Below are 288,358 nucleotides of genomic sequence, written 5' to 3' on the forward strand. Positions count from 1 at the left end.
AATATTATTATATTCTCTGAAGATACCCACCAGAAAGTTCTTCAATTCAGTCTTAAAATCTTCCACACTATATACAGGAAATTTAATACAGATTGGCGAGTTGTTTAATATTTGTGTAACAGTGTATGTACCAGAGTCTTTACTGTGCTAATGTTAACCGTTTAAAGTTCTTATGGAACTTGTTTTTGATACAAGTGTTCATGCTTTTGATTACTGTTTGAGGCAAAAAGATAATGGTAACGACAAAAAACGTTAAGAAGAAATTAACTAAATGTCAAGCCATTGGATGGGTATATTCAGGATATTGTAGAATTATCTCTACATATAATGTATATAACACACCACTGTAGCCTAAAACTACCTTCATTATAACTTAAGTCTCCCCAAAAAAGTGATTTCGTAGACTACTGGTGTATAGGAATGTGCCGAATAAACTAGTTTCCTCATTTTTAAATCACCAATAGCAGCGACCAAGCGTAATACATTCGAAACTGGGCTAAGGAGCTTTACTGATTTCAATCAGTGAGTTTCCAGTTTTGATTATGGTCTATATAGTCTCTAAAAACTGAATACTTTCTTTCCCTAGTATTATATTCTGTGAGTGGAATATTTTTAAGGCTTGTGGAATTCTGTGATAAATATAGACTTGAATGTGCTATTTATTACCAAAATGATTAGATAATTCTTTTGGCTTGAGCCAGATGCTGATATTTACAAACACTTTGTTAGCTGTCTTCAGAGTAAGACAACTGGTTTCTGTCTTTTAGACAATCATTCATGCTATTAGAAATAACAGATGACCCACGATTTCATTGTAGCAGTATGAACACTTATTGGCAATAGAGAGAATCCGAATGAAAAAGTATTTTAGAGTTACAGGATGTAGATGAAATTTTATTAAACTTCCTTTTCAGTGCTTTTCCTAGAAACTGGAGAACATCAACTAAGGAAGTGTACGGACTTAGATTGTGTTCTACAGGCAGAAAATAAGTAAGTAAAAAGTCTATAAATTTGAGGTTACCTTTAATTTATGTTTTCTGTTTTTAGGTAATGTCTTCATTTTCCTGATTCGTTTTTCCCGTCTCATTGCTTACTTTGTTCCAGAAGGTTCCTACTTGCTTTCAGAAGGAACATTTTATCAAGAAAAATGTATTTTGATGCTATAATTATTTCACAATGCTCTGTTTATTCCCCTGTAATGTGATTCAATGCTTTCGTCATGTGTGTGCGATTTAGACGAGTTCGACGTACTAGTCGGGATCCACTCGAAAGGAACTCTTCTGAAATGTTTCAGGTTTCGAAAAATGGAGGTAAAAGTCCACGATGCAGGAACTGTTTTGGACCACGGGAGATTCTTTGAGTCGATAATATAAAAGAACTTTTATTTTACTTATCAGACCTGAAACGTGACAGCTCCAGAGAAATCAGGTAAATAGTGGTTTCTCTCTGTTTCAGATATAGACTGGGTAGCCGCTGCTAACAGGGGTGGTGACGAAAACGTTTCATTCTTGAGGTTAGATCACATTCACCTTACTTGAGTGTAGGTTCGGATCGTGCTTATTGCAATATTTTTTTACAGAAAGGACTAAAGTGTTGTACGTAGTCGTTTCTCAAACCCAATGTGTCACCGTAATCATGGTTCGCATCGAAATCATTCGCAACGAGTCAAACGTAAACAAAGTGTGACGTCCATAACATAGTGGGTGACAAACGTCAGCGTGCAGGAAAATTGCTTGGTGCAGATAATTTGTCTGCTTTTGCTGCTTCTATTACGAATACTATCCGACACAGCCAGAAAGCACCACGACGGGAAAGAAAGTGAGTCTTCTAGAAACATAAACAGATATATTAATACAGCAACAAACAACTGGCGCTTTTTCACGAGAACAACTGCTTTAAAAAAAAGTTTCCTGTTATCTTAAAGCATGTATTGCATCATTTTCACGTTTTAATGGCCTCCCACATTACGCCTACCGGCTTCTCTCGCCAAAAGCAGCTACATCTGCGTCAGCTTTTTCTGCCGTGTAAAAAAATTTTTCATCGGAGTTTTGCCTACACTGTGTAAGACTTTTGATTATAAAAACATATAGTTCGTTGAAAAATAAAAATACTGAAAGTAGTTTACTGAAATTTCTGTATCCCGAAAAGATGAATCATCCTCCTCGTAAAGAAATCAGACCTTCTAGCCTCAGACATTTAACCCTTTCCGGAACCAGTGATTCTGTAAGGTATCATATTTAACTACTCCTAATGGCAAAACGACATATCTAAAGATTATAAACAATCTTGCAGGGCCTTCAAAAATTTCTTGTGATTAGCTTGGCTACTTTGAGTTCGATAAAACAGAGAACATCAGGCTACAGTGCATTAGCAAACGTAGTTTCGCGTGGTGTATAAGCTAGAGCACACGCAGCAGGACTTCCAAAATATTATATCAAGGAAAAGAAAGGAAAATAATTCGGAAATTGCACTAATACATTATTGTTGGATGTATAAATTAACTAGTAAACAGTTTGAAAATTATATCACTTATATAACTTGTTGCTTGGATGTCACAAATATGTGTGATTTCATTAGCCGTCAATGGGAGTTTATTATGACTACAGAACGCGGTACATGCAAAACCCTCGACTAACGTTTACCAGAGAATGAAGCTTTAATAACTTTCAGTTTCTTATATACTAATTAGGTATACTAATATTTTAAAATTCTATTTTGACATAATATACTAGTATTTTTGGTGCTGTAGCAAAAATTCTCGGTTTGCTCACCAGATGATTCGCATTCATAAATCACTTTCAAATGGAAGAAGTACTGTTCTTCTGGAAGGTGATTTATCTGATTTGACTGTTACGTCTGATGCGGAGGAAGATACTGAAACTGCTAAGTATCAGGACCCTACTACATAGAATATACAAGTTTTTCAACGGATGAATCCCGATGTGGTTGACATTCTGGACACTCAGTGCAATGTTGAAGATGATGTTCAACAGAAATTTCAACGCGAGACACCCCGGCAGCTCTGATGGAGAGTGGTGGACGTCGAAGAAGTGGATACTCATGTAATGCAGTTTTCTCTGACCCTTCAGAATATGTACATCTTCAAAATATTTCAGAGCTATATGCAGAGATGACATTATCCACAACCTGGCCACCCAACCTGACCTACACTGCACACAAAGAATGATGCATGTTTGGATGCAAATGTCCGAGAAATAAAAAAGTATCTTGGGATACACAGTCTGGGAGGTGTTGCTAGTATGCCCAGTTACAGAACGTACTGTGCAGAGGCTACAATGCCAAGAGACACGACAGATAAATTAAGAAATTATTTTCATGTGAATGACGATACTAAAAGGAAACGAAGAGAAGACCCTAATTATGACAATTTCTTGAAGGTAAGACTATTTTTTGATAAGATCAAATAAAATTTTCCGCTTATTGAACTTGTGTAATATAATTTAGTGGACGAATTAATCGTTCTTTTGAAGGTCTTTCATCCCAGAGACAATATTTAAAAATACAAACTGCGCAAATGGGGTATAAAAGTTTTTACCTGTGTTGGTGCCAGTGGAATTTGTACGGTTTTGAAGCACAGCGAGGGAAGGAAACGGTGTATGGTGATACTGGTCTTAGTACAAATGGTGATATAGTGATAATGCTTGTGGAAAGACTATCTAAATACAAAAATTTTCAAGTGTTTGCATACGATTGGTTATTCCCTTAGAATCTTATTTCTGCCCAGGAAGAGCTTGGAATCTTGGCTGTTGGAGCTGTTACATCCACAAGAATTCAAGGACGCAATCCAGAGGTGGACAGAGAACTGAAAAAGGAGGGATGAAGATCACATGATTGCAGAACTAAAACTCAAAGGAACATCATAGCGCTGAAGTGTTATGATACAGAGTACGTCGTTCTTGCATCGTCATAGAAAGGAACAAATCCAGCGGAACCTGTGAAATGTTGGGAAAAGCGAGAACAAAAATATATTGATGTACCAAGGAAATATATTGTTAGAGAAAATAACTGTTTCACGTGCGGTTCTGGGCGCTACAGTCTGGAGCCGAGCGACCGCTACGGTCGCAGGTTCGAATCCTGCCTCGGGCATGGATGTGTGTGATGTCCTTAGGTTAGTTAGGTTTAATCAGTTCTAAGTTCTAGGCGACTGATGACCTCAGAAGTTAAGTCGCATAGTGCTCAGAGCCATTTGAACCAATAACTGTTTCAAGGGTGGGCTTGACTTATATGACGCGCTGGTTTCTACGTTTGGGAGTAATATTGGCGTGAAAAGATCTTATCTAAGAATCATATTCCATTTCACTGACATGTGTGTTGTAAATGCGTGGCTCGTATACTGTCGACATTGCAGGCAAAGGGGAATTACCAAATACATACCTCTTTTGATTTTTCGGTTTGACATAGCTCATGGACTACTAAAAACAGGAGACACATTGCTAAATAGAGAGAAGGGCCGTCAGATGACAGTCCATCGGCAATATTTGTGAATAAACGAGTTGATGAAGGATGATGTAACATCATTGGACACTGGCCAGAGCGTCTGGAGAATCAGAGATGTTAATTGTGCATTAGTGCCTATTCTCATACAAAATGTATTAAATGTAATGATCCTCTTTGTTTCACCAAAGACAAGAACTGCTTCTTACATTTTCATGCAAGATAACAACGACACTATAAAAACCTTGTGCATTGCTTTGAAATGCAACTCGAATTCTTTTACGCACTATTTTTCCTAGTTCATTTAATAAACTGCGACTAACTGTATAATAAAAATTTTTAGTCGGATTCCATTATCCGGCACTTTGAAATCCCAACCCTCTGAGTGAAGGGAACGCGACCTACCCAATGATTCCATATGGAATCATCCCAAATTTCCCTGCAAAAAAATCAAATATTCTCATAAATAAACATTATTGCAATCACTATATATGCAAATATGTAAAAAAATTTCACAAATTAATGCAATTTGGTCAGAAAATGGGTTAAATTCGATTAACTAAAACTCAGTGGCAGCTGGTTATCATGCGCTAATGTGCTACAGCAGACTGTAAATGTCGCACCAGACTTATGTCAGTCCGCTTCGAAAGCGAACCGGAAATAGCTCTAAAACAACGCCATTTCTCTTTTAATGCAAATAAAACGGACTAAACATGTTTTCTAGCACTCTCTCTGTGAGAATTAGGAACCAGTGTCAAGCCTTGAAACGTCGATCAGCTGGACAAAGATGAACTCACTGCAGTAAGCCAGCTGCCTGTTTTCTCCTGCGCATGCTCTGTTGTGATGTCATTCCTTCCAGCACTATGAATGCTATGTTGTTTACAGCACCTGTTCAGTATCTTTCTTTGAAAGTTCTTGTAGCGTAGTGTGTAAGTGTATAATATGGGGACTCTTTTTACAGAAATGTTGTCATATGTGCACTGTGAAAGTGTGTTGTAAAGCGCCTACTGGTAATTTTGCGTACAGGGGTTCTATTCCGGCTCACACTAACATTTTATTTTATTTTATTCCTCGCAATGTTAAACCATTACCTACAAAACTTAAAAATAACACTTCTGTTTATACCCGTAAAATAAATGTATTTCCTTTAATTACAGTTACCACGGTTGTAATTCAAAAGGCTTTACGCCAGACAGTGGCGAAACAAGCGAGTATGCAAGATAATGTAGTGTGAAAGTGTTTTCTATAGATGATCTACTAAACATAAAATCCAGTAGATTTTTGGAGGAGAAATTGAGATTTAAAGAGTCAGGTAGACGTACATCAAGTGTAAATCTAACAACAGAGGGGCATGGGACGATGCTCACTGATTTGGCTTACGTTAGACCGAAAATTTCAAAATACTAGCAAACTATCTTTATCAGCTTCTTAATTCTCCAGAACCAATCAGTAAGCTCAAATACACAAACACACATGAAAATCTAGAAGAAGGTTCAACACCAATTATCAAAGAAAACCTAATACAGCTAGTGAAGAGGACTGTACTACAGCAGAACTTTTGGAATGGTCTCCACCAAAAATCAAAAAATAAGCAAAAATTATTCTCAGAAAAATTCGTAGGAGAGTTGAAGGCGGCCGTGATAAATCCACTAAATAAGAAAGACAATAAACAAGAATTTTTACGAACTTATATAATGCTGGAGTAATGGCAGGGGGGCAACTTATGTTAATCAGTGTAACAGAAAATTGGCCAATGTTGCAAATTTTACTTTTATTTATTTGCCATTTGGAAACCATCCAGAGAGTGAGAATGATGTTTCCCACAATACTAGAACCATATTAAGATAAGAAACGCATAACACAACAAAGTGCAAATGAGCTGTTACAGAGCATACAGATAAGTTATCTGTATGCTGTAGTTGCTAATTTGAACATGTTTGTTACCTAAATATGGTTCTTATACTGTGGAAATACCATTTTGAGTATTGGGGTGATGTGAAGATGGGTCCCAACCCGAAACTAGTCTAGTAAATTAAAGTGATATTTGCAACTTTGGCTGTTTTTCCACTGCATTAATAAACAGGAAGTTAACAACAACAGAGGAGTTCCTTTGCAACCTGTCACATATAACATATTTCCCAAGATGGAGACTAATTTAGGTGGATATCAAGATGGTTTCAGCAAGGGCACATCATATTCTGAACAAATATTTGATTTTATGTCAATCGTTTGCCATAGATTTCTGAATTCAAAGGTAAGTATTTTTCTTTGAAATTCCGCTTAGTGTTTTGTGCAAGTGTAGGGTATGAGAGATTTTTATAGCACCATCGTCGTGACTTCACCATGGGTGAGTGGGCTAAGACATAGCCGGCACGGTAGCCCAGCTTGTTCAGTCAGAGAGCTGGTTGACCTTTGCAGATAAAAGAAAAAACAATTGCGAAGGATTCAACGATAAGCCTGAAGGGGTGTCAAGTGACGTCCATCCAGACCAAATCCCGAGAACAATAACAAAAAAATGTAAAAAAAGGGCACAGACAGATAATTCGTGGACTGGGGTTCAATTCCTGCAGTTAGCAACTTTTTTCTTTTTATTTTATCCTTCACAACGTTAAACTATTGCCAATAAAATTTAAATATATATCAACAGTCCAATTTATATTTGTAAAATTAATATAATCAGTTAAGATAAGATTACTACCATTGTAAATAAAAGTCTGTAGGCCACCACATTGTAGCGCACTGTAGCAATTTTACGCTGGCGACCACTGCCAAAACTACTTTCTTTTTTTGAAAACTAAATCCTGCAGCTTACTTGAGACTCATGTCCAGACCTTAGTGACTTATTACTTCTTTCTCCCTTCTCCTTCTTCTTGTAATGGAAGACGGTATTCTTTTAAGCCTTATTCGGTTTTGAAATAACATAAATACTCCCGTAACTTCAAACAAAATTCAAAGAAGCTCCTTTGAAGTCTGGAGTAAATAAAACAATGTCTGAGCGTGTAAAAGGCTAACTTTCATCCAGAATGATAAACAAAAGATTTTGATCATCGCAGTCAGCGGCTGAGAAAGTCAGTGAGGTCGTTTATTTCATGTTGGGAGTTTTAACTTCACCCACACTTCGTTAAACAGAGAGCTACGAAAGTGGGCGGGGATTTAACATTTGGAGTCTCGTTGACGGTGTCTCCTCCCTCCTCCGAACCGTCACTTGCTCATCACGCCGTTTCCCAGCTGAAGTGTATGCGAAACGTATCGAAAACACTATTCCTTCGGTTTCTCGCAACTTACCATTTTGTGAGTCTGGGATGACTAAACAAAACATCTTTAGTTTCGAGGATTATAACCACTGCACCTGGTACAAGAAAGATCTTGCCTCATGACACCTGATGTTGATTTTTTTCGAAGACAAGTGCCTAATGGGATAAGCGGTTTTGCATGAATCCCTTTCGGGTGGCCGCAATCTGTCCAAATCTTGCGTGTCGTCTGTTGGAAGAGCATGCCCCACACAAGTTACTGTTGCTGTTTTGAATTCTGATGCATAGTGGAAGTGATGTATTGAAACGCTGATATTTTGATCCAAAGTGCTTGTTTCTCTTTTTTCTGAATTAACGCTGTTTGCTACAAAAGATCGAAACTACATACACGCCGCTGGGGAGTAAATAACACCATCCGTATTAATTTATTGTATTGTTCTGGACAGATCATTTGTTTACGACCAGTACCAAAGTGAAATTGTAAAGATTAACAAGAAGTTAGGTTCCATCTGTGTGATTATTATTACATATGATTTATACTAATCTAAAAGTTCTTTGGCTTCTCAGTGGTTGAGCGCCTCGGAAAGGAAGGAAATATCACACTTTTTATTACCTTTTCGATCATCCGTAGGCCTCACTTATCTGGAAGTGCTACTGTTCTGTAGTACCTTGCCGGAGAAACCAACGTGATGTTTAAGGTAAGTAGTAAATTAATGTTAGAAGTAATGTGTCTGACTTCTGAGATTTTTGTCCGAATTGTTTGTTTCTCTCTTATGATGATTAATACTAATTAACATTGGTATGAAGTGATAGAACGGCAGTCCAGCATTTACTATCGTTATACACCGTACTGCAGATGTGAAATACACTTATTTTGCCCTGTGTTATTCCTTCTGAAGACCAACTATTGGCTACGAAATGGTTGTCTTAATGTCTAAAATCTATTTCAGCCTAACAGTGTATTACACAGAATGCTCTTGCACAAGCATATTCTTTAGTAAACCGATTTTTTCTCACTTGATGGTGTTGCGATAATTGTTTCCATTCAACAAAATATCAGTCAATATGATGTCAGAGGCATAAAGTCCCGTTTGCTTATTTAGGCATGAGTGTTTTTCAACATTTTACTGTGAAAGTCCCTATTATGCTGCATTAAATGTCGCATTAAACGTAGAACATTTCATCTAGCAGGTCCGTAAAGGTAATCATGAAGCGTCCTGAAAATTTCTCAACACGTTAAGTTCAGCACCATCTTCACACGTAGAGCGAAGCCAAATTGGCCCTTCCTGAAACATCGATACAAAATAATATCGTTCACGTATTGGCAAAAGCGACACCGTTGTACATGAAGCTACGACAGCATACAGTACTCGGAGACATAATTTGTTAACAGACGAAAAAGAATAATATTCACATTTCGGCTAAAAGTTGAACATTATTACAGATAAATTAAAATCAAAATTAATAGAAAACTATCTAGAATATTATTGTGATTTTAGTAAACTCTTGTAAATAATGTCGGTTTAGTGTTTGCATAAATTAAGTTTTCAGAACCTCCAGCATGCTGGAATGATTATAGGTCAGCAAAATCCGTTAATCCGTACAACGAACAGCCAGCCAAAGCTGTAACTTTGCAAGTTCATAAAACCACTACTGTGCATTTTTATCAAGGCAGCTTCTCGCGTCCTTATGATTTATGTATAGTTATTGCTCGCCATTATGATTTTGAACCGAAAATAAAACTTCTCCTGCCAGCCGTTGACTAATGGCGTATATTCCAAGGTTATTTTGTGTTACGTCTGACATTACTGGACAATATCTCACCTCCTTTCAAAGAATGTGTTGTAAACAACGAAGAAACGAAAATTTCGGTCTTCCAAAATAGTTTACACCCTAGCTGGAAGCAGGTCGAATGATTTTCCCGTCTTCTGGTATAGGACACCAGATTTGCTCTGAGAATTACAGTTTCGCAAATTTTTTTTCCTGTAACGTTAAAGAAGCTTGACACAAGAAGTAAGAAATTTGCCCGGTCAGTCTCACTGCTGTATGTGCATATGGTACAGAGATGTGGAGGCTACTCTGTAATTAGCACAGAAATTCCTTAAAATAGAAATCCGTCATCAGAGATTGAGAATATGTGCATTACTAAACTGTGCGTTCTTTCTCCGCTACCAGAGCGGAATCTCTTGACCATCAACTACGATAATTATAGCAAGAACTTGTGCTGAACAAAATCTTCTCGGTTTTCAAACTGCGTCAATTCGAACAAAGTTCTTGAGCCTTCGATGGCTAGCTCCGTCAGCGAAAGCTCGAGAATTTTATTCGAAATGACATGGCTTGACAACCGAGAAGATTTTGTTCAGTCACGCGGCCGCGAAAGACTCCGAGGACACAAGAACTTGTGCGTCTGTCTACAATGCGAGTACAGAAACACGTTGTGGTTACTTCGTTGTCGCCATCTCTACAGAGATGAGCCAAAACACTACGTCCACCTGCTTAACAGCGTGTTGGTCCACCTCTGGAACGCAATAAAACAGCGATTTTGTGTGGCTTGGATTTGAAAAGTTCTTGGTAGGTTTCTGGAGATATGTGGCACCAGATTCTACCAACATGTCACGCAGCTTTCATGCTAGGGTTTACGTTGTTACTACACTTCCTACATACAGGGTGACAATTATTGAACTGCATTAAATAAAATCGTCATAACTTCTAAACGGTTTGCGTTAGGACATTAAAACAGCACGGATGACCACGGAGCATGATAAGAATTAATATGCGCATGCTTACGAGGCTTTCTGTTGTCGGCTGTTTTCATTTTGATGGGTTCTTCAATAAGCAAAATTGGCGCATTTGTGGGACTGAGAATCCGCATTTCGCGATCGAGAAATCTCTTCACCCTTAACGGGTGACTGTGTGGTGTGCAATGTCCGGTCACAAAATAATCGGTGCGGTGTTCCTTGACAACACGGATACTACCGAACGGTACGTGAAGGTTTTGGAAGATGGTTTCATCCCCATTATACAGAGTGACCCTGATTTCGACAAGATGCGCTTCATGCAAGATGGAGCTCGACCTCATCGAAGCAGGAGAGTATTTGAAGTCCTGGAGGAGCACTTTGTGGACCGCATTCTGGCTCTGGGATACCCAGAGTCCACTGGCATAGGCCTCGATTGGCCGCCATATTTTCCGTATCTTAACACATGCGACTCCTTTTTGTGGGGCTATGTGAAAGACAAGGTGTACAGCAACAACCCCCAAACCTTTGCTTAGTTGAAAACAGCCATTCAGGAGGTCATCGACACCATCGATGTTCCGACACTTCCGCGGGTCATGCAGCATTTCGCTATTCGTCTGCGCCACATCATCTCCAATGATGGCGAGCAATCAACCATGCCATAACCTAAATCCGAATATCTGGAGCGACGTTTATAGTTGAATAAAGTGTGTGCAGGCCGTAGTTCGTAACTTATTTACGTGTTTTTCATGTAGTTCAATAATTGTCATTCTGCACTTTGCAGATACGGATATTCTCCACCAACAGAACAGTGTTTTTAACATTCTCAAATTTGGTAGCTGTTTCGATCGCTGTTGTAGTCCCAAGTTTATAAGTTGTCGACGAAGGATCGTTCCTCAGAGCAGCGATAAATTTATTTGTCACGTAGGTGGTGTTCTCCGTACGGAATATTGTTTTATTAGAATATTTCACCTTCAGATGCTGTTGGGAACATGTAGTACATAAAAACCCCTTTAATCTTAGTTCGTGTCCCGGCCTGACACACAGGTTCAACTTGTCACATAAAACCAACTAAGAGTATCGTGCGCACTTATTACGAGAATTCAGCCTCTGCCGTAACAACCGGTATATTATTTTAAATAACTGGGAAGTTGAAACGCTTTTCTGAAGTTCTGAATCAAGATATTCAACTAAAAAACTGAACTGGGTAAAATTAGAACACTTCTATGCGCTGGCCAACCATTGCACCATCCATTACAGTGCACCATCAGATATGTTAGCTGAATTTCAGGTAAAATAGCAAAAAAGTTGAAACCACAGAACTACAGACCGGCATAATAACAGCATATGTAAACTAGTATTTAGTAGTAACGCCAACTGCAAACTTCGGCAGAGAGAGGTGCGTATAAAGTCACATTCAAGCACTGTGGGATGCATAAGGGTCAGTTGGGCAAAGCTATGTCAGTTAGGCTATAGGAACACGAGAGAACCTGGAAGAAAAGTTCAACCTTTGTGGAACAGTTTTTACCAGAAAATCACCTATATCATGTAGATTGTGAAGAGTTACGCGCCGTTCAGGAACACAGAAACATGACCTTACATGAAATACTTAAAATCAGTTAACGTAACGATCCAAAATGCCAGCTTAGTTTTAAATCACCAAACAGAATTTCCTTTGTCTTCTTTTAAATTAAGTTTCAGTTTTACAAATATTATATAACAATACTGTAAATTCAACTTTACATTTCATCTGTTGTTAAATGTAATTATACTGACGGAAAAATATCGCAACATGAAGAAGCAGCTGAGTAACATAAACGAAGATTGGTAGTGGCATGCGTGTTTCTACATCTGAAAGTATGAGGATGTAAATCAGGTTTCATTTAAATACATGCTGTAACGGTCGTAAGTGTTAGTTACATTTGAGACAGGATGCGATGAGCTGATGTTGATCAAGAATGTCTTTGAGGCCATGAAGACTCCACTGTCTAGACCTCAGTTAATTTTAACAAGGTCGTGTAACAGGGATACGAGAAGCTGGCTGTACCTATTGCTATAGTATAGAAAGACTTGTCAGGAATGTAGCCACTGTAAATGATTATGAGATCAGGGTCCAGAGCTCCGCGTGGCACCATCGAGACGGAAGACCATCGTGTCTGGCGTAAGGCTCAGGTGCATCGTACTGCATATGCAGCAGCAATTTCATCGTCAGTAGCACCACAGTGAGACAACAAACTGTTACAAGTCAATTACTTCAAGGACAGGTCAGAGCTAGATGCTGTGTAGCGTACATTCCACTGACACCAAACCATCGCCATTTGCGACTTCAGTGATGTCAAGAGGTAGCTCGTTGGAGGGCAGGGTGAAGGATTCTTGTGTTTTCTGTTGAAAACTGCCTCTGTATCGGTGCCAGTAGGGGTCGTGAGTTGGCTGGTAGGAGGCCAATTGAGGACCTGAAGCCACCTATCTGCGTTCTAGCCAAACTGGACCTAAATTTGGAGTTATGGCCTAGTTTGCGATTTCGTATCATTGTAGGATCATTCTCTTCGGTACCCCACGCACCATTACTAGAAATTTGTACGTCATTTTGGTGATGCGACATGTTGTGCAGTAATTCATGAGCAGCATTCCAGGGGTGTTTTCCAACCGGATAACACTGCTCACATACCGCCGTTGTAATCCAACATACTCTACACAGAGTCGACATGTTGCCTGATTAATCAGCAGATCTGTTTCCAATCGAGCACGTGTGTGACATCATTGGACAACAACTCCACTGTCATCCACAACCAGCATTAATCGTCCCTGTATTGACCGACCAAATGCAACAGGCATGGAACTCCAACCCACAAACTGACATCCGGCACCTATGCAACTCAATGCGTGCACGTTTTCTATCTTACATTCGACAGTCTGGAGATTACCCCATATATTAATGCATCATCATTTCACATTTTAAGTGGCGTATCTCGGACTTAGATTCACCTGTTATCTTGCAATGTTAATCACTTACATACGTTACCCAGACAAATGTATTCCCAAAATTAAATTACACTACATTGACTATTTTTGGTGTTGCAATTTTTTTTCCATTAGTGTAACAATTTCCTTTGTAATCACTCTAGAACTCTTGATTATTTGTAACTTCCGTATTTGTGTGTTGTATTTGTGTGAGTGATATTCGTGTAAATAAGATGTCATTTCACCTTTGTTTGTGACATTCAGTTGCCACCTAACGATGATCTAAGAAGCTGGAAAACATTTCATGACCAAATGAACTGTATTTTGTAGAACGTCAGGAAGTGATTGCTATTTGAGTGCGGTGTCATGTTGTGTCAAGCACCGACAAAAAATTCTGTTAAAGATATGAGAGAATAGTACTCACCACAGGATACAAAACATAGCAAGACCAAAGTGTCTTCTTGAAACACTCGTCGAGAAAAAAAGGTATTAATGATAAGCTGATGAAGTGAAAAAAGTTAATAAGAAACAGGAACAGAAAATTCCAGATACAGTTCCATTGAGCTTTAAATATTATGTCGTAGAAAAAGAGAAACTATACAATGGATACAAGTCGAGTTCTTTATTACACATTCGCTCAAATTGCAGCAAATAAAAACCACGAATAACAAATTTCTGCGAAATTCTATGCTTCTAGCAAACGTCTGTAGCAATTGCGCAAACGTGACAGAAAGGTATTAAGACTTGCTCATGTACCGACAAACATTTTGCAGCTGAAACACTAGCTTCACTCATAATATACACATTTATAGTTTTTCGGATGCGTAGCAACTCAAATAATAAGTGTCTGTAGTTTATGGGATGTTCATTACTCGTTATTCACTATCTTCTCGAGCCGAGAGGCAGTGAAACACTAGTTGTTTATTTAGGCTTCCCGTCAGTTCTCCGTAACTCCACACGATCTACTTTGGAGAATTATCCTGAAATCACGCATCGTAGAATGTTACATGTTCCAAACACAGCCCTCAATATTTGTCTCATTGTCACTTCTTTCTAAGAACAGCGTCGCACAAGATTCGGTATGGTGATGTATTTATATCATGTGTGAAGTAGCTCAAAACTCCTTCCTTCTCTACATTTTTATAATCTTTTGAAAACTGAAATTAATTCTGGAAGACCTTCTGCAAAACACGAACTATTTTTCTTTTCATACGGATACGTGTAGGTTCCAGAACACTTCCGTTTCTTCCATTTTAATAAGCCCTTCTGAACGTTTCTCTATTTTCGTTACTGTTTCCCTGAGAAGCAGATCCTTGGGGTGACTGTATGTAATCATCTAATACTCATGCTATAGAAGCACACTAAATTTTTCTTGCAATTTTCAACACTTCTGTACTGATGTCTGTTTGCGCAAAGATGTTTGATACATGCTAAGTATTCTGCACAAAGAAAATGTAATCCAAATTTACTAACCTATATACAAAAAAGTAAAATAAAGAAAAATAAAAAAAAATATTCTGATGAAGAGTAAACTTGCAAAGGTTTTACACACAAAGAAAAAGTATAAATCAGCTCAACATGGCACACATGCGCTGAAATAACGCTGGATGAGCATCGCGACAAAATATTTCGTGTTTTACAGAAGGTTTGTATCCGAAACCAGAGTTAATATCATACGACAGTTCTTTCATTTTAGTTTCTGGAAACGAGTAGCGCCATCCGCCTTTCCACCGTGTCCCCCTCCCCTTCTCCTCCCTCTCGCTCTCTCTCTCTCTCTCTCTCTCTCTCTCTCTCTCTGTCTCTGAACTTGAATGGGCTTCCTACGACTAATCTGCCGTGGTTTAATGATTAACGTTATTTCTGCTATTCCAAAATTAAGCGCATTAATTTAGGCCAAGTTTCTGCATCTCATAGTGGTGTAGCCTCACATTAGAGCAGTCTTCAATGATCGGTGAGTGCACAGCAGACTATCCCTATTTCCTTATGCCGAAGTTCCGTAGCTGAAGCACGTTGTCAGTGTTCGGCCAAGTGAGACGTTACATGTGTATCAACGTACGCTCCGGTACCACACCACATAGGAAGCGCAACACGATTTTCCGCTGTCGTGTTTATTGTAGCATAGTAGGGATCGGCCTTCACCAGGCTCTCAGCTGGTGGGCGTCTACTACCGCACAGTAGGGGGCAGCATCCTGGCGGCTGAAGACGTCCAGACCTGGGGGCGACGGCGGCGGCGGCGGCTGGTCGAACTGCAGAGCGCCGGGGGTGGAGGCCGTGGGGTAGCCGTGGCACAGGAATGACTCCTCCTCGGCTTTGACGGCGGCGGTGGCAGCCAGAGGCAGGTGGTAGGCTGGCGGGGGCGGTTGCGGGGGCGGCGGGCTGGCGCACGGCTTGCCGTCGCGCACCAACACCGGAACCGCGATGCGCCGCGGTTGCTGCTGCTGCTGATGTTGCTGCTGCTGCTGATGTTGCTGCTGCTGGCACGGTGGTGGATGTTGCCGCGAGGACGGCGTCAGGTTCTATCAAGAGGTAACGTGTACAGCTCAGATAAAGGTTTGGGTAACCAACTGCTATTTCGATCACACTTAATTACTTATGGATCAAGGAAGCACAAGATAGAAAGCCGGCCGCTGTGGCCGAGCGGTTCTAGACACTTCAGTTCGGGACCGCGCTGCTGCTAGGGTCGCAGGTTCGAATCCTGCCTCGGGCATGGATATGTGTGATGTTCTTAGGTTAGTTCTGTTTCAGTAGTTATAAGTCTAGGGGACTGATCACCTCATATGTTGAGTCTCATAGTGCTTAGAGCCATTTGAACCATTTTTTGAGCAAGATAGAAAAAATGGGTTTAACGTCCCATTCATTCCTAGGTCATTAAATACTTATCCAACACGTGCGTATACCAATGGGAAGTAGGGGCAAAATTTCAAAACAAACGATCTAAAACTTTCGGAGATTTGCGATTAGGAACATTTACATTTTCTATATAAGTACAAACAAGACGTTCGTTTCTTCAAAATATCAAATCTCCGGAAGTTCTTATTGGGTTGCTTTGAAACTTAGACACAAAGTGAGTTCGAATAACCGAGCGTTTTTATATATACCTACTGTAACGGCATGTGGTATGTATGTAATAGACATATGTAACAGAAGGGGAAACATTATAAAAATGTAAATGTTGGTTTGTTCAAAATCTGTGATCTCCGAAAGTTCTAGAACGATATCTTAGAGATATTGACACAACTTTGAATCCCAATATGGATGTATTTTTAGTGTGTAATTCTTTAATATATGTATATTTTCAATACATACAGCATATATATAATATGTAAAGGAAAACATTATTACGAAAAATCTCAAATGTACCTTCCAATTGACTTCAAACTTTTCCACGTTTGTACAGCAAAACGTTTAGACGCATACAGACTACATACTTTTTAGTATATAAAACATATAAAATATACTATAGTGGAACGTTGTTAGGAAACAGGAGAGGTATATTTATGACATATTGGTTTATGATTAGAACAATAGTACAGAATGTGAATTCCTAATAACACTAAAAAACGCTCAGGGTCACAGTGAGAGCGGAAGAGGAGACGAACGGAGTGGTGGAAGGAAATTAACACAGAAAACGGCAAGGAGGAGATAGACAGACAGAGGGGGAGAAAGTGGTGGACAGAGAGAGGGGGATGGAGGAGAAGACGGACAAAGAAAAGGGGAGGGTAGATAGAAGTGAAAGGGGAGAAAAGGAGATTAGGACGTATATCTAATTCCCTTACATATTAGAAACCTGTGTATTCCGTTTTCTTCCTTTTCTGTTTAAGCAGACGGAGCCACTGAAAAGCACGGCCGGATACAGCTAGTGATACGCAAAAATTCTTTCCTATCGAATGATCATCTGGAAAGAACGGAAAGTGAAATCTTAGCCCTAATAACCAAAATTCAGGATTATTGAGGTAGAAGGAGAGAGCACAGACAACATAACATACGGATACTGTAACAACATATTTGGCCTAAAACGTGAAGAGAATCGAAGATTTGATGTACGTAGGTGCAACGACATTATGTTTGGTGATACGGAGATTTATTTTTGGTGGAATACATAACCTTCCAAAGAACAGAGTATAGAAAATTTTCTCTGGGAGGCAGTTAGGGATTAATACGGCCAAGTAATGTGAATTTTTCCTTCACGCCATCTATTAGTCTAGAACCGCACTTAAGGTACGTACAATAGTCTACGTTTCCATCTATTCACATAATCCTGGAAAACTGGTAAACGAGCTGCCTGAAACATAGATAAGGAAATAAATGCCATTGCTAGGAGACTGGTACAAGAAGCGACAGTAAGTGATTCGTTTCACAGTGAATTGCTATCTCGTGTAATGCGAATAAGCCGATACAATAGTGCACTTACTTTAATAAAATTTTGTTCGTGTTTATTCTGCTTCTGTCGGCGTGTAAGCGATTTCTGATCTGTAACTAGAAAGTTTCTCATCCACGTCGTATTCTCAGCTCTAAGATCATTTCCGTTTCCGTTGTATTACGCAGACTTATTTAACTATTGTGATGTTAGTAAAAGGGTTGCCCGAAAGTAATGCACTGCATTTATTTCTTAAACAATTATTGTTTGAACGTAATGAGGATTACACACACGAAAGAACGGTGTTTTACCTACACACCCTATTTTTCCACGTAATCTCTAACGAGTTCTATGGTCTTCCTCCAGCGCGAAACAAAATCGTGTATCCACCGTCGGTACCAGTCCTTGTCCTGGTGCCGGAGCATCGTCTTCAAAATATCTTCCACGAATGGCATCCTTTAATGGTCCAAACAAGTGTAAGACCGAGAGGCTAGGTCAGGGCTGTAGGGGTAACACCGTCCATCCCTGTTCTGCGATGTGTTCCGCAGTCCTCAGACTTGTATGGGCACGAGTGTTATCGTGTTGCGGCAAAACATCTCGTGGGTTGCTGTGGCGCCGAAGTCACTTGAAGCGCGTCTTGAGGTTTGTTAATGTGTTGACAGATGCTTCTGAATTAATGGTACCGCCTCTTAGCATCACATCAATGAAAATCACACCATCACAGTCCCAGAACACGGTGATCATGACATAACCGGCGGAAGCAGTTGAATTTTTGCTGCTGCGGGGAGTGGGAATGGCGCCATTCCATCAACTGTCGTTTTGTTTCGAGCTCAAAATGTTGAACCCAGGCTTCATCACCTGTTACAATCCGGAACAAGAAGGCCTCTCCCTCAGCTTCAAAACATTGCAACAAATCAAGACAAATGTTTTTTCTGTATAATTTGTGATCCACCGTTAGACTCCGCGGACCCATCTTGCACAAACTTTTGAATATGCAAGAGTGCGGATAATTGCATCCACACTTCCGCTGCTGACTGACAGATGCAGCGCCAACTGACGAGTTGCAATGCGTCTGTCCTAGCGAATGACGACATCAGCTCGCTACAACATGTCAGGTGTGACAGCCGTGGACGGTGTCCCCGACCGCTGCAAATCGTGGAGCTCCACCGAACCTCCTTCTGATGACCTCAACCTCCGTGCCCAGAGACTAACTGTACTTCAGTCGACAGCAGATGCTCCATAGATTTTGCACAAGCGTTTGTGAATATTCCTCACAGTTTCTTTCTCTGCAGTGACAAATTCAATGACAGCACATTGCTTGGAACGTTCATCACCTACACACGCCATTTTGAAACTGTCCTGCAGCTACGCTATCTGTCGGAAGTGACGGAAACTTGGCGCGTTCACCCAGGAGACTACAAATAATACATACTTAGCGCTTCGCACTCGTAGGATTGTTTTTGGATGAGAAAAAATTGCGGTGCGTTACTTTCTGGGCAATCCTCGTGGTAGTCGAAAAGGATATTTTGTAATGATGTTGACAAAATTGTCATATTACTGCAGAATGAATGGGGACAAATATTGAAATACGGACAACGTTACATAAATGTTTTTGTATTAATGGAAATATTTTGTACAGTTGCGATTGTTTGTTATTCATTAGTGTTTGTTATTTGACACTGTCGTCCTCCGAGCTAGTTGATGTTTCGTTGTTGCATGTTCTACACTTCTTAATAATATTGTGTTGACTGTCATTTCAGTTTGTGGTACTTTCACATGTGTTACGCGTATATCTCACATATAAACCAACCGCTTTTTTTTAAATTCTTACGTTAGATATGTAAAATAATATTTTACGCATGTTTTACATCAATCGCAAATATGCTTTATCTTGTATGTTATTTTATAATGAGTGTGTCTTGGACTTACAGGAAGAAATTGACTACTGGTATTTTTGTTTGTTGTTTATTGCTTCAATCTCATTTGGGCATTCGTTCGTGACTTCTTTTATTAGACCTTCTTCATTATATTATGAAAATTGATTCTCTAAATATATTCTGTATATTATTCAGTTCCTTCTATTTTAAGATAAGCTAAGTCAATGAGTGTTTGAACAATGGCAGATTGTGGACGAACCGTAAATTGCTGTGTAATGATATTTAACTGTGCACTTCTGGAAAAAAACAGAAAGCTAATATATTGTAGTTTTCCATCACTGTCACTCGTTTCTCGTGCAATTTGTTGCGTTTATTAGGAACAATTTCCTCTTCCAGGTACTGACACAGTCCTTAAGTACAAAAACAACTATCATGTTACACTAACAATCTGTCAACATGCCTTTTGATATATGTGTAAGGCGGCAAAACGTGTGATAGAACTATAAACTAGACATGACTGTTATGGGCAGTTTTTCTGTGATTTTCACAGGATTTTGTGTAAACGTGGTCGATGTTAATATAGTGAACTAGTTAATACTGTATTTCATTCTGCCGAGTTCGGTGTTATTATTTCGAATTACTCCGCCGCGCGGTATAGGCGCCTTGTCAGGGTTCCCCCCCCCCCCTCCCGACGGAGGTTCGAGTCCTCCCTCGGGCTTGGGTGTGTGTGTTGTCCTTAGCGTAAGTTTGTTTGAGCTAGATTAAGTAGTGTGTAAGCCTAGGGACCGATGACCTCAGCAGTTTGGTCCCATAGGAACTTACCACAGATCGAATTACTGTCAACTAAGAAGGAAATTACAGCTCTTAATTTATGATTTTACGCTACTTCAGATGTTCCAGTGAGTTAGAAAAAAAATTCCCTACGAGGTGCCGGATAGCCGTTCCAGTCGAAATTAAGTCCTGAGAAGGTGGTTGCACGTTATGAGAAGGTTCATAGAAACGTTTCTAACACCAGCCAACTAGGTTTACTTTCTTTAATCTTTATTTTTTTTTAGTCATATAATTCTTGAAAACATTGATTAAGATTTAACAGGCAATTTCAGCCCGAGCTTTGGATTGATGGTTCAAATGGCTCTGAGCACTATGGGACTTAACATCTATGGTCACCAGTCCCCTAGAACTTAGAACTGCTTAAACCTAACCAACCTAAGGACATCACACAACACCCAGTCATCACGAGGCAGAGAAAATCCCTGACCCCACCGGGAATCGAACCCGGGAACCCGGGCGTGGGAAGCGAGAACGCTACCGCACGATCACGAGCTGCGGACCTTGGATTGAGATATTCCTGGACGGGAGCGCAGTGTTGATGTACCTTTGGGACATCTGAGATTCTAACCCCTCAACTAGAAGTTCAATAATGACGAGACCCAGTTTTTTTACTACATGCTCGAGCGCTTTGCGCAATTCCACCAGCAGACAGGCGGTATACCTTCACTGTGACGGCAGCGGCGGCGGCGGCGGCGGCAGCAGCGGCTGCGGCGGCGGCTGCGGTGGCGCCCTCTAGGAGACGCTGCCTCTTGTTCTTGTAGCGGCGGTTCTGGAACCAGATCTTCACCTGCGTCGATGTCAGCTTGAGGTGCGACGCCAGGTGCTCGCGCTCCTGGGCCGACAGGTAGCGCTGCTGCTTGAAGCGTCGCTCCAACTCGTGCACCTGCGCCTGTAACGCAACACACACACACACAGTCACGTACTTTCCCTTTGCGATGACTCCGAAACTATGACAGGATTCTCCTACTGAATTCTTAAAGTTAAGGCATCCTTGCCCCGTCCGCGTCGCTCCCCAGTAAAATTTGCGCTCACCGACTAGAACACCAGTGCCCTATCGCAGCCATGCCATGGGAATCATTTAAGAAAAAAATTTAAAAAAGCCCCTCGAAGAAATTATCCGAATGACACGGAAATCGGTGTAGGTGATGTACATATACAAACAAACAAATAATTATAATTGCAGAAAAATTAGATGACTTGTTCAAGAAAAAGAGCTTCACAGAACTAAGCTCGTCAATATGCGTCGGTCCACCTCTGGCCCTTATGCAAGCAGTTTTTCGGCTTGGCATTGATTGATAGCGTTGTTAGATGTCCTCCTGATGGCTATCGTGCCAAATTCTGTCCTACTGGTGCGTTAGGTAGAATCGTGAAATGGTCGGTGGGCCGTGCCCACGATGCTACAAACGTTCTCATTTGCGGAGAGATTAGGCGACCTTGCTCGCCAAGATAGAGTTTCGCAAGGACGAAGACAAGCAATAGAAACTGTTGCCATTTGCGGAATGGCGTCATCTTGCTGAAATGTAAACCTGGATGGCTTGCCCTGAAGAAACCTTACGGAGCGTAGAATATCGTCTACGTACCAATGTGCTGTAAGGGTGCCGCGGATGAAGGCATGGCTGACCCCGTGGAACTCCTTGTCAAAATCTAGAAATGCCAAATCACTATGAACAGAATTAACAGCAGCCACTGATATAACGTCACGACATTCAGCTACCGGGGTCAGAATAGTATGACCAGGATTACAGTTTTGATGCTCAGCAGCAATTTTCCGCAGCAACGCAGACAGCTGGTTATTCGCAGCCCTCGCCACAGTCTTATAAATAAAATTGAATAAGGGAATAGGAAGAAAGTTATCAGTTGCTGCCTGACCAGAACTTTTAGGAATCAGCAACGTTTTGTTAACTGGAAACGAGTCGGGCACAAGCCCTTCTCTCAACACTTCATTCAGAAGAATTGCTAAAAACAAACGCCAAAAACGCACATAAAACTCCTTAGGCAGGCCAATCAATCCCGGCCACTTGCTAAAAGGCGATATGACAGTAAGATCATATACATCGTCACATCGGCAAGCTTTAACACTGAAGAGACAAAGAAACTGCTCCACCTGCCTAATATCATGTAAGGCCCCACGAGCATGCAGAAGTGCCGCAACACGACGTGGCATGGACTCTACTAATGTCTGACGTAGTGCTAGAGGGTTCAAATGGCTCTGAGCACTATGGGACTCAACTGCTGAGGTCATTAGTCCCCTAGAACTTAGAACTAGTTAAACCTAACTAACCTAAGGACATCACACACATCCATGCCCGAGGCAGGATTCGAACCTGCGACCGTAGCGGTCTTGCGGTTCCACACTGCAGCGCCTTTAACCGCACGGCCACTTCGGCCGGCAGTGCTAGAGGGAACTGACACCATGAATCCTGCAGGGCTGTCCATAAATCCGTTAGAGTACGAGATGGTGAAGTTCTCTTCCGAACAGCACGTTGCAAGGCATCCCAGATATGCTCAATAATTTTCATGTGTGGTGAGTTTGGTGGCCAGCGGAAGTGTATAAACTCAAAAGAGTGTTCCTGGTGGCACGCTGTAGCAATTTTGAATATGTGGGGTGTCGCATGGTCTTGCTGGAATTGCCTACGTCAGTCGGAATGCGCAATGGACACGAATGAATGTAGGTGATCAGTCAGGATGCTTACGTACTTGTTTCCTGTGAGAGTCGTATCTAGCCTCCAACTGCAGACGCCCAACGCCATTGCAGAGCCCCCAACAGATTGAAAAATCCCGTGCTGACATGCAGGGCCCATAGATTAATGAGGTTCTCTCCTCACCCATACACGTCCATCCGCTACATGCAATTTGAAACGAGACTCGTGCGACCAGGTAACATGTTTCCAGTTATCAACAGTCCAATGTCAGTGTTGACGTAAAGCTTTGTGTCGTGCACTCATCTAGGGTACACGAGTGGGCCTTCGACTCCGAAAGCCCATACCGACGATGTTTAGTCGAATGGTTCGCACGCTGACGCTTGTTGATGGCCCATCATTGAAATCTGCAGCAATTTGCGGAAGGGTTGTATTTCTGCCACACTTAAAGATTCTCTTCAGTCGTCGTTGGTCCTGTTCTTGCAGGATCTTTTTCCGGCCGTAGCGATCTCGGAGAATTGATGTTTTACTCGATTCCTTATATTCATGGTACACGCGTGAAATGGTGGTATGGGAAAATCCCCACTTCATCGCTACCTCGGAGATGCTGTGTCCCATAGTTCGTGCCAGAAAGAAAACAATAACATCACGTTCAGACTCACTTAAATCTTGATAACCTACCATTGTTGCAGCAGTAACCGATCTGGCAACTGTGCCAGACACTTGCTGTCTTACATAGGCGTTGCCGACCGCAGTGCCGTTTCTACCTGTTTACATACCTCTGTAGTTGAACACACATGCCTATACCAGTTTATTTTGCGCTTCAGGGTAGATAAACAGGCGCAGCAATGCGAGCCGCTGGTCCGATTCTGCCCTGTCAGCATTAAAAGGGAGAAACGCATAAGCCAGCAAATCTGAAGAATAAGGAACGATATTCCTTATTCCGACCACCTAAATTAGTTTATCAATCTGTATCTAGATCGATTGCTGAGTGTACTGACGAGTCAGACGGTTGGGGGCTTGCACTCCGGACTCTGGAAACTTGGTGTTTCTTCTCTTTACGAAACCCCCTGAGCTCAGGTTTGACGCGTTGTTTACGACTGGAAGGGAATACAGCATCGGCAGTCGGGGACGTAGGCGGTTCTTGAACATTAACCGAAGTAGGTTACAAACAAGGTGTCGCAGAGGCCCATTCCGCAGGATGTGGTCCTTGGAATTCAGATCGACGCACAAGAGGGCGGTCAGGATCACAACTTCGGGGTCAACAGGTAGGATTTCCTGGCCACCAATCGCCCCAACTAGCGTCACAGTTTTTAGTTCCGATGTTACCTGGATGGGGGACATCAAGGGAACAGAAAATTTTAGGGGCGCTTCAGTTTGCTGCAACATCAGAAGGCTCAACGACTTTTCCACCCTAGGATGGTTCCGGAGGAGTTACCTCGACCGCGAGAGGAGAAACGCTAGAGACCACACCATCTGCTTTCGCACCATGGGCCCCATCAGGAATGCAGGACTCAGCACTGCAAGATACATCTGCCAACAAAGTAACCTCTGGCGAGTGTTGGGCGAGGAGCAGACGTGTCCGTCTCTTCACACTCCTGCGTACGACGTCTGTGTTGCATTGAGGACACTGTGAGATTGGGAACAATAATTTCAGGACCGTGCTGCGAGGATAAAGGCAGAAAGTCGGGAACAATAAGCTGCGCATTCCTCTGTTGTTCCATATCACCCAGGGAAGCGTAGCATCATCATCGTGAGCAGCAGAATCGATATCAGCTAACGTCAATTTCCGACGCTGTGCAAATGAGGACTTCAACACAAATATCTGCCTCATGGAATTAGATCTGAGGTTTCCACTTTCATTGGAAAGAAAGCAAGTCTCACTGGCTCACTTTACATTATGTGAACGCTACAGTCACAGACCCGTGGATGGGAAGGAATGTTAACATTTGTTTATCATCTCTACTGAACGGATTCCGCAATAATACTGCCGTCGGTGTTGAGTGGACCAGAGTTCACTTGGTATATCCTTGACATCAACGTAAATTTCCTTAAATGAACAGTCGTTAACTTCCGATGGGAGAATGAACACTCGGGCGTTGAAGCACTCTAGTTCCACGTTAGCAAGAGACACCATACTTATAGAACCTGCATGGTGCTTAGAGGGAACTTGTGAACCATGACGCAAAAGCAGCCTATCCACTTGTAGTGGATCCAAAAACTTAACGAAACAGACATTGTTATCAGAGTCGAAATAGGCAGTATGAACCTCATCGGATGTTACATGAACGGTGTCGACGAGCCGGTAATGAATCTCCAAAGACCCGAACTGTACGGGAAGCGTGGATTTCTCGAAACCAAAGGTGGCTGTACCTTTTCTTTGAACACACTAGGAACCCGTGGCGGAGATTATGAGGGGACAAGCCGCTTCCGACGGACACACACAACTATCGTTACAGACCAAACGACTACGTAACACACACGTAGACACGAACCAGTCTGAATTAAAGCTGTTCAAGCGAGCGACGCTGCAGTGGGTGATGAACTAACAACCTTTCCGCTCGGCACTACTAGACCGCCACACCAGATGCGAGTTAGTTCTCACTTGCTGAGTTCTCGAAGCACTTCTGCTCTTGCGAGCTATGGCGGCCGTTCGCTGGTTGGCAATGGCATGATCTCAACAACTTATCTTTAATTCGCCATAATTTGTACGAAAGACATACAGGACAACAATTTCTAAACTATATGGAAAAAACCTAAATTAGTTACTAACTATGTCGTTCACACACTTTATTCAACTGGGAAACGTCACTAAAGGTATTGGAATTTAGGTTATTGCATGATCGATATGCTTGCCATCATTGGAGATCATGTGGCGCAGACGAATAGCAAAATTCTGCACCACCCACTGAAGTTTCGGAACATCGACCCTGTCGATGATCTCCTGAATAGCTCTTTCCAGCTCATAAATGGTTTTGGGGTTATTGCTGTACACCTTGTCTTTAATACAGCACCACAGAAAGCAGTCGCGTGTGCTCAGATTCAGAGAAAATGGCGGCCAATCGAGGCCCATGCCAGTGCCGTCTGCGTACCCCAGAGCTAGAATGCGGTCCCCGAAGTGCTACTCTCGTGCTTCAATGGGGTCGAGCTCCGTCTTGTATGAACCACATCTTGTCGAAATCAGGGTCTCTTGGGATAATGCGGATGAAATCACCTCCCAAAACCTTCATGTACCGTTCGGTAGTCACCATACCATCAAGGAATATCGCACCGATTATTCCGCGACTGGTTATTGCACACTACACACCTGTTGAGGGTGATGAGACTTCTCGATCGTGAAATGCATATGCTCAGTTCCTCATTTGCGCCAATTTTTCTTATTGACGAACCCATCCAAATCACAACAACAAGGTGCGTACTCATGCGCATACTAATTGCCATCATGCCCTGCAGCCAAGTGTGCAATTTGAACGTCGTAACGCAAACTGTTCAGAAGTTATGACGATTTTATTTCATATAGTTTAATAATTGTCACCCAGTATCAATTACATACAAAGCATCCGCGTTAGTCAGTGTACCTATTACTTAAAAACGGTTCATAAACCTCACAGCAACTCCTCAGATTATCTTGCGAGGAAAGGACTTCAATTTACATATAAAGAGATTAGACAACTGTGAGTGTGCCACTGGCAATTATAAACAGTACGGGCACAATGGCAGCCAAGCATTATACTATACAGTTTATTTAAGCCTCTAAAGTCCAAGGACAAGGATGACGACTTGGTGCTTTGAAAGACTGTCAAACTGTATACGTGACGATCCTATAAAGTTGTTTCAAATATATGGCGTACGGAGAAAAGTACCAGTAGAGAGCATACAGTGCTGGAAACGAGTAAAAACTAGATATGTCTGAACGTAGTCTTTGGAAATGATTTAGAAACTCAATTAATGGTATGTTAACCGTGATTTTCTGTGTGTGTTTGCCTGATAGCATGTTACGTGTTTCTATCACACTTGGCGATTCCAGTTTGATCAGAATACGTCGAAGATAGTCGCCTTTTTCTGGTGCTTCCAGCAGCCTCGACCACAGCCAGATTGCGTGTTGCCCTCTTATTTTTAACCGACTTCTGCGCACTGTAAGCCCTTTGAAGCGCATTTACTTTACTACCCCAGTGCCTTGTTACGTATTAAGCGTATCTCCTCGATTCGTCCCAGCTCTGAAGATTGAGATAACTGAAAATATCTTAATAGATCTTATCAGAACAGATGAGAAACCAACGATGGGTTCGTCAGACTGAATTATCCAGTAGAGCAGAATATAATAAAATATTATCTAAAGATCGCCTAGAATAAATTGGCAGTACATAGTAATTCGTTTAGATAATCTTATCATTATACATTATTATACGAACATTTAAAAGGATGCTTGGTTCCATTTATACATTATACATTATTATACGAGCATTTTCCAATATCTCGTTCTTAAAAATAAATAAGTTGTCGCCATGTACAGCCTGGTACTAAGTCTACACAGAGAGGGGGCTGTGTAATCAAGGATTGTGTCTAAGTATGAATGACCGATAACAGTAAACTCGTTCAAATAAGCTGTATGGTTACAGAGACCTTATAAAGTCTCATATATATATATATATATATATATATATATATATATATATATATATATATATATATATGTGTGTGTGTGTGTGTGTGTGTGTTCAGATTAAAGAGACGAATGAAAATTTATACAAAGGCTGGGATACAAATCAGGGCTTCCTGCTCACTTGGCAGATGCACTAATCACTACGACACCCTGACACATGGAGGACCAAGCCTGAAACATGCTGCGACAGTCCGTGCAGTTGTGCAAAGCCACTGTACCAGCGTGGCGTAGTGGGTAGTGCAACTAGGCCTATCTACTGAATAGAAGAAGACCCGTGTTGGAATCCCGCCTTCGAACACATTTTCATTCTTTGCTTCAGTAAAATTTTTGTTTCACTCCCTATTCACGGTAAAATCTAACCAAAACATTCGCATTATAAGTTGGAGAATCTTAGTAACAAGGAGAGAGCTTTCACTTTAAGCGAAGCTGGAGCCATAGCTAGTCGTCATCTCGTCCGTCAGAGTCGATAAAAAACGAGGAAATCTGCTTTACACTGAACATCAGTGCGAGTTCTGAGATTAGACGAACACCAATTAGCATAGCAAAACCAGGATCAGAACTCGGTTATAAACAGAGGCTTGACATCAACAATACACTACCGTTTGATTATAAGCCAGAGAGCAAGCACAAATAAAATCAGTGTGCAAAATGAAATCATTAATTTTTTTCAGCCTACCAGAGACTGAGTTTCGCATTCATATGTCAGTCAGAAGACGCTCCTGGCAGAGTATTGTACATCAGCGGCTACTGTCAATTGCTAGTTTAATGTTGGATTATATAGAATCCTTTAGAGTAATAAAACTACGTCTGAGTTATCTGTTGGTTGTAATTAGAAAAACTGTGTTACAGCGGGAAGTAGGAACTGAAATTTAATGATATCAAACTTCCTTATCATAGATTTAATTTATAAAACCATGTGTTTACTGAGAATGATATTGTATATTTGTGCTGGATGTCGCTGTTGTGCATGAATTTGAATATATTTAGAGTAATATGATGTAAGAACCAAGTTAGTTGTAGGTGATAGCTGATTTTCCTTTTTCACTACAATTCTTTTTAGCCGTCAAAATGACATGAATATGAAGGTCATTCATCCGAACTGTCTATTTCACATTTATGCAAGGGTGCCTAATGTCTGGCAGTCTATGGAGGAGAGCCTAACAGCCCAATTAGATCAAGTGAACAATAATAAATATATTAATCGACCTCTAGTTTATGGGCACTGGGTTATGCAAGAATGTAGCAGCAACTGACAGACGTCAAAATTCAAAATTCATGAGGCATGACAATTCCTCTTGTAACAATTTGTGCAAAACCACTTTTTTCCGATGTGATATTCATGCTCTTTTTATATAAAGTGTAAGTCAAAAGTAAAGGTACATCCTTTAAGCTTTTATAGCATTAGTGATACTGAACAAAAACCGTCATATGGACATATGTCCTGTTCTTAACAGTTTCCGAGGGATCTAGTGGAAACAGGGGGGGGGGGGGGGGGGGGATGTAGCAAACCAAATACAGGTGATAATGAATGTAAACTGCGATCTAATTATTTCTTTAATTGTGTATATTTCTTCAAAAAATATATACAAAAGTTCTATCGTCCACTGTAATGCATTTTGCAGCTCTTATAGACAGTTGCTGTGATGCTCATCTGAGCTCATTTTTACTCTTCTTTACATGAGCGCACAAACACTATGTGATCAAAAGTATCCGGACAGCCCCAAAAACGTTTTTCATATTAGGTGCATTGTGCTGTCACCTACTGCCAGGTACTCCATATCAACGACCTGAGTGGTCATTATCGTGAGAGAGCAGAATGGGGTGCTCCGCGGAACTCACGGAATTCGAATGCGGTTAAGTGATTGGGTGTCACTTGTGTCATACGTCTGTATGCGAGATTTCCACACTCCTAAACATTCCTAGGTCCTCTGTTTCCAATGTGATTGTGAAGTGGAAACGTGAAGGGACATGTATAGCACAAAAGCGTACAGTCCCACATCGTCTGTTGACTGTCAGAGACCGGCGACCGTTGAAGAGGGTATAATGTGTAATAGGCAGACATCTACCCAGACCATCACTCAGGAATTCCAAACTGGATCAGGATCCACTGCAAGTACTATGACGGTTAGGCGGGAGGTGAGAAAACTTGGATTTCATGGTCGAGCGGCTACCCATGAGCCACACATGACGCCGGTAAATGCCAAACGACGCCTCGCTTGGTGTAAGGAGCGTAAACATTTGACGATTGAACAGTGGAAAAACGTTGTGTGGAGTTACTAATCACAGTACACTATGTGGCGATCGGATGGCAGGGTGTGAGTACGGCGAATGCCCGGTGAACGTCATCTGCCAGCGTGTGTAGTGTCAACAGTAAAATTTGGAGTCGGTGGTGTTATAGTGTGGTAGTGTTTTTCCCCTTGTTGTTTTGCGTGGCACTATCACAGCACAGGCCTACATTGATGTTTTAAGCACCTTCTTGCTGAAGAGCAATTCGGAATGGCGATTGTGTCTTTCAACACTGTGGCGGAGTAGTTACACGACAATAACATTCCCGTAATGGACTGACCCGTACAGAGTCCTGGCCTGAATCCTATTGAACACCTTTGGGATGTTTTGGAACTCCGACTTCGTGCCAGGCCTCACCGATCGACATCAATACCTCTCCTCAGTGCAGCACTCCGTGAAGAATGGGATGCCATTCCCCTGGAAACCTTCTAGCACCTGATAGAACGAATGTCTGCAAGAGTGGAAGCTGTCACCAAGGCTAAGTGTGGACCTACACCATATTGAATTCCAGCATTACCGATGGAGGGCGCCATGAACTTGTAAGTCATTTTCAGCCAGGAGTTTGGATACTTTTGATCACATAGTGCATGTAAGATATGAGCGAGAAGTTCGTCCTTTGAGTCCTTTCGACGTTTGTGGACTTCGCTCTTAAGCAAACTCCACGAACATTAAAAAAATTTAGTCTGATCGGATAACCTAAGTGGCCAAGAAATGACTCACGACGACTGATCTAACACCCAGGATAGATTTCGGTGAGGTACTGTGTGACTGTCTGTAAGGAATTTGCAAGCGAAGTGCGCATTAGTCCGTAAAGACAACACTACGTATCCCACTATATACGATACTGCAGTGGACTTGTTGTTCAGAAGAAGGATACAATATTTCTTCGGACATGTACGCATTTCATAAGAAACAGGTACTACTGCTATTACAACCGTTATAAATTCGCAGTAGCGAATATGGAGAACGATCCGTTGTGTAATGGAATGACGATGGTGAAAACTTTTGCCGGTCTGGGACACGAAACCGGATTTTCCGCTTTATGCGAACGATAGATGAATCTCCTCATCTACAATCCCTGCCCTGATCCACATGAATTTCATTTATTTCTTAAAACATAATATTTATGTGAATTAAAGTTTCCTTATGTATACTATCAATATGACTTACGTACGTGGCTGGTCATCCGTGTATTACGCTCAGGGAGGACCAGCAGGTGTTTCTACGATGTACAGCTACGGTAGTAAGCAATGTTCAAAAATAGTATCTTTCGATAGAAATATAGTAGGAAGTTATAGCGAACTATAGCTCTCCATCAATTATGAACAGAAAAAATACAATCCTTAACCGCATTTGAGACTTGCTACAATATGTATATTTAACAATGTTGTCTACTGCTATTATATTTTGGTCCCCAACTAACAAACATTTTTTCAACCAAGTCTCATGTTTATGATAGAAAATATGTAAATGGTAAGTTCTCAGAGTGTCAACTGTTGAGTAAAATGTAACAGATGTGTTAAAAACAGTTCACGTTTGCAAACGTATTTTCAAATATTATTGCCTATTCCTGATATCATTGTCACTTATGTCGTTCGATTTTAAACAGTTTTATAAGATAGAAACGGTACAGAAACATGATTTCTGCAATACGTCCAGCCGGTTGCAACAAGAATTTCCTTTTACCTGGTTTCGACACCGACTAAGGGTGTCTTCATCAGGCACTAAGAATAGATGGTTACTATACCGAACAGAATGATGAAGGGACTGTGGTCCATGTAGTGATTAAAATTCTTCTGGGTATTATGTCGCGACATTGCTAAAGACCAACAACAATAATAAACTTAAACTGACGTTTCGGCCGAATTGCAACGGCCTTCCTCAGGGCACGACTGGTTTTGCATGGGGATAGGTGCTTCTATTTATTACAGACTATCGATGTCTGACGTCACTGTTGTAAAACTTTTAATTGGCCCTCTAAATGTGGTCCATGTAGTTTCATAGGAAATTAAACAACGTAAATGTACAGGCATTTGAAGTGAAATAAAGTTGGCTGTTGTGAGTAAAATTATAGCTACGTTTGCTATACACCGCAAAGGGGTGTAAGAGGAAACAGGCACTGGACGTGGCATGACTAAGAGGCTAACTGGCTGAGGTTGCCATAACGTGGAAGCGAAACATGTCTCACCACCTATTAGCAATCGAAGCTATCAACTGCTTATATTACAAAAATATTTTTAAATATGATAACTGTTCCCATCTTACAAGTTAAAAGCCAGTATTATGCAAACTGAAATATATACAGGCCAAAGCAATAGCAATTGTTCTATAAAATTATGTATGAAAACGATTACAATGTCATAAATAAAAAGGAGCCAGGAAGACGATATTTTAGAGATTTTTTTTGAGGAAAAAGATGAGTAAATTTTAGGCATTTCTAAGTAAGGACTTTATATCAACGAAGAAACTTTTATTACGTAAACTGTAACTGTTCACTCTGAATAAAACCATCATTAAGAGATGGGAGTTTGAAAATTTCTAATTCCTCAAGGATATTAAGTCTGACGCCTTTTTCTCTGCGTGCAGGATACTGATTTCTGTTGAAGACACCCACAGTCGGTGTCGAAACCAGGTTAAAGTAAAATCTTGTTGCAACCGGTTAGGTATATCATAAATGCCCCTGATATCGTTTGTTATTTATGGGATTCATTTTGGCACGGTAAATTTATTCGTTGAAAGAAATTTTAGTACATTCATATGATCTATATTGACTAGGCATTGTCTAAGCAGGAAGTATGATGTTTTTTCATATGACATTTCATAACTGTTGATACGCAGGTGCCCGGTTTGCAGGTGAGAAATCTGATACCTAAGCTACGTCTAAATTGTACCATGACTGATGTCGCATGGTTTGTTAAGATTGGGGGAAGGAGAAAGAGGATGTTGTTCGCCCGGATTTGTGAAATACGCCACTCGTGGTCAGTTAGAAGTACATCATAGAAGTACATCATAGTACTCTCAGTAACAGTATCATTTTTAAATTTAAATTTTCCATAGCTCACTTTCTGTTTTCTTCTCCTTCACTTAAACGTTTACTTAATAGACGCTGTCGTTCCACAAAATCCTCTCCATCTTTGCAACATGCAAACGTCTCGTACTCTGTCCGGGGGCGGCTCGGCTGTATCGTTTCGGGAGTAGGCTGTGCTCTTCAGGCTGAAGTAGGCGACTGTTTGCTTCCTCTCAGGCGTCACGCCTCCACTTGGCGGCGTCTTCCGGTGGACACTTGGGGCGCTGACCCACCACAATGTCCCATCAGAACAGTCGCTTTAAAACCCAATGCAGGCCTCGATGAACTTAAACCTGTGCAAAGTCACCAAAAACAGTTACAGACTGTTTGAAATGTAGTTAACGGTCTCTAATTTATCAATACTTTGGATATAGGGAACCAGTCCTCTATATCACGAACCGGTCAAACGTTGTTCTTCTTCAACAACCTTCTGACTTACTTCCTGTGTTCTATCAATTCGCTATTTCAGTAGTTTCTTCGTATCTGCAGCAGTATTTCCGTTTAAGTAATGTTTGTTAAATTAATTACTATGTACTATGAATTAAACTGTCGCTGAGCAGATACAACTGGGTCGGGATACCTGAACCATGATGTTATGTGGACAGAAATAAGCAGATTTTCTGCTGTTCAGTCCATGTGCGTAACTCTGACGCCATTATCTTACAGGCCGTTGCTGGATAAGTCGCGCACTGTCGACAAGAAGCGTTTTGCAAATATATTTAATCCAGACAGCAATCATCCACAAGGAAACAGAATTGGTGAAACATATTGCATATAACAATGCGCCATGTTTAAAATAAGGTGTGCTGTTGAAATAGATGAGTGCTAGTTATCAATCATTCCGCTACCGGTTGTATAGGATCCATCAGATTGGTCAACAGAAAAGTTACCGACATCTGTTATAAATTAGAGCAACTGTTTACATTGAAAAAAAAAACAGGGGAATGGAGTTATGCGAATCAGTCTCCAAAAGAAATGGTTCAAATGGCTCTGAGCACTATGGGACTTAACTTCTGAGGTCATCAGTCCACTAGAACTTAGAACTACTTAAACCTAACTAACCTAAGGACATCACACACATCCATGCCCGAGGCAGGATTCGAACCTGCGACCGTAGCGGCCGCGCGGTTCCACACTGTAGCGCCTAGAACCGCTCAGCTACTCCGGCCAGCGAATCAGTCTTCGTTGGGCTTTCTAAATCAGAATAAAACACGTATTATTTCTTCTTTATTAAAGTATTCATGTTACTTCATTATACACGATAATGCCATTGCTTCTATTACAATTTTTTTACGATAGATTTTCGACATCGGCTGGGAACGAGAAGCTAATAAAAGAAATACTGTGAAGGAATTTGAACAGAAGGGAATTTTCCACTACCGTCCCAACAACATATCATCATACAAATTCCTTCCGTCGTCCACATTCCTGAATCAGGAATCCCATTTTATTACCACAGAAACAGAACCGAACGGAGGCCCAGCGACTCCTTCCAATCCTTCAAGAAATTCGGGAAGTCAGAGCACAGCAACGTCATCTTCATCATTTTCTTCTGTTTTTCCAACCCCAGCTAAACACCATCGGTACCTCACGTGTGAAGAGCGATAACAATTCAGCTTGCCATCTGACTTCACTTGTTCATCTCAGTGTTACAGGAGTGAAGAGAAAATTGTATTTTGTAAACATCCGAGGAAGGAAGATCAAGATTTGCAGAAATGCCCTCGGTATCCCATAAAAACTTTCAAATCCAGAAGAGGATCCATCTTCATCACCATCTGAAACTGAGTACAAATAAGAAACTTTACCATATAGTTCCTGCAACACCAGATATTACGCCTCGTATCTGTGAAGAAAGGGGAATGTATCAGGTATGATAAGTGCAAGGTGAGGTTTCAAAAAACAGGTGTGGGGGTTGCTGGTCGTAAATAACTCTTCTGTGGGAAATGCATGTGACTACTACTGGAAAAGTTAAAAAATATAATCTTCCATATTGTCTGCAGTTGTATGACTGTTTACAATGATCCATGGAGCTACGTTTAAGATTTAAATAGCACAAAAATTTTTAATTTTTCCATAATTTCAACATTTCAAATTTTGCTAATTACAGAGAGCAAAAATAGATCTTGAAGCAATGTACATTTATCATACAAAATTTATAGCTATGATCAATTGACCATTATAATTCAACATGTTTACTACTCCTTTTGGACCCAAAAATTTGAAATGATTAATTTAGCCCCACCTTACCCTATCCAAAGCACTGGAGTACACAATATATTATTTTTTGTGTTGTCTGTTTCATTATCAGGTACCAAATAAATCACGTGTATTCGAGACTGGACTAACTGATTCAGCCCATTAAACATAATGTGGGACCTCATAAAATAGTAGATGCTGTTTGTCTAATGCTAATTTCCTTACTTTTTTTAGAATCATTCAGAAAAAACATTTGTACATTTGCCGTAAATTGTTGTGTTAAACATGTATCACCTATTTATTTGTTAACGTTTACACAAGGTGCCAGAAATCGACTTAGATGGTGTGATGACTAGTGCGAAAATAACGGAAGGTATTATAAGCAGTGTTTCACTATCATCTGCAAGTTATTCCTATCTATCCATCAACATTTACGGTCTGAAAATCAGTAAAATTTCTGTGATAAGATGCAGTACTTCGTATACTAAATACACGTACACGGTGTGTCACTCCAAAGAATCATCTGGTGAATTTTCTCTTGTGTTTCGAAATATATTTGCAATTTCGTTTTTGCAATGTATCACACGAAACAAATACTACTCATCAGGTCTCTCATTCGCGGCCCAGTGTCGACGGAAAGCGTCGGTTTGTTTCCAGTTACGAACAAAATTACTTTTGAAGCGAAATTTTACGTGCTCATTCGATAGAGCGCTCCAAAATTGGTCTGGTGCGATATCTGTTTTATTGGCATGTATTAACGTGGACAGTAAAATACGAGGAATAAACAGCAATTCACCAGTGATAGCACTGCCTTGGTCCGCGCTTACAGCTGCCGCCAAGCATGCAGCGCTATTGTAACTTTGGGAGATCCGCCTTCTGGCTGCTTCTAACAACTGTAGAAGCACGTTTTTGCTAGATATATGAAGTCATTCATTAACCCCGAGTAAAGACTTTAACATTTCTGTTATACTCTGTCACCAGTCAGTGAAACCAGTGGCCATTCGAAGCGTCTTCTATTCTCCTATGAATGCCAAACTCTTGTTTACTATACAAGTATATGGAGTACACAAGTATTTTGAGCAACATGTTTTGGACATCAACTGGTATTTACCTAAAATACAGCCAATCAATCGTAGCCTTCCTGCTACCTTTTTTTTCTTTTCTTTTTTTTTGTACACAGCTACGACATTTACGCTTTTACGTATTATCTGTTGCACATTTCGCTTTTTCCAGTGCTATTTCAAGCCTAATGTCTTGATCTAACGAGACATTTCTGCAGTTTATACAAGATAAAACTTCCTCATAGCTATTCATATAATTTGTGAAAAGTCTGAAATTCCAATTAATATCATCCGCGTTTGTAGTGTGGGAGTGACAGCATACCAGCGATATGAGCAGTAGTTTACGATTTTTCACCAACAGCAGCGAGTGTTCGGTGCAACAGCATAACACGTCAACGATGTGGTTGTCCTTTACATTTTCGAAGGAGTAAACACTGGGAGGGAGACTGTGCTGTATGACACAGAAGAAATAAAAATATTTAATGCACAGTTCTTTATGACATTTACAGCCTGAAAACAAGGGGAAACAGTAGCTGCTTTTTTCCCGAGGACATACAGCGTTATAGTATGTTTAAAAGAAGTGATCGGTTGATAGGACGTATTCAGAGACATAAAGGGATCAAGAATTAAGCATTGGAGAGAAGTGGGGTTGGCGTCGGACTTAAAACTGTAGATTCAGACCAAGAGATGAATACAATAAGCAGGTTCAAATGGATGTAGTTAACATCAGTCATTCGGAGATAAAGAGGCTTGCATAGAACAGAGTAGCGTGGAGAGATGCATCAAACCAGTCTTCGGATTGAGCACCACAACAACAACATCAGTTGGTGTATCTTGTGCCCGAAAATAAAAAATGAACAGACGTACCGACATTTCAGCTGAGGGATGTAAACCAGCAATAAAGTGAGAAACGGAAAGAAAACAGTGGATGTGATACTTTTAGATTTTGTTAGCAGTTTTTTAATTGTGAAAACTAGGAAGATATGGGAGAACTAGTATACCCCTTAATTTCAACGGAGGTGACACAGAGTACAAAAATTAAGATACTAAAAATGCGTATTCTATCTGAGGGTGGAAAACTGTTGGAAATTCGTAGAAAGATGTAGTGAAAGACGGTTTATTATCCCATTTAGTGAAAGCAACTGTACCTGCATTCATGATCTCTTGTAACGGGGTGGTTTTTGAACACTGAACTTTCTTCATTACCATGAATGGTAGAATGAGTCGAAGGAGTGCAAGGAAACTAGAGATATTGATAGGATATCACAGACAATTTCTCATCATATGACTGTTAGGTCAAATTCTTCTTTTGAATACACGACTCCGTCAGTGTATTATGAAGCGAGGACTGAAGATCCTACGGAGTATACAGAGTGTTCAGGAATTCCCCTTACAAACTTCTAAGGCTTTTAGAGCGGAGTGAATAGATAAAATTGGGAATTTGAAACTACGTCTGGAGACGTATCACTTGTTGTACCATTCCATTCATTAACGGCCAAAGAAATTCCTCGTGTACTCACTGACGGGTACTCTCCAACGCGATGCAGTACGACCTCCTCCAGTTTGCGTGCACCACAGTAATGCCTGCTGACTGTGAAGATACCCCTTCTCGAATCTGTTGCGTAATTGTGGCGAAAAGGATATGCGATGGAGCTTCAATATTCTGAAGGATCATCTCAGCATATTCTGCAAACGTGTACTCAACCATGTTGCTCTAACAGTCACAGACACGTGTAGGAGGCTCTAAACTGGTCAGAGAAGTAGGATGGACGTCAAAAGACATCAGCCAATCCAACGTAAGCACCCCCCCCCCCCAACAACCCTGTTGTATACATACGCAGCAAACATGTTTTCAAACAGCTGTAGCACCGAAATGGTACCTTTCCGGACATTAGTTCATATTCAGAATATTGTGTGCTTACTCCCATCTGCAAGTCCTAGAAGTTTATAACTGGAATTTCCGAACACACCGCATACGTTGAACTTCTCTTGTGAATAGCAGTCTATCCAACATACAGTTTATTAATCTCACTTCCAGTCATTTCTACAATCATCTGTAATCATCCAATTACATAAATAGAAAACATAAGCAACCTTGAACCAATTCAGAAATCCCATAAAGCTACCACGCTCTGTCCCTGTACCCACTGGTTCACGATCGAAGAAGTGACTTTGAAAGTAACTTCCGCATAGTAAAGACACTCCACCAAACAGGTCAACACTTTCGAGCCTGGTGTCATCCCGATTAAAACCCATTTTAGTGAGACTGACAACAGCTTCGGAAGAATACCTTTTTAGAGCAGAGACCTTTATGAGTAAGAAATTTACTCCAACGTTTAAAACCGGAACTTGAAATAATAAAAAATGTGGTTTATTGTTCATTGTAAGTGTTGTGACTTGGCAAGACAGCCAAGTCACTATGAGAGGAAGCCGAAAGGCACGCGTTTAAGCTCACGCAGGCTGGCGTGGGGTCTGGAATAGTTAAGGGAATTTATAGTAGCAAAGAACGTAAATAGCTATTGGAATACTTAACTTTAATTCATAATTGGTGAACATCGGTTTGACGGTACATGCATCACAAGATAAATAGCAATTGATAATGGCGCCGTGCTAGGTCGTAGCAAATGACGTAGCTGAAAGCTATGCTAACTATCGTCTCGGCAAATGAGAGCTTAATTTGTCAGTGAACCATCGCTAGCAAAGTCGGCTGTACAACTGGGGCGAGTGCTAGGAAGTCTCTCTAGACCTGCCGTGTGGCGGCGCTCGGTCTGCAGTCACTGACAGTGGCGACACGCGGGTCCGACGTATACTACCGGACCGCGGCCGATTTAAAGGCTACCACCTAGCAAGTGTGGTGTCTGGCGGTGACACCACAGTAAGCAATATAGTTAATTAGTTAATCATTTCAACACTATCTACTGTTTAGAAAAGCTATAATCAGGTTAAATATGAAAACGAATAGAAGACTGTCAAGGAATCTGAACAAACATATTGCTCCCATCTCCGTGTGGAAGGAAGAGAATGAAGAAATATTTTGAGAAAAATTTACGAGAGTCGTAGAAATCGTCAACTCGCAGTTGTTAATCTTTTATTTTAAAATTCATTTGCTACCGGTCTGTTTAGACGGTATCTTGATTGTCAGATAGAAGTGCACAACACAATACTCTATTCGGCGGGAGAAGAGGTGTCCCACAGTTGGCAGCGCTGTTGTCTGCTCTGAACAGCGGAAGGCTGCCGTCAGTACTGACTGAGAACTGGTGTTGCTTGAAACTGAATGGCCACTTAGTTTTTCCTGTACGAACATAAACAAACTTAACTGCTCACTACTAGAAAAGCGCGAAGCGAAAGAGCAGAGTCCAGTCAAAGTGCCGCGAATCATCTCTGGATGAATGTATTATGGGACTTAACTTTTGGTTACAACGTGAAAAATAGAAGAAAATACAGGAAATAATTTTAGGCAGAGTAAAAAAGAAACATTTAAAGCAGAATAACTAGAAAAATCTTAAAATTATATCTTTACTGTACTTCGTTACAGTAATAACCGTTCAGATTTCAGAATAATACAGTCGACTCTCGAAATGCAAAGCAACTGAAAGTTCGATTCATTGAGAATTCGATTTCACGAAAGTTTCACTAATCAAGAAATATTTTTTTACAAATCAGTAACTGAAACTCAAAAGACCAGGTTAGCCGAGAGCGCTAATGTGCTGCTTCCTGGACTCGGGTAGGTGCGCCGGCCCGGATCGAATCCACCCGGCGGCTTAACGACGAAGGCCGGTGTGCTGGCCAGCCTGGATGTGGTTTTTAGGCGGTTTTCCACATCCCAGTAGGTGAATACCGTGCTGGTCTCCACGTCCCGCCTCAGTTACACGGCTCGCAGACATCTGAACACGTTCGCACAATTCCATGGATTACGCTAGACACAGACAGTTGGGATACACTAATTACGTCCCGCAGGGTACGGAGTGGCGGCAGGAAGGGCATCCGGCTACCCCTTAACTTACCCTTGCCAATTCCGATTAACCATGCCGACCTTGCGTCATTGCGGGAAAAAGGCACAAGCGAAAGAAAGAAAGAAAGAAACTGAAACTCAAATGAAAGTTCATTCTTTTACAAAGTTTATTAATTTTTATTTATTGTAAAAAATGAAATGAAATGGGCGTACCAATTCCTGAAAGAACATCATAGTATAATCCGTTCTACTAACGTACAAGTTTTCAATAATGGCTTTCCTCATTTTCTAGTCATAGATGGAATTTGACTCTATTTCTGCTTCTGCTTCCCCTTCTTCTTCTTCTTCTTCTTCTTCTTCTTCTCCTGCTTCGTCATCGTCTTCGTTCTTGTTATTGGGAACAGCCTAATTTTCAACGTCTGTCAGGGAGGAGTAGACTTACACACGATCATTGAAATGTGCGAAATTCATCAAATGTCAGACGTACTCTAAAGCCTGGTAGACGGCCAAAGTCATCGATCTCCTACAGTTGAAGTCGATCCTGTGTCCCCCTGATGAATCCACATTCTTGAAACAAAAATCATTGTCACGATAATATACTTCTATGTTTTATCATCCTGAGAAACGTGTCATGTTTGACCTACGATCATCTTCAATGATTGTGTACGTCTGACCTTCAGACTAAAGGTTTGAGGGATTTCAGCCGTTCACATACGTAATAAAATTAAACCCCTGGAGCTGTCTTTTCGGCTTTATTTATTATATCGTTACCAGTTTCGGAGATTCAGTACACAAACTTCAGGCCTGTATGCTTAAACATTAACTTACCAACCACGAAATACAAAGACACATTAAAAATAGAACAAGAATCAAGGACAATGCTGTACAACTGAATTCATAGTAATCATTTGATAAAACCAACAGATACATCGATCGTCACATACCTAAAGTAGAATTATATATAGTATACCATAAAGAATTTCCACTCTACACGTTGTACAAATGAAATATTTATTAACAAAACCATTAATTAAATATGCCATGATTTTTATTGGTCAGTTGGATGCTACATTAAAGCGCACAATCTTGAAGTAACCTACTAATCTACAAAAATATCTGTAGAAAAGGAAATACAACATCAGAAATATGCAAAACCAACGAAATATGCATCGATGTGCAATTAGTCCTTGCACAACGACAGCATCAGCAACATCTTAGTGTCAATATAAGTAAATGTAGCAAAATGATAATGTAAAAATGTCTGTTCGTCACATCAAATGCTAAGCAGAAAACCGAATATAGGCATAATTATGTCATATGTGTCAAATGAATGTCCAAGTACGTGTCAAGAGATCAAATGTAGAAAACCACCTAGTCATACCCTACACAGAATATATACACTGAAGCGTCAAAGAAACTGGTATAGGCATATTCAAACACAGAGATATGTAAACAGGCAGAATACGGCGCTGCGGTCGGCAACGCCTATGTACGAGCCAATTCATGAGTGTACGGTCAGCACCAGGGATTCGGTAAAACATCAAATCTCTGACATCGTTGCCGCCGGAAAAAGATCCTGCAAGAACGAGATCAAAGACGGCTCAAGAGAATCGTTCAAAGTGACAGAAGTCCGACCATTCCGCAAATTGCGGCAGATTTCAATGCTGGGCCATCATCAAGTGTCAGCGTGCGAACCATTCAACGAAACATCATCGATATGGGCTTTCGGAGCCGAAGACCCACTCGTATACCCTTGATGACTGCACGACACTAAGCTTTACGCCTGTCTGGGCCCGTCAACACCGATGCTGGAAACATGTCGCCTTTTAGGAAGAGTCTCGTTTCGAATTGTATCGAGCGGATGGACGTCTACAGGTATGGAGACAACCTCATGAAGCCATGGACCCTGCATGCCAGCAGGGGACTGTTAAAGAAGGTGGAGGCTCTGTGATGGTGTGGGGCGTGTGCAGTACGAGTGATATGAGGGCCCTGATATGTCTAGATACGACTGTGACACGCAATACGTAAGTAAGCATCCTGCCTCATCACCGGCATCTATTTATCTCCACTGTACATTCCGACGGACATAGGCAATTCCAGCAGGACAATGCGACACCCCACATGTCCAAAATTGCTACATAGTGGCTATAGGAACACTTTTCTGAATTTAAACACCTCCGCTGGCCACCTAACGCCCCAGACATGAACATTATTGAGCGTATCTGGGATGCCTTGCAACGTGCTGTTCAGAAGAGATCTCCACCCCCTCATACTCTTACGAATTTACGGAGAGCTCTGCAGGATTCGTGATGTCAAATTCCCTCCAACACTACTTCAGACATTTGTCGAGTACATACCACGTCGTGCTGCGGCATTTTCGCGAGCTCGCGGGGCCCTACTCGATATTAGGCAGGTGTAAAAGTTTCTTTGGCTCTTCAGCGTAGAACACAACATAATGTTCAGGATGAACAACATCTACGCGTCTGTGAGAAAGTAGCCCCTGAAGAAAGACAACCTCAACAGAATGTAAGTATCAGTGCAGGTAAGCTGACAAAATGATAATATAAAAACTTATCTATATGTCATGCCCAAGTGTAAAATTCTGAGGTGCAAACCTCTTTTGAGAATAACTATCCTTCTCCTGCTACAATCTTGTCTTTAAATTTCCGAAATGTCTGAAACCAAGTCAGAATTCCTTCAGTACGTCAAACCATATCAAGTTCCTCAATTCAATCTCAAATTATGTGTCTTTCATTTCATTAAAATTCTTCAATTTCCTCAAGTGATCAAGAACTTCTTTTTAAATGATTATTTCTATAGTCAACTAGAAATTATAGTAAACAAATATATTTATAAAACAAGACGGAATACACAAATAACATGAGCTGCAGTTTTTGGATCGTAACACTGGTTCATGCTCTGATTTCAACTAGACTTAAAATGTATGCTACATCACAAATGATTCTGCATTTTTCTATGATAATATGGTTATACAGTCTTTGATGATAATGAACTCTTCCGTGATGTAGAACATACATTATCGATTATATTATGTTTATTTATAAATATGTTATAGTTATGACCAATGTACTCATTGCTCCAAGAATATTACGAATAAGACATTTCATGGTAGACTAACTTTCTTGCAGCAGAATTTGAAGAAATGATATATCGCCGTTCCACATGTGAGCTATCTTTATTCAAATGTACATAGTAGAAAATGGCATTGGATAGCTGCCTTTGAAAACAAACATCATTGAACTACGCATATTGTCGAAATCTTATCCAAACCAACATTAAAATTAAACACTCTCTGCCCGAGAAATAATTAACTATTCCCGAAATGAAGGTAGGTACTGTTACAAAAGTAACGAAAAAAATTTATCTTCACAATTGTTTCTACAACTTAGAAACGTTAGACTTTGATGATAATTATAGAACATCCGATACGCTTGTTATTATAGTGATAGAAGAGGGTGAACAGGTTATTGGAGGAGGGGTAGGGGGTAGGAGGAATGGAGGGCGAGGATGGGGATACAGGACGCAGTCGCCTCAGACGAATACATGCAACGTGCTGAAAAAATCTTTTATAAACGAATGAATTATAAACCGTACTGTCATCATATACCCCTTCCACTATCAGCCAACTCCTCCCCGTCGTTTCGTATCGGAACTGGTTTTCGTAAATGAGTGTCGGCCAGTTGACAATGTGGGACGATATTTTGCCATTTCGGCTGCTAATGATAGAATGTTGAGCAAATTTTTTAAACAATGCAAACGACGCCTTCAGAGCGATATTTTGGCTGATCAGCGCGATTTTTGGGCGACATAGGCAAATGCAAGTTTATTTTTAACCACTGATTTTAATTTAATGTTATTTATAGTTATGTTTACCACTCCACTATGTTGTCAGATACTGAAATATTGCAACCCTGAAGTTCTACCAATCTTCAAATAACAACTCCAGTGCTGATATTAAACTGCTATAATAGGTGATTCGGGTATTACAGTAGCGAGTACATATTCTTAACGTATGATAATGCTGGAGGGCCAATCAAAATTGATTTTCCTTTCCTTTCGTGTTACAGAATTACCTTCAATTAGACACTATCACGACACCACACAGAACAAAAGCAAAAATGGCAGCACTTTCATTTAATTCAACTGCAGTGAAAAATGAACTGATTAAAAAAACAACTGAGATCAAGTAAGACCAATGATAATGGTCTTGGCTAAAGTATGAATTGAGTGGTAGCAGATAGTGCTGTCGATATACCAGTAATTTAAATCTATCGATGGCCTTGTTGACTATCGACAGTGCGTATACCTTTTTCGTCGTAAAACTGAAAATCAAAATATTATTTAATTTCACTGCATGGCAAGTAGGTCATCTGCAGCTTCATTTAAGTGACAGAGTGGGTCCGGACCCCCTGGACCCCCTCCCACCCCCTTTTGTTACGTCCTTGCTTGGAGGCCGTAACAGTTTTCAACTTTATTAGTGTAAAAACGTTGGGATCCAAGTGTTGCAAGACGAGTATGGGTTGTAGAGTGGGCGTTCAGGACCGTCTCTTTTGAATTAGCACAACAGTCCCTCCTACGGGAGAGCATAGCTGAGCATTGTTGTGCAAAAACACAACACAGGTAGCGCAGACACACTTTTTTTATTTAAACTGCTCTTTTCTGTTTCTTTAACATTTCACAGTAGACCTCAAAATTGATCGTCCATCCACGCCCCAGAAAATCCTTAGTCAGTATTCCCTTAGCGTCACAAAACAAGACAGTCGTAAACTGTGTGGTGGATATGTTTGGAGTGCTTGTTTTGGTTTGGTGGGAAATGTTCTATGTTCCACATCACTGACGGCCGCTTTGTCTGTGCATTAGAGTAGAAAACCAAGTATTGTCACCGTCACATTGTGTTTCATAGGCTCTTTCCTTCTACAAGACAACGAAAAGACAAATCTACAGATGCAGTCATCTGTTGAGTTTTGTGGTGCTCAGAAGTAAATTCTGAAACCGAACGAACAAAAAAGAATTTCTGTTATCCTAACTGTTTACTTACAACCTCATGTAGAGCGCTCGGGAAAATTTGTAAAAAGTATTCTGACTGTTGAAATACACAGATACGTAGGTTTTCATGTAATTTTTTGTAATTTCCTGTAACAGTACTCTGCTGACGACGACGGACGGCCACTTTCTCGTCACTGTGAACAATCGTTCTTCCCCTCTTAATTAAATAACAGTGATGCACACTACGTTCAGACAACACTTTCAGTCCGCATGCAGTACAAATTTCGCGTTGAATGTGAAGAAATCTGAGATTTGTCGCCACTAAAAATCATATCTGAGGATGGATTTTCACATTAGATAGAATTTCCCGATACGACGCTCATTTTCAACATCTATTACAGACGACAGAGAAGCAATTGTTTTCCTCGCTATTGCAGCTCATAGCCACAGTGAGCTACTACGTGAAGCGGTGCCAACGACTGTTTCGTATCCCCAACAACATCCAATGCTACATGGAATTTACTCTTTGGACAACCCTCACACTATAAGAGGCTCTCCAAATCAGTTTATAAATTTGTCCCACTGCTATAAGAGACTGTCAATCCTCCATGGAAAAATGTTGGTTGTTGCCTATAGAGTCCATGACTGTACCCATGCGCGACCCTCTTCGTCCGAAGCAAATTGGCGCCCATAAATGTCTTTCTTCAGGACTCAAAAATTGGAAATCGCATGTGGAGAGAACGGGACTATATGGAAGATGCGTAAAAGTTTCCAGCGAAACTTTCGCAGCGTAGCCGATACAACCCTGGTTGCAATTGGGCAGGCTTTATCCTGCAACAGAGAGAAGCCGTCTGCCAACATTACTGGGCGTTTCGACTTGATGGCGCACTTCTATATTAGTAAAGTGTTCACGTGCACTGTGGGTTAATTGTGGCGTCGTGTTTCTCAAAGTCAATGAGCAGCGGGCATCTGCAGTTAAAGGAAATGGTGATCATGAGTTTCCCGGAGCTGGCGGGGCTGTTGTTTCGACTACGCTGCAGAAGTTTCGCTGGGAAGCCCTTATATGTCTTCCATACACTCCCGATCCCTCCCCATGCGATTTCTGTATCTTTTGAGCCCTGAAGAAAGACATTCGCTGCCTTCGTTCGCTTCCGACGAAGAAGTGCGTGTCTAGCTACAATAATGGTTCCGCTGTCAACGGCAAACATTTTGTCCATGACAGCTCTGGTTGTCTTGTCACCTAGTAGGATAAATCGACTAAAGTTTTGGCGATTACTTCTGAAATAATAAAAGTCCATTTCCTCCATGTGTCTCGTAACCATTTGACTGTCCCTGATGTATACACAACTAACTAATTCACTGCACGTCCATGTGTATAATAACGATTTCTAAAATGTTTGTCGAGACTGCGAACCAATTTTATAATGAAACGGAGCCTGCAGCTGTGGTCGAGCGGTTCTGGGCGCTTCAGTCCGGAACCACGTGGCTGCTACGGTCGCAGGTTCGAAACCTGCCTCAGGCATGGATGTGTGTGATGTCATTAGGTTAGTTAGGTTTGTTGTTGTTGTGGTCTTCAGTCCTGAGACTGGTTTGATGCAGCTCTCCATGCTGCTCTATCCTGTGCAAGCTACTTCATCTCCCAGTACCTACTGCAACCTATATCCTTCTGAATCTGCTTAGTGTATTCATCTTTTGGTCTCCCTCTACGATTTTTACCCTCCACGCTGCCCTCCAATACTAAATTGGTGATCCCTTGATGCCTCAGAACATGTCCTACCAACCGAGCCCTTCTTCTAGTCAAGTTGTGCCACAAACTCCTCCCCAATTCTGTTCAATACTTCCTCATTAGTTATGTGATCTACCCATCCAATCTTCAGCATTCTTCTGTAGCACCACATTTCGAAAGCTTCTATTCTCTTCTTGTCCACACTATTTATCGTCCATGTTTCACTTCCATACATGGCTACACTCCATACAAATACTTTCAGAAACGACGTCCTGACACTTAAATCTATTCTCCGATGTTAACAAATTAAGAAGTACAGGAATAAAGAAAAGACGATCTCAAATAGCTTTCGACAGAATAGAAGGTAAAAAAGAAAAAGCCTTGGCGAATTGAAATTTTTTGCACGGCAGCGGTATTCCAAAATATTGGATGGTACCAAATTAAAGTGTGACATTTACAATCAAGAGCAGAGAAACAACTGGGCCTGCCACATAACAAAGATACTTAACGGCTACTTTCTTTTCTGTATCTTCCGTTTGTTGTCTCGTTGAAGATAAACTGGTGTTCTGTACGCATTTCTTACTGCGTCCTGAGCTCATTTCGTTCAGCAAATAGCCATAATAAATGTATTATTTTTGTTGTCTTGCCTAAGGTAAACTGGGTTCGTCGCTCATTTCATACTATGTCCTATACGTATTTCTTACTGTATTTGTGTAAATGACCCAACATGTCTTGCTGTACTGACCTGCGAGAAGAGCACTCTGGGCTTCCTCTTAATCCTTTGGCGATGCTGACCAGTCTGGCTCCTTTTGGAATCTGTTCGCACCGTCTCTGAAACGAAACATTGACATAATACACTATCAGGTACTTTCCCTTTAAACACAACAACGTAAAATGTATATCATTTACAAATTTTAATGATAGATTATCGATCATAGAATGACGATACGTCACCTGAATTTTTATTCGTCACATGATAAAATACATTCTAAGTAACCGTACAAGAGAAAACTTTCAAGACTCTGGAGAAACGTAGTCACGACGGTAGTGCTTATTCATAGCTTTGTTCAAGATTTCAAGCAGAGAAATTCAGCAGTGGATAGAAACCAGTGAGCCGAAGGTATTGAGCTCATTGGTAGAAACTTTAAGAGTATAAAATCTATGGAGTGCGTATTTGAATGCGTAAAACGAGAATTCTGTCCGTAACCTCCATGCAGCTCAAACCACATGATTTTGGGACGGCGAATTTGAACTAGCATGGCGATAAGCGTATTTGGAGTGTTATTACTTCGCTGCTGCAGCGTTTCAAGTACCGTGATACTTTGTATACATGTAGCTTAACAGTTTGATACCGGGAACTGTATTTGGCTTAAAGATGAGAAGACCAATGGTACTGTGTTTTCTCCCTCCAGTATCCACGCTCAGTTTACACGTTATTTACGTTTTTCGGTAACAGGATAAAAAGTGACAGCCAACAATACCTTTCTACGCTTTCTGTTACACTTATTCGTATTGTAGAATCACTATTCTAATTAATAACGTTACAATGGCGCTTTAGACGGTGCCGAAGTGTAAGGAAAAAACTACGCATTTGGAACTACGGATCTGTTGCACTAAATACGGCAAGCGATTTGCACCACATGCGTGTCCATTATTATTTTCAGTTTTTCTTTATTTAGCCGTCTGCTTTTTGTGGACAAATAAAACATCTCTCATATTTTTTCGCCATGTCATCAGAAAAGTAAAACCATACACTAGTCACACTAAAATAAAAAACAGAAGATCAATGCCTGAATTTTGGAGTAATTAAAGAAGTGACAGCCAAAAATATATATATTTTTAGATTTTTGTTACACTGATTCATATTGTCGAAATTATTTTAATTAATTCCGTAACAATGACCGTGTATAGGAAACCGTTTCATGACTAAAAACTTGAATGCACGGAACGGTTTTGAAAACGTGCGTAAACTGGAAGCAATTAATCAGACTATTGTGTATAGATTTTATCTGCATATGAACATAAAATCAGTATATATAAACTGACTGACATTTTACTCAAACATACTTGTAAATGTATCTAGCACTTGTCTCGTAAACACACAACCAAATTGCAGAAATTACTTCTACAATAAAAGACATTTTAACACAGCGTCTCTATAGTTTTCAACATGTAAAGGCCTCCTCATACCAGTAATACGTTTACAATTATACTGTTGTATATGCCTACGAAAAGTAACCGATACTCCTCTCACATATTTCTCCTTGCATCCGTGAAAACGACAATACTGCACCATAATTGTTATTAAAACTCAGACGCGCAGAAATGTATATAAGACAAGACGAATACGTGTAATATTCAAGTTTCGCTAATACCAATCGAAGACAGGCAGTGTCGTCCCTGAATCACGTGACTGGCCCGGTTTGGTGTTGAAAACATGAGCTGTAGACTATGCTCATTCCATATATATACATACTCTACGGTAGAAACCACAGAGGTAAGAAAAGAAGGGTGGTGGCATTACGTTACAAACTTGAAGCCGATGTCCGCCACCTTCACCAGCCCAAAACGTTGGGATCATCGCATTGATGCCTCATAGTTCATTGCGGTGACTCTTTCCCGTGGCTGTGTCGTATTACTAGAGCAAATGCGCATTCAAGAACAAGAAAAGTTCAAAATTGCCTTCTTGATACTATGTTATTCATGCAAGCTATGTAATTTCAATTTTTAGTATTTAAAACTGTTGTTGAGCGCGCACGACAGAAATAATAAACAAGAAGCACAAGTAAACAGTAATCTGCTAATGTTTTGGGCTACTTGAAATGGCGCCCACTCTGTCTTCAAAACAACGTACAGCGGAAGTCTGTAGTGCCACCTCCCTTCTTTTTTTTTTACCTCAATGGTAGAAACCCGCAAACTGACAAAAGAAATGCTCCTTGACTGCGATGCCAAGCACGTTAATCACTGGGCAAAAATGTTTCATACGAATTTACTAATAAAGAAGAAACACAGAGGGCGTCGTAACATAGTCATTCACTTTTTACAGTAGACTTTCATGGACTGTTCGAGTGACATGAGACGAGAAAGTTTCCTACCGACATCTCGTGTCTGGCAATTACTGAAGCAGTCTTCAGTGTATTCTTGATGTTTATAAGATGTTTATAAGATGACAAAAATTTTTAATTTACCCAGTATCAGTTGCAACGTAGGCACTGGATTCTATGCCCAACTGATGCCGGATATTGCACGCTACGACGTGTAATTCACAACGAATCCTTCTCGTACATATACTGTTATGGAAACAACAACTTTAGTTAGTTTAAGCGTCCTGGTTGTTCCTTCTCTTTTTATCAAGAGGAAACAGACTCACACTGTAGTAATGAGGCAAGTGACATCTATTAAGAAACATGGCGAACTATGGGTGGTCACCGATGATAACGTCTGTGCGAGTGCAAGTGCGAATAACGAGATATAAACTGAAACGGTTTTCTGAAAGGCGGTCTAAAACTGTTTTTGGGACAATTGTAATGCTATATTAAACATATCTGCAAAGTAATTACGTTAATAATTCTGCGGTACATCGAAAGAGCAACGATATATATTTGTTGTTGGTAGTCATTGGTCAAAGAAGTTAGTGTGATAGAAGCGTAGCGCTGCATCAAGAAAATAGGTCTGAAAGGTAATGGCGCAATGTCGAACAGTTTTGAAAGCTCGCTGCTTGAAACTTACGTAAGCTTGTGTGTAGTGGAATACGTCGATATTATTGTCTAAAGGAAGAACGAGAGGTGGAAAAGTTTACTAATATCTGAGAGTGGCATGTACTAGCAGAAGCTTGTAACAGACATCGGCAGATTTGCAGAGCATGTACTTCTTTCAAACAAATGTGTTGCAGGTAAGTGTTGAGATAATATGAAACGACGATATTGCAAACTTTTTTTTCTACAATCCTCAATGTTTTTGGTGAAGTATATTAATTCTTATTTAACCATAACCGGAATTACAGTACTTAAACTACAGATGAAGTAATGATTTCAGTTTATGATGAAAATACCAACTACACAGTCGATGTACTAATTTCCAGATGAACAGGTATAAACGCAGTAATTCTATATAGCGTTGTTTTTTAAATTCTTTTTTTATTTTTTGAACACACAATTTAAAATGAAATTTTAATTTAGGTGGTTGTTGAGAGAATTTGTGATTTAAGATCCTTTCCTAAAGCTCTTCGTATGAACATTTAACATTATTAACACTAACTGGTACAATTTGTGAGGCACTCGTAAGATGTAGGTAAACACACTTATACGTTACGTACTCTGTGCTTTAGCACATCAGTAAAACCGTTATATGACGTACATTGATTTAGTTGGCTTACATGGGAGATCACCAGTTTCTTGCTTTAATTCATTGCTTTGGCGGTAGTACGACTCATGGTACACGATCTCTAATAAGGCATGCCGATATATCGTGTTATCACTAGCATGTTTCCGTATTTTTAGCTTAGAACTGGTAATGTGAAGACATTTGTTTTGCTTCTTATGAGAAGAGAAGGTGTTAACTGTGATTTTGATTTGTAATTGTTGATGAGCTATAATTTTATATTCTATTTTGATATCAATAATAGTTATGATTATACAAAGGTTCAACGTTCGGAAGCCTTGAAGGGAATCGGGGTCATATTTTCGTTAAGTGGGGAAAGATGTATTTACTTTCTTTTTTTTCAGACGAGTTTTGTAATATGAAGGTTGCAGTTTGACAATTTGCAGCATGAGGTGGGAAAAAATGACAGTCACTTGAAATGTTCAGAAAAATTTTGCTGGAGTTCGGTAACTGAAGTTAGTTTAATGTGCTACTAGAGCATTACTGCCCCCATAGAGACATGTGCATCCCAGATATGTGTACATACTTAGGCAAAGTAGTCGACACTACTCAAACTTGACGTCGCCACGGCTAGTAACGAGCCTAAGTTTACTGGGACTTGAGTCCCAGATTGTGAGAGAAAGTTAAACTTCCTGAAAGTTCCAAAATATGCTTTAGTACGAAGGAATAACACTCATAATGTCTTTGCTGGAAACAGGGAATTCGATCTATATGAGTTTTAACTAAGAAAATACTGCCCCTTCTGAACTACATAATACTATAGTAAGTTCTTGTATGTGGACGAACACTATTGTAAAATCTGTTCACCGTTCGACTCGTGATCGACACTAGGTCTCTAAGCGGTGAAAAAACCAGACACATCTTCAGGTCATAACGTGTTTGTTCGTCATAATTTCACTGCGAAGCTTGCGAAACTGTTACAATAATTTAGTCTTCCAAACTTCTGTATTATTAGATATGAATAACCGTAAAATAGTCGTGAACAGAGCTAAAACATACAAATCAAATGACATAACCTGCAACGTATTCATAAAGAAGTACTTGCGAAATTGAATGTAATGGTGACTTATCCCGCTGAAGCCAAGAGAATGTAAAACATTATTTCACGCGTAAGAAGAAAGGGCGTTTGTTTCAGTTTATAATAAGTTGTGATGCATTATTTGTAATTTCGTACTGCTTTGTAGTCATTAAGACGCCAGTTGCCAGAAACAAAACTTTCGTCTTTATTATTATTGTGTGGCACATGAGGTATTTTCAAATTGTGGTAGAAATAGTTGCAAATTTTGTTGGAATGCACCAATTACAATACAGTTTATTTAAACGCACGTATTGTGTCAATGTACTGCATGGAAATAATTTGTCTGTGAGAAAGTTTACAATTTATCAACTGAAATTTTTTAACTGTATTCTAGATTTAACACATAAAGAGCAGGCAGTAATTGTCATCTATCAGGCGACTAAAGCGGAAAAATGTGCGCGGGCTAAGCCCCAGTAAAATCTGTGAGTATGGCAAAGTTCAATGAGAGCGAGAAAAGAACAATATAAAGTTGTAGACATTGTTAGATATGATCATAATAACAAACTAATGGAACTAGAGTAAAAAATAGAAGTAATTCAAGTAATGTTAACAGGTGGTTATCAGAGATTGTAACAAGGTGGCAGTTTCAAAATAAGATAGTAGAAAGTATCTCGTTTTAGAGAGATAAAAGTATTATAAGTAATACCAGATAATTACCACTAGAGAAAAAGAACCATTCTAGTCAAAACTCTTGTTGTTACATGAGAAAAAGGCTGATGGAATCATTGGACAGAGTGATCAGTTGCCGATGTCAAACCAAACGTAAATGAAATTTTTGTGTTGACAAATGAACTGAAACACGCCACATATTTGTTTACATGACAGGGTTGAACAGAAGATTTGGCTTTGTGGTCAACGTAAGAACTACAGTTTTACGTACCTTGGTATCTAAGAATGAACAACCTGATGTGGCAGTCTCTACAATTTGTTGTACTACAGACACTTTCGTTTGTGAAATACTATTATATAATGAAATTCGGAAAATTCATTTTGCGCTTGTCTCATGCTGTAGTCAACAGGTCAACTTTCTGGTTGTTTAACGCATTTCATAGAAACGTTTTAAATTGGATCGGCACAAAACGAGACGTACCTAAAATTGACGGCCGGGGTGGAGAGATTTTTTATGATGGTCAGCTATTCATCTATTTGGTTATCAGTTTATTTACAACTTTTCAGCAAATACTAACTTTTTTCTTTTCTTTTTCTAGTTGTATTAACGTGAGTGCGCTGTTTGTAGGATTGGCGTAAATGTAGAATGGCGTAAATCTGAGGGGCAATTTAACGAATAGCAGTATGGAACATATCAGATGTTGCTAGGACACCAAATTCGTTTTCCAAATGGTAAGATATGGTAATTGTAACTGATGTATGTGCAGACTCAAGAACTGAACTGAGTTTCTAAAGAACCGTTTGCTGGGAGATGAGGTAAATTCATCCGGTCAAGAGACAAATCTCTTCTTTCTCGCTATTTGTATCCCAGTTCCTACTAAATTATGGGATTTGTATCTCTGGCGTCGCTTTTTTTAAAGAGAGTAGATGAATGTGTCGAAAGCATCTGCGACGTGTTATGTTTGCGTTGTTTATCTTCGTGAGAGAGGGGAGAGGGTGAAACCCAACGCTGGAACAGATCTCACTCATTTCAAATAGCAGTAAAGGGGGCTGCAGCTTGCTATCGGATCAAAAGCGTGGTATCCCCTCACTATACGAGACTCCCTGCGGAGATTTGGGGCTGATGCCACAACACTGGCGCACAGTCTGCTAATCCTCTTTTTGCCTACGAATTCTTGTGGCGAAAATATATTTCGCCGCCAGGTTCGAAGATGGATCATTTCACTCCGAGATGGTCTACATTAACACCATTCAGCGATATTTACTGAACCAGTTAAGCATTCTGAAATTATCTGGTCCCTCGTTTGAAAATTCTGTAAAACTTCGCAGTGATAGATGAGTGCTTAATGGAGTACCAGCAATATATCTCGTAGTGCATTGAAAGTATTTGTGTTGATCGCAGTTAAGTACCATTACAGTACCCACTTTCTTTCCAACTGAAGCACAGTGCAGCAGTCTTCCTGAAAGCAGATACCTGAAGAACATGAAACGTTTTTTGTCGATTGGAACTTACGCAAGCACACATTTCAGGTTGTGGCATTCCGAATCCTTTAATGATCATTTCAGTGGATTAGGTTTAAAGAAATGGAACGAGCTCCACTTAAAGTTGTTGGATAACAAGGAATCTTAACATTTGTCTTACTTTTTTGTTAATATAGTAGCTTGTCTGCATACTAACTTTTCTCCAAAACAGTGTCTGGCCTCATGGAAATTTTTCACACTTATCTACTCGATTTGTCGAACGTGTACGGACATTCTCTTTTTTCCATTCAGCGACGTCACGCCTGCAGCTCCCAGTGTAGTGTACAGAACCTATTTTTGATACTACTGTAGCTTTTAAGTTTCAGGCTTATCTTTTCGATGATTTCCTAATAGTAGTAGCTGGATTTATGGAATAATTAATTGTTTTCGTGTAAAATCTTTGCTTTGTGAACAGGGGTACTTTCATGCAAATTCATAGTGTCTCCGTTTCAAGACTGTTCCCCGCCCCCGCCACCCCCCCCCCTCCTCCGCTCGCCCCATTGCGGGGCAGCACATTGTTGTCAGAGAGCTAATAATAAAAATTTGCGTTTGTTTAGTTGTCAACCAAATGTAATGGCCAGTACTGCATCTGTGAAAACTGCACCCTACATCACATCAACAACCTCATATACCACCCTCGCCACAGCGCACTGAATTATGTATTGTTTTCCACGAATTACGTGAATCACACAAGCCCATCTGAGAACAAGACCACTCCACACAATTTTCTTCTTCAGCCCACTCCCTCGACGGAATAGTCCGTCACGGATCTTTTCATAATGTGATTGTCTATTCGTTTGTACACTAGTTATTTTATAGTTCATATACCTCTATTACTTGATTGTCTTAGTGCTTCCCTTACGTTCCCATTCTCCTATAACGTAACTGGCCGTGGATCTTGGAAGTGTAGTAACTAATTAGAAGTATTTCTGGCGGATTGCTTGAAATCGAAGGGACCATCTTCACGCCCTGTCCTGATTGCTGTAATTACATTAGTTACGTTTTTGTGGCGAAAAGAGATGTGTAATGTAGACTGAAAGTACCTTCAACAATATAATTTTCAATGTATCGCTTGAAGTCATACAGAACGTGACCGAAGACTGGTAGCACAGCGTGTATGATTACTGCAGAATGTCATCACTTTGTACAAGAACTATCGTAACTCTGCATTTTGAAGAGCCGTAAGGGAATTTAGTTTGTTTATGTGCTTCCAGGGCTAAGAAACTTGAAGTGTGAGGTCGGCGAAAATGCAGGCCATTGAACTGATTTTACCATACATGGTGTGTTAGATCTGAACCAATTTATTTCCAACAATGTGATTAAAACGTGTTGCACCTCCATCGTGCGTTAACCACGCGATTCTGTTTATTGCTAGTGCAGTGTTCTGTAAAAGTGCATAAGAGTTCATAAGCAGACTAATTTCAGCAGTAAGATTGTATTAATTGTTCGCCTCTGTAGCGTAGCGGTAGCGTTACCGCCTACCACGTAGGGGGCCCGGGTTCGATTCCCGGCAGGGGACTGGGTGTTGTGTGTCCATCATCATCATTGACTCGCAAGTCGCCGATGTGGCGTCACCTAAAAGGGATTTGCAATACGACGGCCGAACTCCCCCTAATGGGCCTCCCGACTAACAATGCCATGCGATAATTTTAATTCATCGTATTAATTGTTACTTCAGTAACACCTTCTAAATAGTATGACTTAATTTTTATTCGTTCGTTGCGAGGCACACTCCCAATCGAACTTTAATAGTGGCCATTGATTTTCAAGGCTATCCACTGTTGACGTATGGGCTAAAATGTTAGTCACAGATAATATTACTGAACAACCTGACCTAAAACTCGCCTATAAAAATTGAATGATTGTGTACACTGTGACAAGACGTGCATATAACTAATGACAGTAATGAAGAATTTTACTAAAAATTAAATTCTAAATACAAAGGTGTCTGAAATATATATGAGCATAACGGCTTACTTGCAATGTACGTGGGTGTAACTGAATGACAGCAGATTGGACGATTTCTGTAGATTTTATTTTCAGCAACACATAATACACACTGATGAGCCATAACATTATGATCATCTGCTTAATAGCTTATTTGTCCGTCTTTGGAACGAAACACACCACTGATTCTACGTATCAGGGATCCGACAGTTTGTTGGTAGGTTTCTGGGGGTATGTGGCATTAGATGTTTACGCACGGGTCATGTAATGTGCGTAAATAACGGGCCGCTGATTTACGTACGCAGTGATGGCACCTGATAGGGTTTCAGCTGGGTTCCACAGAATTTTTCAGGCGAATTTGGCCGCGGAGACATCCGTGAGTTCTTTCTAATGCTCCTCAAACTACGGCAGCACGTTTCGGCTTCCGAGACAAGGACAGTTACACTGCTCGAAGATGACATCGCCACAGGGGAAGACATCATGCATGAAGGGACGCACGTGGTTCGCAGCTGTCAGCATCTCTTCGATTACTAACTCAGGTCCCATGCAAGTGTAGGGGAATGTCTCCCATAGCGTAATACTGCTCCCATCAGCCTACGTCCTATGCACACTGCACGTTTCGAGCCGCAGTTCAGTTACATGGGTAACGTAGAAGTAAATATCCTCTGAGTAGTGAAGCAACTTAAATCACTTCTGGTCCAGACCGTATACCAATTAGGTTCCTTTCGGAATATGCTGATGCATTACCTCCATACTCACCAATAAATGTACAACCGTTCGCTCGACGAAAGATCCGTACCCAAAGACTGGAAAGTTGCACAGGTCACATCAATATTCAAGAAAGGTAGTACGGGTAATCCGCTAAATTACAGGTCCATATCGTTAACGTCGATATGCCGCTGGATTTTGGAACATATATTGCGTTCAAACATCATGAATTACCTCGAAGAAAATCGTCCGTTGACAAACAGTCAACATGGGTTTAGAAAACATCGTTCCTATGAAACACAACTAGCTCCTTATTCACATGAAGTGTTGAGTGCTATTGACAAGGGATTTCAGATCGTTTCCGTATTTCTGAATTTCCGGAAGGCTTTTGACACTGTACCACACAAGCGGCTTCCAGTGAAATTGCGTGCTTATGGAATTTCCTCTCAGTTATGTGACTGGATTTGTGATTTCCTGTCAGAGAGGTCACAGTTCGTAATAATTGACGGAAACTCATCGAGTAAAGCAGAAATGGTTTCTGGCGTTCCCCAAGGTAGTGTTATACGCCCTTTACTGTTCCTTATCTATATAAACGATTTGGGAGACAATCTGAGCAGCCGTCTTAGTTTGTTTCCAGATAACGCTCTCGTTTATCGACTAATAAAGTCATAACAAGATCAAATCAAATTGCAAATCGATTTAGAAAAGACATCTCAATGGTGCGAAAATTGGCAGTTGACCCTAAATAACGAAAATGAGGTCATACACATGAGTACTAAAAGGAATTCGTTAAACTTCGGTTACACCATAAATCAGTCTAATCTAAAAGCCGTAAATTCAACTAAGTACCTGAGTATTACAATTACGAACAACTTAAATTGGATAGAACACATAGAAAATGTTGTGGGGAAGGTCAAACAGAGACTGCGATTTATTGGCAGGACACTTAGAAAATGTAACAGGCCTACTAAGGAGACTACCTGCACTACGCTTGTCCGTCCTCTTTCAGAATACTACTGCGCGGTGTGGGATCCTTACCAGATAGGACTGACGGAGTACATCGAAAAAGTTCAAAGAAGGGCAACGCGTTTTGTATTATCGCGAAATAAGAAAGGCGTTTTTCGTTGCGACGGAATCTTCTCACGAAATTGCAATCACCAGCTTTCTCCTCCGAATGCGAAAATACTTTATTGACACCGACCTACACAGAGAGAAACGATTACTACGATAAAATAAGGGAAACCTGAGCTCGTACCGAAAGATACACGTGTTCGTTCTTTCCGTGCGCTATATGAGATTGGAATAATAGAGAACTGTGAAGGTGGTTCGACGAACATTCTGCCAGGCACTCAAATGTGATTTGCAGAGTATCGATGTAGATGTAGATGGAGATGTTAGTGGAAACGACCATGGACCTAGTGGTAGCGAAAATGCGGTTCACCCGAAGAGCCGACACGTTTCCATTGATAGAAGGTAAGATCTCTGTAGTCTCGTGCCCACTATAATCGTAACTGACGACGTCGTTGGGTCAGCTTGTGAACACTAGGGATGGTCTGCTGCCGAGTTCCATGTTCACCAATGTACGATGAACGGTGTGCTCCGAAACACTTGTGCGTGCACCAGCATTGTGCTCTATTGGCAGTGATGCCACAGATCACCATCCATTCTACTTTACAAAGCAGACAAGCGTCCACCCCAAGTTCTGTGAAGAGTCGTAGACGTCCAACCGCTTAACGCCTAGTTACAGTTTCACTGTCCTTCTACATCTTCCCGTAGATGCTCGCGACGGTATCAAGTAACCATCCGACTAGCTTCGCCGCTTTCGAGATACTCGTTCACAGGCTGTGGGTAATAATAATCTACAAATTGTCGAAATCGCTTACTCTAATGGATTTTCCCATTTGCAGCCCATATCTTGGCTAGGGCTATCCCCCGTCCGTGTCAGAACCACTTTCATACTTTCTTTATTGCGTCACGTGCCTCCAACTCCAAAAGGCGGCATACAACGTCGCGGTAGGCAATGGTCAAAATGCTTCGGCTTATCAACGTAAATATGGTATCATACCGCCATCTTGAATTTGTAAGTATGATTGCCGTATCATTGGATGCGCCACTGAATGTGAATTGTGCCCGTTGTTACTTTTGTTGTTAATATATTATCTACGCTACGGATTCGGAACAAATGTACTGATAGTGTCGGAGCGATTCGATGGACGGTCAGTTGGTCATTTAAACACTTTGCTCCTGTAAACAGTCGATAAAGAAAAATAAATGTAAATATTGTACTCCTTCTGTGTCAATAATCAGAGGACTCTAATCGCCAATTTGCGACAAGAGTCCTATCTGCCGACAGGAAAAGAATGCATTCGGTAGCTTATGTAAATTATTGTGTCAAAGTTTAGTACGAAGCCCGCAGAAATCAGTGCGGAGAGGCAAATTACCGAACTAAATATTAGGATGATTCTACAAGCCAGCTGTATTGTATACCGTGCAAACTGCTATTGCTACCGGATCTGCACGTTCTTCAGTGCGTAATATCTTCCCGTAGCGGTTTATCAAGGACAAATTTATATCCCCAGGCGTCTAGCAACGTTATCGGAATTTAGAAGTTTTGTGACTACAGCAGCAGATAACCTTATACCAAACCTACTGAGAGTGCTTGGGAAGAATTGGAATTCTTCGCGGACACCCAACGGTTTATCCTACTTCGACGCAAAAGAAACCAAACTGCTCGCATTAATAACGAACCATATGTGGTTGCGAATTAGATCGCATCTGATTTTCGACCTTGAAATGTCTCCTTCCGCTGTGAGAATTTTAATCAGAACTGATTAACTGTGTGACTGTAAATTTGTAGTTTACAATAGAAATTCTTTAGCGCTCCACCAAAGAAAGTCGAGAACGAAGTACGTTTTGAAAGAAGGAGACATATTGCAGACTTGGCTCCCTACCCAGTATGTTTAGTTACTCGTAACCGTCTTCTAACTAGAAATCGTTTGTGTCTCCACACGTCTGAGTTTATTCTTTGCACTACTCAAAGCATTTATGTATGTGATTGCCCCTAGAGAAACAGCTCCTTCATATTTCCCTGTCGTCGCAACGAGAAAACACATATTTACGAAAATCCTCGTCTTCTGCTAATGAGGCCTAACATTGTCGGGTAGGAGACAGGGGTCTTAACGTAATTTATTGAACAAAAATCTCTAAAAAAACTCGTACTGCGTAGACCTCAATTTACATTGTAAGTCCAAACGTGATGACTAGTTTCGGTTACATACAACAACCACGTTCAGGTCGTTTGGATAGTAAAAACGAGGTAAATATGCACTGAAAAGCGTCATCAATAGAAACGGTCATGAAATTCCATGTATTCGTATTGTGATCCAACAAAGCTAGGACAGTGTGCTGTTAAAAGCATCATAGAGAGCGTACCAGGTTGTAAACCATAACTGGGAAGATGCAGGTAATAAAGAAGGAAAATGGCGAGTTGTATAAGTAAAAATTGTTTCAAATGCTCATTATTTGCAATTGCACAACATATGCATCGGTAACAAGAAATGTCAGCTATTCCATAACCTGGCTTACAAAGGAACGCAGCATCATGGCGTATAAAACAATCAACCTTACAATATGTGCAGAAGTTGATGACTAGCACAACCAGACTGACAAGACACGTCAAAACTAAGAGTAACTGAATTGCAGTCTAGGCAGTAAAATTTTCTTATGTCAAAAGTTTTTATGCAATAAAATCTGCTAATGAGTTGATCGATTTTAACAAAACTTGTCACAGCACAAGGTTGTAGAACATCCACGCAGTAAAACTCATTCCTCCTATATAGAAGTTGTCAATTGGGTGACTCATCAACAACAAGGATTATGTAAATAATCATTACTTTGAGTCAATGGGAAGAAAATGTATTTGTGTTCAGTGTTCCATGAAAAGTACACTTGTGACGTATTTCAGCAATTAGTAATCACTTAGTGACATGGATCGTTCGTTCTCCATTTGTGATTGTTGAGTACCTTTGACTTGCAGCCTGAAGAAAGAGTTTAAATGGTTCTCTACGTCTCTACCTCTGAATTTCTTTCTATCTATTCGAGTGAGAATTTTCTTTTCTTTTTAAAGGCCCTGAGTTACGACATGAACGGTGTCAGTCTACAATCGCCAATGTGCAATAGAAAATTTGCAGTTTCATCATTTACTTTATCACAAACAGTAGAGAAATATAAGAGACGCTAGAACATTTGATCAGAGAGCGATGCAGCGTAAATGCAAAGTGTTGCAGGAGACAAATATTTGTAAATATTTTGGGAGTGTTAATGCAGATTAATCAGAAAAAACATACCATGTAAAATAATTCATACATTTTGTATACAAAGTTGTAATTGTTGGAATGCGACCCAAATAAATATTCAGGGCAGATGTTAAGTAAAGGCAAATTAATAAGTTCAAAGTTGATTTTCGAAATTCTACCTCCAATACCAGTTCACCTTCGAAATCTCGTCAACACGACGTTTCGCTCTTCTGAGGCCAATTTGAGATTCTTTTGTGAGGGCAGCACCATTCATAAGTCGAAAGATCAATTCGTCTGTTGCATTTATATTTTCCTTGTAGGCCTGACCTTTCAGCAGTATATTGGTTAACTCGTTTATATTCTAAACACAAATCAGAGTCTACATGAATACGAATATTGTATACAGCATATATAAGATTATAGTTGTACAGTATCTGTAAGTACTAAAATATTCAACTAGAGTCACTATATCTAAGCACGTTCGCACTATTTCATGATTTACACTAGACGCCGACAGCTGGGATACACTGTTTCCGTCCTGGGGAATACGGGCTGGCGGTTGGAAGGGCATCTGGCCACCCCTTCAGACTAACCACGGGAAATCCGATTGCAACCATGTCAACCCTGCCGACACTGCGGGATAAAAGCACAAGCAAAAGTAGAAGAAGAAGAAGGAGGAGGAGGAGGAGAAGAAGAAGTCACTATATCTAAATCAACATGTTTTCATTATTTGACGAATTATTTTTAGCGATGAACATGTATGACAAGTTAAAAGTGTGTCCATCACTGTACACTTGAACTCATCTACTTATTGTTCCTCGATTGCAGATTAACAATGCGGACTTTATGTGTCTGATTTGATGTAGTGTAGTTTTATGTCATGTGTTTTGGCCAGCCAGGACGGTTCTATAGAGCTCAATCAGCCACCGACTTCTATAGAAGCAGCATCAGGATAGTAGTTCGTTTTTGAGTTCATTTTACGAGATTCCATTTAGAAGCGAGTGACTTATTAAGAATTTTCTGTGTACAAATTGTAGTTTAACCATAAATTTCTTGTGTGTTCGTGTAACGGAATTTTCCGCCGTCACTAGTATTGGTAGGTATCATGCATGCTTTGTTCGGATGTATACTTAGTGACCTGTCGCCCACAGCTCCAGGTGGTGCTGGCTTCAGTCCCACAGCTTCTGGCTGTTGCCAGTAGGCGTCACTGTGGGGGAGGGAGAGGGTGGGGGCCGGGTATGGCGATTCAAGGTACGTCCAACACGTCCCACGTGTTTCCTGATTGGTCCACCACTGTAGTCGGCCCAGGTACAACCTGAATTGAGATTGACACGCTACCAGTACTCGAGTGGGAGGCCGTTAGAAGATGTGGCGGTCAGCGAAAGACACTCTGGGGGGGGACCAATCGGAAGGCTTCCTCGGTCCGTCTGGCAAACAGGGTTCAGATGCTATCCGTGGATGATTAAATACTGAGCCAGCTGCAGTCATCTGCCCTGCTTGCGTGGAAGCCTCTTAGCCTGCAAGATCCGGGCATTGACAGAAGATGGAATTATTTACAGGTTTTTGGCGCGTGATGGCTCTCCTCAGGTGTAAGGCTGCCACAGAGGGGAAGAAGCCCAGTATGCCCGCTTTCTTGCACACGAGGAAGTCAACCCAGATGTGGAACATGTCCTTCCATATTCCATGAGGAGCACAGGGTGCAGCCAGCTGGAGGTGGTGGTTCACATCGATACTGATCGAGTGTGTCATTGTGGATCGGAAGAGAATCTCTCTGGTTTCTGACGGCTGTCTGCAGTAGTAAAGCAGGTCTTGTTTGTGAGTTAAAACAGAACTTAATATCTGTACCATCGATGACAGAACAATATGCTGAACTTTGGTGCTGAGATGGGTGGAGGGTCTGAATCAGAGGCTCAGGTGGTTCTGCGGCCATGTAACTTGCAGATAGCGGGGGTTGTGAGGAACAAACTGAGTGGTCTTTTAGGTAAGAGAGTCTCAGGAAAGTACAGAAAGGGCTTCAGTCTCAAAGGGTGCAGGACGACCACAGACAGAGGTTAGACATAGCAGCAGTCAGCATTGTAGCAGTATATTGTGATACCTGTACTAGAAAAGGACCACAGCTCCTAGCGCTAATAAAAAGCATTGAAGCTCAAATCTTTATAGATATTGAAAGCTGGCTTGAGCCGGAGATATCTTCAGCCTCAACTTTTGCAAAGCATCTCACAATGTTCAGAAAGAACAGATCAAATACAGTTGATGTCGGAGTTCTTATTGCTGTCATCTGTAGTTTACCATGTAGCGAAAGTGAAGTAAATAGTTCCTCTGAGTGAGTATGGGTAGAGGTTATACCTGACAACCGGAATGAATTTATAATTGATACTTTCTACCGACCCCCGAGTCTGCTGAACAGTTCAAAGAAAACTTGAGCTTCATCTCAAATAAGTACCCCGCTCATACAGTCATAGTTGGTGGCGACACAGATATACACACATCAAAAAAAGTTTTGCATCACCTCGGTTCCGAGATTTCCGGAACCTGTACAGAAAACTGGAATATAGATCAACATAAACATCATTTCTGCCCTTTTTATTGCTCATGAAAACCACACACTGCATGCTGTACCACCATACAGCGAGACCTTCAGAGGTGGTGGTCCTGGTTGCTGTACACACTGGTACCTCTAGTTCCCAGTAGCACGTCCTCTTGCATTGAAGCATGCCTGTGTTCGTCGTGGCATACTCTCCAAAAGCTCATCAAGGCAGTGTTGGTTCAGATTGTGCCACACCTCAACGCCAATTCAGCTCAGATCCCTTAGAGTGATTGGTGGGTTACGTCGTCCATGAACAGCCCTATTCAATCTGTCCCAGACATGTTCGGCATGGTTCATGTCTGGAGAACATGCTGACCACTCTAGTCAAGCGATGTCGTTATCCTGAAGAAAGTCAAACACCAGATGTACATGATGAGGCCGCCGATTGTCGTCCATGAGGACAAGTACCTTGCCAATATGCTGCCGATATGGTTGCACTATGGGTTAGAGGATGGCATTCACGTATCGTATAGCCATTACGGCACCTTCATGACTACCAGTGGCGTACTCGTCCCCGAAACAGCAGGGAACCTCCACCTTGCTGCACTCGCTGGACAGTGTGTCTAAGGCGTTCAGGCTGGCCAAGTTGCCTCCAAACACGTCTCCGACGATTATGTGGTTGAAGGCATATGCGACACTCATCGATGAAGAGAACCCGATGCCAATCCTGAGCGGTGCATTCGGCATGTTATTGGGCCCACCTCTACCGTGCAGCGTGGTGTCGTGGTTACTAAGATGGACCTCGCCATGGGCGCCGGGAGTGAAATTGCGCATCATGCAGCCTATTGCGCACAGTTTGAGTTGTAACACGACGTCCTGTGGTTGCACGAAAAGCATTATTCAACATAGTGTCGTTGCTGTCTGGGTTCCTCCGAGCCATAATCCGTAGGTAGCGGTCATCCACTGCAGTAGTAGCCCTTGGGCGGGGTGAGCGAGGCGTATCATCAACAGTTCCTCTCTGTGTGTATCTTCTCCATGTCCGAAAAACATTGCTTTGGTTCACTTCGAGACGATTGGACACTTCCCTTGTTGAGAGCCCTTCCTGGCACAAAGTAACAACGCGGACGCGATCGAGCCGCAGTATTGACCGTCTAGGCATGACAATACGACCCGTGTACGTCCGTCGTGGTGGGATGACTGGAAGTGATCGCCTATCGGACCCCCTACGTCTAAAAGGCGCTGCTCATGCATGGTTGTTTACATCTTTTGGCGGGTTTAGTGACATCTCTGAACAGTCGAAGGGACTGTGTCTGTGATACAATATCCACAGTCAACGACTATCTTCAGGAGTTCTGGGAATCAGGGTTATGCAAAAAAAATTTTTAATGTTTGTACAAGCGATATGTTCGCGAAAATACATATTTATATCGGTGGAAGGCGTGAAACAGCGTCCGAAATTGTAATAAATGTCTTGTCTGAAAATTATTTTGACCAGTTTGTTCTGGCGCCCACTCGAAGTGTAAATGGTTGTGGTAACATACTTGACCTCTTAGCAACAAATAATCCTGAGCAAATAGGGGACACTGTGACGAATACAGCGGTGAATGACCACATCCAGATTCACCAAAAATAAAATACCATATATCTGTTTAAAAATGCAGATAAAAATTCCTGTGACGCTTTCCTAAGGGACAGTATTCTTTCCTTATAAACAAACTGTGTAAGCATAGACCAAATGTAGCTGGAAATTATAGAAATACAATTGACGGTAATTAAGAGATACAAACCAAATCAATTAATAGGACACGAAGTAGATCTCCCATGATACACAAAATAGGTCAGGACATTGTTGCAGAAGCAACGAAAAAAGCATCAAATTTAAAACAATGCGATATCTACAAGACTGGCATTGTTTTTGTTATGCTTGAATTTAGCGTAGATTTCTACGTGATACGATTTTAATAGTTTTTACAACGAAAGTCTATCTCGCAATCTGTCAAAAATTCGAAAGAGATTCTGGTCGTATGTGAACTAAAGGAGCACCAAGACACAATAAAGGCACTCACTGAGCCACAAGATTGATAATTTTGCCGGTAACATTATCACCAAAGCGGCGTCACTAAAAATGAATTTCCGAAATACTTTCACCGAAGAAAACGAAGTAAATATTCCAAGATGATGATGTAGTAGCCCCATATTTAGGAATCATATTCAACAGCTCGTTCGATGAAAGATAAGCACTAGAAAGGTGCACAGTTAACAGCAATGCACAAGAAGAGAAACTGAAATTAATCCACTGAATTACAGACTTATATCACTGAAGTAGGCTCAAGGTGTGATTTTGGAACATATACTGTGTTCGAATATAATGAATTACCTTGGCACATAGCACGGATTCAGAAAATATCGTTCTTGTGAAATACAACTGGCCTTTTATTCAGGCAACGTAATGAATGCTATCGACGGGGGATCTCAAGTTGATTCGTCATTTCTGTATTTCCAGAATGCTTTTGACAGCGTTCCTCACAGCCCTCTTTTAATCAAATTGCGTACCTTTGGAGTTTCTTCGGAGTTGTGCGACTGGATGCGTCATTTCCTGTCAGAAAGGTTACAGTGTTCTGTAATCGGCAGAGTGTCATCGAGTAAAACAGCAGTGAAATCGGCCGTATTATAGGCCTTCTGCTGTTCCTAATCTAGGTAAACGATTGAGGAGATAATCTGAGTAGCAATCTTAGATTGTTTGCAGGTGATGCTGTTGTTATAGTCTACTAAAACCATAAGAAGCTCAAAACCAAATGCAAAATAGTTTGTATAAAACATCTATGTGGTGAGAAAAGGGCAACTGACTCTAAATCACCGATCGTCAATCTGCAGCCAAGGCGAGCGTGCGGACAGAATCAAATATTCGTGCGGCCTGCGGTTCGCGCAATATTATATAACAGATTGGGCTTAACCATTACGGATATTTTAGACCCCGTGACTGTTTATTGAATGTAAATACATAAAACTGCAAGCAGACACTTTTAGGATAGTTATTATTCCATGAACCGGTTTTCGAACCTTTTCTGCGCGTTAAATCACTATTTCTAGCGTAATGCTGGCTTGTGACAGTATGGGCGGCTTTTTTCCATCACTTCACACACGTCACAAGTGTGTGAAGTGATGTACAACCGTCTATCAAAATAGAAGCAGACATATGGACACTAACGAAAAAAGCCGTTCAGATTGTCGCAAGCCAGCGCCCAGCATTACGTTAGGAACAGTGATGTAACTTCACAAAACCATCTGAAGGTTAACCTGTAAAAGTTCGAAAACTTGTTCACGAAAATAAATAACTATTCACAGAAGTAACTGGTTGCAATTTTATGTATTTACATATTGTATAACAATTATCATGTAGCAACTAATAGCGCAATCCAAAAACGTCGACAGACGTCAACAGCTTTCTAAGACTGTAATTTTCCTCATCAGTAACAGACAAATATATTTATAGAGACAATAATATTTTACGATTTGATTAATTGAAATTGACGTTGATGATTTCGGCCGTGAGCGAAGTAAATTTGGCTTCTTACTTCAGCGGCAGAGGGGTAAGTAGAGCGGCCACTGTAGGGTTAGAGGATTTAAAAGTACGAATGTTTTATTGTTTTCTTCCAGAACTGACAACTCGCTGGCGTGCGCGACTTGTATTGATCAGCTGCTGTGGTATACATTTCAAACGAAACTAACATGGATTAGTGAACATGCATTATAGAGATTACCGTCTTGAATGGGACCACATACATGCATCAAGGAGTGCGAAATTAAGGCAGTTGTAATGCAGTGCAATGAGTAGAAGTAAACTGACATCCAAAAGATTTAATAAATATTTGAGACCGTATCTCATATTGCAAAATGCATTTAAATATAAGTGTGGTTACTGTTATTAATCGCTTAATTGTTCACTCACATGGACATCACAACAACACTTCGTCAGACAATTAGAGTCTCATAACTTTGGAGTCCTGCGGGTAGCAGTAATCTGAAACAGTATCACCGAAGTGTTCCGAATAACGGCCCCAACCTATCGCATTCTCGCTATAACTAGTCTATTGGCGGCTCCTAACCCACTAGTTTATGTTGGCTTCCAATTAACAATAAGATTGGTTCACATGTAGCCCCAGGTGTCACCTCACATTTTCAGTACTGGTAAAACTTGGGTGACCACTGCTCTCAACAATAAGAAGTTTGAGGTCGTCCACTTCAGCAGCCTGCTAAATGAAGTCCGTGAAACTTCGCTTACACTATAAACTACAAAAATTTAAAGTCGTCAATACTACAGAATACTTAGGGATTGTAATTACGCACACCATAAATTGGGACGAGCACATAGAAAACTGGATGTAACTGACAGAACTCTTCGAAGATGTACTAAGAAGAGTGTCACCATTACATTTGTTCGTCCACCTGTGGAATAGTGTTGTGTGATATGGGGTAATTACCAGATAAGATTGACCGAGGACATGGAAAAAGTTCAGAGAAGACAGCTCGTTTTTTACTATCGAGAAAACAGGAAAGGATTGTCGTGGATAAAATATGCGAGTTGACATGACAGTCACTAAAACAGAAGCTTTTCTCCTTGCAGAGAGGCATTTTTACGCAATTTCAGTTGCCAACTCTCTCCCCAGCACGCGAAAATGTTGTGTTGACACCCGCTGGCATAGGAAGAAATGAACCTCGTAATAAAGTACGATAAACCACAGCTCACACGCAAAGATTTAAGTGTTTATTTATCGCAAGTGCTATTCTCTGCCAAGAACTTAAATGTGAGTTGACGATTAATCAAGACGTTGATATAGATGTAGGTGGGAGCCCTTTACTATTCTCAAGTAAGTTCAGCGATACCAAGTCATGTTCAACGTTATTTATTATTCTTTTATTTTTTATGTTTCTTATACCTCGCTACATTAGTAACGTGTTCCGCTTTCTTAATCGAGAGTATCAGGTGTTGGCCTCGGTTTACTAAACTGATTCTGAAAATTCGTCTTTGGGAGTAAAACTGCAGCTAACCAGTCTTGTTTGCCGATCAATTTTCTGCTTCTGTGGACATCGCTGTTTAAGACAGTCGCTGGAGGCCACCGGCTTTCGATCAGAAGGCAAGACTGATTAGCTGCGGTTTTCACCAAAGCATGAAGTATTCCAAGCAGTTATCTCGAAAATGGTGGCCAAAAGATGACGTTCTGTGTGAGAAAACCCCCACACGTTACCAAATTATTAGCCTGTAAGATACAGAAAAAAATATAAAAATTAAGAAAACCACTGATAATTGTGACTCAGTGCTAAGACTAGTTCGGACACAGTAAACAAAACGTTCGCGTCAAGTCAGAACCACAGATCTCATGTTGCTGAAAGTGTGTGTCGAACCAGTACTGGATCAACATCCCTCCACCTCGTGAGGCTCGCACTGCCAGTTGCGAGTTTCGAGCCCGCCTCAACGATTAGTCAAAATGTAGGGAGACTATTATTGAACTGGCAACGGCCTTGCCGCAGTGGATACACCGGTTCCTGTCAGGTCACCGAAGTTAAGCGCTGTCGGGCGTGGCCGACACTTGGATGGGTGACCATCCGGGCCGCCATGTGCTGTTTCCATTTTTCAGGGTGCACCCAGCCTCGTGATGCCAACTGAGAAGCTACTCGACAGAATAGTAGCGGCTCCGATCAAAGAAAACCATCATAACGACTGGGAGGGCGGTGTGCTGACCACACGCCCCTCCTATCCGCATCCTCAGTGAGGATGACTCGGCGGTCGGATGGTCCCGATGGGCCACTTGTGGCCTGAAGACGAAGTGTTTTATTATTGAACTACATGAGAAAAACTTAAATTAGTTACAAACTACGTCGTGCAAACACTTTATTCAACGTGTAAACGCCACTACAGATATTTGAATTTAGGCTGATATATTCGATATGCCTGCCATCATTGACGGTGATGTGGCGCAGACGAATAGCGAAATTCTGCGTGACCCGCCGAAGTGTCGGAGCATCGATGCAGTCGATGACCTCCCGAATAGATGTTTGCAGCTCAGCAATGGTTTTGGGATTATTGCTGTACACCTTGTATTAATATAGCCCCACAAAAAAGAGTCGCACTGTTCAGATCCGCTGGCCGGAGTGGCCGAGCGGTTCTAGGCGCTACAGTCCGGAACCGCGTGACCGCTACGGTCGCAGGTTCGAATCCTGCCTCGGGAATGGGTGCGTGTGATGTCCTTAGGTTAGTTAGGTTTAAGTAGTTCTAAGTTCTAGGGGACTGATGACCTCAGAAGTTCTGTCCCATAGCGCTCAGAGCCATTTTATTTTGTTCAGATCCGGTGAATATGGCAGCCAATCGAGGCCCATGCCAGTGGCCTCTAGGTAACCCAAAGCCAGGGTACGGATCCCAAAGTGATCCTCCAGGATATCAAACACTCTCCTGCTTCGATGGGTTCGAGCTCCATCTTGCATGAACCATATCTTGTAGAAATCAGGGTCACTCTGGATAATGGGGATGAAACCACCTTCCAAAACCATAACGTGCCGTTCGGTAGTCACCGTGACATCTAGCAATATCGCACTGATTATTCCGTGACTTTACATGGCACACCACACAGTCACCCTTTGAGGGTGAAGAGACCTCTGGATGGTGAAATGAGGATATTCAGTTCCCCAATTCTGCCAATTTTGCTTATTCACGAACCCATTCAAATGAAAGTGGGCTTCGTCACTTAACCAAACCATACATGTGCATACAAATTCCCATCATGCCCCGCGGCTAGCCGTGCAGTTTGAACGTCTTAACGCAAACCGTTCAAAAGTTATGATGGTTTATTTCATATACTTCAATAATTGTCACCTTGCATTAACCAGCGGTTACTTTTTCTCTATTCTCTCCATACTCTAACACCTCTCTTCTACAGAGTTTCTGGACTAGTTTCCCTGGAAGGGATAGTGAAGCGTAAAAGTCCATTTCACTATACGCTCATGGATATTACCTTAGATAACATCTTTACAGTGTTCCTTTATAGTGTTTACAGTGTTCCTCCCTGATAGGGAGGAATTATAGCCAAGTACAAACTTAGAGCGTCGTTTTGTTGGTTTCTCCCTTCCCAGTGAATAGAGTGGGCTGGTTGTGACTCGGCCGTTAATACTATTGGTAGTTTTCAATAAATCACCACGCGAGCAATTACTGGAGCTGAGGGGCTCCCAACTGAGAGAAGAAACGGGAGGTGATTGCTAGTTCCTGAATTTACCTTACAACAAACTCTTGAAAACGTCGGTTCGAAATATTTAGAGAACACTGTATCAGCTAAATATAAAAAGTGCATATTTGTGTGAGCGCTTCGTGAAGATGAAAGGATTGCGTGTTTCGTTGCTTTGAGTGGATCTTTGAGGTGAACTTGCATATCGCAATTTGTGTAGTACTACCAGCTAGAGGCGGCAATCCGTGTTTGAATCTTTTTCAGTGCACATTAATTTGGCAGAATTGTTTGCTACATGCGATTTCCATTGACGTATGGCAGAAGTCAAGCTAGAACGAATGTCTGATTCTGAGGATAGAGCATAAACTTTAACAACATGTGAAAAGCTAATTGCTGGAAGTTAGAGGCATAAACTGCTTTACGTAAAAACTCTAAGCAAAATTTATACTAAATTTTCTATAAAAATGTGAGGCTGTAAGGTGTTTTAGATTATGTAATTTTTATCCAACTTTGCGTTACCGGTAGCTTAAAAATCTTTTTGTTTCAACTAGACATGTTCCCTTTTTCGGTAAACAGAGTGGAATATAAATTACAGGCTTTATATTTTTGAGGATACAAATTTATTTTAATACATCCCTCTAACTAAATACCCTTGAAACATTATTACGTCAAAATTGTTTCGTGGACTGAAATATTCTCTTCGCTTTCATCTCGTTTTGTTGTGCGAAACGTCGAATTTCATTTCAAAATTGGATCCCTTCTTCCGGAACGTAAATTGAACTTCATTTAATATCACTCATTTTCAAGATGTTCATGGGTAGTTTGGTTTTGTTGGAAGGTTTCTAGGAAAGTTCTAAATTCACTTGAGTATTCCTTATTTAAAAGCAATCAGCTCGAATGCTATTGATGCTTATCTTACATTGAGCTACCTGTGGTGTATCTTTACTGAAACGAAATTCATGATTCATAGGGTAACTAGTCCGGCATTTCTTTGTAGTGGTTTTAGTAAATCAAGGGAACCGTAAATCGGGATATGCAGACGGAAATTGCAAAGGAGTCCCGAGGAGGAGGGAGGAGAGGGAGTGGCGCAAGCGGAAAAGTAGAGAACTTGCCCCTCAGGATCTGGAGTACGAGTTTTTATCCATTTTAGACTTCTGGTACATTTTTAGAACTGAGCAGATAACCATCAGTTCTCTGCGATATAAGAAGTTGTTTGTACCACCTATAAAATTTAGTTCTCTTGGCATGACACGTCTCGAAACGGACGAACTCATTTATTCTAAACCCCAAGTTTAGAGTCCTGATGCCCCCACCCTCCCCCCTGCATGACTTTCTGCAGACTCCCGTGGAGATTTGTACAGGTGCTCCAATGTTTTAGAGCTGCTCCGCCTCGCTCGATGGACAGTTGGAGGCTAAGAAATGAATCATTATAATGAATGATACTGACTGATGGATTATGATGTTCGCCGATGAAGTACTTTGAAACGCTGCACAATAGAAGACCCGGAAGGAAAGTTGAAAATTTTTGCCGGGACAGGATTAGAACCCATGTCTCATGCTTACTAGGTAGATGCGCTGATCACTGCGCCGTCCGGACGTTGTGGGCATTAGAACCACACGGACTATCCTAGGACGCATCCCGTCAGACCCAAATAGTCAACTTATCCCCACACTACTGTTGTAGTGCCCCTTGCCCATTATCCTCATTACTCGCATCGTTTGGCTGATTACCGTAACAGTTAGAGCGTGAATGTCCAGATGGCGTAGTGGTCAGTGCATTTGCCTAGTAAACAGGGGACCTGGCTTCGAATCCCAGTCCCAGACAAATTTCCAACCTTCGCCATTAATTTAAACCAATACCCACTAGCCGCTAATGTCATTCTTTCCTTTTGTCTTGATTCATAGTGGTTGTAGGATGAGAATGGAGTCTGTTCTTTCGGACATGTTGGAAAGAACGGGCTACATGATACGTGATATATTTGCAAAACCTGAGATATTCAGAAAAAGTTGACATTAAGCATTTGAATATTGTCTTCGAGTACTCCTACGCATGCTGGATATTAACAATGGTCTTTTTCGAACCTTTAACTTCAGATATACTTTTACTGGAGATGGGTTTCCACCAGCCGCGCGGGATTAGCCGAGTGGTCTAGGGCGCTGCAATCATAGACTGTGCGGATGATCCCGGCGGAGGTTCGAGTCCTCTTTCGGACATGGGTGTGTGTGTATTTGTCCTTAGGATAGTTTAGGTTAAGTAGTGTGCAAGCTTGGGGGCTGATGACCTTAGCAGTTAAATCCCATAGGATTTCACACACATTTGAAAATTTTTTGGTTTCCACTAAGACGAATGAACTGAGGATCTCATAAATGATGAACAACATGCCATACTAAGCTCATTAAACACAGAGATAAAAAAAATTAACTGTACTTCCTGAATTAAAAAATCCTGTAATTTAGTCTCTCACACTGAAGTTCTAGATCTGAAAAATTTGCTATTATAAGCAGACCGTCCGACAAAAAAAGTGAAGTACTCAGAAGGAGAAACGAAAACTACAGAAAATTTCACGGTACCTTGGGAATATGAGCTCATTGAAAAGTATGACGTCGTACCTGCTGTCGCCTGGTTGCACGCACTGATTCGCTTGGCAGTGGTGTCAAACTGTTTTTATTCTCTCTTGACACAAGCTAGTGCACAACTGTTGTAACTGGCCCTTGATATCCTAGATAGCCTATCCGCATTAGGACGGAGTTGTCCGCCTCAATAGCTGAGTGGTCAGCGCGACGGAATGCCGTGCAAAGGGGCCCGGGTTCGATTCCCGTCTTGGTTAGAGATTTTCTCCGCTCAGCGACTGGGTGTTGTGCCACAGTATTACCTCAACATCACTCACGCAGTTCATAGAGACACGTGCCATGAGTGAACTAGTGTTGTTGTGTTACATAAGTGCGCGGCATCTCCGTGTTCTTCGCAGTTGTCACTCAACATCCAGGCCACCCAGGCCTGGGAACAACACTTACTCTGATGGCCGTTCAACCGGTCGGAGAGAATTGTAGCTATTAATCCGTTACTTACCCGACAATGGCTTGTACGTGTAAGAAAATATGTTGAAATCTGACCACGCCTATCTGGTGCTTCACTTTCTGTGTTAGGAAGTGTATCTCGAACGTCTTATAAGAAGTTACGGAGTACAGATGCATATAATACAGGTTTTTCTGTTAGTTGTGTGAGAAATTGAATGACACACTCTCTAAATACTTTACAATTATGAACGATGAAGATACAATTACTGCTGTACTCTTATTTTATAGTCCTTAGGCGAGATGAATGTTAGAGACAATAGACTTGTTGAGTTTATCAGCCGCAATTTCTGATTCTGCGGAAAACTTCAATAGCGTTTTGTGAAAAGATTATCTTCTTACATCCAAGGATATTCGTTTAAATTCACAATGTACCTCCGTTATAGTCTGGTACTGATCGAACTTACCGGTAACAAATCTAACAGACAGTATGCCTTTTAACCGTGTCGATATCTCCCTATGATCCGATGTGGTGGGAATCCCAATGCCTTTTGTCCCCTGTGCTTCGTAAAGGCGCGTTACATATTCGCGGAACTTCCCTGAAAAGCATAGTCATCAATTTACCTTTCCTACAACTGTCCTTTCATGCTCGTTGCTTTCTGTGGCTTTATCCAACGCTATGTCCACAAATTTAACAGACATGACTAAGTCAGGCTGCACACCATTAGTGCTATACTGACCGTCCAATAAGTTCCGAGAACAATGACTAAGGTGGCAGCTTGAACCAACAACTGTAAATAACAAATGTTCATTCGACAATTCAGTTGTCAGCAGGCATGACATACAGTGGACGAGCAACCGTAGAGAGTCAACGCTGTGTCGCAAACCTCAGTGAAGTAAGATTTCTGAATCAGGTGTTCAAGATACTCTCGAGAATGCTTTGAAAAAGAGAAAGGTGTGTGCAAAGTTTGTCCCGCACACCTTGACTCTCTAACAAAAACAAAGCGTAACACCTGCTGCAACTTAGTTGAAATGAAAAAGTTGACATTTTTATTTTAGAAAAATCATCGCTGGTGACGAGAGTTGGTGTTATCAGTACGTACCTACCACTAAATGACAAAGTGCAGAACGGATCAATGACGGTTCATCCAAGATCGAACAATGAGAGACTGACACGCGCAAGTTGAACGAAATCCAAAAGAATGTCTATTCTGACAGTTCCACATGTGTGCCTGAACGTTCAATGCGTTCGACTTAAGTTACGGGAGATTATCTAGAACACCTGGAGCATTAAAACCACTTTCACGTTCTGAATACTTGCTGTTCTGTGGACATAAGCTTTCCTTTCTCTGTAAAACCTTTTTATTTTCCATGTTAGAATATGCTCAAGGGTAATCGGGGAGACAGACATTAAGGATATTAGTTTACGAAGGCAATACAGAGTCGCGAAGTAGGCCTGCTACCATTATATAATTGAGCACCTTTGTCACTCTTCTGTTAGCTAGCTAAAGGCACCTGAAAACTTGTAATAATTATGCTTACTATACATTTCAAGCTCATCCCATCATCGGATCATCTTCAAATGAAACGCAATGGCCTTAAAATTGGAAGTACAGTGTAAGCATGACATTAAGAGTAAAAATACTTTAAAATACATAGTATTGTTAGGTTTTGAAACAGCAGTTTGCCGTAAATTGAGTACTGATGTCAAGAATGTATTTAGGTGAAACAATACTCTGTACTCAGGCATTTTATGTGATGTTCTGATGATTCGCTATGCCCGAAAGGCGCCAGCAAATACAGTTTTTCACAACAAGTGGTCTGCAGATTTTAGATATCAAATAGAGCAGCGGTATAATTCATGCTCATAGTCGAAAGGGTTTAAAAACAGGAGTAAACGTTTTCGTATTTCCTACAGATATGCAGGGTGTTCCAGTAGGTGGTAACAGATTAATTCGAATCGAACATTCCGTAGAACACATCTGCAACTTTTATTACTTACAGAAATGAAGCTAGTGAAATGTAATTCAAGCAAATACTAGCACAAGGTGTTAAGCAAAGGCAAATAATTAAATTCAAAGTTAGATTCCATAAATTCCTCTTCCAACTTCTACACACGCTCTAAATCTCTTGACAACACCATGTGTAGCTCTTCCGACGTCGTCTTGGAAAATATCTAAAAGTGTAAGGTCTGGAAACATTGGTGGCCAAAAAGGGTCACCGTTTCTATCGATCCATTTTCCGGGAATTGTAAGGTTTAGATGATCTTTCCTCTGCCGATCAGAAATTGCAGGGTCACTTTCCTGCTGGAAGAACATAAACATCCACGTAGCTAAATGGTTCAAATGGCTCTGTGCACTATGGGACTTAACAGCGAAGGTCATCAGTCCCCTAGAACTTAGAACTACTTAAACCTAACTAACCTAAGAACATCGCACACATCCATGCCCGAAGCAGGATTCGAACCTGCGACCGTAGCAGTCGCGCGGTTCCAGATTGAAGCGCCTAGAACCGCTCGGCTACCGCGGCCGGCAACCTCGTAGCTAAAGGAACGCCTTTCATTAATACTGGAATTTCGTTTTCAGACAATTTTATATTAAGCTGCCATGTTAGACAACGTGGCAACACAACAGGCCCTTTCAGCTGATTGTCTATAATACAAACTACTTCTTTACAGAAAAGCATTTTTGAAAATTTATTTCTAGAAAAGCATGGTGATGGTGGTGGTACGTTTCTATGGAACAAAACTACCGACGTCTTCGGTCCCTAGGCTTACACACTACTTAATCTAAGTTAAACTAACTTACGCTAAGGGCAACACACACACACACACGCCCGAGGGAGGACTCGAACATTTGACGGGGGGAGCCGCGCGAACCGTGGCAAGCCGCCTGCCTCAGGCCGCGCGACTACCCTGCAGAAAAGCATGCAGTTCTCTCGTCAGACCACCGATGTGATTCACGAGCGATACCGATACCGTCACGAGGGAAATGGCTTAAACCTGATAAAGAGTTCTTCTTCATCCACAAACTGCCCGTGTGCACGTTAAGATGAACTACGACTGTTGAGTACTGCATCAGTCTCACGCGTTTTAGCAGATGTGGAACTCTGTGCTTAGGAAATTGTCTAGCCTATGTTCCATTACCAAACTAGTAACAAAAACCGGCCGGCCGGAGTGGCAGTGAGGTTCTAGGCGCTACAGTCTGGAGCCGAGCGACCGCTACGGTCGCAGGTTCGAATCCTGCCTCGGGCATGGATGTGTGTGATATCCTTAAGTTAGTTAGGTTTAATTAGTTCTAAGTTCTAGGCGACTAATGTCCTCAGAAGTTAAGTCGCATAGTGCTCAGAGCCATTTGAACCATTTTTTGAACAAAAACCACATCAGTATACCTGCGTTTGTAAATACGTGCGACATTTTTAAATGATACATTATAATTGATCAAGTGAAATGTAAACTTATAACTATACACATCCTTATCTCGGTAACAAATAAGTATTGAAGACATGTTATATGGCATGCCTTATCCGAATTAGCCTATCTACAATCTCCCAAAATGTTTCATATTACTCCTGGAACACCCTGCGTAGGAATAACTTGTACTTTTTGCAAGCGCTTGAGACTAATCGCTATTCTAGAAATTCCATATAAATTCGATCAAATAAAGTAGGCAATATCTCACGGTACTCTCTGTAAAACCGAACTGAAATTCCATCACTGTCTAGCGTTTTATTATTTTCTAGTGGCACATTTATCTTTTAGCATGAAGAATACTTGTATCTAAATCATTCGTTGAAAAGTTTGTATGGTGATCGATCTTCTTGTGTGAATGATTTCTTAAGCGCAAAAAACTAGCTTGTGAAATTTATCAGTCGTGTATCTCCAGAACATTCGAATGAAGTACCCTGGGATTAGCGTTTATGCATATCTGATTTATTCGCAGTACGTCGAAATTTATGTGGAATACTGTGTTCGTATTTTTTTAATTGTCGTGCTGTGGTTAATTAGTTGAAAAAAGCCTTGCCTTGAGTTTCACTAACACAGAATTAGTTGCCATGCTATTTACTTACGGAGAATGTCAAAATGGTTCAAATGGCTCTGAGCACTATGGGACTCAACTGCTGAGGTCATTAGTCCCCTAGAACTTAGAACTAGTTAAACCTAACTAACCTAAGGACATCACAAACATCCATGCCCGAGGCAGGATTCGAACCTGCGACCGTAGCGGTCTTGCGGTTCCAGACTGCAGCGCCTTTAACCGCACGGCCACTTCGGCCGGCCGGAGAATGTCAGTAAAACGGGTTAAGATGCATCCGCTCCCTGTCAAAAGCTTTCTCCGAGGTTAAAGTTTTGTTCCACGGACACGTATTCAACGTGTGAGTTTCACGAACGAAGCAGCAGCCGTTACGAATTTTGAAACTTTAGCAATAAATATGCCGCAAGTACACGCGTTTTTGAACAGTTTACTGTAATTTAATTTTGATAGATATCCCAGTAGAGGATTGTGATTAGAGTTTAACGTCCCATTGACAGCGAGGTCATTAGAGATGGAGCAAAACGTCGAATTATGGAAGAATGTGGGAGGATACAGGTCGTGCCCTTTTCAAAGCATTTGTCCTGGCATTTGCGTGAAGCGATTTAGGGAAATCTTGGAAAACTTAAATCGGGATCTCCGGATGGGGATTTGATCCGTCGTCCTCCCGAATGCGAGTCCAGTGTGTGATATCCCAACAAATGTGATCTGTGTGAATGATCGGCTCCACCGTACTTCATTCAGATACTCCGAAGAGCATACGGCAGCTAACCGAAAATCTCGAGCTATGTGAGTATTTTGCTTTTGGGAGTGACATTAGCTTACAGTTTGTGCAACATTCTTTATGCTGCAAGAACAGCTGATAATCTCATTTTTAAACTCCCGTGTGTTACGTCGTATCGATGAAACAGCAATAATCGAGTTTTTCTCTTCTATTAAGGCTATTCTACATTCATAGCACAGCACAATTCTTTCTGAATAAAATGAAATAAAAGTAGTTGCCCTTACGCCTGTGCTTAATAGGATTTCGATGTTCCGCTAGTCATTATTTCATGTCTCTCTAGGTGGAACCAGGTCACCGAAGACTCAAACATTCCAGAAAGTTCTTTGCGTGAATGTCTGTCAAAACTTATATCACCTGAGACAGAATAGATACGACCACTAGTATAACCGACACAGCAGAAGTATCGTCATGATTTGCTACTGATTTCACCACTGATTTCAACACTAACATGGTTAAGACACGATGATAACGGCACCTCTGTGTTACCTTTTCACTCTGGCTTTTAATTTGTATATACTTCCAATCACGTTCATTAGTATTATTGTCTATTGTTTCTAGCATACGCCTGAACATATGAACTTCGTTTTGCAGCTCCATGTCCATTTCATTTTCGAACCTATGTAGGTTTGTTGCCAGAAAGTCATAGCATAAGAATTAGTTTCTATTTCATCCTGATATTTGTTCATAGCAGAGGACTTCGACTCAGAAGGTCTTTTCATTTGTTTTTACTTTAATGGTGCACCTGCATCTCTGAGAATGACGAGTTTTCAAAATGTACAGTTATAGAAGTGGGCGTTGTATGGGTCTTCGACGCCTCGGTATCATTGTTTTTGCCACTGTCTGCTCTTCAAAAACGGTTGCTGAACGATTCTTATGTGATTCACATTTAATTCGTGGTGTGGGGGAGCTATAAGAGCAACTTAGCACAGACATGTTGCTGAATAGAATGTACGAGATGATATATCCAGGAGTCCGTACGATCATTTGCAAAATGATCATATCGCTGACTGCAGTAACGAAGGAGGTTTAAATGCAGTAAAATACGAGTTTTATGGATGCTGTTACGAGGCGAGAGTGAGGTGTCAATTTATTATTGGGCTCTTAGAGGCGGGCGTGAGTTTTTGCGCTCCAGTGGCGGTCCTTAGCAGAGGTTTCGAGTGCGGCCACGGAGAAGGTCTTGACGGAATCGACCGTTCAAGAGGCTCTTCCGCCGGACAAGTACAGCCTCTCAGTACCGAAGGAGGCTCCGTCAGCGTGTGATGTATGGGCGATTCTGGAGAACGGGAAAGGCAAGGCGACCCACCCTCCAGCCGGTACACTAACCCCTACTGCTTCCGCAATATTTCCGCTTCTCCCAAGCAGTTTCCCCTTTTCTACTCTTCACACTGCGCCTACCCTTAGACTCACATCTGTGCGGTAAGAGAATACCATTGTCACATTTCATTGTCGAAAGAACACCTCCTTTTCGTCGGGACATTCTGGAAATGTGCGACTCAAATCCACTTCCGGCCGTCACTATTTAGTTTTCATTTGAATTACTAGCGAAACCGGCGACGCCTTGAAACTGCTATATGTATATGGGAGTCGGAATATACGTCCGAATGTTCTTCTCTCACCCTCTCTCCGTCCATCTCCTGCTCCCTCTACCTCTCTCCACCTTTTTCTCTCCTCTCTTTCTGAGCATCTCCTCCTTTCCCCTCTTCATGTCCATTTCATCGCCGTCCGCTCCGTCCATCTTCTCTTCCCCTCTTTCTTCGATCATGGGCCTTATTTATTGTAACTGCCAACGAAATCTTGATTAGGAATTGAAGTCGCTTAAAATGAATGTCGAAACTGGTTGGTAACATTGGTATACAGTGTATGAGAGATCTCTCTTGCTTCTGGATCTGTGAGGACAGCGGCTTCATTGATAGTATTTCGCATACTGCAAACAGGTTGGATCACAAAGTTTCGGACGATTCCGATTCCGTAGTAGTGTTCTAAACATAAGCCAATAAGCCATAAATAAAACTCACCTGTTTTCTGTTAAAACGAATTGCGGGAAAGAAAAAAGAAACAGGATATAGTTTTTTCTACAATTTTCGTTAAAAATTATATATAAGGAAGAATAACACACATGGGAGAAACAACTGTTCCAGAGCGCAAATACGGTGCAATCGCAGTTAAAAATGACTGTGAGAAAGAAAAAATGCGATACGTCTAGAATTGCTACAGATTGGCTCCAGCAACAATCTTCTGGGTTCAAACACAGACCGCCAAACTCCCCAGACATGAACATTATTGAGCATATCTGGGATGCCTTGGCACATGCTGTTCAGAAGAAATCTCCCCCCTTCGTACGAATTTATGAACACCCCTGCAATATTCATGGTGTCAAATCCCTCCAGCGATACTTCAGACATTACTCGAGTCCATGCCACGCCGTGTTTAGGCACTTCTGCGCGCTCGCGGGGGCCCTGCACGATATTAGGCAGGTGTACAAGTTTCTTTGGCTCTTCAGTATACATATAGAAGACTACAAGCAAACGCAGGGGAAGAATTCCACAGGAAAATCACGCAAAAAGCAAAAGAAGTGATTCGACGAAAAGAGAACACTGATCATTAGAGGGGGGATTGTGAATGTGAAAATGCACTAGAAAGAAAGAAACAAGTCTGTTCCAGGAATACAAGAGTACATCCACAGAAATCCTAAGCCATTTTAATGAGGCCAGATAACAAGCAGCAAAAGTCACTAGTCAAATCGAGAGAAAGTACATGAAGGAGCAACTGTAGGCTATAGAGGAAAATTTCCGAAACCACTACACAAAAGGATTCTTCAGGACTTTCACAAGGAAGGTCCACTTGTACGCTCCTCAAAACTTGTGCTTCAGGAAACAAGATAGAAAACTCGCATTAACTAATCAAGAAGAATTGTCAGGAACTGACACGTTATTTCTCCGATCTGCTTAACTGCCCCGAACTTGAAAAAAGATTTCCTACATAGTATTGCATCTCCACTCACCCAGAATTCACTCATCACTCCCACCGACATGAGAACGGATCCGGAAATATATACCAAAAAAAAAAAAAAAAGCAAGACATCCAATGAAGACCGTAGCACTGCAGAATTATTGAAGAACCTCCGCATTAAGTATTTACAGGAACTTACTCAAATAATCACAAGCATCTGGAAAAGTGAAAAGCTTCCTGATGAGTGAAATAGTGAAATGTGCACTTATCCACCCGCTGCACAAGAAATGAGATCGGGTGAATGTGAACAACTACAGAGGAATTTCCCTGCTGCAAGTCACCTACAAAATTTTCTCAGCTTGCTTACTCCTGAGAACCCAACAACAGTTAGGACTTAAAATTAGTGACTACCAGGCAGGTTTTCGCCACAGTCGTTCATGCACGGAACAAATCTTCATTCTGAAAACATTTATAAAACACAATACTGTTAGGAATACTCCAATCATTTTCACTTTCATGGATTTCAAGAAAGCATACGATTGTGTCGACTGACAATTCTTATTCAACATTCTAGAAGAACAGGAACTCGACCCAAAACACTACGACTAATCAGACAGACAATCGCCGACACAAAATCGAACGTTAAATTCATGGATGAAATCCGGGAAGCTGTTCATGATCAGAACTGGGGTAAGCCAACGCGACGAATTATCCCCACTATTGTCCAACCTAGTCCTGGACAAGATAATGAGGGAATGGGAAAAAGAACTGAAAATCCAAGAACACTGGAAACCAACAAGACTAGGACGATTCCGGGACAGTATAGAAATCGCAGACCTAGCTTTCGCAGACGAACTTGCCATACTCTGGGATAACGAAGCAACAGCGGCCAAACGAATAGAAGTACTAAAAGATCGTGAAGGAAAACATGGTCTAGAAGTCTTTTTCTAGAAATCTGATTTCTTCAGCTCAAAGTAAAACATACAAAAATTAGCCGCAACATACGGCAAGATAAACAGAGTTAAAAGTATCAAGTATCTAGGTGTAAGCCGCGAACCTACAGGAGTAGAAAAGGTCTCACAGAAGACTCGACAACAAACAATAGAGCTGGCGGCTGGACACAAGACATCAGCAATAAGAAATGCATGTCCATTCGAACAAAGACCAAACACTACAACACAGTAATCAAACTTGAAATACTGTACACAACTGAGACACTAACACTATTCGAAAAGCGACATGGAAAGTGTAGTGAAGGAAGAACGTAAAATCACGAGGAAAATCTCGACCCAAAGACGACTGAAAAAGGGTACAGATTACACTTTAGGAAAATCAAAGAGAAGATGTCAAACGTAGCAGCAAATGTTAGAAAGAGAAGTTTGAAGTTCTATGTGCACATCCGCGGGCTACCAACAACCTCACGCACCATGAGAAGTCTGACTTACATAAAAGGGATCAAGTCAACAATATCGTGTATCACAAAAATCAAGCTTGAGCTAGAAAAAGCAAAAATCGATCCAATAGATGTTCAAGACGGAGGCATGAACAGAGAGAAGACATACAAGTGGAATGCTAAGTTAGAGAATGAAGTCCCAAAGCAACCAGGCGCAAAGTGCAGTGAAAATAGAGACTCTATCAAGGAAAAATGAGGGAACCGTGGAAGATAAGAAAGAATACCCAAATGAGGCAGAATGCTTTTGCGCGATCCTACAGGTTCGAGACGCAAATAACAGTAGTACACTGATACGTCTAAAAAAATGGTTCAAATGGCTCTGAGCACTATGGGACTCAACTGCTGAGGTCATTAGTCCCCTAGAACTTAGAACTAGTTAAACCTAACTAACCTAAGGACATCACAAACATCCATGCCCGAGGCAGGATTCGAACCTGCGACCGTAGCGGTCTTGCGGTTCCAGACTGCAGCGCCTTTAACCGCACGGCCACTTCGGCCGGCTGATAAGTCTAAACATTATGACCATTGCCCACAGCGAAGTCGGATGCCGCCCGGTGGCGTTAGGCGCACTTGACGCGGTCTCAAGAGCATGTACGAGTAAGCGGAGCAGAAGAAGACGAGCGATCACCCTAGCAAAGATATGGGCTGCAAATAGGGAAATTCAATGAGACAACCGACTTTGACAAAGGCAGCTTATTGTTACGCACAGCCTGCGAACGATTATCTCGAAAACGGCGAAACCGGTCGAATGTTCACGTGCGACTGTCATGAGCATCTCCGGAAAGAGGTAGAAGGACAATGAAACTACCACTGGAAGCTAAATGGTTGGACTTCTACGACTCAGAACGTGGGATGGACGCTTGTCTGCTCTGTAAAGTAGAGTAGATGGTGATGTGAGGCATCTCTAGCTAAGGGGCACAATGCTGGTGAACGCACAAGCGTTTCGGAGCACACCGTTCATCGTACATTGTTGAACATGGGGCTCCGCAGCGGACCATCCCTACGTGTTCACATGTTTATCTAACGACATTGCCAATTACAACAACAGTGAGCACTGGACCATCGGGATCCGACCGTGGATCAAAGGAAACGTTTGGGCTCTTAGGGTGAATCACATTTCTGCTACACTAGGTCGCTGCTCGTCTCGACAAACGCTGTCACCCAGGTGAACCGCGGCTCGAAGCATGCAGAGCGCCACGGACACGGACGTAAGCTGGTGGGAGCAGTATTATGCTTTGGGAGACATTCCCCTGCGCTTATATGAGGCCTGTGGTAGTGATCGAAGACATACTGACAGCTGCAAACCAACTACATCGCTTCATGCTTGATGTCCTCCCCGACGGCGATGTTATCGTTTCGTGTCTCGAAACCAGACCCGTGCTACAATGGTTTGAGGAGCATTATATTGAACTCACGTCGATGTCTCGGCGACCAAATTCACGTGATGTAGATCCTATGGAACTCATCTGGGTCGCAATCGGGCGCCAGCACCAAGTACGCAAAATCAACAGCCCGTTACTTATGTGAATTAGCCCGTGTTCACTCATTTAATGCTACGTACTTCCACAAACCTACCAACAAACTGTCAGATGTCTGATACGCAGAACACGTGATGTAATTCGTTCCAAAGACGGACAAACAAGCTATAAGCAGGTGGTAATGGTATTTTGGTTTATCAGTGTATGTTCCCTATGACCGTCCAAAAGGTTATTGGATTATATACAGCCTGTCTCCGTCCAAACGTCTGACAGGATATTGTCTAACAATTTGAAGTGGATTGGTCAAGAACTTATGGAGATTTTGCCACAGAAGTAAATCGATCAACAATTTTTCGAGATTTTAGATAACAACGGTAAACAACGACTTGTCTTCTTATAAAATGGCTCTGAGCACTATGCTACTCAACTTCTGAGGTCATCAGTCGCCTAGAACTTAGAACTAATTGAACCTAACTAACCTAAGGACATCACACACATCCATTCTCTAGGCAGGATTCGAACCTGCGACCGTAGCGGTCGCTCGGCTCCAGACTGTAGCGCCTAGAACCGCACGGCCTGTCTTCGTATAGCAGTATTGATTATATATATCTATTTATATGGTATATCTATTAAAAAACTGAGCTGGTGCCACATCTCTACAGATGTTAGCATCATCAACTCGGCGAACTCTAAGCCTCCTTGATGCAAACAGGAAAGGATGATTATTTTTCGGTAGAACCTTTAATTTTACCTTCCTTTTCCTAGATTATTACTCGTTTAGACCAAATAATCGTTACAACATCCCCTGTTCTCGACCTTCCCTTTCCCCGTCATTCCCATACTCAAAAGATCTAGCTGATGTAGCGCATGTTGCACCTGCTTGTCCATGTGTTGATGAGAAAGTTCCTTAGTCTAAATTAGAAGTAAAGTCATTTGCTATTTTTGCCGTTTATTGGATACCGAGAAGATTAGGCTCAGCTGCTAGAGTTCTACATATTTTATTTAATGCTATTTGCTCTTGTTCGCATCGCCACATCGCCTCGAGTAGTGTGTGAACGACATAGACCGTCCCAAATGTATAAAAGACGATTGAAAATATGGATATGTTATTTTCGCTGAGTTATAGCGGATTACGGGGGGATATAAGCAAATAATTTTTACTGTTTATATTTGTTGAATTGTGAAACCGAAGTAACTTTTGTGATCGAACTAATGCTATTTCTTAGTATTCTGAAAGAGCCTTGCATGACGATTTGAACATTTGTGAAACTTAATGAAACATTAAGAGGATAACAGCACAATAAACAATTATGCTGCCTTCGCTAGTTATGTGTCACAAACGTTTGTCCTGCTGCACCAACAGTAAGCGAACACGTAACTCAGGTATGGTGCGTTTGTTTATTATTGTAACTATCATAAAATGTACATCCTGAGCATTCATACATGCCATAAAGCGATGTTGGATAGACAATGCTGCAAACTGAATTTCTATAGACATCGCTATCTCTGATGTAGAAATTGCGAGAAACGGGCCTATAGTTCAATTAAAAGGCTATTATTTGAAACAGCACTACGCACAAATATTATTTAAAAATATTTATTCATGTCAAGTGACTATCAGTTTCAGATTTATACATATCCATCTTCAGATGTCTCTTACAGTTTATCTCGCTTTCCTGCTGGGGCCTCCTTTTATGGTTATCACTGGTTCCGACCACTGGCGAGGGCACCGTACGAACTTTCCCTCACCACTGTGACAGGATGTATAGGGACCCACACAATATCTTCAACATACGTAAACGGCAAAAAGCAATCATCAACCAGTTTCGAGAAAATAGAGTTTGAAAATTTTACGCCTGCTTACATAATTTGTTTGGTCGATACAATTCAAGGAGTCCATAGTCGAGTGCTTAAGAGCTTAGTTTCAAAAGTGTGAGGTCTTTAGATCGAATGCCCGTACTGGCTCTGTTTCTTTTTTTCTTTTCCACGTAATTCTAACAATGGACTTGTTGTTAGTGAGCAGATTATCAGTTTTTAATGATTTATTTATTATTTTCATCTATTTAATCCTGAAAAAGTAGAAAAAATTGTCATATATTGATAAGAAATAAAAAAAGGATGAATAAATACTTTCCGTCAAATCAGTATATTAATTTTATTGATATTGTTATATCTACATGTGTGACAATTATAATGTGTAGCCTGCAGACGATGATACATATCATAGAAACAGGAAAACAGTAATTATTGCGACAACAGCAGTTGTAATGAACACCGAATTTTTCATGTGCATGAGTTTTGTAACGTGTCTGTTGCAAAATCGACTTGGTTTACATTCTTTAAGGGTTCGCGGTTGCCATACAATTATGTGACGTAACAAGTATATGTGTTGTTACAATTACGTGGGCATGAAAAAATAAGACCTCTGGCAACGAGATTCGATCGACAGACCTCGCACTTATGAAACTGAGCACTTACTCATTCGACTGCGGAATCCTTTAACAGTTACGACATACGAAATATATGAACACGCAAAAAAATTTGAAATTATGTTTTCTCCACAAATACATTTTTAGGGTTTTGTATCCTTTCTTACATATGTCGAAGTCCTTTCAATATGAATCAGATCGGTGAAGCGAATTTCGTACGGTCCCTCTGGAGATAACCAAAAAGCTTTCCTACAGAATTCAGTTAAATGAAGAGAGATTTTTTATTTTATTTTATTTTACACTATTTTATTTATTTTTTTACCATCAGAAGAAGGCAAATGACTGATTTGAAAGTTAAAACAGAAATGTGGCTAAACTCACGAGGTATATGTTTCTATAGGACAAATTCTTCGTGTAATTGTGTTGTACATTTTAAAACGTCCACAATTTGGCGCGCGCGTTATGTGAATGCTGTGAAATTCTCGATAAACTGCGTAAGACACACCGTAACACGTTTTATGACAGCACACACGCTAAACATTTGCAAAACGTAGCTCAGCTCCACATAAGTAAAAAAAAGTTTAAAATGTATAATACATATACACTATCCTATTACAATGTAACACACATAAGCTCTGATTAGTTCGTTCACAACTATAAACCTTTAACTATTTACGTACGATACGTGTGTACGTGTAGTCTTAGCCATTCAGAAGAACGACATATTAGAATTTATTCTAAATAGTTTTGCCTTTCTCTTAAACCGTTAAATTACTTTGATCACTCTAGCAAAGACGTATTTTACTGTGCCGATAATCTCTATATGGCGTCTGTAGCTTACCATCCTTGCACCGAAACGTCTTTGAATTAATGTTTGTCACTTATCTGAAGTAGGGACTACGTTTTCTAATTATGCTGCCGTAAAACAAAGAATGGTATGTGTAAAAAAAGTTTCCCGCGAATTTTTCGCCACATTTTATGTTTAATTAACTTTAAAATCATTTCCTTTATCCTTCTCTGAAGACAAAAGAAAACTCTCGTAAGTTTACTGAATTTTGAACTAAAAACTTTTTTATATTAGTGCCCAAAACTAACAATGACTACAGAATGAGGACCCAGCAGGAAAGAAAGAAAATCTGTAACAGTTATCTAAAGATGGATTCGTAATAAATGCGAAACCAGTAATGGTTTGACATAAATAAAATTTTTAAACCATCTTAGGGCTGGTTGATGTTTGAAATTATAAACCTTGTTACGTGGACCTATCGCACCACAGGACTGTGATATATTGTACGTCAAGGCTTCGAAAGTTGTCTGCAGTTTCCTTGTATAACTCGTGTTCTATTTTGGATAATTTCTGGTAGTGGGCCGCATAATTGTAAACTACTAAAACAACTAAACTAAACTTCTTGCGGTCCTCTTCAGGGTGGTTCATTCAGCAGTGGGCTGCCCTGAAGACAATCACAGGCAGTCGGTCAAAAAGTCTGTAGTTTAATTGCTTTAGTAGTTTACAATCACGTGGCCTAATTAATTTTATCCAAAATGACGCCGGCACTGGAAGCCTACGTTATTATAGTTCGTGATCTTCCACACAGACCAAATTCCAGAGCTTGTTAGCCTGAAGGATATCTGTGGGTGCATCTGCATGTAAAGGGCAGGACGTCCGTCACATTGATAGCACATGGATTGCCTTACGTCCAGTGGGACGTCTTCCACGAACTGAGGCAACAGATCTTTTGCTTATGGCTATTTTAGGTCGAATCAATACAACAACCAGTGACGCAATTCTTAAAAATCTCGAACCACGCACTGACATATCAAGGTCGCCGCTGTTCATACGCTTCTCTTACCGTGGGTTTTCAATTGATTAGCAGTGCATATTACGAAGATTGATTTGCCCCTAGCTTGTACCGATCCTTCATTAGTAAACAAAGTAGTGCATAGAAAGTGATCTTGGAACTATGTTAGAATGTAGTATTAGCAGAAAACTCATTTTGTGTTACTGCTGCTATGTGAGTTTCATTTTTCTCATCAACTGCTATTCTTTTTAGTTGGCGTATCGTATTTTTCATCCTTTCATTCCACTGAAAAAGAATAATGTTTGCAAAGTCAGTAGGAGAGGGCTTTTTACGATCAGCATACATTCTAGCATGCAGTATCGCCGCTGCTCAAACAATGTGGCTAGATTCGCCATAAGTGAAACCCACATACATTTTCGACAATTATACATCGTGACAGTGGCTTGCGACGCAATTGTCTTCTTACTAATTGATCAAGTTCCACACATGCTGAGTCGCAGAAAATGGATACTGCCAGTTGCACAAATAAAATATACGGTTCGGTTAACAGAAAAAGCCAATATCGATGTCATAATTCGGCAGCTACAAGTGTTGACAATTGCTTGTGTACGGCAGAAAAATTCGTCACATCGTCTACCCTAGTGGGTACTTCGACAGATTCACTATGTTCCGGATGTATATTTGGAAGACTTGTCTTGGCTGTCTCACCTGCAGACGACTGTGGCGAGTGGTTCTTGAATGTTGTAGTTTCTTTGCACTGTCAATGCTGATGAGAGAAAGGAAAAGGTGAAATCGGATGCTCTCGAGGAACCCTAAAAAAGTCAGAGTTTGACACTCTCTTCCAGCATACAAAGGACCATTAAATGGTCTTAGATATCGCTCGTTTTGAATAATAATTCGTATCGTTTGCGCGTTCTTATGATTTGGAAGCGCTTACCTAGACCTCTCTTCCCGTTGGCCAAATCTGGGTGGTGAAAATGTCTCCTATTGTCAGTATCCATTCGAAGTGGCTATATTCGGATAGCGTGACAATGCCTTAAAAAGTCGACTATGGAGGCGCATTTTTTGAGTATTGTAAACGTTGATCTGAGTGTATTTTCTTCAGTGATCCCGTAATAGTTCCTTCCTTTTAGAAGTCTAGTACCTAGAAATCATGAGCGACTTCTGGTGCATTACATACGTATTTTATAGTTGTCATACACACACAACTGAACGCTCGTGAGACCTCTTGATTGTCTCCACACTCTGTGTGTCACACGTCGTGGTACAGTTCATAGCTCGATTGTATTTGACTTCAAGCAAGTTAAGTGTATGCAGTTATTTACAGTACTATATAATTTTAGTTGTCCAAGTTCGATTTCTTAACGATCGTCGCGCGAAGATATCACATCGAATGTGTTGATTGATATTCCGCATTTTAGACTGCTGCATTCATCTATGTTTGTGGATCTCACTTACTATCCCCATTCTCAACTTTTTCGCATCTAGTCGTAATCTGAAACAGCTATATGGAACAGACGTTTTCGTATTATTTTCCCGCTAATTTTCGTCGATTAATAGTTGATTCTGCAACCTTTCGCCTCTCATTAACTCCTCACGTTGCGCCAATAAAGTTATATTTACTTTTTTGCTTTAAGACCACCTAAAACTCATAATTGGTGAATATAAAATTTTCTCATTTGTCTCTTGTGAAAGGGATGAAACTGTAATAAATTTTTGCTAATGAAACCTCTGGAGGATTCCAGAAGAAGCTTTGTCAACCAGTTGAAGCCAAATTTAAAACAGAGGAGTCTTCTTAGGCAGCAACTACGCCATACTCTCTGGAATTCTGTGGAAGAATGCTGACACAGTGAAAGTAAACTGATAGTTGTGGTGGAGTGACACTATCAAATGTATATATCTTTCAACGGTTTATCAAGTCTGAAGTGTTTGCCGTTTTGATTTCATGTGGTACGGATAAACAGAGTAGATAAGACAATGGTGGATAAAGGGGTTGGGTGTGTCGTCTTGACGAAACCTACTACCCACTTCCTGCCGTAGCGGTGCACATGGGCAACAGCAGTATTGATCAAACAGCACAATGCATGCTGATACCAAAATAATGAATAACATTTAAAAAAGATTTAAAGCAAAACAGAGAAATAACGGATTATCACTGAAAATGTTGATTGAAATACACTAAGTAAAATACTGTAATTGTCAGGATAGTGTACGGGTAATGAAAGGGAATCTCACAACAAGTACAAAAAGTAGAGAGGAGCCAGTAATTGATAAGGGAGTCAGACAGGGTTGCACCCTATCTCAGCTATTATTCAAAATGTACACAGCGCTAGCATTAAAGGGCACCAAAGAAAAATTGGAAAATCAATTAAAGATCAGGAAGCTTTAAGCTTTGCCGATGGCACTTGCATGTGGTCGAAGATGGCTATGGACCACGAAGATCAGTTGAACGATGTGGATAATGCCTGGAAAAGAGGTTATTAATTGAAGATCTACAAAAGTAAAAAGAGGATGATGGAACGTGATTGAAATAAATCAGGCAATGCTATTGGAATTTGACTGGAAAATGCGGGCCTAAAAGTGGTAGAACGCTTTTTCTATTTGGCAGAAACACAGACGAGGATGGCAGAAGTAAAGAGGTTATTACGTATACACTGGCAATAGCAGTATAAACGTCTTAGAAAAAGATAAATTTTTAACATTAAATGTACATATGAGTGTTGAGAAACCTTTTCTGAAAGTATTTGTGGTTTAGCCTCATATGGACGTGAAACCTTGACGATAAACAGTGCAGACAGGAAGAGGTAAGAGCCTTTGAAATGTGGTGTGCGAGAAGAAAGTTGAGGGTTAGATGAGCAGATAGAATGACCAATGAAGAGGTTATGGATGGGATTTGGGGAAGTACTTTATGCCACAACTTGCATAATAGAAGGGACACACTGATAGGAAAGGTCCTAAGGCGTCAAGGAATAGCTAATTTGGCAATGAACGGAAGTATGTGTGTGGGGAAGGGTAGGGGGGCGAGGATATTTTTTTCTTATTTATGGTAAGTTCTATGGGACCAAACTGCTGAGGTCATCGGTCCTCCTAGGCTTATACACTACTTAATCTAAATTAAACTAACTTAAGCTAAGGACAACATACACACCAATGCCCAAGGGGGGAGTCGAAACTCCGACGTGGCAGCCGCGCGAACCGTGGCAAGGCCCCCCAGACCGCACGGCTACCTCGCGCGGCGCAGAGATTTTATTTAAGAGAATGTGGGTTGCACTAATTTCGAACGGATGAAGTGAAGTGACTTGTGCAAGCTAGACCAGCGTGGAGTGCTGTATCAAACCAGTCTTCGTACTGAAGTCCACAACAGCGGCAACATCTCTGTAACATACAGAGCTCTCTATTGGAGCTCATGTTATTATTACGCTACATTCCGGTTTGCCATGCGTTCTTGAGGTCATTATGAGATCCCGTCTGAGAGAAATAAATTTCACATGGAATATTTTCCACTTTCATTATTATTATGTATAAATTTGGTTCCATTACTTTTCATCTGCTTATTACCACCTTTTCGTTCAGAAATCTAGTCGCTGATTATCTTTTCGTAAAAATTCTAAAGCTGTATGCATATCATCAATGCCATGGTTTCTGCCACCATAGGATGTAACTTATTTTCGGTATATCTGCAGGAGCTTGTCTCACTTGGCTACTGGCGTCCAGGAAACGGACAGTACATAGATGTAAGTCCAAGTAACTCCAGTATGTCAGTTTTAAAATTGAGTGACTATTATAACTAACACAGAATTTAATTCCTTATGTTAAAATTTAATTTACGAAAGTTATAATTTCCTGTCAAGGCATTTGATAGTCTTATCATGAATCTTTACTAATAACGTTGCTATGTAGCAGCTTTTAAGTTTTTTTGTGAATCAAACTTAAAGCAACCAGATACTCCCATTTGTAACGGATCGCTTACAACGCAGGACATATTTATGATTATACTCGGTAATAGCATCATTTCAAAGTGTTTGCTACGTAGAAACAAACATAATACTAAACTTTTGGGTGTTGGCGGTCTGTTACAGTTTATTTTCGCTACAACTGTCAACGAATTACTAAAGCCAGTTGACGTCTACTTAATTAACATCACCAGTGTTCCGTGAAGAAAATCATAAATAATATCCACAAACAGATGTTCCCTTTTTTAACTTACATGTCTTATTATTATGTAAATTAAGAGGCTAATAGGATTGATTCCTAAACAGTGGTCCCTAAAATAAACTGCAGTGGTCCTTTAACGGCGATGTTGTTGAAATCTAAATAAACCAAGTTTTCATTTTTGTTGCGCAGCTATAAGACTACGTATCGTCTTCTTTTCTTTGATTTATAACATTTCCAGTGAGTTCGTACTATGAATTTCACTGCCATAGCTGTCCCGAGCTAATACCAAAGCTGACACAGTTAAAACACAGACTCAATTAGGATATCTATTTTACGATTGAGAAATGAAGTCAGAAAAATTTCAGTACTCAGCCTAAGTTTACACGATCTATGTATCAACAGCATGCTGGTTTGTCTCACAGTAGCTCAATAAAATTTCTATTAATTGTTTGGAATCTGTTTCATTTCAGCTATCAGTGAATCAGTAAAGCATTTGCTGCTTATTGGAAAAACATCTGAAATGGAAAATTTTCCTTGTTTTGACACTTTCTGGGCTAAGCATTTCTGTTTTCCATAATGTACTTTATGCTGTAGTACTCGTGTAAGAAAGACGCATACGTAGCGTCTCAGGAAAACCAGCATAGGAATCTCAAACCGTTTCCTCCCGAATGTGAGTACACTGTCTCAACCGATTGTCGTAACGCCATAATATTTTAACACAGACTCGCCACTTCAAAAAAAGCTTTATAGATATGTTTTGTTAACGTTTTTCGTGCTGTTGCGAAGTATAATTTTTTAGAAGTGTCGCTAAAAATCCTTGAGCTGTCTGTACTAGATCTTTAGATCTCCTTTTAAGGCTAACAAACATTTTCATCTCAGAAAATTTGTATCAACCACTAGTTTTATAAATATGCTGTATACGTTCCTAGCTTTGCATATTCGAACAGGTGTTTAGCTCTAACGATCCCTCTCGTCAAGTAAAATTCTCGTACATGCTTCAGCACACGATACTATAATAAATTCCTTCTCCTGACAAGAGTTTACCGTAGATATCTACCATTTCTTCATTTCGCACATCATACGATCATCTCAAAAACAAGAATTCAAATGCTACCTGTTTTCAGTTCTGTTAATTGTCCACAAGCCTCAGGGTTCAGTACTTCTCTAAAAAGTTGTTCATCTGACGGTTAGTGTTTGCCAGTTGTATCTTATTTTTGTTGAAGAGAGTTTTAGTGAAAATTGAGTTCGTCGCTAATCAGTTAACCTATTTTGTAATATCATCTTTCCCAGGGAGCAGAATTCATTCACATCTTCCATTGATTCTTTTCAAATATTGAGGCTTAGTAAATTATTATTTTCGTCTCCATTAATACCATAAATATTGATACATTTTTCTTTTCTTTAAATTGAGTTATGTGCTATGTACGTCACTGATCCCGTTTATCAGTTAATCCTCAAGATTTCAGCCAGAAGGGCAACATTATATCATCATTTACAAATTTTAGCAGCATGTTGATCTGTTTTGCTAAGACTTTCAAATATTTTATTGAACTGAAATAAGAAAAATATTCACTGGGAAGGTGCAAGTCGCGATGTATATTCCTTTAGCACGAATCATGAATAATGCCTTCTGAAATACTTGCAATTTGTGCGAAAGCGAACTTGTTACTATCAAATACCTCTATGATTTTTATTTATATTCTCTTGTCCATTATTCATTTTAGCAATTCAAAGCCGTAAAACGTTCATAGAACATTGCGATAAATGTAGAAATTTAAGTGCCTCGGAATTTTCATCAATTCCGTGCATATGCCTTTCTGGAAGTCAAGCAGGATTTCATAGCCGTTGACCGAGCGAGGTGGCGCAGTGGTTAGCACATTGGACTCGCATTCGGGAGGACGACGGTTCAATCCCGTCTCCGGCCATCCTGATTTACGTTTTCCGTGATTTCCCTAAATCGTTTCAGGCGAATGTCGAGATGGTTCCTTTGAAAGGGCACGGCCGATTTCGTCCCCAATCCGTTCCTAACCCGAGCTTGCGCTCCGTCTCTAATGACCTCGTTGTCGACGGGACGTTAAACACTAACCACCACCACCACCTTCATAGCCGTTGTACATCAATTTGGCTAATAATCGAATAATACTCTCTTTTAGGTAACCGCATCTTCTTCTAAATATGGGATACTTTACCTATCGTTACCTTGTGACTCATGAAAATCTGTAGCCAACCATTAACTGTAGCAGCCTTATCATCCATATCTGAGACCAGTCGGAAATTACTTCCATGTCACATGCAAAAACCAAGAATTTCACATTCATTTCAGACATTAAAGTCTGTAGGGATGATGTATGGCCCTTACGTGGTGACTAAATTCCAGGTTAACAAATGCCTATTCCAGCAGAAAAATAACTGCTCTGTCAGGTTACTTTTCAGAGGGAAACTTTTGCTCGCGGTCATCAGCGTCAACAATAAACTGACTTTGGTGTTCGGGTGGAAGTAGAAACAGGAAGTTAGGTGACCCTCCATCACCCTCAATCACTGACGTAAGTCGTAACAGTAAACTAAAGCGTCTGAGCCAGTGTTTTATATGGTACCAGCACAGTGATGTCGGTCGATGTGGAGACATAACAGAATTGCAGAAAGAAGCTATCGCTTTTGGACGTGCCCATGGTCTCACAATTTGTTGATGTAGTACAGTGGTCTGTCCAACGTGTGTGGTCCAAATGGCTCTGAGCACTATGCGACCTAACTTCTGAGGTCATCAGTCGCCTAGATCTTAGAACTAATTAAACCTAACTAACCTAGGAACATCACACACATCCATGCCCGAGGCAGGATTCGAACCTGCGACCGTAGCGGTCGCTCTGCTCCACACTATGGCGCCTAGAACCGCACGGCCTCTCCGGCCGACCCAACGTGTGTGCAAAGAACTCACTGTCATGATGTAAGAACAGTGGTAGTTAGAAGATCGTAGTCGGGTGTCACGCCTTGCCACTGACAGTCGGTATCAAAGCTCTCATGAACTGCTGTTGTCAGTGAATGAAGATCCATATCAACCAATTTCCGAATGAGCACTGTGAAGGAAACTGCATGCAAGGAACTTTTTGAGTAGGGTGCCTCGCAACATGCCATTGCTGACAGCGGTACATAATGCTGCACGCCTTCAGTAAATCAAAGAATACAGAAACTTGACAGTAACTAAAAAAAAAAGGTCGTGTGACTAGGGCCTTCCGTCGGGTAGACCGTTCGCCGGGTGCAAGTCTTTCGATTTGACGCCACTTCAGCGACTTGCGCGTCGATGGGGATGAAATGATGATGATTAGGACAACACAGCACCCAGTCTCTGAGATGAGAAAATCTCAGACCCAGCCGGGAATTGAACCCGAGCCCTTAGCATTGACATTCTGTCGCCCTGACCACATTTTTTTTTCATTTTTTTTCATTTTGTACCATATAGTTCGTTGCGTTTGATTTGAGCGGACGTCACAAGACAGCCGTTCAAGTCGATCGTTGATTCCTTGACTCAGTTTTTTTTATTACAGAGAGTACACAGCCCTCTGACCGCACACGCTGAGCTACCGTGCCGGCTGTCAACTCAGCTACCGGGGCCGGGCTGATAGCAGCTGACTGTAGGAATATAATATGGTCCTCTGAGTCACGATTTTAAATATTTGCAAGTAAAGCAGGTCGCTGATGCACGGAGAGCCCTGTGAGGTGGCTGTGAGGTGTTACCCCACTATGTGTGGAGGGTCCGCCACGGATGATTCTGAGATGTTTTGGGGGTGTTTTTTGTACCATATTTTAGATGCACATTTTTATGTCACTGTGAACATCAACCAAGGTGCCTATTTTTACATTCTCTGTAACCAAGTGAGAAGCAGCAGTCAATGTCTCATCAATTTACTTGAAATCGTCAATGATTTACTTCACCTGGATATAGCACACCTGTAAGAAGACTCTCTCCCTCGCCAAACTGGGACCATTTTCAGCGTCAGAGGCGATGTTAGACGGTATTATAGTTATTTCTCCTGGGCGTGGCAAAATTTTTGTCCAGTTTGCTTATTTGCCTTGCAAAAGGCAATGTTCACGAGAGAGTACGTCACATTTTACACACCACACACTACAGCCATCTGCCTACATGCAGCAGTGTATCATATCATGTGTGAATCGGTCTGAGAATGGTGTGTCCGTACAAACTGCCATGTAACGCGACGTATAGCAGTACTTTCCATGGAAGACGTGTGTTACATCGTATGACCAGTGTTACATAGTATAACCAGCGGTCCATCTAAGAACAGACAGTGAAATGAATGTAAGTCTGATGGCTGTCTAGTGTCTTTTTCTTGACTTTCTGTACACCTAAACCACTTGTAAACACTATAGAAATTAACTGAGGGCTATCCTACTCATTCAGAATTCTTTGGTTACCACGCATCGCCACAAGCTTACTGACATTTGGGTCATCCACTTTTTTCACCAGTCATGCTAATTTTGTCGAGATGGCATCGTAAATGTAAGTACAACTAACACATTGGAATGTGCTAACCCCTTTGGTGCGGAGGTTACCATTCACGGCCAGCAATTAACACTCATTGTGGTGTGCTGTAGAATCATCATATAATCTCATGCTAGCAACGCTGGTGTTTCAGCTGACGAGCCTACTTGGCCTCCATGATAAACACGAAGTTCATGCTACTGAAAAAACCAATCCTAGAAGTTCGTCGCGATATGTGGGTCAAGAATGAAAGGTCGAAGTTCACATGAGTGGCGTACCAGGATTTTGTACGATATCCGCCTTTGACGGAGTATTGGTCGTCGCGGTCCTTGTCATCGGCCAATCTGGTTTTTTGATCTTAATTTACCGAATGTTTCGATACATGGACACTTAATAAGTGTGATAATCGGGCCGTCACAGATGCATCCACACATTCATAGCTGCTCATGGATGACAATATCACTATGATCTCGCGAATGAGGTATGTAATGACATTAAAGCAACAGATGTGAATATACATCGCGGAATTTGTTGAAAACGAACGACAAGCAAAAGAGTTGGGCACACAGCGAGTGTGGTGAAGCAGGTCCAGTACACCTGTAGGCCTTCATAGTGGGTGCACTGCCGGGCTGTATCCTCGGTTTCCTCCGTACTGCGTTCTTATTGTGCTTTTCTCTCAATGTTGTTCCCACAGAACTCTGGTCGTATTGCAGTGGTGAATATCCATGGTTGCTGGGTTCAAGAGCAGTGTGTGATGGTGCCGTCCTCTGAGGAGTATCCACGAAGTTAACACAGCGACTCTGCGCATACTGTTGGTAGTGTGATGAGGGTAAGGCAATCATTGTTATACAGAAGACATATTGAACATGATCATTACGGACCACCTGTACCATACCAGTGACACTATGCAAATAAACCGTTTATGTATCTCCATAGCCGGGCAAGGTAGCAAAAGCGGTCTGAGGCACGTTGCCACGGTCCGCGTGGCTCTCCCCGTCGGAGGTTCGAGTCCTCCCTCGGCCATGGGTGTGTGTGTAGTCCTTAGCGCAAGTTAGTTTAAGTTAGATTAAGTAATGTGTAAGCCCAGGGACCAATGACCTCAGCAGTTTAGTCCCATAGGAGCTTACCACTAATTTCCGAATTTGTCTTCACAGAAAGGTCTTACACAGAGCGACAGAATGATACTGAGGTAATAGGCGAGTATGTTTTCGTTATTCGCCGAGCAGTTAGCCGTGACTTCACGATCATATCTTTCCGTCCCAACAGAACTATTAATATTTCTATTTGACTGGTCCAAAACATGTGCAGGTCTCAGAACTGCAGTGCGCGGTGGACATATATCTCTATGGTTGTAGGCACACCTAACATAATGAAATTCTCATCAGTGTACAAGAAGGCTTAGAATCTATCTTTTTACGCGCTTGTACTGTGCCTATCTGGTGACAGCAACTCCTACTGCATCTAGCAAGTAAAACATGTCCTCTGGGTATACTTGTAGACTTACGAAATCTTTGTACCCACTTTAACAGGAGCTATGACACAAAAATAAAAAATAAAAGATAAAATATTTGTTCCTTGACATTTTCCAAGAAGAGTAGACATATTATAATTACAAAATGAAGCCGTGCGGGATTAGCCGAGTGGTCTAGGGCGCTGCAGTCATAGAGTGTGCCGCTGATCCCAGCGGAGGTTCGAGTCCTCCTCGGGCATGGGTGTGTGTGTTTGTCCTTAGGATAATTTAGGTTAAGTAGTGCGTAAGTTTGGGGACTGATGACATTACAGTTAAGTCCCATAAAATTTCACACACATTTGAACATTTTTTTTACAAAATGAATAACTTGTTGTAACGCTGATTCAAGTACACGTATAACGTGACACTATCAACAGAGCTTAAGGAATTCTAACAATTTCTGAAGGAGACGAAGCATGTGAAAGACGCCATTAAACAAGTGACTGTCTAAGAGGTTACTAACAGTGAATTCGCTTTTAGATAGCGGCATTCATCTTGCATGAAGCACGATATTACATTTAATGCTTCTGCCACCACGATAATAAAATTGACGTACTTTTTGCAGAGAATACTTGTTCGCGGAACACGAGCGTTATTTCACAGGATGGTATGAAAGCTAGAATAGCAACAATACAAAAACAACATAGCTACCTGCTAGAGACAGCTTTACTCAGCAGAGCTCGACGTGGATCAGTCAGATGCTGATAACTGAAAATAGTTGTGTTAGGCCCATCTTAAATGCTTCACTGGTGACAGAAGCGAGTCTGAATATACTGTACTCATATCACAATGTAGGTCTCCTACTAGTTTTACACCTTCCGTCGTGGATTTTGAGAAGGTGCCCTTGCGCCATGAGAAAGATTTGTTCCACTTGTTTCTTGTTGAAAATGACTTAGGGATCTGGCTGTAAGTACACTGTTCTCAGAAGATCTTAAAGCCTTGGCGTAAGAAACAGTTAATTCAGGAAACAAATAAAAATAATATTACAAAATATTCTTCAGTAAAGTTTATTGGAAAAAAAATGGTTACAAGACGTCTACGCTTTTCTTACAAATAGTGCGAGAACGACAGTGGAAGAGTTAATGTGATTGCAGTGTGCGCGTTAGCCTTCCTCTCCGAGCGTCTAAATTATTAATTTCGGCCCTACGTCAAACGGTACATGAAACATTGATGTCTTATCAATATAAGAAAATCCATTGATACTTAAAGGTGAAGATATAAGGAAATGGCCGGCCGGAGTAGCCGCGCGGTTCTAGGCGCTACAGTCTGGAACCGCGTGACCGCTACGGTTGCAGGTTCGAATCCTGCCTCGGGTATGGATGTGTGTGATGCCCTTAGGTTAGTTAGGTTTAAACAGTTCTAAGTTCTAGGGGACTGATGACCTCAGAAGTTAAGTCCCATAGTGCTCAGAGCAATTTGAACCATTTAATAAGGAAATGAAAGAAACAGATGACATGATTCTGCAATATACTGATGAAGAAAGTGCGTCCCTCACTTACTAAATGGATAACATATATGATGGTTTGTTTTATCATTAAATAAAAATATGTTCGAGATCTTTATTATTTTTTTATTATTATTACACATTTGAAATCTGGGATTTGTCAGCCGTGTTATGAGATCGCTCCGTAGTTTCCCTTAGTTTCATTTAGTTTTATTCTTTAGTCTTAACGACATTTGTAAGCACTCATTGGTTTGCAGTCAGAAGATAAGTGTACTCATTTCCTTTATTCAATTTTTTTACTGTAGTGGGTACGAACAGCAACGGTACATTTAAAACTCAGATCCAAGCCTGCAACTTTGCAGGCAACGATGGTACCCAGGTACCTTTAAGCCCAGGAGCGACACTGATATATGAGACCCGACTCCCGGTGTATACAATGTTCAAATAATTTACGAGAATGCAGCCGGATGAAGTAGTCGACGACAGTCGCCCGGCTACATTTCCTTCAGTTGTGTGTATAACTGGTATAGTCTCAAATTAAATCAGTGTCCCTTGAGGTATATGCTTGAACTGCTCAAGCTATTAATGAACTACAAAACTTGTAGTGACGTAAATAGTTTTTCCATGTTTCGTCGTCAGTCTTAGACTATGATATGCACCTTGTCATAAAGCAGCATCTGTGAGGCGGTAGTCTGTGCACAATATCAACCCCGAAGTGAACTGACCTGTCCAGAGCTCAGACCTGAGACCAATGGAAAGTCTTTCGGATGAATCAGAACGCCGAGACGCTACAAACCCCTGCGTCCAACATCTACCTTCTCTGGTTTCGGCTCTTGAGGAAGAATGGGCTGTCATTCCTTCACAGACATTCCGACACCTCATTTAGAATGTCCCCAGCAAAGTTTAAGCCGTCATGAAGGTGAAGGGTGATCACACCCCATAATAATGCCCACTAATAGTTGTACCGATACTTTTGATCAGACAGTGCACGCTGTCCCAGAGAAATCCTATTACAGTGATGTGAAAATTACTCGGCATGGCACGGAGATGGCTTCGATATCAACGAAATTTCTTTCTTATAGTTTTGGCCCATTTAGTGAAATGACTTAAATCAGTTTGATCTGCGCAACAGTTACGTTGACAGTAGTGGTGTTGTGTGGTTAGTTGAGATACAGTACGGTCCAAAGCGTTTTTCAGTTTGGGATTTTTATAGTTAATCTATACTCATTCGAAGTAAGTGAGAGTTCGTAAGGATTCTGCTCCAATATTATCAACCGTTAAAAAATTGGTTGCTGAATTCAAAAGCGATGATAAAACTGATGTACTGGGAGTACGGCACCAAATTCACACACGGATAAAAAAAACGCTACAGTTTACTGTATAGCATTATGTGACGGTGATTAAATGTGTATGATGTAATTAATGCCGTAGTTACATCAGGAAATGGAGTACTATACACTTTACTTGGGGAATTACTGATGAGAAAGACGTCCTCAAAATAGCAGCTTCATTTATTGAATACTGAACGTCAGCAAGGACAAAAACGAATTTTCTCGACAATGTTCGGAAAGTCTGAAAACGGTGACTTTTCAATGCAGGTGAGCCGTGAACACATCATTTCACTCCAGAAGGAAGCCACAATGAAAGCAGTGAGTTGTTACCACACCAGTGTAGACTGGGTCCATTATATCGGGCTGTAAGGCTATGACTGGTGGTTCCAGAGATATAAAACTGATTCTTTTTACCGATTACCTTACAAACGTTAAGTCAATATTGGGCGAATACTTCTAGACCAACTTCTAGACTTCTAGGGCGTTCTAGTCCAATTGTAAGAACAAAATCTGTGATATAATTTATGAATGCAAATACATATATAAAGGAAAACAAGATAACTTATTTCGATACTAGTATACCCTCGCCCATAGAAGTATGAATTGTTGGCATGTCGTCCCTGTTCATCAAATTTGGCAGCCACTGTCTTTCCCTGATTCCCATGTCAAAGAAGTTTGAGGTTGGCAAACGTTTTGAGTTGACTGAGTTGCGGTAAATGCGTTATGCAAGCAAATATTTTGACTCATTTGAAGGAGTCGTAGGACTTCAATTGCTGTACCAACCTGTTCACCTCTGAGCAGAACTTAACACGACCCCAATTGTTTGGTGGATATATTCCAATCTCAGCTTTCCTCGAAAATCCCTTCCCTATAAAGTTACCACTAGTATTGTGGAAGTTATTCCCTAATATCACAGCGTAAGTTCTACCATCCTGCCCCTGGTTTTAGTTAGTGTTATCAACGTCTTCCTTTCATCGCCGATTTTACGAAATACCTCATCGTTCATTGTCTTATCACGCCAATTAATTTTCAGCATATTTCTATAAATTCGTATCTGAGAAGCTTTGATCTCCTTCTTTGGCTTTCGCATGCCACTTCATCCTCTTCCAGTGGAGCGTTCCAAAGTAATTTCTCAGACATTTCTTTCTGGGATTAACTTCTATCTTCGATACCAGTAGACTTCTATTGGCATAATATTCTCTCATTGCCTGTGCTGGTGGTTTCTTGCGTCATTCTTATTTCGCCTGTCATCCGTTATTCTACGTCCAAGGTAGCACAGTCCCTTAACTTGGTCTATTAAATGTGCCTCGGCAGTTATTAAGTTTGTCACTAATCTCATTACTGCTGCAGCTTATCACTTCTGTCTTTCTTTGCTTTATTCTTCACCCATATATATAGCCAGTAGACTGTCGGTACCATTCAACGGGTCCTGGAACTCATCTTCACTTTTTTGCAGTGTGGCACCGTCATCAGTGAACTTGACACCGTGATTGTCTCACTGCAGCAATGGCGCACTTCATTGATAGCGAGGTATGGACTATATGATCTTATTTTGGCCACTCTGGTCCCGTACTACGGTAAGTCGTCCCAGAGATATCAATTTGTGTCAGGCCTGGAGACATCTGAGTGCAAATAAATAAGAAAATAGTTACGTAACTTTATTTTTTCGAGTGGGTGATTACAACATTATCACTATCCCTCCTGCATGTCGCTTCTTTGACAGGATCTCATTAGACCAGAACCACTTCGTATGGACGATTAAGAAAGGATAACTGAAATACTACATATATCGACAACTACAGGGGCGTTTGCTAACCAGAGACATCGCTTTCATAACAGTAGTTTATTAGGCTTCATACAGACCCATCTGTCATTGGCCTCAGTAAGGATAAAACAGCTGCTTAAGGTGTCAAATGCTTGCGGACAACAATGTGTAGATGAGCTGGGTCACACTGCCAATCTCAGATTGATACAACAGCAAACGTGGTCCCAGGGAATCCAGCTCAACGATCGTCATGGAAAGTCAGTCTTGTATCACAACTACACATGGCACGACGTAGTTATCGCTGAAACCCTCGTAACAGGAATGTTGATGGGCAACTAAACAGAATCTAATAGAATCCCTGCCATTGTCTGTCACAGAAGACGATTGTAAGAAAGGACTGGAAGAATTCGTACAAGTGTTTGTTCGCATGATGAACAGCATTCTCAGCACTACAGTGACCAGCCATATGCCTCCGCAATTCTGGCACGATGGTTCGGTAAACATTCCCGAGACTTAATGATACCTTATTCTAATCTACTGAACAGATGTGAGATACTGTCAGGAAAGACCTAAGCGTTTTGGAAGCTTCTGAGCTAACTTGAGGACCTTTGCTGCACGGTCGTGGATTAACACAGTTCCGTGTCGTCCAACCAATATCGGAATGGTAACGAAGTGTAATAACACTTACTAGGCGTCTCTTAATCAGTTCCTCATCAGTGTACAATTAATATATCAAAACTGCTTGTGCGTCTAGCGAAAATCTTGTCATCTTAAAAAGACAAGAGGCATTTGATGTCTTCCAGTAATATGTCCCATTAGCCATTACTGGTGTGACTTCCAGGTTATTTAACAGTCAAATAGGGTGAGGATTCGATTTTATGACTTACTCCCACAACACAAAATACTCAGACTGCAGAAACACTTACAATGAAGAACAAGATAAAGAGCTCCATGCCTTTTTTGCTATTGTACACTGCAGATCCAAAGAAACAAGTAGACCGGCCTAATATCATGTAGGGCCTCCACGATCGCGACGAAATGCCTCAACAACACCTGGCATAGACTCGACTAATGTCTGAAGTAGTGCTGAAGGGAACAGAGATCATGAATCCTGCAGGGCTGTCCATAAAAAACGTAAGAGTACGACGGGGTGGATATCTCTTCTGAACAGCCAACACGTTGCAAAACATCCCAGATATGCTCAACAATGGTCATGTCTGGGGCGTTTGGTGCCGAGCGGAAGTGTTTAAACTCAGAATAGAGTTCCTGGAGCTACTCTGTAGCAATTGTGGATGCGTCGAGCGTAATGTTGTCCTGCTGGAACTGCCCAAGTCCGTCGGAGTGAACAATGGACATGAATGGATGCAGGTGATCAGACAGGGTGCTTACGTACGTGTCACCTGTCAAAGTCGTATCTAGACGTATCAGGTGTCCCATATCACTCTAGCTGCACACGGCCCACACCATTACAGAGCGTCCACCATTCCGAATAGTATCCTGCTGACATGCAGGGTTCATGGATTCATGAGGTTGTCTCCAATGCCGCACACGTCCATCCACTCGATACAATTTGAAACGAGACTTGTCCGACCAGGCAACATGTTCCCAGTCGGTGTTGACAGGCCCAGGCGAGGCTTAAAGCTTTGTGCCATGCTGTAATCAAGGGTACACGAGTAGACTTTCGGCACCGAAAGCACATATCGATGATGTTGTTGATACTTGTTGATGACATTGAAATCAGCATTGAAATCTGTAGCAGTTTGCGGAGGGGTTGCACTTCTGTTACATTGAACGATTCTTTTCATTTGTCCGTGGTCCCGTTCTTTCAGGATCTTTTTCCGGCTGCAGTGATTTCGGAGATTTGATGTTTTAGCGGATTTCTGATATTCATGGTGCACTCGTGAAATGGTCGTACGGGAAAATACAAAGTTCATCGCTACCTCGGATATGCTGTGTCCCATCGCTCGTGCACTGACTATAACACTGCGTTCAAGCTCATTTAAATCCTGATAACCTGCCATTGTAACAGCAGTAACAGATCTAACAACTGCACCAGACTCTTGCTGTCTTACATAGGCGTTGTCGATCGCAGCCCCGTATTATCTGTTTACATATATCAATATTTGAATATGCATGTCTTTACCAGTTTCTTCGGTGCTTCACTGTGTCAGGGGTAGTCAAATGAAACTGGCCAGACTGTATAATGAGCACTGCATAGACGTAAGTAGCGCAGGTACGTGTGTGTATAGAAGTTCCCTCTATTGGAAATCAGGTAGGAACTGTGCGGAAGTTCACGGCTGTGCCATTTGTCTTTTAGACTCGCTCAGTGTGAAGTCAGCGAGTGGTTTTTGTGCGTCCTACTTCACTATGGAGGCCAGGAGGAAGAAACAGTGAACTGTAGCGGAGCTTTAGACTGCGGAAGGAGCTTCATGAAGTGAAATTCATGTCTTTCGTTTATGGGGATCGTAGTACGACGCTTGCGCGTGTGTTTACGTGGACTAAACTAGTTCGATAAGGTCGTGTGTCATTGAAAGACAGCAATTGGTCATGACAAGCTCATCGTGCCATTATCCCACTGTCATTGCTGCGGTGGACGCTGGTGTCAACGCCAACATGACACAGCGCCTGAAGTTCCGGAAAACCTGTGAGTGCTGCGCTTCCCACAGTCTAATGGAACAGTTGAAAAGAACGTCAACAACACTGCAGCACCTGGTACGGTATCACACTGAAGAACATTGGTTTCTGTCCCATATTCTCGCGGGAGATGAAACATGATGTCATCATTTTGAGCCGGAGAGCAGGCATCATAATGGAAGCACATGGATTTATCCCCTCCCCCAAACTCCACCCCACGGAAAAAATCCAAAGCTGTACACGCCAACTTCGGGAAAGTTATGATGACGTCTTCCTATGACTGAAAGGTCCCGTTGCTCATTGACCTTTTGGAAGACGGTGTCACATATAACGCACAATGGTAAGTGAACACCTTGCAAAAACCGAAGCACGCCATCAAGTCCAGCCAGTCGTCTAAGAATTGCCAAGGTTGTTTCGTCTACGTTGCAACCGTTTCGGTCTGAAGCTGTTACACATCAGACACACAGTCTCGAAATCTCTACAAGCAATTTCCATATTTTTCGAGCCCTGTAGAAAGAAATTCGTGGCCGTCGACTTGCTTCGGAAGATGCAGTGCAGGCGTAGGTACAATCATGTTTCCGTAGACAACAAATATTTTTCTATGAGGGTACTGTCCGTCTTGTCTCACAGTATTATAAATGAATTAACCGTTATGGCGACTCCTTTTCAAATAATAAACAGTTTACTTACTTTTTTTCTGTCTGTTTCACTTTCATTTGAATGCCCCTTATAACCTGACTTAATCGAGTGGTGAAGGATCTGGACTCCCTTTCCGAAGGAGTAGTTTCAGATCGTCGTCATTCTATCCAGTTTTACATTTTTCGATGTTCCCCTAAATTTGCCAACGCAAATGATGAGATGGGTAGTTTGAAAGAGACGCAGCCAGTTTCGCTTGCCATACTGTGCAAGCAAACCGTCTACTCCCTCTCTATGGACCTCGTTGTTGGCAGGGCAGAAAATCCTTATACATTCACACAAACACACACTCAAACGCACACTGCCTAGCAAAAACATTATGACGGTTCCCCAGCGCAAGGCTGTAAGCTGCCCCGTGGCGAAGAGGGCACGCGACGCGTTTACAGAAGTACGAGGTGCATTCAAGTTCTAAGGCGTCCGATTTTTTTTTCTCCGGACTGGGAAGAGATAGACACATGTGCATTATTTTAAAATGAGGCAGCGTTCATTGTCAATACGTCCCAGAGATGGCAGCACCGTATGGCAGATGGAATTTTACCGCCAGCGGCGAGAATGAGAACTGTTTTAAATACTTAAAATGGCGACGTTTTCCTTACTTGAACAGCGTGCAATCATTCGTTTTCTGAATTTGTGTGGTGTGAAACCAATTGAAATTCATCGACAGTTGAAGGAGACATGTGGTGATGGAGTTATGGATGTGTCAAAAGTGCGTTCGTGGGTGCGACAGTTTAATGAAGGCAGAACATCGTGTGACAACAAACCGAAACAACCTCAGGCTTATACAAGCCGGTCTGAGGACATGATCGAGAAAGTGGAGATAATTGTTTTGGGGGATCGCCGAATGGCTGTTGAACAGATCGCCTCCAGAGTTGGCATTTCTGTGGGTTCTGTGCACACAATCCTGCATGACGACGTGAAAATGCGGAAAGTGTCATCCAGGTGGGTGCAACGAATGCTGACGGACGACCACATGGCTGCCCGTGTAGCATGTTGCCAAGCAATGTAGACGTGGAACGACAGCATGAATGGGACTTTCTTTTCGTCGGTTGTGACAATGGGTGAGACGTGGATGCCATTTTTCAATCCAGAAACAAAGCGCCAGTCAGCTCAATGGAAGCACACAGATTCACTGCCACCAAAAAAATTTCGGGTAACCGCCAGTGCTGAAAAAATGATGGTGTCCATGTTCTGGGACAGCGAGGGCGTAATCCTTACCCATTGCGTTCCAAAGGGCACTACGGTAACAGATGCATCCTACGAAAAAGTTTTAAGAGTAAATTCCTTCCTGCACTGCAACAAAAACGTCCGGGAAGGGCTGCGCGTATGCTGTTTCACCAAGACAACGCACCCGCACATCGAGCTAACGTTACGCAACAGTTTCTTCGTGATAACAACTTTGAAGTGATTCCTCATGCTCCCTACTCATCTGACCTGACTCCTAGTGACTTTTGGCTTTTTCCAACAATGAAAGACACTCTCCGTGGCCGCACATTCACGAGCCGTGCTGCTATTGCCTCAGCGATTTTCCGGTGGTCAAAACAGACTCCTAAAGAAGCCTTCGCCGCTGCCATGGCATCATGGCGTCAGCGTCGTGAAAAATGTGCGCGTCTGCAGGGCGATTACGTCGAGAAGTAACGCCAGTTTCATCGATTTCGGGTGAGTAGTTAATCAGACGAAAAATCGGAGGCCTTAGAACATGAATGCACCTCGTATATAAACGGACTACAGCCGTATGAGGAATCATCCTAGGGACGTAAATGGGGAAATTCATTAAAACCATGAGTAAAGCAACAAGGCGTTTGACGTCTACGCCTCATTACAGAACATAGCAATCGGAGGCTTGCCCGCTCTGGAAAATGGGACAGGTGGCGATCTCTTGCAGATCTGACAACAGACTACAATGATGGCGCAGGTAAAAGTGTGTCGGAGCACATCAGCGTTCAGCACGTATTGAACTTTGGGCTCCACAACGGACGACCACTATGTGTTCGCTTGTTTACCCAACGATATTGTCGTTTATGATTGCAGTGGGCACAGTCATCCGCAGTTGTCACCTAGTTAGATGCACTTCTCGTTTTACAGCAGATCGGTGGTCGTCCCCAGCTATGCCGTCGTCCAGGTGAATCGCTGGTCGAAATCTGCAGCACGCCACGGACACTACCTGATGAGGGAAGTATTATGCAACGGAGCACATTTGCCTGGGCTTCCATGTGACCCGTGGTAGTAATCAAAGGCAACAAAGCAGATGCGGTGTACGTGATTATTATTGGAACCGTCTGCATCCCTTCATGCTAAAAGGAAATGGTAGTATGGCATTGATGACCAGGAGTCCCAACCTAGGGAAGATCGGTCGCGAATTGCAAGTCTTTTAGTCGGTGCCACACTGATTGACTTGCGTGCCGATGATGATGATGAGGACAATACAACACTCAGTCCCCGAGCAGAGAAAATCTCCAAATCGACCGAGAATCGACCCCGGGTTTGCTGCATAGAAACCAGACGCGCTGACTATTCACCTGAGGGTGCGGACCCTGCCATGCCTATCTTCCCTGTCTGCGAACTTCCACCAGGATAATTTCTCGTCTCACAAGACCAGAATCGTACAACTGTGGTTTGAGAAACTTGATAGTGAACTTATGTGGATGTCTTCACCACCAAACTCGCGTGAGCTGAAGCCGATGTAATACATCCTACATGCTATTGCGCCCCAGATTCGCGTCCACAACCAATCGGTCTGTAATTTACGAGGATTGCGTGGTCTGAACGTAGACATCCAGCGCCGCATTCTTTCGGAAAACCAGAAAGGATTTCTCGAATCCATTTTTAGCAGAATCGTCATCAGTGCTGTACGTGTTCCATTCAAAAGATGAAACAACATTATATTCAGCAGGTATCACAATGTTCTGACTCGTCTGTTTTACCTCTGGCATCCAAACTGTTATCTGACTATAGATAACGCACCCAATACTATCGAGATGACCCTGGAATGAAATAAATTATGTTTTCTTATATATCTTAAATATACGGTAGTGAACACTTTTCTCTCGTTTTTCACCGTAAATTATCTTGTATCCTGTGAACTTCTTTCAGCATATTCTTGCGGAAAGAACAGCTTTATATCGCAAAATCTGCTGTTCAGGATGACTGAAATGCTATTTATGCTTCTGAATTTAGAGATTTCCACTGTTCATTTAGCGAATATGCTGTTGTTGTTCTTAAGTTGGAAACATAAAAACGTAATGAAAAAATTACGTAGTAAATCTAGAAATTCTATATTATGTTTGATTTGGAATGAACAGCTCACTAATTTGAAGCAGAATTTTTAAAAGCATTATTGTGGTCATATAGATATCTTGACGGAATGTGATGAGGCGGGGTCTGAATTGTTTATAGGTTAGTTAGGTTTATGTAGTTCTAAGTTCTAGGGGACTAATGACCATAGATGTTAAGTCCCATAGTGCTCAGAGCCATTTTTTTTAATTGTTTATATATCAGACATGAAAACTCATTGTTAAGAAAGACGTAATCATATTAAAGAATCTGATGTAATTTTATTTTCCTGGAGCCGTATTTAGTTTCAGTCCTTATCGAAGATAACCATATTTGTACAAAGGTAAGAAAGAAAAGTAAGGAGTGCACCACCATTATTGTAATAGATCAGCGTTGTCATCGCATGTTGGAATTTTGAACCATACTCGCACTCTTCTATTCTACAATAGCGTTTTGGGTGTTCTGAAACTCAATAACATCCACACCTTGCTTCTTCTGATTCTCTTGTTAAGAAACTTCGCTGTTTTCTCCAAGAGGCTCTCATCAAATGTGCTTGATGAAATGCAAATTTACATCATATTGTTTCGTGACCAATGCAAACTGATCAGAGAAAAACCGTGATGACACGTAATACTTTCATCATAATCCATTGTAATTGATGCAAATAGGTACACAGACCTGGGTGAGATATTAATTCCATATTGATGAATACTAGGTTTCTAAATTAATTTCTCAGACGGGATATATCCTAAGCATCAACTGAATAATACCTTCGCTGCAATCGCTGTCCTAGCCCTGTCTTTCAGGGAAAGTCGATTAAGAAACTTGTTGAAATATCGCACGATAATGAAACATTGCGTGGCTGATGACTCTGAAAGAAATCGTTATTTTCGAAACTGCTTTAACACCTCAATATTTCTTTCGTAAACAAAGGCCGGGGGTTCTATCATACTGAAAAAGTCTGAGAAGATTGCAACCGTTTTCAGGTGATAGATACCTTTATTATAATAAAGTTTAGTCTCATTCCAGCTATGTGCAGATAGTTGCAAGCCAGGGCAAATCTTTTTTTTTTAATTTTTTTCAGCAGAAATGCATATGGCGATTTCTTAGCACTGCCTTATGGCAAGCCACGAAGGCCGAAGGCAGGGGTGCAATGAACAACATACTAAAAATCCTTACCGATGAGATGTGAGCGTGGTTGGGGGGAGAGGGGGTGCCTGTAGTGGTCACCTGCTTGGCTTTGTCTTGAATATCTCGAAAATCGCGGCATCTGGCGAAGATGTTACCCCGTACAAAATTAAGCTTCATACAATCTCCTCCAAAAGGTCATTTTCATTTTTTATGTAGGACTATTAGTTTCCGTGTTGCAGGTTGTGGAGAAATCGCAGCATAATAGCATAATTTTTAATGGTATAAAATTGATATTTATTGTTAAATGAAGTTGGTTAAGCACAAAATTAATTGTGTGTGCCACATCTGAATGTAGTACAGCTGTATTAAGGGATAAATTGTGTTCTGTGTGTGTAACAGAGTGGAAAGGCGAGAGTGAAGGTTAGAAGAGTGAAAGAAAGTCGTCACCGGTTTGTGGTCACGCACTTCCCTCCTTTGTAGGTCTTCAAAATGGAGATAAAAAGTGTAGAGAAAACGGAAAATATATATCCCAATGCATATCAGCCCACTGTGTCGCATTGATTCATAAGTCGAGCTGCGAAAAGGTCAGTATAGCTTTGTGAAAAATACTATAGTTCCCTTTCTGAGGTAATATGGCTGAGAGGATGAGGAATTGCCTGCTCGCTCTTAGTTTTGCTGACCTATGACGGAGGGAAGTGTATGACCATAATCTGGCGACCAATCTTCCCACATGCATCTGACTTCCACCCTCACAATTCACCACTCCCAGAACACAGTTTATCCATTAATACTGCTCTACTTTGTGGTGTTCTCATCCCATGTTATTCAACAAGATTCATTAATTTTGTACCATTAAATCAGCATTTTTAATAAATTGCGATTTCTCCATCCCTTGCAACGTGGAAGCTATTATTCCTAGAGAAAAATGAATAGCACGCTTTTGTCAGGAAATATAATGTAGTTTAACTTTGTAATGGGAAACATTTTCATTGTAAGTCGCAGATTTCGAGATTCCAGAAAAACATAAAAAAGTGACCTCTAATGCCCCCTCCCCCTCTCACCGCCAAACTCAAACACCAACGATCAGGACTTTTGTTATGTTGTTCATTTCAGACCTCTCTAACATCGTACAAAAATTTGTGACTACACGGATGTTTCTCCTCGTTTCCCTTCGTTCATTGGGCTACTTAGGTAGAGTGCCCGTCAACTAATATTCCTATTACTGTCCCTTGACAGTTTTTGAGTCTTACGGGATAATTTGCTTCCCAAACGACACGATTAAGAATTACATGGATAATGTTTAGAAAAAGGAGAAACGACTGCACGTGTGGGTCAAAATGCTGTAAAAGAAAAAAAAATATTTTCAGCAGCTACTGTATCATTCCTTTTTTACTTCCGAATCTGATAATGGTAATTCACCTCTGCTGACATTGTACACTTGTGAAACGTCTCCCAAACCATGTGATCCAAATCAATACTTATTTTTATTAAACCCAGAAATGAAAAGAATTAGCGCTCGACTGATTATTGCTAAATATTTTAAAAAATATTTGTTTCCAGCAAAGTGCATCATCTTACTTTAATATAATTTAATCATCCTTAATCGAAACACCATATAATTTCTTTCACAGACAGAAATCACAATTAGCACTTCCAGTAATTGATTTGATAATAACACCGTGAGCTCGTGGAATCTTATGACAGGTTTCGACACAAATAAGCTATATATACACAGCGTATGGATAATTATAGTGATATAACATGTGAAGGTGGCTAATGTATTTTGAAGAAATATATGTAGACTTGAGAGAGACTGGTAAAAATTGACGCACATGCTTGAGATGACGTGGGGTTGCATGAAAGACCAACAGATGGCGCTTCAAGTGATGCAATTACAATTCATTTTTAGCAAAGCACTGTACAATATATCAGTTGGAATGGTGAGAATCTGCTGTCGGATGTTGTCTTTTCGCATCCACAATGATGTCGGACGATCGTGGCAGACTTGCGACTTCTGGTAGCCACACAACCAATAATCACACGGACTGAGGCCTCGGGACTGATTCAGTCTCTCATTAGTTCGTTGTATACATGATTCTCAAGTGCGTCACTGACGTGTTGCTCTATAGCGCTCTGTGTTGGCCAGTTTATACAATCGTTTTGGTTTTAATAAAACCCCATGTCATTTCAGACGTGTGTGTCAAGTTTTAACTCTCTACCTACAATATACCATGAATTAGTGCCTTGTGAAATGTTAAAGGACGTTTGAGCACACTGTATGTTCTTGACGAAGATGAAAGTTGTGTACGTTGCAAAATGGTTCACCTCTGCTTATGGCTTAAGAATAAACAAGGCAGAGAAGGAGGTGATGAAGAATAATAGAAAGGAGATGAACGACTCGCTTAACTTTAAAATTTGTAGTGGTGCAAGTGAAACAATCCTGCTGTCTGAGAAGGAACATTATGCAGGATGGCTGATGCAAAGATGACAAGTAGACTGACACAAGTAAAGAAAAGTTTATTCAATAGAAAATTATATTGCTGTTAGATGTTGATACGGAAATTTGGAAGAAACCAATAAACAGATCCACCCCCCCTCCTTCCCCCTTTTTTCCTTAGAAAGAATCGAACTCCCATGTAGGACTACCAAACAGTTTCAAGCTTCAGATTTTTTAAATATCTGCTGTTACGCATGTAGGCAAGGAAGACCTTAAAAATATCTGGATTTAGTTAAAAATTCATTGGAAATCGCTAAGTACCCTCATTATCAAACACTTAACTAATTATTATAGTCTGGGTAACTTGCACTTCGTTTTAAGCAAGAAATAGTTCTTCACATATCAGCTATGTACACTTAGTGGCTTAATTTTGGAGGTACATTCTGCGATATTTTTCGATTCTGTGACCAAAATGCGTCTCGAGTAGAGTGAGTCGTTAAGAATTAATAAATTAAAACGTCATGTCTGTTGATGAAGTTTCACTGCATGGGCAGCGAAATGTATTAAGCGATAAACTTGGTTTCATATAATGCGTAAAGTGTATTGGAAGTCCGTAAGTGCTCCCATTCTCAAATTCTGGATAAATGTAATGTGGATAATTGCGCGCAGTGCGTGACGCTGCCTGAAGACCTATAGCTATTTTTTGTGTTAATGTGTTAAACTTTCAACGTAGGATCGTCTCTCGTAATGAGTAGGTTATGACAACACTTAAAAATTTTAAATTCGCTCAGTAATTATATGAAATACGGAAAGTTAAATTTTTGTTGCTCCTGGAAGCATTTAGACGCCCTGCAGTTGGGACTGTCGCCTATATTATGCACCATGAACGGGTGAGCTGTTTAACAATACAGCATCCTGTAAGCGCAATTCTGGAGGACAGTACTAAACGGAAGAAAGACAGGGAAAACCGGCTACCGGAGGAAGAAGAAACTAGAAAAGTTTTAAACGTGGACCTATCGAAGATCGTTGAGAATAAAATGCACAGTAGAAGTATGAAATGAAGAAGCTCTACAAAGATCAAAGATAATGAAAGGAATCTGTGGAAGAAAACTACCAGAAAAGGGGGAATATTAGTGTGGCAACTGCTAAACATTGTGGACCAGTATATTAGGTTCTGGAAAGAGTGGCAGAACGAAAATACAGCATGGGCAAAGGATAAAATATGCGAAATAGGTTACAGAGGGGATTTCTCTGTGTTCAGACAGCATCAGATAGGAGCTAAAACTTGAGCTTTCTGACTGTCACCTTCTTCTTCAGGCGATGACTGTCTGCTAAGATCGCTCCCAGCTGTCATAGCCGGCCGGGGTGGCCGAACGGTTCTAGGCGCTATAGTCTGGAACCGCGCGACCGCTACGGTCGCAGGTTCGAATCCTGCCTCGGGCATGGGTGTGTGTGATGTCCCTAGGTCAGTTACGTTTAAGTAGTTCTAAGTTATATGGGACTGATGACCTCAGAAGTTAAGTCCCATAGTGCTCAGAGCCATTTTGAACCAGCTGTCATATCTCCTTAGGAAGGTGCTGGTGCTAATCTTTAAAAGTTTGAGGTTTTACCTCCGATTTGTCGCTGTCTGAACACCGAGAAGATTTTATGAAGGTGTAAAAGTTTTTTGGTATAGTAGTTATGCAGAGACTGGAAGATTAACACAAGACAGGAATAAATTTAAGACAGGTCCAAAGAAGACAGAAGAGTGATGAGTGAAAAAAAGCAATCATAGTACTTACTGTCGCTTTCAACCGCGCCTGGCTGGGTGTGTTGCTGCTGTGGCTGCAGTTGTTGGTGCACGTGCGACGGCTGCTGCTCCGGGTATGGCGGACACAGGTGGCTCAGCTGCTGCACGTGCGGCGACGTGAGCGACTGGTCCACGTCGCCGCCGCCTCCGCAAAAGCCCTCCACAGACACCGACACTTTCCCGCCGGCGCCTCCCCCTGCGTACCCGGTGGAGTAGTACAGGTCAGCGAACGGATCGAGAGGGGCGTTGCCGTCGCAGAAACCGGACGTGCCGTTCACTGCGCTGCCACCGATCAGGGAGCCGTTGATGTTATTGTTGTTGTTCGCGACGTTACAGATGTTGTTGTTGTTGCTTGCCGTGAAGGTGGTGCCAGCTGCGGAGCACTCGTCGAAGGCGAAGCTGACGTCCATGACGGGGAAGAACTGGCTCGCAGCTTGCTGCTCGTTGGCCGCCGCCAGGTTCAGGATGTCCTTGACGGAGAAGGGGGTGCCCGCCGCGTGGACCTGACCGTGGTGGTGCACGTGGTGGTGATGGTGGTGGTGCGCTGGGTGGTACCCCGTGGTGGTGGCACCGCTGAAGGCTGCGGAGCAGTTGCCGCTGTACTGCGGCTGGTAGCACCCGCCAGAGAGCATCTTGGTTCCGTCACACGGTGGAGGGTCGAGTGTCTGACGCTCTGAACTCGGTAGTACAAACAGGTCGTTCCATACTTTTCTGAATGAGTGTTCAGCGATAATTCTGGCCTCTGAATGCCAACAATAATGTAGTAGCAGACATTTCGCGGAGACTAGAATTGCTTTATATTTCTTGACATTATTTTCCAAACACTTTCTAGAAATTACGACACTATTAGTTTGTACGGCACGACAGAGAGCAGTTAGTAATACTGTAATCTCACCACTTCAGACTTTCCTAGGAACAGTAGTGTCTTTACATTTCGCCAAAGAAGGCTTAACTGTTTCTGGATCACGACTAGAAGTTACGAATCGTCATATAAATAGCATGGTGTACAGCCAAGAGCCTTAAGCTGCGCAAAAAATTAAATAGCATTTGGCTTACTATTTAGGGCAGGCTGTGAATGAAAACATCGCAGTTTATTTAAGAGCACTGTAGTAGTGTATTAGTAGTGTGTAAACAGTTCGTCGTAGCTCTGTTGACAACTGTCTCTGCGGTCAGTTCACCCCGCACCGCTTCAACTCTTTGCTGTTGCGTCGCTACCAACTTTGGCACGGCTCGTGATGCAGGGGCAGATGCCGTTGGCAGGCGAGATTGCTCCTTCGACACACGTCCATCAACACGCGGAGCGACGCTTTCCGGAAAGTTGGCCGGAGGGGGTGTGGCAGCACACGCGCACAGTTCGAGTGGCGGCGACCGTCTCTTACCTCGTCACCTGCCACGCGGGCATCGGAGCGACTCGCCTTGGTGACAAGTTGGATCACCGGCCGGCCACTAGCAGGTAACGCTGACAGCGGCGTCGAGCGTCCGTGCGCGTCCGCCAGCCTGCGTGTCACGCGCTGGTAATGAGCCACGAGCGGCGCTCGCCGGGGACTGCCGATGGACGGCCGCGCCGGAGGCGGAGGCGGCGCGGGGGCGGCGGTGGGGGCGGAGGAGCGTGTCAGCCGTCACCGCCGCCGGCCTCTCCCCTCCCCTCAGGCGGCGATCAGGCGCCCCCCTTCCCCCTCCAGCAGTGCGGCCCGTTACAAAACACGCCCACTAACAAACCGCCGCGGCCAATGGGCCGCCGTATCGACCTCCTAATCTAGGGCTGAGACCCACCGAAGGCAGTGAGCTCTCTGACGGCCCCAAGTTCCTAGAGAAATTCTTCACTGAGCTTAAAAATAATAGCGTGTTTCACAATTAACGACACACACTGCTAGCGGTAGTAGAGGGGACTTACTAGATCAAGTTTCACATAGGAACCCATGTCTGCAAACGCCATCCAATGACGCTACAAAGGGCCAAAGTTATAGCCGCTGCCTGCAAATGTATGTATACAGGGTGTTACAAAAAGGTATGGCCAAACTTTCAGGAAACATTGCTCACACACAAATAAAGAAAAGATGTTATGTGGACATCTGTCCGGAAACGCTTAATTTCCATGTTAGAGCTCATTTTAGTTTCTTCCACCTATGCTCAATGGAGCACGTTATAATGATTTCATACGGGATACTCTACCTGTGCTGCTAGAACATGTGCCTTTACAAATACGACACAACATGTGGTTCATGCACGATGGAGCTCCCGCACATTTCAGTTGATGTGTTCGTACGCTTCTCATCAACAGACTCGATGACCGATAGATTGGTAGAGGCGGACCAATTCCATGGCCTTCACGCTCTACTGACCTCAACCCCCTTGACTTTCATTTGTGGGGGCATTTGAAAGCTCTTGTCTGCGCATCCCCGGTACCAAATGTAGAGACTGTAGTGTTGGCAGAACAGCCAACACTGTTTTTCTAGAGGAGGCCGAAATGCACGCGTTTAATTACACGCTGACTGGCGTGAGGTCTGGAACAGGACAATATCTTGAGAATTGCAAATAAAGTAAGTAGTTGATATAATACTTAACTTTAATCCACAATTGTAGAACATCTCTCGTTACGGTACATGCTTCATAAAATTAATTATCAATTGAATACGGCGCCTTGCTAGGTCGTAGCAAATGTAGCTGAAGGCTACGCTAACTATCGTCTCGGCAAATGAGAGCGTATTTGTCAGTGAACCATTGCTATGAACGTCGACTTTACAACTGGGGCGAGTGCCAGGACGTCTCTCTAGACCTGCCGTGTGGTGGCGCTCGGTCTGCAATTACTGACAGTGGCGACACGCGGGTCCGACATATACTACCGGACCGCGGCCGATTTAAAGGCTACCACCTAGCAAGTGTGGTGTCTGGCGGTGACACCACAGGGACTCTTCGTGCTCGTATTGTGGACGGCTGTGATACAATACGCCATTCTCCAGGGCTGCATCAGCGCATCAGGGATTCCATGCGACGGAGGGTGGATGCATGTATCCTCGCTAACGGAGGACGTTTTGAACATTTCCTGTAACAAAGTGTTTGAAGTCAAGATTTTAAACATGGCTGCAGCAGCAACTGTTGATATCCTTCACGATAAGTTTGAAGTCACGCTGGTACGTTCTGTTGCGGTGTGTTTCCATTCCATGATTAATGAGATTTGAAGAGAAGTAATAAAATGAGCTCTAACATGGAAAGTAACCGTTTCCGGACACATGTCCACATAACATATTTTCTTTCTTTGTATGTGAGGTAAGTTTTCTGAAAGTTTGGCCGTACCTCTTTTGCCGGCCGCGTTGGTCTCGCGGTTCTAGGCGCGCAGTCCGGAACCGCGCGACTGCTACGGTCGCAGGTTCGAATCCTGCCTCGGGCATGGATGTGTGTGATGTCCTTAGGTTAGTTAGGTTTAAGTAGTTCTAAGTTCTAGGGGACTGATGACCACAGCTGTTAAGTCCCATAGTGCTCAGAGCCATTTGAACCATTTTCGTACCTCTTTGTAGCACCCTGTATACAAGGTAATTCCGTAATTATGGTAAAAACTTTCAAGTATGATGGACACGGATGAATGTATTAATTTGTTGTAAGGGTTCCTGATTGGGAAACGAGTCGAAAGTCATAAGCGAAACCCGTTCTGATACCTCTGATAGTGGATTTTGCTAAGATTGTAGGGCAGGCAGCTTTCACAGTGTGGTAGTATCGTGCAAAACAAGGAAAAAAATTCCCAGTACACAAGGGCCCTAAAACGCATACCTGAGGTGCTACGGGCATTGTTCTTCTTCGCTAGTGTGGAACTCTCCCCTACTGAATAAGTGGTCACAGTTCTTAAGATGGACATTTAGAGCCCATGTTTTCTAGACTTTTTGTTGTTGTTTTGGTCCATACAACCACCTCCGAAGACTTCCGGTACACGCATTCCACTGTCAGAGGTATCATAACGGTTTTCGCTTATAACTTTCGACACTTCGTTTCCGAACCAGGGACCCTTCCGGAGAATTTCTCAATTTTTGCGGCCCATCATCCTTGAACGTTTGAAACATCATCACGGGATCACCTTGTATATACAGGGTGCGTCAAAAAAATGTATACACACTTTGAAGCGTCATAGAAAATTTATTTCCCGTTCTAAAATGTTAAATTTCTGGAAATGGAAAGCTTAAAGTCCAATTGGAAAAATAAATGTACTTTGCAAATGTGATTAATGTTCAAACTGGTGGCCTTCGGCATCAATACATTTCTGAGTACGAGTCACCACTGATTCCGTACATCGTACCAAAGTGTCCAATGAGATTTCTGCGCACACCGCCTGAATCTATTTCCAAAGTGTGTCGAGGTTACGTGGTTTACGTTGGTACACCTCATCTTTTACTGTGCCCCATAAGAAGAAATCCAGCGACGTGAGGTCTGGAGGGCGTGCAGGAAACTCGATTGGTCCCCTGCGTCCTATCCACTGGTCTGGCACATTGTGCGCCAGGTATGCTCGTACGTCCCTATGATAGTGCGGCATGGCGCCATCTTGTTGGAAATAAAACTCATCCTTAACGTATAATGTACGAATGGCAGGGAATATGGAGTCAGCAAGCATTGTTAGGTACGTTTCTTCAGTAACAGTACCTTCAAAGTGGAAAGTCCCAATGAGTCCCCTTGCAGACAAACCACACCACACATTTGCACGACGCAAATTCACAGCCTTTTCAACTGTAATGTGAGGATTATCTTCAACCCAGTACACACAATTGTGCCTACTGACAGTTCCACTGAGCTTGAATTGGGCTTCATCCGACCAAATTATGCTTCCCATAAATCCCAGTTCACGTCTCACCATCTCCTGAACCCATTCACAAAATTCTAACCTTCGATCTGGATCGTCGTCACTTAGCTGTTGCACCGGCGCTGGAATGTACACACGAAACTTGCCTTTCTTCATAATGTGTAGCACACCACTAGCACTTACGTATCTCTCACGTGCCGCTTGCCTTGAAGATTTTTGAGGCGAACGCTGAAACAGTTCCAAGACCTCAGTTGTGGAATCATCACTTTTAGCTGCACGAGGTCGCCCTGATCGACCTTTATGCAGATCACACACTGTTCCATGAATTTCCAATTTGTCTCGTAGATGTGTAATTGTTAACCTTGAACGTGGTTCTGTACCACACTCACTTCTCCACTGTCTTCGAACCGCAGCTCCATTCTCAAACTTCCAGTACCACTTAATTATCTGCTTCCGCGCTTCAAAGCTCAAACGCACGTCCGCGATGGTGCAGTTACTTCCTTGCCACTGCTGCCACCTGTTGAAGAAACATAACATTACTTTCTTACAGATGTTTAACCTTGCAGAACGGGAAATAAATTGTCTATGATAGTTTTTTGACACACCCCGTATATAACATGTGCAGGCGCCGGCGCCTACAAGTTTGACTGTCTGTAGCGTAGGTGGATGACGTTAACGGCCATGGGTTCATATGTAAAACTTGTTCTATTAAGTCCTCTATACAACCTCTAGAAATGTGTAACATGAATTGTGAAACACCCTACATAAACGGGGTGACTCTTATTAACGTTTAGAAACCCCCGAAGCGACTTATTTGACGCTGAGACAAGTGATTTAATATAAGAAACATGGGGCTGCAAATGTCGGAAAATACCCCAAAAGTGGATGACAAATGTTGAACATTTGAGGTCACCAGATGACGTATCTCGCCTCTCGTGCGGTGGTGGAGCCTATCAGTCTGTCGCACCCGATCGTTCCAATCCAAATCAAGTATTCACGTCGGTGTGACTCCGGGCTCGAATTCAACATGTGGGGCTCTGGGTTCGTGTCTTGTGTTTGGCAAACGGTGTTTCTTTGCATTGCGTTAAGCTGTTGTTAACTGCAAAGGACAGTACAACAAAGACCTACCGTATTGCGTCACAAGAAAATAAGTGTAAGCTTCCGAGTTTCACAGCTAAGAGTAAATGACCTACGTGTTCTTTACTAAACAAAAAAAAAAAAAGACACAAAACGATAATAGCTTTTGCTTACAGTGCTTACAGCGAGGACAATTACAATGATAATTACAATGATTTTGTAATTTATTTGTTTATATCGGACCACATTGACAAAATGTGTTCGAAATCATTGTAGTCTAATGCTGTGACGTGTAGCACTTCCCCTACCGGCGAGAACAGTATAATGGCTGCAGTTTTCACAAGATACGTCATCTTCTGATGTCACATGTTCCATACTTGTCATCCACTTTTGGGGTATTTCCCGACATTTGCGGCCCCATGCGTCGTACATTAAATTACTTGTCTCAGCGTCATCTACGTCACCTTGCGGTGATTTAGGTGTTAACATCAATCACCCTAATATCCAAGTGCAAATTTGTACTGGGTGACTTTTGGCACATAAAATCCAGAACGCAACAGTGTAAGGCGAATGTTCAACAGAAAAGAAATTGTAACGCATGGAAGCGTAACAGGATTTAAGAAATGCGCTTACCCCATCCAAAATCTGGAGCACTGCTCTGTTATTAATCAACGTTAATAAGTCATGGTTGGAGACATCAATTATTCAAAGAAGAGCGGAAAAATTTCTTGAAGGTGACATTGGAGAAGTTCAGTTTGTGTTCCGGAGAAATGTTGGAACAAGGGAGACATTATTGAGCCTAATACTTGTCTTAGGAAACAGAATGAAGAAAAACAGTCTTACAATCGGTTTTTAGATTTAGAGAAGGCTTTTGATACTGTTGAGTACATTGTACTGTAAAATTCTGAAGGCAGTAGGGGAGGAAAGGTTATCTACAAGTTGGACAGAAACAAGGCTGCAGTTAAACCAGTCAAACGGCATTAAGAGGCAGCAGTATTTGAGAAGGGTCTAAGACAGCGCTTTAGTCTCTCCTCAGCGTTTTACAGTCTGTACACTGAACATACAGACACGAAAACCAAAGATCAGTTTGGAAAGGGACTTTATGTTCGGGGAGAAGAAACAGAAAATTTGCGGCTTGCCGTTGTCAGTAGTTCTGTGAAATGGGTAGGGTCTTCAGAAGTGGAAAAGAAATTAATAGTTGAATATCAACAAAAGTAAAACACGTTTAAAGGAACGTAGCCGAATTTAATTAGTCGATAACGAGAGAATTAGATTAGGAAGTGACACAGTAAAAGAAGTGGATGAGTTTTGCTATTTGGGCAGGAAAATAACTGACGATGTTCAAAGTAGAGAGGATGAAAATTGCAGTCTGGAAATAGCAAGAAAAATATTCCTGAAAAAGAAAAATTAATATCGAATATTGATTTAAGTGTTGACATTCTCTGAAGTTATCTCTGTGGAGAACAGTGTCGTACGACAGTGAAACATGGATGATAAGCACTTCAGATAAGAAGAGAACAGAAACTCTTGAAATTTGGCATTACAGAAGAATGTTGAAAATTAGATGAATAGATTGAATAATTAATGATGTACTGAACCAGTTTCAAAAAATGAAATTTATTGCATAACTTCACTAAAAGAAGCTGTCGACTGAAGGGACACGTCCTGAGGCATTAAGGAATTCTCTGTTTAGTAAAGGAAGGAAGTGTAGTCGGGGGGGGGGGGGGGGCGAGGGGGAGCATAAGAGTAGTATGAGACTAAGGTCTGAATACGCTAAGCAGCTTCGACGCCATGCAGATTCCGGCAGCTAAGCAGAGACCAAGAGGGTTGCATATGGTAAAATATGCATCAAACCAGTCTTGGGACGGAAGACCACAACAACAACAACGATAACAAACAACAACAACAAAAAGAGAATTCTCAAACACTTTTAAAAATGATTTTGTGTAATTCTGTTTGGTCCATATGAACCCTCTGACTTTTTAGGCCCCATCTTAGGAGTCGGCACCACAAAAGTATATAATAAAAAATATATTTATTGTGAAACTGTGGGGAGGACACTCTAATAGCTGGAAAATACGAAAACGTAATTATTTTATATTAACATTTTCATCTGGTTCAGTGGAGAGCTGATGTGAATTAATTCGACGTGCAGGTTTCATGGGTCGCTTCAAATTTCCAGTGAACCCAGTCAAATATTTGTTAATCCAATTGGCAAAACAGTAACGGCTTTTAAAATAATCGTTATGAGAATTTTAGAAGTTTGAAATGTGTTCGGTTTTGTTAAAAATGATTTCTTCCAGACTTCATTTCATCTAAAGGAGGGTCAAAATTATTAATACTTCCTATCGCTGAGCTCAACCATTTTCAGACAGCTTCTACGGGAAACGTACGTCTTAAGATCGGTAGCGTTTGACGTCTTACTGGCACGTATTATCTTAGGAAGGTCACGCCGTCACTGTGAGCATTTTAGGGGAAAATTCCAAATTCTGCATCTACACCTAGACTCCGCAAGCCACTTTACGGTGTGTGGCGAAAGGTACCTTTGCTACCATTAAACAGTAATTTTCCCTTTTCTCTGTTCCATTCGCATATGTTTCGTGGGAGTCACGATTGTCCGTAAATTTCTGAATGAGCTCAAATTTCCACAATTTTTTCCTCGTGGTTATTTCGCGCTACATATGTGGGAGGATGTAGCATGTAGCTACACTGTTCTTCCAGCGCACACTCTTTCAACAGTAACCTTTTCCGTGATACACAGCGGCTCTCTTGTAGTGAGTGCCACTGAATTCGCTGAGCATCTCCGTAACGCTCTCGCACTTAAGCAATCCCGTGATTGATATATTCTCGGTCTTTTCTGTTAATCACACTTTCTAACAGTCTCAGACTGATGGACAGTATTCAAGAATCGGGCGAACGGCAGTTTTGTGAGCCGCTACTTTGGTGGATGAATTATATCTCCTTAAGATTCTTTCAAAATGGTTCAAATGGCTCTGAGCACTATGGGACTTAACATCTGAGGTCATCAGCCCCCTAGAACGTAGAACTACTTAAACCTAACTAACGTAAGGACATCTCACACATCCATGCCCGAGGCAGGATTCGAACCTGCGACCGTAGCGGTCGCGCGGTTCCTAAGATTCTTTCAATGAACCTCAGACTGCTATGTGATTTCCTACAATCTATTCTACATAATCATGCCACTTTAGGTCACTCCTGCTGCTTTCTCCTCAATATCTTACGGCCTGCAAAGACAATCATACAGATCCTTTGTTCGCACTGATTATACCACAAACCCACAACTTCGAAAAACTTAAAAAATTTGCATACATCCATATTACAAAGTTCTGTCGGCTATACTTGTCATTACAGTTCAGTACCGAGAACAGCCGTCAGGGCATTACCCATCATTGCCGGGGCATGACTACGTAGAAGGAAAGCAAACCTACTACTGTAATAAGACTTTTTATGTACTTTTTCATTTGAGCTATAATCAATGACTTCCTTTAAATACAAAGTAATCGTCACAAAAAGAAATATGAATTTAAAAGCGAAAATGCAAAACGATAATTTTTCAGTTTTTAATCTCATCAATTCGTTAAATCACAAATTGTGTAGTAAAATTTGATAGAACTAAGCAATAAACGTTGAATGCCATGTTTAGATTTTTAATTCGAAAATCTCTCTGCGATGTTATATTTACGAGTCAGCTACCACAAGTTTCCATAGGTAGGGCCCACGCTACGTGTTCAGCCTAAGAGTTTCTAGATGCTGAATGCGGCCTGATTCCGCCCAACCGCAGTACACAATTCTAGCATAGCGTGGGCTACCATAATAAGAATTACTACTGCTTTAGCAATCGGTACGTAACTTTTGTTTGATTTCTGTTCACGAGAACCTACGGCACATCTGAGGTCGTGCGCTGACCTAAACTCAAGGCAGATGGCGAAACTTGGCAGAATTGTACAGAAAGAGAGCTTTATTTGTTTTCGCACTTCCTACCTGTAATTGTTGGATATGGATGCAGCCCGTGGAGACTAGTCAGTTTCACACGGAAGGTCGGTGGACTGGCCCCTGAAGAACGCATTCCTGGTATGTTGTGAAGTAAAGATCTGCCAAGTTTTGCAACGTGTTAGCTGCCTTATTCCTTTTTCTTAGCTTTCCTCGACATTTGGAGACCAGTTATTGCTTCAGTTTATCAGTTTATCGAGAAGCTCGACATATTACTTCACCGAGATGGTTTTCCTTGTTCCAAGTAATCAACAAGAAGGATTCCATGTTTATCTTAAAAGACGAATGCAAGCAAATTTGACTGCTGTTTTGAACTTATTTGGACGTTGAGAACCAGTGTGTTGCAGTCTTCTGACTCTTGTTTGGCCTATGGATCATAAGTGTATACCCATTTTTCATCCATGGTGACCAGACGATCCAAAAATCCCACAGAATACCAGAGAAATGGGATCTAAATGGACTGGGAAGAAACTATTGATTGAAACTTTTGGTCTGCATTGAGACATATGGGAACCGATGTGGCTGAGAGCTATCTCATGTCCAAAATGTTATGAATAATATGTTCTCCAGAAATGCCCAGAGTCTCTGCTATGTTTTTGGAAGTTATCCTACGATTATCCAGGATCATGGAATGAACAGCATCCACGGTAACTTGAGCTTCTCTTCCAGGAAGCTCTTCATCTTCAGTGCTGAAATACCCTGTTCTAAATGCAGCAACCTAATTCTTGACAGTGGAGTACGAGGAGCAGTTACCACCCATTTGTTGGCCGTGTTCCCTTTCTTAAAAGAAGTCACTTAATCACAGCACGACTCTATTTCACTGTGAATGTTCCATTTTCTTGTGTCATTTTCAGTTCAGACCTGCACAGAACATAAAAACCAGTGTTAAAAACCAGTATTACTCTCATATACAGGACGTTCAAAAGAAAGGGTCCAGTACTTTGAGAGGTAGTAGTTCTAATCGAAATAAGAAAAATAAATCCAGTGAACATGGGTCCGGAAACGCCCTAATTCAGAGATAAACATGTGTTTATACAGGGTGTTTCAAAAATGACCGGTATATTTGAAACGGCAATAAAAACTAAACGAGCAGCGATAGAAATACACCGTTTGTTGCAATATGCTTGGGACAACAGTACATTTTCAGGCAGATAAACTTTCGAAATCACAGTGGTTACCATTTTCAACAACAGATGGCGCTGCGGTCTGGGAAACTCTATAGTACGATTTTTTCCACATATCCACCATGCGTAGCAATAATATGGTGTAGTCTCTGAATGAAATTACCCGAAACCTTTGACAACGTGTCTGGCGGAATGGCTTCACATGCAGATGAGATGTACTGCTTCAGCTGTTCAGTTGTTTCTGGATTCTGGCGGTACACCTGGTCTTTCAAGTGTCCCCACAGAAAGAAGTCACAGGGGTTCATGTCTGGCGAATAGGGAGGCCAATCCACGCCGCCTCCTGTATGTTTCGGATAGCCCAAAGCAATCACACGATCATCGAAATATTCATTCAGGAAATTAAAGACGTCGGCCGTGCGATGTGGCCGGGCACCATCTTGCATAAACCACGAGGTGTTCGCAGTGTCGTCTAAGGCAGTTTGTACCGCCACAAATTCACGAGGAATGTCCAGATAGCGTGATGCAGTAATCGTTTCGGATCTGAAAAATGGGCCAATGATTCCTTTGGAAGAAATGGCGGCCCAGACCAGTACTTTTTGAGGATGCAGGGACGATGGGACTGCAACATGGGGCTTTTCGGTTCCCCATATGCGCCAGTTCTGTTTATTGACGAAGCCGTCCAGGTAAAAATAAGCTTCGTCAGTAAACCAAATGCTGCCCACATGCATATCGCCGTCATCAATCCTGTGCACTATATCGTTAGCGAATGTCTCTCGTGCAGCAATGGTAGCGGCGCTGAGGAGTTGCTGCGTTTGAATTTTGTATGGATAGAGGTGTAAACTCTGGCGCATGAGACGATACGTGGACGTTGGCGTCATTTGGACCGCAGCTGCAACACGGCGAACGGAAACCCGAGGCCGCTGTTGGATCACCTGCTGCACTAGCTGCGCGTTGCCCTCTGTGGTTGCCGTACGCGGTCGCCCTACCTTTCCAGCACGTTCATCCGTCACGTTCCCAGTCCGTTGAAATTTTTCAAACAGATCCTTTATTGTATCGCTTTTCGGTCCTTTGGTTACATTAAACCTTTGTTGAAAACTTCGTCTTGTTGCAACAACACTGTGTTCTAGGCGGTGGAATTCCAACACCAGAAAAACCCTCTGTTCTAAGGAATAAACCATGTTGTCTACAGCACACTTGCACGTTGTGAACAGCACACGCTTACAGCAGAAAGACGACGTACAGAATGGGGCACCCACAGACTGCGTTGTCTTCTATATCTTTCACATCACTTGCAGCGCCATCTGTTGTTGAAAATTGTAACTACTGTAATTTCGAAAGTTGGTCTGCCTGAAAATGTACTGTTGTCCCAAGCATATTGCAACAAACGGTGTATTTCTATCGCTGCTCATTTAGATTTTATTGCCGTTTCAAATATACCGGTCATTTTTGAAACACCCTGTAGGAGGGGCTGCGCGACGCGCGGTTGCGGGTATTAGCACAGTCGTTGCAGTGGCGCTCCATTAAACCTATCGTCAGGGTATTATGATCTCTTAATCACAGTACTCTATCTACCATTAGATAGTCTGAAGTCAGTTGTATGGTTCGAGTCGTGTTATAGGCTACGTTAGTTTTCGTCCTGTTTGTGCGCCTTATTGTACAATACTGTGAACTCTGGGTACGTATAATGGTGTTTCACCTTCTCCCAAACACGGATTCACTTATGTGATTACTGTTATTGCGCTGTTAGTGCTTACATTTGGTGCAGTACTTCTACATTTTCTCTCATAGACCACTTGTTAGCAATGAAAGCCTACTGCTCGACAAGTGGAATGGCGGATACGATATTCCGCTATGGTTTAGCAAATGGACGTACCCTGCGAGCCCATGCTCTCTATGCTGAAAAACATCCACAGCGTAGAGTGCCCTCTTATAAGCTGTTGAGCATAATTGTCCAGCGTCTGAGGGACACAGGTATTCTTGCACCACGGAAGACTGACAGGGGAACACCCTGTACAATCCACACGCCTGACATGGAGGAGCATGTGCTACGTTCGGTGGTAGAAACTCCTGGGACCAGTGTGCGACAGTTAGCAGCAGCAGAAGGTGTGTCTCACTCTCTTATATGAGGCGATACCTTATGAACAGTTGCTATACCCATATCACCTACAGCGTGTCCAGACCCTAAGGCCGCAGGAACATCGTGGTAGACGGTGGTTCTCTCAGTGGCTGTTGCAGAACTGTGCTGCGGATCCACTGTTCACATCCAGGTTTTTTTATTTACAGTTGAGGCAGGGTTCACAACACATGGTGTTGTCAATTTCCGTAATTAGCATGTATGGGCAAATGTAAATCCTCAGGCAATTCAGGAAATATGCCATTGTCATCAATTCTCAATCAACACATGGGCAGGTGTACTTGGCGATATATTAATAGGGCGATACGCCCTACCATGGTAGAGCCACGATTGAACACCTCCTGTGAACACGTGTTGTCACACGCTGTGTGCATTTCCGGGCTCATGTTTATTGGAATTATCTTAGAAAGTACGTCTTTCCAGACCCAGGTTTATAGAACCTATTTTTGTTGTTCCGATGAGTACTTACGCCTCTCAAAGCATTCGACACGTTTCTGGACATCCTGTATAATGTAAAGAGCAAGGTTTAACGCCAGAACATCAGACTTAATCTATACGCATTTTAACTGTGAAAAGCCAAGGGCTTATCAGCACCGACTCGTCTAGAGTCCCCTTAGATGGTGTATATAATACGAGTGTAGCAAACAACACACACTTGAGATATGCCGGCCGCGCTTCTTGGCGCTTCAGTCCGGAATCGCGCGACTGCTACGGTCGCAGGTTCGAATCCTGCCTCAGTCATGGATGTGTGTGATGTCCTTAGGTTAGTTAGGTTTAAGTAGTTCTAAGTTCTAGGAGGCTGATGACCTCAGATGTTGAGTCCCATAGTGCTCAGAGGCATTTGAACCATTTCTTTAACTCCCTTGGCCTCTAAGGCACGTAAGGTAAACACGCGATTTATCAGACAGGATCAGCAGTGCTATCATGTTGTTCGCCGACGGTGCTACGGTCTACTGGAAACTGTCTCTGTTGGGAGTATCATAGGGAAATTGAAAAAGATTTGGATAGCCGCTCGCTATAAATGTGAATAAATTCCACATAATGACCGTAACAAAGAGAGCGGACTAAAAGTCTTGTGGTGCAGATCTTGAAACCATCGCATTTTAATGTAGTATAACAACGTGTGAGTTGCGCTCCTAACTTATGAGACGGACACAGTCAGTTCGCCTGCGAAAGCGTTCAACGCTTTTTGCATTGTATTTATCCACGAAATGACAATTTACCTAAAACGAACTAAGGTAGACATACTTATGCTGAAAGGTTGGACAAGACGGTCATTGTTATTGAGACTACATTCCTTTGAAAAGTCTAGTCACTTTTGGCAGTCGCTATTGCCTGAATTTTAATTTGTGTTCAGTTCATGTAATTGCTTCGAGTTAATTATCAACGAAATCTATTTGAACGTGTAGAGCAAAAGTGTACTGCTTCTTCAAGAATATACTTCGGTAATTATTCCAAAAGGTATGCTTGAGTTTTCATTTTGTGGATCGAACTACGGGTATCCGAGATATCTCAGTGATTCATAGATCGTGCGGATCGATGAAGAATGAATAGACACTTAGAACCTGCATGTATCGTCATACCCAATTTTGAAAATATTTTTACTTTACAAATTACTTTTTTGCGGCAATACGACGACTGTTATCTAGTTTCCACCGGTCTGAATAAGCACACGAACAGATTACGGACGGTGTATAAAGGTGAAGGTGCCGGCCGAAGTGGCCGTGCGGTTCTAGGCGCTGCAGTCTGGAACCGCGAGACCGCTACGGTCGTAGGTTCGAATCCTGCCTCGGGCATGGATGTGTGTGATGTCCTTAGGTTAGTTAGGTTCAACTAGTTCTAAGGTCTAGGGGACTAATGACCTCAGAAGTTGAGTCCCATAATGCTCGGAGCCATTTGAATCATTTGAAAGGTGAAGGTGATGGTTTTATGAATCTTCTAGAACCAGCTGACTTACAGTTTTTGAACGAGGCTGCAGAACGTCGGCGGTTGTCAGGAAAGTTTTACTGTACATCCAGTTTGCATGAAGCATTATTTCTACTGAATTTTCAGGGAAGATCATTAAATCGACGTAGAGTTTCATTTTTCTGAATCGTGGAAGTCATTTAAGTTTGCATTCATCAAAAAAAAAAAAATAATCACATCGCCCTTAGTCACTACAGTTTTAATTTTAAGAAGATGAATTATTCAGGCTTTTTTGAACATTTCACTTTGAATTAGAGGAATTATATGTAATACTTAACTGATCTGAATACGGAAATATTTCTCCAGGGTGGAGCATCTTCTCTTTCTAATCATTTCGCAGGTTCTCCTCTGTGTATTGTTGAAACGCTACCGCGAATCAGATATAACGAGAGTGCGGGACTGTGGAGCAAGAGGATGAACGGAATGGAGGAACAATCTGTGAAGCAGAGTCGTACGATACAGTCAAGATACGAGACAGACAGGTATTAACGTCGAAATTATTACGTAAAGATTGACTTCTTACGATATGTTGTACTCTAATTGGAATCAACTATTTCAAGAGTTTGAAGTAGGCGTACTTCTTATATAATAGAGATTTTCGGCAATCTGCAGGACTGCAACGATAACGCAGTGCTCGTTGAGCAAGCTTAAGAGTGTTTGTATTAAGTAGGCGACCTAGAAACGACAGAGAGGCTTCGTTCCGCCGTAGCTCTCAGTGGTTCACAACCCCACAACAGGGCACAGCAGTCCACCCACCCCACTGCCGCCCCACACCGAACACAGGGATATTGTTCGGTTCGCCCCCCAGTGGACTCTCCAGGGAACGTCCCATGCCAGACGAGTGCAACACCAAATGTTTGCATGGTACAGTAATGATGGTGTACGCGTAGGTGGAGACAGTGTTTGCACAGCAATCGCCAACATAGTGTAACTGAGGTGGATTAAGAGGAACCAGCTCGCATTCGCCAAAGTACATGGAAAATCGCATTAAAAATCATCCACACCCGACGTCAACACTAATCCGCTGGGCGGATTCGTGCCGGGGACTGGCACGCCTTCCTTATCGGGAAGCAGCGCGTTAAATCGCGCGACTAGCCAGGCGGGCTCAAGCATAGGATACTTGTTTTCTCTACAAAATTTGGATATCCCTAATGATTTAGTCATGATACAGAACTGACGTTGATTAAGGGTAGGTTTACTATCTTTTGGTTCAAAAAATCGTTTTTTTAAATTGCATTTTAGGATCCATGAAAGTGTTCAGAATCCACCCCTGAAACGGTTTTTCCGAATATGGAACGGAAATGTTTGTTATTCGCGATTGAACAAAAAAATGCACCTGGCTGAAATGGACTTCTTCACGCACCAGTTTTTTTCGGGAATTTCGACTTTGTAGCCGTGAAAAATTATTATATGTGCTTGCCCATGACTAAAACTGATAAAGTGATCAAGGAGTTTACGACGTACTACGGCTTGGCAATCTGACGGCTTTCCAATTCGGTGGAACAGATCAAGAAGGCAATTTGGGCAACGTACTTCCACAAGCGCTCGACGGATGACCACCCACAACACCAAAATTATCCGGCTGGGGAAACTAGCTGGTGCAAGTGGCGCATTGCTGAGGCTACCGGACATCTGTACGAATATCAACACGACCAGCCGCTCTTCAAAGAAGTTAAAAAGGTGATTCATCCGATCTACGAGGACCTTTCAGAGGACAAATTATTGTACCGGTGCTTGGAAGGAAACACACAAATTTCAAATGAAAGTTTGCAGTTTGAACGCGTGTGTTTGGAAGTTAGCCCCCATGCATTTGCATTCTTGGGCGAAGATGGAGATAGTGACTTTCCTGGCAGTGAGCAGCTTCAATGAAGGGTATTCAGCAATTCTGAAGACGTGGCTACGATGGACTTCACCATACGAGCGGCTCTGGAGCAGCGCAGGATGGTCCAGATCGAGCATAACGCCCTCTATGAGGAAGAGGAACGTAAGTTGCATGATTTTGCTTTTATATATAGTCAAAACTTCAAACGCATATATCTCGAAATGACTTTTTTTATCGGGCGGTATGGTAACTTCAAATCTACTGAACTGATTGGCATGATTCGCTGTTTCCGACGAACCTAACTAAATTGTCTAGGAGTTGTAGAACTTTTATTCCGATCCACCAACTATAATTAAAAGTCGAAAAATCGATGAAAAAATCCTATTTTGTTTCAAATCTCAGACATTTAGTTTCCAATAGGCCAAATAACTTAAGCGAGGTACAACTCCTAAGGAATCTTATATACTTCGATAATGTCAACTTAATTTTAATTTCAGACGAACCGGATGACCTGTGAATACCACACGTGGAGATCTACAACGAAATTTTGTTTCGTTCCGACTGCACTTCCGTCTTTGCTCTTCAACATTTCCGGTCGACAAAATTCCAGTTTGTAGAGGAAATATCAATAAACATTTTGACCAAATTTGACATTGATATCTATAATACATCCCGAGAAAAAAATTCTCAAAGAACATGTTTCTTCCGGGCCAAAGATAGTAAACCTCCCCTTAATTTCAGTGATCTCTGAAAACGCACTTATTCACAAAAAATGCTGATTTGCAGTTTATAAACGAAATGTGTTATACTTTGTCCTGATAGCGTTAATTTACTGATGTTTCAACGATCCCATGTGTTAGACCTTTTACAGGCTTTTCTACTGACGTATGGCAATCCAGTTAGTAGTCTATCATCTGATGCCTAATTGTTTAAGTGAATGGATGAAATCAGTACCACTTGGATCGTTAAGATGTGTGCAAGTCACAAATTTAAAGTTATATCTACTCCCACGTACCAGTGCACTCAACTTACACTTCAGCACCGCACAATGGTTACTGTGGGCGCTGGAAAAAGCTGTTACAAAGTAGTTACGCTGAGCTACAAACTGGGATACTTGAAAATGGTTTAAGACCGAAATTGTACAACAAAACATTAAAAAATGACAGCTGCAAACTGTAAACAGAGTGGTCAGAAACAATCTGAAAAGCTTGTAAAGATGTTGCAGGGTAGCTTGAACTCAGCCAATCAGGTCGTTGCTCCCGCAAATTCAAACGACCCCCCCCCCCCCCCAGATAAATTTATTATTACCTGTTCTCATAGCGTAGATGATAACGCATGAGACAGCTTAGCCATTAGCTCGGGGTTAGATCCTTTCCACCTTTCCTGTCCAATTTTTGTGTCGCCCTCTTGTTAGGTTTCAGGAAATCAAACGAAATCATGCTTGGTCAAACAGGCTCTGGGGGGCCGCCTGAATTTGCGTACGCAACGGCTTCATTGGCTAATTTCACTACTAATCACCTAATTCGGAAACGGTGCAACGTATCGAATATTTCTCTTTACAATTACGTCTCAGCGTAATCAAGTCTGTTAAATCCATACAAGCTACTTAGACTGTAGATGATTTAAATATTCTGTGCCAGCTGCGGAACAAGTTCAATGAAGGTGGTGATATCTAAATTTTGTTGACCTACAACAGTAGAGCCGCGCTGAATTAGCCGAGCGGTCTTGGGCGCTGCAGTCATGGACTGTGCGGCTGGTCCCGGCGGAGGTTCGAGTCCTCCCTCGGGCATGGGTGTGTGTGTTTGTCCTTAGGATAATTTAGGTTAAGTAATGTGTAAGCTTAGGGACTGATGACCTTAGCAGTTAAGTCCCATAAGATTGCACAAACATCTGAACATTTTTTATAACAGTAGATACTGGTAGCAAGTTTACGAGAATAATAGTAAAAGCTTTATCAAAAGGAATGAATACGTAAAATCGTTATTAAGTGAGGCAAATGAGTTTTGTTAGAAGGGATGATGGAATTTGCGTACCAGTAGTCAATACAACCAATTCGAGTCTATTGTACCAGCGTTTGCAGTCCTTATCAAATAGGAATGACAACAGACACAGAAAGAATTCAGAGATATTTTGCTGGGGTGGTAGAAGGTCTACAAAATTCGCTTGAAAATTCAAAACAGTCACTCGGGAAATTAAAGCGGAAATGTTTGGAACAAAGAGGATTCAATATTCATCAAATTCTGTTGCAAAATTTCAGAGAATCGGTATCCGAGATAAACATGTGCTACTATTATGTTTCCTCCGCCTCATGCATCCCGTAAGGACGATGAGAATAAGAGAAGACACCTTACGGCGCATACAGCGGCATGGTCACAATCATTTTACCTTGTTCGGTATGCGAATGGAATACGTCATAATGTTGTTAATATTGGTACTACGAAGTACGCTCTGCCATGCATTGTACAGAGACTAGCGATATACACACATCAAAAAAGTTTTGCATCACCCCGGTTCCCAGATCTCCTGAAGATAGACGTTGACTGTGGATGTTGTATCACACACACAGTCCCTTTGACTGTTCAGAGATGTCACTAAACCCGCCCAAAGATGCATGAGGAGCGCCTATTAGACTGAGGGGGCCCGACAGCCGACGAGTTCCAGTCATTCTACCAGGAAGGAGGTACACGGCTCGTGTTGTCTGTAGTTAAACCATGCCTATACGGTAAGTACTGCGGTTAGATCGCGTCCTCATTGCTACTTTGTGCCAGAAAGGGCTCTCAACAAGGGAAGTGTCCAGCCGTCTCAGAGGGAACCAAAGCGATGTTGTTCGGACATGGAGGGGGTACAGAGACACAGGAACTGTCGATGATATGCCTCGCTCAGGCCACCCAAGCGCTACTACTGCAGTGGATGACCGCTACCTGCGGATTATGGCTCGGAGGAATCCTGATAGCAACGCCACCATGTTGTATAATGTTTTTCGTGCAGCCACAGGACGTCGTGTTATGACTCACATTGTGCGCAATAGCCTGCATGATGCGCAACTTCACTCCCGACGTTCATGGCGAGGTCCATCTTTGCAACCATGACACCATGCAGCGCTTACAGATGGGCCCAACAACATGCCGAATGCACCGCTCAGGATTGGCATCACCATCTCTTCACCGAAGAGTGTCGCACATGCCTACAACCAGATAAACGTCGGAGACGTGTTTGGAGCAACCCGGTCAGGCTGAACCCCTTAGACACACTGCTAAGTAAGTGCAGCAAGATGGAGGTTCCTTTATGTTCTGGGGCAGCATTATATGGGGCCGACGTACGCCGCTGGTGGTCATGGAAGGCGCCGTAACGGCTGTACGATACGTGAATACCATCCTACGACCGACAGTGCAACCATATCGGCAGCATATTGGCGAGGCATTAGTCTTCATGCACGACAATTCGCGCCCCCATCGTGCACATCTTGTGCATGACGTCCTCCAGGATAACGACATCGCTCGACTAGAGTGGCCAGCATGTTCTCCAAACATGAACCCTCTCGAACATGCCTGGAATAGGCTGAAAAGAGCTGTTTATGGACGACGTGACCAACCAACCACTCTGAGGGATCTACCCATAATCGCCTTTGAGGAGTGGGTCAATCTGGACCAACAGTGCCTTGATGAAGTTTTGGATAGTGTGCCACGACGAATACAGGCATGCATCAATGCAAGAGAGCGTGCTCTTTGGTATCAGAGTACCGGTGTCTATAGCAATCTGGATCATCACCTCTGAAGTTTTTTCTGCATGGTGGTACAACATGAAATGTGTGGTTTTCATGAGCAATAAAAAGGGCGGATATGATGTTTATGTTGATCTATATTCCAGTTTTCTGCGCAGATTCCGAAACTCTCGGAGTCGAGGTGACGCAAAAGTTTTTTTGATGTGTGTATAAGCGGCCCAGCCATATTAATGTGACCACCGCCTATGTTCGACATCACCGTGCAAATGGCTCTGAGCACTATGGGACTCAACTTCTCAGGTCATTAGTCCCCCAGAACTTAGAACTACTTAAACCTAACTAACCTAAGGACAGCACACACATCCATGCCCGAGGCAGTATTCGAACCTGCGACCGCAGCGGTCTCGCGGTTCCAGACTGCAGCGCCTAGAACCGCACGGCTGCTTCGGCCGGCATCACCGTGCAGTAACCGCTCGTATACGGCACGTGGCAGCACTAGCAGCGAAGGCTACGTAAAGCTTGTCGGAAAGTACGTGGGATACATTGCTGTGTATTACCCTGACGTGCAAAAGGTTATTATAATTGGCTTTCGTGCCAAAGGAGGAACCATTTCCGCAACGGCTAAATTTCTAGCCTGTTCGCGTGCCGCAGTGGTTCAAGTATACCGTGCACAGCAAATCGGCGCTATTGAAAAGCGGCGCCGAGGCAACCGTGGTGCACACGGGCAAAGTGACAAGGGTGAACGGAGGCTGTGGAGATATGCACGGGTGAACATACGTGTAACAGTATATCAACTGCTCGCCCAGATGGACGAAGGGGCTACCAACAGTGTCTCCTCAACGGCTGTTCAGCGAACGTAGCTTCATATCGGCCTCTGCAACGGGCGCCTGGTTCATGCGCCCTTGTTGACTGCTTTTTATGGGCGATGAAGTCTGGAATTTGCACGCAGTATAGCAACTGGGCTTCCACTTAGCGGCGACGGGTGGTTTTTTCAGATGAATCACGTTTTATGTTCCATAGGACAGACGGCCGTTGGCGTGTACGGTGTGAAACGTCTGAACGCAAACACCCTGCAAGAAGCGTCGAAGGAGGCCAGGCAGGAGAAGGGAGCGTTAATGATTGAGAAATGTTTTCGTGGCATTCTCTGGGTGATTTCGTCATTCTAGAAGGCAGAATGGATGGATCAACAGAGGTACGCATCTGTCCTTGGTGACCCACATGCAATTAGTATTACCTCTGCAAGATGGCATTTACCAGTAGGGTCACGTAACATGTCACACAGCTCGCAATGTATGTGCGTGGTTTGAAGTTTACCTTACTGTCCTGGCTACCAAGATGCCCGGATTCCATGGCCACACACCCGTGTCGGTACCGTTCAGAATCTTTCTCTGTCTCTTCCTGCACGTCTTGAGCTGCCACAGGTGTTTACTCAAGCTTTTGATTAGTCGTTACATTAATGTGGATGAATCGTGTAAATATGTAGATGCATAGATGTACTCTACTTTGTGGCATCTGGAATAGCTATTGAAGCTTTGGTGTTAGTATCATATATTCTCCCTCCTTCGCAATTTTCGAATGGTAAACAGGAAAATCGGTTGCCTGATGTGTTACATGACACTCGAAAAGCGTGAGAGGGTAATTAAAATACGAATGGATGATTTAAATAGCACGAAAACAGGATAATATTCACTTAAACATTTCTAACAACGTGCACGCTTTGTTTATACTACAGCCACTATGTAATACGAGTACATCATCTGGTAGTTCATGTTTCATATTATGGTCTTGATCCTCCGTGGGAGCACTGATTCTACACTTCAAGTTTGCTTTGTTTTCCACTATCGTATATTAAGTGACTGAATGAAAGGGTCTAAAGTCTAACGTGTTTCAGAATATCGTTAAGATAGCTTCTGTAGATTTTAAAAACAGACATTCCATTATGTCCATTACAGTGATAACCAGAGTCGTATTATCCATTAGGACAGCTACTGTGTAAATTGCTGGAAACTATCTGGGCATATTTCAAATGGCTCTGAGCACTATGGGACTCAACTGCTGTGGTCATAAGTCCCCTAGAACTTAGAACTACTTAAACTTAACTAACCTAAGGACAGCACACAACACCCAGCCATCACGAGGCAGAGAAAATCCCTGACCCCGCCGGGAATCGAACCCGGGAACCCGGGCGTGGGAAGCGAGAACGCTACCGCACGACCACGAGATGCGGGCTGGGCATATTTCATCATCCAAAAGGCAAGTGGTGCACTATGGTACGCGTGTGAAGTTTGGAGTCGAAACTGTCATTCACTTAGAACCTTCTTGTGCCGCTGTGTCTTTACATAAGATATGAGAGCATGTAGGCATCTCGTGATCTCATAGTAATCGGTTCATGCTATAAAAAATAAACTGACTTCTTATCAACAATAGCGATTCCTACTACAGCGACTGCCAAAAGGTGCGCTGTTCTTCGCCAAGGAAGGCTATATTGCGAGTGACGCTATAATCAGGAGCCTTCAGCCACTGAATGCCACTCTTGCGTCATTTTCCACATCCGATTCCGGTTCAGAATTACTTACTGGTTAACATGATACAAAGTACCAGCTGCATGGTGAGAGGTTCCAGTATACCCCGTGTGACATGTGGAAGCACTGGTGTGATATCAGTTCAGTTCTGGGTAGCGTTACGGTGACGTCTGACTATACTGTGATATTTGGTAGACATTATGTACTTGGACATATCAACAAGACAAGATATGTACTCGTACACCTACTGTTCACCTGCTAGTTTCATAAATGTACTTATTAAGCATATTCTACTTTACACCAAATGTCGAAGAAAACTGATTCATAGTTTTACCCCTACCGGTTCTGTTTGCAGATGTGTCATGGTGGCAACGTCCGTAAACTTCCTTATGTCTCTCATATTAGCCTGTTTTGGTTTTTGTTGCAAAGACTAGTTTGATGCAGCTCTCAATGTTATTCTGTCGTGTACAAGCTTTTTCTTCTCTGTTTGATTACCGCATCCTGTATCCATTTCAACCATCTTACTGTATTTACGCCTTGCTCTCCCTCTACATTTTTACCCTCCACGTTTCTCCCGTTACCTTGTTTCAATTCTTCGTTCCTTCTGGATTAGTTCTATCAGGAAATCTCTTTTTTTAGTCAAACCGTGGCAGAAAACATCCCGAACAGAATGAACTCCTCCGTATGAAATATTCCATGCTTACGGCCACAGACTCACTTAACCCATCGATCATCCGAAACCAACTAGAGTTTTCTCACAATACATTTTGAAAGCAATAGATCAATGCAGCCAAGTTAACGCGACATTTCTTGGCTTCCGAAAAGCAACATCAGTGCCTGTAGCGTTATATGACCGTACAGGTTATCAAACAAAATTTGTGAGAGTGTTGAAGGTTTCTTGCTAGGCACAATACAGAACGTTATCTTGGTGGATAGTCATCGAGACGGGGCTGAAAATAACATCAAATGTGCCTCAGCGAAGTGCGCTGGAACCGTTGCTATTCTTGTTTAATTTAAGCAGCAGTCCCTTACCTCCGATTCATTAAAGAAGCGAATTCACATGTGTAAAACAGCTTCAAACGTCGGGTTACTTCGCAGATGAATTAATGTGATAGATATTTGGTGTTAAGCATGTAAAGCATTTATGGATGAAGATGAAAACGCTAATTATACTGATTTTATTAGTTCGAATAATTCATCAATAGACTAATGAAAAAGTCAAATCGCGACTGATAAACCAAACAAATTAATAATTGCTATGAATATTCATGTAAGACCTGCATGGAAAATTGTGCATAGGGCCAAACATTTTATTTTAGTATCATACAGTATTTACTTTCAGTATTCTGCAGGGATATCAGCGATAAAGGGCTTTGTAAAGGTTTGAAATTGTGTGTGAGCCTTCTTCGAAATCCCTAAATGCTCTCATTCTCACATAGTGTATGAATGAAGTCCGGGTGTTTGGATGCCGTCAACTAAGCTACCTCAAGACAAAAACACAGTTCATATCTTTAATACATGTGAGATCATACCTGTTAATAACTCGACTATGAAAGCACATTAAATTTTTAAATTCAGTTATTTAATACGCGAGATATTGAAAATCAAATTTTTGTTGTCTCTGGAAGCTATTAGATAGGCAACCTGTAATTGGAACTGGGTTCCAGGATAGAAGTTTTTTAATATAAGTGGCCCGGCAGACAATATTAATACTAACCTCAGACTATCTGGAGATTATACAGCTGTCTACCGTTAAGTATTATGTGAATAAACTGTATGGGTAGTTAGTCAGTAATTGGTAGGGTTTAGAAGTTCTGCCTACATGAACATTTTGCTTTATATTTTGAAAAATGAAAAACTGTGCTCTTCACAAACTACAAACCCGCTACAATGACTACAATGTTAATGAGTCAGAACTGGAATCAATCAGTTGACACAAACGTTTAGGTCTAACAGTTTGTGGGGATGTGAAACTTACTTATCACATAGGGTTGACCGCAGGTAAAGCAAGTGCACTTCGGTTCGTTTGTAGGACACTGAAAAAATGACTACAAAAACCTCGTGCGACTCATCCTGCAAAGATGCTCAGGTGTGTGGGGCCTGAACCAATTAGGACCAACAGTAGAGGAACGCGAATTAACCAGTGGGAGAGCATCACAGAAATAACGAAAAATCTTAAGTGGCAGACGCTTGAGGACACACGCCAAACATTCCACGAAAGACTACTTACGAAGAACTATTAGTGAGTGCAGAAACTAGAAATACGCTTAAGCTCACTACTTACCGCTCTTAGTGATCGCGACGACAAAAAATGGTTCAAATCGTTCTGAGCACTATGGGACTTAACATCTGAGGTTATCAGTCCCCTAGACTTAGAACTACTTAAACCTAACTAACCTAAGGACATCACACACGTCCATGCCCGAGGCAGTATTCGAACCTGTGGCCGTAGCAGCAGCGCGGTTCCGGACTGACGCACCTAGAACCGCTTGGTCACAAGGCCGGCTTCGCGACGACAAGATTGTAGTAATTACATCGCGCAAAGACCATTCAGGCAGTTATTCTTCCCATGTTCCAAAAGCGAATTGAAGGAGTAGAAATTTTAGTAGATGATAAAGTGGGAGGATCCCTCTGCGGTGCACTTCAGACTGGTTTGAAGTGTATAGATGTAGAGCATCATTATTACGATTATCTCCTAGATGTGACGTGTGTAACGCTTATCACTTGGCGTGTCATGGTGTGGGCACTGGAAAAGTTGTTTCTAAAAGGGGCTTTCAGTCAGACTCATACTGCTGCCCTGGGTCAATGAAGTGATTTATCAAAGTTGATATAAAGTGCTGATTATCGTCTGTCAGATGAAGATATTTGTCTGGAAAGAATGGTGCTCAGCGTGCCAATAGTATCTGAGAAACAATTTTGCTACGACGGTTCATGAAATATAACCTAAATGCGAGGGTAGAACAGTTGAAAGTACAAATAAACTAAATGGCAAACAGAGCTGTGTACATCATTACAATGCAGAGAACCGTTTTACATATGGAGCTCCGAAGTATGAATGAGTTCTACTTTGGTAGCTGTTGCGTATCTGAAATCACTCATTAGTACGGAAACTGGACTGCAGTTTATTGACCGCATGCATCTTTATCGTATCAGGCGCATTTCATTGGATTGGTTAGATGATTCTGCACTACATTGGTCTACTACAGGCGTCGGCCAACATTCACATTACAACTGGAAGAACGAACACACGTATGTAACTTAATGGTTAGGGAATGTTTTCGTGGCATTCTCTAGGAATATTAACGTATATGGAAAGATATCTTGGCCGATATTCTTACGAATTATCTCTGACTTTCAACTGATGAGTTTCTTGACCTGGCGAGGACAGGACTATCCAATAAAATCAGGATTTTTACTTAAGCTCAATCTGAAAATGGCTGGAATAAAAGTATGAAGTTACTCTGCAGCTCCCAAATACCCCTGATCTTTATCCTATTGAACATCTATGAGACTATCCTATTGGATGTGTCCGCTTTATGAAACCCACGTGACTCATTTTCTAACATTAGTGAGAGAATACAGGATTCACGAATACCGATACCTACGGGCACCTATTGGCACATGCAGCTCGACAAGTTAGTTTGGCTACTAGCGTGTGATCAGTCAGGTATACCTATTATGACAAATCAACGCTGGTGGCAGAAATGGAAAATTAACTGCTTCATTTGACAAGATGGTAGGAGCCGGGAAATCATGTAACGGTAGGATTCTATATTGCACATGACATTTACTGTTTTCTGAAGAATTACTACCTACTTTTGACCTTTTTGACAGATTACAAGTGTATGCCGTATCGGAATTCTACCACAAAGTCTTGAATTTCGTGTTTCTGTTCTACCTTCTGAGCTACTCAATCACGACATACAATAAGTTCTCATACATCTGATTCCTCTTTCTTACGGTCTAAGCAGAAGGGAACACAATTATGCTAGAGTTCTATAAACTGAATGTTTAAGCGATGGTACATTAGCTCCTATCACAAATATTTTGAGAAAATACGTATCATAGTACAGCGTCCTTCAGTGACCTCAAGTTGTTCAAACAAATAGAGTGCCAATTGATGAGCGCTAAATATTCGTCAGAGGAGTTATGCCTCACCAATATATTCTGTACACTTGTCAGTCTGTTTTGTATGATCAACTGAAGTAACACACATCCACACTTGTGGACAAACAACGTCAATAGAATGATAAGTTGTGAGACTTGTAGCTCAACGATGAACAGGTCTGAAGAATCCTTTAAAGATCCGCTGGGCGACAGCACAATAATGGGTTCATTGCTGTTCCACGAAGCAGAGCGTACATTTGGTACTTTTTTGTCTCCCATTTTCCAATGTTTTACTGACTTTTGGTCATGAGGAAACTCTCAGTATATTCGTACGTCTGGACATACACATTAGGCATCTCTGCAGAGAACAATTCAGAGAGGTGGAATGGTACCAGCCGGACCTCCAGGAAATTATTCTCGCGGCGTCCGTGTTATTCGACAAGCCATACGTGTCACCCAGGGAGCGCAGTCCTCGTTGGCTGGGTAAAGGTTTGGTGAACCCGGAGTTTCTGACCTGATGAGCATGAATGAACTCCTCCAATCTTCTGTGACATTAAGTTCTATACATGTTTCAGCAATTCCGTGCAGATCAGTGGTAGAAGGTTGTCCGTCACAGGGGTCTGGATCTTGGCATAACATCTGGGATCTCGAGTGCGATATATTCTGAGGTGACAAAAATCATTGGATACCTCCTAACATGTTGTCGGTCCCCCTTTTACCTGGCGTCTTGCAGCAACTCGACGTGGCGTGGACTCAACAAGTCGTTGGAAGTGCCCTGCAGAAATATTGAGCCGTGCTGCCTCTATAGCCGTCCAAAATTGCGAAAGTGTTGGCGGTGCAGGAGTTTTTGCACGAACTGAACTCTCAGTGATTGTACATAAATATTCACTGCGATTCATATCGGACAATTTGGATGACCAAACCATTCCCTCGCAATGACCAGAATGCTCTTCAAATCAATAGCGGACAATTTAAGCCTGGTGAGATGGTGCATTGTCATCCAAAAGAATTCTGTAGTTGTCTGGGAAGATGATGTCCTTGAGTGGCTGCAAATAATCTCCAAGAAATCGAACATCCAGAGGACCCAGTCTATTCCAGGCAAACACGGGACGATCATAATGGAGCCGCCACGAGCTTGCACTCAGGCATGTTAACAAATTGGGTCCGTAGCGTCTTGCGGTCTTTGCCACCCTCAGACCCTACCATCAACTCTAACTAACTGGAATCACGCCTCATCTGACCAAGCCACGGTTTTCCCAGTAGTTGCCGTCCAACTGATATAGGCACGAGCTCAGGAGAGGCTCTGCAGGCGAAGTCGTGCCTTTACCAAAGGCATTGGCGTCTTTCTTCTACTGTCCATTGACACCACATTTAACCGCACTGTTCAAACGGATTCGTTGGTCTACGTTCCACATAGATTTCTGCGGTTTTTTCACGCAGTGTTACTTGTCTGTCAGCACTGACATCCATGTGAAAATGCCACTGCTCTCGGTTGTGAAGTGAAGCCATCGGCCACAGTGTTGACCGCGGTTAGAGGTAGTACCTGAAATTTGGAATTCTCGGCCGACTCTTGTCACGGTGAATCTCGGAATACTGAACTCTGTATCAGTTTCCCAAAAAGAATGCCCCATGCGTCTACCTCCAACTGCCATTCCGCCTTCAAAGTATGATAATTCTCTTCGTGCGGCCAAGATCTCGTCGGAAACCATTTCATACGAATCACCTGAGTACAATTGACAGCTCCACCAATGCACTGCCTTTTTATAGCTTCTGTATACGATAATACCGCTACTATCTGTATATGTGGCTATCGCTGTCCTATGAACTCTGGCGACTCAGTGTAGATCTGCATAAATGAGCCTCGAAGTATACCGATGGAGTGGATGGCTGCTGACGTGAAACAGCCCTTAGCGATGAACCTCCGAGGAACCTGTCGCTGCCGGCCGAAGTGGCCGTGCGGTTAAAGGCGCTGCAGTCTGGAACCGCAAGACCGCTACGGTCGCAGGTTCGAATCCTGCCTCAGGCATGGATGTTTGTGATGTCTTTAGGTTAGTTAGGTTTAACTAGTTCTAAGTTCTAGGGGACTAATGACCTCAGCAGTTGAGTCCCATAGTGCTCAGAGCCATTTGAACCATTTTGAACCTGCCGCTCCTGCCTTGTACAAGGCTTACGTCGGCAAAGAAGGATCTCTAAAATACTGTTATCGGGATAGGAGCACTATCTTGGAACGATTACATGCAGGCGAAATAGGCTTTTAACAGGCCACCACGACCTTCAGGCCGGCCGGTGAGGCCGTGCGGTTCTAAGCGCGTCAGTTTGGAACCGTGTGACCGCTATGGTCGCAGGTTCGAATCCTGCCTCGGGCGTGGATGTGTGTGATGTCCTTAGGTTAGTTAGGTTTAAGTAGTTCTAAGTTCTAGGGGACTGATGACCTCAGTAGTTAAGTCCCATAATGCTCAGAGCCGTTTGAACCATTTTGAACGACCTTCAGCTCAGAAAAGATTGCCAAGCAGTAATAAGAAAATTAATGTATCTCAGTGTGTTCCTGATCGTTATCTGGATGGAGGATAGTTTTTTTAAGTGTCACCTTTCATTATACGTAAGATGTTAGGATGTACAGCAGGCTTGAGGAATTGCGCACTACTGGTGGAAACAACTACATTACGTCAGATTGAAGTGACAGAGAAAGCGAAATTTTTTACAGGTTACGCAGTTGTGTTTGAGGCAAAGATGCTGTGTCATTCGGAGGATGTATGTGAAGGGACTGAAGGAACAGTGAAGATGTAGTCGTGACAGGTGTCAAAAACATAAAGAAGGAAATGAACGGCGAACTGGAGTAGGCGGTTGCATTTGCCCTTTCTTTTAGTTTTCTAACGTTGCTTGGGCAGCCAACAGATGGGTTCTGGGTTACCCCCCCTCCCCCGAAACTGATTGAAGTGTTTCACTATGGATGCAAAAGCATATCACGTAATGGCCGTGAAACGTATGGAAAAAATGGCCAACTTTCACATAAACATAGGAGGGAGTTGGGTGCTGTGGCTGTCATGTTTTTCTGAATGAAAAGGTATTTACAAATTCTCTAACTGATAGCCAAAAAACTATACGCTGTTCAAAAACCACCAAACTGTGCAACGCCATTTGCCTCAGCTTCCCACGCTGGTCCCGAATTGAACAGTGACCTAAAAATAGAATAAATTTCCCTTACTTCACGTCTATGGTCACAAATTTTTATGTCATTATGTCATCATGTCTGATTTGCGTCCCTCAGAATACAACCTCACATCATGGTATATTCATGATGACATTGTGACTAGCTGCACGGCACGTGCACATGTAATTACAAAGCTGCCTTAAAGGCAGTTGTCTCCATCACTCAGTAAACAAAACCAACAGAAAAACTTAGACCACCAGCCGCAGCAGCATCCCTCCAGGTGGTTGACCAAGGTTAAGCATGGTACCCGTCATTTTCAACGAAGGAAAAATCCACGGTAAAGGTGTAGAGAGAGGAAAAAAACTGTCCGACGCCATCGCGTCACGCTGCACTTGTTCTGTGTGGCGAATCTTGTGAAAGTACAGAAAGTATTCATATCGAAATCTATCCGAGGGAACCAACCTCGGAAAACCCTCTTTCTGTCGTGATGTGTCCACCGTAGCAGAAAAATATAACAAAATCACGAATCATCTCCCGTAAAATGTCTCTCAATTTACAGCAGAACGTACATAGACTCAGTATACATGTCGAGGTAATCAGACCTATATGTTGTGTTTAAAGGAAACACTTTTTAAATTGTCTGACATTCATATCCTAAAGGTTTGTATCTTGCACAGAAAGGGTGAGCCAATCTAAAGGATTAGTTCTTATTTTACTAATTGAATCCAACTGCCCAGCCATGTTCTCCGGTCCTCGCCCGATCACTGTTGTTAAACAACAATGGGCCTTGTCAGTTCATGGATTGGTGACTGGGTAAGCCAGGTGCCGTTGGATCATGGACACGCATGTCGCCGAAGTGACGTCCAGTTGGAAGACATGCACTGGGCTATTACGCCATTCTGCGTTATTGTTACGATATTCCTCAAGGATGCATACCATTCCTCATTTTTCCCTTATAACACCAGCCTACAGGCAGTTGCTTGTAAAACGAATATTCACCCTGGAATTACTGGCGCCATTTGCTCTATAAACCTCGAGCACCCTTTCAGTTCTGTAGGCGCCCACGATCTGCAAACCAGCGATCACTTCTCGATCTGGATAGGTCTACAAGACAGACGAGTGCCCGAACGGATGTCGGCAAGGTGGGTGCTCAGCAATCAAACTGGACGCTAAACAGCCATCTGGTTGTTTCGAACTTAGAGTCGGAGTCCAGGATTAAGTTGATCATATAAAAAAAAAAAGCGATCTACCACATCTCTGATTCGTCTGTGTCAAAGTTTCCGGGACAGCGACGAAGACCGTCTGTCTATTTGTGGAATGGTTAATGACATTCTGTAATCGTGGACAGGCTAACGGCTCTGCGGTCATCGTAGAATTTCTGGTAAGAACCTTGCAGCATTTTGGATGGTGAGACTAAATGCCGTCGTATAATTAAGGATAGCAACACTGATCGTAACAATCTGATCCTGAAGTCTATCAGCCGTTCCACTATTTCAACAGATGTTAGGGAAGTCATCAGAAACATTTCTGATAGTAATAGACGGGTGTCACATTAGTGCTATGAAGAAGAATAAGAATCTCAGGACCAAAATGAAAGATTTGGGCAAATAATGCCGAAACATTTCGTGCATAGAACCGACAACGGCAACCAGGATCAAATTTTTCTTTGGAACGGAGTAACCAACGAGATGCGAAGTCCAGAGAGCTTATTAGTCACTTTTAGTTTTGGCTCAGGAGTAACACTCCATCTCTAAGAACTTTCACCTGTTGGAGGACGCTGCAGCAAAGCCATTTCAGACTCTAACACTGACCCGTATTTTAGATATGGGAGAGGCGAATGGTAACGTTTTATGGCCACAAATGACTTAAATTTGACTAAATTTATGAAATAATAGGATCCAAAACTAGCTATTCGATACAGCCGTTCGTAGCGCCTGTTGCATACACATGGGATACACTTTAGGTGAATCGAGTTTGGTGAAACTTTTACAGTTTCATGTGTTGTCTAGACTCCACGTAAGCCATTAAGCTGCAGCTTTCAGTGTGTTGCAGAATGTCTTGCTCATCGTTTTCTCATCCAGAGATCAGCCAACTACATTTTTTAGCTCACCTAATTTTTAATTTTCATTGTGTCATTTCGGTTTCTAACAGTTCTCTGAGTTCCATTTATCACTTCTCAGTCGTACAACCATCGTTAAAAACTAACGCGATCACTGATTTAAGTACCAGGAATCTCTTAACTTTTGCAAAACTTCCTCTTTTAACAACTCTCTTCCAATAACAACATCCTACGGGCCCTACTTGTAGCGTTCCGAACAAAGCACGTCGACAGGGTCCCCTGGGGCCACCCCTAGCGGCGTCGTACGTGTGTGGCCGTCGCTGTTGCTGTCGCCGTCGCTGTCGCCGCTGCCGCCGCCTCGGCTGGCGCCACCCCTTTGGCGCCAGTGGCGGGCTTCGGGCGGCGTTATCTGCAGCCGGGGCCGAGGCCGGCAGCAGAACAGCGCAGGGGCCCGGTGGCTGGCGCCAGCAGACACTACGCAGCCCCGGCCGCCTGCGTCACTGCCACGATCTGTCCTTCCGCGAGGCTTTTACTAGCTGCCGTCACAGTCTCTGACTTTCTGCTCAAGATTTTTTTTGTAGCCGTCAAAAGCTGGGTGCAGCCTTTGGATGTTTCTGCGATGATTCCAGTGAAATATGCCGGCAGCTTCTGATAGTTCACACCTCCTGCTAGAGACCTCATCAGCCTCACCTTGGTGATGTGAGCAGCAGGGTATTCGAATGCTTCCCTTCCAATATAAACAACTAATAGGGCATCCGCCCCCCCCCCCCCAAACGTATCAGTCAGAGTGCGTTCCGTCATTACTTTTCCTCTGATGGTCAGACCGTACACTTTGCGCACATTCAGGTCACCTGCTAAAACTCCATTCGCATGCACTTCCAGTACACGGTGGCTAGCTTGTTGCATCGTTTCTATCCAAACTCCCACACCATACAACGTGAAATAACACAACTCCCGAATAGGCCATCACACTGTAGGTAAGTCTCAAGGCTCCGTTGTTTCTCTTCAATTCTGTGCCCTTTGCACCGCCGATATCTATAAAACTCCTTCGACAACCTCCTCCAGCACGCAGACGGCACCTCCTTCTTTCCCCTGTATTTCACCGTCCAGAAATCCCAACGGTTCCTCAAAGTAAGACCTTCTAAGACCCTCGCAATAATAACGCACTACTGGTCATTAAAATTGCTACACCAAGAAGAAATGCATATCATAAACGGGTATTCATTGGACAAATATATTATACTAGAACTGACATGTGATTACATTTTCACGCAATTTGGGTTCGTAGAACCTCAGAAATCAGTACCCAGTTTAACCACCTCTGGCCATAATAACGGCCTTGATACGCCTGGGCATTGAGTCAAAGAGAGCTTGGATGGCGTGTACTGGTACAGCTGCCCATGCAGATTCAATACGATACCACAGTTCTTCAAGAGTAGTGACTAGCGTATTGTCACGAGTCAGTTGCTCGGCCACCATTGACCAGACGTTTTCAGTTGGTGAGAGATCTGGAGAATGTGCTGTCCAGGGCAGCAGTCGAACATTTTCTGTATCAAGAAACGCCCGTACAGGACCTGCATCATGCGGTCGTGCGTTATCCTGCTCAAATGTAGAGTTTCGCAGGGATCGAATGAAGGGTAGAGCCACGGGTCCTAACACATCTGAAATGTAATGTCCACTGTTCAAAGTGCCGTCAATGCGAACAAGAGGTGATTAACACGTGTAACCAATGGCACCCCATACCATCACGCCGGGTGACACCCCAGTATGGCGATGACGAAAGCACGCTTCCAATGTGCGTTCACCGCGATGTCGCCAAACACGGGTGTGACCATCATGATATTGTAAACAGAACCTGGATTCATACGAAAAAATTACGTTTTGCCATTCGTGCACCCAGGCTCGTCGTTGAGTATACCATCTCAGGCGCTCCTGTCTGTGATGCAGCGTGTAATGGTACTTGAATTACGCAACCATTACGGCACCTCACCTGAACCTCTCGATACCAGTAATATTCTCCTGTGTTTCTGCAAAGTAGTTGACATATTTCTGAGACAACATTCAGATTTGATTTCATTTGTGATACATCGATATGTTTATATTGCAATGATATTATTCTTATGGGTATTCTTTCTTTTATCACTATGATCTTTGACGTACTTGTAACTCTGATTTTTGGGCGTATAAGCGATTAGTTAGTTACTTGTTGAGTTGTGAGGGAGTTGGACCTTGAAAAAGTCAAGTCTTGGACGTCATGTAGGAAAGACGCGTATTGTGGTCCGTGAACTTTAACAGTGACTGTGAGGAAGATGTTTTCAATATCATCTCCAAGAATGGTTTGAGAAGCACATCTACAAAACTTTTGAATATAGCATAGCAAAACCTAGGCCTCTTTGCATCCGAGCTTGGAATCATAACCACCTAGATTTTCAACGATTGAGCCATGATTTTACGACGAGACCAGCGTGGGAAACACAAAAAGATGAGTGCCTAGTTTTTTCATTATTACATGAAATGACTATTAACTGTGCTCTAATGACACCTGCCACATAATATGACTGTTGTTCCCCGAAAATGCAGTATTTAGCAGCGTGAGAAACACCACAATCGTTATAAAATTTTGACCTTTGTTGTGGTAGGGTTGTTAGAAGAGTCAAGGGTAGCCGCAGCCATGGTCTCCGAGCTGATAGTCCATGCTGCTGCAAACGTCGTCGAACTCTTCGTGCAGATGGTTGTTGTCTTGCAAACGTCCCCATCTGTTGACTCAGGGATCGAGACGTGGCTGCACGATCCGTTACAGCCATGCGGATAAGATGCCTGTCATCTCGACTGCTAGTGATACGAGGCCGTTGGGATCGAGCACGGCATTCCGTATTACCCTCCTGAACCCACCGAATCCATATTCTGCTAACAGTTATTGCATCTCGATCAACGCGAGCAGCAATATCGCGATACGATAAACCGCAATCGCGATAGGTTACAATCCGACAATCGGAAACGTGATGGTACGCATTTCTCCTCCTTACACGAAGCATCGCAACAACGTTTCATCAGGCAACGCCGGTCAACTGCTGTTTGTGTATGCGAAATCGGTTCGAAATTTTCCTCATATCAGCACGTTGTAGGTGTCTCCAGAGGCGCCAACCTTGTGTGAATGCTCTGAAAAGCTAATCATTTGCATATCACAGCTTCTTCTTCCTGTCGGTTAAATTTCGCGTCTGTAGTATGTCATCTTCGTGGTGTAGCATTTTAATGGCCAGTAGTGTAAATATGATGAAACACTCGTAGATTCCGTCTTCGTTATAACCTACAACAGTCCTATCCGACTGAAATACTCAAACACATCGGACAAACCTTGACCGCAAACTAGCATAGAAATCACTCACCCTAGCCATCTAACAAAAAGTTCAAAACAGACTTGAGTGGTTTCAGGAAACATCGGGAACTCTACAACTGAATAGCTGCATGGGGATTTCAGTTGCTATTCTCTCCAGCGCCATATCACTGCGCGACCCCACATGGTGAAATATGACAGGACGTTTGTCCCAGAGATGTAACAGTAAATTCGCGTTTAGTCACATGAGGAATCCAAAAGTTCTCAGAATTGAGCTTCAACTACTGTAAGCAAGGTTTCGGAATGTCACGTGTTTTGTAGAAGTTAACAAACACTCCTGTCACAGTGCATTCAGTTTCTGCATATACAGAACTTCTCGGGAATAGTATGTACGCAGCCATATGAATGTTTCTGATTTCAATAATCACACTAACCTCAATACCAAACTCATGCATCTCTGTGTCGTAATTTTCATCTAACTTCCTTTCAGATGAAACCTCGGTCAGTTACACAGATCTTGCCAATCTTGAAGCTTTCAAAAGACTGTATGTAGTTATATTTTCGGTGCTGTTATAATATCGTCAGCCATCCGGTGTGGCCGAGCGGTTCTAGGCGTTTCAGTCTGGAACCGTGCGACCGCTACGGTCGCAGGTTCGAATCATGCCTCGGGCATGGATGTGTGTGATCTCCTTAGGTTAGTTAGGTTTAAGTAGTTCTAAGTTCTAGGGGACTGATAACCTCAGATGTTAATTCCCATAGTGCTCAGAGCCATTTGAACCATAATATCGTCAAGAGTATCTCTCTAGTCATTTTATATACCCACTTCAATCCACTTTTTGAATAGAATTATGTTTTATCACTGTAAGTCATTCGCATTGGAATATTCCAGAGAAACGTCTCACATCCATCACATATGATGGTAACAGGCAGCTATATGTTGCAGTTGTTTGAAAGTTTCAACAAAACCTTTGTATCAGTAGGCCTTAATGCAATTATTGACTGCCTTTAGTAGAAATTTACCAGATTAATCAATCCACACTTGTATAATCAACTTCAGTGTGGCTTTCATACCACAGAACTACGCTTAATCCTCTTGTCATCCGAGGTTTCCGGTGATCACCTCTGCATTTAGAGACGGCGATATCTGAACCAAACACAGTGACTATTGACTAGTCGTTGTCGAGGAGCAGACACACCACTTTCTTTCTCTATTACTTCAGGAACATCACAGCCATCAGACAGTAAATGCAGATTGATTCAACGTTCATCACTGAACGATTGTTTAAATAAATTTCCTCAAGAAATTCCAAGAAAGACTGTCACAACCGTTGTCAGATATGAAATGGCGTCTCAAATGTATCGCTGAGTGATGTCCTGTTGTGAAGTCGTCCATATCGATAAGAAATTATTCAATGCTCGCTGTACTCACCCGAAGCGATTTAATCAGTAGGTGTTGGAAACATCGCCTTACGTTTCGCTCTTCCGATCCTGTGTTCTTCAGAGCTCTCGATATTATACAGCAAAAAAATGGTTCAAATGGCTCTGAGCACTATGGGACTTAACATCTATGGTCATCAGTCCCCTAGAACGTAGAACTACTTTAACCTAACTAACCTAAGGACAGCACACAACACCCAGCCATCACGAGGCAGAGAAAATCCCTGACCCCACCAGGAATCGAACCCGGGAACCCAGGAGTGGGAAGCGAGAACGCTACCGCACGACCACGAGATGCGGGCATTATACAGAAGAATTCCAGTAACGATGCCCACCAACCACTGCTGCAGAGTACTCTGCTAAATGGAATGTGTTGTTCCCAGCGCAAGTGAGATCTGTTGGTTGACCGTAGCAAAATAACTCAAGCAGATTGCAGAAATGCTCACTTGTAATACCTATATTCTGCTCTCCTTGACGTATCTTTGTAAACGTGCTCGGACCTACATACAACTCGAACTCTTCAATACCTCTGCCAGCATGATCAGTAGCTAATTTCTTACTGCTGTTAATTCTCTACGATGATGGCTAAAAACATTCTTACCTGAATCAAGATTCTTTACGTTACTGACACCACCTCTATTAACAGATCCTCTTTAGACAATACGAGTAATGAAGATCGCACTGCAACATCGAAGTTGAAATCACCGTGTAACAGAGGATTACCTGCATTTAAATTTACGCGACATTTGTCGCCATAGCCCTGTGAGTTGTAGGACTGACGACCACACAAGGTAGTGAGGTTGACACTGAAAAGAGAAACGAGGAACGACAGTGGTAGTTTTAAAGGTATGAAAGTATCACCCTGATAAAAGTGAAGCACTGCATATCTATGATTAAACGAATTTTGAACTTTTTGAAAAGACTGGAACAGATTTTTCAACGAGAAATTAAGAAATCGATATGTGTTATTCATTAACATACTTCGCTTGCACACTGAATAACAATATTTTTTACAAATGTTGTAATAAGTCATAAACATATTTCTGCTTCTTACTCTTTTCTATTGAAATTACCATAACGCATTAAGGCAAAACGTTGCTTCCTCAAATGCCTTAGTCTTTTGTTACCTTAAAGCTTTACCATTCAAAACAGTTTCCTAACACTCTCGTGTACAATGAAGCTGTTCATTACACCGGATAGGCCAGATATAAATAAATTACTCTTTATAAGAGTGTAAGTACATAGTGCGGTATCGTCCAGAGATCCGGGTGCCACACTACAATTGGCAACTCGAAACGATGGCACAGACATTAGCGAGATTCCGCTGCAAACTACGTATGAGAGGGGCTCCTGAAGGCCACACATATCCTCTCAGCACAGCGACACCCTCGCACCGGAGGTCAGTATAGTGTCGATCATGCAAGAGCTCAGCCTAGATTGCCAACTCATTCGTAGCAACCGACCGCATTGTGAGAGAGCAGTGATGGTGAAGTAAAAGATAAACATGAACATTGGTTAAAGTTGAATTTAATATTTCAAGAGAACAGTTTGTGATTGCATCCTTCAAACGATGCTTTCATAGTCAACGGCAGTTGTAGATATTCTACGCTTTCCTGTAACCAGGAACATTTTCTTTAATCATATGATAAAGTGAACTAATATTTCATCTGTTGTAAGGGAGGGGGGAGGTTGAAGAGGGTGTTATGAAGAACAAATCGAGAACCGTCTACCAGAGCACGTTAAGAATCTACAGCTGCAGGCGCACGATTGTAGTTTCGTCTGGTCACAATACATTGAAACAGTGCAGTTACACTGATGAGCCAAAACATTATGACTACGGTACCTGCTAAATTGCATGGTGGTTAACCTCTGGAACACAAGGCAGTGGCGATACAGCGTGGTATCGATTGTACGAGTTCTTGGTACTTTTCCGAGGGTATGTGGCACGAGTTGTCTACGTGCTGCTCAATTTCCGTAAATTACGATCCAGTAATATTTGCGCGTGAAGCTGGTGCCAAATAGCACGTAATGTGTTCTACAGGGTAGGGACGACATCGACAAGAGTTCAAACCAAAATAACACGGTTCTGATGAGGTAACACGGACAGTTACCTCGCGGGAAGTTGCCCTTGCGGTAGAGAAAGACATCAAGCGAGAACGTAGGCAGGAGGTGTGCAATAATGTTCCCGTAGTACACACAGTCACGTCGCCTTTGAAAACCCACACAGGTTCAATGGAAGCCCGGGTAATTATCCCCCACAGCTTAATAACGCCACCCCATTCCTCCTCCACAATCAGCCTGTGTCTGCGGTGTGGTTCATTTCTCGTGCAGGCGTTTGCCTGGATTACGGCGTATTCTGACACGCTATCGACATTTTATAACAAGAAGCATGGTATATCTGAGCAGCTGACACACTTCCATTGGTCCACGGTCCAATCTCGACCATCCCGTGCCAATTGCAATTGTAACTGATGTTACAGTTGGGTCAAAACTTGACCCGTAGCATCGTTATATTTATTTTTATTTACACATCTAGTTCCGTCGGACAAAACTGAGAAGCGAATCTCCATGGGTGTGGAAGGGGTCAGTACATGGGATGAGCATGGATGAAATAAAATGTAGGCCAAGCGTATGCAGATGACTAGCTGCGAGTATATATTACCATAATCAACAATGTAACACAGTAATTAGGTTAAATTTTTTTTCAGGATTTTCCCGACGGGATAGAATGAGAGAACCAAGAGTAAATTTTTCAAAATAAAATTGGAAATTTGTGCTAAGTCTTATGGGACCGAACTGCTGAGGTCATCGGTCCCAAAGCTTACACACTACTTAATCTAACTTAAACTAACTTACGCTAAGGACGACACACGCAGACACACCCATGCCCGAGGGAGGACTCGAACCTCCGAAGGGGGGAAGCCGCGCGGACCGTGACAAGACGCCTCAGACCACTCAGCTACACCACGCGGCAGTAAATTTTTCACTTTATACTCGAAAATGCAAGGATTACTACTAATATTTTTTCATTCTTGTGATAGCTTACTGAGAGAAAATGCACAACAGTCCAGAAGGTGGGATCGAAATGTGGACTGGATTTCTGCCTAGAATTAACTGAGTGAAAAGCTGCAAATCCTTGGGAATAAGCTCACATTGTGACCAACAAACAACACTAAAAAAAAAGTATTGAGAGGCCCAGATGCCTGAAATGGGGTCGATAAGATGTTAACGAATTTACAGCACATACTTCTCGAACTACACATTTCTAAGCCAAAAATACCCTTTGTGAATGGGAATAGTTACCATAGAATATAATGCTGTATGTCACACAGTAATGAAAGTAAGCAAACAAGATAAATTTTCTTGTTGGACCCTTACTTATTGCAGCATTCTTCTAAAGGTAAATAGACCAGCATTAAGTTTACTGTCTACCTGAACACTTAGAAACTTGATCTGTTCTGACTCACTAATCATATATCCAGTCTGTATAATCAAAATGCTTGTTTTAGTTGGAAATGTGTGTTATAAACTGTGAAAACTGAGTCTTACTGTGATTTAGCATCAATTTATTTTCTACAAGCCACGAATTTCTGTCTTTAAGTGCAGTTTTTGACACATTGCGTATGTTGCATCATTCTACCAGGACGGTATCTTTACCACAAATGCCCAAATCAGAAGCAACCTCACATATTTTCTCACTACCGTGCAGAATGACCTTTTTACTGCTGTTCTGAAGGAATAACAGGATTCAGCAGTGAGATACTTCTGTTATTTCATAAAGGCTCAACTTCTGCAGTAATATTTGGTGATCCACACAGTCAAAGGCCATAGTTAAATCAAAGAAGACGCATTATGTCCGCAGCTTTTGTTTAATCCGTCCAGTGCCTCTCTAAGAAAAGATAACATAGCGTTTAGAATTTTTCAGCCTCTTCCGGAACCAAACAGTACTTTTGACAGCAAATTATGTGAACTGAAATGATTAATTACCGCTATACATAAAGCTTTTCAATAACTTTTGGAAACACCGATGGCATGGAAGTAGATCTAAAACTGGCTACATTATCCCTTTGTCCTTTTTTATAAACAGGTTTTACTACTGGATACTTAAATCGTTCACGATACTCACCATTCCTAAAGCAAAAATTACAAATGTGGCTAAGTACTGGATTAATATATGTGGAACAGTCCTCTAATATCCTGCTAAATATCATGTCATATCCTTCGGAGTCTTCAGTCTTCAGCGATTTTATTATTGTCTCCCCTTTTTCACTGTCACAGAGATGTATTTGAGATAGAAGTCTTGGTAAGCCATTTCCTAACAGAGTTATATGATTCCCTGAAGAACGAAGGTGGTTTTAGCTCTGTTTTGAGAATTGCTGATTCTATTTCTGTACCACATGCTTCTGGCCTTTCTTTGACAGTTTACAGAAGCTTACAGTAGTGTTTGTAATGGGCTGTTGTAGCTCGATTGGTCATGTTGTCAAGGTTGTTTCGAATACACTGCAGAAGTTTCGCAAGAAAGGACTTACACATCTTCCATACGGTTCCGACATCTCCCCATACGGTTTCCTTGCTTCTGGAGTTCTGAAGATGGGCGTTCATGGCCGTAGATTTTCTGCAGAAGAAGAGGTGTACGCCTGGGTACAATCAAGGTTGCCTAGACTACTGAAAACACTTTCCCATGAAGGCATTGATCACATTGCCTCGCAATGGGCAAAATATGCTAAAACTTATGGCTGTTATTTTTGAAACACTAAACAGTTTACTTACTTTTTCTCCTATCTGTTTCGTTTTCATTTGACTGCCGCTTATACATGATATTTTTATCCCATCGGTGAGCCATGCAGGTTTCCACTTAGTGCCAGCATTCTAATTTAAATGTTCTAATGGAAAAGCACCCCCCCATGAACCATGGACCTTGCCGTTGGTGGGGAGGCTTGCGTGCCTCAGCGATACAGATAGCCGTACCGTAGGTGCAACCACAACGGAGGGGTATCTGTTGAGAGGCCAGACAAACGTGTGGTTCCTGAAGAGGGGCAGCAGCCTTTTCAGTAGTTGCAAGGGCAACAGTCTGGATGATTGGCTGATCTGGCCTTGTAACAATAACCAAAACGGCCTTGCTGTGCTGGTACTGCGAACGGCTGAAAGCAAGGGGAAACTACAGCCGTAATTTTTCCCGAGGGCATGCAGCTTTACTGTATGATTACATGATGATGGCGTCCTCTTGGGTAAAATATTCCGGAGGTAAAATAGTCCCCCATTCGGATCTCCGGGCGGGGACTACTCAAGAGGATGTCGTTATCAGGAGAAAGAAAACTGGCGTTCTACGGATCGGAGCGTGGAATGTCAGATCCCTTAATCGGGCAGGTAGGTTAGAAAATTTAAAAAGGGAAATGGATAGGTTGAAGTTAGATATAGTGGGAATTAGTGAAGTTCGGTGGCAGGAGGAACAAGACTTCTGGTCAGGTGACTACAGGGTTATAAACACAATATCAAATAGGGGTAATGCAGGAGTAGGTTTAATAATGAATAGGAAAATAGGAATGCGGGTAAGCTACTACAAACAGCATAGTGAACGCATTATTGTGGCCAAGATAGATACGAAGCCCACACCTACTACAGTAGTACAAGTTTATATGCCAACTAGCTCTGCAGATGACGAAGAAATTGAAGAAATGTATGATGAAATAAAAGAAATTATTCAGATTGTGAAGGGAGACGAAAATTTAATAGTCATGGGTGACTGGAATTCGAGTGTAGGAAAAGGGAGAGAAGGAAACATAGTAGGTGAATATGGATTGGGGGACAGAAATGAAAGAGGAAGCCGCCTGGTAGAATTTTGCACAGAGCACAACATAATCATAACTAACACTTGGTTTAAGAATCATGAAAGAAGGTTGTATACATGGAAGAACCCTGGAGATACTAAAAGGTATCAGATAGATTATATAATGGTAAGACAGAGATTTAGGAACCAGGTCTTAAATTGTAAGACATTTCCAGGGGCAGATGTGGACTCTGACCACAATCTATTGGTTATGAACCGTAGATTAAAACTGAAGAAACTGCAAAAAGGTGGGAATTTAAGGAGATGGGACCTGGATAAACTAAAAGAACCAGAGGTTGTACAGAGATTCAGGGAGAGCATAAGGGAGCAATTGACAGGAATGGGGGAAAGAAATACAGTAGAAGAAGAATGGGTAGCTTTGATGGATGAAGTAGTGAAGGCAGCAGAGGATCAAGTAGGTAAAAAGACAAGGGCTAGTAGAAATTCTTGGGTAACAGAAGAAATATTGAATTTAATTGATGAAAGGAGAAAATGTAAAAATGCAGTAAGTGAAACAGGCAAAAAGGAATACAAACGTCTCAAAAATGAGATCGACAGGAAGTGCAAAATGGCTAAGCAGGGATGGCTAGAGGACAAATATAAGGATGTAGAGGCCTATCTCACTAGGGGTAAGATAGATACCGCCTACAGGAAAATTAAAGAGACCTTTGGAGATAAGAGAATGACTTGTATGAATATCAAGAGCTCAGATGGAAACCCAGTTCTAACCAAAGAAGGGAAAGCAGAAAGGTGGAAGGAGTATATAGAGGGTCTATACAAGGGCGATGTACTTGAGGACAATATTATGGAAATAGAAGAGGATGTAGATGAAGATGAAATGGGAGATACGATACTGCGTGAAGAGTTTGACAGAGCACTGAAAGACCTGAGTCGAAACAAGGCCCCCGGAGTAGACAATATTCCATTGGAACTACTGACGGCCTTGGGAGAGCCAGTCCTGACAAAACTCTACCATCTGGTGAGCAAGGTGTATGAAACAGGTGAAATACCCTCCGACTTCAAGAAGAATATAATAATTCCAATCCCAAAGAAAGCAGGTGCTGACAGATGTAAAAATTACCGAACTATCAGCTTAATAAGTCACAGCTGCAAAATACTAACACGAATTCTTTACAGACGAATGGAAAAACTAGTAGAAACCAACCTCGGGGAAGATCAGTTTGGATTCCGTAGAAACACTGGAACACGTGAGGCAATACTGACCTTACGACTTATCTTAGAAGAAAGATTAAGGAAAGGCAAACCTACGTTTCTAGCATTTGTAGACTTAGAGAAAGCTTTTGACAATGTTGACTGGAATACTCTCTTTCAAATTCTAAAGGTGGCCAGGGTAAAATACAGGGAGCGAAGGGCTATTTACAATTTGTACAGAAACCAGATGGCAGTTATAAGAGTCGAGGGACATGAAAGGGAAGCAGTGGTTGGGAAGGGAGTAAGACAGGGTTGTAGTCTGTCCCCGATGTTGTTCAATCTGTATATTGAGCAAGCAGTAAAGGAAACAAAAGAAAAATTCGGAGTAGGTATTAAAATTCATGGAGAAGAAATAAAAACTTGGAGGTTCGCCGATGACATTGTAATTCTGTCAGAGACAGCAAAGGACTTGGAAGAGCAGTTGAATGGAATGGACAGTGTCTTGAAAGGAGGATATAAGATGAACATCAACAAAAGCAAAACAAGGATAATGGAATGTAGTCTAATTAAGTCGGGTGATGCTGAGGGAATTAGATTAGGAAATGAGGCACTTAAAGTAGTAAAGGAGTTTTGCTATTTGGGGAGCAAAATAACTGATGATGGTCGAAGTAGAGAGGATATAAAATGTAGGCTGGCAATGGCAAGGAAAGCGTTTCTGAAGAAGAGAAATTTGTTAATATCCAGTATTGATTTAAGTGTCAGGAAGTCATTTCTGAAAGTATTCGTATGGAGTGTAGCCATGTATGGAAGTGAAACATGGACGATAAATAGTTTGGACAAGAAGAGAATAGAAGCTTTCGAAATGTGGTGCTACAGAAGAATGCTGAAGATTAGATGGGTAGATCACATAACTAATGAGGAAGTATTGAATAGGATTGGGGAGAAGAGAAGTTTGTGGCACAACTTGACCAGAAGAAGGGATCGGTTGGTAGGACATGTTCTGAGGCATCAAGGGATCACCAATTTAGTATTGGAGGGCAGCGTGGAGGGTAAAAATCGTAGGGGGAGACCAAGAGATGAATACACTAAGCAGATTCAGAAGGATGTAGGTTGCAGTAGGTACTGGGAGATGAAAAAGCTTGCACAGGATAGAGTAGCATGGAGAGCTGCATCAAACCAGTCTCAGGACTGAAGACCACAACAACAACAACATGGAAAAGCATGAGAAAAGCATGAGGAAATCATTATATTTATCGTCTATGTTATCTGCACTTATAAACTTCCAGCTATTCTTGCCCTCTAGTGAGGTTTAGGAAAGTCTCTGTTGCCAATAGATTAACATTTCTAAACTGTTTGTAATTATATTTAAGATGTGTGTGCATAAATTCCACTCAGCGGTAAAATTCTGCATCAAAGGTCATTTTACCCTTATAGTAATAGAATGTCCCGCCCCCAGTAATAAAGAATGAACAACAATATCTACAGTTGTGCTACTATTCCCCTATAGTCCGGTTTGGCATAATAGTTTGCATTAGATGACGTGAATTTAGAAGATCTTTCAACATTCTTTGCCTCAGAAAACCACTTTTGAAATTAATGTTAACTCATCATATACAAATAGTTTTTGCATAAAGTGAAACAAGAAATCTTATTCCTTAAAACAGAAATGACCTGAAACCAGAGTTAGGGGACAAATAGATAACAGCATTGAAAAGTGTAGTGTCACTAAATTCAACTGCTCCTCCACAATATTCAATGACCTGTGCAGTGCAGTGCTTTGACACGTCGGTAAATTCAAATGGAATACAGTTTTTTTCATATGCATGGCCACTCTTCCACTTCGTAAAGATCTTGAAAAATACGTTTTGTAGGTCGGAAACTACGGAAACCTTGCCCCCCCTGTGCTCCGATTGGCTGCGGGACTGCCCTGCTGCTCAATGCTCAGGACAACGCATGACCGCGAATGCTTTGCCTGCCGGAGATGGCGATGTATCCAAGGCGGCCCCCAGGCTCGGTGGTTGCGCGCCAGCCTTCCACTCTGTGTGTCTGGGGGCGAATCCGCCGGGGTGCCGACACATCCGTTGTAGTTTCATGATAAGACATACCGGTAACAAAAGCGTCAACAGCTGTCAGTTGACGTACAGAAAATCTTTTACAAATCGTGTCGGCCCTGAAAAGGGCCTTTTTTGTGGCTAGGACATAATTTACCTAAAGCAGGTGCTCGAACTGGCGACCGTCTGACGCGACACAAGCTTGGTAACATCTACATCTACAGCTACATGATTACTCTACAATTCACATTTAAGTGTTTGGCAGAGGGTTCATCGAACCACAATTATACTGTATCCCTACCATTCCACTCCCGCACAGCGCGAGGGGAAAAACGAACACCTAAACCTTTCGGTTCGAGCTATGATTTCTCTTATTTTATTTTGATGATCATTCCTACCTATGTAGGTTGGGCTCAAAAAAATATTTTCACATTCGGAAGAGAAAGTTGGTGACTGAAATTTCGTAAATAGATCTCGCCGTGACGAAAAACGTCTTTGCTTTAATGACTTCCATCCCAACTCGCGTATCTTATCTACCACACTCTCTCCCCCATTACGTGATAATACAAAACGAGCTGCCCTTTTTTGCACCCTTTCGATGTCCTCCGTCAATCCCACCTGGTAAAGATCCCACACCGCGCAGTAATATTCTAACAGAGGACGAACGAGTGTAGTATAAGCTGTCTCTTTAGTGGACTTGTTGCATCTTCTAAGTGTCCTGCCAATGAAACACAACCTTTGGCTCGCCTTCCCGACAGTATTATCTATGTGGTCTTTCCAGCTGAAGTTGTTCGTAATTTTAACACCCAAGTACTTAGTTGAACTGACAGCCTTGAGAATTGTACTATTTATCGAGTAATCGAATTCCAACGGATTTCTTTTGGAACTCGTGTGGATCACCTCACACTTTTCGTTATTTAGCGTCAACTGCCACCTGCCACACCATACAGCAATCTTTTCTAAATCGCTTTACAACTGATACTGGTCTTCGGATAACCTTACTAGATGGTTAATTACTGCATCATCTGCGAACAACCTAAGAGAACTGCTCAGATGGTCACCCAGGTCATTAATATAGATCAGGAACAGCAGAGGTCCCAGGACGCTTCCCTGGGGAACACCTGATATCACTTCAGTTTTACTCGATGATTTGCCGTCTATTACTACGAACTGCGACCTTCCTAACAGGAAATCACGAATCCAGTCGCACAACTGAGACGATACCCCATAGGCCCGCAGCTTGATTAGAAGTCGCTTGTGAGGAACGGTGTCAAAAGCTTTCCGGAAATCTAGAAATTCGGAATCAACTTGAGATCCCCTGTCGATAGCGGTCATTACTTCGTGCGAATAAAGAGCTAGCTGCGTTGCACACCCGGAATGCACACGGAGTGCATACTGGATTTCTTCATCTCCTTAGCCGCCATATCCGTAAGGGGCCCCATTACGCGCCTAACGTTGGAGCTCCCAACTACCAATAAGCCCACCATCTGCGACTGCCCGGACCTTGAAAGCTGAGAATCATGAACGATGTTCTCTGAAACCATGCTGATTACGTATCAATAGATCGTTCCCTTCGAGGTGATTCATAATTTTCCATTACAGTATATGCTCCAAAACCCTACTGCAAACCGACCTCAATGATATAGGTCTGTAGTTCGATGGATTACTCCTACTACAGTTCTTAAACACTGGTGCAACCAGCGCAATTTTCCAATCTGTAGGTACAGATCTATCGGTGAGCGAGCAGTTGTATATGATTGCTAAGTAGGGAGATATTGTATCAGCGTAATCTGAAAGAAACCTAATCGGTATACAATCTGGATCTGATGACTTGCCCGTATCAAGCGATTTGAGTTGCTTCGCAACCCCTAGGGTATCTACTTCTAAGAAACTCATGCTAGCAGCTGTTCGTGTTTCAATTTCTGGAATATTCCATTCGTCTTCCCTGGTGAAGGAGTTTCGGAAAACTGCGTTCAATAACTCCGCTTTAGCGGCACAATCGTCGGTAACAGTACCATCGGCACTGCGCAGCGAAGGTATTGACTGCGTCTTGCCGCTTGTGTACTTTACATACGACCAGAATTTCTTCGGATTTTCTACAAAATTTCGAGACAGTGTTTCGTTGTGGAACCTATTAAAGGCATTTTGCATTGAAGTCCGTTCCAAATTTCACGCGTCTGTAAATTTTAGCCAATCTTTGGGATTTGGCGTTCTTCTGAACTTCGCATGCTTTTTCCGTTGCCTCTGCAACAGTGTTCGGATCTTTTTTGTGTACTATGGGGGATCAGTTCCATCTCTTACCAATTTATGAGATATGAATCTCTCAATTGCTGTTGCTACTATATCTTTGAATTTGAGCCACATCTCGTCTACATTTGCATAGTCAGTTCGGAAGGAATGGAGATTGTCTCTTAGGAAGGCTTCTAGTGACACTTTATCCGCTTTTTTAAATAAAATTATTTTGCGTTTGTTTGTGGTGGATTTCGAAGAAACGGTATTGAGCCTAGCTACAACAACCTTGTGATCACTAATCCCAGTATCAGTCATGATGCTCTCTATCAGCTCTGGATTCTTTGTGGCTAAGAGGTCATGTGTGTTTTCGCAACCATTTACAATTCGCGTGATTTGTGGACTAACTGCTCGAAATAATTTTCGGAGAAGGCATTTAGGACAATCTCGAAAAAAGTTTTCTGCCTACCACCGGTTTTGAACAAGTATTTTTGCCAACATATCGAGGGAAGATTGAAGTCCCCTCCAACTATAGCTGTATGAGTGGGGTATTTATTTGTTACGAGACTCAAATTTTCTCTGAACTGTTCAGCAACTATATCATCGGAGTCTGGGGATCGGTAGAAGGAGCCAATTATTAACTTAGTTCGGCTGTTAAGTATAACCTCCACCCATACCAATTCGCACGGAGTATCTACTTCGACTTCACTACAAGATAAACCACTACTGACAGACACAAACACTCCACCACCAATTCTGCCTAATCTATCTTTCCTGAACACCGTCTGAGACTTCGTAAAAATTTCTGCAGAACTTATTTCAGGCTTTAGCGAGTTTTCTGTACCTATAACGATTTCAGCTTCTGTGCTTTCTATTAGCGCTTGAAGCTCAGGGACGTTCCCAGCACAACTACAACAATTTACAACTACAATTCCGACTGTTCCTTGATCCAAGCACGTCCTGTATTTGCCATGCACCCTTTGAGATTGTAGCCCACCCACCCCGTACTTTCCCGAGGCCTTCTAAACTAGAAAACCGCCCAGTCCACGCCACACAGCCTCCGCTACCCGTGTATCCGCGAGCTGTGTGTAGTGAACTCCTGACCTATTCAGCGGAACCCGAAACCCCACCACCCTATGGCGCAAATCAAGGAATCTGCAGCCAAGACGGTCGCAAAACCGTCTGAGCCTCTGATTCAGACCCTCCACCCGGCTCTGCACCAAAGGTCTGCAGTCGGTTCTGTCAACGATGCTGCAGATGGTGAGCTCTGCCTTCATCTCGTAAGCAAGACCGGCAGCGTTCACCAAATCAGATAGCCGCTGGAATCCAGAGAGAATTTCCTCAGATCCAAAGCGACACACGTGATTAGTGCCGACATGTGCCACCACCTGCAGCTGGCTGCACCCTGTGCTCTTCATGGCATCCGGAAGGACCCTTTCCACATCAGGAATGACTCCACCCGGAATGCACACGGAGTGCATACTGGATTTCTTCATCTCCTTAGCCGCCATATCCGTAAGGGGCCCCATTACGCGCCTAAAATTAGAGCTCCCAACTACCAATAAGACCACCCTCTGCGACTGTCCGGACCTTGAAAGCTGAGAATCATTCTCTCAAACAGGGCAGGCAGCTGCATCTGGCTCAGACAGAGACAGTACCTGAAACCTGTTTGTCAGACGCACCGGGGAGGCTTTCTGATCAGCCTCTGGGGACGTCTTTCGCTGCCTGCCACGCCTTGGAACGACTTCCCAATCAACCACAGGCGAGGGCTCAGCCCCACTGCGGGCAGCAACCGGGGCAACCACAATGGCAGACGGATATGGGGACAGACGGGACAAGGTTGACATCCCCGTGATACCCAAGTCCGGCTCCCCACAGTGGTGCATGTTGGCAACAGCCTCAAGCTGCATGACCGAAGCCAGCGCCGCCTGCAGCTGTGAACGAAGAGATGCCAGCTCAGCCCTCATCTGAACACAGCAATCACAGTCCCTGTCCATTCTAATCGATGTTGAATAACAGTTACTGAAACACGGGTCTGTGCCTAGATAACGCAAGGGAAACACGCAAAGAATGTATGAACTAACCTGTACAAATGCCTAACGACTGCGCTACAATGTGCCTGAATTTACGATTACAGTAACTAAAACTCGAAATTACCCTCCTATACGACACTATGTAAGAAATAAGTGAGATAGGAGTATAAGACTTGCTGCTGGCAGCTGCTTATCAAACGGCGGCAGGGAGCACACTGGCTGTGACCAACCGACACTGGCCATTCAAAACAAAAACAGAAGACAAACGACTACGCAAATTACACTATTCAGGTACTAAAACGCGATGCTACAACTCTCAAATACTATAATACGCCCGAAATTATGAATTAAACAATGCAAGTACCCAAAAACACGCAAAGAAATTAAGAATTAAACTATGTAACAAATAAGTGAGCTAGGAGTATACGACTTGCTGCTGGCAGCTGCTTACCCAACGGCGGCAGGGAGCACACTCGAACGGTGCTTTGCCGAACTCTTTCAAAGATTCCTAACATTTCCCTTATGTGACTGGTAGCATGTTGAATGCGATCAATTAAGTCCTCTTCGTTTATAGATGGTTCGCTTCTGGGTGCGTGAACTACAACCTTGAAGAATCCCCACGGGAAAAAGTTCAGTGGCGTGAGATCTGGTCATCGCTGGGGCCATGTCCTACGAGCACCTCTGCGGTACCCGGCCGTCGAAGAGTTCATTTAAATATCCGCCCACAGCACGACTGTAACGTGCGGGCGCCCCATCATGCTGCAACCATATGGGTAGCCGTATGCCCAGGGAAACATCTTCCAGCAGGCCGGGTAGAGTTTCTTTCAAAAAGTGAAGGTAATTTGCCCCGGTAAGTCGAGAAGGTAGACGTCCGGCCCAACCAGATGGTCACCCACAATGCCTGCAAAAAGTTGTGCGAAAATCGTTCCCGGTATCCGTGGACGCACGTGACGTGAGGATTTCCCCTTTCCCAGTAATGGACGTATCGAGTGTTGTAAAGGCCATCCCGATGGAAGGTGCACTCGTCGGTAAGTAATAAAATGGCGGGGAAATCGGGATGTCGTGCAACACGTCGCAGAAACAACCGGCGAAACCCTAGCCTGTGTTCATAGTCCGACACAGGTCTTAAACAGGGTGGAAACTAAATGGATGTTGGCCTTCATCCCTCAAAACCTCCCAGACTAACCGATGAGCGACCCCCATGTCGTGTCCAACCGCTCGAGTAGTTGTAGTAGGTGCTTCCTCGAAGGGCTCGAGAACAGTCTCTTCAACTGCAGCATCCCGTCATGTTCGAGGTCTTCCAGCATCGCCATGATATTCCGCTAACGATCCTGCTTCGCCAAGTCGCCGCTGAATTGCTGTAAACGTTTGAAGGTGTGTGTGGTGTCTTGCTGGGTACCGTTCCTCATACAACCGTCGAGCTTCATGCGCATTACCATCGGGTAGTCCATAAACAAAAACCGTATCTCGTTGTTCTTCAAACGAATACTGTACTTCCATGCTTACTATATGACTAAATCGCAGGTGACGTGTGTGTGCTCCGAAGCGAAGCTTACGTGTGAAAGTCACTGTGGCGGAGACAAACAGCAAGACCTGTTGGACACGTGTGTGTATCACATTGCGGCAGCGACGGGACGAGGGACGTTTGTATGTGTAAACCGACAACCATAACGCTGCCCATCAACGACAAACTGCAACAGTGCGATCCCACGGCCAATCGGTGAGCGTGGCGCTAAGTTTCCACAGTTTAAAAATGTTGCGTTGTCGACCTACACAACCTTGGCAATTTTGGTTCCTACTGCCATCAGCTATCCATGGTTAAAATTTCGTGACACAATTTTTCTCCACCCTGTATTTTCATGAAACTTGGTAACTCTTTTCAGTACTTAGATGCCCACCTTCTTTGAAGGCAGTTCTTTTGTCAGGGAGACTTCCCTTAAGTAGAGATACTTATCAGCAGATTTCAGTCTAAAAAAGTTGCAGCTCTAGAACAAATTTTTTCACTAACGGTCCCACCATTTGCCACTATACTGTGACCTACAAAGTTTCCCAACCTTTCCATTTCATGCATAATGAGCTGTAGGCTATACATGGTGAAGCCTGATCTATCAACTGACTGATCTGGCACCATTGAAATGTGAGCCATGCCGTTTGTCATCAGTGCCTTCTCAATGCCCATGTTAATGCGGCTAACAGCTGTATTAAAATGAGATTGATCACGACGCTGAAACATCTGCAAGATGTGCACATATGTTCCACGAGTATGAGTAGCTTTCTTTTCCAGGTCACCATCTGTGTCATAATCTCTGCCCCTATCGAGACTCTTCCCAGATCCACCCACAATCACTATCGATCCTCTTCCGTAAAATTTCTACGTAAATCTCCTATGTCATCAGTCACCTGAGCCAACCCTGCACCCTACAATGATGGTGACCGGGTACTCAGTCCCAAACACTTTGTGCAATAGTTTGCCTACACACCTGCGAAGAGAACTACCTGGCAGCGGCACACACCTCTCTCTATTTTAAGTGATAATTGACTTATGCTTCTTAAAAATTGTAGGCTATTGCCTGTTTTCTACACCTAAATCTACAAGAGACTCCTGTGCTCTAAACTCTGGCAGTTGGTCAAATCTGTTGGTGATACGCCTAGTGCTACTGTCTTAACACACCCTTTTCCTAGCAGCCTTCTTACCAACTGCCAGTTCCCATTCCCCAGCCCTCTTCTCCTTCCTCATCCTTTGTAGCTCCTCCCTTTGGTCTTTGTAACTGCACCTGAAGGGAACAGGTCCCTTGCTCCTACTCCTCTATTAACTTATTTTCTGCTACATATCTTATAGTTCCAAGAGAAGATCGCCATAGACTGTCCACTGACTTCCCCACTGCGTTCCTCCCAATAAAAATATTTCCCGTAAATAACTACTCAAAAACCTATGACAAAACCCACACTTCTCACCCATGGTAAAACTCTTACAACTGTCAAAAAGGCATACTTCTTTTCCTAAGTTATGCTACAACAGTAGAAGATTTTTATGAAATAACTGTAGTGATTTCACATTTTAGTCTCAAGAAAGAATGTAAACATTGCTATTGACAGTACTAATCCACCGTTAATAGAAATGCCACAAAAACTTCACACCATGTTTCACTCGTCCATTGGTCCACTCAGAGAAACTTTAAACCCACACAGTGAGCGTACTTTTTCGATAGTTTCTTCTACGGTTAGTTCACAAGAAACAGAAGTAATAGAGGTTGAAAACAACTAAAATTAGTAACTCAGTGCAACGTGCAATCAAATTTAAAAGTTCTTAGCTTCCAGAATCGTTCCAGTGGGTAACAGTTTGCAACAAAATGCAAACAGAGTTAAGGGATTTCGACGCACGACATACCGGTAAATACGTTCGCGTATTACAGACTGCTCTACGCAATAGCATAGTAAGATAGTAAAAACTTAAATGTCGTGAGCATTAGTAACCTGTGAGACTGGATGATAAGAGTTCAAAAATATGGCCTTTGAGCACTGTGGGACTTAACTTCTGAGGTCATCAGTTCCCTAGAACTTAGAACTACTTAAACCTAACTAACCTAAGGACATCACACACATCCATGCCCGAGGCAGGATTCGAACTTGCGACCGTAGCGGTCGCGCGGTTCCAGGCTGCAGCGCCTAGAACCGCTTGGCCACCCAAGGCCGGCGGATGGTAAGAGTTGATGGTAGTCAAAAACGCCTTTAAGGCGACGAAGTCCCCGTTGTGAAAACCACACTGAGTTGAATGACGTCATTTAATAGGCCTACGAGAAGCTGGATGTTCGTCCCAACGCAGTTTCAGAAAGACTTGACAGGAATGTAGCCACTGTAAATGTTTGCTGGCAGCGGTAGTCACGGTAAGGCACGGACCCAAGAAGACGGGTCTCCGGACTGCCACGTGGCACTGCCAAGAGGAAAAACCATCGTGGTCGGCATATGGTTGTGGCGCAACATACTGCATCTGAAACAGCAGATCGAGCAGCAAAAAATTGTTCAAATGGCTCTGAGCACTATGGGACTTAACATCTATGGTCATCAGTCCCCTAGAACTTAGAACTACTTAAACCTAACTAACCAAAGGGCATGACACAACACCCAGCCATCACGAGGCAGAGAAAATCCCTGACCCCGCCAGGAATCGAACCCGGGAACCCGGGCGCGGGAAGCGAGAACGCTACCGCACGACCACCAGCTGCGGCAGTTCGAGCAGCAGTTGGCGCCACTACGACACAACGAACTGTTACAAATCGTTTAATTCAAGTAAAACTCCGAGACAAAAGCCCTGTAGTGTGCATTCCACTGAATCCAAGCCACCGGTGCTTGCGACTTCAGTGGCGTCAAGCGAAATCTCATTGGAGGCAGAGTTGAGGTCTGTTGTGTTTTCTGATGAAAGCTGATTCTGCCTCGGTGTCAGTGACGGCCGTATGATGGTTGGAAGGAGGCCAGGTGAGTGCCTTCAACCAACCTGTTTGCGACGAAGACATATTGAACCTACACCTGGAGTTATGGTCTGGGGTGTGATTTCGTATAACAGTAAGAGCATTCTCGTGGTTGCTGTACTCACCATGACCGAAAATTTGTGCGTCAATCTTGTGACTCGACTGTTGCGCTGCCATTCTTGAACAGCATCCCATGCGGTATTTTCCAACAGGATAGCTCTCGCCCACATGCTACTGTTGTAATCCAACATGCTCACATGCTCTATAGAATGTCGACATGTTGCCTTGGCCTGTTCAATCGTCAGATCTGTCTTCAATCTAGCGCGAATGGGACATCAGCGGACGACAATATCAGCCTCATGCCCGACCAGTATTAACCGTCCCTCTATTGACCGATCAAGTGCAACAGGTATGAAATTCATACAACAAATTCGCATCCTGCATCTGTACGATACATTGCATTCACCTTTGCGTGCTTAGAGGCACCATTCTGGCAACTGCTCCGATTGTTAATTTACCAGAATGTCACATTTGCAGTGGCTTTTTCCAGTGCTTATATTAACCTGTGATTTTGCAACGTTAATCACGTAAATACCTTACCTATAGAGATGTAATTCCGAAGATATGATAAAGCTGGATCTGACCTAGTGGTATCTGTTGGTTAGGGGGAGACGATGTGAGCACTTGCAACCAACCTGTCTGCCGCCAAGACATACTGGACCTATACCCGGAGTTATGGTCTGGAATGCAATTTTGTATGACACCAGGAGCACTCTCTTCCTTAATCCACGCACATTGGCTGGAAATTTGTACGGCAGTCTGGTGATTCGATCTATTGTGCTCCCATTCATGAACAGCAGTTCTCGGCTGTTTTCCAACAGGATAACACTCGCCCACATACCGCCACTGTAGCCCAACATTCTCTACAGAGTATCGACATGTTGCCTGGTCAGTGACCGGCTCTGTCTTTAATCGACTCATATGGGACATCATCGGACAACAACTCCAGCGTCATCCACAATGTAAAGAGCGATGTGAATAGCTGCCTGCTTTCTTTGATGTCGCACCATAGACACCGAAAACTGCAGAAACCCATGTTTTCATCAACATCCATGCATTGCTAGTCACTTCATGGTGTGCGGCGGAGGGTACTTCTGGTACCACTATCTGATCACCCCTTCCCTGTCCCACTCGCGAATGGGGCGTGAGGAGAATTGATTCTCAATAATCCTCTGTTTGCTGTAATTTCTGAAAGTTTCTCAACGTAGTCGTTTTACGAAATGTATGTGAGAGAACGGATAGGGGAAGCTTTCCAACTCTTCTCAGAAAATACTCCCTCGAAATTTCAGTAGTCAACTTCTCCGTGATGCACGAGGTCTCTCTTGTGGCGTATGCCAATGGAGTTGGTGGAGCACCTCTACAACGCTCTCGTGCCGGCTAAACGAACCCGTAACGAAACGCGCCGCTCTTCGTTGGATATTCTCTAACCCTTCTATCAGTCTTACCTGGTAATAATTGCAGACTGATGAACAGTATTCAAGACTCGGCCAAACAAGTGCTTTGTAACCCACTTCTTTCGTGGATGAGTTGCATTTCCTTAAGAATATTCCTGTGAATCTCAGTGTGACATCTGCTTTCCCTACTATTTGTATTATGTGGTAATTCCACTGAAGATCGGTCTGGGTGGTTACTCCAAAATATTTTACCATAAATATTGTTTCCACCAATTTGTCCATCAATAGTTAGTTGTACGGTAGTTGATATCTTTCCTTGTGGAAGCGGAATATGTTACATCCATCTACGTTGACTGTCAACTGCCAGAACCGGCACCTTCCATCTATCCTCTATGGGTTATTCTGAAAGTCGATACGGTGTTCTGGGGTTACTGCTTTCTTATGGACAACCGCATCATCTGCTAATAGTCTTAAAGAGATACCGATTCTTTCTATTAGCTCACTTGTATATATAATAAACAGTAACGGTCCTAGCACACTTCCTTAGGGTACTCCAGAAATTACCTTTACATCTGTCGATTTTGCTACGTTAAGAGCGACGTCCTGAATCGAGTCGCATATCTGGTCCGATACTCGGTAAGCTCGTATTTTTTTCACTATACGGCAGAGTGAAGGGGTGTCAAATGACATCCTAAAATTAAGGAACACGACATCAAGCTCAGGCCGTTGTCAAAGGCGCTATGGATCTCGTAGAGGAACAGAGCGAGCGTACTTTTGCAAGATCTCTATTTGCGGAATTCATGTTGATGTTTAGATAGGAGATTTTCCTTCTCCAAATACGTCATAACTTTGGAGTATAGATGTTTCATAATTCTACATCAGACTGATGTCAGGGATATAGGTATATAGTTATGTCCATCTGTCCTAGAACTCTTCTTGAAAACGGGAATGACCTGCGCTTTTTCCTGTCGCTAGGCACCCTTCGTTGCTCCATGAAACTAAGATGAACTGGTGCGCCGGCCGAAGTGGCCGAGCGGTTAAAGGCGCTACAGTCTGGAACCGCACGACCACGACGGTCGCAGGTTCGAATCCTGCCTCGGGCATGGATGTGTGTGATGTCCTTAGGTTAGTTAGGTTTAAGTAGTTCTAAGTTCTAGGGGACTTATGACCACAGCAGTTGAGTCCCATAGTGCTCAGAGCCATTTGAACCATTTTTTTTTGAACTGGTGCTGGAAGGGACGCAAGTTTTTTGGCATAAACTATGTAGAATCTTACATATGCCTCATCTGCTCCCAATGACTTGCCGCTCCTAAGCTACTGTAGTCGTTTTTCTAATCATCGATCGGTAATATCAATGTCTGCCATTTCGTTACGTATCCTTTAATTAACGTATATGGTCACAAACTTTTTGTTAACAGATTACCGGTATCGTTCTATAATGACCATCATCAGATCCACAGCAAAGAATGGGAAAAAATCATAAATATACTCGCAGATTGTCTACAGCTTAAAAACAACAAATAGACCATAATGAAAGGTACTACTGGGCTATATATGTGTTTGTTCACTTTAGTAGCAGCAGTGCGGTTCCGGACAGAAGCACGTAGAATCGCACTCCCACAACGGCCGGCAGAACCGTATTGTATTACTCGCGACAATGTCGCAGCTTGTGAAATCTGCCATTTCAACGTTCGTACGGTAACTGAAATGACGGATCGTTTTGCGATCATCGGCGGTCAAACAATTTCGTAAGAGCGTATTCAGTAATTCGCCCTTTTCTCTGTTATTCACCGTTTCGGTGCCAGTACGGTCACTGAATGAATGAATAGAGGAGTTGGAAACGCGTACTGATTTTACTTGAGACCGAGACAGAGTTCTTAGTCAGCTCGATCGGTAAAAGTTTACTCTCAAAGTCAATGAACTCTTATTCTATTGCTCCCTCATTTTCACTTCGTTCAGGTTTCGTTTGTCTGCAACCTTTTGACTATCTTGAATCTGTGACGAGGCTCTCTCTGTTTATACAGAAGCTTTCTAATACGACTATTAAGTCACTGTGTGTCTTCCCCATCCCTTAAGACCTTGCTCCGAACATACTTCCCCAGACAAACTGAACAATGCTTTTGAATTTTTGCATTTGTGTTCCATTTCCTTCTCCTCGCCACTGAATATCTGATGTTAACTAGACAGATACTAAGCAATTTGTATGCTGTCTATAAGAAAAAATATTGTCCTACCTATCTCTGTATCTCAGTGTAGTCATAGTTGGTATCATAGCCTTATATCAATGATACATTCCTCTACGTTAACTGATGCAATAATGCAGGTCTGTTTATTGCTAGGAGGTGTAAGACGTTACCTTCTGGACTTGGTTTTCTAATTGTCTGCTCGAAATAATTTTCGGACAAGGTATTCAGAACGATGTCACACGAATCTGTACGTCTGGCACCAGTTTTGAAACATGACCTTCAAATCATCGCCTGGCAAGTTGGAATCACCGGCAATTACAACGGTATGACCAGGAAATTTACTAACGGTATTGTGCAAGTTCTCTCTGAAGAGCTCTGCCGCTACAGATTATAAAGGCACATTTGCATGCCGTGCGTGAGTTTCCTCGGAAACGCGAAATATTAATTAAATAATTAATCTCTGACAAATAAATAAAGCCTATGGCACAGAATTGCAGCGCTGTGTCGCTGATAAAACAAAACACAATTACGGTACTCTTATGTTTGATTAAGAAGGAGAGGTCTTGTACAACTGGTGCGGAAAGCACGTATATTTCATTGACTGCTACACCGCCATATTTGATGTTATATAAGAACACTGCGAGTTGCAATCTTACTAGGCACTCGATTCTGTAAAGAATTTATATTTATGAAAGTAAGTAGAATTATTTAACTGTAGGCTTATTCGTTGAATATATCTGATTTAATTAACTGTGTAATTTTTTTATGTTTAGTACACAGTCACCTCTGTACGACGTATTGACATGGCTGGCAAATTATTCTAATATTGAGATTTAGATTTGAGTCCGCACCTACCGCAGCAGTCTTTGGAAACGATTTAAATACGGAGTCCGATTATTTGAGTCTTAATTCACGGTCAACTACGAATAACATTACATTTACGAAAAAGCCATTGTCAAGCGTCTGATACCGAATAATTAAACGTCCACGTTCCAGATAAGCAAATATTAATTACATCCAATCACTATCATACATAATTAATAATTAATGTTTTATTTTATTTTATTTTATTTATTTTATAAGATCCTCATTCAGGCAGTATAAAAAAGAAGCTCATTACCATGTTCGACCGACCTCTGGTACTTAACTTCACCCAGATTAATTCACATTCGAAATCCGTGATAATATCTCTAGATATTTCCGAATTTTGTATTACAATAAACAGGCCGCCACCATTGCTGACTAACCTATTCTTACGATCAATATTCCACTCCCAATTTCGTTGCTACTCACTTCCGGTTTCAACTAACTTGCTGTTCGTAATACTATCGGGGCATAATAAACCTTTATAAACGATACTAATTCTGGGATCTTACCTTGAATGCTCCTGCAGTTTGTTAATAAAATACTGATCTTTTCTGTAACCAGTCTGCGAGGATTCTCTGAGAACATTGTGGATGATGTATTTTCGATTACAACGGAAAATTCGACTCTGACCCCAAGGAGCCAGGAGTTCCTCTAACCTAGAAAACTCCCATGTGTAAGCTACATATACTCTGCTACCCTAGTAGCTGCTTCCTGCATGTACTGCATACCTGACAGTGCCTGCACTAGATTTTCATTCTGTCGTGAGACCTGTCTCAGACCATCGCCCATCATGCCCCACAGAGCAGGCGACCCTCTGACCTCCATGAAGCATGGGGATTCAACATTTCCTCGCCAGTAGGTTAGTAGTACTGGTTCTAGATAAAGTGGGAACTGCTGAAAATATAAGGGGCTACCAGGCTACAATTCAGATGTCAGATTACACGCTTGTGTGATATATATATTTAAGTCACCCCCGCTACCTTCCCCTGACAGTTGATCAACGTCACCCCCATCTTTATGCTTCCCCTTTCCCGGTTTCCTTCCCTAAGGACCAATAAAATTCAAGCCCCCCACCTTCCCCTCCTCATATTTTCTAGCTGGAGGACATAAGGGAGTGGATTCATATCACTCGAGGTCTATGGTGTAGGTACTTGTTAACAATAAATTAACTTCAATATTATGCGATTTTCGTCATTCGAGACACCAACAGGGATCACATCCAGGCAGATACGAAAGTACTCTACTTTTTCCTATTTTTCTACATTTTCAACAATTTTACGTATTGTTCAATATTTATTTAAAATAATTACATATTTTCTAGTATTGTTAACAATTTTACGTATTTTCCGCAATTTATCAATTACATTGGTTTCCTGCTCTCGATGTCACTTAAGTATCACGCTGCATCATGTCCCGTCACATTGCATCATGTCGACCTCATGTTGCTCTCAACCAATCACAGTGCAGAAAGTGTACTATCATATTTCAACACTTCTCCGTATTTTCGGCAATGTTATGTATTTTTCACATATTCACAATTTTTCATATTTTTCCACACTTTTCCAACTACACGAGTTTCATTCCAATGCTCTCAATTTCAAGTCAATGTTGCGTCATACCATGTCATGTCATGTCGCGGCATGTTGGTGTCATGATGTTCTCATTTAGTGCAGTATGTGCACAAAAGTATCTGAACTATATATCACTGCTAAGCCATCTCTGCATTAATAGCATGCGTATGTGACGTCGTAGTATGTGTACGAGTTAAAATGACATCATGACATATTCTGCCAAATTAATGACGTCAAAGAAAATTCTATTAGCACTTCTGTTTACAGTTTTCGAACCAAAGATCCTGTGTGTATAAGAAATGCCACAGCACGATAGAGAAACTCTTGTTAAGTCGCCCCACCCCTCTGCATGTCTAGTGTGTGACGTCACAGTTTATGTGTTAAAACGGTATCACGGTAAATTTGTGATATTGTAGCAAAATCCTGAGGTTTACCGATTTCCGATCAAAGAATCATTATGTATGTATAATGATTGGCAGAGTGTCGCAAAAGACACACCTGGAAACCTAACCAGTGCCTCCAACTGTTGTGAGTCATTTGAAGGAGATAGATCTAAGCAACGAAAGAGACACCTAGCGCCTGTTTGGGTAGACCAAACCTCGGACGTTGATGCATGTAGTACTGCCGTGAATACTCCCCTATCAATGGCCGACAAATTTGCAGTATTTGGGTGTAAACGACTCTGATGTCCCAACACACTGGGTGTAGTATAGGAGATGCACTGCAGATAAAGGTCGTCCTGTCCCTCCTTTCTCTCTCTGGGCTCTTGTGAATCTGGCTCCCTAACCCTCCTGCTTTAAAAAGTACCACTCATGTGTGGGCAGTGTCATTCTTGGTCAGCCATAGCTCCCAGACAGAATTAAAATCAATGTAGCTTACCATAACACGATATAAACTATTAGATTATTAGTGAGTAGGGGATACTGGTAAAAGACTCATAAATGAGTACGAAGGCAAACCAGTAGCAGTGCTGCAAATTCTTAAGTGTCCATGACACTGGTAAGGTTAGTCTGGAGTTTCCTTCAAATATGGCCAGGAATGATGCAATGTAATCACATCTGCTGTACAGCGAGCTACGTAAATTTAAATATTAACTGTGTTCTTCTTACTTGCGACTTCTTTTTCCGTGTTTTTTTGCTTTTAGGAAGCTTTAATTTCCGAGTACTAGTAATAGTGTTCCATAGATTTCGTGGTTGTTTTGAATACAGTCCAGAGACAGGTAGAGCTTATTTTCATTGTTTCCAACTAGAAGTGTCTAGTAACCACAGTTTAGTCAGCTATCAGTTGCCTTTAGTGAATCAGCAATCTAATTAAAAATGATTAACTCTCTACAGTAAATTGTTGATTTCTTAGGATGGATAGGATGTGTGACTGCTGTGTACGGAAGAAGGAGGAGCTGACATCTCTTCGCGAACAGCTGAACGTGTTGATGGCCGCGGATAGCCGTCTTCAGGCTGCTGTCTCGGAGTGTAGCGGCAGTGGGGACTCTGGTGCGTCGCATGGTACACCACAGGTGTTACATGCTTCACCCACGGTCCCTGCTGTCGAGACACCTTCGCGGGTACCGGGCGCGGCTACGCCACCCTCTCACAAAGGGGAGTGGAGGGTTCAGTGGCGATCGCGTCGCACGAGGCGGAGGCTAAATGTGGAGGCTGGCCGTGTGCCATCGCCCGCTCTGCCTGTGAGTGGACATGTGGCCGCTCCTTCAGCAAGGTCCGCGCAGGCACACGGGGGGAAGGGTTTATTAGTGATTGGGAGCTCCAATGTTAGGCGGGTGATGGAGCCCCTTAGGGAAATAGCGGAAAGGTCGGGGAAGAAGACCAGTGTTCACTCTGTCTGCTTGCCGGGGGGGTCTCATCCGAGATGTGGAGGAGGCTCTGCCGGCGGCGATAAAGAGCACTGGGTGCACCCCACTGCAATTTGTTGCTCATGTCGGCACCAATGACTCCTGCCGTCTGGGTTCTGAGGTCATCCTCAGTTCATACAGGCGGTTGGCGAAGTTGGTGAAGGCGGATAGCCTCGCTCGCGGGGTGGAATCTGAGCTAACTGTTTGTAGTATTGTTCCCAGAACCGATCGCGGTCCTCTGGTTTGGAACCGAGTGGAAGGCTTGAACCAGAGGCTCAGACGATTCTGCGGAGAGTTGGGGTGCAAATTTCTCGACCTCCGCTATCGGGTGGAGAAATGTTGGGTCCCGCTGAAAAGGTCAGGTGTGCACTACACGCAGGAAGCAGCTACAAGTGTAGCGGAATACGTGTGGAGTGCACGTGTGGATTTTGTAGGTTAGAGATTTCCCTCCCTAGGCCTGACAAGACGCCTCCTGAGACGAGACATGGTAGTAGTAGGCAAAACGCAACAGGAAATAACAATATCAATGCAGTAATAGTAAACTGCATGAGGCCCCAGAACTGCTCTCATTAATAAATGGTCACAATGCCCACAGAAAGTTGGCGGAAACCAGATGTAAACGGTAATGAAATTCCAAATTCAGATTGGAATGTATACTGCAGAGACAGGCTGGACAGTGAAGGGAGAAGCGTGTGTATAGCGATAAAAAGTGCAATAGTATCGAATGAAATCGACGGAGATCCGAAATGTGAAATAATTTGGGTGAAGGTCACGGTTAAAGCAGGCTCAAACATGGTAATTGGATGTCTCTATAGGCCCCATGTCTCAGAAGCTGTTTTGGCCCTGAGCACCTGAAGGAAATTTTCGAAAATATTTCGAGTAGATTTCCCGACCATGTTATAGTTCTGGGTGGAGATTTTAATTTGCCAGTCATAGACTGGGAGGCTCAAACGTTTATAACGGGTGGCAGGGACAAAGAATCCCGTGAAATTTTTTTAAGTGCATTATCTGAAAACTACCTTGAGCAGTTAAACAGAGAACCGACTCGTGGAGATAACATCTTGGACCTACTGATAACAAACAGACCCGAACTTTTCGACTCTGTAAGCGCAGAACAGGGAATCAGTGATCATAAGGTCGTTGCAGCATCCCTGTATATTAAAGTAAATAGGAATACTAAAAAAGGGAGGAAGGTTTATCTGTTTACCAAGAGTAATAGAAGGCAGATTCCAGACTACCTAACAGATCAAAACGAAAATTTCTGTTCCGACGCTGACAATGTTGAGTGCTTATGGAAAAAGTTCAAGGCAGTCGCAAAATGCGTTTTAGACAGGTACGTGCCGAGTAAAACTGTGAGGGACGGGAAAACCCCACCGTGATTCATCAACTAAGTTAGGAAAAATACTGCAAAAGCAAAGAGAGCTTCACTGCAAGTTTAAACGCAGCCAAAACGTCTCAGACTAACAGAAGCTAAACGATGTCAAAGTTAGCGTAAGGAGGGCTATGCGTGAAGCGTTCAGTGAATTCGGAAGTAAAATTCTATGTACCGACTTGACAGTAAATCCTAGGAAGTTCTGGTCTTACGTTAAATCAGTAAGTGGCTCGAAACAGCATATCCAGACACTCCGGGATGATGATGGCATTGAAACAGAGGATGACACGCGTAAAGCTGAAATACTAAACACCTTTTTCCAAAGCTGTTTCACAGAGGAAGACCACACTGCAGTTCCTCCTCTAAATCCTCGTACAAACGAAAAAATGGCTGACATCGAAATAAGTGTCCAAAGAATAGAAAGGCAACTGGATCCACTCAACAGAGGAAAGTCCACTGGACCTGACGGATACCAACTCGATTCTACACAGAGTACGCGAAAGAACTTGCCCCCCCTTCTAACAGCAGTGTACCGCAAAGTCTCAAGAGGAACGGAAGGTTCCAAACAGTTACGGAGATGTTTAGCAAACTCAAGTGGCAGACTCTGCAAGAGAGGTGCTCTGCATCGCGGTGTAGCTTGCTGTCCAGGTTTCGAGAGGGTGCGTTTCTGGATGAGGTGTCGGATATATTGCTTCCCCCAACTTATACCTCCAGAGGAGATCACGAATGTAAAATTTGAGAGATTCGAGCGCGCACGCAGGCTTTCCGGCAGTCGTTCTTCCCGCGAACCATACGCGACTGGAACAGGAAAGGGAGGTAATGACAGTGGCACGTTAAGTGCCCTCCGCCACACACCGTTGGGTGGCTTGAGGAGTATAAATGTAGATGTAGATGTAGATGTAGAAGATTTTTCTGTTTACCAAAAGTGACAAAAAGCAGATTTCGGAGTACCTGACGGCTGAACACAAAAGCTTTGCCTCAAGTACAGATAGTGTTGAGGATCAGTGGACAAAGTTCAAAGCCATCATACAATATGGACTGGCATTGTTTGGGGAACGAGGCCAGACAGCGGGGTCATCGGTCTCATTGGATTAGGGAAGGACGGGGAAGGAAGTCGGCCGTGCCCTTTGAAAGCAACCATCCCGGCATTTGCCTGGAGCGACTTAGGGAACTCACGGAAAACCTGAATCAGGATGGCCGGACGCGGGATTGAACCGTCGTCCTCCCGAATGAGAGTCCAGTGTCTAGCCACTGCGTCACCTCGCTCGGTATCATACAGTATGCAATAGAGGGGTATGTGCCAAGCGAGGGATGGAAAAGAGCCACCGTGGTACAACAACCGAGTTAGAAAACTGCTGAAGAAGCAAAGGGAACTTCACAGCAAACATAAACATAGCCAAAGCCTTGCAGACAAACAAAAATTACACGAAGCGAAATGTAGTGTGAGGAGGGCTATGCGAGAGGCATTCAACGAATTCGAAAGTAAAGTTCTGTGTACTGACTTGGCAGAAAATCCTAAGAAATTTTGGTCTTATGTGAAAGCGGTAGGTGGATCAAATTAAAATGTCCAGACACTCTGTGACCAAAATGGTACTGAAACAGAGGATGACACACTAAAGTCCGAAATACTAAATGTCTTTTTCCAAAGCTGTTTCACAGAGGAAGACTGCACAGTAGTTCCTTCTCTAGATTGTCGCACAGATGACAAAATGGTAGATATCGAAATAGATGACAGAGGGATAGAAAAACAATTAAAATCGTTCAAAAGAGGAAAGGCCGCTGGACCTGATGGATACCAGTTCGATTTTACACAGAGTACGCGAAGGAACTTGCTCCCTTTCTTGCAGAGGTGTACCGTAGGTCTCTAGAAGAGCGTAGCGTTCCAAAGGATTGGAAAAGGGCACAGGTCATCCCCGTTTTCAAGAAGGGACGTCCAACAGATGTGCAGAATTATAGACCTATATCTCTAACATCGATCAGTTGTAGAATTTTGGAACACGTATTATGTTCGAGTATAATGACTTTCATGGAGACTAGAAATCTACTCTGTAGGAATCAGTATGGGTTTCGAAAAAGACTACCGTGTGAAACCCAGCTCGCGCTACTTGTCCACGAGTTCCCAGGTAGATGCCGTGTTTCTTGACTTCCGCAAGGTGTTTGATTCAGCTCCCCACAGCCGTTTAATGAACAAAGTAAGAGCATACGGACTATCAGACCAATTGTGTGATTGGATTGAAGAATTCCTAGATAGCAGAACGCAGCATGTAATTCTCAGAGGAGAGAAATCTTCCGAAGTAAGAGTGACTTCAGGTGTGCCTCAGGGGAGTGTCGAAGGACTGTTGCTATTCACAATATACATAAATGACCTTGTGGGTAATATCAGAAGTTCACTGACGCTTTTTGCGAATGATGCTGTAGTAGAGGTTGTAACAATGGAAAATTGTACTGAAATGGAGGAGGATCTGCAGCGAATAGACGAATGCTGCAGGGAATGGCAATTGAATCTCAATGTAGACAAGTGTAATGTGCTGCGAATACATAGAATGAAAGATCCTTCATCATATAACTACAATATAGCAGTTCAGAAACCGGAAGCAATTAATTCGATAAATTACCTGGTAGTAGGCATTAGGAGCGATTTTAAATTGGAATGACCATATAAAATTAATCGTTGGTAAAACAGATGCGAGACTGAGATTCCTTGGAAGAATCCTAAGGAAATGCAATCCGAAAACAAAGGAAGTAGATTACAGTACACTTGTTCGCCCACTGCTTTAATACTGCTCACCGGTGTGGGATTCATGTCAGATATGGTTGATAGAACAGGTAGAGAAGATCTATCGGAGAGCAGCGCGCTTCGTTACAGGATCATTTAGTAACCGCGAAAGCGTCACGGAAGGGATAGATAAACTCCAGTGAATGACTCTGCAAGAGAGACGCTCAGTAGCTCGTTACGGGATTTGGTTAAAGTTTCGAGAACCTACCTTCGCCGAGGTGTCAAGCAGTATATCTCACGAAGAGACAATGAGGATAAAATCAGAGAGATTAGAGCCCACAAAGAGGCATACCGACAATCTTTCTTTCCACGAACTTTACGAGACTGGAATAGAAGGGAGAACCGATAGAGGTACTCAAAGTACCCTCGGCCACACACCGTCAGGTGGCCTGCGGAGTATGGATGTATATGTAGATGTAATAAAACTGCTATATTTCCCTAGATGTGAACCATACTGAGCGTATCAGGTACAATTTAGCGAGAATACAGTCATGTAAGCCCACTGATGGCTGGTGAGACCCGCCTATGCTGCCAGGAACAGTAAAAATACATGCAACACGAAATATACTCTTGCAGTATTACTGTGCAAAGCAGTATTAGTGTATAACACCACTACAAGTCTCGTAAATAGATACAGAAATAATCTGAAGTATATATGCCCATCCCTGTTACCGAAATGGGACTGGGCAACACAGTGTAGCAAAAATAAATTATTTCTCTGTTTGAAGTCACCAGCTTCATCAGAAATGCGAGGTTCGAGAGCTGCAAAGGTCGCGCTCCATGTGTCGATAAACCGGCTCTCCAAAGATTCACACGAAATTACATCTAACCCTCCACAAACAGCGATCAACTTGCGAACAACTTGTGCACAATGACTGCTGGGGAAACGTTTTGCACATACCTGTTAACTGTTTAATCATCACCATTTCTTCTCTGTTCTCCCAGCCACCACAATTGCGCACTGCTTGCACCACCAAAAGTCTCCAGGTAGCTCAGGAAATAAAGAAGTCATCACAACAATACTTCTCATGTAAAGGAAATACCTAGTCGCAGGAAGCACCGCCGGAGCGTCAATGTGTGGAGGCTGGTTGACAATAATAGCCAAGAAACATCCCACACACAAGTGATAAAAGGCAGGGGAATCACAAACATGTGAATCGCTATAGGTAATGCTCAAGAAATTCCTTTCACCGTCTTGGACCTCACGCACTTCTCGCCAGAAGATAAAGAGGCTCCCACGACATAGTCGCCATGCACCGATTGCAAGCCATGCGATAATCTCGGTCTGAGTGCAGCTATCTGTCACACTGCGGCGTGAAGTAAATAAAATAGGAGCAGCGTGCTCAGTACTCAGACAACCGAAGAAACCTTTTTATTATATTTGAATCTAAATATCAAGGATAATGCTAACGTACAAAAAAAGTTCTGAGGCAGGTATGCAGCATATCGTGTCATGTTAAACTTTGTGATGGTATCATTAAATGTGGGTTTTGGTTACATATGCAGTATTAAACTACGACTGATGTATCACAAGACAGATCCATACACTCTTTCCTATGAAGAAGAAAAACTAAAATCATAAGCCACATAAGTGGGTCTAATTTTTCATTTTAAGTTTGCTGGCTACACTTTGTCACAGTGGATCTTTTGTTGCTTACAGAAATGCTGTAACACACTTTTTACTAACTTAGTAGAAGACTTTTCCTAACTCAATAATGAAATTCTGCACTCGTTACTGGCATGTTCGATCGACACGCTAGTATTACGTGATCTGAAATTGGAGAACGCTCTTTTTTCGAAAACTGTTGAGAACTGACATTCGTATCCACACGAATTTAGGCAGTCGTTTCTATTCCCTCGTTCTATATTTTCATGGAATGAGGTACCCTTTGTCGCTCTATATATGCATGGCAAAAGGTTCCCCCTGTCGGTGAGTTTTGGAATACGTATGATTCTAAAAAAATTGAAAGGGTGACATCACGATTATATGACCAATTTATAAGCGTACAGTTCAGACCATCTATAAATAATGGAAGAGTCTATGACATGTGTGCGTAAGTATTTGTCTGATATTTGTTTAGCCATACGCATAAACACTACACTGGCTTCCCATCTCCGCAATAAAGAAGTTTCGATCTATTTTTTTCGTGAATTATGTGAAGTACCCTCTGATCCTAACTCACGTTGACGAGTAAATCACAAAACCTATCGTATTTTTACGTAAAGCACATCGAGAAACGCACTTGAAAATTATAATTATTTCCCACATTGTGCCATGTAACTGATGAATAATTATCAGTTAGACTGAACATGACAGGCAATCGTATGTACTTTTCTTGACACTATATTGACATCTATATTGACATCAGCATATTGTGGTAGAACTGTGATGTGGAATACTAGAATGTTAATTGGACCTACTGGTATCTAGTCATTATAGGTTTTGGAAATAGCCTTCTACTATGTTAGTATGGAGTACGTTACAGTATTTTCACAAGCAACGGATGATTCACTGCTACGAAGTGTGTCCAGCAACCTTATAAATCACACAGTTTGACTATAACTTTTTATTTCCATCTTTACATTTTTCTTCTTTATAGAAAGAAAAGAGTGAAATTTTATTCTGATACAAAGGTCACAGTTTACCAACGCATACATAAAGAAAATACAATTTTAATGACCCCATCACGTCGGTCAACATGACACAAGTTACGGCATATTTATCTCAGAACGTTTTGTCTTAATGCAGTCGATTTTAAAAATTCCTACTGCACAGAAAAACACTTCTACCATTAGTAGTACATCATTACTTGCATTGTTCTTGGTATTTAGATCGATGTATAACATCAAAATTGTAAAAAATAAGGAAAAATAAGTAAAATCGTGCAAGATATGGAAATATAAGGGTGCACATTTTGCATTTTAATCGGTTGAGATCATCATGACATCAATGTAACGTGATGCAACAAGATGTGACATGACATTGAAGTGATGACAAGAGAGAGGGACGAAACGCATGTAACTGGAAAACTCTAAAAAATATGGAAAAAATATGTGAAATTGTAAAAAGAAAAGTGTGAAATCATGAAAAACTGTAAAAATGTGGAAAAATCCGTAAATCTATTGAAAATATAGGAAAGTACGAAAAATGAGAGAATTTACGTATCTGTCTGGGTGTGGTCTCTGCCTTGATTGAAGGAAATTGTGTAATATTAAATTTAATTGGTTATTAAAATACCCACACCCTAGACCTTGTGTGATGTGGCTTGAAATAACTACAATTAAATTAATTTGTTCTCAATAAATAAGTATTCCCTGATCATCTTATATTGTTCACAACTTAAAATTAACCCATACACTAAAGTGCTCCAGTTATAAAAGATGAGGAGGAGGAGAGAGTGCTTGTATTTTATTGGCCCAGGGGGGAGGGGACAGGAGGGGAACATGGAGAGGTGTGTGTTATTAGTGATCTTGAACATATATAGCACAAGTGTGTAGTCTTGCAGCAGAAGTGTAACCCGATAACCTCTTATCAGAAACACCTATTGTGTTTAGAACTGGCACTGATAAACTTCTGTCCCTCACTCGTGGTTTCACCGTCCTTCAACCACTTCCCATAGATGAACCTGCTCATTTGCAGGAGACTGGCCGTAGTTAACTGTGCTTTGTGAAAAGCTCTTACGGCAGTAGATTTCTCAATTTGTGTAGTACCATGTCTAGAATGATTCTCCATTGGTCTCAACTCCACTTATATAGTTTCCTTACCATGTCATGTGTCCATAACACTATCATATGGCCTTCAGCCTCAGAGTGGACAGTGGTAGTAAGGTTTTGGCTCATCCGTGTACCTTGCAAAATGAACATGATGGCAAATCACAGAGAATCGAGGATCTAAACAGGTTCAAAATGGCTCTGAGCACTATGGGACTTAACTTCTGAGGTGATCAGCCCCCTAGAACTTAGAACTACTTAAACCTAAATATCCTAAGGACATCACAAACATCCATGCCCGAGGCAGGATTCGAACCTGCGACCGTAGCCGTCGCGCGGTTCCAGACTGTAGCGCCTAGAACCACTCGGCCACTCCGGCCGGCACCTAAACAGAGTTTCCGATTACCGTTCTTCTTGTTTACTATTCGTAAACGAAACAGAAAAGAGGGAAAATGATAGCACAAGGAATACTCTATGCCATACATTGTAATGTGACTTATGGAGAACAGTTCTGAACGTTACTAATACTGTGTATGGAGGTTATAGACTGAGTTCTAATATACTGAGTGCAAACTTTGATTCCATCATTCATGAAACGCGATATGTACCATAGTTGTTTCTTGACCTCTGGGAAACTGACCCTTCGAGCAACTCACAATTTAGTTCACACCAAATTTGTTCGTTATCGTTGTGGGTGGGTTCTTCAGAAGGTCAATGAACCATATTTATTTTATTCTGTTCGAACAACGTCGCAATAATCGTTGCACTCTAGATATAATCATTATTATGCTCCTACAGAAAAGATAGATGCGGATATTGAAATGAGATTTCAGACTGTTGCTACAGTGCTCTTAAAAATATTTCGGTAAACCCCTATCCAAATTTCGCTGGCAAAATTCTCAGTCAAATACCGTTGGCGAGGCATCTGCTATGTACGCGTGCCAAGTCGTGTACTGTAACCCATCCTCTCGTAGGACCTGCAAATACTGCTCTCTCTCTCTCTCTCTCTCTCTCTCTCTCTCTCTCTCTCTCTCTCTCTCTGTGTGTGTGTGTGTGTGTGTGTGTGTGTGTGTTCTTGCACGTGCATGTGAGCGCACGCAGCAGCATGTGTGTTTGTGTGCGCGTAAGTGCGTCCATGGGTGCGTACTTTTACATGTCTGATTCAACACCGAATTTATTATCACTCTTGCTAAAATAATACGAGTAGACTGGTTCAAATTTTCAAAACTAAAGTTGCTTTAAATATCGCCTCTCTACTATTCACTCTGTTCCTGTCCTGTGTACCTACATCTGCATCTACATCTACATCTCACATTTAAGTATACGGCGCATTTATAAATGGTGGAAAAATCCTAATTTTTTATGACTTTATTAAATTCTATAGTCTTTCCTGATTACTTTGATATATATATTACAGGGCTTCAAATGAAAAATGACATATATTCTATAGTCTTTCCTGATTACACTGAAATATACAGGGTGATTCAAAAAGAATACCACAACTTTAGGAATTTAAAACTCTGCAACGACAAAAGGCAGAGCTAAGCACTATCTGTCGGCGAATTAAGGGAGCTATAAAGTTTCATTTAGTTGTACATTTGTTCGCCATTTCAGCCAATAAAGTTTTTGGTCCCTTTTTCTTCGAAGGTGCTACTGTAACTGGACTACAGTATCTGGAGATGTTAGAGAATTAGCTGTTCCCTCAGCTCGAACAAGAAGCACAACAATTCATATTTCAGCAGGATGGAGCGCCACCACATTGGCACTTATCTGTCCGTAACTACCTGAACGTCAACTACCCGAGGCGATGCATTGGCCGCCAGGCAGCCCGTGACAGAGCACTTCATCACTGGCCTCCAAGAAGCCCTGATCTTACCCCCTGCGATTTTTTCTTATGGGCGTATGTTAAGGATATGGTGTTTCGGCCACCTCTCCCAGCCACCATTGATGATTTGAAATGAGAAATAACAGCAGCTATCCAAACTGTTACGCCTGATATGCTACAGAGAGTGTGGAACGAGTTGGAGTATCGGGTTGATATTGCTCGTGTGTCTGGAGGGGGCCATATTGAACATCTCTGAACTTGTTTTTGAGTGAAAAAAAACCTTTTTAAATACTCTTTGTAATGATGTATAACAGAAGGTTATATTATGTTTCTTTCATTAAATACACATTTTTAAAGTTGTGGTATTATTTTTGAATCACCCTGTATAATATAGGGTTTTAGATGAAAAATTAGCTATATATATGAAATTTTAAAGTTACGGTCATGTATGCCACCACGCCTCCTTTATTTCTGTTACAGAAACCAGTATTATTTCGAAAAGAACTGTGAACTTTCTGTTTCCAGCGATTATACATATGATACATGATATATGTGAGTAGCAGTGCAGGTTTGTAGTGGCTGTAAATGATTATCTTTGCTAATACTTGCTTTTTCTTCACTGAAGCAGATTCTTCACGTGTTACTGAATGTTTGTTGCCCAAGTGCTACATATATTTGTGGAAGTATATATCCTTTAGCGTGCACTACATACAAACTACGCCACGCATCAAGAAATTCGAAACTCCATGGTAACCAGTTCACAAACAAAACGCAAGCCGCACTGTTGAACGTAACCTATGTATCGGTTCTTCACGGAAGAAACTCCCACATGGTACGTCTCCTGATGATTCAAATATTTGTGTTAACAAAGACGCTGTTTGTAGTGGATTTGTTGTTGTTGATGTGGGCATCTTACTTCTTCGATAGAGGAAGTGGCGAAATGTAAACAGTGTGATGGTGTAGGCTGTCTGGAAATAACTGAACAACAAAGTAGCAGGAAGGGTTTAGCGTCTAAATTAGTTGTTCTATGTAGATCTTGCGACAAATCTGCGTCGAAAATGACTTCGAACATTGTGCACAATTCATACGATGTGAATTTGAAATTAGTGTATACAATGCGTGCGATAGGAAAAAGAAAAAAGGCTGCTCAAACGTTTTGTAGTTTGATGGACCTTCCTCTTCCTCCCAGTAGGTTCAGAAAATACATAAAAATACTTTATGTTCCTTGACGGTTGTGCCTAAAGCATCTATAAAACATGCAGTAGAAGAAACTGTAAATATTAGTGGAACCAGGGATATTGCTGTTGCACTAGATGGGACATGGCAACGTCGAGGGCATCGTTCCTTTAATGATATTGTAAGTGTTACTTCTCTGGAGTATGGAAAAGTTGTTGATGTTGAGTGCTTATCTAAGTACTGCCACACTTGCCATGGTAACACTGAAGGACATGTTGAACATCAGTATTCTAAGTTATATAATGGTTACAGTGGAGGTATGGAGTGTGAGGGAGCTCTACAAATATTTCAGAGGTCGATGTCCGATTATAACGTTAGATATACGAAGTACCTAAGCGATAGGGACTCTAAAGCTTTCAATAAAGTTAATAAGTTCAATGTTTATGGTGACACCTTGGTAACAAAACTGGAGTGTTGAGGACATGGGCAAAAGAGGAAGGCTGCTAGGTTGAGGAAGCTACGAAGAAAAATGAAAGAAAAGTGCTATCTGACGGAAATTCTCTGTCTGGCCGAGGCAGATTGACAGAAACAGAAATAGACCTTTTTCGGAGTAATTATAGGTTAGCCATTAGCCGAACTGCACCTCTGAATGATGTTACAACAATGAGAAAAGCTGTATGGGCCACCTACTTTCATAAGTTGTCCACAGATGACCACTCTGTCCACGGACTTGGTCTTAAAGGGGCAGATTCTTGGTGTGATTACCAAAAAGCAAAAGAAAGTGGTCAAATATACCATCATAAGCATTCTCTTCCTCATCCTGTTATGAATGAAATAAAAGCAATTTTTATAGACCTGAGTCACCCTGCTTTGCTTAGTAAGTGTCTTCATGGGGACACTCAGAATACAAATGAAAGTTTCAATCGTTACATACGGGAAAAGTTAGCCAAGAATGTTTTTGTAGGACTAAATGCATTAAATTTGGTGTACCACATGCAGGGATATGTTTCAGTGATGGAGTAATAGGAAGGTTGGAAGTCCTGAGAAATTTAGGCGTTAAATGTGGCTTCAATATGGAAGATCAACTGCTTGCGTGTGACAGACAACGGGTGCATGAAACTGAAAGATTCGCTCTGCAAGTTACCAAAGAAGCAAGAAGTGCTAAAAGGAATGCCAAGAGGAAGCTTGAAGATAAAGAAAAGCTGCAGGATGAAGACTATGCTTCAGGAATGTTCTGAGGCACAGTTTAACTGGACTCATATCTTCATTCACCATTTCCCACAAGTTCTATTTTTCAGAATTCAGGTACAAATATTTCCTGTAGTTTATAAATCATAGTTCTATTTTTTTCTGTAACTTGCATTAGTTCATACTTATGTCGTAGACCTAATCTTTATTGCAGAATCAACTAAGTTATAGAAAAAATAACTTTTTCATTAGGAAAATGCTATAAAAATTAAAATGTAAGGTGTGATTTTTTTATCTTTGTAATATACATCATAGGTGGAATTAAATAGGTCTACTACCTCAGCCATCATGTCATACATATCTGGTAAATTTGGTCTCCTTCAAATGTATAACATTGGATTAAACGGTACCTCAGGTTGAGGAATCATTTTGAAAAAAATTATTGCATCAGTTTCATTGTAATTTTTCAATAACCCTAAGCAGGTTCAAAAATATTCAAAATACTTCTAATTTGCTTAGAAGGTGCGCTGCATTACCTGATATCAACGAAAAATCTGTAAAACATATACATTATAAACAGTGCCTGAAAGAAGCAGGTGTTGATTTTTACATAATATTGAGCCAGAAAATTACCCTGTATCCAATCTTTTGGTTACAAAATCGTATTTTTCCGTATAATCTCTCGTCAGTGGGCCGGCTTTACGGCAACTTACTGGGTATGCCCTCATAGTAACACTCTACTGGTCGACGTCGAATCCAACGTCTTGCTGCAACAATAAACTTCCAATCTTCCACATACTACTTCCCTCGAGCGCATCCTTCATTGGGCCAAACAGATGGAAGTCCGAAGATGCGAGAACGGAGCTGTAGAGTTGCTGAGGAAGAACAGTCCAATGAAGTTCAGTGAGCTTCTCTCGGGTGCGCAGACTTGTCTGAGGCTTTGTCTTCCAATGGAGAAGGAGCATTTAACTGGCATTTTTGTGGCGACGAACACTATGAAGTTGTTTCTTCAATCTCCTGATGGTAGCTGTGTGCGGCCGCCCGCCACAAAGGAGATTGTGCAACCTATAGCGATGATGATTGACACCTCGCTCAACGACTCGGCGTTGCTTTAGTTCACCACCATGTGTAAGCGACTATGAATACGTGGAATGCTATGCGTTTCCGCCAAAAGAAACTCAATGACAACTAGCTATTTGGAACACATCTCCGTTACAAACGCCATTTTGAAGACTACGTATAGCGACGCCGCCAATCGGAACCTCATGAAACTATAGGGAATGAAGCGGGTATATTCCACGATGTTCCAAAAGAAATTTGTCGTCACTATGTGACGCTCACATTACAGGGTACGAAATTAAATCTCGCTGTAACAAAGTAGACTTCTCTCAACCATTTATCACTCGTATGATAATCCTCAGACTGAGTTGCTCAGTAAGGCTACTGGTGGACCTCGAGGGGGCAAGCAGCCAGCCACGACACACTGCCGTTCCCACACGTGGCGCCTCAGCCTCCAGACGTAGCAGGATTAGTCGAGGCGGCTCTGGCGGCCAGCTGACTGCTTTTTGCAGGTTCCGACCTCACCCAAGCTCCATACCAGCTGAGCCACTGGCCTGCCGTGTCCAATGCTCTGCCTGGAAAGAAAAAAATGTTTCCTTAACTTGTAGTGACCTTCGTTCTTAAAAATGAGACGTGAATTTATTTAAAAGTTAATGTTTTCAGCTCCAGAACGCAGAAATTCAGTACTACAGTGTTGGTAGACAAGTTCGTAACGTTTCTTCGTGAATTTAATAGACACAACAAATGCACGTAACAGAAAGTTTAGTCATCATAACATCTTCTCTTTCAGTATTTACAACAGTCAGTCAACGCTGAGGTAATTTTTCGATTCGGTGACGACAGAAATCACGTGGTTTTGAGTCGAAGAACCCGTCGAACCATGTTCGGAGTGCATTTTCACCCGAAAAGGAAGTTCCATGAAGGCTGTTCGACAGAGAGCGGGAAAGGTAAAAATATGGGGATGCAAGATCAGGTGGATAATGTGGGTGCGGAATTACTTCACAACCCATTTCCTGTATTGTGTTTTTCATCAGCCTAGCAGGATGTGAGCGGGCGTCATGGTGGAGTAGCATCTCTTCATGCAATCTTCCTGGCCGTTGTTCTTGGATTGCGTCTGCCACCAGATGCTTGAATTATCTTTTGCGGATGCGTGCAGTCTTTGCACCGGGAGCTGCAACTTTGTTTAGGCACAACTATTCCTTGCTCGTCATCGCTGGTTCGTCCCAACTGGTCGTCACCAGTTGGGGCAAAGTATAGGAATGGTCGGTTGATAACGAGCAAGTAGAGATGCAAATATGGCCACCTGCTGATTTTTCTCATTTTCTCTTAGAACATTCGGTACGCTTACACTCGATTTTTGAGTCTTCCCTATTGCAAGCAAATGTCGCACGATGGTGGAATTGAAATGGAATTGAGCGTTTGGCGTCATTGGCCGGGAGGCCCCTTAAGGGTCAGGTCCGGCCGCCTTGGTGAAAGTCTTATTACATTCGTCGCCACATTGGACGACCTGCGCGCCGGATGGGGATGAAATGGTGATGAAGGCAACTCAACAACCAGTCCCTGAACGGATAAAATCCCCGACCCAGTGGGAATTGAACCAGGGCCAGAAGGCGGCAAACCGTCACGCTGACCACTCAGCCATCGGGGCGGACGATGGTGGAATGGTCGCAGTACATTACATTTGCCGGTTCTTAAGCACAGTGATGTAAATCATTACGTATTACTGCTTTTAAACGATCTTCATCGAAGCTCAACGGTCTTGCTGTACGTAAAGTGTCACTAGTGTCAAAACGACCCTCCTTAAAACGAGAAGGCCACGTTCTTGCCGTGCTGTGTCCAGTAGCATGATCTCAATACACGGCGCAAATGCTTCTAGCTGCTTCCGGTGCTGTCACCCTTCTGCTGAACACAAACAGAAGAATGTGTTTGAAATGTTCTGATTTCTCCACTTGGCACTCAATTATCTAGCGCCCAAAGCTCCAGTCTTTGTCTCCAAATGACAAAATGAGACTACGTAAACTTAAATAGCAACAACGAACTACAAATTAAGAACACAGTCGATAAACGAACCAATAGCAACTGGAACAGCAACTTGCAAAACAAAACACTACAAACCTATGCACCAACCTAATAATTTTGGTCGGGTGAATTACCGAAATAAAAAGCCTAAAACAAAAATCCCCTACAATATTTCAGTTATAAGTATAAGCATCATAATTGGGGCCCTAGAATTGGCATAACACTGCGTTATAAACATTCTGCTGCTGTGTGGGCCTCTCGTAAAACAACTGAACACAAAATGTTAATGTCTCAGCTTGACCTAACAATTTAAAAAACACGTATCTGTTCTCTATGTAAGGTAAACCACTGATTGCTGAACTAAAATTGCCATATATTCTAGAAATAATATTACAGGCACTGCGCCCAATACAAGTAAGATGCGAAAAGACTTTCGTATCAATTACAACATGTTTAGCTATAGCCGGATTAAGAATAGGTCAGTGCACCATCGTCCACCTCCGCAACAGGGTGATTATCACGGCTAACTGCCGTCTGGAGGACTCGGGTTTCATTCCCGGTACTGTCGCAGATTTTTCTGACGTGCGATGACTAAGGTGCACTCGTCCTCGTGAGGCCAGTTGAGGAGACACATCGGTCGAATAGTAGCGGTTCAAAGGTCAAGAAATCCCACAAGGACTGGAAGAGCGGTGTGTTAACCACTTGCCCCTCCCTACTGCATCCGGTGCCTCCATCGGCAGAGGATGACATGGCGGCTAATCAGGCCTGATTGCCCACTCTACGACCAGAATGCGGAAGTTTACCATTTTATAGTCCAGAATGAGTAGAATACAATGACTGACTATTACAATGACCAGTTTTATCTCGCTTATTACAACAACAGCCTGTCGTCGATATCGTGCCTCTTACATCCGAACCTCCAGATATCAGACACTCAGATCTGTACCAAACGTTGTATGTCGATAGAGTATCAACCAAACACCGATTTAGTTCGTACTATGTTTGCTGTCTAGCAGAACGGGTGTAAACGTTAACTAAATGATCAGATGTGCATGAATTCCTAAGGGACCAAACTGCTGAGGTCATCGGTCCCTAGACTTACACACCAGTTAAACTAACTTATGCTAAGAACAACACACACACGAATGCCCGAGGGAGGAATCGAACCTCCGGCCGGGAGGGGGGAGGGGGGGGGGGGGAGGGCAGAATTACGGAACTGATGAAAAGCATATCTCTGAGTAATTAGTTCCTGTAGCTGACGAAGGTGAGTCGCTTGAGCATTAGGTCATCGTGTGAAGGATCCCGGCTTCAACTCCCAATGGCGATAGACTCGTTTGTTTTTACTGTGTTATGCATGAGAGTCTTACATGGGACAATACGTTTATGACATGTAAAAGGGCTTTTTGGAGTTTACAGTAATGTCCTCTTGGCAGTTTGCTTTCGATTTATTTCATTGAAAGTAGTAAATCTATAGAAGATGTTTGTTGTTTGCACACTACACAATCAGAAAGGAAAACTAAATAAAAAATTGCAGCACACGTGCGGAAGTAATAGAAATAATAATAATAAAATTAATAGTAATAACAACGAACAAAATAATATGGTTAATAATAAGTACATAACGTTCAAAAATCAATGCAAATACAATCTTTACAATCTCCCAACTCCCCCCCCACACACACACACAATGAATTCATTCAGGAACAAGAGGCTTCACAATAAGGATTACATGCGAAGAAGTGTGTGAAGCAAATTACTTTCGTACGCCATTTGATGAGTTCCACATTTGCTCATCCACCCTGTGGATTGCAGTTTGTGTCTGAAACAGAACTTCGTCGAAGTTTCAAAGGGCTTTAACAACGAGTTTAGCCATTATCCACCCGTGACGGTGAGAATTATAGAACGCGGGGAACACAAATGATCGTATGTGAGGGACTGCAGCTTAAGAAGGTTATTCCGTTGCTGCAGAATAATCTCTTCTGAAGAATCTGCAGCGGCATCGAATATTTTACGAATCATATACTTGTACATTCTGAAGAAATAAATATCAAGCGGTTGACAATTGGAAGCTGTGTTTGCTGGAATGATATGATATTGCCTTTTGGCAGGTTATTTTGTACTTGCATGTCACGGAGAACCCTAGCGTCTTTGTGGGGACCGTAAGAATCCAGTATTAGGAGAACTATCCACTGATTTGTTCCACTACAGCTTCTTGTAGAAATGTCCTGAACAGTTCTTTGGTCATTTTGCCGGAGGAGTGAGAGTGGACTTTAAATTTGGTGCTGGGACATGGACTGACCTGTATGAGTGCTCAAAGAACGAGGCTCTGTAGGGACAACAAACAGCTTTGGTGCAAGTTTGCCTATTTGTGAAAGCAATGTGATAACTGTGTGTGTATGGGTTGTCGCGCGGACTGACTTTACAACCCGTACAATATCTTTAGAACCTCAAGTTGCAAGAGTGCGACCCACAGACTTCTCCTTGTTGAATCCACTTTCGTCGGCGTTGTAGATATTTGCGTCTGTATGGACTGTCATGAGTACACGAGTTGCTAGTACTCTACCGTTTTCAGGATGTCGTTTCTGCTGTACATTTCCACTGTAACAAAAGATTTCACTTTACAGCTTACAATGTTGTTTTTACGCTTCCAGCGCCAGACCCAACTGCCACTGGCGTCGAATCTTGGGAAATCTAGCTGTCTCGCTTTTGTTTTCGTCCACTGTTTGATGTCTACATCGTGAACACATCAACCTTCTGGGCGGGGTTTGAAGGTCTCCATCACACGCATTGTAATGTGCTTTTACATCTCTTTCGCAGATATTAACCCACTTTCCCACTGCCGTTTCTGCTCATACAACATTCACCGTACCGGCCATCTAATCTGTTTTTCATTGCAGACATGGTGCCATGTGCAAATGCTTGAGTTGGCTTCGGCTGCATTTTTACGTTAAGCCAATATTTGAGCATTTCGATTTTCTCGTTTCTTGAGTAAAACACTACCCTTTTCTCCTTCCGTGGTATTGCGGTCGTCCATATCTAAAGTTTCCTCTTCTAAGACGTTCGACGCGTTCCATTGATCAATTATGTCCAGTAGGACATAATTTTCTTTCTCTTTCTCTCATCTTCAGTGATTCCCTTGTTGTATGTGCAAAACAGTCGCTATACAACACCATGAGTGGCGTCTGTTCTGTTGAATATGTCTGACGGAACAACACATCTGTCTATTACGAATGTACTCTATACGTTTTCTTCTTTCAACTAACGAAACGAAAGCAGACTGCCATAAGAACTTTTTTCCGAAAAGCGTTTTTACGTGCCAGGAAAATGGTCTCACTCATAACAGTTTCATCCTTAAACAGTTAAAAACATGTCGTTAGCACGATTTGAACTCGGAGTACTTTATACGACGACCTAACGCTTTACCAACTCACCCACGGCAGCCAGTGGTGGTTGTTGTTGTTGCTGTGGTCTTCAGTCCTGAGACTGGTTTGATGCAGCTCTCCATGCTACTCTATCCTGTGCAAGCTTCTTCATCTCCCAGTACGTACTGCAACCTACATCCTTCTGAATCTGCTTAGTGTATTCATCTCTTGGTCTCCCTCTACGATTTTTACGCTCCACGCTGCCCTCCAAAGCTAAATTTGTGATCCCTTGAGGCCTCAAAACATGTCCTACCAACCGATCCCTTCTTCTAGTCAAGTTGTGCCACAAACTTCTCTTCTCCCCAATCCTATTCAATACCTCCTCATTAGTTACGTGATCTACCCACCTTATCTTCAGCATTCTTCTGTAGCACCACATTTCGAAAGCTTCTATTCTCTTCTTGTCCAAACTGGTTATCGTCCATGTTTCACTTCCATACATGGCTACACTCCATACAAATACTTTCAGAAACGATTTCCTGACACTTAAATCTATACTCGATGTTAACAAATTTCTCTTCTTCAGAAACGATTTCCTTGCCATTGCCAGTCTACATTTTATATCCCCTCTACTTAAACCATCATCAGTTATTTTACTCCCTAAATAGCAAAACTCCTTTACTACTTTAAGTGTTTCATTTCCTAATGTAATTCCCGCAGCATCACCCGATTTAATTCGACTACATTCCATTATCCTCGTTTTTCTTTTGTTGATGTTCATCTTATATCCTCCTTTCAAGACACTGTCCATTCCGTTCAACTGCTCTTCCAAGTCCTTTGCTGTCTCTGACAGAATTACAATGTCATCGGGGAGCCTCAAAGATTTTACTTCTTCTCCATGAATTTTAATACCTACTCCGAATTTTTCTTTTGTTTCCTTTACTGCTTGCTCAATATACAGATTGAAGAACATCGGGGAGAGGCTACAACCCTGTCTCACTCCTTTCCCAACCACTGCTTCCCTTTCATGCCCCTCGACTCTTATAACTGCCATCTGGTTTCTGTACGAATTGTAAATAGCCTTTCGCTCCTTGTATTTTACCCCTGCCACCTTCAGAATTTGAAAGAGAGTATTCCAGTTAACGTTGTCAAAAGCTTTCTCTAAGTCTACAAATGCTAGAAACGTAGGTTTGCCTTTTCTTAATCTTTCTTCCAAGATAAGTAGTAAGGTTAGTATTGCCTCACGTGTTCCAACATTTCTACGGAATCCAAACTGATCTGCCCCGAGGTCCGCTTCTACCAGTTTTTCCATTCGTCTGTAAAGAATTCGCGTTAGTATTTTGCAGCTGTGACTTATTAAACTGATAGTTCGGTAATTTTCACATCTGTCAACACCTGCTTTCTTTGGGATTGGAATTATTATATTCTTCTTGAAGTCTGTGGGTATTTCGCCTGTCTCATACATCTTGCTCACCAGATGGTAGAGTTTTGTCACGACTGGCTCTCCCAAGGCCATCAGTAGTTCTAATGGAATGTTGTCTACTCCCGGGGCCTTGTTTCGACTCAGGTCTTTCAGTGCTCTGTCAAACTCTTCACGCAGTATCTTATCTCCCATTTCATCTTCATCTACATCCTCTTCCATTTCCATAATATTGTCCTCAAGTACATCGTCCTTGTATAACAAGGTGGTTAACATTACTAATACGTATTTCGTATTCTGTGGTAGTTCTCGTGTTATTTTTAATTAACGTTTACGCCCGCTCTGCTGGACGACAGCACATAGTACGAACTAAATCGGAGCTTTGGTTGATGCTCTACCGACATACAGCGTTTGGTACCGACCTCAATGTCTAACATCTGGAGGTTTGGATGTCAGACCATTGTTCGGCGCCTACATAGCATTCACATAATTTTCCCAGTTACTGGACCCCCTCAGAGCGATGCTCGCTGGCGGGTCATACGTTCTTAGCAGTACACATGAGACAATTTTTTTATAAAATTTGATTGAATTATCTCATTTTGAGAGCACTGAAGGGCTGTCTGTTTTAATTGTGAAAAAGAAAAAAAAACGATTGAGCGTGTTCAGCGTAAAATGAAAATGTTTCAAAAGAAAAAGGTTTTAAGGCCTGAAGATAAAACCTAAGTCCGTTGAAACCGGTTGTCTTAAATAAAAAAATATTTGATGCGATCTTGTCTGTTGAATGTTTTTATACAATTTTCCAAAATTGTTAGTAAACAAAGGTTTTATCACTTGCTGCCTTTTCCTGTCACTCAGCAACAGTTTGATATTCTTTATCCTAGTTTTGAATCTGAAATTAATGTTTTCGTGGGAAATTAAAAAAAAAACGTATTAGCTGGACCGTTCAAAATTGATAAGCTAAACAGTATTACATGGCATTTCATGAGATAAATGAAATCAGCGAATCTAATGATTGATACATGAAAGTAGTCCTGTGGCAAAGAAATATATCAAAGTTAAGTAAGTCTTTCATTCATTTACATGGTAAAGTGAACAAATGCCACGCGGGATTAGCCGAGCGGTCTAAGGCGCTGCAGTCATGGACTGTGCGGCTTGTCCCGGCGGAGGTTCGAGTCCTCTCTCGGGCATGTGTGTGTGTGTGTGTATGTGTGTCTGTGTGTGTGTATGTGTTTGTCCTTAGGATACTTTAGGTTAAGTATTGTGTAAGCTTAGGGACTGATGACCTTAGCAGTAAAGTCCCATAAGATTTCACACACACACAATGAACTAATATTTAATGTGTTCTAGTTCGACAGGCTTTCTCCCAGAGCAATCAATGAATCCACAGTTATGGCCAGACGAAAGCAGTTTAGTCAGGTCACAATACATTCGATATGATATAGCAGTGTGATTTAGCGAACCAAATATGAGCGTAGGGAACACTGGACCATCCTCATGAATATAATCAGGACTTCTTTGTAGACACAACGTAACGTTTCATATGTAACCCAACATAATCTACTGACATAACAGTAAGTTCGGGAGTGCCCAAATTGATTGTTATATGCACGTCATTGTTGACGATGTATATAAATGATATTGTGGATAACGTTGATAATCCACTGTGAGACGAAACGGTCAGTGCCTTCATGGAAATATGTTTGCGGCTGTCTGCTGAACCATGATTATACCCAGGCATGCACCTCTTCGTCCGAAGCAAATCGATGGTCACCAGTGTACCTCCAAAAACATGTAAATCGCATGGGAGGGATCGGAATCGTGTGGAACATGTGTAAGGACTTCCCAGCGAGAGGTAATCAAAACAACCTTGCCAACGTGTGGGCCTGCCCACGTTTGCCGAGTATGCTGTACAAGTTTCGCTGGGTAGGCCTTATACTTTCTCCATTCATTCCTGATCTCTGCCCAAGCGATTTCCACACTTTTGGTGTCCTGAAGAAAGATACATGTGCCTATCGATTTGCTTCGAACGAAGAGGAGTACGCCTGGGTAAAATCACGTTTCCGCCGGCAACAGGGAAAATTGTTCCATAAAGACATTGACCGTCTCATCTCACAGTGGAGTAAATGTGTCAACAGATATGGTGACTACTTTTGAAATAATAAACAGTTACTCACTTTTTTCCATCTATTTCGTTTTCCTTTCACTGCCCCTTCTATGAAGAGAAAATGAGGTGGATCAGAGCACATGCGGAGGCTTGTCGACAGTGGTTTTTCCGACGCACTATTTGAGAAGGGAACAGGAAGATAAATAATTACATACCCTAGGAGGTGGAGTGCTTATAGCAGCTATCAAAGTATGAGGTCTTATGGGGCATTTGACAATTTGCCGCGCTACAGAATATCTGGTCACAAGCCGTAAACGCACCGAGGTCTATCGTACCTCGAAGCCACGATTACATATTGTTCATTTTTTCCGCTTGATTTTTTTTTGTGAATTCGCAACTTTACGTTAATGGACTTGGAGAATTTTAGTTCAATTATTATAGAGGTGTTGTTGAGGCTCTGACTGATTAAAATTGAAGATAATAATAATTGATATTTACCAAGAGTTCGTCGTATTTCTTCGCTTCAAACTGCATGTTAGTGGAACGTAATGTACTGGTTCGTTAAGATAACCAAGACTGTTTATCAAATGATATATTTTAATTTTACCAGATGAGAAGACGAAAAAAGTAGCTGAGATATGTTTTAAACAGAAAGTGATGGTTTTTGTAAGAGTTTTATGTGAGAGAATAATTTTATTTACTATTTTTTAAATGCGTATAGAAGTCCTGTGCCGTACAGTGGCGATTCAGTGAAAGCCATAAAAAATAGATGTATTAGAAATTTACCACAGTCGTATCCTGTTATCTTTTCCTTCCCACGCTACACAAAGCCAAACTTGCAATCTAAAAATGAAAATTATATAATCAGTCAACGAATAATTTTGGTACTGGGAAGAGTACATAGAGTTCTCATTATGATTATTTGCGGACTATATTGCTACGCGGTGGTCAGCGAACCTGGAGAAGATAAAATATAGTAAGTAGAAACTGCGAAAGACGACGACAGGGCGACATAACAGTACACTTTAAAGTGTTATTTCGAAGTCATTATTTCCTGAGATTTGGGGAATGTTGAAAGGAGCTTATTGGAAAGTGAAATGATGACTCTTAGTAGTGATATATTTCTGGGACAGTCTGATCTGGACTTGTTCTGACTACACTCCGAGAGTAACGTGGCTCTAATAAGAAGTTCGGAAGTTTTGGGTAGTAAACTTTATCTCGCTGTTCAAAACATGTCTGGCGATTCTTACTAAGAGAATTTTACAACTGTAGTAGTTTATCAGCATCCACCAATGTAAATTTTCCATTATGTGTCTATCTCTCTTTCGCAGCATTTATCCCACCTTACGACGTCCGTTGTAATTCCATTATAGGGTAAATTTATTTTGTGTAAAGTTTTTCGTCGTATGTTCTTCCTGTAGCCACAGTCAATGTAATGGACAGAGTCAGTAAGTCGTGTAAATTCTTGTCTCGGTGTTTTCTTTTTTATTATTTATGATATAATAATTTCTGAAGCTCCGATAGGGGACTAGCCCAGTATTTGCAGGAAAGAGGGTGGAAAACCGCCTGTAAACCACAAACAGGATGGCCAGTGAACCCGGATCAGGGGCCGCCAGTCCACCGCGCAGATTCTATTCAGGCGTGAATCACATCGCAGTTATACGAATGCGTGGTGTCTGTTCTTTCGGACATGTCTAAAAGAACAGACTCATTCATGTAGCCTACTTGACTCGACTTGTGCTGCTGCACAGTTACGTTCGATCTCATGTGGGAACCTCGAAGTAGTGAGCATGGAGGACATGGGTGGGGACTGCGGACAGGTCGCGCTGGATGGAATTGTGGGTCTACAGAGTGGCGTAGGGAGATAGTCCGCGCAATTGTGATATGCACTGTGTCTGGGTGGCGTAGCTGTTAACACATTTGTCTAAAAAGAGAGAGATCCCGGGTTCGAATCTCGGTCGGACACACATTTTCACTCGTCGTCGCTGATTTCGCATAAAGTCCCGAAGTAGCTAACATCAATAGTTTCTTCCCTTTTCTTTTCTCCCTTCTCCACCTTCAATTTATATAATCACAGTGGAGTCTCTCAAACTCCCTGCGTGTTAAACTATACAAACAAGTCAAAATCGCTCTTTAAAAAAAATATTATTACAAATTTATAATAATTATACAATTTAACCAACTTCCTTAAATGATTAGTGGGTCCTAATTTTATCCAACATTAATTGCAGCTAGATACAAATTTAATTTATTAGTGATCTAAAAAAAAATGGCTCTGAGAGCACTATGGGACTTAACAGCTGAGATCATCAGCCCCCTAGAACTTAGAACTACTTAAACCTAACTAACCTAAGGACATGACACACATCCATGCCCGAGGCAGGATTCGAACCTGCGACCGTAGCGGTCGCGCGGGTCCAGACTGAAGCGACTAGAACCGCTATGCCACAATGGCCGGCAGCGAACTACGGCTATGACTCAATAACAATGGGCAGCTAATTTATTATTGTTATTAATATTAACTTCGTATGACCTACGCTTAACTAAAATCTACTGCCTGCAGCGTCAAAGTTGTGTCAGTAATTTATGAACCTACTTTTTAGGGCCTTGCTCATCGAACTAATCCCGATGAGCGTGCCCCTGACACTGGGCAGGCCAAGGATGTTCAAAAAATGGTTCAAATGGCTGTGAGCACTATGGGACTTAACATCTACGGTCATCAGTCCCCTAGAACTTAGAACTACTGAAACCTAACTAACCTAAAGGCATCACACAACACCCTGTCATCACGAGGCAGAGAAAATCCCTGACACCACCGGGAATCGAACCCGGGAACCCACGCGCGGGAAGCGAGAACGCTACCGCACGATCACGAGCTGCGGGCCGGAGCCACGGATGTAATTCGCTGCAAGTTCCTAAAATAGATAATTTCCTAAACTATGTCCTACTAACTAGTTCTAATCTAAGTCAAGTTCGGTGCTTTGTCCTATATCGGTGGTGTTGTACCCCACTCTCCATAGTCCTGTACGCGACGGGTTCCAAACTTGAGGAAAGTCGGCGTGTCCACGCACAGGCTGTATGGGAATAGAGCGCTAGATTCAGTGTTTGGCGTGTCTCAAATTGTTAATAACTTTCGGGCCCTCAGGTATTCTTTTAATATTTTTCGTGATACCTCCGCCAATTCAAATGATGTTCAAATGTGTGTGAAATCTTATGGCACTTAACTGCTAAAGTCATCAGTCCCTAAGCTTACACACTACTTAACCTAAATTATCCTAAGGACAAACACACACACCCATGCCGGAGGGAGGACTTGAACCTCCGGCGTGAGCGCAGCGCCCAAGACCGCTCGGCTAATCCCGCGCGGCTCCGCCAATTGGTTAAGAGTCTGAAAAGCGTCTTCTTGTCTAAGTAGGTGGTACGTGTCATGATCAGGCCATTGGTCGCGTAATGTGGATGCTACATCACTGAAAAGGGGGCACTCGTAGACCACATGATCGGGAGCACCCTCTGATGCGCCACATTCACACGCGGGTGTCGCCCTTTTCCCGAGCCGACATGAATATGTCGGGTATGGTCCACGACCAGTGAGAAAGTGGATCAGTCCTCGCGTAGATTCAAAGTATCTCATGCCCAGTCGTTCCCTGACGTTAGGAAGAAGATCAGATGTTCTGCGACCTGTTTCTTCTTCTTCGCATAATTCTTGTCACAACTGCTCGCCTCTTCGCCTTATCTCACCCATATTCTCAATCCCAATGTCTAACATCTCTTCTATCTTCACATTATTCCCTTTTTTTACCCAGAACCACGCAATCTGTTCTCGAATTTTGATGCCCAGGGGGCAGAGCCCCATTATAATAGGGCTCCCCCTGGTGATGTCCTGTAGGAACCCATAGATCTCAGTGTCATATTCCTCTGAACCTTTCTCACTGTCCTGGCGGGCACAACCGTCGTGTGCCTCTGTGCCCAGACTCCCGAGCCGTAACCCACTATTGATGTTAGGATCTTGGGATAATTACCTCGTGTAGCAAAATGACACAGGAATATATTGCCACGAACATGTAGGCGATGGCGCTAAAGGTTCTTCGATCTCGCGAATTGAGGAGTCGTTGGGTTCGAATTGAAGTTCCAGTAAAATTAGACGTTAGTAATTGATACGACCTTGTTCACCGTCGGGTACTGTTGACGATGTGGTCTCCAGACCCGAGCAGTGGCGCGCCGGCCGCCCCAACACCGATTCAATGGAAGGCCTCGGCCCTTGTTCCTAACGTCACGTCAGCTAGGCACGGCGAACGCCAGGTCTGTTGCAAGCATACTCATAATGGTGGTGTCTCCCTCTCTGACACAGGAAAATGTCAAACTATTGGCGGTAGTTGACCAACACATATTGTTCTGAGAGATTTCTGCAATCAATTAATTGTGCAATTCATTACACTTCTTAACAAATAGTGTACTCCTGAACTTAAATTTCCACCTGTTTTAAGGATTGACATACATAAACAACTACTTGGTCCAGCAGCAACAGAATTCGTGCTTCTTTACCTTATTTATAAATCTGAGGAAGTTACGTTTGTACCAGGTTGCTTTTACAAGAAACTGTGAACATATTGGTGCTCTTCTTTAGGTATCTTGGTTGAATATGGGGTGAGGAGCACTGAATGATAATGAAATATTTTGCTATTGTACACGTTGGGGGAGGGGGTGGGAGACAGAAGAAGTGGCAAAAGGGAGATACTTGTTTTATCAAATAAAATTTTTTATCTTATAAAGTTTCTCCTTTCAGTTGCAAGAGGGGAATATTTATCTTTTCTAATGTGCATGTTTAAAAAAGTTTAAGCTCAGCAGTATTTTCGATGTATGAAGCTATTTTGTTTCCTGTTTAGAATTCCTTTCGTTGAAAACGACTGTACTCTAATGACTGGCAACAGTTGGACATCTACACATGTAAATTACTTCACATTTCCAGTGACGATGTCAAACGAAAATAAATAAATAAATAAAAGAAGCCGGCCGGATTGGTCGAGCGGTTCTAGGCTCTACAGTCTGGAACCGCGCGACCGCTGCCTCGGGCATGGATGTGTGTGATGTCCTTAGGTTAGTTAGGTTTAAGTAGTTCTAAGTTCTAGGGGACTGATGACCTCAGAAGTTAAGTCCCATAGTGCTCAGAGCCATTTGAACCATTTAAATAAAAGAAACGAGTTCATTGTAAGGGGGTTGGGATAAGTTTCGATAGCAAAATGGATCAAGTAAATATAATTACTTGAATGTAAAATTTCCGAAGCTTGCAATGGGGCAAAGCATCTTCTCATATTGATCTACGTTTGTTTCGAACATGATTCAGTAATACAGAACTATGATCTTCATTTGTAGCTTTACGATAGTAAGAAAATCTTTCATCTAAACAAAACTGCAGAATCCAAAACAATAAGAAACGTTTTGTCCAAAAATAAGAGATTTATGGTGATAAGCACGCCCAGGCGTTTCTGCCTGCAACAGACCTGGCGTTCGCCGTGCCTAGCTGATGTGACGTCACCAACAAGCGCCGAGGCCTTCCTTTGAGTCGGTGTTGGCCGTCCACGGTGGTCCCTAAATGGTTAATGGTGAGGAGTGGGGGGGGGGGGGGTCTGGGGGGAGCAGGAGTAGCTGAGTGAGAGCCTGCGTTGGCCGCCCAGTCTGCTGCGCGCCGCCGTGCATTACCGCGCCGCGCCTGCTTATCTCAGCTACTGAACGCCGAGTAGCGCCCCCTATCAGCCCGCCGGTGGGAGAATTACACCGCCGGCCGAGAGAAATGTGGCCTCCGTCCGAGTAAACTCTACGGCCTCCGCCATCACGGTTGCGCCTGCCGCATTACGCCGCTAAGCTGGGAGATTAAAAACTCGGAGCGGGGCTGCAGTCCAGACGTAGCGTCGAGTACACCTAATAAACATTTCTGATGCAGCCCGACAGCCCACCATCAGCGTATTACGTCATTAGATTTCTACTTTATGTGACGAATAATTTTTTGTTATAACTAAAAGCCCATCGGGAGAAAATTACTGTTCAGTACAGACCAACGGATTGTTGATAATTTCTTTCTGCATTCAGAACGCTGTTCCAAATTCATGTGTTTACGCTTTCAAATTCACTTCTTACTGCAATCGGCCACGACAATGCGTTCATGCAGTGCTCTGCATTAAAGAAGGTAATGTTGCGTTTAATCATCAAGTTACACAAATGCAGAACGGGTGATAAATGATCCTAAAAATACGAAGGATAGAAGTCTGCTTTACACTACTCAAGAGAGTTACTTTTAAAATTAATCAGTGGTGTGATTATAGCTACATCTATCTCTATACTCCGCAAATTACTGTGAAGTGCGTTGCAGAGGGAACCTCCAATTGTACCAGTTGCTAGGGCCTCCTCCTGTTCCCTTCGAACGTACTGCAAGAATGAATGGTTAAACATCTCTGTGTGCGCTGTTCAAAAATGGTTCAAATGGCTCTGAGCACTGGGGGACTTAACTTCTGAGGTCATCAGTACCCTGGAACTCAGAACTACTTAAACCTAACTAAGGACATCACACACATCCATGCCCGAGGCAGGAACCGTAGCGGTCGCGCGGTTCTAGACTGTAGCGCCTAGAACCACTCGGCCACTACGGCCAGCATGGGCGCTGTGGTTGGTCTAATACTATCTTCGTGATCCTCACGAGATCGATACTGAGAGGACTGAAGCGTACTCCTAGAGTCCATCCTTAATACTTGTTTTCGATATTTTCCTAAACGGGATATTTGGCATCTACACAATCTAATGAAAAGTAGATATCCTTTAGTGGACATTTCTATGCAAGGAGCCCACCCTTCGTTTTTATGACGGCTTAAACCTTGCTGCACACTCTTTCAATTGTGTGTCTGAATTTATGCCTCAGTAGAGTAGCGGTAGCATTACCGCCTACCACGCAGGTGGCCCCCGGTTCGATTACCGGCAGGGGATTGGTTGTTGTGTGTCCTTCATCATCATTTTCATCATCCTTGACACGCAAGTCACCGATGTGGCGTCAACTAAACAGGACTTGCAATACGGCGGCTGAACTCCTCCGAAAAGGGCCTCCCGGTCAACAGTGCCATACGAACATTTCATTTCATGTGTCTGAATGTTTGTGTCGAAATGGTATCTCATTCTTTGTCCACAGCCGAAACAAGACAAAGCTGTTGTGGTGTTTTCCAAAGATCTCGGCGCCACACAGAAGTCAGCAACGTATATCGATGTCACCTACATTAGCGATGTCACGCTGCAACCTTCAACGACGAATGGACGAAGTTGTCCACAGAACAGAGTCCTCGTCCGGATTTCAAAATAGAGCCGAGCGTGGAAACACTCTGCCTAGTCCGCGACCTCAGCTGAAGCAGTCAACATCGTAGAGTAGGAACAAAGAGTTATTTAACTCTCAGATGGAAATTTACTTTTGTAAATGTTGAACATTTTACTTCAAGAGAATTAGTTCATTTAGTGGTGCTATAACAGTCAAAAAATATCACGCACTCCTATGGCAAGAGATTATAAATTATCGCGCGTTCCTGTGGCAAGGAGTGTATCATGTCGAGTTAATATTTTTGGCATTCATGTACTAAAGATAACTAATACTTCACGTGTTGTACCTACAACTAATAAGCTATCTCCCAGAGGAGTCGAAGAACCCACAGTTACGGCTGGACGATTGCAATTTCGTCTGGTCGCAACGGACCCTAGGGCTTGCACTGAACTCCACGTTTTATGTTGCATCATTGTGTGGCGAATGTGTGAAATATTCCGATCAGTTCATTAATTCATTTTATAAAGAATTTCTTGGGCCAAGAAGCAGCACAGTGCCTGTTCTCACAACGGAAGCGGTGAAGCAATATTTGATATCAACAGCTCTGATGTGACGCATAACAGCAGCTTACATGACCAACCCCTCGTGCTGTAGCATACACAGGTGGTAAAGAAGAAAACTTCCAGAATGGCCAAATATGGACTACATCAGGCACTAACTGCGTGACCAGCCACAACCAGGGCAGCTTGACTGAACCTTCTAGCAGAGCAGTGTGCACATGGTGCTGTATAAATAGGACCCGCTTGCTCTATTGGAGGGAGAACGGTACGAGCAAGTAACAGATGACGTCGCATCAACGACGGTCTATATTGTGAGCTGGACGCGTACCGGACTTAGGGAATGTCGAGTTATTTCATCAAACATGGGAGCTTGTAACTAGGGAAATCTGCTCGGTATCTTTATAAGCAATGAACTCACATCGGCAGTTAAACAGTTCTTCCCTGTTTCCTAAGTAGCCCTATCGAGTTGCGTACTCTACAGCACTCAAAACGTGCCTTACAATCGAGGTCAGGGAATCAACAGGCAGTTCAAAAATGGCTCTGAGCACTATGGGACTCAACATCTTAGGTCATAAGTCCCCTAGAACTTAGAACTACTTAAACCTAACTAACCTAAGGACACCACACACACCCATGCCCGAGGCAGGATTCGAACCTGCGACCGTAGCAGTCCCGCGGTTCCGGACTGCAGCGCCAGAACCACTAGACCACTCAACAGGCAGTGGCCGTGCGGTTAAAGGCGCTGCAGTCTGGAACCGCAAGCCCGCTACGGTCGCAGGTTCGAATCCTGCTTCGGGCATGGATGTTTGTGATGTCCTTAGGTTAGTTAGGTTTAACTAGTTCTAAGTTCTAGGGGACTAATGACCTCAGCAGTTGAGTCCCATAGTGCTCAGAGCCATTTGAACCATTTGAATCAACAGGCGGCCAACAACCCGTTGACCTCATCGAATTTCATCGTTCTAAGTGAGGCCTTCTGTCGCTCATCTAGCTGGCCTTCTCACTCTCTCTCAGAACACGACAATTGGTGTTCCATTGGTTTCACGTTGGGACTCCGGACAGGCCACTCCAATTCAGTAATGTCATTTTTAACAAGCAAATGCCTGTCAGATGCTGCATTATGACAGGATGTGTTGTCATGCAAATACAGTGATTTTCTCCGATCTATTCTTCTTATGGCAACGGCCTTGCCGCAGTGGACACCAGTTGTCGTCAGATCACCGAAGTTAAGCGCTGTCGGGTATGGCCGGAACTTGGATGGGTGACCGTCCTGGCCGCCAGGCACTGTTGCCATTTTACGTGGTGCACTCAGCCTCGTGATGCCAATTGAGGAGCTACTCGATCGAATAGTAGCTACACCGGTTAAAGAAAACCATCATAACGACCGGGAGAGCGGTGTGCTGACCACATGCCCGTCCTATCCACATCGTCAGCTGAGGATGACACGGCGGTCGGATGGTCCCGATGGGCCACTTGTGGCCTGAAGACGGAGTGCTAATTCTTCTAATGTGCGCAGGGCACAATGCTGTAAAATGTGTCCAGTCTTCCGCATTTTGCGTTTTATCGAGCAGTTACAGCACCAGATGCTGGCCACGAAAACCATCCCTGTGAAATAAAACCACCAGCTGCGTATTTCGCTTTTGGCCCTACACGTGTCGGCAGTTAATTTCTCCATGCATTCGCCAAACCCTGACCCCTCCATGGAATTACCACAGAGTATGGCGTCAATTATAACTGCAAATCACTCATTTCCCCTCATCCCCTGTCCACTGGTATCGCTCTTGATACCACCTCAAGAGTCGCTTAGCAATGACTTCACAAATATGTGGGATACAAGCAACTGCTCGACTATTATACCTCATTCTTTTAAACTCCTTAAAAAACAGCTGGTCTTGTGGACTTACTTCGGAACTCATTCCTTACAATGATTTCGAGCGACTTGCCCTTTACAATTCCCAACGGTCCCTATTTGACACTTTGTGATGTCTGCTAGGTCTTCTTTTATCTTTAGTTGTCCCTCCACAATTCCGCTTCTTAGTCACATCAGCAAAAGTTGACTTAGGCAGCTTTAGAATGACTGGACCACGTTCCAAGCCGCTGAGTTCTCTGCTCCAAATGGTTCAAATGGCTCTGAGCACCATGCGACTTAATTTCTGAGGTCATCAGTCGCCTAGAACTTAGAACTAATTAAACCTAACTAACCTAAGGACATCACACACAACCATGCCCGAGGCAGGATTCGAACCTGCGACCGTAGCGGTCGCTCGGCTCCAGACTGTAGCACCTAGAACCGCACGGCCACTCCGGTCTCTGCTCCAAGCTCGTTCTACTGTTAGTGCTTGTCTGCTGACAAACAGAATACACCTCGCCTCCATTTATACTGGTGGCTCCGACAGTCGTCACATTTATAGTTCATTCCCGCATTACATAGGGGTAACGGGATGCTTTTGATCAGATTGTGTCTTTTGAAGCGTCTGTCAGCTCAGCTTTGTCAGCATCTCCGACACCCTATCCCATCGGTCATTCAAACCTGCTAGGATTCGTACCGTGACGCCCGTTCTCTCTTTTACATCTACATCTGTACTCTGCAGACGAATGTGACTTACTTACCATATACTGTGGATTCTCTGCAATTGCCGGCCGTGGTGGCCGAGCGGTTCTAGGCGCTTCAGTCCGAAACCGAGCGACTGCTACGGTCGTAGGTTTGAATCTTGTCTCGGGAATGGATGTGTGTGATGTCCTTAGGTTAGTTAGGTTTAAGTAGTTCTAATTGTAATGTTACTCTTGGTTACGTTTCGGTTATCTAAAAGCCGTTATCAGACTAATATCTGAAATACATAAGACAAAATAGGGTCATAGAAACAACAGTATTAATAGTCGACATACTAAGCAGCAGGAAGTATCTGCGATCTTTATTAGTAGAGAAAACACTCATTTTTCCGTCCGTCGGTCGTTGTTTTTTTATCATCCTAAACTGGCCAGTTTTGGGGCAGTGTCGCCCTTTTCCTGAAAATATCTGCTATTTTCAGAGTTTTTAGCCATAAGAACTCATTCAGTTTCACGGTGATTTAATAGATGTCAGTACAACTGACAGTTTTCGGTTGAGACAGGTTACGCTGTAACTGCGAGAAGGATCTGATGATGGGTGACGCTGTCCGAATCTAGTCAGTCTCAGCTAATAAAAAACAGCCGTAGACAAACGGAAAATAAATGAGTACTAACAGTTCGCATTGAGGAGTCAGATTAAGCGTAAAACTGAAAAGAATGTAAAAGTATAATGTAACTTTAGTCAGTCCAGGTGGCCAGTCGTTGACGGGTACTATTCGTTGTTGATGTACCTGCTCCGTCCACTGGCTACTTATTTTGTGCTTTACTAGATTTATCCTCTTACTATCCTTGCTGCAAGTACTATGTCATGGGCTGTAGTTTATATGACTTACTTGGTCCTGCGTAATTCAAAAATTGATCTGATGGCTGCTATATTACCGAAACGGGTAGCCACCAGCAAAATTAAATTACTGCGGGTGGGAATGTCAGTTAGTTTGAGTTTGTATTAACTACAGTCGACGACGCTCCAGGATGATTCCAAAAATTATTTCATTGGCTAAAAGTGCTTCAGAGACATGATTATCCATTGAGTTTTATCACCAGTTGAAGTCATCATTTACTAGGTATGTTATTACTGATAAATCGTTGTGTTAGAGCCAAACTTAGGATATTACTTGCTGTTCTCTGTCAGAGACATTAATGTTGAAGTGTGTCTCCATGATTTTCAATCGAAATATCACAGGCGCGTGTATTGCATTAGGAGTTTTGTGTATGTTCCTAACACGTAATTCTCTGTTGAGTGTGTTAAGGGTGAATTTGAACTCTACTGACAGAAAATTTCTGGTGTAATTTAGGTATATATTTCGAGTGTTTTTTTCGCTTAAGGGTTCATTACAGAGTAGTAATTTAATTCATTTGTATTCAGTTTATCACCGCAGCTACCTTTGTTCTGTGTAGATAGCCTCACAACAGAGAAAAATTTGGTACTACGTAATCGTCTAAACGTACAAGACGAAATATAGAGTACTGCAGCAACAGTGTGATGAAGTTTGGGTGCTGCCGCAGCGCGAACACCTTGCGATAGTGTCGTGCCGTACTTCAGTGCTAAAGTGTGTGAATCACATCGAATAAGTCTTCGTCAGTAAAGTTAGCCATACTGCTGTGTATTACTATTAACGTACAAATGAGAGTTCCTCTAAACAGGGAAGTGTGATATGAGCGCTGCTGTTTTCTGTTTTCATAAATGATCTGGCGGACCGGGTGAGCATCAGTCTGTGGCAGTTCGCTGATGATGCTGGCCGGCCGGTGTGGCCGTGCGGTTCTAGGAGCTTCAGTTTGGAACCGCACGACCGCTACGGCCGCAGGTTCGAATCCTGCCTCGGGCATGGCTGTGTGTGATGTCCTTAGGTTAGTTAGGTTTAAGTAGTTCTAAGTTCTAGGGGACTGATGACCTCAGATGTTGAGTCCCTTAGTGCTCAGAGCCATTTGAACCATTTCATGATGCTGTGGCGTGTGGTAACGTGTTGTCGTGGATTAAATATGCAGGAGTAATGCTGCAGAGTGATATGATATGTGGATGTAAGTTGAAAAGCAATATAAAGTAGAATGATCATGTGAGGATTGTAGTACGGAAGGCGAATGGTTGACTTCGGTTTATTGGGATAATTTTAGGAAAGTGAGGTTTAACCGTGAAGGAGGCCGCATGTAGGACACTAGTGCAACACATTGTAGAGTACGTGTCTTTGGGATGCGTACCGGGTTGGACTGAAGAAAGACATAGAAGATATTCAGAGGCGGGCTGCTAGATTTGTTATGGATAGTTCGTACAACGTGCAAGTATTACGGAGATGCTTTGGGAACTCAAGTGGGCATCACTGAAGAGAAGACGACTTTCTTTTCGAGCAGCGCTTTTGAGAAATTGAGAAAATTTAGAGTACCGGCATTAGAGGATGACTACTGAACGATTCTCCTGCTCCCATCGTACATTGCGCGTAATAACCACAAATATAAGATTAGAGAGATTGATGCTCGTACGGAAGCATATAGAAAGTCATTTTTCCATCGGTCTGTTTGCGAGTGGAACGGGAAAGGAAATGACTATTAGTGGCACAAGGTACCTATGCTATGGCTGCAGAGATTGTATGTAGATGTAATGAATCACCGAGGACCATGGGTCCCTTATAGCAAGATGTGTGAAGAATCTCCGAAATCTTCCTATCAAGTTCGTGTTTTCAAAATGGATCTGAGCACAATGGGACTTAACATCTGAGGTCATCAGTCCCCTAGAACTTAGAACTACTTAAACCTAACCAACCTAAGGACATCACATACATCCATGCCCGAGGCAGGAATCGAACCCGCGACCGCAGCGGTCGCGCGGTTCCAGACTGTAGCGCCTAGAACCCTCGGCCACACAGGCGGGCCAGTTCGTGTTTTCCTGCAGTACTCAGCCACGATATTATTGCAGTTGGCCGTTGTCGATAACATGTGGTGACGTTACAGTAAACAAGTACAGGGTGATAAAGGTAAAGACACCACACTGTCAGTGCTATTAAGACCGTTGTATATACACTATCAACCCCATTTACAAGCTGCGTCACGATAAGCCGATCGAAGAACACTCGCTCCTAGTGCTATAGCACTGTTGACGACTAATACATAGTGAGGTGACAAAAATCATGGGATACCTCCTAAAATTGCATCGGATTTCCTTTCTCCCAGCTTAGTGCAGTAACTCGACGTGGATTTGTAACGTGCGCGTGGGGCACACAATACTCATTAAAGCCTGTACTATGATAAGTGAATGGGTTTCACCTTACGAGACAGGATTTTTGTATAGATATTGACCGCGTGTACCTGAATGGAGGCAAATCAGACTTACACCCACTCTGTAATAACAATGATACGTCAAGCAAGTTCGAAATGCAACTACACGTCAGGACGGTCAAAAGAAAGCACAGCAGATGCTACCAATTTGTTAATAATACGGTCGCCAGCCTAATTAGGCATTAACTGAGTTTCTTCCCTGTACTAGTTGGCAGATATTCGTACAAAGCAACAAGTAGTAACACTGCATAATATAGTAGAATTTTAGAACCAGAAAATCTACTGAACTGATAGTTTCACGTTCTGTACTAATATGGAAAAACCATAAATACATAACACTACAGCCGGCCGAAGTGGCCGTGCGGTTAAAGGCGCTGCAGTCTGGAACCGCAAGACCGCTACGGTCGCAGGTTCGAATCCTGCCTCGGGCATGGATGTTTGTGATGTCCTTAGGTTAGTTAGGTTTAACTAGTTCTAAGTTCTAGGGGACTAATGACCTCAGCAGTTGAGTCCCATAGTGCTCAGAGCCATTTTGAACCATAACACTACACTATAATTTATACTACCAAACTTCGTACTGTCTATTGATCTGATTAAAATCGGGCATAGGTTACCCTAGAAATAGCACTTTGGGGCCACACACAAAATGTCAGTTTTGATAAAGATAAAATACTGATAACTTTTGACATACATATTGACTTTAACTTTTGCTAGTCAAACCAATTTAGAACACTTCAGAATTCAAATGAATAAAAAAAAAGGGGAGGGGGGAACCTGAAACTGTTGTGATCACTGTATTAAAAAAATTAATTACTGACATCATTATGCGCTCAAGATTTCCAATATATGAGTTACTGCTCTCTTTATTTTATTTCCTACTCATTTAAATACCTTTATATCTGTCTCGAAGTAATTAAACTTCATTACTAAATCAATATTAAAGTTATCTTCCAACTTTATCAGACCTTCGTTATTCATTTACTGGTTCATTAACAGAACAGTTCTTTAAACACCATTCTAACATAGTTAGGTCTACAAGTAATTATTATTAACACACATTTTAATTTTTCATCTCGGGACACTCGGATTGCACAACATTTGGAAAGGACCCTGTCTAGGTTAGTTGTGAGGATAATTAAACGATAGGAAAGTTCTGGTAAAATTTAAGTTGTTATTAAGTTGTTATTGAACAGTATGGAACAAAAGTAACACTGGTCCATACGAATACAGTACTAAAAGTTTCAACCTGTTTGTATCGATGCGGCGGTTGGCAGGCGGCGAGATGGCGAGGCACAGAGCACACATACAACCACAGCTATGGCTCTTGACGTACCGGCACTTTATTTCTTCACAGCGTCGCGATACTTTTCCGTTTAGTGCCTATGGAATTTTGCCATGCTGTATGGACGTTGGAACGGCATACCCGAGGCTCAATAAAACTACGTCTTCCAGGAGAGCCTCCTCGATCCAGAACGTGTTGCTCAGACCAATACCCAACTCCAACTACTACTGCTGAGCCCACTGTGCCGTACAGTTCCCGCGTGCATTTTCCCGCGCTCGCCTGCCATACACGTTTTACCGCTCCCTTACAGACAGAGTATTCACCCGAGGTTTTGCATTCTACATATCCTAATACGTTGCCTACGTATGGACCAGACGCACAATTACAATTTTAACATCTTACAACAGTCTCAACATTTGTTACACTTCAATTCTATTACAATATTGTTTGACATTTGACATAAACATTAATCTACATCTACATTTATACTCCGCAAGCCACCCAACGGTGTGTGGCGGAGGGCACTTTACGTGCCACTGTCATTACCTCCCTTTCCTGTTCCAGTCGCGTATGGTTCGCGGGAAGAACGACTGTCTGAAAGCCTCCGTGCGCGCTCTAATCTCCCTAATTTTACATTCGTGGTCTCCTCGGGAGGTATAAGTAGGGGGAAGCAATATATTCGATACCTCATCCAGAAACGCACCCTCTCGAAACCTGGCGAGCAAGCTACACCGCGATGCAGAGCGCCTCTCTTGCAGAGTCTGCCACTTGAGTTTATTAAACATCTCCGTAACGCTATCACGGTTACCAAATAACCCTGTGACGAAACGCGCCGCTCTTCTTTGGATCTTCTCTATCTCCTCCGTCAAACCGATCTGGTACGGATCCCACACTGATGAGCAATACTCAAGTATAGGTCGAACGAGTGTTTTGTAAGCCACCTCCTTTGTTGATGGACTACATTTTCTAAGCACTCTCCCAATGAATCTCAACCTGGTACCCGCCTTACAAACAATTAATTTTATATGATCATTCCACTTCAAATCGTTCCGCACGCATACTCCCAGATATTTTACAGAAGTAACTGCTGCTAGTGTTTGTTCCGCTATCATATAATCATACAATAAAGGATCCTTCTTTCTATGTATTCGCAATACATTACATTTGTCTATGTTAAGGGACAGTTGCCACTCCCTGCACCAAGTGCCTATCCGCTGCAGATCTTCCTGCATTTCGCTACAATTTTCTAATGCTGCAACTTCTCTGTATACTACAGCATCATCCGCGAAAAGCCGCATGGAACTTCCGACACTATCTACTAGGTCATTTATATATATTGTGAAAAGCAATGGTCCCATAACACTCCCCTGTGGCACGCCAGAGGCTACTTTAACGTCTGTAGACGTCTCTCCATTGATAACAACATGCTATGTTCTGTTTGCTAAAAACTCTTCAATCCAGCCACACAACTGGTCTGATATTCCGTAGGCTCTTACTTTGTTTATCAGGCGACAGTGCGGAACTGTATCGAACGCCTTCCGGAAGTCAAGAAAAATAGCATCTACCTGGGAGCCTGTATCTAATATTTTCTGGGTCTCATGAAGAAATAAAGCGAGTTGGGTCTCACACGATCGCTGTTTCCGGAATCCATGTTGATTCCTACATAGTAGATTCTGGGTTTCCAAAAACGACATGATACTCGAGCAAAAAACATGTTCTAAAATTCTACAACAGATCGACGTCAGAGATATAGGTCTATAGTTTTGCGCATCTGCTCGACGACCCTTCTTGAAGACTGGGACTACCTGTGCTCTTTTCCAATCATTTGGAACCCTCCGTTCCTCTAGAGACTTGCGGTACACGGCTGTTAGAAGGGGGGCAAGTTCTTTCGCGTACTCTGTGTAGAATCGAATTGGTATCCCGTCAGGTCCAGTGGACTTTCCTCTATTGAGTGATTCCAGTTGCTTTTCTATTCCTTGGACACTTATTTCGATGTCAGCCATTTTTCCGTTTGTGCGAGGATTTAGAGAAGGAACTGCAGTGCGGTCTTCCTCTGTGAAACAGCTGTGGAAAAAGGTGTTTAGTATTTCAGCTTTACGCGTGTCATCCTCTGATTCAATGCCATCATCATCCCGGAGTGTCTGGATATGCTGTTTCGAGCCACTTACTGATTTAACGTAAGACCAGAACTTCCTAGGATTTTCTGTCAAGTCGGTACATAGAATTTTACTTTCGAATTCACTGAACGCTTCACGCATAGCCCTCCTTACGCTAACTTTGACATCGTTTAGCTTCTGTTTGTCTGAGAGGTTTTGGCTGCGTTTAAACTTGGAGTGAAGCTCTCTTTGCTTTCGCAGTAGTTTCCTAACTTTATTGTTGTACCACGGTGGGTTTTTCCCGTCCCTCACAGTTTTACTCGGCACGTACCTGTCTAAAACACATTTTACGATTGCCTTGAACTTTTTCCATAAACACTCAACATTGTCAGTGTCGGAACAGAAATTTTTCGGTTTGATCTGTTACATGGTCTGAAATCTGCCTTCTATTACTCTTGCTCTCTTTTTTTATATTCCTATTAACTTCCATATTCAGGGATGCTGCAACGGCCTTATGATCACTGATTCCCTGTTCTGCACTTAAAGAGTCGAAAAGTTCGGGTCTGTTTGTTATCAGTAGGTCCAAGATGTTATCTCCACGAGTCGGTTCTCTGTTTAATTGCTCGAGGTAATTTTCGGATAGTGCACTCAGTATAATGTCACTCGATGCTCTGTCCCTACCACCCGTCCTAAATATCTGAGTGTCCCAGTCTATATCTGGTAAATAGAAATCTCCACCTAAGACTATAATATGCTGAGAAAATTTATGTGAAATGTATTCCAAATTTTCTCTCAGTTGTTCTGCCACTAACGGTGCTGAGTCGGGAGGTCGGTAAAAGGAGCCAATTATTAACCTAGCTCGGTTGTTGAGTGTAACCTCCACCCATAATAATTCACAGGAACTATCCACTTCTACTTCTCTACAGGATAAACTACTGCTAACAGCGTCGAACACTCGACGACCGGTTGCATGCAATCTATCCTCTCTAAACACCGTCTGTACCTTTGTGCTTTTTCCATAAACACTCAACATTGTCAGTGTCGGAACAGAAATTTTCGTTTTGATCTGTTACATGGTCTGAAATCTGCCTTCAATTACTCTTGCTCTCTTTTTTTATATTCCTATTAACTTCCATATTCAGGGATGCTGCAACGGCCTTATGATCACTGATTCCCTGTTCTGCACTTAAAGAGTCGAAAAGTTCGGGTCTGTTTGTTATCAGTAGGTCCAAGATGTTATCTCCACGAGTCGGTTCTCTGTTTAATTGCTCGAGGTAATTTTCGGATAGTGCACTCAGTATAATGTCACTCGATGCTCTGTCCCTACCACCCGTCCTAAATATCTGAGTGTCCCAGTCTATATCTGGTAAATAGAAATCTCCACCTAAGACTATAACATGCTGAGAAAATTTATGTGAAATGTATTCCAAATTTTCTCTCAGTTGTTCTGCCACTAATGGTGCTGAGTCGGGAGGTCGGTAAAAGGAGCCAATTATTAACCTAGCTCGGTTGTTGAGTGTAACCTCCACCCATAATAATTCACAGGAACTATCCACTTCTACTTCTCTACAGGATAAACTACTGCTAACAGCGTCGAACACTCGACGACCGGTTGCATGCAATCTATCCTCTCTAAACACCGTCTGTACCTTTGTGCTTTTTCAATAAACACTCAACATTGTCAGTGTCGGAACAGAAATTTTCGTTTTGATCTGTTACATGGTCTGAAATCTGCCTTCTATTACTCTTGCTCTCTTTTTTTATATTCCTATTAACTTCCATATTCAGGGATGCTGCAACGGCCTTATGATCACTGATTCCCTGTTCTGCACTTAAAGAGTCGAAAAGTTCGGGTCTGTTTGTTATCAGTAGGTCCAAGATGTTATCTCCACGAGTCGGTTCTCTGTTTAATTGCTCGAGGTAATTTTCGGATAGTGCACTCAGTATAATGTCACTCGATGCTCTGTCCCTACCACCCGTCCTAAATATCTGAGTGTCCCAGTCTATATCTGGTAAATAGAAATCTCCACCTAAGACTATAACATGCTGAGAAAATTTATGTGAAATGTATTCCAAATTTTCTCTCAGTTGTTCTGCCACTAATGGTGCTGAGTCGGGAGGTCGGTAAAAGGAGCCAATTATTAACCTAGCTCGGTTGTTGAGTGTAACCTCCACCCATAATAATTCACAGGAACTATCCACTTCTACTTCTCTACAGGATAAACTACTGCTAACAGCGTCGAACACTCCACCACCGGTTGCATGCAATCTATCCTTTCTAAACACCGTCTGTACCTTTGTAAAAATTTCGGCAGAATTTATCTCTAGCTTAAGCCAGCTTTCTGTACCTAATATTCACATTGAAAATTGTTTACAGTTTTCTTAACATAATGGCATGAAACAAGAAAACAAATGAAATCAGAACATCAATTACTCAAGTTTAACGAAAAATCAGATGGAAAAAAAATATTATTTATATGTACAATAGTACAGCGTTGTTGTTGTTACAGCTTGTACTCAATAACTCGTCGGAAGTCCCCTGCAGAAATATTGAGCTATGCTGCCTGTATAGCCGTCCATAATTGCGAAAATGTTGCCTGTGCGGGATACTTTGAACGAACTGACCTCTCGATTATGTCCCATAAATGTTCGATGGGATTGATGTCGTGGAATCTGGACGACCAAATTGTCCACAACGTTACTCAAACCAATCGCGAACAGCTGTGTCACCGATAAAAATTCCACCATTGTTTGAGAACACGATGAATGGCGGCAAATGATCTCCGAGTATCCGAAAATAACAATTTACAGTCAATAATGGGTCCAACTGCACCAGAAGACCCAGTCCATTCCGTGTAAACACAGCGCACACCATTATGGAGCCACCACTAGGTTGCGCACTACCTAGTTGACAACTTGGGCTTTTAGCTTCTTGGGATATGGGCCACCCTAACGTACCTGCCATCAGCTCTTACCGTCTGAAATCTTGAGTCATTCGAGCAGGCCACGGTTTAATCGGTATGATCATGAGCCCAGTAGAGGCACTGTAGGTTATGTCGTGCTGTTAGAAAACGTTTTCCGAAATGAGATGTCTCGTGCGTCAAACTCCAGCTGCCATTCCGCGTTCACAGTCTGTGAATTCGGTCTTACGGTCGTATTACGTAGGAAACCTTTTCACTTGAAACGCATGAGTACAAATGACACCTCCGCCAATGCACTACCCTTTTACACCTTGTGTACGCGATAGTTGCGCCACTTCTATGTGTGATAATTGCTATCCCTTGAGTTATCATATCAGTTCTTCTGGCGCGATGTTTGTACAGAAGTCATTTTACGCAAAATAGCCCTTTCTAGGCAATGAATTTAATACTAAAGCTGTTTTTGAACACAGTCAGAGGAATGCCAACGATTAGCATCTACAAATTGCTAAAATCAGCCGATTTATCAATGGGGATAAAATTTAGGGGACCTAGCTTTCCGCACCGTACCTCGGGTAATGATAGTGTGCTGACGTAAGTTGGTTGGATAGTAGATTCGCGGGAGTGGACGAAACAGCGAGGTTGTCGGTGCTATTGTATTAGGAAAGGAAGTCGGCCCATCCCCATTCACAGGATCCATCCCGTCATTGTGATCGAGCGGTTCTAGGCGCTACAGTCTGGAACCGCGCGACCGCTACGATCGCAGGTTCGAATCCTTCCTCGGGCATGGGTGTGTGTGCTGTCGTTAGGTTAGTTAAGTTTAAGTAGTTCTAAGTTCTAGGGGACTGATGATCTCAGAAGTTAAGTCCCATAGTGCTCAGATCCATTTGAACCATCCCGTAATTTACTTGAAGTGATTTAGTGACATCACGGAAAGCCTAAATCAGGATGAGCGGGTGCAGGTTTGAACCTTCGTCCTCCCGAATGTGAGTCCAGTGTGCTAACCACTGCACGACTGACGTAAGTCGCGGTCTTCAGTTAATTCGGACCAACACCAATCCGTCATTCGGAAGGCCGCGTTTTTCACACGGAAACGGGCTGCTGTCACTGGGGACCTGGAACTGGTGGCTGGCAAACCTAGGAGAGGGCCTGTGCCCGCTCGCTGGCAGATAGCGCAGGCGCCACGGGCTAATGGACGCCGGCGGGCAGACTTTCAACTCTTTCCGCGCCTCGGCGCGGTGCCGCGCTGCGCGTGGGAGCCCGCGAATCGCCGACCGTGGGTCGTAGGCGCCACCCGGCAGCCCATTTAATAAAAAGCCCGCCTCGCCGCGCCCGTGCCTAATCTGGGCGCTAGACTGTGGACCGCGGCGCGACGCCTCGGCAGGAGACAGACGGTGACGTGGCCGGCCGTGCCGCCGTCGCATCCTCCGCGGCCCGACGAAGCGGCTCGGCGCGTCGGCATTAATCGGCTGGCGCCCGGCCGACATCAGCTCCATTAGCAGCACAAAAAGCACGGCCGGCGCTGCGGGGCAGCCGTAGGCACAGGCCGTCCCAGCCACTGTTCCCGCCACCCATGACGTCACGCGGGGGGGAGGGGAGGGGGGGGACCGCAACTCTGGTACCACCGGGGATGCCATTCTACTACATCTCACACTTGCACCGACTACTACGAATTAACAGGGGGACCTAGATCAGTCATAGAAAAGGTCAACGGAAAGTTGTGGATATGTTCCTGATTATAAAAGACTCTGCCTGAAAAGTGAGGTACTAGCTGCCTCAGTCTACCTACCACATCACCTTTAAAAATTTTCGAAAAAGAATTGGAACGAGAAAATATTCGCGCGTTTTTTATCATGAAACTCATTTCTCATTCCCACAAGCTCTCTTTACTGTAACTCACTCACACCCACTAGTCCATCGTTGTAAGTCGCTCGTACCCATCCACTCCCACTTGCCCTTTCTCATTCACCCATTCAGCCCAACTCATTTTCATTATCTTTCTGTGTCTGTCTGTCATATACAGGGTGGTCCATTGATAGTGACCGGGCCAAATATCTCACGAAATAAGCCTCAAACGAAAAACCTAGAAAGAACGAAAATCGTCTAGCTTGAAGGGGGAAACCAGTTGCTATGGTTGGCCCGTGGAATGGAGCTGCCATAGGTCAAACGGATATCAACTGCCTTTTTTTTTAACGGGAACCCCGATTTTTTATTACATATTCATGTAGTACGTAAAGAAAAGTAAATGTTTTAGTTGGACCACTTTTTTCGCTTTGTGATAGATGGCGCTGTAATAGTCACAAACTTATGAGTACGTGGTATCACGTAACATTCCGCCAGTGCGGACGGTATTTACTTCGTGATACATTACCCGTGTTAAAATGGACCGTTTACCAATTGCGGGAAAGGTCGATATCGTGTTGATGTATGGCTGTTGTGATCAAAAAGCCCAACGGGCGTGTCTTATGGTATGCTGCTCGGTATCCGGGACGACATCATCCAAGTGTCCGGACTGTTCGCCGGATAGTTACGATATTTAAGGAAACATGCCCTTGTATGTGATGAACACTTGCGCCGAGGACAAGATCCTCGGTTCCGCTACTTAAGGAGTCTCCGACACAGTCATAGCAGCGCAGAGGGGTCGCGTGGTTTGAGGCACCATGTCACGAACTGCTCGGCCCCTCCCGCCGGAGGTTAGAGTCCTCCCTTGGCTACGGGTGTGTGTGTTGTCCTTAGCGTAAGTTAGTTTTAGTTACTTTAAGTAGTATGTAAGTCTAGGGACAGACGACCTAAGCGGTTTGGTCCCTTAGGAATACATACACATTTGAACACACTCACATCTGTGGGAACCTATTCCGTGCGCATGTGCTTCCGTTAACAGTTGCCAGCGTTGCACCATGTCAAATGCAAGCGGAAATCTAGGAATATGGAATCTGCCTCTTGCCCTTCATACGTGCCCTTCAGGTATAAACAGGAACCTTCTTCATGGAAGGGAGATGGAGGTCTACCACACCAAATAACTCCCTTGATCGTACCGGGGCTCGTTAAAAAAAAAAAAAAAAAAAAAAAAAAAAAAAAAAAAAAAAAAAAAAAATATTCCGTCTGCATAAGTGATCAATGTGGTTTAACAGCTCGATTGTGGCATATGCTGTATCTATATTGGACAGGAACCTGATCCACAATAACTGCTTGTTAGGTGACCGGCTATTGCCTCTGCATTCACTGCTCCTGTTACATCTCCGCGATCTCTGAGTCCCAGGCCGCGCTAACGGTGGCGCTGGGGTTAGCACACAGGACTCGGAATCGAAAGGACGACTATTCTTTTACGAGTCGGGCCAACGTGATTTACATTGATTTCCCTAAAATGACTCCACGTAAACGCAGGGCTGCGTTCGTTGAAACGGGCACGGCCAATCTGCTTCTCCATCCTTTCGTAATTCGAGCATGTCCTCCGTTACTAATGACCTGGTTGTCGACGGGATGTTTAACTATAATCGTCCTTCCTTTTGGCCGAACTAATCTCCAGGTCAGCGTATTTATGACGGGTGTTGCGTGTCATGTTTATTTAAATGGCCACTTTGATTACATTATCACAAAAACCACTACTGCTACTAAAGCAGAGGTGCCATGAAGTTGGATGCGGTGCCCTTTTTCCAAAACATATTAAGCTATGGCAGCGTAGCAGCAACAGGGGAGAGTAGTTAATCTTGGTACATTTTTCTGATTTTCGCTTTAGCCAGTCCTGTAATAGAACTTGTATAATTTATTATTCCATTTTTAAACGATGTCATTCACTTGTTTTGCATTGTTTCTCTGAAATTAAAAAAATTATCCGTAAAAAATATGGTTTTTGCCAATGTGACAATCTGTTCCTACAACGTGGTCAGTACCTAGGAACAAATATCCTACTGAAATTTAAGAGCGTTGCAATCGAAAAATTGTTTGCAGTGTTGCATTTAATAGTCTGTCTGTCATATTGTTACACTATTGCAGGCAAGTAATCAGTAAGTACAATCAAATCAAGCAAAAGTGGTATTGGAAACCATTTGAAAGCTAAATACATAGAAGCTATTAAAAACTTAAACTAATTTCTTTTTTCTAGACAGGTGAAATTCTTAATACATCACAAAACATTGTAACTGTCCCATGTTCCATGGTATAAGACCACTTCTGTTTCAAGGTACAAAATGGCTTATTAATTTTCTACATCTTTATTCCTTGTGTCTACGTATTTATTTCTCAATACTGTTGACAAGGTGATGAACACATTTCTCCCAATGAGAGACCAGTTTTTTCGTACAGTCACTATAGAATGTTTGATATTTGACTTTGTTGACGGAGCCACAACCTCACCTCTGCTTGCACCGTTTCGTGAACATCAAAGTGAAATCTTCCAAGGTGTCCCGTAGATTTGAGAAACAAATGATAATCGGATGGAGCTACTTCGTGACTGTCTGGAGGGTGAGAGATGACAGTGAATCCAAGGCGTCGGATTGTTGCACTTGTCGCAGCGTTCGTGTGCGGACAGGCAGAGTCATGCTGAAGGAGAGCGTACTGTACGTGTGGAAGAAATTTCCCGCGTTTAGGAATTCGATTACAGCACACCGTTTCTCACGTACCGACATTGTTACGCTACACATCGCCATGTTAAAACGTCACAATTCACATCCCTCCAGCGTCAGAGGGTTGCAACTGCGTCAATGAAACGGGAAAGTTGATCGAGTAAAATGTAGGACGTGTAACACTTCAACCGACACTGTGAACAGAATAAAAAGAATTCAGAGGCATTTCTTTTCATCACGATCTCGTGGGTGCTGCACTATGAAAAACTGACGTAGCAAATAAAAGTTTCTCTTACTGACATTAATTCGCCTGAACATTTATCTATACCAGACCTTATTATAAGGCTATAACAGAATTTGTGGTGTTGCTTTAGAAGTTATCTTAAACAGATTCGGCCTAACTACGTAAGACATTCGTAACGGATTTCGTTTCGTTAGTGTCATTCATTGTTACAGACTGAAGTATCGTTGAAGTATCCCTTTATGCAAAACCGATGACATGTACCTGAAAAATGACTTATCGCTTGCACATAATCAGTCTCTTGGTATAAAGAAGAAAAGACATGATGACATCAAATCTTATGTACTGCACAAGTGAATCGTTATACATATGGAGAGACTCTGGAATTAGTACGGAAGGGAACACACACGCACCAATTTGCCAAAATGATAAATTAGAGTGTCAAAAGTCACAGATAAATATTCACTTTCTGAAGCTATGATGTTCTACAACTTACGTCGTGAAGGTTTGAATTAAAATAGTAATAAGCATAAACGGTATATTTTTTTGTCATTAAAATCGGCGAGTACCGACAAGTATTAAATATCTAGAATGACATGCTACGACTAAGACACAAAGGGTGGATATTTGTATAACCGATACTTTTGTTTTGAATATTCTTTTCAATACAAATATACTCTACTGTTAGAAGTGAGATAGTAGTGTTAAACGTTATTTAGTTAACCAAGTTTATAAAGTATTAAATTGAAAGTAAAATATGTGAACGTCGACTGTTATCTTCGGAGCGTAAGTGAAAACACCTGTCAATAACATAAATTTTAAGGTTATCGATTGCAGTTGTGATTATGACTAAACATTGTAAAGCGACATAGTGTGTAAATGGAAGAGAGACAATAATTTGAACAATATCGGCGTGAAGGGCAAAATACATTGTTTACTCAAGTGTCGAACATTTATCTTTGCTAACATGTGTTGTTGTCTGACAAGTAGTCAGTAGCAGGCTATTTCTAAGATATTGCTTGCTTTTGATTTTGTTTGTTATCTATCCCTCAATATCTGTGTTATGTAGGAGAATACACTCTACCAGTCCAAAAAGTTATGAGACATCATTATTAAAATTAGAGAAAAGTTGGAATAGAGGTTTGAAAGTCTTCTACTTACGTTTAAAATCTGGACTTTAATAATAAAATGGGAAGGTGCTGTTAACCAGAACTAAAGGAAAATTTGTGATCTAAATGACAATAGATTTATTCATCCTTAACATCACAAGACAACAAAAATGACTGAAGGAACGTCACACAAACATTTTTATTGGACAAACTCTTTCACTAACATGGTGTCTATGCTGGACAAAGTGATCAGCTGGGAATCGACACACGACATTAACCGGAACTCTAATAGCTTTATCTGACTTCATACACATGAATCCGGGATATGGCACAAAAACTACGTCACCGTCAAGAATCTCTATTCTACCATTCCAAAAAGAAAAATATGGTTCGGAAGAACAGGGTGCTGAGAAACATATATTGGAGCGCTACGCCGAGGTAACGAATACCTTACCCTCCTGCTGGTCAGGGCAGCACACCACGATGCATTTGGCGACTGAAGTCAAGGACGGCTGCAATCTGTTATTTATGGTGAGCGCCGAAAAATGCAAGTACGTGGTCTCGCGTTCGGTTAATTCGGAATGCAGGTACTTTCCTATGAGCCTCTGAAACCCCAGTGGATTCCAGTGTGCAGATGGACCCATTTGCTGGTCTGCCAAACCAGTTTGATTCCACGCTACGACTATGCGTGACGGAATATGTCAGATGTTCAGACGGCTGACTCAAGACAAATAAGTACACTCACGCATCACTCGTGGTGTGCGTGATGCTAGAAGCAGTACTGCTGACGTTTCAGAAGGCGACTGGTACAGGCTCTAAGTGACACACTAGTAAAGGACATAAGTCTCACCGCTTAAATTGAGACCTGCAGTTCTTTACTAGCGAAGCGCCAGCACAAGAGTGAGCGTCTCTTTCTGTCCACTTTCCTCCTCAGCTCGGTAGCAAAGCACATTTACATCTTACACTTCCCCCACTTTAGCACAAGTGAATCACGAGCTTGAGCACGGCATTTGAAACTGGGACAGTGGCCTTTGCTGTGCATACGGCGATTTGACCAGTCAGAGACTTTGAAAGTTAATTGGGAGAAAAGGGAAAAAGATTAAACTTCGCGGCATCTTTCCCATTCGTTTACGCCATGTCTTTTGCTAACAACATGACCAGGAACCACACCCATCCATAAAAAGCTTGTTGTCTCCCCTGTTGCGTCAATTTCAAAGTTTCGAAATAGTGGCCATAAACTCGCTAAAAGATTTGTTCTTTCAGAAATATGTTTTGTAACAGAGTCTGGACGTCTGGGCGCCAGTGACTATCCCACAGAAATCTGCATAACACTCAAAGTTGTGTTGTCAGTTTCCTGCGTAACAAGGGCCCATCCTCTGCTTTACTGCCGGTCTACAATGCGTTGGCCATTGCAGCGGCGACTTCTCGGCGCTGGTCACTCTACCTGGACGCGGATGCCTCCCGACCAGCGCCAACGCCAACCATCGTGCCTGCACAATGAGACCGCAGAACTCGGCCGTCTGGAAGTGTTTCCACCCAGGTTCCACAGAAAAATCGCGCTCCCCTCGGCCCACTGTCACCGTGCTCTTTTACTGCACTCGTTTTCATCGGCACCCTATTCCTTTGAACGCAGGTAAGGCTTACCGCTATTCCTTCACTAGAGCACGCAAGCAAGAGCGTTAACTACTACCCACAATTTCATCAGGATGTATGAAGACAAATCTTAATGAATATCATCTTCCCTAAGAACAAAAGTGGCATAACTCCGAATTAGAAGTGAGAGTGCCCTGAAAACTCTCACACACTTCACCAGTCCAAAAACGTATGAGACTTTTTTTTTTTTTTTTTGGTCATCAGTCTACTGACTGGTTTGATGCGGCCCGCCACGAATTCCTTTCCTGTGCTAACCTCTTCATCTCAGGGTAGGGCTTGCAACCTACGTCCTCAATTATTTGCTTGACGTATTCCAATCTCTGTCTTCCTCTACAGTTTTTGCCCTCTACAACTCCCTCTAGTACCATAGAAGTCATTCCCTCATGTCTTAGCAGATGTCCTATCATCCTGTCCCTTCTCCTTATCAGTGTTTTCCACATATTCCTTTCCTCACCGATTCTGCGTAGAACCTCCTCATTCCTTACCTTATCAGTCCACCTAATTTTCAACATTCGTCTATAGCACCACATCTCAAATGCTTCGATTCTCTTCTGTTCCGGTTTTCCCACAGTCCATGTTTTACTACCATACAATGCTGTACTCCAGACGTACATCCTCAGAAGTTTCTTCCTCAAATTAAGGCCGGTATTTGATTTTAGTAGACTTCTCTTGGCCAGAAATGCCTTTTTTGCCATAGCAAGTCTGCTTTTGATGTCCTCCTTGCTCCGTCCGTCATTGGTTATTTTAGTGCCTAGGTAGCAGAATTCCTAAACTTCATTGACTTCGTGACCACCAATCCTGATGTTAAGTTTCTCGCTGTTCTCATTTCTACTACTTCTCATTACCTTCGTCTTTCTCCGATTTACTCTCAAACCATACTTTGTACTCATTAGCCTGCTCATTCCGTTCAGCAGATCATTTAATTCTTCTTCACTCACTCAGGATAGCAATGTCATCAGCGAATCGTATCATTGATATCTTTTCACCTTGTATTTTAATTCCAGTCCTGAACCTTTCTTTTATTTCCATCATTGCTTCCTCGATGTACAGATTGAAGAGTAGGGGCGAAAGGCTACAGCCTTGTCTTACACCCTTTATAATACGAGCAGTTCGTTCTTGATCGTCCACTCTTATTATTCCCTCTTGGTTGTTGTACATATTGTATATGACCCGTCTCTCCCTATAGCTTACCGCTACTTTTTTCAGAATCTCGAACAGCTTGCACCATTTTATATTGTCGAACGCTACAGTAAAAATAGTTTGAAAAAATTTGGAATAGAGGTTTCAATGCTTCATGTATTCTATGTTACATAGTCTCCTCCTCCTACATAGTCTCTTCCCACATGAGTAGGTCTATAGCCCTGTGTGTGTGTGTGTGTGTGTGTGTGTGTGTGTGTGTGTGTGTTTGTGTGTGTGTTTGTGTGTTTGTGTACGCCTTTGTGGGTTAGGTTATCAGCGCCCTCACGAAATTAGTGGGAACTAATGTCGTCAAAACGGAGAAAATGCGAGAAAAGCGATGAGAAGTAATCTGAGATAAAACTAATTTAGTCACATTCTGTCTTCCCCATGATCAATTTCATGGTCACACTAGCTCACATAGTGGACGGCAGTGTTAAAAGCATTCAAATGTTCTAAAGCTGTTAAGGAAAAACAAGGAATACTAAAACAGATTCACAGGAATACGTATGCGGTTGGATGAGCACATATCAGAACACAGATAAGCCATCCACTCTGATAATACATTATATACGTCTTCTTAAAATTTTAGGGAACAAGGCAGACAGTTCATAAAATTTTAAAAGTTATACCACATCGGTTTGATTTTCAGCTAAAATAGAGGTCGAGTGTTACGGCAAATGAGCTGCCACCATTTGGTCCAAAAATAGAAGACAGTCTACTAAAATGTAGTGCACTGTGTGTGATCAGCACGGCAGAAGCATTACGCACTGGAGGGTCCTCTCGCCACAGAAGCCTTACATCGTGGGGCTGGAACCTATGCGAAGACATGTATGAAGGAACTTTTCCCATCTGCTTGCCTGGAAGAAGGTATGCCACTGCCGCATTCTGGGCTTTCTACAGTCATCATATTATATATCACTTCCAGCCATTCTTCTTCCCATCGACGCATCACTCTCTACCTCGACAGCGAGACGATATCATGCGAGGGGATGGGAGAATGGCACATTCAATTACCTGAGGATCGTGGTAGTCCTCCTTGGCTACAACACCTATCTTTTCGTTTCCCGCAATCCAATGTGCCCTCTCACTCAGCATAAAAACATCTCCTTCCCAACCACTGTAGATGGAGGAGGGCATCCTGGATATTCTGAACTACTTTATCTGCTGCATACAATCGTTAAGGGAGTTAAGGGATCTAGGGTAATCGGAGCAGACAAGAAATTCAGCACTGGAAGCATGTATCATCTGCCCCTGTGCCTGCAAGATCGCGTTGAAGACAGCCCTGCAGCCAAGCGACTAGCGCGAGGTTTGGTGTTCTCGTAAAGATAAGTTATTTTAGATTATAAAACACATAGATTAGTACTGATTACGTGGTAAATAAGTGTATTAGTGTGCCGTTTAAGTGTACCATTAAAGGTTTCATTTCTCATTACGTAATATAGCAGAAAACGCGAAAAGACCGTACAGTCGTATTTTCTGTTTACGTTCTGCTGCAGCAAATCTATAGAATTTCGTTTAGTTGTTCCTTGCTCTCTCCAGCAATTTAACTTAGCGTACCTCTTCATTATTTAACTAGCATTTCCGGAAAGTAGCGTAAAGTTTAACTTGTTGTTTCAGAAACTTTGCACATTTGTTTTTGTTTACACACAGTTGCGTATAGGCCAAATTTGTGTAACCATATTTTCGTGTTTATCTGTAATTTAACTGACTTATTCTTAATAAATTATTACGTTTATCATGAGTGAAAAGTGCTTGACTTGCCGTAGAATTGTTAGGTCGGGGCTTTGGTGTGATGGGTGCTGTAGTTTTTTCCATGTGGGTGACTGTAGTGGCGTGGGAATAGGGGAAGTAAATGAGACTCATCAGTGGTTTTGTAGGATTTGTAGTAGAGATAGGAAGATACTGGAACAGGAGGGGAAAATTGCTGCCCTTCAGGCTGAGTTAGACAAGGCCAGGGGAGATCTTGACAGGTTAAGGAGGGAGAAGGGTAAAGAGAGGTGGGAAGTGGCAACAGGCAACAGGAGGAACAGGCCTAGAACTTTGTCTGACAGCTTTATGGTGAATGTGGAAAATAGATTTGACCTGTTGCTTCAGTTAGAAGCTGGTGAGCCTCAAGCAGTTACAGGTGTAGACAGGGCACAACAAACTTTCAGCAGCAAATTGAAAAGTAAGAATGTAGGGAAATCAGTAAAGAGAAAGAAAGTGTTGTTGTTAGGTAGTTCCCATGGAAGAGGTGTTGGCCAACTCTTGCAGGATGAACTAGGATCAGAATACCAGGTCACCAATTTTTTTAAACCTAGTGCTGGTCTGGAGCAGGTGACAGAGGATTTAGGATCACTTTGCAAAGATTTCACTAAGGAAGACACCGTGGTTATAGTGGGTGGGGCAGGTAACAGTATTGACAGAGATCCTGGGTACAGCATAGAGTGTGACCTGGCGAAGATTGCATCAGCATCGAGGCATACCAGTGTTGAGTTTGTATCTGTTCTTGGGCACCATGACCGACCTCATTTGAACTCTTCTGTCAAGAGAGTTAATTTGGAGCTGGAACGGCTGCTCATGTCGGGTGCGGGGTCACACATTGGTGTGGTTCATGTTGATTCTGTCAGTAGGTGGGATTATACTAGGCATGGCCTTCACCTCAACAGGAAGGGGAAGGGTAAATTGGCTGGGGAAATAGCAGGAAAGTTAAAGGGGGGAGGCACTGTCATGAGTGGTAAAATACCAGTGGTTATAGGATTCAGAAAAGACCCTTTTTTAGGGTAGGGAGGACAGAAAGAAAACAAATTTTAAGAGAGGTTAGAACTGAGACAAACCTTCAGTTTGAGAAAGAAATCAAAAAACATAATTCCAGCTTATTACATCAACCTAAACAGCCATTGGTTAAGAATTTTCAACTGTCAGCAGATATTTTAACTCCATCCAATTTTAAGTCAGTCAATGTGAAATGTCAGCTATCTTTATTGCATCAAAATATTCGAGGACTGAGAAATAAAATTAATGAATTAACTATCTACATAGATGAATTAGAGTCTTCAAACCCAGCTGACATAATCTGCCTCTCTGAACATCATGTGACCACTGGTATAGAACTTTTAAGTGTTACAGGGTTTAGGTTAGCATCTCACTATTGTAGATCAGAAATGGAGAAAGGAGGAGTTGCCACATTCATCAGGAACTGTCATAAATTTAAGAACATAGACATTCATAAATTTTGCCTAGAACAGCATATGGAAGCATGTGCAACAGAATTAGATTTTCACAAAAAATCTTTCATAATATTAAGTGTATATCGAGCACCTGCAGGTAACTTTAATCTGTTTGTAAACCACCTTGAAGCTGTACTGGCCCATTTAACAACCAAAAACAAAGAAATAGTGGTTGCTGGTGATTTCAATGTAGATTTCCTTAAAGACTCTCCCAATAAGAACCTATTTGAGTTAGTAACACTATCATTCAACTTAATTCCCACAGTAAAGTTCCCCACTAGGATAACCACTTGCTCACAAACAGCCATTGATAATATCTTTATAGAAAGGTCAAATGAACAAAATTATATTACAAAACCAATAGTCAATGGCCTCTCAGACCATGACATGCAGTTCCTTCTGTTAAATGTTAATACTGAACAGGATATAAAATCTGTTAAATCTGAGCTCAAGAGGGTAATCAGTAAGCCAAAAATTGATTATTTTAGGACACTCCTCAGAGACATTCACTGGACTGATGTTTACAGTGCTCATGGCATGAATGAAAAATATAACATTTTTGCTAATAAAGTGCTTACCTTATTTGAACACTGCTTTCCCCCAAAACTTACCAAGGTTAGAGCAAAGTCTACAAAGAAGCCATGGATTACTCGAGGAATAGGGGTATCTTGTAAAACAAAAAGAAAACTGTATCTGTCAATCAGAAACATTTCCAATGTTGATGCTATAGCACATTATAAGAAATACTGCAAAATATTAAAGACTGTAATACGGATGTCAAAGCAAATATATTACAAGGAAAAGATAGTCATATCAGATAACAAAATAAAGACAATATGGGATATAGTGAAGGAGGAGACCGGTAGAACCAGACATGAAGAGGAACAAATAGCATTAAGAGTAAATGATGCATTGGTGACAGATGTGTATAGTGTTGCAGAACTTTTTAACAAACATTTTATAACTGTTACTGAAAAGATGGGGTTGTCAGGTTCGGTAGATGCTGCTATGGATTACCTTAGACCAGACATTTCAAGTAACTTCCATAATATGAATTTGACCCTCACTACCCCAACAGAAATAATGTCCATCATAAAATCTTTAAAATCAAAAACATCTAGTGGGTATGATGAAATATCAACAAAGTTAATTAAAGAATGTGATTCTGAGCTAAGTAACATATTAAGCTATCTGTGTAACCAGTCGTTTATCAGTGGAATATTTCCCGAATGGCTGAAATATGCTGAAGTTAAGCCACTGTTTAAGAAGGGAGATAAAGAAATAGCATCAAATTTCCGTCCAATTTCACTGTTGCCAGCATTCTCAAAAATTTTCGAAAAAGTAATGTACAGTCGTCTTTATAACCATCTTATCTCAAATAACATACTGTCAAAGTCACAGTTTGGATTTCTAAAAGGTTCTGATATTGAGAAGGCTATCTACACTTACAGTGAAAATGTACTTAATTCATTAGACAAAAAATTGCAGGCAACTGGTATATTTTGTGATCTGTCAAAGGCATTTGACTGTGTAAATCACAATATCCTTTTAAGTAAACTAGAATATTATAGTGTAACAGGAAATGCTGCAAAATGGTTCAAATCTTATATCTCTGGCAGGAAACAAAGGGTGTTATTAGGAAAGAGACATGTATCAAGCTATCAGGCATCATCCAACTGGGAACTAATTACATGTGGGGTCCCACAAGGTTCCATTTTGAGGCCCTTACTTTTTCTTGTGTATATCAATGACCTTTCATCAGTAACATTACCAGATGCCAAGTTTGTTTTGTTTGCTGATGATACAAACATTGCAATAAATAGCAAATCAAGTGTAGTCTTAGAAAGATCAGCCAATAAAATATTTGTAGACATTAATCACTGGTTCCTAGCCAATTCTTTGTCACTAAACTTTGAAAAAACACACTACATGCAGTTCAGAACTTGTAAGGGGTGTCCCAAGAGTATATGTCTAACATATGATGACAAGAAGATAGAAGAAGTGGACGGTGTTAAATTCTTGGGATTACAGCTTGATAATAAATTCAACTGGGAGGAGCACACCACAGAACTGCTGAAGCGTCTTAACAAATCTCTGTTTGCAATGCGAATTTTGTCAGACATAGGGGATATAAAAATGAAAAAGCTTGCATACTATGCTTACTTTCATTCCATAATGTCATATGGGATTATTTTCTGGGGTAATTCATCAAGCCAAGCTAAAGTTTTCCGGGCACAAAAACGTGCAGTAAGAATTATATGTGGTGTGAACTCAAGAACATCCTGCAGAAGCCTGTTTAGGGAACTAGGGATACTAACTACAGCTTCCCAATATATTTATTCCTTAATGAAATTTGTCATTAAAAATATATCACTTTTTCAAACCAACAGCTCAATTCATGGAATCAATACTAGAAATAAGAATAATCTTCACAAGGATTTAAAGTCACTTAGTCTTGTACAAAAAGGTGTGCATTATTCAGGAACACACATTTTCAATAACTTGCCAGCAGCCATAAAAAGCTTAACAACCAATGAAATTCAGTTTAAGAGAAGCCTAAAGGATTTATTGGTGGCCAACTCCTTCTACTCCATTGATGAATTTCTGAGGAAAACCAACTGATTTGTATATAAGTACAACATAACTTCTGCACAATTTCAGTGCAGTAATGTGTTCACTGAAAATTTGTGTGTGTGTGTGTGTGTGTGTGTGTGTGTGTGTGTAAGTATAATCTAACTTCTGCACCATTTCAGTGCAGTAATGTGTTCATTGTAAATAAGTATTACAGTAGTTGTATTACATGTTTCTTACCTTATAAATAAATATAAAACTTTTTTATTTTAAATTCAGTGTAATAGTATTTGTAAAATGACTCTTAGTGTTCATTAAAAAATGACGATCATTCCACTTGGGACCTGTGGAATGGTACATTAGCTTATTTGTTTTAGTTTAAATATTTGTCATGTATTGTTGTTTTTCTGACATGTTCCACATCCTGGAGGACCTCCTCACTACGGATCAATTGGAATGAAAGTAAATCTAATCTAATCTAATCTAAAAGTCTTATAGCTGACGGATCTTACGAACACGATCACGGAAAACAACAGAGCAACCAACAAAGTCCCCTGTTAAGACACAGCTACAGAGTTGTGGTGCTGGGCTGAAATGACAGGAAAAATGTATTAAAACATGTGCAGGAGTGCAACGTTTTCTTTACTGCACTAAATCGAAAATTATGTGGACCCCTGCACTAACCAAGGTGGCAGGTGGTTAAAGCTCAGAAGTTTGGGTTGCACTTGTTCCGCATCAAGTGACTCCACCACACACTGCATGCGGATCCTAAAGGTCTTGTTGCTCGTGGACGATTGAGAAAAGGTGTCCCGAAGACAGAAAAGCAACAGTAGGACCTTACATAGCTGACACACCATGAAGGGATGCCACCGGATGACGAGTGGCGATTCCTCAGCCTCAGCACATAGACTGGGTATGGGGCTGGTCCTTTAAGCACCCATGGCCAGTCTAATACCCTCTTAGTAGATAGTGTCAACGATCTTCATATAAGAAGGCCTCGTTGATCCATACAACGTGCACCCATACTCTAGCCATGATCGCACTGAAATCCTATAAAACAGGAGCAGACTCGTTCCATTCACTCCCCAATATTTGTGGCTAAGGAATTTTATATTATTCAGTGTCTTCTGGGTTCTGCATTTCTGATCTCTCATGTGTGGTAACCGCAAAAGTTTTTAGGCAAAAATGATGGCCATAAAACTCACTGAGTCTTTAAAATGTAGAATGGTGTCCCTCATATGCATTTCGGAGTAGGTATTAAAATCCATGGAGAAGAAATAAAAACTTTGAGGTTCGCCGATGACATTGTAATTCTGTCAGAGACAGCAAAGGACTTGGAAGAGCAGTTGAACGGAATGGACGGTGTCTTGAAGGGTGAATATAAGATGAACATCAACAAAAGCAAAACGAGGATAATGGAATGTAGTCGAATTAAGTCGGGTGATGCTGAGGGTATTAGATTAGGAAATGAGACACTCAAAGTAGTAAAGGAGTTTTGCTATTTGGGGAGCCAAATAACTGATGATGGTCGAAGTAGAGAGGATATAAAATGTAGACTGGCAATGGCAAGGAAAGCGTTTCTGAAGAAGAGAAATTTGTTAACATGGAGTATAGATTTAAGTGTCAGGAAGTCATTTCTGAAAGTATTTGTATGGGGTGTAGCCATGTATGGAAGTGAAACATGGACGGTAAATAGTTTGGACAAGAAGAGAATAGAAGCTTTCGAAATGTGGTGCTATAGAAAAATGCTGAAGATTAGATGGGAAGATCACGTAACTAATGAGGAGCTACTGAATAAAATTGGGGAAAAGAGGAATTTGTGGCACAGCTTGGCTAGAAGAAGGGATCGGTTGGTAGGACATGTTCTGAGGCATCAAGGGATCACCAATTTAGTATTGGAGGGCAGCGTGGAGGGTAAAAATCGTAGGGGGAGACCAAGAGATGAATACACTAAGCAGATTCAGAAGGATGTAGGTTGCAGTAGGTACTGGGAGATGAAGAAGCTTGCACAGGATAGAGTAGCATGGAGAGCTGCATCAAACCAGTCTCAGGACTGAAGACCACAACAACAACAACGTATGCAATTCAGGTGAATTAAAAATACGACGAGAAGAATTAAAAGGAACACACACAAACACATCTGCAGAAAACTGGGAACCCGTCTTTGCAGCCCATTCGCCTAACCTGTGTTGTAAGTTGCAACTGATGAGGCCCTGTCGCAATGCTAGAGAAGAAACTGAAAACTGAAAAATCGTCCACATGTAAGGAGCGCCGTACCGCACTCCTTACCGTAGATGTACTACTGTTTACGTCTGTGGCGAAGAGTGTAGCACTTAGAACACTGCCCTGAGGAACACTACCTGTTGTTCAAGACGATTCGACTGCACGTCACCAACTCGGGACCAAAAACAGTGCTTAGATAGGAAGGACCATGTCAAGAAAGGGAGGTGGCCAAGAAAGTCCCGTTGGTGGAGCTGATCTAGACTACTTTGTCCCCAAGTACCTTCGTACGCCTTACTGGTATAAAAGAATACATTGAGACAGTGATGTTTACATAGGAAAACCTGCTGGCTAGCCGCCTCTAGGAGGATCAGGTTGTCGACAGTGGATCGAAATCTCCGGAATCCACACTGAGCCATACTAAAGAGTTGCCCGGTGTCTAACATCCAGACTAGACGAATGTTAACCATTCGTTCCAGGGTCTTTGCTATACAAATCGTTAAGATGATACTCTGATAACTAGTGGGATTAGATCGATCTTTACCAGGTTTGCCAAGAGATGTCAAAATTGCCTCCACCCACATGTTAGATTGGCCTCTCTACCATATCAAATTAAAATATTAGAGGAAGATTTCCTTTGACGCTGCCAGCAAAGGTCGAATAATGATGTTACAGATTAGGTCGTAATCGAGACCAGTATAATGATCCTCCGACGGTGCCGAATATACCTCCCACATAGAGAAATTGTAATTGTAAGACTAGTATTTGTTGGATTTGACGTCCTTCCGGCCCCTCTCTACGATCATGCAGTAGCGGCGGAGCCCTATATGCTGGCTGACAATGCCAGTAGTCGCCACAGGCTCTGCCATCGTCTGTCCAATATCCCCGACGTTGTTTTTGAGGAACCACTCTCAAAACACTTCTGCTACGGGTAAACTACTGTGTTTACTGGAAATCCTCCTAATTGTTTCCCATGTTTTTATAGAAAGATAGTGAGAATTTGATAGAGTTCACGAATGCTTGTCACGACCTTTTCTCCCCCTCTTTAATCAAGCGTCGATCCATGACTCTCGCGACTCGAAAGGTTGCAAGACTGTATTCCTATGGGCGGTATTTAAATCGTAGTAGAGCCACGTGCCTGACCAGGATTGCTGAGCAACACTTATCAGTCCACCAAGATACAGGTTACCTCCTAGGATGACTTGTGGATAAGTCATGGGCATGGTGGATCACTCGTGTGATGTTGTCGACCCATTCCTGGACGCCGCCTCGATCTTCAGACACAGACAGCTGTCCCAACAGCATCCAATTAGCTCTGCTGACCATACATATCAGCGGATGCTTTACAGTAATGCTCCATCCGGTAGGTGGATCCATGCTGTCACTGGAATGGAGGTCATCAGTTGCTTCCCACTGAGCAGAATCGGGGATAGCTGGAGAGCAGAGATAGAGGCTGATGGCTGAGCAGAGAAATGAGTAGGATTCCCCGTATTGAGGAAGAACAGCTCATGAGACACCATGAGGCTCTCCAAAACTCGATCCCTTGGGCAAGGTGAGCTCGAGTTCCACAATACATTAATGGCACTGAAGTCACGCTGTAGGAGAAATGAGTGGGGGAGTTATTCTGCAAATTGCGTGAGAGTCTTAGAGTTTGATGTGTCGACAGAAGTGCCGAAAGTGCCGATACAGTGTGGTTTGAGGAGACCGAAATACACGCTATAAGCTCACGCAGGATGGCGTGAGGTCTGAAACAGGATACGTTATGAGTGCTATAAAGAAAAGTACGTAGCTACTGGAATACTTAACTTTAATCCATCATTTGTATACATCGTTCTTGACGATACAAGGGAGACTCTGTAGATACATGCAATGTTACTAATGGCGCCTTGCTAGGTCGTAGCCATTGACTTAGCTGAAGGCTATTCTAACTATCTGCTCTGCAAAGGAGCGAGGCTTCGTCAGTGTGCATCGCTAGCTACGCCGTCTGTAGAACTGGGGCGAGTGCTAGACCTGCCGTGTGGTGGCGCTCGGTCTGCAATTACTGATAGTGGCGACACGCGGGTCCGTCGTATACTAGCGGACCGCGGCCGATTTAAAGCTACCACCTAGCAAGTGTGGTGTCTGCCGGTGACACCACAGAGTTTATGACATTTTGTGGAGATAGATACAGAGAGCATATAGCAATCTTCTGACTTACATGAACTTCAACGGCTGTTGCTTGTAGATCAGTAACCAGTGAGAGAGCAGAAGAATGGTATGCATTCTTGACAAACAGAGCAATCCTTTCCTTGGCTCTTTCCCCAGCTGTCATCTTTTCAGTGGCGAGTATATCCCCCTAGCACAGGGGCGTCAGCGACTTTCAAATGCTTTTCTTGTAAACCCATGCACAAGGGGTGTGGCTGTGCTACGAGTTTCAGTTATTCAACATGAGTCCTGAACCCAGTCATGTCCCACTGTAATACTAGGAGCATTTATAACAGGTGTTGCATTTTCAGCTGTCTCTATGCACGGATGAGGAGACTGGAATGGTTGGAGGTTCAGTCTTGAGGCGAGGTAGTGGCCCCTGTGAGACTTCACATGCTACTGGCTCTGGAGAAGAAGCAGTTGTACCATCAGGTCGAATGAAGTCGACGAAATCTGAAGGTTTAGTGGCTGTTTTAGCCTGCAGCGGAAGCTTCTCATTTGCTTGTTTGGCTTGGGAAGATTTTATAGGAACTGCCGCAGCGCCGGTAGAGGCATTTTGGATTCTGTACGAAAATCCCCCTTTGGATGTGCCAGGAGCCCCGCAAATACGGTGACAGTGGCCTTACCTGATGTCCTCAGCGAGGCCATGGGCTCTATCGCCAGACCAGCTGAAACACTAGGCGGACATGTACAACCATCCTTTTCGGCCCTACCACATTTGCCACAAGTGGCTTCGCCCTTACAAGCGAGAATATTGTGACCATAGCGCATTTAAAACAGCCTGTAGGGCTGCGTAGGTAAGGCCGCAAGCTTAGGCGATGGAAACGTGCCTTGATGTGCTCTGGACGTTTCATCCTTTTAAAATTAAATATAAACGAGTCTGACTTGATCAGACCGCGATCCACTCTTTACATTACAATTTGCACATCAACAATGCCTTCTTGGAGCCACTCAGCTTTACGTTCCTCTATGGTGATATCTGCCAGACCTCTGCTTGACAAAACACCTTTGCTGTAGTTCAAGGTGTTCTGGAGCTGCGTTTCAGTTGAATATTTCCTAAGATATTTAGCTATCTAGAGATTTTACAGTGGGAGAAACCTAGAAATTTCTGTTAACAGTGTCCCATGGCACAACCGCAAGACAGATTTTAAACTGCCAGCAATGCCCTCTAATCCTTTTCGCATGTGTAAAGGGGAAACTTTCTCAAAACTGCTCTCTTTGCTCTAAATTATTAAAAACGCTTCCTACTATTAACACAAGAACTCTGAAAAATCTCTGAGTCTGGACGACTGGCCACAGTAGCTCTCTTGTTGGATTGGGTGTTAATACCCACCAGCGGTGCACCAATTCCGCTGGTAGTGGAGAATTTAATTTCGAAGGCAGTTAGGGAAATGAGAGTCCACTCAGACATAGCCTCACATGCCAGAGTATGCCTTATACAAGTGAGGTGCGGAAGTTTCCCAGAATTTTTCCGATACCGACTGTTCCACCTCAACAGCCACTCATCTCATCGCCGTGTATGATAGCTGGAGAGTGTGTTCAACAGAAATTCTCACCATCCCCGAGATCCGGGAGACCTTGCCAAGAGCCCCGTTTCTTGTGGCACGCAACGTTTCACCACCGCTCCGTACAGTGGTCGCTGAAGCATGCGCAGAGCTTACAATGACAGAATATTGGCGGTACTTATCACTCCTCAGGGACCCCGTGATCACCAAGCCCGTACTCAGAAAACGAATGCTGAGCCTTTGAGGGCGCATACAACGCACAGAACGTTCATGTAACCGTGTTAAACTGCCGGAAAAAGGCATTCCTAGGAATGTTGTTCAATACGCATGTCACATTGGCTTGAATGCCATTTACATTAGTAAAGCGTTGCCCCTTCATACATATTTCAGCAGTTCGTAGCTTAGTGGTACGTTCGCATTGATAAGACAAATTCTCGTTATCCATGATGATGCTTTTTAGCAGAAAAGATTGCCCGTATTTTGCATTGCATCCAAGTCATCACAGGCGTCCATGTGTCGTTTTTGTTCTGGAGTCAAGAAGTGCTGGATATATTTGCACATACTTTCTCTTCTTCCAAACATCGTGGAGAATGTCTTGGACACTTGATTAGGAGATGTTTCATCACTGAGATTTTTAACACAACAACGTCAACACACTGCAGCGGCACGTCCACTACTAAGCACTGCCAGCTCACAACTGACGGGTCGAATGTATATCTGTTGTTTACAGTTGATGGTTAAAGTCACTGAACTGACGTCGCTTAAACGTTACAAATAGAATCAGTCCCGGAATTTTTTTACGGACGCCGTATTTTTTCAGTCCAGATCTTCATTATTTTACAGTTATGCTAGTTTCGTACGTTGTGGATCAATAAACTACGAAATTACCGGTTACATTCGTGGTTAATTCTTCATAACTATTACTCTTTCGCAACTTTAGAAACATTAACGTTACACGAATCACGTACAACATATACTACTGAGGTGCACTGAGGTGACAAAAGTCATGGAATACCTCCTAACATCGGGTCGGACTTCCTTTTGCTCGGCGTGGTGCAGTAACTCGACGTGAAAGGCCTTCAACAAATTGTTGGAAGCCCCGTGCAGACATATTGAGCCATGCTGTCTCTGTAACCTTCGATAACTGCGACAGTGTTGCCGGTGGAGCATTTATGCCCCATAAATGTTTAATGGGATTCATGTTGGGCAATCTAGATGACCAAATAAAGCTCTCCAGTTGCCCAGAATATACTTCAAACCAGTCGCGGATAATTGTGGCCCAGTAACCTGGAGCAATGTCATCCATACAAGCCTCATCGTTGTTTGGGAACACGAAGTCAGTGACTGGCTGCAAAAGCTCTTAAAGCAGCCGAACGTAACCGTTCCCAGTCAGTGGTCGATTCAGTTGGACCAGAGGACTTAGTCCATTCCTTGTCAACACAGGTCAGAGTATTAGGGAGCCACCAGCACCTTGCACACTGCCTTGTTGACAGCTTGGGTCCACGGCCTCGTGGGGTCTGCGCCACACTCTGACCCTGCCATCAGCTCTTACCAACTCAAATCGGAATTCATCAGCTCAGGCCAATGTTTTTCAGTTGTGTAGGGTCCAACCGATATTGTCACACTGTAGGCGATATCGTGTTGTTAGCGAAGGCAATCGAGTAGGTCGTTGGCTTCCACAGACTATTAACTTCAAATTTTGCCGCCCTGTCGTAACAGATACGTTCGTCGTGAGGCCCTCATATATTTCTGTGGTCATTTCACGCAGTGTTGCTTACCTGTTAGCACTGAAACTACGCAAACGCCGCTGCTCTCGGTCGTTAAGTGAAGGTCACCACTGCGCTGTCCGTCGTGAGAGGTAATGCCTGAAATTTTATATCCTCGGCACACTCTCTACACTGTGGATCTCGGAAAACTGAATTCCATTCCCGAAAAGGAATCTCCCATGCTTCTAGTTCCAACGATCATTCCGCATTCAAAGTCTATTAATTCCTGTCGTGCGGCCATAATAACGTCGGAAACTTTTTCAAAAATATGGTTCAAATGGCTCTGAGCACTATGGGACTCAACATCTTAGGTCATAAGTCCCCTAGAACTTAGAACTACTTAAACCTAACTAACCTAAGGACATCACACACACCCATGCCCGAGGCAGGATTCGAACCTGCGACCGTTGCGGTCCCGCGGTTCCGGACTGCAGCGCCAGAACCGCACGGCCACCGCGGCCGGCAAACTTTTTCACATGAATCACCTAAGTGACAGCTCCCCCAGTACACTGCCCTTTTATACCTTGTGTACGCGATACTACCGTCATCTGTATATGTGCATATCCCATGACTTTTGTCACCTCAGTGGTACAATGTATATGAAAAAAATTTACCCTTCTCACAAAACAAGCGGGCGACACGGCTCTGGGACACACTGTGGCCAATCGCCATCTCCTTGTTGCACTCGCTGACAGTACTCAGCGGTTAGAAGATTACATATTTTAGCACAGCTGCGCTATGTTAACTGTTAGGTACAACTATTTCAAGTTTAATTTACACCAGTTACTGTATTATTTGATGCGAGAAGATGATTATCGTATCGTCACAACCCGATACCGAAGTTCTTTGTCGAGATTTTCAGGAGGAACATTATAAAATCGTTGTGTGAATGAAACAGAGGGCAGAAATACTATGGAAGACAAATGGATAGTTTGGGAGACGGAATAGCGAATGCACAAGATGGTCAAATTGGCAAAAAGGTCAAGCCCATTAGAAATGCTTGAGTAATACACGAGGTACTGAATTTAACTGAAAGAATGAGAGTACATAAAACGCAGATGAAGCAGGAACGGGTATACAGGTGGTTAAAATGTGAGATTAACAGAAAACGCAAATTGACGAAGCAGGATTCTCTAGACCAGAGGTGCAAAACTGCGTGTACACGGGAATGATAGATGCCACCTATAGGAAAACAGGAGAGGTCTGTGGAGGAAAGTTAAGGATTAGATAGATATTAAGAGGTCAGCTGGAAAGCTAACTCTAAACTAGTGAGGGAAAACTGAGAAGTGGAAGATACATACGCAAGGGCTATAGAAAAGAAACTAACTTAAAGACAATGTTACGGAATGGGAAGAGGAAGTTGGTGAAGACGGGACAGGTGACGTATTGCAAGAAGTATTTGCCTGAGAACTGAACGACCTAAGTCGAAACAAAGCAATGGGAACTGGCGACATTCCATCAGAATAATTAAGATGCACGGGATACATATCGTGCCAAACTTTTGATGGTATCCGAATCATCTACCACATACACTATTACACTGATAAAACATACAGCGAGAAAATTTAACATTTTCCTACAAACAAAAAATGAGGGAAATATGATATGAGCGGAATACCATCAGATTTCTAGAAACGTATAATAATTCCCATTCCAAAGAAGAACTGCGATCATTGTTCTGAAATTATTACACCAACTATTAAATATGCTATGGTAGCAAAATACTGACGCGAATTATTTACAGAAGAATGGACATACCAACAGTAGACGGTCAGTTTGGGCTCCACCGAAATCTAGGAACATGTGAAGCAAGAGTGACTCCAAGACTTGTCTTAGTTGACAGAGTGAAGAAAGTAAAACATTCGTTTATGGTATTTGTATATTACAGAAAGCTTTTCGCAATATTAACTAGAACACACTCTTTGAAATTCTGAGGTAACTGCTTTAAAACATTAAAAGGTTATCTACAAGTTGTACAGAAACAAGGCTATAGTTCTAAGAGTCAAAAGACGTTAAAAGAGGGCCAGTATTTGAGAAGTTAATGACACAGAGTTGTAGCTTATCCACGGTGTTATTCACTATGTGCACCGAGGAAACAGTAAAGGAAATAACGTAGAGATTTTGAAAGAGGAAACAAAATTAATTTAAGCAAAATAAAAACTTGACATTTGCTGATGACAACGTAATTCTAATACATACGGCGAAGGACTTGGAGTGGATATTGTTTTGAAGCACTGTTACAAGGTCAACAATGTAAGTCAAAATCCATAAAATGTAATCAAATTAAATCGGGCTGTACTGAGAGAGTTAGGTAAGAAAATGCGCACGAAGAGTAGTGGCTGAGTTTTGGTTCTTTGGAAGCTAAACAACTATAACCGAAGAAAAGTGGATATATAATTCAGATTGATAACGGCAAGAAAAGCGGTTCTGAAAACAGGAAAGTGTAATCAGTGAATACAAATTTCGTGGTGCACTCAGCCTCGTGATGCCAGTTGAGGAACTACTCGACCGAATAGTAGCGGCTTCGGTCAAGGATACCATCATAACAACCGGGAGACCGGTGTGCTGACCCCACGCCCCTCCTATCCGCATCCTCCATTGAGGATGACATGGCGGTCGGATGGTCCCGGTAGGCCAATCTTGGCCTGAAGACGGAGTGCTTTTTTTATATACAAATTTTGGTGCTAGGAAGACTTCCTTAAGGTATTTGTATGGAAGGTAGCCTTGTACGAATGTAAAAGTGGTCGATAAGCAGTTCAAAAAAAAAAAAAAGACAAAAGAAGCTTTTGAAATGTAGTTGTAGCTTAATATTCACGTACATGGAATCGATCAGACTAATGGGAAAAGTTATAGGTTGAAATCAAGCTAAAACAAGATCCAAATTCGTATGAGAGGAATTAAAAAAAGGGCTGTAAGTAACTGATAGGACCAGATATAAAGAATTTCGCATAACTGCAGAACAAATGTAGACATAAATACCGTATAATATGTAGTGACTTTCATCATATTATAATTCACCTACGTACAATTTTATCGCTTATAATTTGTATGTATATGAAACTCCATGGCAGATTAAAACTGTATTCCAGACAGGAACTCGAACACCGAACCTTTGCTTCGCAAGGAAGTTCTTACATAGCTCAGTTGGTAATGCACTTGCCGACGAAAGACGAACGTTCCAAGTACAAGTCCCTGCCTCGTGCACAGCTTTAATATGGCCGGAATTTTCAAATCAGCGCTGCAGAGTAAAAATTCATTATGTATGTATATGTTTTCGTTACATGTCTCGTTTTAGCTGAAGTATGTGCTAATTGATCTCAGCATTAGTCAAAATCCCCTCGCCTCTCGTCACTCCTTCACAGTGGTTGTCACTGCACTGTCACGAATCATCTGTCATAGATGATTTTTATTCGAAGAGATATCCAACTCAACTTTTTATTGAAATATCAGACAAACCCTGTCATGCGTACTCCTGAGCCAAAGAAGGAATTGTGGACAATGTCATTTAACTGACATCTTAACATAATTGCGTTAGGGTGAAGTCACATGATCTTCTGTTATCTGTTGACATTGTAGTTGAAGAGTCAAATCAAGATTATAAATTTCAGTCACAGGGCTGTTAACATTATCATCTCGATACGTTGCAAAAATTCTAAGTTCTGGAGAGTGTTTTTGCACTATAAGCTCTCAAGGATAAATGCTGACGCTTGGCGTACACGTTATTAGTGTTTACCCAGCACTTGAAATTAAATAGTCATCTCTCACGAATATCTTCTTCCTATATTAACTTCTGTTTGTGAAACTGGTGAGCAATCTTCAGAGCGTGACACAGACATAAACAATACGGACGCAGCAGCAATTAAAATCCTCCAGTGACAAACTACAGGCTACTTCTGATAACAGATTGCTGCAAATATCCTCTCCCACACATAGGGTGTTTTGTTCAGAGGCTGCTGATCGTCTGACTTTTCCCTTTACGACAATAGTCTGTGCTTCAGAGCTGCTGGTAGTATCTCCGGATGTTATTACACTCGAATCACAACTGAACTTATTAGGGAGCACATTCATTAGGAATCCCTATCGCTGTTAATTAATCGTATATTTTTAAAATAGTATAATTCGATAATTAGCATAATTCCATAATTTGATGATTCTGAATCTGCTATTACTTCAGGTACTACATTTCTAACTGCACAAACTGATATTATAGGGTTGTCAGTCCGTCCGTTAGTGTACAGTCTATAAGATCCTGAGAAACAATGTTATTTTTGTAAGGGCATCAGTCAATGATAGGTGTCCTGTTAAAAGTAAAGAGAGGCATCGGTAGTCACTCATGCCCTTTGAAAGTAAAGCTTAGATAGCAGCAGTGTTAATGCTGTATGTCATTTAATACCTTTTACACGCACCTCTAGATAGCATTACCAGTAGTGTTAACAAGAAAACAACTGTTCTAACTTTGGAGTGCTCCCAGGAGTAAACCACAAAAATACGATGATGTTCGACTGTTCTCACGCAGTTTCTCAGCAGAGAATAAGAATCGCACTCCCAGCAGATTTTTGTTCTGCCTAACCGATTATGGGAAATTCAACGTTTACTTCCTGTGAGGAGCCATAGACTCTTACCCTGCGACAGGGATTTCGGCATTACAAAAGAAACTGAGGAAACAGCACAGATTGTTTGTTGTGAGTTATGTCACGGAGATGATTTTTACGATTTAAAAATCAGGTAAATTTCTAGTTAGAGAGGTTGCTTCTGAGAAATGACTTCAAGTCATGTTGGCAGCCATAGAAGGTAAGGGACGATGACATTCTCTATCAGCATGTTTTCAAATTCTGTTTTCGACAACGCAAATAATGTTTGTATTACACTTTCTAAAACGATTAGTGGACCAATAAGTCACACATGGCGACCAGGCCTCTAACATAGTGGGTTGACTTCGCCAGAAAAACTAGCTTATTCATTGAGAAAGTCTAATACTATCAAGGATATGGGAAAAACTCCAACGCAATCTGCCTAATGAGCACCAAACTTTCTACAAAGAAATAGAAGGCCCGCATCTCGTGGTTGTGCGGTAGCGTTCTCGCTTCCCACGCCCGGGTTCCCGGGTTTGATTCCCGGCGGGGTCAGGGATTTTCTCTGCCTCGTGATGGCTGGGTGTTGTGTGCTGTCCTTAGGTTAGTTAGGTTTAAGTAGTTCTAAGTTCTAGGGGACTGATGACCATAAGATGTTAAGTCCCATAGTGCTCAGAGCCATTCAAAGAAATAGAAATTATTCAGTGATGTGTACAGAACGACAGCCATGGCGAGGAGTGACTGAACTATTTAACACTGATTACTATTGTACAACGATTCATAAGTATTGCGAAATATAGAGCTATGCGTGTTATGTTATACGCACTCAATATAACGTTTACGTGGAAGGAAAGGAGTGTGCAACTTTATTGTCTTTTACATGGCATTTTTTGTAAAATGGCGTCTGTATCCAGCTTATAATGATTACGTACATTACGAAAATACAATATTAGAAATTCAGTCTCTTGTCTGCCAATCACATTTGCATCACAGTACATAACAATGCCGATGAAGATGCCAATATGGAGTTAATATACAAGTTAAACACTTTCTCTCAATTTCCCAGAGATATATGTGAGTTGACTTAAACGCCTTGGGAGACACTAACGATTTGCCCGAAGGTAATAAAACCTTTCCCCTTGTTCTCCGCGTTTCCAACCAACCACGCAAATATTAGATAGAAATGCGAGTACCCTTGCTTCTGAATTCACGGTCAATTTGACACATACAGACTTCAGTTGCTTGTCGTTTTTTGCCACTGTCGAAGGTGTCGTTTATGATAATGCTTTACAGCTGTTTCATCCATGAATTTACACACACACACACACACACACACACACACACACACACACACACACACACACAGGCACACGCACACAGCTTACAGTGCAGAAGAAGCTTTTATGGTGTTTTAAAGTCCCTGACAACCGTAACCCGCGTCGTCTTGGAGCGTCCGCTACGCAGGAAGTCTCGAGGCCAGAGAAAAAATTTGTTTTTACAGAGTTTGTCGTAACTCGACCTACTCCGTATCATATAAAGACGTCATCGAGGAAAAGAAAACACGGAACGAATCGCACTGGAATGAAGCTTTCCTTCTTCTGTCCACATCCTGATATGGATCCAAATATAGCTAACAAATTAGTAGCAGTCTGATCGACAGTTACCAAGAGCAAATACTAAAGCAACATGAGGTTCTGTTAACCACTAATTCCTTTACACAAGAATTCTCGAATGACACTTCGCGTGTTGAGTAATATGCTTCTTGAAAAAGCTGTGAATACTGTCAGCTGAAAAAATGTGTTAATGTTACTTTTTATCATTCGTCAATTTTCTAATACAGCATAATACGAATAGGATTCTAAGTTACACTTACCACGGTAAGAACACTGAAAACAAATATCCTGGGTTAGTACAAATATTTCGAGTAAATTTTGTAGAAAAAATGGGTACTGTAGGTTGTGGCTGTCTTGCTGATTGGGCCATCTATGTTGTTTCGATAGTCACATACAGTACATCATCCAATTTCCTTGTCATCGACAGTGTATTACGTTGACTGTCATATCTACGAACACTTGCATGAATTTTATACTATGAATGTACCTACTGCAGCCGGCTGGTGTGGCCGAGCGATTCTAGGCGCTTCAGTCTGGAGCCACGGGACCGCTACGGTCGCAGGTTCGAATCCTGTCTCGGGCATGGATGTGTGTGTTGCCCTTAGGTTAGTTAGGTTTAAGTAGTTCTATGTTCTAGGTGGCTGATGACCTCAGATGTTAAGTCCCATAGTGCTCAGAGCCATTTGAACCTTTGTACCTACTGCAGCCTCACTTGACAACACATAACAGCCGTGAGATGACGTCACATCAAGGACACAATCGTGGCACTTGTAGGTACAGGGAGGGAAGGAAGTCTGTGGTATTCTTGAGTTATGGAATAATATACTACTACCACACGAGGGAAAGAAATCCTGTAAGCTTAACAACAACAATACGGAAACATTATATTAATAAGGATGGGGGCAGATTGTTAACACCTGTGACGTACGATTATATCCGCCTGCATATCTAAGCGGGCTGTGTGATTGGCTGCTAGGAGAAAGACGTTAGTTCGCTCATTCGTAATGCCAAAGATTTATCGTTTGAGGGGAAAAAATAGAGCGGTAGTGTGCAGCCTGGTGACGACAAATAAGGAGCATCCTGAAAGAGAAGTACTAACTCTACTTTCAGAAGGCTACATTAAAGACTGGAAGAGCGATGTCGGTCCTGCAACGCATACGGTAACGCTTATACACATGAAGTAACAGTCGGTTGACTTGGAGCGCTACCCTGGGCCTCAAGTGCAGAGACAGTGCTATGTTGTCAACGTTCATTATCCGAGACAGCTCTGTCATAACGGACAGATCGCAGCATACCGTTTCCATATGTGGAGATGCTCCGCGCTATGCGCATACTGATGCAAATTGGGCATAACATTATAGCATTCGAGGCAAGAAGAGATTATCATCAACAGAGCCCATGAAAATTGCAACACCGGGAAGGATAGCAAAATTAAAATTTAATTATTGTAGGGTTACAGAAGAGTTGAAGAGCACAGTGAAATATAGAAACCATGCTGATTACATAAAGAAGTCAGCGACCTAAAATAAAGTAATTTGTACTTATTAAAATCGAAGAGTCTTTACCCATCAGCCGAAGTTTAATAATTTCTGGATAATGTTACTACAGTTGCTCCCAATTTTTAACATTCTGTTGTGTCCCATAGGCACTAAATTTTTACAATAAACTATATCTTTAAATCATACGTAATTTATGTAAATCGTTTCTCACTGGCAGACGTTGATGTCGTACAGCGCGACCACGCCCTCTCCAGATCTGTATAACGCAATGCTGTCTAGAAAACAGCAGGAGTTTTAGCGACTGTCTTCTGACGGTTTGGACACCTTCACCTCCATCATTCACTAATTTTATTAAATTTATCATTGATTTGCGAGTGTACAAGAGGTGAACATTAGTACCTAGAGCTGCCAGAGGGAACCTAGTTGTGCATCCATTGGCACGTCATACCATCACGGCATGAAGATGATTAGTAGAATCTATCAAAGGTCGCTCTCCACAGAGCCTCCATGCAGTGATACGTTCATCATGATGCTATACGCGGAACCTCTCATGGGTTCAGTGTTCTGGGGACACCACAGCGCACCCCCCCTCTGTTTCCGCGTCAGGTGGGACCACATCAGTGATCGCAATGGTGGCATTTGCGGCGTTCCATGTGTCGTTACATTCTCTGTGTGGAGAGTTCTCCTGGTGCAAACAAGCCCATGTTCTTATGCAAGGTTCATGACATGTGTTGTGACTTGGCAAGACAGCCAAGCCACTAGGAGGAAGCCGAATGGCACGCGTTTAAGCTCACGCAGGCTGGCGTGAGGTCTGGAACAGGTAAAGTAATTATACTAGCAAAAAAGGTACGTAGCTTCTGGAATACTTAACTTTAATCCATAATTGGTGAACATCGGTCTGACGATACATGCATCATAAGATAAACAGGAATTGATATTGGCGCCTTGCTAGGTCATAGCAAATGACGTAGCTGAAGGCTATGCTAACTATCGTCTCGAGCGTAATTTGTCAGTGAACCATCGCTAGCAAAGTCGGCTGTACAACTGGGGCGAGTGCTAGGAAGTCTCTCTAGACCTGCCGTGTGGCGGCGCTCGGTCTGCAATCACTGATAGTGGCAACACGCGGGTTCGACGTATACTACCGGACCGCGGCCGATTTAAAGGCTACCACCTAGCAAGTGTGGTGTCTGGCGGTGACACCACAACATGGCTGATCGATCTTCCACGGTCCAGCGAACAGTTTTTCTGTCTCCTCGGCCTCCGGTCTCGTCAGGGCATTGAGATCCTCTATATCGTTGAGTATGGCTTCTTGAGGCCATCTTCTCCATATCAGCGTGACAATCATGGGACCTTAGCCAATGAGAGTTCCTACATCGCTGAGCGATGTGTCGAAATCTTGCCACTGCCGAGTTCCGGTATGTGGTGGTACACGTTTCTCCATCTTACACGACATTCTCATAAAATAACATTAAAACGAGAGTTCTGAATAAGAAATATGGCACGTAATCCTTCGTAATATACAGAATATAGATGCCACTACTCCTGCCTACAGAGCAGTTACGCTGGAACACAATTCGTGACATAAAAGAAAGTAAAGGACCCTGAAGACATAGTCGGATATCAGTGTAACTCCGCACACATACACCACATCGGCAGGTATGTAAATGATTAGGGATTCAGTTGTCTTTGAAAGTAGAACGCCCACCAGAGTGTATTAGTGTTGTTCGTGCTAGTACCAAGCATGGTAAGTTATTTAAGGGACTTGAACAGTGTCAGATGTTGAGTGATCACTGTGGGAAACACCGAGATGCCACGTACTCGTATAACACAGCGTTATAATAGCGGAAACGGGGTATCATTGAGCCTCTGCAATTGACCAGCTGGTCGGATAACGCAACATTCGGAATTTTGGGGCATTCGAATGTGTCAGTCACACGAGGTTGAACTGCGTACGCCTGAGATTAGCACCTGTAATTCTAAAATTGTAACAATTTGGAATATTGATGAAGACGGCAACCAAGAGCACAGGAAAACTGTATTGCCATTGAAGTGAATGAAAACCTTACTAACAAAAAGTCAGAAGTTGAAAATATTTTTAATAATCACTTTTTAAATGCTGCCAAGAAAATAGGATCGAGATGTTAATCAGAAAAGACAAATCTACTTATGGAAGAGACAATACCTATGAAATTTGATAAAACTGAAACTATACTCACTGAAAGTAGGAAAATAATAAATTTACTCAAAAGTAAAAGCTCACAAGGAATTGATGGCCTTTACAACAAGGTCTAAAAGCTTGTTCCTAAGGGACAAGTAGGACTCTGATCCACATATGTAATAGCTCAATGAGACAGGGCATTTTTCCCGAGACACTGAGATATACCACAGTTAAGCCACTGAATAAAAACGACCATAGGGGTAGATGCCAAAAACTATCGCCCAATCTCATTTCTACATCTACATCTACATCTACATGACTACTCTGCAATTCACATTTAAGTGCTTGGCTATCTCTCTACCATTCCACTCCCGAACAGCGCGCGGGAAAAACGAACACCTAAACCTTTCTGTTCGAGCTCTGATTTCTCATATTTTATTTTGATGATCATTCCTACCTATATAGGTTGGGTTCAAAAAAGTATTTTCGCATTCGGCAGAGAATGTTGGTCACTGAAATTTCGTAAATAGATCTCGCCGCGACGAAAAACGTCTTTGCTTTAATGACTTCCATTCCAACTCGTGTATCATATCTGCCACACTCTCTCCCCTATTACGTGATAATACAAAACGAGCTGCCCTTTTTTGCACCCTCTCGATGTCCTCCGTCAATCCCACCTGGTAAGGATCCCACACCGTGCAGCAATACTCTGACAGAGGACGGACGAGTGTAGTGTAAGCTGTCTCTGTAGTGGACTTATTGCATCTTCTAAGTCTCCTGCCAATGAAACGCCACCTTTGGCCCGCCTTCCCCACAATATTATCTATGTGGTCTTTGCAACTGAAATTGTTCGTAATTTTAACACCCAGGTTCTTAGTTGAATTGACAGCCTTGAGAATTGTACTATTTATCGAGTAATCGAATTCCAACGGATTTCTTTTGGAACTCATGTGGATCACCTCACACTTTTCGTTATTTAGCGTCAACTGCCACCTGCCACACCATACAGCAATCTTTTCTAAATCGCTTTGAACTGATACTGGTCTTCGGATGACCTTACCAGATGGTAAATTACAGCATCATCTGCGAACAACCTAAGAGAACTGCTCAGATTGTCACCCAGGTCATTTATATAGATCAGGAACAGCAGAGGTCCCAGGACGCTTCCCTGGGGAACACCTGATATCACTTCAGTTTTACTCGATGATTTTCCGTCTATTACTACGACCTGCGACCTTCCTGTCAGGAAAACACGAATCCAGTCGCACAGCTGAGACGATACCCCATAGGCCCGCAGCTTGATTAGAAGTCGCTTGTGAGGAACGGTGTCAAAAGCTTTCCGGAAATCTAGAAATACGGAATCAACTTGAGATCCCCTGTCGATAGCGGCCATTACTTCGTGCGAATAAAGAGCTAGCTGCGTTGCACAAGAACGATGTTTTATGAAACCATGCTTATTACGTATCGATAGATCGTTCTCTTCGAGGTGATTCTCAATTGCTGTTGCTACTATATCTTTGAATTTGAGCAACATCTCGTCTACATTTGCATAGTCAGTTTGGAAGGAATGGAGATTGTCTCTTAGGAAGGCTTCTAGTGACACTTTATCCGCTTTTTTAAATAAAATTATTTTGCGTTTGTTTCTGGTGGATTTGGAAGAAACGGTATCGAGCCTAGCTACAACGATCTTGTGATCACTAATCCCTGTATCAGTCATGATGCTCTCTATCAGCTCTGGATTGTTTGTGGCTAAGAGGTCAAGTGTGTTTTCGCAACCATTTACAGTTTGCGTGGGTTCGTGGACTAACTGCTCGAAACAATTTTCGGAGAAAGCATTTAGGACAATCTCGGAAGAAGTTTTCTGCCTACCACCGGTTGAAGGTTGAAGTCCCCACCAACTATAACCGTATGAGTTTGCTATTTATTTGTTATGAGACTCAAATTTTCTCTGAACTGTTCAGAAACTATATCATCGGAGTCTGGGGGTCGGTAGAAGGAGCCATTTATTAACTTAGTTCGGCTGTTAAGTATAACCCCCACCCATACCAATTCGCACGGAGTATCTACTTCGACTTCACTACAAGATAAACCACTACTGACAGACACAAACACTCCACCACCAATTCTGCCTGATCTATCTTTCCTGAACACCGTCTGAGACATAGTAAAAATTACTGCAGAACTTATTTCAGGCTTTAGCCAGCTTTCTGTACCTATAACAATTTCAGCCTCTGTGCTTTCTATTAGCGCTTGAAGCTCAGGGACTTTCCCAGCACAACTACAACAATTTACAACCACAATTCCGACTGTTCCTTGATCCAAGCACGTCCTGTATTTGCCATGCACCCTTTGAGATTGCAGCCCACCCCGTACTTTCTCGAGGCCTTCTAACCTAAAAAACCACCCAGTCCACGCCACACAGCCTCCGCTCCCCGTGGAGCTGCCAGCTGAGTGTAGTGAACCCCTGACCTATTCAGCGGAACCCGAAACCCCACCGCCCTATGGCGCACGTCAAGGAATCTGCAGCCAAGACGGTCGTAAAACCGTCTGAGCCTCTGATTCAGACCATCCACCCGGCTCTGCACCAAAGGTCCGCAGTCGGTTCTGTCAACGATGCTGCAGATGGTGAGCTCTGCCTTCATCTCGTTAGCAAGACCGGCAGCCTTCACCAAATCAGATAGCCGCTGGAATCCAGAGAGAATTTTCTCAGATCCAGAGCGACACACGTCATTAGTGCCGACATGTGCCACCACCTGCAGCTGGCTGCACACTGTGCTCTTCATGGCATCCGGAAGGACCCTTTCCACATCAGGAATGACTCCACCCGGAATGCACACGGAGTGCACACTGGATTTCTTCCCCTCCTTAGCCGCCATATACCTAAGGGGCCCCATTACGCGCCTAACATTGGAGCTCCCAACTACCAATAAGCCCACCTTCTGTAATTGTCCGAACAGCTTAAGAGCAGCTTTGCATGTTTGTAAAAATAAAGTACTAACAGATGTCAGTCTGGTTTTCAGAAAGACTTTTCAATAGAAAATGCTATACGTATTTTCGCTGATCAAACATTAAATGCTCTCATTACCCGAATTTTTGTTTCATTACATTTCATCGAATGACTGGTGGAAATACAGTGTACAGCGATAGCAAACTCATTTGCTTGGAGAAGGCGAGTTTGCCCTGATGTTGTATAACGCACTTTTGGGATCTGTTAAATACTACTTGGAGTTGCGCAAAGCAGGTGTTTACAGGTTTCCGTGTAAATGTAGCAAATGCAATATAGGGCAAGCGATGCGCACAGTGCAAAATCCCACTATAGTATATCAGCAGCATACTTGTCTTCTCCAAGCAGTCGCGCGGAGAGGCCGAGCGATTTGAGGCGCCATGTCCCAGATTGCGCGGACCCTCCCGCCAGAGGTTCGAGTCCTTCTTCGAGTATGGGTATGTGTATGCTGTTCTTAGCATAAGTTATTTTAAGTAGTGTGTAAGTCTAGGGACCGATGACCTCAGCGGTTTGGTCCCTTAAGAATTCACTCGGTGAAATAGAATGAAAAGAAAATTTTGGATTATACGTCAGATCTTTGGAGCTCAGTCATCAACGAATAAGTGGGAATACCATTATTTCAGTCCTTAATGAATCGAGACGGCGGTTTCCAGTTAAATTCTGCATGGGACGAGATTATAGAAAAACTTCGAGCTCTGCGTAACCGGCGGCTACCTGCGATCTTACCGTATCATTTTGACATCGAAGAGGGGAGGTTTCACCGCGGAGGCCACGCACAGCAGCACACAGGTTTACAGCAGAAGCACATGCACGTGCGCAATGACGACTAAGAACACCATGCATGTGTCGGCTGGATCTTAAATAGGAAATCTTAGTGTCTTGCTCGTCAGTATTCACCTGAAGATGGCCAGAAGACTCTGCGCCGAAATATCGTCTAGGCAGTTGTCCCGAAATTTTATAGAATAATAATATCGATTACTATACGAAAATGTTTCGAGATCTGCCGGTTAGGGATTCTGAATTATCGATAGTATTTCGTGGAATTAATGATACATATAACAGTGAACAATGGCGAAATATACCGGAGAAAAAAGGTGGTCAATAAGAGAGCCGGGAGGATTAAAGAAAAATTGCTGTAATACAAGAGATACCTGGAAAACCTGTAGAGCTTGCTACCAGATCCTGCACGGATCGCCCTAGGGCCTTCCATTTAACGTATGGGTCGGTGCATTGTAGACTGGGAGCTGCGCGGCGTGCGGAAGCGACCGTGGCCGAGGCCGCCGGCGCGTGAGAACGGCCGCCGCAGTGCGAGTAGCTCTGGCTGACCCGGCGCCTCAAGCTGACACTGTCCAGATGCGGAGCCGTCTGCTGCTGCGTGCTCTCTACGGCAGGCGGCCCACGGGGGATCGGCGCCCAACCAGCAGGTGCCTCTGTCGGGCACCTGTTGTCGCTCGCCTTGTTGTAACGGAGCGTTGTGGACTGGGGGCGTTCATTTGGATGTAAATTTCGCTGCCGCTGGAAAAGACTAATAAAGATGTCATGGTAGGATGGTTAGGTGTGTTATAGGGCAGCAGAACAGGGAATAGTAAAATATACATTGAAGAGCCAAAGAAACTGGTACACCTGCCTAATATTCTGTAGCGGCCCCGTGAGCACGCAGATGTGCCGCAACACGACGTGAAATGAACTCGACTAATGTCTGAAGTAGTGGTGGAGAGAACTGACACCATTAATGCTGCAGGCCTGACCATAAATCCGTAAGAGTACGACGGGGCCGAGATCTCTTCTGACCAGCACGTCGCAAGGCATCCCAGATATGCTGCATAATGTTCATGTCTGGGGAGTTTGGTGGCCAGTGGAAGTGTTTAAACTCAGAAGTGTTCCTGGGGCCACTCTGTAGCAATTCTGGACGTGTGGGGTGTCGCATTGTCCTGCTGGAATTGCCTAAGAAAGTCGGAATGCCCAATGGACATGAATCGGTGCAGGTGATCAGACAGGGTGCTTATGTACGTGTCTCTGTCAGAGTCGTATCCATACGTACCAGGGATCCTATATCACCACAATTGCACACGCCCTACACCACTACACAGCCTCCGGCAGTTTGAACAGTCCCCAACTCACATGCAGGGTCCATGGATTCATGAGGTTTTCTCCATAGCCGTACACGTCCATCCGTTCGATGCAATTTGAAACGAGACTCGTTTGATCTGGCAGCATGTTTCCAGTCATCAACAGTCCAATGGTGGTGTTGACGGGCCCAAGCGAGGCGTAAAGCATTGTGTCGTGCAGTCTTCAAGGGTACACGAGTGGTCCTTCGGCTCCGAAACCCCTTATCGATGATGTTTCGTTGAATGGTTCGCACGCTGACACTTGTTGATGGCCCAACAGTAAAATCTGCAGCAATTTGTGGAATGGTCACGTTCAACAATTCTCTGCAGTCGTCGTTGGTCCCGTTCTTGCAGGTTCTTTTTCTGGCCGCAGCCATGTCAAAGATTTGATTTTTTACTGTATTCCAGATATTCACGGTGAACTAGTCGTACCGGAAAATCGCCACTTCATCGCTACCTCGGAGGTACTGTGTCCCATCGCTTGTGCGCAGACTATAACACCATGTTCAAACTCACTTAAATCTTGATAACTTGCCATTGTAGCAACAGTTCAAATGGCTCTAAGCAATATGGGACTTAAGATCTGAAGTCATCAGTCCTGTAGCAACAGTAACCGATGTAACAACTACGCCAGACACTCGATGTTTTATATAGGCGCTGTCGACCGCGGCGCCGTATTCTGCCTGTTTACATATATCTATTTGAATAACCATGCCCTTACCAGTTTCTCTGGCGCTTCAGAGTACACCATTGGACATTGATAACGCTGGTTACAGCGATTGTAGAATGCAGATTTTGACTATCTGTCCGACTCTGACTGTAGTTCCATGAACACAAACTAAATAATGTTTTCTCAACTAAAGTCGGAAGAAAACTTCAATACTGTCTTTCAATTTAATGGTACTCAGTTAAATCTCGAGACAAGCCATCTCTCTCCACACACAACAATTCTGTTCATCTTTCGTTGCAGCTAAAGACTAACCGCGGTCTGTCTGTGGGCCACTGTTTCTATCCAATTCGACGATTTGAAGACTTGAAGACACGACGAACATTCTGCAGGAACTCCTTAGCAAGATTTAGACTGACGGTTACTTAAGTGCGCGTCTCTCTTCCTAATGGCGGTGCTGCTCCACGGGGCGTGATTCTCTCGAAAAGCTTGAGTCGTTTGCATGCAGCGATGTTCCTGATGCGCACAAACGTCCACGGTACTTGTGGTACCAACTTATGCACAGACTTTTTGTGATATCTTCGTACACCACACGTAGAGGTCTGCACGAGAATGGGAAAGCTGTGATTATATGTTCCCGTAAAAACACTACTAGGAGCAGATAGGGTAGGCGGGAACAGAGTTACGCCCTTAACACTTTTCTATTTCTCCTAGTGATTCTCTGGTTATATGACAATGAAAATTGCACACAGTATATTTAGGATCATACTTTATATTATATCATAAGTTCAAGATTGCATGAATGATGTACTAGACCTGGAGTAAACATTTTGTTGTTATGTGACAAAATCCCACACAAAAAAATTATTGTAATTATAATAGACTAAAGGAGGATTACAGAACTTGTCGGGTGCTGCCATTATTAACTTCTATAATGTTTACTGTATCAAAATCATCATCATCATCACACCCATCACTATCATTGTCTCCATCATCGCGATCGTATTGAAACGTCCCCTTAGAACAATTTTTGAATTACTGTTCTGATAAACATCTTACATTGTCTGATTTTCAAACAGCTGAGCAGAACTGAACGTACTCAGACATTTCGCTCTTTGCCTATTCTGATCAACACTAAACTGACACACAATATTTTTAGCGCAACGCAATCTGACTTTCAAAAATCCCTACAAAAGAATGGCCCTGACTAACAATGACCAATACCTTTCATCAATCATTTACCTCACAAAAATCTTCGTTACTGCAATACAGCTAGCGCCACTAGTGCCAGCTAAATAAAACATTAAAACTACTGAAGGCACTAACTACTGATGGGCGTAGTTAGCAAATGAAAGATTTTGATAGAGAACAAACAATGTATTTACCTTAATAGTGTTCAAAAGTCATTATATATATATATATATATATATATATATATATATAATGACTTTTGAACACTATTAAGGTATATATATATATATATATATATATCAGTTCATGACATCCAGTCTTACAAATTTACTGTCTCTGACGGACACACGTCCAGATCATCCGCTCTCAAAACTCCGCCATCTCTCTCCCCTCATCCACCACTTCTGGCGGCTCACCTCCAACTGCGCAACGCTACGCGCTGTTAACATCCAACTGCCCACTACAATAGCGAATATTACAACAATGCTAACCAGCCACAGATTGCACACAGCACAGCCAGTGATTTTCATACAGAGCGCTACGTGTCGTTACCAATATAAAAACCTAAACAGCCTACTTACAGTATTAAACATCAAAACACGACACTAACATGTCACTAATTTAAATACAAAACATTTTAACACAAGGAAACACATTGTAATTGTTGTGTACGATTTTGTATGCAATGGTAAGGAGTGGTGAGCCACAGAGTGGTGTGGTAACTGTCATTTTAGGAAAGTTTGAGAGAAGCAGAAATGATTAGCGAACAAGTTAACACAATAAACAAAAGATATACTTGTGTTTCTCCGGATGGCGCCGGCCGTGCTATATCGTGACGGCTGAGGGCGTATGTAGTCCAGAGCTGTTGGAGGTGTGGCTCTGCGGGTGCGCACGACTGGGTCCACCATCACCGCAATAAACATCAGACGAGAATTTGCTGTTCCATTCCCAAATGTGAAGCGCTGGTAGGATGGTATCGATATGTGATACCACAGTATTATTATTTGGCTTTTCTTGTCACACATTTCCTTCCGGTTTCCTGGTACAGTCTGTATTCCTGTTTCGACTTCATTATAGACTCGATGGGGCGGAAAATTATATTTACACTGCAAAGTTTCCAAGTTGCTGAAAAATGTTCCATTTGTGCTTTATTGGATTCCGTTATGCCCCTATACTGATTTTCTCCGGTTGCCTCAAACTTTAAGTTGCGATGAGCGATGAATGAGTGAACCCTGTCTTCCCCTGCCGCTCAGATATCTTTATCAAACGTGTGGATTACACCATTACATTCGGCAAACATATGCTAAACGTCGGAAGTTTTTAAACGTAACGCCATTGAAAACATAATCCAGATTGACAGTATGCTCCACACATTCAGCTTCTTCTGTCTTAGAAAATACTCTCTTCAAACTCCCCAGTGATACAACTCTACAGCTTGCTGTAAGCGTGATTTAGATTATGTATTTACACACGAGGTATTGGTGATTCTTTGAGATTTTGTTACAACAGACTTGGTAATTACTTAGATCGAAAGTTGAAAAAAACTAACTCATCTCATATTTCGAAAGCTTCAATGCGCAAATCACTAACCCGACTCTTCCACCATAAAAGCTCCCAACTGAAGATACACGGATGCCACACTGCATCCACAAGTAGGAAAAACACTGGATTCGTATCTTTGCCCCTTGCGCACCTTTGCCCCCACGTACCCCAAACTCCCGGTCTTGCGCAGAGATTGAGTTTTTGTCAAAGAACTTGTAATGCTGATTGATATGAGCCCCTACACGTTAACAACAGAGGCAAGGCCACTGGAACTGACGGTATTTCAGTACGATACAACATAAAGTATGCGAAGTAACTTGCTTCCCTCCCACCATCAGTGTACCGTAGGTCGTTGGAAGACCGAATCGTGTTTAATGAGTGGAAAAAACTCGGGTCATTCCCCTTTTCCAGAAGTGTAGTCGAACAGACGCACAAAACTGTAGGGCTATATCTATGATGTGAGTCTGAGGGTCTGAGACAGAATTTTGGAACATGTTCTATGCTCGAGCATTAGACAAACCCAGCTCCCTCTGCTCATCGACGAGACCCAGAAAACAGTAGGTACCGGCGCCCACATCCACGTCGTGTTCCTTGACTTCTGGAAGGCGTTGGATAGAATTTCGCAGTCACACCTAATGAACAGAGTACGAGCGTAGGGAATATCACACCAAATGTGTCATTATACTGAAGAGTTTCTGTCAAGGAGGACATAGCATGTCACTCTCAACGAAGAGAAATCTTCAGATGTAAAAGTAACTTCCATCGTTCAGTGAGGTTGACCACTGTGTGTGACATGTCAACCTCACTGAACGCAATTGACCGAAGAGGAAGTGTCTGTTCTTCAAAAAGGAGGGAATTTCGCTATCGTACCGAGAACTGTACCTACGGAGGACATCATTGCCAACACCGAAGCAGCCATTCGGATCCTTCCTTGTGAAAGGGCAGAGGAAATACGCACTGAAACAGCCAGGATACTGCGCCGAGCAAAACCACCAGCTTGCAACCTGAAGAAAGAAGAGATACAAGCCATTAAGAATCTCAACGCCGACAAGAGTATATTGGTACTGCCTGCCGATAAGGGGAATGCGACCGTCGTAATGAAGACCGTAGATTATGAGCAAAAGATCCGAGTCCTATTAGATCCGACGACGTACCGAAAACTAAGTGCAGATCCGACGCAACGTATCACTCGGAATAAGAATCGATTAATCAAGGCGTCTTCTCTGCCAGCGGGCATACAGCGAAACCTGCGCAACACAGAAGCCCTACCACCTCGGCTGTATGGATTGCCCAAGATCCATAAGAACAACATTCCACTGAGACCGATCGTTAGCGCTTCTGGCTCACCAACGTATAAACTGGCAAAACACTTGGCCTCTCTGCTCCAGCCACACGTGGGGAAGACCGACACATACATTAAGGACTCAGGACATTTCATTGAGAAGCTGAAGGAACTGAAACTTGCACCAAACGACATACTGGTCAGCTTTGATGTTGTTTCGTTATTTACGAAAGTGCCACTCAGTGACGCTCTGGAGCACATCGGTTAACTGTTCGCACAAGACATCAAAAAGCTCTTCCATGCATGTCTCACCACGAGCTATTTCACGTGGAATGGTGATTTCTACGAGCAGCTGGAAGGCGTCGCCATGGGTAGTGCTCTCAGTCCAGTGGTGGCCAACTTCTTCATGGAACAATTCGAAGTACAGGCAGTGGGCTCGGCGGCTTGCAAACCTAAGGTGTGGTACAGGTACGTCGATGATACTTTCGTGGTGTGGAGCCATGGTGAAGAACAGCTCGGTGACTTCCTAAGGCACTAGAACAGCCTCCATGCCAACATAACATTTACCATGGAAGTAGAAAAAGACAAGAAACTGCCATTTCTAAATGTGCTGGTCACAAGGGACGGCGAAAACCTGGGACACAGCGTGTATCGAAAACCGACACACACGGACCGATACCTGCACAAACTGTCAAACCACCATCCGAGCCAGAAAAGAGGCATGATTAGTACGCTCGTAACGAGAGCAGGACGAATATGTGAGCCGCAACACCTCAAACGAGAAATGCAACACCTGGAAACTGTTCTGAGGAGCAATGGGTACTCCACAAATTACATTAGAAGTGTGACAGAGCCAAACACTCGGCGAAGTAAGGAACCAGAAGAAGAAATGTCGGGTACAGCCTTTCTGCCATACATTCCCAGAGTGACGGACATAATCGGCCGTATATTGCGCAAACATGGCGTAAAGACGATTTTCAAACCGACAAGGAAGATCAAAGGGTGTCTTAGATCGGCGAAGGAGAAAAGAGATCCACTTGCAATGTCGGGAATATACCGTATACCATGCACATGCGGAAAAGTTTATGTCGGAATGACTGGACGATCCATCAACACCAGGATCAAAGAGCATAAGCGACATTGCAGGTTGGGGCTGGTGGAGAAATCGGCCGTGGCAGAGCACGCACTGAATGAGACCGACCACGTAATAAAATTCGCCGACACGGAAGTTCTGGCTGTAGAGAAGCACTATCACACGCGCTTGTTTAGAGAAGCTGTAGAAATACAAAAACACGCGAACAGTTTCAACAAGAAAGAGGAAAGCCTTAAGGTAAACGGATCCTGGCATCCCGTACTGCAGCGAACGACCGTCGCAGGTAGCAAGAGGCGAACCGCACCGGAAATGACCGCGGAGAAGCCCTCGGACGTTGGCGCGCCAGGTACATATAGTCTGCGGCCGCGAGCTCGGCTCCAGTTCACCACCGGCAATGGAGGGTGAAGCTTTGACAATGCCAGCCACTCGTGCTGGCGAAACGTCAGAAAAATCATTAGATGAACGTCGGCCGAAGAACCCGAGACAGAAGCCAATAGGCAGTTTGTAACCAAAGGACATCACACACGTCCATGCTTGAGGCAAGATTCGAACCTGCGGTCGTAGCAGTCGCGCGGTTCCGGACTGAAGTTACTTTCTACAACACACGGGGTGTTTTGTTAACTTGATGCAACTAAATATCTCGTAAGCAAAGCGTCGTAGGAAAGAAATGTTTTAGGTGGAAATTTGTCCTACAAATGTTCCAGCGCAACTACAAGCGCCGCCACGAAGACGAAGAAAGCAAGAGTAGAGAAGACTGTGAGACGACGTCAGCCAATATCCCGCCGACTAGGGCCGCACCATGATAGGAGCGGCCTCTACAAGAAGAGAATTTAAGCGCTGCTCCTGCCAGCCTCGGCCGCACCGTTATAGACCGGGATTTGCAGCTCTGTATTAGACGGCACTGTACTAGACTGGCACTACGATAGCAGCGACGTGTAAGCCATATCCACTGCTTACATGGACATTGTATATAGTGAAGGACCCTGACTTATCTGCATGTCGCACATCGCTTGTGACACTTTCTTATAAATCCCAAATTAAGTATTGTCAATCTTCTTCATTGTAATAAAAACTATTAATGTGATTTCCTTGAACTATTGAATAGTTATCAGGGAACGCAGCGTCCTTCAGGCACCCTATAAGAGACGAGTGAGCAGGGCCCCACAACAACTGGCCACGATCTAACCACTCTTCTTGTGTGGGCGGGTTCAGCATTGTATTTCCAAATAGGAACCCCCATTTTACTGCATATCCGGACTCTACCAAAAAAAAAAATACTGTCCACTCAGACTACTGTTTCCCATTAGTGGCAGATGGTGCTTTAATGGACAAATATGAAGGATGCCTATTTTTGCAATTAAGACCTGACGCATGTGATTTTACATTTCACTTAGTATGTAAATATAAACCTTTGTGTTCTCACGGTTGATATCGATATTCACAGCTACTCAAGTGTTAAAAATGTGATTTTACAGTACAAATAACATGATTAGACACTGACATTTCTCGAAAATAAGTTACTTTTAAGGTAATGTACTTTTGTGTTCCCTATGGGGTTGATTCTGGTAAGTCGCCAAACCATCAGAATGCTTGATTTCGGTGGCCGCCCTCGAATCCTTCCACCAGGGCGACTGATTTCGATGTGTCTTTCCATCCAACTGACGTACCCGTGCTAGCTGCTACACAGCTACCAGCGAAATACAAACCATAACCATTGTGATACGGTAAAGTGTCTATGAAGTGACAGTGACACGTGCGCCTGCCATGGATACTCACCGAAACCAAGCACACTAGTGGTGCGAGGCAAAGTAACTCGCCGACGTCAAGTTTCCTGATGGGAACAGGAAACTGTTATATCAACGTCGTTTCTAACCGGACACTGAAATGGCTATATTTGCCGATTACAGAGCCATCTACTACCAGTGGGAAACAATCTTATGAGTAAAACGTAAGAATTTCATGGCTAGTGTCAGGATATGCAATAAAATGGGGGAGGGAATTCCATCTGAAAATACAAAGTTAACTGCTCCAATGCAGGAAGGGTGGTTAGGAGGTGGCCGGTCGTATCACACACAAATCTCTCGTTTACTAATATTAACTTTTCACCTATAAAACTTATTTCGTGCGATGCGTCGTTTCCGTGATATTTACTTGACTCAGTTTAAAACAAACATCCTATATGTAAATAAGCTAGTGGATGTCATCGGTATTTTGTTGAGGCTTTTCGCGGATGACACTGAAATATAAAGAGAAGTAACAACACTTGAAAATTGTTGTGAAATGCAGAAAAACTTGCAGAGGGTCGATCCTTGAAGCGAGATTAGAAAATCAACCCTCAGCGTAAACGAATACAAGGTATCGCTTATAAAGAGAGAAAGAAAGCGCCACAATTGTAAGATTACAGGACTGCAGAGAAGGCACTCGAAGCAGTCACGTCCATAAAAATATAGGAGCATGCATACGGAGCGAATAAAATGGAACGACCACACAAAATTAACCGCTCGTAAGGCAAATTCCAGACTCAGATTCATTGGAAAGAACGTCACGAAATGCAGTCACCTATAATGAAGGTAGGACAAAAATCCCGTTCAACCAGTTCCTGATTATTTCTCGTCAATCTGGGGTCCGTAAAAGATGCTATTGACAGTACAAATATAGAGTATCCACACAAGAATAGCACGTTGCACGTTCATTTAGTAAACGTAACACGAATGCTCATCCAACTCTAGTGGCAGACACTACAACAGAGGAAATCCGTACTACGGAGCGCTTTACTGTTAAAGGTGCGAGAGCGTCCCGGAACTAGGTACAGTACACTATTAGCCAGATTCAGTATGTCAATGCCTGATGTTCAAGACCGATGGAGAGAGAAGTTCTTATCTCAAAAGATGATGTGTGAGGTTTGCGAGCAGTTTCTGACCCAGGTATATGAGCCACGAGACAAGTGACGGGCTGGGAGGCAGGTCAGGTGGGTGGAAGCTGCAACAGGGAATAATTTCCTTTCTGGGCCCTGTGCAATAAGTGACCATTCCTGCCAACATTCTGGTGTACATTAGAATTGGTTGTATAGTCTTAGAGAAGTGTTACCTCTCAAGCTACGGGAAGCACACTAATGGAAGAGGGGGTAAACAGGACACCACTGTCTCGTAAAGTTTGAAAATTTACCGAAATTCAGGGCAGGGGAAGCGCACCATCAGGGAGGCTGTCCGCTAGAGCCGGTGGTGGTATTTATGTAAATCAACTTCATCATTTACCCACGTTTAACATCTTCAGTGAGTATTCATCTATTCAGCAGAAATTGGACGCGTCTTATATAAAATGTTTTGAGTTCTGCTGTGCTACTACCACCTAAAATATTTGGTGTTCTTCCTCAAACAAAAAAGCTGGAACTACATAAAACTGTAGCAAATGCTGGAAGATTAGTAGAGGATCGATTCTTAGGGCAGGGACATGTAGTTGACACTTTACACATATGCATTCAAAGACAAAGAGAAAGACGCACCACAGAGGAATTACGGAACGGAAAACTGGTAAATATACAAGCATAGACAAACACATGATTCTGATCTCAGACACATTCATTGGATGGTTTATCCACGAGAAGGAGCTTCACAAATTGAGCAAATAAATAACGCGTTGGTCCACCTCCAGCCCTTATGCAAGCATTATTTGGGCTTAGTATTGATTCACAGAGTTGTTGGACGTCCTCCTAAGGAATACAATGCCAAATTCTGTTCCATTGGCGCCTTACATCGTCAACAATCCGAGTTGGATTGAGTGCCATCCCCATAACGCTCCAAACGCTCGCAGTTAGGGAGAGATCCGGTGACCTTCATGGCCAATGTAAGGTTAAGCAAGAAGGAAGACAAGCAGCAGAAACTCTCGCCAGGTGAGAGCGCGCATTACCGTGCTCAAATGTAAGCCCAGGATGGTTTGCCATGAGATGCACTTATTAAATCCGACGTAGAATATCGTCGACGTACTGCTGTGCTGTAACGGTGCGGCTGATGACAATCAAAGGGGTCCTGCTAAGAAAACAAATAACACCCTAGACCATCACTCTTCTTTGTCGGGTCGTATGGTGGCCGGCATTCAGTTCGGTATCCAACTGCTGGCTGGGGCGTCTCCAGCCATGGTTTTGGCCTGGACTCTCACTGACTGGAGTAGAACTGTGATGAGCCCCCCTTCGAACTGAGTCCCAATAACCACCTAAGATGTGTCTGGAGACGCCTCGGACAGTGGTGAAATACCAACTTCCGCTTCGTCGGCCATATGGTTCGATAAACAGGACTGATGGCGTGGGATGCCATTCCTTTTTACACTACGGTCATTTTGATCGTTGACCGTGGTATCCTTACAGCACGGCCGTACGTCGACGATATTCTTTATCCCGTTTTGTTGCCCTTCATGGCATGTCATCCCAGGCTTATATTTCGGCAAGATAACGCCCCCCTGCACAAGACGAGAGTTTCTAGTGCTAGTCTTCAAGCCTGCCAAGCACTATCTTGGCCAGCGAGGTCTCTGAAACTCTGCTCAACTGAGATCACTAGGAGCATTACAGGCAGGTCCTTTCAATCTCTTTGAGATTTTGACCACCTAACACACTAACTGGACAGAATTGGGCACGATATCACTCAGGAGGACATCGACAAATCTATCAGTTAATGACAAATGCTTGCATAAGGGCCAGAGGTAGACCACTCTGTTATTGGTGCTCAATTTGTGAAGCTCCTTCTCTAGAATAAGTCACTACATTTTTTCTGAAACTGCAATCAATGGTTTACCTGTACATGTACGTCACATCTAGCGAGTTTCGTCCCGTTCGGGTAAGTCCTTTGTGGTGAGTTGTTTTTATTATAGTATAAATTTTGGGTTATTGTGTATATATGAGTTGAATGTCAAGCACGGGTGGGCAACTGGTGGACCGCAGGACGGATCAGGCCTGCGACTAGTTTCAATCCGTCCCTCCAGCTGAAGACGTTCGTAGGAGAGAGCAATGCACTCGCATTGTACTCTGTCGGGATGTATTATCGTATACTTCCACTGATTCTCGACTCGCCTCGACTTTGCAGCTCATGATGCAGACCATCGAAATTTTTGCTTAACCTGCGCATGCGTAATTCCATTTTACCTTCGCTGGATTTTAACGTCAAAGAGAGACACTTTTCCCGTCTGAGGGCGAAGCTATAAACTGTGTAGTCACCCGCATGCAGAGACTGAGAAAAGCGGCTCACTACCTTGAAGGTGTAGGAAGTATTTCGTCTCCAGATCAGTGCTAACAATACACACGTTATTTACTGCTTACTGTCTATGTCTGTGCTGCACGTTCATAGATCACATACATATCAGGCGATAACGGCCCGGAAAATACCGACAAGTTGTGAAATGTACCGATTTGCACACTGGCTGCAGGAGCCATAACTTCATGAACAGTTCTCTGTTGTCTGTTCATGAGTAAAGTTCTATGCTAGTTGTTTGCTAATTATGTGCAAGTGGTTCTGTGCGCCTTTACTGTCTCGAATCTCAAAAATTCTGTCGCTCAGAAGAGAAAAGTGGATGCTGAATATCACGTTCCAGGTGAAATGCTCAGAGGATTCTTTACTTACCATGTACAGAGATAATGCTGTTTACTTGTTGTATAGTGATCACTACCTGTTACGAAGGAATATATTATGAAAAGCACTTTCTACGAACCATATTTTTCAACATCAGCTTACGGAGAACTTGCGGAAAGACAAAACTACAATATTAACTTCCAATTTGGACAAGCCACAGAATATGTGTGCGAAACAGAGGACACAGTCTGAAAATTCTATTAAAGCCTGTTTTATAGTGAATAGAATAACTGCCAAATCGTTGAAGCCTTTGCTGAAGGCATATTCGTAAAAGCGTGCCTCTTGGGCACAACCGATGAACTGTCACCCGATGAAAAAAATACTTCAGACATACATATTTATCGATGCGAAGAGTTGTCCGCCGAATTCATTCGACGGGTGATGACATTTAAAAAAAGTGTGTGTGATCATGCTGCCATCTTCGAAGCATTTGCGATCGCTTTGGACGAGGCCACTGATTTGTCAGACGCTGCTCAATTAGCAATTTTCGTTCGTGGTTTAGCATGTGGAGCTCAATATAACAGAATTATTACCATTACAGCTATTAAAAGGAATGTTGTGTCTTTAGTAGCAGTATTGCAGAATTTTGCAATGGAAATCTTTAACGCACCTGTTTGAAAACATCCTAAGTAATGGAACAATGATCGCGACGCGTAAATAAATGTAAACATCTGATGATGATTCTTAAGAACCCGTGTTTGGAGGCATAATTCGTTGGCGTGGCATCTCTGCATTGGGGCGCCATTAATATCACTACGTTAGTCCATAAACGTTAACGTCACGTTACTTTATGTACTAGGAGCGCTGCTGTCGCGTCAAGCGACAAGGTGACCCATCTACATTTGCTGTAGAGTTACACTTTTCACGGTAACCACTGGCAACAGTCATAATAATCTAGGCGAATCCGTACGTTTCTAGAAGAGTCAGTGAACAACTTACTTTCGATTGTATTCTACTTCATGTCTTCCGTATTTCTAGATTTCCAGAAGGCTTTTGACACTGCACCTCACAACGGCCTATAAACAAATTGCGTGCTTATGGAATATCCTCTCAGTTATGCCAACAGATGCGTGATTTACTGTCAGAGAGGTCACAGTTCGTAGTAACTGAAGGAAAGCCATCGGGTAAAACAAAAGCGATTTTTAGCGTTCCCCGAGGTAGTATTATAGGCCTTTCGCTGTTCTTTAGCGACATAAACTATTTAGGAGACAATCCGAGCATCCATCTTAGGTCGTTTACAGAAGCCGCTATCGTTTATCGTCTAGTAAAGTCATCAGAAAGTCAAAACAAATTGGAAAATGATTTAGAAAAGATATTTGTATGGTACGAAAATTGGAAAATGACCCCAAATAAGAAAAAGCGTGAAGTCATCTATCCGAAAGCTAAAAGAAATCCGTTAAACTTTGGTTCCACGAGTAATCAGTCAAATCTTCAGGCTGTAAATTCAACTAAATACCTAGAAATTACAGTTACAAACAACTTAAATTGGAAATAACACACAGATAATATTGTGGCGAGGGCGAACCAAAGACTGCGTTCTATTGGCAGAACACTTAGAAGATGCAACAGATGTACTAAAAAGACTGCCTGCACTACGCTTGTCCGTCCGCTTATGGAATAGATTCGGCGGTGTGGTATCCTTACCAAATAGGATTAACGGAGTACATCGAGAAAGTTCAAAGAAAGGCAGAACGTTTTGTATCATTGAGAAATAGGGCAGAGAGTGTCACTGACATAATAGAGGATTTGGGGTGAACATCTTTAAAACAAAGGTGTTTCTTATTGCTGCGGGATCTTCGCAAGAAATTTTGATCATCAACTTTCTCCTCCAACTGCGGATAAAATTTGTTGATGCCGACCAACACAGAGAGAACCGATTATCATCATAAAATAAGAGGAATCAGAACTCGTACCGAAAGATACTAGTGTTCGTTTCTTCCGCTCGCTGTTCGAGAATGGAATAATAGAGACTTCTAGTGAAGGTTGTTCGATTAACCCTCTGCCAGGCACTGTGTGATTTCCAGAGTAGTCATTTAGATAGATGTAGGTGAAGACGTATATGTGAAAAAGTTCAAGGCGCAGCAGTTAAGACACCGTCCTGTGGTCAAGAAGATCGTTGTTTCAGACCTGACAGATCGTACAGATGAAGTTTGTCCATGATTTCCCTATATCGCCTCATTGAGGTTGAGGGGTTTCTCCACTGAAAACGCAGTTGTCATTTCCCTTTCCTGTCCTCCTCCACTCGTGATCCACCGGAAATGACCTATGAGTGGAGATTGGTAATAGAAGATAAACAAAGAAATATTTTAATGATCAATGTATCTTTAACAGTGTGTTGCAATTTTTTATTTCCGCTTTCCATGGGTTTCACATCGCTTCACAAAATTGTTTGAAATCGTCGGCAAAAGAAACCATTCTCATGCATATATATTCTGTTCTGTTTCTCGATGTGCTACCTGCCCTGGGAAACATTTATTGACGACGTCTTTAATTTCTGACATTTTACGTCTTCCACTCAGTGGAATCTGGATGATGAGCTTCGCAGTAATACTTCGTAACGCTGCAACGAAGTATTCTCTTAGAAAGAGAATCTAGTATGAAAATGAGTTTTCTTAAGAGGAGAAATAAACTAGAAAATTAGTTAAAGTCAAACTGGGCCATACGTAGCTGTTACGAGCAGTCAATCATTCTCTCCTTCTTCAACTACGGCTGCATCACTTGATATAAGCATGGAAACGATGCGATATCTCAAAGGTTTCTTTCATTTGTCTGGTATTTCCGGTCCACATTCCAGCGGCTATTTTTGCATCCGTCTTCCAGGGAACGTCTGGCCTGGCGAGGAAGAACAATAACAGTTCATCTTCATACACCATGCGTCATCGTTATCCGTAGTATCCGTATTACATGAATGAAAAGTCGATGTTACTCAAAAATGGGAGGCTGAAATTTGATTGCAGTGTATGTGTAACATCTGCGGGTAGATAATGTTTTCGGTGCAGAGGTAAGGCATTTGTAAACGGAACAGAAAGAAACATAGTTTGAAAGAAAATAGAAAACAAAAATCAGAAACACTCAACATACCCAAATAAAGATAACAGTGGTCTCATGAAAGTATCGTTGAGAGTGCACATGCGAACAGATTTAGGGTGAAAATTTTATATTCCTGCCTTGTGGTGGATGTGATGCAATCACAAAAGTAAAACATAGTTCTTCACTGACAGAGATTATTTTTTTCGTTTGACATATTAAAAATGTATGTTCGGAGACCAATTTCACTGTAAAATTCTCGTGATCTGTACTCTTAAGTGGCCGAGCGGTTCTGAGCGCTTCAGTCCAGAACCGCGCTGCGATTACTGTCACAGGTTCGAATCCTGCCTCGGGCATGGATGTGTGTGATGTCCTTAGATTAGTTAGGTTTAAGTAGTTCTAATCCTAGGGGACTGACGACCTCAGATGTTAAGTCCCATAGTGCTTAGAGCCATGTGAACCATTTAGTACCCGTAAAACGGAGCATCGGCATACACCTCTTGAACTGACTGGAAGCTTCAAAGTTCCGTTTGTTTCCATAGTATAATCAAATCTCATCATCTACGTTAAGAAGAACAGAACTCTTTGTAGAAAGCTCGAGACCCAACTGACGGGCTGAGAGCCTACAGTTGCTGCTGTAATCAAGCTTTAATTATTTCTAATAGAATAAGCTCTTTTTGCCAGATAACGTTGTTCTTTTAAACATGTGCTGGATGTCGATTTGTACAGATACGATGGTTCTGTAACAGCACTAAACCTTTAGACTATTAAGAGTTAATAATGATAACTTGTTTCTGTAGTGCTGGTAACTGGGCGTGTAAGCTATTATACAGGAACTTTCCGTAATAGAGTGCAGAAATTTAACAGGACGTAGAGGATGCTCCAATAAACAATTTGAGGTAGGGAACCTGTGGTCGGAGAAGCCATCTTAAGGAGAAAATAAGAACGAAAAATCACATTACTGTGTACTTCTTCATTTACATTAGTTATAGTTAACTGCAAATACCGTCAATGACACAGTGATCGTACCATTTGTACTTACAAAATGTGCAGAAACTGATGGCTATCAACCTCAATGCATGCATGACATCGGCGAACAAGATTCTGACGCACCGTGACAAATATCCCTATTATGTTTAGAATCACATCACAGGCAGCTACAATTCTGGCAACTAATTCCATCTCCGTATCCACTTGGGTGTTATACATATGTGACTTTAGATATCCACACAGGAAAAAATCACGAGGACTCAGGTCAGGTGACAGCGCTGGCCATGGAATAGGACCTCCTCTTCCTATCCAGCGACCAGGAAATACAGCATTGAGATGGTTGCTTACATCCATACTGAAGTGAGGCGGTGCACCATCAAGTTGTATCCGCATCTTCTCACTAACAGCCAGGGGTATGTCCTCCAACAACCCATCAAGAACTCTTTGCACGAACCTCAAGTACAGGTGATCATTCAGTCGACCAGGTAGAAGACACGGCCCAATGAGATCGTCACCTACAATGCCGGCCCAGATATTCACAGCAAAACGAACTTGATGGCATTCCTCTACTACAGCGTGAGGGTTTTCCTCATCCCGCAAATGGCTGTTCCCGCTGTTCGAAATACCTTCACGATCAAATGTGGCCTCGTCAGTAAACAGCACGATTTAGAAGAAATCTGGTCGATCAATCCACTGCTGCAGCAACCACCGACATAATGCGACTGTTGGTGCAAAGTCAGTCATAGGCGTGCCATGGACTCGTTGTGGGTGATATGGTGTAATGGTTGATCGTGCAGTACTCGCGACACCCTAGTATGTGCAGCACCCATTTCACGTGGAATACAACGAGTACTTGTAGAGGGATCCTCTACAACACGTTCCAGTATCTCGTCTTCAAAATCGGGTGTGCGAGTGGTCCTCATATTGCCAGGTTCCTTGTTTCTTCTTTCCGATGAACCAGTCTCCCGCATTCGTCGATCAAGAGAAGTAAACACCCGTCTTAACGGATGATGCTCTTAGGAAATCGTTCCCTGTACAGACTTTCAGCAGCGAGACGATTGCATCGTACTTCCCTAATCACGACGTGCATGTCAGTGAATCCTGCGAAACTGTACCGGTACAGCTCCATGTTGCTGTACTGTGCGTCGCTGGATAGCACTGATTAATGAATGAATCTGTCGTTGACTCATAGCACGTTCTGTCATGGGACAATGTAAATACGATACAACAGAGCTACCTAGTGGACCAGTAAAGTAAACAGAACCTGCATCATGACCTCCTAGTGATCAGGCTCTTCCTCCTTGTTTCCTTGCAGGAAATAAAGAATACACGTGTCAGTAAACAGTACAGTACTTGTAAACTTGTAGGCATGTTAGTTGTGAATAAGATGGAAAACAGTAATGCTAGACAAAGCGGTAGAGAAGTGTACTTCCATGTCTCCTTAAGCTGGCTTCTCCGACCCCAGGTACCCTACCTCTAATTGTTCAGTGGAGCATTCTCAATGTCCTGTTACATTTTAGCGTGCTCGTACGGAAACACCTTGTATATTAAGAAGTTTTTATTTGTTTTCCCTGTCTATTCAAATTTTGATCTTTTTTTTAAACCAGATTCCCGAGGAACAAGAGATTTGAAATTGTAAACATAGTTCAATATTAACTCGCTTTCATATTGCTCTGTTTGGTAGTGGTGTAATCATCTACAAAACGGACTTGGGTCTAAAGGTGATTAGCTTAAATAAGATGTAGATTATATCAATTGTCATGGCATAAGGAAGATTTAGAAGTTTCACATGACTAGAATATCCTCCTACTTCGTCGTGGCCATTGGTGACAAGTTGAGGACTGGTAGAGCGACATGCGTAGTATCAACTTACATTATGACCACCAGATGGAGGGTGGCTAACTGTCAAAAAAAAAAAAAAAACTCTAACACAGAGGTCGTGTAGATACTGGCTTTACAGACAGCACAACGTCAAACAAGCCGTGATCACCTCGACCCGGGGAAACAGCCGTTACTAAAAACAAACACCGTGATCGACAGCGTATTGACGACAAATGTGACTGTCGATTATCGTGTACTGCTAGAGTGGGCACATGGGACACAACGCAGCAAATCACTCACCAGTTCGTGTTGGTAACAAAATCCGTTGACCAGTCATACCAGCCGGAACCATGTCCTCACTATGGGTAACAGCTGCCTCCGCCTTAAACATGTACTTCTGCTCACTAGACATCACTACATAGAGAGGTTAGCATAGTTGCAGGAACACTAATAATGGACGCCTGAGGCCTAAGGGACAAGTGATGTTTAGCGTTTAGCATCCCGTCGATGACGAGATCATTAGAGATAGAACACAAGCTCGGATTGGACGAGGGAAAGGAAGAAAGTCGGCTGTATGCTGTCAAGGAAATGAACAGATAAGCAGTGGTTAGCATACCTCTTAGCCAATAAATGGACGTTATTTAATTCCAGTATGACGAAAGTAGAGGACAATGGATAAAGTTTAAACTTGTTTAAATCACAGTCTGCAGAAGTACGTGCCGAGAAAGTTGACTGAAAACGGGAAATACCCGCTAGAACATTTCAGTGCCTGTGTTATTCCGAAGTACGTTGCAAAGTGCTCTCGGACACGTATGCACATGGAAGTTTGAGTCTGGCTGTGAGTTGTGGTTTGATAGATTAATAGTAAGGCGACCACCCGTGAAAAGCAGGAAATCCGGTGTAGTGACACTACCCAGTATGTTAGGTAAAAGTCATCTTTAGTGCCGGCCGGGGTGGCCGAGCGGTTCTAGGCGCTACTGTCTGGAACCGCGCGACCCCTACGGTCGCAGGTTCGAATTCTGCCTCGGGCATGGATGTGTGTGATGTCCTTAGGTTAGTTAGGTTTAAGTAGTTCTAAGTTCCAGGGGATTGATGACCTCAGAAGTTAAGTCCCATAGTGCTCAGAGCCATTTGAACCAATTAATCTTTAGTGTGAGTGAAAGTAGCATGGCGGCCGCCGCCAAGTACTGCAGTACCAGCGCTGGTCGTCAGCGCCGCTATGTAGACATGTAGGGCACAATAGCAGATGCGCAAGTGAGTTGCGAATCGAGGATATCTGAGGACAGTGGTAAACTGCAGCTCGCAGCAAAGAACCATGTAGTTGGTGGGTCGTTGCCACCACACCCAAGCGCGGCTCTTTGGTATGGGCGACGTGACTAGACACCAGGTTTTAGAGAAACAAGTGGGCAGTAACGGAGTACAAATAACGCTGAATTTGAGGACAGGAGGTCATTCAATTCGAGGACTATGTCATCACTGAGTAGCCACACCATGATGCCGGACCACTGCCGGATCGTGAGACGACTGGGCAGCGCCAGCAGCAGCCTCCAGTTTGAGACCAGGCTGTGTCTACTGCCCGCACTGGATCCTTCTCGGGACTTGGTGCCACAGCCCAGGTGGCCTGTTGTCCGTGCCTGCTCTCGCTGCCGCTTACACTGAGGTCCAGTGAGAGACTCGGCTCACACCACCAGCCACCATCCGGCACCTGTCCAAGGGGCGCAATTAGGGACTCGAGCACAGTCGCCTCCACCGCCGTCGAGCGAAGGGTTTGGGGGCACCACCTGGCATGTCGCTCTGCCGGGGAGCGCCGTTACCACAGCTGGCTATAGCCTTTACTTCGCTGCCAGCTTCAAGTCCTGACGCATCGTTGCAGAGCGCCGTCCTACCACCCAATGACAGGTGCACCGTCCAGAGCTCACGAGGAAAGGGGTGTCTGCCTAATGTAGAATTGAAGATATAGTAAAGCTATATTGTTAAATTGTGCACAGTGTTTCCACTGGTTACCCGCCACCTACGGCATCACCACACTAGCACACCATACGAAGACGTACCTCCGCAGAGTGGTCCTTAAAGAGAGGTGTCAGGAGGACCGACATCACAGCAGTCAACGGTGGAGGGTGTGCCACCCCTGCAGCATGTTGTTTGATGCCTAGCCCACAGTGTCATCATTGGGGTGCGTCAGAATATTTTCTTTCTGTGTGGTGGTAACCATGGTGTTGAAGTTAAGACGGTATGATTTTACGAAGGTCATATTTACGAAATCAGAGGAACCTTGGATCTGTCGCAATTTAGGAGTAATAGCAAAGATGAATGGTTAGTACCTGTACATTGTACTCAGTGTAATTTATTCGGGAATTCTACGACTTGTGCTGGATCAGTAGCGGACCTACTTTACTTGTAACCCTTTTGGGCACACAGCTAGGCAATGTAGTGAGTGCATTTGCCTTATGATTAGAGAAAACAAGTAACTTGATAGAACATTTCGGGACTAGCTGTTCAGTGCGTATGGTTGTACTGTAATGTAAGTTTTACTGTGGATAATGGACACAGAGGCAAAATCAGAGACACGAGGTGTCACCAATGAAGAAGCGGGGCAAAGGTATCACCAATGAAGAAGCGGGGCAGTCGTTAGTGGATCAGGTGGCTCAGTTGAGAGCGGATAATGTAGTTACGTTTAATGAACTAGCGGGAAAGAATTGAGAGAAAGAAATGTTGAAGTCGCAAACTGTGGGAGAAGGTGTGACTGTGACAATTTTGTTTCTCTTTTCTTTGGTAGAGCATCTGGCATTTATAGACGATATTAAGTCATGAGCTGACATAGGGGTTGGTCAGCTAAACAGTTGTTACAGATCACATGCTGACCTTTGTCAGCAGAAGTAAATTATTCGTAAGGTGCGCAGAAGAGTTGCGAAATGAATAAATTTTGACCAGTTGAGACAGAGGTTGGAACAACTATAAAGGAAGCGTCATGGTTAAAGCAGACTCAAACATGGTAATTGGATGTCTCTATAGGCCCCCTGGCTCAGCGGCTGTTGTGGCTGAGCACCTGAAGGAAAATTTGGAAAATATTTCGAGTAGATTTCCCCCCATGTTATAGTTCTGGGTGGAGATTTTAATTTGCCGGATATAGACTAGGAGACTCAAACGTTTATAACGGGTGGCAGGGACAAAGAATCCAGTGAAATTTTTTTAAGTGCATTATCTGAAAACTACCTTGAGCAGTTAAACAGAGATCCGACTCGTGGCGATAAGATAGTAGATCTTCTGGTGACAAACAGACCCGAATTATTTGAAACAGTTAACGCAGAACAGGGAATCAGCGATCATAAAGCGGTTACTGCATCGATGATTTCAGCCGTAAATAGAAATATTAAAAAAGATAGGAAGATTTTTTCTGTTTAGCAGAAGTGGCAAAAAGCAGATTTCAGAGTAACTGACGGCTCAACACAAAAGTTTTGTCCCAAGTACAGATAGTGTTGAGGATAAGTGGACAAAGTACAAAACCATCGTACAATATGCATTAGATTAGTATGTGCCAAGCAAGACCGTGAGAGATGGAATAGAGCCACCGTGGTACAACAACCGAGTTAGAAAACTGCTGCGGAAGCAAAGGGAACTTCACAGCAAACGTAAACATAGCCAAAGCCTTGCAGACAAACAAAAATTACGCGAAGCGAAATGTAGTGTGAGGAGGGCTATGCGAGAGGCGTTCAATGAAGTAAAGCTCTATGTACTGACTTGGCAGAAAATCCTAAGAAATTTTGGTCTTATGTCAAAGCGGTAGGTGGATCAATACAAAATATCCAGACACTCTGTGACCAAAATGGTACTGAAACAGAGGATGACAGACTAAAGGCCGAAATACTAAATGTCTTTTTCCAAACCTGTTTCACAGAGGAAGACTGCGCTGTAGGTCCTTCTCTACATTGTCGCTCAGATGACAAAATGGTAGATATCGAAATAGATGACAGAGGGATAGAAAAACAATTAAAATCGCTTAAAACGGGAAAGGCCGCTGGACCTGACGGGATACCAGTTCGATTTTACACAGAGTACGCGAAGGAACTTGCCGCCCTTCTTGCAGCGGTGTACCGTAGGTCTCTGGAAGAGCGTAGCGTTCCAAAGGATCGGAAAAGGGCACAGGTCATCTCCGTTTTCAAGAAGGGACCTCGAACAGATGTGCAGAACTATAGACTTATATCTCTAACGTCAATCAGTTGTAGAATTTTGGAACACGTATTATATTCGAGTATAATGACTTTTCTGGAGACTAGAAATCTACTCTGTAGGAATCAGCATGGGTTTCGAAAAAGACGATCGTGTGAAACCCAGCTCGCGCTCTTCTTTCACGAGACTCGGAGGGCAATAGACACGGGTTCCCAGGTAGATGCCGTGTTTCTTGACTTCCGCAAGGCGTTCGATACAGCTCCCCACAGTCGTTAAATGAACAAAGTAAGAGCATATGGACTGTCACACCAATTGTGTGATTGGATTGAAGAGTTCCTAGATAACAGAACGCAGCATGTCATTCTCAATGGAGAAAAGTCTCCCGAAGTAAGAGTAATTTCAAGTGTGCCGCAGGGGATTGTCGTAGGACCGTTGCTATTCCAAAAATGGTTCAAATGGCTCTGAGCACTATGGATCTTAACTGCTGTCGTCATTAGTCCCCTAGAACTTAGAACTACTTAAACCTAACTAACCTAAGGACATCACACACATCCATGCCCGAGGCAGGTTTCGAACCTGCGACCGTAGCGGTTGCGCGGTTCCAGACTGTAGCACCTAGAACCGCTCGGCCACCCCGGCCGGCGTTGCTATTCACCATGTATATAAATGACCTTGTGGATAATATCGGAAGTTCACTGAGGCTTTTTGCGGATGATGCTGTGGTGTATCGAGAGGTTGTAACAATGGAAAATTGTACTGAAATGCAGGAGGATCTGCAACGAATTGACGCATATGTGCAGGGAATGGCAATTGAATCTCAATGTAGACAAGTGTAATGTGCTGCTAATACACAGAAAGAAAGATTCTTTATCATTTAGCTACAATATAGCAGGTCAGCAACTGGAAGCAGTTAATCCCAAAATTATTTGGGAGTAGGCATTAGGAGTGATTTAGAATGGAATGATCATATAAAGTTGATCGTCGGTAAAGCAGATGCCAGACTGAGATTCATTGGAAGAATCCTAAGAAAATACAATCCGAAAACAAAGGAAGTAGGTTACAGTACACTTGTTCGTCCACTGCTTGAATATTGCTCACCAGTGTGGTATCCGTACCAGACATGGTTGATAGAAGAGATAGAGAAGATCCAACGGAGAGCAGCGCGCTTCGTTATAGTATCATTTAGTAATCGCGAAAGCGCTTCGGAGATGATAGATAAATTCCAGTGGAAGACTCTGCAGGAGAGACGCTCAGTAGCTCGGTACTGGCTTTTGTTGAAGATTCGAGAACATACCTTCACTAAGGTGTCAAGCAATATATTGTCCCTCCTACGTATTTCTCGCGAAGAGACCATGAGGTTAAATCAGAGAGATAAGGGCCCACACAGAGGCATACCGACAATCTTTCTTTCCACGAACAATACGAAACTGGAATAGAAGGGAGAACCGATAGAGTTACTCAAAGTACCCTCCGCCACACGCCGTCGGATGGCTTGCGGAGTATGGATGCAGATGTAGATGTAAATAGTGCACGGTTTTCTCACGATAATTTAGGGATCCTATCCTGGAGATATAATGAGAAAGCAGAAGACTTTGCTGATAGAATTATGAAAATGAACGTTAACACGTACGAGCTCTCATTAAACGAGAAGAAAACTGAAGTGGTGCTGCAAAAGGCCAAGCAACAAGCGCTCGATGCTTTCTTAAGGGGTCTAGTAAAGTGCGCGAAGAGGTGCCTAACGATCTTCATGAAGGGCTTACGTTTGCTTTGGAATACGAAGAAATCGATAGGTCGACAGGTGAAAGAGAACAGAAGTGTTGCCCAGTACGGAATCAACAGAAAAACTGGAGCAACAGGGGTTGCCAAAAATTTCGTGAAAATGGGAGTAAAGGAGGTTTTAGTCAACGGCATTGTTATTGGGATAATTGTGGAGGTAGTAGAGGGTATAGGAAGGGTCCGTTAAACCTATAAGGAGCGGCGGGGCCACCGACTTGAGGTCCCGGTAGGAATAAGTTCAGTCGGAACGAATGCAGAGAGGCAATGTGCCATAATAGGTGTTGTGGATGGAAGGGAGTATAAAATATTGTAAGACAGAGGAGCATATGTATCAGTAGCCTCAAGATAATTAGTGGGTAGGCGGCAGTGCAGCCCACCACTATATGATTTACGCGTCCTGAGGGATAATTATGTACGACCACTGGCGTCAGTAGTGGTGAATTTTTCGTTTGGGACGACCAAGTTTAGGTAGTGCGTGAAAGTGGCGTCTCATATAATCGAGGGGTACAGCAAGATCCTAGGATTACTAGAATGAGATTTTCACTCTGCAGCGGAATGTGCGCTGATATGAAACTACTTGGCAGATTAAAACTGTGTGCCGGACCGAGTCTCAAACACGGAACCTTTGCCTTTCGCGGGCAAGTGCTCTGCCGACTTTCGGAAAGACATTGTCAAGTGGTGCGTGAAACTACACCCTTATCTGCGTTTTGAGCTTACATTACAAATGTTTCATTTTAATGTGAGATTTGTAAAGTTTATTTATACACGACGATGTACGAAGAAAATGTAGTGTACTTTTCCATGTTGGTTTTACATGTGCTTGGCAAAGAAAAGTAGTCGAAATTAGTTAATCGCACGACTAAATAAAAATCACGTTACAGCCTACTACGGACCATGTTTCCGTTTAAGAATAGATTGTGTGTTGCTATCCTTACCCGTATTGAAGCGCTGGAATCGATACGCCGCCAAAGTACTGATACTCGACTCTGTAGGTGTGATCGATGTGATGGCCTGCATCCAGCGAATCTCTAGTAAAACTATTTCGATTTATGTTAGCGCTTGGCCTCTCCGAGCAATCCTCCAGTAACGTTAATGTGCAGACCGTGTTTTATTAAGTTAATTCAAATGGCTCTGAGCACTATGGGACTTAACATCTATGGTCATCAGTCCCCTAGAACTTAGAACTACTTAAACCTAACTCACCTAGCGAGAACGCTACCGTGAGACCACGAGCTGTGGACAGTTAATTCAAGAAACGACGTCACAGAACCACCAAGAGTTGCTGTATTTTCTCATGAACAGCCAGTTCCAGTGAAACGACTATGTTCCAGTCAAGCGCCATCTGTTAGTTATAAATTATCTGAATAAAAGCAACCGGACACCAATTTGTGGACATTAATATGGAGTGAGTCCACCCTTTGCCTTTATTGCGACTTGCGCTCTGCTGGGGCACTTCCAATGAGACGTTTCAGTGCCTGTTTATAAGTGGCAGTCCATTAGTCTTCAAGAACCGAAACGAAAGGAGGCAGTGGTGTTGGACGTTGGGGTTTGGAGTGAAGTTCACTATCTAACTTATCCCAGCGGTGTTGCATTAGATTCTGGTCGGGTCTATGCAGACCACTGCATTTAAAGAACGTTTTTGACTACAATCCACCGCCTCACAGATGCCGCTTTAAAACAGGATGTTGACATAAACAGTCATAGTCCCCGAACTGTCCCTCGATTGTACTCAGTACACACTGCTATAAAATGTGTTCATATCCTTCCACGTTTTGCGTTCTCTTAAGCTCAATAAAGAGACGACGCCTTAACCACGAAAAGCACCACCATGCCGTAGACCACTTTACCCACACTTCATTCCTGGCACTGTACATGATGGCAGGTACCCTTTTTCAGACATTGGCCAATCCTATCGTCTAACTGCCACAAGTAAAGCGTGAGCTCTCACTCCAGATCATTCGTTTCTAATTATCCACTGACCAATGGTATTGTTGATTACACCACCTCAAACGTCGCATAGCAGTACAGAAATGTATAACTTATGAGGAGCAGCTCGGCCGTTGTATTGTATACCTTTTAACTCTCTTCGCTCACTCATGGTGCTAGCTAGACTGCTGGTACCACTTTGAGGGCTCTAGAGTAATTCCTTCCGCTGATCTGATGCGATTTTCTACACCGTTCTCCGCAATATTCGATTATCGCTGGCGTCAGTACATGAGGTCCGCATGACCTTGTTTTATCTGCGGTTGTTCCTTCGCGTTTCCACTACACAAGCGCGTCACCAACAATCAACCTGAAAAGCTTTAGAAGGTCAGAAATTTAACCAATTTATGTACCTAATATATGTTATATACGTTCCTAATATATGTGTTACATCCAGTGATTAGTCCATTGGGGAGTCACTTAGTTCTCCAGACCAACCAATTCTGTTATTACTGCTTCTCGACCAACAATACAATGCACCCTGCCTCCATTTATACTGGCAGGTTCGCCTCTCGTGACATCTGGTCGTGAATTCCGCATTACGTAGTGGTGTGTGGATACTTTGGGCCAGATAGTGTAGTCGTACATGCAACCTTTACCTTACACAAATTCCCTTCACTCACTATGTGCACAAATCTACAGTGAGTGATGGAAGAACAAGGTGCACCTTGACACTCTAGAAATATTGTCCTAGTCAATCACCGGTATTTTGACAGAACAACACCACGTCACTGTCAAGCCACAAGTGCCAACAGATTGCTGTGCATAAAAGTACTGTCGATGGACGACGCTAAGTCAACTATGGACCGAAATGACGGCGTCGAAATATAGATGATTGTTGAGGACGTAACCCGACTGCATTCCCGTAAGTTATTTGAATATTCAGTGCACCAGTAGAAGCCGAAGGATCTCATCTTGACATTGCTGGTGTCGGAAAATAGGATTGCTCAGTAATCTTCAATATTAATTTTTGGTATCTATGATTCATGCATCATCCCCAGCCGAAAATCAGTTAACTCGTGACCTACCGCCATATACAGTACACACTCTGAAGGAAGAAAGGAAAGAAGATCAGAGCTTAACGCCCCGTTGAGAACGAGGTCATTAGAGACGGAGCACTAGCTCTCATTAGGGAAGGATAGCGAAGCAAATCGGCCGTGATCTTTTAAAGCAATTATCCCCACATTTGCCTTAAGTAATTTAGGGAAATCACGGGAAACGTAAATCTGGATGTCCGGTCGCGGATTTGAACCGTCGTCCTCCTGAATACAAGTCCAACGTGCCAACGACTACGCTACCTCACTCGATACATACTCTATAAAGCCCTCTTCACCCGGGATGAGTATGTTAACGTTGATGTCTAGCTGTACGAGTCGGGCCCACGAGAAACACGGGCCCCGCAACGAACTTATGACGTCACACTTGACGTCTTGTCCTTCATACTTCACGAACGCTCGGCTCCAGGTAAAAGGTAAATGTATCGACCACAGGTCTTAACTTTGTCGTGTGCTATCCAGAGATTGTATGCACTTAAACACGGAGTCAAGAATTATTTAACTCGTCTGAATTACCGTAGTTACTCGCTCGCCGCCAAGTCGGCTGCCGGCACGCGTAAGACCTGCAGTGACACGTGCTGTGAGTATGTGTCACGACCTATCTTTCTCGTGAGCCTCGGTACGAGTTTTGTCACGTCACTTCCTGTCAATTCATGTTGAGGAAAGCTGCATCAAGTAAAACACAAAATAAGGTCCGCGATATTTAGGCAACGTGCAACGAAAGGTTAAACCAGTATGAAGCAAGAAAGGTGTCTACGTGACAAGCAGAACTGTATAAAGTCGTACTGTATTTGTCGCTTTCAGTTAGGTAAATATTTGGTGAGTTTTAAACTATACCTCACACACTGTGGATATTTGATTTTTCTAAGCATCAGAAAAATGAGGATCTTTCAAATATGTGTCGTTATTTGTATTGTTTGTTGTAAGAAAAAGACAGAAAGTATCATACAGGTCGTTATCGGCACATTGAAGATTCATCAAAAGCGCATCGTTCTTAGTAGGATCTGTTATACCTTCCGAAGAAATACAATTGAAAGATTTGAAAGCAAATAAATCACCAGGTCCGAGTGGAACACAGTTCGATTTTACAAAGAGTACTCTATGGCACTGGCCCCTTACCTAGCTCGCATTTATCGAGGCTCTCTCACCCAGCGACTGGTAAAAGGCATGGGTGACTCTAGTTTATAAGAAAGGTAAAAAAAGAAACGCAAAATTATGGACCAACATCCCTAACTTCTGTCCCCAGCAGAATCCTTGAACATATTCTCAGTTTGAATATAATACACTTTCTTGAGACTGTGAAGCTTACGTCCACGAATCATCATGGTTTTAGAAAGCATCGCTTGTGCGAAATGTAGCTTGCTCTGTTCTCACATGATATACTGAGAACTATAGCTGGAGGGCAACAAGAGGAATCCATATTTCTATATTTCCCGAAAGCATTTGACACTGTGCGCTTGCAGGCTATTAACGAAGATACGAGCATATGGCATAAGTTCACACATATGTCTTTTCTCACATGATATACTGAGAACTATAGCTGGAGGGGTACAAGAGGAATCCATATTTCTATATTCCCGGAAAGCATTTGACACCGTGCGCTTGCAGGCTGTTAACAAAGATACGAGCATATGGCATACGTTCACACATATGTTAGTGGGCTTGAAGAATTCTTAAATAATAAAGTGGAAATGCCATGTGGCTAGGGCCTCCCGTCGGGTAGACCGGTCGTCTGGTGCAAGTCTTTCGAGTTGACACCATTTCGGTGACTTGCGTGACGGTGGGAATGAAATGATGATGATAAGGAGAACACAACACCCAGTCCCTGAACGGAGAAAATCTCCGACCCAGCCGGGAATCGAACCCGGCCGTTAGGTACGACATTCCGCCGCGCTGGCCACTCAGCTACCAGGGGCGGACCTTAATTAATACGATCCAGTATGATGTCGTCGACGGCGAGTGTTCATCAGAGACAAGGTTTTCGTCCGGAAAGCCACGGGATGTCTGATAGGACCGCTGTTGTCCCCTATATGCATAAATGACATGGCGGATAGGGTGGGCAGCAACGTGCGGTTGTTTGCTGATGATCCCGCGGTGTACGGTAAGGTGTCATAGTTGAGTGATTGTAGGAAGATACAACACAGATAAAACCTCCAGTGATGAATGGCAACTAGCTCTAAAAGTAGAAATGTGTAAGTTACTGTGGATGAGTAGGAAAAACAAACCTGTAATGTCCGGTTACAGTTGTAATCAAGTCGGCCGGCCGGGGTGGCCGAGCGGTTCTAGGCGCTACAGTCTGGAACCGCCTGACCGCTACGGTCGCAGGTTCGAATCCTGCCTTGGGCATGGATGTGTGTGATGTCCGTAAGTTAGTTAGGTTTAAGTAGTTCTAAGTTCTAGAGGACTGATGACCTCAGAAGTTAAGTCCCATAGTGCTCAGAGCCATTTGAACGCAGTCAAGTCGTCTAAATATCTGGGCCCGTTTATTGCGGGAATTTTACGATAGAGTGGTTCACCTGTAAAGGAGTCAGCTTACAGGACGATGGTACCATATACACTTGCGTACTGCCAGAGTGTTTGGAATCGTACGAGGCCGGATTGAAGAAAGACATCGGAGCAGTTCAGAGGCCGGCTGATAGGTTTGTTACCGGTTGGTTCGAACAACACGTAAGTGTTACGGAGATGCTTCGGGAACTGAAATGGGAGTCGCTGGTGGGAAAGCGACGTTTATTTTTCGAGGAACACTAGTGAGAAAATTTAGAGAATCGGCATGTGAAACTGAGTGCAGTAAGATTCTACTGCCTCCAACATACACTGCGCGTAAGGACAACGGAGCCCGCCTGGTTGGCCGTGCGGTCTAACGCACGGTTTTCTGGGCGCGAAGGAGCGTCTGGTCCCCGGCACGAATCCCCGCGGCGGACTTGTGTCGAGGCCCGCTGAGCCGGCCAGTCTGCGGATGGTTTTCAGGCGGTTTTCCATCTGCCCCGGCGAATGCGGGCTGGTTCCCCTTATTCCGCCTCAGTTACACTATGTCGGCGATTGCTGCGCAAACAAGTTCTCCACGTACGCGTACACTATCATTACTCTACCTCGGAAACACAGAGGTTACACTCGTCTGTTGTGAGAAGGTCTATACTTCCCTATCGTAGAGGGTTAGTGTAGTGTAGTTGGTAGAGACACTGAGCTAACGAAACAGTGCGCAGCGAAGTGACATTTCGTTGTATTCACATTTCTTTTTTCCACCTCCACGCTTTCTATAAGCTTGTGGGACATCCTCATCAAATTAGTAGAATATTTTCTGCAATATCCGAGGTTATATATACTGAGGTATAAAAACAAGTTGTTGTTTAGGGTTGTTACCAAATATCACGAGAAGTACTTAACCGACTCAAATCAAATTTTCACATGATACTCTAATAAACGTTCGAACGGATATAGGCTAGATATATTTAATGTATTTGATATATGAGTATATGATATAGGGTATACGTAAGTATATATATACTACACAAAGGGCAATGTTATTAGCAAAAATTTTGAAAAATTCTGGAGTGATTTACTTCAGATTTTTGCACAGTACCCTAATAAACCTTCAGACGGACATGGACTACATATATTTTTAATATATGTGGTATTGTAAGTAGGCTGTTTAGGTTTTTTTTATTGGTAACGCTACCTCTGTATGAAAATCACTGGCTGTGCTGTGTGCAGTCTGTGGCTGCTTTCCATTGTTGTAATACTCGCCATTGTAGTGTTAGGCAGCTGGCTGTGAACAGCGCGTAGCGTTGCGCAGTTGGAGGTGAGCCGCCAGCAGTGGTGGATGTGGGGAGAGAGATGGCGGAGATTTGTAATTTGTCATGAACTGCTATATTTATATATGATGATATCAAGGTAAATACATTGTTTGTTCTCTACTAATATCTTTCATTTGCTAACTATCCCTATCAGTAGTTAGTGCCTTCCATAGTTTGAATCTTTTATTTAGCTGGCAGTAGTGGCGCTCGCTGTATTGCAGTAGCTCGAGTAATGAAGATTTTTGTGAGGTAAGTGATTTGTGAAAGGTATAGTTTAATGTTACTCAGGGCCATTCTTTTGCAGGG

The 288,358-nt window shown here is 42.6% G+C and overlaps 1 protein-coding gene and 1 pseudogene across 1 annotated transcript; one reads left to right on the plus strand and one right to left on the minus strand.

Annotated features, from left to right (window-relative positions):
- Positions 1-15,537: 15,537 nt before the first annotated feature.
- LOC124788550 (homeobox protein Nkx-2.5-like) lies at positions 15,538-116,570 on the minus strand. The gene is made up of 4 exons (XM_047255821.1): positions 115,931-116,570; positions 47,810-47,895; positions 21,174-21,356; positions 15,538-15,840 (listed from the first exon to the last, which is right to left on the minus strand). The coding sequence occupies exons 1-4, from the start codon at positions 116,568-116,570 to the stop codon at positions 15,538-15,540; spliced, it is 1,212 nt and encodes a 403-aa protein (XP_047111777.1).
- On the plus strand, positions 69,640-69,757 carry LOC124790405 (annotated as a pseudogene).
- Positions 116,571-288,358: the final 171,788 nt, after the last annotated feature.

This window comes from Schistocerca piceifrons, chromosome 3, assembly GCF_021461385.2.
Source record: "Schistocerca piceifrons isolate TAMUIC-IGC-003096 chromosome 3, iqSchPice1.1, whole genome shotgun sequence".
Classification (NCBI taxonomy): Eukaryota; Metazoa; Arthropoda; class Insecta; order Orthoptera; family Acrididae; genus Schistocerca; species Schistocerca piceifrons.

What these genes read in the sequence shown, in the direction of transcription:
- LOC124788550 (XM_047255821.1), bottom strand. Translation starts at nt 116,570, where the DNA reads ATGCTCTCTGGCGGGTGCTACCAGCCGCAGTACAGCGGCAACTGCTCC. An exon ending in AGGCGCGGTTGAAAGCGACA is followed by an intron (nt 47,896 to 115,930) that starts GTAAGTACTATG and finishes GTTTCGTTTCAG; the next exon opens with AGACGGTGCGAACAGATTCC. An exon ending in CCACCGCAGCCGCCGCCGCA is followed by an intron (nt 15,841 to 21,173) that starts GCCGCTGCTGCC and finishes CAACATCAGCAG; the next exon opens with CAGCAGCAACCGCGGCGCAT.